We start from the raw sequence: 288,358 nt of genomic DNA, 5'->3' as shown, positions 1-288,358 counted from the left end.
GAAGCATGAAGGTCATGCTGAGGTCGAGCTGAGTTCTGCGCTCACCTACTGGCTTTTTCATGGAATACCATCTTTCTTTGGAAGAATTACTGACGCACAAACTATGATTGTTCAGATCTGTGTATTTGACAGGCATTTCCTTGAAAACGTCATTGGAAGTAAACAAACTACAGTGTTTGTTGCCAAGGATAATATTTGAAACTTCAGGTGAAAAATTCAATTCTTTGAAAACTTGTATCCACTCTCACCAGTTAGTGAAGTTCCCAATTCTTAAAGATTTTTCTGATGAGCTCAAGGGTGATATTAACAAATGTGCTCTTTTGATGCTGTATAGTGAAACGTGGGAACCTTTGGAGTATCAGCTTAACTCAGTAAAGCAATATTTTCTGAAGTATCAGTGAAGGATGTCACAAATCACGAGTGGTGAAAGAACCATTCAGTGCGCAAGATAAACCAATGGATTTTAGTGTCATAGAGTAAAAATGTTTTCTTAGATGACTTAAAATTCCACACTATAACTAGACTTTAAAAAAACTACTCAGTGTTTTGGTGTAAATTCAAAAAATCATATCCACAATTATCTGAAAAGAGCTATTAAAATACTCCTTCTCTCCCCAAAATATGTCTGTGTGATGTCAGATATTTTTCATATAATTCATCAAGAGCAACACATCTCACCAGACTGAATACAGACCCATATAGAGGAGAATCCAGGTGTTTCTACTAAGTCATATACTAAAGAGATCTGGCTACTCATCTCGTAAAATATTTTTCTTTAAGAAATGTAATTATTTTTCATAAAAAATATGGGATTTAAAAAATGTGTTTATCATTGCTTATTTTAAATAAATAACTGAATATGTTTAAGTTTTTAGATTTCATTTCTAATATAGTAAAATATTCTACATTTCTAATGTAGACAAATACAACCCATATAAACAAAACTGGAGCTTTAAGTTAAAGCATGTACAGGTGTCCTGAAATTTAAATTTTGACAACACAGTTTTTAAAAAAAAGAGGTGATAGCAGCACTTTGGCACAGGACTCTGAAGAATGGAGAGCGGTCAGGCTTCTTACAAACTCATCGTGTTTCACAGATTGAGCGTCAATATGTTCTGAAAAGAAAGAGAATGATTGAATTGTACAGAAGGGATTTTGAAGATTAATTTTTTTTTTACTTATTGTCTTTACTTTTAAATATAGCAGTATACTGTTTGGAAGGAATTTCAGTGTTTACTTGTGAAATAACTTCTTCTAAAGTATATGCAGAATTGAATACCATATAGAGTCATCTTTAACTGGTATGGGTATTTCAGTATTTTTCTACTCTCAAACAAAGACACAGAATGCTTTATGTCCCCAATGACTATTTCTCTAAATGTATTTTTTTGTACCAAGGATTTTGTTTTACTTTTTATTTTTTAATGCACAATATTAGTTATATTTTTAACTCAAACATTGAAGTTATTGACATATTTGATAAATTTCTGTGCTCACCATCCTTCATTGTTTCTTAGGCTCCAGATTTCTCCTTGATGAGTGTATGCTTTAATAATTCTTTCAGACAGGTTTGACAGTAGACGATAAATACCCTTAGTGTTCATATGCTTCACAAGTGAATGATAATTTAGTAAATATTTTATTTTCACAGTTACTTACTTTGTTCCCTTCTATCTCTGTTTTTGCTGATGAGAAACTTAGTATTTCCTGGTAGATACTCTGTTTCTTTTGGATCTAAAGATAGGCAATTCAGGCACGGTAGCAGGACAGAAAAAAAAAAGACATATCTGGGGCAGGTAATACTTTCAAATCCCAATGTAGAGACAAATGTCAACTCTGCTTCTGAAGAAGAGTTGACCCTGGGCTCATCCTGTGCCCAACCAACAAGAGACAGTCAATGGAAGTTGTTGTTCTTTTGTTTTGTATATTTTAGTAAAGAATGAATGAATGAGTTTTGCCACCTGTGTTGCAATTATCATAAAATTCAAGCTTTTGACAGTGGAGGTACTGAGGTAACTTAGCAGTCTAGATTGTAAAGTTGTTTTGATCACAGATACAAACTGAGACGTGAGTGGGTGGTTAGTGTGGTAGAACTCTCATGCCCCATTCCCTTTGCTAGGGCTCCAACAGTCTTGCTAAATTTTGCAGGGTGGGCTGGACTGGACTTGTGACCCAGAGTGGTTAGACTTGGTGTGATTGTAGGGGCCACTATGCATCATACCTGGGAGTGAAATTCTCGGGAATATTTCAGGGCTTTGAGTCAAGGCTTCAGTGAAAGCCAAAAAGTCAGAAACAAAAGAGATCAGAACCCTATCAGTCAATGAAGCACAAGTTGGTGTGAGAGCAAAAGTCTGGGGCTTTTGGAGAGAAAGGTCTTGACCAAAATATTTCTGCTGTGCATGATGTGGGTACAGGTTGCCTGGTTCAGCTACAATGGTAGATCAGTTATGTTGGTGCATTTTCTGTGATACCATGGTATTCACTCTGCAAAGTACATTTACATTTAGGAAAAAAATGTTCTTAATGTCATTTTTCTAAAAATTAGTTTGTGTGTAGGTGGTCAACATCGGATGTTTATAAAACCCTATAATCTGATTCTGCCTGTTAGCATCACACCCTCACTCTGGTATCCTGCTCCGGGCACTGTGTAGGAAAGAGTGTATGCATTAGATGTGAGTTTAAAACATCTTTTAACCACTGGGGATATGTGGGCTAAAATCCACTGCTTATATCACACACACAAGCACTTAAGGGACAGTCTAGGGAGATGAAGTATCATGTGTAGAAACTCAAAGCAGAATCTTTGAAGTCAATGAATGAAAATTCTGCCTGGCCACAAAGGAAAAAGAAAGGCTTACAAAATGTAGAGTCCCCCTTTCCTTGCAATACAGAGAATTGCTTAAGAGCTGCATCACCTTTCAGGCTGTCTTCTCGGTTGCTCTGTGTCATTGAATCCTACCTACTACACTCCTTGCCTTTTGTTTATTTCTGAGCTTTTCCCCTACTGTCAAGCTCCTCTTCCCTACAGCTGGGACATTCACAGGGGGTGTCGTTCGTTGGCAGCGTTTGTGTTTGTGATTTCTTTGACCCCGCTCTCCTGAGTAGTAGGGTCAATAATGGTTTCCAGTCCTTGTTCCAATCTGGAGGTGGCAATGTACTTTTGACTTTAAATCCCTCACTGGGAACACCTTGGTTTCTCTTAGAAACTGGCCAGCCCAGCTCCGTCTCACACCTACTTCCAGCTGCCGTGTTTCATGAGCCTGCTGACAGTTTTACATAGTCCCAAAGCCTGGGAAGGTGGATCACAGATTTACCCTGTGAAAATCAAGCTGGAGAAAAGGTGAAAGAAATTGCTCTTTGTTAGCCATTTTGAGTTCTCTGTCTTGAGGACATGGGAAAGCTTATCTCCCTGTCTGAAGCCGAGTATTAGGTGCTGTGTTCTATATGGTTGGACATAGGATTGAAATTCATGGGCAAAACTCAAATGTGCACAAAGGTAGCTATTATTCACCAAAACTGGACCCTCTTGTGCTCAGTCAATTTGAAATCTCCATCAGGGAATCTTTGCCAACCATTCCCTGCTCCTGTTTCTCCAGGACCGGTTGTGGATGGGGAGTGAGAAGTTCCGTGGCAACCAGGAACAAACACCGGCCTTGCAGACTGTCCTGCCCCTCGTGTCCTCCTCAGCCTGGGCCAGATGCCTCCCCTCCCTGGGCCCATGGCCAGCAGGCCTGTCTCCTCTGCATCCCCTGGCACCGTTGCTCCTGCCCAGCGCACCAGGACAGCTCCCGCCGCTGTGCCACCTGCTGACCAGGTAGGGGACCCGTCTCCATTCTCACGCGCTCTCTGACTCCATGATGCTCTCACCCTGGCTCTTGGCTTTGAACTGAGCATCCCACATCCTCTGCTTTGAGGTCCTCCTGCCCCTGGCTGGTAAGCGCAGGAAATTATACTCTAACTTCTTAGGTAATTTGCCACCCATCTTGTGCACGTACGTGGAGTGGGCAATAGGAACTTTCTCGAATCTTCTCCATGTTTTTCCAGTATTATGGGAGACATGGGAAGGTATATGGCCAGCTTTCTTCAGGCCCAACCAACATGCAGGGCTGCTTGCTCAAGGCTGGGCCGGGCTCATGCCGAGCTCAGTAGTTTGATGGACATGAGGCTGCTGTGCTGTGCTCACCAGAGAACTCTGTAGGCTGCTTCGTTTGGCTCCACAGGAACTGGGAGAGGGATATTTTGAGTGAGCATAAGATTTTTAATGACTCTAATCAGAGGAGTAAAATACCTGAAACTTTCTCAAACACAAAGTTCAATAGTTATGCATATATTACAACCTTCATATTTTCTGAACTCTAGACTATCGAACCTTAAGTTTAAGAATTCTAAGTTCCTAATAACCCTTGGTATTTCACTGTAATTTCAAATACTTAATTTTCCATTGTAATGTGTTTTTGTTCTCTAGGATTTGGTAATTTCCTTACTTTTTTAAATATTGGAAATGACATTTAAGGGCCCTGTACAAATGTCTAGAAGAAAAATTGATTTCTGATAAACTTGGTCAGTTTATTAAGTCATTTTTCACACCATCAATTATGTAAAATAATTCAGCTCAGTGGTGATGTAACAAAAGACCATGTTGTTCAAATAACTAAAGCAGAGGTTGACAAGGAGACTTAGAAGTTTTAGAAGTTGAAAGTCTACTTGGTGTCCTCAAACCCTGCAAAGTACATGGTTTTATACCTGGACACTGTCATCTCGTCTTGACAAAGTAAGTCATGGAAACACCTATCTCTTTTTTAAAAAATTATCGTATCATTAATATACAATCATGTGAGCAAATTGTGATTATTAGAGTCCACCAATGATCAAGTCCCCTTCACATACCCCATCACAGTCACTGTCCATCAGCATAGTAAGATGTTATAGAATCACTACTTGTCTTCTCTGTGCTATACTGCCTTCCCCGTGTCCCCCCCTATATTATGTGTGTTAATCATAAGGCCCCTTATTCCCCTCCTCCCTCCCTTCCCACCCATCCTCCCCAGTCCCTTTCCCTTTGGTAACTGTTACTCCATTCTTGGGTTCTGTGATTCTGCTGCTGTTTTGTTCCTTCAGTATTTGCTTTATTGGTATACTCCACATATGAGTGAAATCATTTGGTATTTGTCTTTCTCTGCCTGGCTTATTTCACTGAGCATAATGCCCTCTAGCTCCATCCATGTTGTTGCAAATGGTAGGATTTGTTTTCTTCTTATGGCTGAGTAATATTCCATTGTGTATATGTACCACATCTTCTTTATCCATTCATCTACTGATGGACATTTAGATTGCTTCCATTTCTTGGCTATTGTAAATAGTGGTGCAATAAACATAGGGGTGTGTATGTCTTTTTGAATCTGTGATACTGTATTCTTAGGGTAAATTCCTAGGAGTGGAATTCCTGGGTCAAATGGTATTCTATTTTTAGTTTTTTGAGGAAACTCCATACTGCTTTCCACAATGGTTGAACTAATTGACATTCCCACCAGCAGTGTAGGAGGGTTCCCCTTTCTCCACAACCTCACCAGCATTTGTTGTTGTTTGTTTTTTGGATGGTGGCCATCCTAACTGGTGTGAGGTGATATCTCATTGTGGTTTTAATTTGCATTTCTCTGATGACTAGTGATATGGAGCATCTTTTCATGTGCCCATTGGCCATCTGAATTTCTTCTTTAGAGAGGTGTCTGTCAGATCCTCTGCCCATTTTTTATTTGGATTATTTGCTTTTTGGTTGTTGTAACATGTGAGCTCTTTATATATTTTGGATGTCAACCCCTTATCAGATATGTCATTTATGAATATATTCTCCCACACTGTAGGATGCCTTTTTGTTCTACTGATGGTGTCCTTTGCTGTATGGAAGCTTTTTAGTTTGATATAGTCCCACTTGTTCATTTTTGCTTTTGTTTCCCTTGTCTGGGGATATGTTTATGAAAAAGTTGGTCATGTTTATGCTCAAGAGAGTTTTGCCTATGTTTTCTTCTAAGAGTTTTATGGTTTCATGACTTACATTCAGGACTTTGATCCATTTCAGGTTTACTTTTGCACATGGAGTTAGACAATAACTGAAGTTTCATTCTCTTACATGTAGCTGTCCAGTTTTGCCAACCCCAGCTGTTGAAGAGACTGTCATTTCCCCATTGTATATCTATGGCTCCTTTATTGTATGTTAAATGACCATATATGCTTGGGTTAATATTTGGGCTCTCTAGTCTTTTCCATTGTTCTATAGGTGTGTTCTTGTGCCATTACCAAATTGTCTTGATTACTGTGGCTTTGTGATAGAGCTTGAAGTCGGGGAGCATAATCCTCCCCAGCTTTATTCTTCCTTCTCAGGATTGCTTTGGCTATTTAGGGTCTTTTGTGGCTCCATATGAATTTTAGAATGATTTGCTCTAGTTCATTGAAGAATGCTGTTGGTATTTTGATAAGGATTGCATTGAATCTGTAGATTGTTTTAGGCAGGATGGTCATTTTGATAATATTAATTATTCTTACCCAAGAGCATGGGATGAATTTCCATTTATTAGTGTCCTCTTTAATTTCTCTCGTGAGTGTCTTGTAGTTTTCAGGGTATAGGTCTTTCACTTCCTTGGTTAGGTTTATTCCTATATATTTTATTCTTTTTGATGCAATTGTGAATGGAATTGTTTTCCTAACACCTATCTCTTTGATTTGGTAATGTTGGACTCTGATCAGAACACTGTTCAGGAAGGATGTAAGGTGAATTGGGGAGAAATTAAAATGTATACTGTGAGAACTATCCTCAATAACCATAAATTACTTTTTATGTTTGTGCATATGTTAGCTTTATTGGAAGTAAGATACCATTATTTATTTTCTTGCCAGATGACAGAAAAAATGGGAAATGTGTTTGAAGTCATAAATGTTTACAATCATGAATCTAGGGGTACATTTCTACTTCTAAGTGAAGTAGGAACATGATCATTACAATTAGAATATTAACTTGAAGTTAAGTGGCAATCAAAAATAGAATTACGTTTGCAGATAGCAACATATAGTTTATAAAACATTACCTAATTTTATCCTCACAAAAACGTTTTGAGGGAAGAGTTATGTTCCTCTTAATTTACTAGTGAACCCAGCTGTCAAGTTACTTTCACAAGTTAAATCAACTACAAATAAAGCTGGGACTCACATTTCATGATGATTATTTAGCAAATAAATTCCCTAATAGTTCTTCAGGTACATTTGTGAACATTCTTTTATCCAATATTTTAAAGACACTCAAATAATGTCACCTCTATAAAACATCTTAATTGTTCATACAGATCCATTTGCCTTAACTTTTTATTAGGAAACACTCAAACTTGTAGAAAAGTAAAGAGAATAGTGTAATACACCCATGTAGTCATCAGCTAAATTTAATGTGCACATTTCACCATTTTTGCTTGAGACATTTTTTGCTGAAGTATCTAACATAAATTATAGACCTTATGATATTCCATCCCTAAATACTTTAGCAGGTATACTGCAAAAATAGACATTTTCCTATTTAGCCACCTACTTAACTATTATGTTATCACCCCTAGGTCCTTAATATTAACTAATACCCCATCCATAAGCAACTTGCGCACATTCGCCTTTAATGTCTTTTCATGAAGGTGTGTTCAAAATAGGATCCAGTTCAGGTACAAACTCTGCATTTTGTTGTTGTCTTGTAACAGCTTTTCATCAGGAACCTATGCACCCTCCCTTCTCCTTTTCCCCTGCCCCCTATGCCAGGTACTTGCTGAGTAGACCCACCTGGCTGTCCTGTAAAAAGTTCCACTGTCTAGATTTCTCAGATTGCATCCTTGTTTAATTTGTTCTTCTTATGTTTGCTGTTCTTATTAACTGGAAATTGATCTACAGTTTCAGTTAGGGTCATGTCAGACATTTTTAGAAAGACTGTGTCAGAGGTGAGGCGCAGGGGCCACGGGTCTCCTTGTCCCCCCCTTACTGATGCTGGTATTGACGATTATGTCAGATGATCCTCGTTAACATCTGAAGTACTGTGTGTGTGTGCACGTGCATGTGTATATGTGCATATGTGTGTGCGTGTATGTGTGCACATGTATCTGCGTGCATACGTGTGAGGTGTGTGTGTGTAGGTATGAATTTCCAAAGGCTAATTTGAATCTACAGTGACCCTTGCAGTTGATTGCATTTTAGAATCAAGGGAATGTGTGAATAAACCTGCATTAGGTCAATTAAGATGGATATAGAAAAGATATTTGCTTCTATTGTGCATACTCACATTCTCTTCTATGTAGTGGTCTCGATATGTTAATAATTTTTAAAGTAGTTTTGTTTTCACTGAGAGTAGCACTTTTAAAGCTCTTCGGTGGAGGGACATGTGGCCTGGCTTCACTAACCTGCAAACAGCGCCCCCTCTGGGTACTGTTATCATCCAGACGGTTTTCTTACTGAGCAGTTATAAAGATTTATGACCAAGTTATAAACAGGAGAAGGGAGCTTATGTTAATGAGGTCAACACCGTTTCTGTTATGTCTTTGACTTATTAAACAGTCCCCAAAGGGAATACCTTTTCCAAATGGGCTAAACAGAGAGATAAACTTTTACCAGCTGAAGACTTAAACTGCAGCTGTACTTCATGATGTGGCGCTGTGTCTACATCTGTGTGGACCCATTCAAGGAGACCCATATCACTGCTCCTAGTATATTAATGTTTATGTGTGATTTGTGTATATGGTCATTTCTGTAACTATTTCTCTGTTTCCATCAGTTTGGGCTGCCATGACAATACCATAGAATGGGTGCTTAAACAACAGACATTTATATTCTCACAGTTCTGGGAGCCAGAAAGTCGAGGCCAAGGTGCCAGCCAATTCGATCTCTGGGGATAACGTTCTTCACTGAAGCTGGCTGCCTGCTCGCTCACCCTCACGTGGCTGGGTGCGAGAGAGCAAGCAAGCTCTCTGGTGTGCCTTCTTATGTAAGGGTGCTAATCCCGTCATGGGGCCCCATCCGCATCTAGCCCTAATTCCTCCCCAAAGACTGCACCTCCAAATAACTTCACATTAAAGGTTAGGGCTTTCGATATATGATTTTGGGGGGACAGAAACATTCAGGTCCATCTTTATATGGGGAGTAGGCGCAGGGCAGGAAAGAACTCTATCTGTTTTGTTAGATTACCTGGCTTACAAATCAGCCGCTAGAGATTTAGGTTGTATGTGCCAAACATCTGTGTTTCGCATCTGAGAAGTTGTTTCTGCTATGATCTGGTGACATTTGATTGAATGAGAGCATGCCTATCACCATTATATTACAGTAAAGGGACACAGCAGAGAAAAGTTCAAATACTGAGTGTAAGGTTGATAGATGGTATGGATTACCTCATTCTAGCACAGTGCGTAAGCACAGGGTTACAGTTTTGTAGTTAATATTTCAATGTTTTTTCAATTTGTACAGCCTTTGATAGGGAAGCCACCGGCTTGCAGTTGGCTGGGGAGGGAAACCAGACAGCTGCTCATGCATACTGATGAGGGTTTTGTCAGTGCAAATTTGGAGAGCCCTTTAAAAAATTTAGTCCCAAGTGTCTACTTTGAGCTTCCGTATGATATGCGATACAAGACCACTTAGCCAGCAAGTTTACCTCTAACTTTAGCTTCACCTGAATTAAAGCTGGTGCGATACTGCTATAGACATTAGCAGCTTTAAAGTGCAGAAAGGGAGAAGCTGAAATTAGATGCAGTCCAAGGGAAGAATCACAAGACAGTCACTGGTGGTTTTGTGTTGTTTTCAACATTTCAGGAACTCTCTGATGAATATTAGGGTAAATGAAACAATTTACTTCTTCATAGGAGCACATTTTTAATGCTATTTATTTCCTACTTTGGCAGCTTCAATCTACCTACATACAAAGGAAACAAAACAAAAGAAAACAAGCTGTTTGGAGAATTGATTCTCCAACAAATCCCTCTCAAAGGAGCGAGCGTCCCCAGCAGAAAAAGATCCATCACATCTGCTTACTCCTCAGACATCTGACCATTGGGCTGCTGAAATGTTCCATTAAGCAAGATAGCTGGACAATCATTGTACCATTTTGTTCTGGAAATGGAGCTGGCCTGGGGGTATGAGCTTTGTTCTTTGTGTGACGGGAGAGAGAAGAATATAAGCTTCCCATATCCTCTCTCACATTACTGAAGTGACCAGTCCGTATATTAGCTTAGCATTAATGCTTTCTGTAGGTAAGACTAACATCTCTGCAGCCTTCTGCAGTCCCAACAGTGTTGACACCTGTACCAGTGAAATGAATAGAGAGTACCTGTTGTCATGGACTGCAGCCGATGCAGAACAATGACAGGTTGGCAAAGGGATGGTCACAACTAGGACAGTAGTCAAAGCCAGGAAATGGAAAATAGCCTATACTTAGCAATAGGTACCTACACAGGAACTTGATTAATTAATTAATCCAGCAGATATTTATTTTGTGCTGGAAAGTATTATAATATTTAAAGACCCCCAAGGGGGAATTAAAGATGATGGTGTGAGAAGTGAGACAGAGGCCTCCTCCTAAAGCCACATATAATACGAAAATATAATTAATATAACTAATCCTGAAAGAGCAACAGGAAATAAGGCCGTGCCAGACTGTGTACACCTGGAGAAAAGAGCAGACCTCATGGAACAAGGTAACGTACCAAAGCCATGATCCAGCGGGACCCAAGTCCTTCCCCCACCCCAGCCCACTAGTGGGAGGAAGAGAAATGCAGTGGAGAGGGAGTAGAGGCCTGGGACTGCTGAACACCTAGCCCTGGAGATCTGTTTTGGGAGCAGGAATGCACATTGCCTGGTACTCTGGTGATTAGTGGGGTTGGAAAGCTAAGACAGGCAGAATACCTGGAGAGACAGAGATTCCAGCTGCTCATGGAAAACAGGGATCCACATTTGGCTGCTCTGAGACAAAAGAAAGGCGGGCAGTCTGAGAGACTTCCTAACAGTGAGAGGGCTGCTAAAGGGGCAAGGATTACATAGAGCTTATTGCTCAGGAGAAAGGATAGGTAGGCAAAATTATCTGGGTGCACTCTGCCAAGCAGGTTGGCAACTTTCAGGAGCTACAGGCACTCCATCCTCCTGGCTGGATACACAGCTCCAAGACCTCCCACCATGATATGCAGCCTGCTGCACCTTCCTCCTGGCCAGCCCACACCTGACTCACAAACCAGCAGCCCCTGCACTGGTGTCAGGTCAGCCAGAGGGAAACCCTGCCTACAGCAACTATAAATGCAAAGCATAGAGGCTTACACCTGTGTGTTCTTCCCATTGGTTCTGGCAGTGGAGACAGGCATAGCAGCTGGGAAGCAGGAAACAGCTCTTTCCTCCCCCCCAGGCACCAGCACTGCTCCCCTGAGACCCCCGACATTGCTCCAGGGGCTGAGCAGTTCCAGAGAGTAGAGCACTAGAGGGCACCATATACAGATATGAAACATCAAAGGAAACTGGTTCAAACAAAAATCCCTGGAACACCTGAAAAAGGATCAAGTGAAACTGACCTTGTCAATCTTCCTGAAAGAGATTTCCAATAAAAATTATAAACATGCTGATGGAGATACAGAAAAATATTCAAGAACTCAGGAATGAATTCCAGTTGGAAATCCAATCATTATGGAATACAATGGAAGGTTTTAAAAGGAGATTAAATATGGTGGAGGAGACCATAAATGAAATAGAAACTAGATAAGGGGAATAAAAGAAGCTGAGGCACAGAGAGAAAAAAGTATCTCTAGGAATGAAAGAATATTGAGAGAATTGTGTGACCAATCCAGATGGAACAATATTCATATTATAGGGGTACCAGAAGAAGAAGAGAGAGAAAGGGATGTAAAGTATCATTGAGGAGGTAATTGCTGAAAACTCCCCCAATCTGGGGAAGGAGATAGTCAAGCCATGCCATGGAGGTGCACAGATGTCCCAAGACAAGGGACCCAAGGAAGACAACATCAAGACATATAATAATTAAAATCACAAAGATCAAGGATAACGACAGACTTTTAAAAGTAGCTAGAGAGAGAAAAAAGATCACATACAAAGGAAAACCCATCAGGCTATCATCAGACTTCTCAACAGAAGCCTTAGAGGCCAGAAGGGAGTAGCATGAGATGTTTAATGCAATGAAGCAGAAGGGCCTTGAACCAAGAATACTATTTGAAGGAGGGATTAAACAATTTTCAGATAAGAGAAAGTTGAGAGAATTTACCTCCCACAAACCACCTCTACAGTGCATTTTGGAGGGACTGCTATAGATGGAAGTGTTCCTAAGGCTAAATAGATGTCACCCAAGGGATAGACAAAGAGTACAGAATATGATTTGTAACATACAAAGAATGGAGGAGGAAGAAAAAGGAAGAAAAGAAAAAAAGAACCTTTAGGTTGTATTTGTAATGTTTGTAATAGCATACAAAATGAGTTAAATTAGACTGTTAGATAGTAAGGGAATAACCCTTGAACTTTTGGTAACCGTGAATCTAAAGCCTGCAGTGGCACTAAGTACATACCTATCAATAATCACCCTAAATGTAAATGGTCTGAATGCATCAATCAAAAGACAGAGAGTCATTGGATGGATAAAAAAATAAGACCTGTCTATATGCTGCCTACAAGAAACTCACTTCAAACTCAAAGACATACACAGACTGAAAATAAAGTGTTGGAAAAGATATTTCATACAACTAACAGAGAGAAAAAAGCAGGAGTTGCAGTACCTGTATCAGACAAAATAGACTTCAAAACAAAGAAAGTAACATGAGACAAAGAAGGACATTATATAATGATAAAGGGGTCAATCCCACAAGAGGATATAGCTATTATAAATATCTATGCACCTAACACAGGATCACCTACATATGTGAAACAAATACTAACAGAATTAAAGGGGGAAATAGAATGTAATGCATTCATTTTAGGAGACTTCAACATACCAGTCACTCCAAAGGACTGATCAACCGGACAGAAAATAAATAAAGAGACAGAAGCACTGAACAATTTATTAGAACAGATGGACATAATGGACATTTACAGAATGCTCCATCCAAAAGCAACAGGATACACATTCTTCTCAAGTGCACATGGAACATTTTCAAGAATAGATCATATGCTAGGCCACAAAAAGAACCTCAGTAAATTCAAAAAGATTGAAATTGTACCAACCAGCTTCTCAGACCACAAAGGTATGAAACTAGGAATAAATTATGCAAAGAAAATGAAAAATCCCACATCACATGGAGGCTTAACAATACGCTCCTAAATAACCAATGAATCAATGACCAAATAAAACAGAGGTCAAGAAATATATGGAGACAAATGACAACAATAATTCAACACCACAAAGTCTGTGGGACACAGTGAAGGCTGTGCTAAGAGGGAAATATATTGCAATACAGGCCTACCTCAGGGAAGAAGAACAATCCCAAATGAACAGTCTGAACTCATAATTAACGAAATTAGAAAAAGAGGAACAAATGAGGTCCAAAGTCAGTAGAAGGAGGGACATAATAAAGATTAGAGCAGAAATAAATAAAATTGAGAAGAATAAAACAATAGAAAGAATCAATGAAAGCAAGAGCTGGTTCTCTGAGAAAATAAACAAAACAGTTAACCCCCTAGCCAGACTTATCAAGAAAAAAAGAGAGTCTACACACATAAACAGAATCAGAAACGAGAAAGGAAAAATCACTACAGACACCAGAGAAATACAAAGAATTATTAGAGAACTCTATGAAAAATTATATGCTAACAAACTGGATAAACTAGAAGAAATGGACAACTTTCTGGAAAAATACAACCTTCCAAGGCTGATCAAGGAAGAAAGAGAAAATCTGAACAGACCAATTACCAGCAATGAAATTGAACTGGTAATCAAAAAACTACCTAAGAAAAAAATCTTTGGACCAGATGGCTTCACTGCTGTATTTTATCAAACATTTAGTGAAGACCTAATACCCATATCCTTCTTAGTGAAGACCTAATATCTTCCTTAAAGTTTTTCAAAGAGTAGAAGAAGAGGGAATATTTCCGAACTCATTCTATGAGGCCAGCATCACTCTAATACCAAAACCAGGCAAAGACACCACAAAAAAAGATAATTACAGACCAATATCACTGGTGAATATAGATGCAAAAATACTCAACAAAATATTAGCAAACCAAATTAAAAAATACATCGAAACGATCATTCATCATACAAACTGAATTCAAAAATACATCAAAAAGATCATTCATCATGATCAAGTAGGATTTATTCCAGGGATGCAGGGATGGTACAATACTAGAAAATCCATCAACATCATCCACCACATTAACAAAAAGAAGGACAGAAACCACATGATCATCTCCATAGATGCCAAAAAAGCATTTGACAAAAGTCAACATCCATTTATGATAAAGACTCTCAGAAAATGGTTATAGAGGGCAAGTACCTCAACATAATAAAGGCCATATATGATAAACCCACAGCCAACATCATACTTAACAGTGAGAAGTTGAAAGCCTTTCCTTTAAGTTCAGGAACAAGACAAGAATGCCCACTCTCTCCACTTTTATTCAACATAGTTCTGGAGTTCCTAGCCATGGCAGTCAGACAACACAAGGGAATAAAAGGCATCCAGATTTGTAAAGAAGAAGTTAAACTGTCTCTGTTTGCAGATGACATGATATTGTACATAAAAACCCTAAAGAATCCACTCTAAAACTACTAGATCCAATATCTGAATTCAGCAAAGTTGCAGGATACAAAATTAATACACAGAAATCTGTTGCATTCCTATGCACTAATGATGAGCTAGCAGAAAGAGAAATCAGGAAAACAGTTCCATTCACAATTGCATCAAAAAGAATGAAATATCTAGGAATAAATCTAACCAAGGAAGTGAAAGACCTATACTCTGAAAACTACTAGACAAACATAAGAGAAATTAAAGAAGATACCAATAAATGGAAACACATCATGTGCTCTGGATAGGAAGAATTAATATTGTCAAAATGGCCATCCTGCCTAAAGCAATCTACAGATTCAATGCAATCCCTTTCAAAATACTGACAGCATTCTTCAATGAATTAGAACAAATAGTTCTAAAATACATATGGAAACACAAAAGACCCCGAAAAGCCAAAGCAATCCTGAGAAGGAAGAGTAAAGCTGGGCAGGTTATGCTCCCTGACTTCAAGCTCTTCTACAAAGCCACAGTAATTAAGACAGTTTGGTACTGGCACAAGAACAGACCCATAGACCACCATCTGCAGAACAACAAGGCATCCTGCAGTATGGGAGAATATATTTGTAAATGACATATCTGACAAGGGGTTAACATCCAAAAAATATAAAAAACTCACACTCCTCAACACCCAAAAAACAACCCAATTAAAAAGTGGGCGGAGAATATAAGCAGACAATTATCCAAAGATGAAATTCAGATATCCAACAGGCACATGAAAAGATGCTCCTCATCACTAATCATCAGGGAAATGCAAATTAAAACCACAATGAGATATCACCTCACACCGGTTAGGATCGCCAGTATCGAAAAGACTAAGAACAACAAATGCTGGTGAGGATGTAAAGAAAGGGGAACCCTCCTCCACTGCTGGTGGGAATGTAAGCTAGCTCAACCATTGTGGAAAGCAATACAGTGTTTTCTCAAAAAACTAAAAATAGAAATACCATTTGACCCAGGAATTACACTCTTAGGAATTTACCCAAAGAATGTAATTTCTCAGATTCAGAAAGACACATGCACCCCTTTACTCTGTTTGGAGTAGAGAGAAGAGATGACATAAAGGAGGGAGGCATGAAAGTGAGCCTTGAGTAATTATTTTTGTTAGCAGTGTGAAGGTGGGAGCATCGTTAAACCTCAACTGTGCCAACTGCCTTCATTTCTTCTGCGCGTTCAGTCTTTGGGGGTTATGCCTCGTGACTCTGGGATACTTGGGGTAACAAAGCCATAACCTCCTTCATGTGTCTGGATATGGGAAAAGAGGGCTAAGTCAGCTTAGTTTGACATGAGATGGGGAAGAGGTTTGCCAGCTTTCTTGAAAGATGCCCGTTTCCAATTGAGGACATTCTGCATGCTTAGGCCACCCACATGTGCAAGCCCCAGATAGTAATGTCTGAATGTGAGTGTGTGTCTCTTCTGGATGTGTGTACATTTCTGTGGCAAGAAAGAACAAAAAACAAAATCTTATAAGTGGTTCAACGGGTTAAATAGAGGGTTAAATTGGTACACAGCTTTAGTTACATTTGTATCAACTTTCCCTTCTCAATCTTGGAATGATTGTTTATACACACACAGAGCAAGCTTTGTAGGAAAGTTTTGTTGTGGGGCAGACCCCAGAGTTATGAAAGCATTTGGATGGAGCCCTGGTTCCTGACTGCGTTTTGAGGTACCCTTGAGACCTTGGATGAGTCACTTCATTGGAGGGAACTTTGTTCTATCTTTAAATGGAAGGAGTTAAACTAGTGATCCGTGTACACCCTTCATATTTAATATTCTATGATACGAGGGATTCTGTGAATAAAACTGGAGTGATCTTAGTTTTGGAAATAAGGCCTTCAGAAATCTAGTGTTGGGAACATTGGCACTGTTTGATTCCTACAGTGGGTAATTCTGCTGACTACGAGACATGCTGTCCCTCACTCGGCCGTGGGATGGACACAGAGTTTGTCAGTGTTGCTGCATTTGAAGCGGGGTCCTGCGGAGCACAGATGGGAGGGGATGAGTTGCAAGCTTGTAGGTGTCGGGTGGGTAACAAAACCAGTTCGGAGATGAAGCCGTCTTTTTCCTGCACTTCTTGGCTGCCTTGAGAATATTGTCTCCCCTAGTATTGCTCTTACCTGAATTTCCTTCAGGATGGCAGGAACATCAATAGGTGATGATGGCCATTTGGTAACTCAGGGGAGCTGTGTTGTGTGGTCCCAGGAGGTAGGGTCATCAGGGTGAGTCAGGACCTTCTATTTAGTGGGGACCAGGTTATAGAACTCACCCCTTCTGTACTTTGCTTAAGTTCATACATATTTGACCAGCAATAGCACTAGTTGTTTTCACTCGGCAGCACTGGTTACTGTGCGAGGCTCTGTGTTAGGCTCTATGGGAAACGCAAAGACGGTGCTTTTCTTCTAAAGATAAAGAGAGAAAAGTCTAGTGAGGGAGACTCAGTTCATGGTAAGCAGTTATCAATTATTACAGAGTACCGTGACTGTTACTTTGTTTCCGTGAAATAAATGCTCATTATGTTATTTATATGTATGGAACCAAACTATGACCCTGCTTAGACTTTTACTCAGAGGTGATGTTACATTATGTGATGGGCAATGACTAGTCATGCTTAGAAACCCAATCTAGTTCATGCCCAGTGGAACCCCAAGTGACCCTTGAAAAATACTTGGATGTTCAAACTACTTTTTCATTTGATAGGAAATGGCTAACTTAGTTTTTCCAAGTTGAAATATGTAGGGCAAGTTATAATAGACCATTTTACTTCTTAAGAAATTTTGATGGTTTGGCTTGCATGATACCCTATCATGTAAAATGTTTTTGCCCTACAGCCTTTTCGTTGTTCTAGTCCAATTTAAAGCCAGAGCACGAGGGTACTGGTACTTTTGATATTTATATTTCAATTAAGGCTCAGGACGTGGACAATATGAGAAACCAGAGGGGTAATTTCTTTACCTGTAAATGTAGATTAATATATGAACGTGATTCCACAGTTCAAAGACTATTACTGGAGAGTAAAACTCCTTGTCCTAAAAGCATGAAGGACATTTTATTTCCTTGGTGGCTTCGATGAGATAGTAACTATGGTTACAAGCCTTCCAATCCTTTGATTCTTACTTCCCAAATTTAGTTAAACACTATGGAAGTAATTTCTAGTGTCCCATCCTTACTGTTAGAGATATGAGACACATCTGAAAATACAAAAATTGAGATGGATGCGGTCACCTGAAATGTTGGAGGTGACAGAGAAATCCCTATTTACATACAATGACTTCTAATTTGAAGTTACAGTATCTAAAAATCTAGTAACCTTCAGCAGGTTCAAAGAAGCACCTGTTTATAGGCCATGAGGTGCCGGGGCCGCACTGTGTTCTACGGCTCGGCTCGCGGCTGTTTTTCTGCAGGAGAAGAGGAACAGCAGATTTACCCACAATTCCGTCACTGTCTTTTTTTTAGCAAAATACTTCCGTATGAAAAAATACGCACTAATTTAAATCTTTCCTTTCTGTTAGAACAAGTATAGAATGATAATACTCAGGTGAAACTGATTCACACCACTTGAAGATACACGTCCTCTCATTTGTAAAAATGTGCTGGGCCTTTATTCCTCCCGTCGGACTATAAGCATTAATGGCTATTGAAAAAAATCTCCACGTCGAGGCCTGGCTCGCCAAGGGGCAGCTGTACAGTCGGTGCCAGGAGACTCGAGGCAGGGGAATGAAGGTATGTTCTGCCACCTTTCCATTACTGAACAGACCCTGTTCTGGCGAAACATAAAAAATGTAGAATGTGTGGACAGAAAACAGTATTTGCAGAACACTGAATTCAGTGAAGTTGGGAAGTCTGGCAATGTTGGGTCTGCTCTTTGTCCCTAATACGCTGATTCTCATTTTGAATATCCGGGTGCGGGGACACTGTGGGCGTAGTCTTCACAAGGTATTGGACCAGGAGCCCCCCTTTCTGTTAAATCTGTTAACATCTATTAAATGTTGTAAAAAAGTACGATTTTGAGGAGAAGAGTGTGAACAGTGCTGCCTTAGCCACCACCCCGTTTCCTACCTTGGGTGGGGAGGGAGCCGTGGGGAGAAGGATCTGGGGCTCCAACGGCTGGTCAGGGGGCAGACCTGCCCCTGTGGGGCCTCTGCAGGGCTGGGCTTCCGCTGCGGCCCCTGCCTCGTCCACACCCTGCGCCTCGTCCCCCCAGGGTCTGTGGACGGCACGAAAGGTGAAGCTGCTTTTCTGCTCTCCGGGGCTTAACTTCCTTAAGTGCTCGCTCTCTGGCCCAAGGCTCACACCAACACTGTCCCGAAATACCGGCGCCGAGCCCTTTGGCACCTCTGTCACCTCCCTGGGACGGTCCCATGTCATCTCTCATGTTCCACCAGGTCGCTGGGAATCAGAGGCGTTTTCAATGATGTAAGGGGAACAGAGAAGGCATGTGAAACCCTCATCCGAATGCAGACAAAGAGTTCCAATATCACTGGTGGGTTTGTTATTTTTTTAGATACTAGGTTTATTATTATTTTTTAAGTGCTGCTTTTTTTTTTTTTTTTTTGCAAGAAGCAGTAGTTTTGAAGGGTCCCCGCCTTTTCTTTTGATGCCAGTTCATGAAATCAACAGCTCCACAAGAATGAGCCCATGCGAATCACGGGGGGTGATGATGAATGGGCAGCCAGCTAAGAGCAAGGACCGTTTCCTCTGGTTCGTTGTTTTTGTTTTTTTCCTAAAATGTGGGTGTGAGAAGGCAGTTGTCTGGTTAGACGGCAGGACGCTGCTCCTATGCGGGCCTGTAGCCTAGTGCCAAGGAACCTCTTGGGCTTGGCTTCTCCCCCTCAGAAGTGAGGGTAATTGAACTTAGTTGGTAGGTTCCCTGGGAAGGCAGAGGTCGGCAGGGGGGACCGGGCCCGACGCCCAGGTGACTTTCTGCCTCTCACCCGCAGTTTGCTTCCACTGTTGACCTTGCAAATGCCCGGGGCCATTAGCTGGAAGGAATGCCACAGGCTTCTCGGAAAGGAGATCGGTGCAGGCGATCCTAGGAATGGAGGTGATTTCTAGACACATGCGCCAAGGTTCCCTGGTGGCCGAGGGCTGCTTAGGAGTATCACATGGCAGACCAGCGTGGTTCTCTGAAGCCCAGAATCAAGAATCCTTCCTGATACCTGGGGTTGGAGTGGGGGTCGCCCTTGGCCTGTTCTCAGGGGGAGTCGCTGGTGTGCTGAGGGCAGACACACAACTCAGACATCTGGCCGTGCACTCCACTGCCTGCTGCCTGGCCTCTGCACATTAAAACGGTCTTTCAGTACAAAAGCTGAAAGCAGCCCTCGATCAGACAAGCCCAAGACCAGCCAGGGGGCCCAGACTTCTTCTTCCCAATGTGCACAAAGGAATATTATTTGTCTCTTCTTATGTAGGATATCTTACAATTCCTGAGATTCAGTGGAAGGTGAAACCTAGTATCAAACACAGGCAAGAGGACATAGACCAGTTTTTCCTCCAAGAGCTGCAGCTTGCTCACACTGTCTCTCTGCCTCTGGGTCTGTCTACCTGTCTTTTCCTCTCTGTTTCTATCTTTATCTCTTCTCTCTTGTCTTTTCTTTCCTCTCCCTTAGCACAGAGACAGTGTTTAAAAATCTTCTCTCTGATAATATTTGAAAAGCAGTAGTCCTTGGCCTGTACTTGTTACTTTTTCAGAGTCCAACAATAGTTTTCCTGTGCTCGAGAGAAAATAGCCAATCTTTTGGAAACAACTTTTTGTAAACAAAAATTTTCATTTCTGTGGTGCTCCTGTACAATTTGCAAAGAATTTTCACATGCCCAATCTCATTTAATCCTCACAAATATTGTTATCTGCTCCATATTATAGATGAGAAAAACAGGGATGTGGGGCGGGTTGAATGTCACTTAGGCCAGACATGTCCACTCAGGCAACATTCTTCTAACTCCAGAGAACAAAGTCTACCCACGTTAAACCAGAGCCCCTAGGACAGAGCAGTCGGTCGAGCTGCACATTTCTGGAATGACTGGGAGAGGAGGGTGCCTGGGTCTTGCTGCCAGAGAGCACGTCTTTGTAGATAGAGTGGGCAAGAGGCCCTAGGAGGCAGCAATTTGGTAGGACAGAAAGAATGAACTTCTCTGCTTTTGATTGGTTTGTCCTTGATGCCAGTACACGTATCTGGGGACAGGGTTTCGTTCTATCTGCTTTCCCCCTGCTCCTCATTCATCTCAGGTGCATCACCTTGCAGAAGACACAGTGAGTGCCCTGCCCGCCGGGCCCTGAACCCGAGGGCCTGCCTGGGGATGTGGGAGCCACACGCGCAAATGCAAAGCCCGCGCTAGCGCAGAGTGAGCACCACGTGGTCATTTTGTTGGAGTGCTTCACAGAGCAGATGGGCTTTTATGAGTTTTATGAAGTTTGTTGTTATAAAGCCAAACTGTTGTCCTGAGGATTCTTTCTCCTTCATGTACATTCTAATATCTCTGTTCGTATTGGTGCTTATGAAATGCAGGGACAGTCCCCCGTAGAACTGGGTGTCTCAGGGCAACATAAACATCCCTCGTGAGGCCCTCTGGGAACCCGTGCTCTACCTAGTCAAGCCGTTTGGATGGGGGAGCAGCTTTGGCCATAAAGGCTGTGACCACACTTGAGGTACTGTGGAGGGAAGACCATGCTACAGAAATAAATTAGCTGCCAGATCTCAAAAGAAACCCAAGGTGTATTTCTGGCTCACATTCTAATACGGTCTGCAGGGTACAGGGTGTGGGGGGGCTGTTGGGGCTGTGCCCCACATGGTGACTCAGGATCCAGGCTGACAGAGGGTCCAACATCCCCACCTGGAGCTTCTTGGAACAAGAAAAGAAAGAACCTGGAGAACTGCAAAGGGGTTTCCATGACCACAGCGTAGAAATGAGACGTAGCTTTCCTTCCCACATCCCACTGGCCAGAACTGGTCCCATAGCTCTGCCTACCTGCAGAGAGAGAGGGATATATAGCTTTCCATAAGACAGGAAGGAGAAAGAGAAAATGGAACTTGGTAAGCACAGAGATTTCTCTCAGCCTTATTTGATGTCTACAGAGAGAGTGAGTTCACCATCACGGGTGTTTGACCACGGGTACCTGCTATGCAGCCTTCTCCTTTGTTCAAGGAGAAGACCAGAAATGCATGTAATAAGAACCATTGGAAAATTTAAAAATATTTATTTTTACCTTTAAACTGTTGATTTATATATATATAATATGTACTGAAATGTCATTGAATCTGTAATATGAAATTTCTAGGTGACAGTCACTTTTTAATGGTCATTTTCTTAAGCCAAACAACTTTATATATTCTCTAAGCACACATTCATATTGGGCTAGAGAAGACCCTACAATTTCCTGGGAGGCCAGCACCGGCCAAGGGAGCTTGACTTGGTCACGTCTTTTGTATTAGGTCTCTAGACAGTTAACAATTTCATGTGATGGAACTTGAAGTAGGCATTTGGGGAGTTCCTTTGCTTCCTCAGGCTGAGAAAGGCATTTCTTCACATTTTTTTAAATGTGTGTTTCCATCTACTTTCAATAAAAAAAAAAATTAAAGGCAAAATCCAAACATTTGAAGGTGAAAGGCAATCATGTGTGTCATGCCTTTCTGATAGCGTTATAAATTAGCAGAACCCTGTGGGGGAACATCCAGCAAAATGTATGAAAAGCTTTGCAATTGCAGTATTGCTTCCAATATGTCAAGAGTCATAAAAATGCTTATAACCTCACTAATCCCACCTCTGGGAACCTGACTCAAAGAAACACAGTAATCCCTTATCAACCATCTCAGGGAACACTCTGGAAAGGCAGTGTGGCTGGCTACCACCCCAAAAAGTGACTTTGATAAGGTCACGATTTGATTAAAGTTGCTGGTGTAAGGATAGAGAAGATATTGCAGTATATAGATTATTTTTCAAAATTAAATAAATAAGAATCTACTACCCTAAATAAACTAGGTTATTTGGCATAAAATCCTGGTTCCATTTCTGCAAAATCCCTGCTGACTTTGGGAACCTGTCTGGCAGATTCACCCAGAAGTTTGCTGTTCTACAGATTGTGTTTCTCTCTAGTTTCCAAATACACACTTATTACCAGGAAGTCTAATATGTTTTCCACTTATATTCTGGTGTGTCTTTTATCTTCAGTGTTGGCAAAATGCTTATGTAGCCAGGTGGCCTTCAAAACTATTCATCCTCCATATTGGTTCAGTTTTTGAGGTCTGGTCTCCCATCCATATATGAAAATATAGACGATATATGGGCTTTTTGCCTTTATGTTATATTCATAATTATGTAAAAAGCAGAAGTTATCCTGTTATTTTTGTCTGTTTGGATTTTGTTTTGTTTTAGGGGATTGGCTTGAATGGACTATTTGTAGAAAGAATGTCAGGTTTATACTTGGGTTTATCCCTGACTGTAGTTTGTAGGAAGTGCTGTTTCATAATTTGGATGGATGAGGCAATTTGTCTAAAAGTATCTAGATTTATTTCAGCATTGTTTATCTCAAAGAAAATTAAAGGTACTACCCGAAGATTTAACAAAATTACAAACAAAATCATAAATGACCCACTGTATGAAATACTATGCAACTTAAGATAATTTTTATGAGGACTATGAAGCATCCCATTATAATATAGTTTTTAAAGAATGAAAAATAATAGCCACTTTCCAATGCCACCCACTCTGTGTCAACCATGCCTACTCCACCCCTACTCCAACCTTTATGTCACTACTTATTCTAGCAGACATGCACCATTGGGCAGCAGAGGAGCCCACAGTGAATGAGCCAGTCTTTGGGCACCAGCCCTCCTGCCATTGAGCTTTCACTGGGCCACTTGGCATTTAAGTCTTCCTGGATTTTGAAAAGCTCAGGTACATAGTGGACGAGGTATAGGAGATACAGATTCTTCCCGGTCCCTTTTCCCGGCCCTCACCCCCAGGGAGGCCACACCCCTAAGAGACCTTGATGAATTACCTTGCTGACAGCTGAGCGCTTGGTTCCGCTGGTTCCTACAGGACGTATGGACTCAACTTGTATGTTTATATTTGAAAGAACTAAGATTAGACAGCAGCTGCACATGGTCGCAACAGGGGAGTTAGGAGGCTAGCCCAAGCTTTTTGTTCCGTTTTAGTTTTTTGTTTCTATTAAGATACTAATTTTTTCCAGCTTTATTGACAAGTGACAAATAAACATTGTATATATTTAGGTTGAACAGCATGATATTTTTTAAGGTGTGCAATGTGATGATTTATTATATGAATACATTATAAAATTAATATAATCAGGTTAATTGACATCCACCACCTTACAAAATTACCATTTGTGTGTATGTGTGTGTTGAGGGTACTTAAAACCTCCCTCATATTCTCTTAGCCAATTTCAATGATCAACATGGTATTATTAACTGTAATAACCATGCTCTACCTTAGATTCTCAACATACTTGTCTTACAACTGAAAGTTTGTACCCTCTGACTAATGTCTCCCCATTTCCCACACCCCCCGTTTCCTGGCAACCACTGTTCCCCGCTCTGGTTTTGTGAGTTTGACTTCTTGAGGTACACAGAGGTGAGATAGTACACTATTTGTCGTCTTTGTCTTAACCAAGGCTTCTTGAGTAGTCTATGATGTCAACACATACCAGAACTGAATTTTTTGGTGCAAAGTCAGACTGTAAGCTAACTGATTGTAACCACACATGAACAGAAAGTCTGAATAGCTCTCCTGCCGTGAATATCCATGGGCCTCTTTAGTTTCTTGGCATGTGGTTTCTTAAGAGAGTCTATGAAACTCCTGTACAAACTTCTGTATATATGCCCTTCTTTCAGCAGACTTCCACGAGCATCTATGATTAAATCTCACCAATGTTTAAGAACTATGCTTTCTAGTGTCCTAATTCTTAAGTGCATTCATTGCTCTTAGTCAAAAGCAATGTAAATACCGAATTTCCAGTTGTGGCCCTATTTTAACCACTTGAGTCACACAGCTCCCTTCAAGACAGCTATGAATTTTTAACTTGGGAGCTCAATGGAAGTTCAGACTTGATGTTCTTTAGAGGCCAGTCATTCATTCTGATGGCTTCTTTTCCCAATGAGGAGGCTATATTGAGCCTTAACACATGTCATAAATTTACATAGCTCTTCCTAAATTTATATAACTAAAAATTCAAATACAGTTATCACAAGATATGTAAAAATACTGATGACATTTCTTTTGATAGTTTCCCCAGAAAGAAAATATCTTTGTCTCCCTCACATCCTCCTCTGACCCTAAACTTCTGCAAACTGCATCAAGAATGTTTCATTTAAATTGTGTACCTGGGATTTTATACCTTTTGACGAAGCAAGCCCTTTGTTATCCCATGTCCCTACTATTTACATTTCCGTGAAACCTCTGCTCTGCGAACATGCATCATGTTACAGAGCCTTGGTGCTCCTAGTGAGCTGAAGGGAGAAGATCTGCTTAATTAATTATATTTCTATGAGAAGACAGAGAGGGACAAACATTACTGTCAACTGAGAAGTCACAAAACCAATAATATAGTTTGAAAGTAGGAAACAAGGGGTGGTGTGTATGGATCACAAGATCCGGATTCTTAAGGGAGATACCATATCTTATTTTTGAAATGCCTAGATAAGTGCCAGACACCTAGAAAGCATTCTCTACCCGTCGGTTAAACAAATAAGTGTGTGCCTCAGAGGCACATATGCACGCACTCATTGATGGCTGGTGTGTGATGGGTGCCAGACACAGCACGGGAGTCGTAATCACTACCGATATGTTTGCATTTTTTAGATTCTTACCGTTTTATTGTTCTACCTAAAACATAAAATACTGCCATTCATATTGTTCATGTGAGTTTAAATACTGGAGAAATTGATGATTTGCAGAGACACGTCTAAGCAAATATGAAGGGTAATTCTTAATGGAGCAAAAAGCAACATATGTAATACAGGGCAAAGCCCTCATTTCAAGGGGCCAAGTGAAAAGAAGAAGCAAAAACTAACTGTGTGTGTGCTTTTGGGGCATTTGTGCTGTGTGTCTGCTCCCGTCACACTCTCTGTTGAGTGTTTTACAAGAATTAATGGTTTTCATCCTCTCTGCAACACTATGAAGCAGTTACTATCCTTATTTTCATTTTACAGTTTTTTTACAGAAAGCAGACTGGGGTCATTTAAGCAAGTTACACAAAATCATATAACCAGTTAGGGGTAGAGCTGAGTTCTTAAACCAAACAGTCTGGTATTAGGACCCATGCTTTTAGCTACTCTACTGTCTCTGTGTCAGAAAAATAACACTTTCATGGGCTTTGAGCTAGAAGATTACAATTTTCATACTGTACAGCAAGGTTGGGAAAGAAAAATATAAAAGAGAAAACAAAAGAAAACTATAAAAATGAATTTCACTGTGGCCTATTGAACCCAGAAATAGTTCCTGTATGATTGCTAGAATTTATCTTCTAGAAATAAATTATAATGTTTTTTTGTCACTTTGAATCCTTGAAAACCCTATTTCAGTGTGTTTTTTGAATGTTCTATTATCTCTATGCTTTAATTAGCGGCTGTTTCCAAGTTGATTCATGCTAGTCTTAATATTGTATATAATTGGATCTCTAAGGCAAATTTATCTGTCAGTGTAAAATTGATCTACAAGTAGTTCCCTCTAGCTTGTACCTCAGTCGGTTTCTCCTGGATTCTTCCCTCTGATTCCTTTGGAAACAGACTCAGGCAGGAAAGTTTACAGCTGGTGTGGAAGCAGCGCTTTTATCCAAAAGATTCTAAGGTGAGTCCAAGGTGATTATGAAAGAAACAAGAAATATGCTTATAGGCCAATTTTGGAGAAATCAAGCTTACAACCCATCATATTTTAAAATATTTAGAACCCACTATTCAGAATGGATATTTCAAAGTAATACTGGTCAAGGTTCTTAAATCAGTGAGAAATAGGAACCTATGATGAGTAGGGGTTGGGGATTCCATTGTAAATGTCTTATTGTGTAAAAATAGCCTGTATATATGTCTGTTTTTCTCAATTTTCCCTCTTCATTTTAAATAACTCTAATAATGGCCAACTCTACTTACCTGCCCTGGGCCGAATATGCAATGGTCCCTCATTCAATGGATAAGGAGTCGTCCTTACTCGGAGGTAGAGTGAGCAATGGCTTACTTGGCCTGTTTGAGGAAGTCTTCCTGCTCCCTAACTAGGTTCTCGGGCACCTCCCACGTCAGGAGGGCTGCGCCTTGCAGTGCCGTGCAACATTTGTCCCCTGGGCTCCGTGTCTCAGCCCCCCACCACACCTGGGACCTCTCCCTAACAGTCATCCTTCCTTCTGCATCGTGACGTTTATTACCCTGCCTTTATTACTTATGTCTTGTCCTCTTAGGTCATGAATTCTCTTAAATTTTTTTTTTTATATCTAATCCCAAGAACAAATGGTCTCCCAAAGAGCTGAGAATTCTACCGTTGCCTTTTAATGGAATGACTGCTTGTAAGACCCAGTCCTGATGTCAGCAAGGCACTGGGCCTCCCTGGTCATCAGTTTGTTCATCTGCCAAATGTACGAAGTTGGTTTCACCAGTTTTCTCCATAGTGTGTTCTGCAAAACACTGGTTCTGTGGGCTGCTCTACTGATAGAATGATTCTGCTCTCAGACAATTGGGAAATACTCATATGTGCCTCTTAGACATCAGTGTTATAGAGGAAAGCCTCTCAGAAATCCTGAAGTCAAAAATAGTACAAAAATGGATTCGCTTTTTCTATATATTATTACCCTACATTTTTAGACCATGGAAGTCCCCACCCATCCAGAAAGTGTGTTAGTGTCTTGTAACACTAGGATTCCAAGGGAGAAAGTTAGGGGCAAACCATCTGCGAAATCCCTTCCAACAGAAAACCTTCCAGGATTATTATGCTGTGTCATATCCATCAATGGATCACTGTTAAAATCAAAATATACCTGAAAAGGTAACATAATAACCTGATGCCAAGGGTTAGCTTGCACTTATTTTCACCTAAAAAAAAACACCGGTTATTCAGTATATACTGTACTAGAACATATACATGCCGAGGCAAAATTGGTAGTACTTTACCTAAAGGAGTTTATGGCATAGAAGGAGGAGACCAAAGTACAAAATATAAGAACAATAAAGTATTCTGATGGAATTAATATATGGAATACAGTGGCCATAAAAGGGATGTTTAGTCAAGGCGGGGAGGAGGTTGGGGGCATGTGCTGTGACTGGTGTCATGAGAAGGTGCCCCTTGCAAACAGTATTGAAGAGAGCCAGAGTTTATCAATGGGGGGTATCTTAGGTAGAAAAAGTAGAATAAGCCAAGGCTCAGAAGCCTGGGGCAGCCTGGCTCATCCAGGGGTCCCTGGCAGCATTTTCAAGAGCAGTTCCAGTGGTGCTGAGGAGAGGGACCCCTGATTAAGTTGAAATGACACAGGAGTGGGGAGCTGAGAAGGAGAGATGCCCTTAGAGAAGACTGTCCGTGAACAGTGCCAGGGGTGGATTGGCAACCAGAAGGGGAGACCTTCCTGCAACTGGGCTTACCAGAATCTGAGCGTTCCCAACAGTGAGACGGAGCGGGAACAGTATGAGGTCTCAGAAAACTGGCGGAGGGAAGAAGCTCAGGATATCATCACCAAGGGGTATATGGGGTGTGCTGTTCGCACCCCTTTAAGCTGCAGCTTCAAGGAGAGTTGAGAAAGTGGGAAGACATAGATACATCTCTCCCTAACCCTTGGCTATGATAAAATATGAAACCTGTATAACAAATTCTGATTTCCAACTTTAAATATCCAGAAGGCTTGCTTTATATGATTTAGTAGAAAAGGATGACATTTCATTGAGCTACTTCATAAAAACACAAAATTGCCTTCCTGTTTGTCTACGCTTACACATACCTAGAGGGTATCCAGGGTGCTCCACTGCAGGCTGTATAATATGCTGCTCTGAGCTGCATAAATCCAAAGAAAGCAAAATATAACCAAGCACAGAGGTCTGCTTGATTTTAAGAACTATTTTCTAGGGAAAGAAAATGTAATTCATAATATGTGTTTCCGAAGAGGTAGCACCCCCAGGAAAGAGACCCATATTTTTGTAAATATCAAGGAATCCCAGTCCTCTGCATTCTCTTTACAATTTATTTGCCTCAAGTTGATAATAATTATAATATGTTCACTTCCACAGCATCTGAAATCCAAGGATTTCCAAGTGCTTTGTAAATGTGAATCAAATCTTAAGACACCCCTGTGAGGCAGGTGAAAATCGTTACTAATATTTTATGAAGAAAGTAATGGGTGAGGGATTTACTAAATTCACAGTCACATGTTTGTAGGTGTCTGTAATTCTAGGATGAAAACATGCGTGTGTGTGAACACACACACACACATATGCACACACACACACACAGTGGTCCCTGACGTCTATGAGGCCCCCAAATAGAAAGAGGCATGTGTATAATGTATGTGTATAATGGAGGCATTGTGAGAAAATAGAGGGTATGCACAGGATGCTGCCCTGATTCAAGGGAGGCAATGGTGGCTCTGCTTGGGGAAACCAGGGAAAACTTCAACGTGTACAAGACATTTGGCTGCAGTTAAGAAGGGTGATGAGTATGTCGAAGGCATAGAATGAGGCAGAAGGTACATCATGTGTAAAGCCATGAGGACAGATCATGATGTGCACAAAGAACTCGCAGGAAGCCTGTGTGGCTAGAACAGGGACCCAGTGCATCTCCCGCCAGGCCAGGCAGGAAGTGGATGGTGTAGGCAGTCGGGGTGGTAGGGCCGTGGGTGTTCTTCCGACTTCCTTAGGCTCGTGTCCTGCCTCCCACTTCTTTGTTACCAGCAAAGTCCCTGCCGACCCCCTTCTCTGCAGGCTAGTCCAGTTGCATCTCCAACACCAGTACTTGTTTTCAGCCATTTTTCAAATTCTTTATGGAAACACACAAGCCACGAATCCTGTCCAGTAGAGCTTTCTGTGATGATGTAGTCACCCACTGTGGTGTCCACTGGCTGCCTGGGGCTACTGAGCTCTTCAATACTTAAATGTGAGGAGTGTGATCCAAGAAGTGACATTCACATTCTACTTTTCAACTTTATTCTATTTTAATTAATCTAAGTTAAAAAATGAAATAATTTAAATTGAACATAGAGATGGTGGTTACAGCTTTAGACAAGGCAGCTGTACAGCTCTAGAATCGTCTCCCAATCCCACACCACAGAAAGCTCCACTGGACGGGACTCATGGCTTGTGTGTCTCTCGGATGGGAGAAAGTTGGCAGTGAAAATGGAGCCTTCCAGGTTCACTTAGATTCATAAAAACTCCAGGGTCCCAGACAAATAGACCCGAAGAAGAAATGGTGGAAGAAAGCAAGATACTGTCCAGTTGAATATTGAATTAGTGATAGTTTTCACGAGGCCTTCAGTAATGTTTACAATGGCTAAGTACTTCTAACTGAGCTTGAGAACATTCATTAATAACAGAGAAACAATGCTACAGTCAGATTGTATAAGTCAAAGTATGTGCAGCATGGGCATTTAATAACCTCCTTAAGTTCATTGGGAGGAGGACAAGGCTCCGCGATCCTATTAGAAGGGACTGAAACTGATTTTTAAGACGCACTGTCTCACGTCACTCATGGATGTGGGACTCAGGACAGAGAGCTCACTTGCCATGGAAGGGCTGGTCACCTGCCTGAACCAGAGCACTAAAGGTCCCTCAGTAGCTGCCTCGGCAGTTGCCCCGACCTGGGGCCCAGGGAGGTTTGAATGGGGCTCTCTGGGCGTTGGTGGTTAAGGAGAGAATTAGGAAGTGTCCGGAGCCGTGGTTCATGGGTGCAGATTCAGTCTGAGGCAGAGAAGTGCCCTGAGCTTCTCAGCAAATGGCCTCTTCTGTGGCTGGAAGAAAGCAAATTCTCAGACTTCCTGGTAAAGAGGTTCCACTCCATGGGGACCATGGATAAGGGGTTCTGCCAAGAAGAGGAAGCTAGAGTCGTGACTCTTGTCCCCCTAAAGCAGGAGCTCCAGCACTGATACCTTGCCCTTTTCTGAATCAGAAAAGTCACTGGAAGGTTCTATGTATGGATATTTCTCTCCCCCATTAATCTTAGCCATGGACTGAGGTGGAAAGAAAGTTCAACTGTAACTCAAAGTCTGCTGATCAGGAAGTCTCAAGACACTTCCCACCCCCTCTTGCTGGTCCCGCATTTCCCCTGTTACTAATAAAAACAAAAAGCATAAGCAGACCTAGCTAATCTCAAGTGTAAAGTCAGGGTTGGAGGAAATGGATCTGTTTCAAATGGATTTTCATACAAATCTCTCTCACCTCTTAGAGGTTGTGATTTTTATGTGAGAAATACTTTTCTAGATTAGTGGTCTTACTGATTTATTCTTAATTAGTCAAAAATGTAGATACATCAAAGTCTCTTCAATATGCAGAAGCCTGGATTTCAAACGAAACCCAAGAATTCAGTGTGATGCCTTCCATGTATGGAAACATAATGAGAAATTTCTTCAAGTTCTTTGAGGCGTTTGCTCTATTGCACTCTATTATTTAGAATGAAGGCTGAATGTTATAAAGAAAAGATCAGATATTTATAAAGAAAAGATCAGGATAGAAAGTGTGTGTTTCAGAAATACTCATCTACAACTACTAGACTTAACTTTTTAATTGTAGGAATTTTTGAACATACACTAAAGTAGGAGAAATAAGATAATTTTATGTACCCATCACCCAGCGTCAACAATTAGCAGTGTGTCGATCTTATTACATTGACAGCCCTTTCTTCCATACTCCTACCCCTACTGTGTTAGTTTGATGCAAATCCCAGAAATTGTACCATTTCATCAGCATGCATCTATAAAGAATAAGGGCATTATTTTATTTTTTTACATTGTAAGTTCCTTGTCCTAACTGCAGAAAATACAGGACAGCATATTAAAGGATAGAATCAGCAAAACTTAGAGTGTTGAAGACTTTGCAGGATAAAAACTCAATTTCTTTAACAAGTAAATTGCAAAGGATAAAACAAGATTAGGGACAACCTATACATTAAAAGAGACAAAGACACACATTGATTGTAACTAACAATTATGAGACCGTTGGGAAAATTGAAACACTAACTAGATATCTGGTGATATTAAGGAATCACAATTTTCTTTTTTGTTCTTTCCTCTCTCTGTTTTTTTTTAGGTAGCTAAATTAATGGTTTTATGATTACGGGGAGGGATTTTTTTTCTTTTTTAATACTTGGCCATAAAAAATAAGAGTGAATCTTCTCTCTCTGGAAATCTTGATAACCCAGAATGACTCACCACTCGAGTTCTGGGTAATTCCCTTTTTTCTGCGGTAATTTTTTAGTTTTATAATAACAACAACAATGAAAAGAAAATGTACAAAAATGAGATAAAATGAGCAAACCCTGACTTCTCACATCAACCAGCTCTGGATTCCTTTTGTGTTGAGGCGTCACGAGCTGTTGTCTTTTTAAAAGTTAAATAACAGAGCAGGGAAGCCATTTTTCCCTAAGTGCATTCTTTTTAACAAATGTATCTAGAACGCAGCCCTGAGACTGGCAGTACTTGTCAGCTTTTGTGCTTTTTGCCTAGTTAAGTGTAGTGGGACCCTTATTTTCCAAAGCCAGTCATACGCTGTCTTCTGTCCTGCAGGAGCGACACCGGCCACTGGGGGCGGCAGAGCAAAGGTTCCTTAGACAGTTTCCCAGGCTTTTCACAGCACAGAGTATGTTTAAGTAATGGGAGTGATGGGGAGCCACGAGTGTCCCCAGGAACTACGTACGGCTCCCTCGTTAGGAGGCTCACTGATGATCAAGTGCAGAAAGGGGGCTCCGAGGGACACTCGTGCTGGTATTTATTAGGACAGAGCCCTGTGCTCAGTGGGGCACCTGACTAGAGCTCCACCACCATTATTATCGGCTGTAGCGCTTCTACTAACTTCCTGGGATCAGCTCTGCCTTGCTAAGCGGTTGGCAGCCGTCCTCCTGCGTCCCACGTCCAGTGGGGAGTTTGTTCCACTCTTCCCATCTTTGCTCGGCAGTCCTATGCCTCCAGACTTAGGGGACCTGAAAACCCGGCCTCCCTGGGCAGGGTAAACGGAGGACGCAGCCACACTTCACTGCTTCTTTCCTGAACCCTGTCCCCTGCCCCCTTTCATGCACGGTTCTCTCGCTCCTTTCCTCTCTCTCCCCCGGGGCAAGGGTTGGCAAGCCTTTTCTTTAGAGTGTCATAAACATTTTAGCAAATAGAAAACATTTAGGATTTGTGGTCCACAGGGTATCCCTGACCTGTGATGCTGTAGTTTTGCAAAAGCAGCCATATACTATGCAGGAATGAATGGGTGTGCCTGGTTCCAATAAAGCTTTATTTACAGAAACAGGTGCTGGACCAGATCTGGTCCATGGGCTTGCTTTGCTGATCCCGGTTTGGAAAGGGAACTTCCCATCCCACCTACGAAAGTAGGCGCACAATATTCCCGGGTAGTTTCAGCTCCACCCATTCAATGACTCATCAAATTTCAGTTCCTACTAAGCTTTAATACCAGCTGCGTGCCAGGCTCTATGCTAGGTAATGGGAACTGAGAGCATCGAAGCCCAAGGCTCTCAGTCTTGCGAGTAGTTGGACAGACAGGCAAACAACTGTGCTATAATGTATTTAGTGTTAGCATGGACATATGGACATAGGAGACCGTAGGTTAAGGGGATGTAAGATTGTGTGACTTAAAGCACTAAGAAAATTTTACCGGGCAGAGGGCATTTTGAGAGGAAAATGTAGGGAGGCCCATCCATACTGTTCTTCACCTCTGTGGGTCTGAGGGTTACTATGGCTCCAGCACTGCCAGCGGGTGGCATCGGGGGGGAAGGAAGATCGCTCCAAGGAGAGGGAGGCTGGCAAGTGCCCCATGCTACACGTAGGGTTTTGTTTTGTAGCACACGGGAGCCACTGACTGGCTCAGAGCACAGGAATGCCTTGGTCAGGCTGACCCAGTGACTCATGGGAGCATGTGGGCGATGCTTTGACTTTTCTCTTGAGAAGTTGTCCAAAATAAGCAAATATTCACAGATGTAGGAAAGCAGAATGGTGATTTTTAAAGTAGCCTGAGTATTCTTCCTGCTCGCTTCCTATCTGAGCTCCCTGGGCCCGCTCTGTTGGCCATTGATGGTAAGAGTGTATTTGCTGAGCAAAGAAATAAAGCTCTCTTAGTTCAGTGACTAGAAGAGGAGAATCAGGGGGGCTGATAATTCCAAGATCTGTAGAGAACAGAACTTTGGAGTGCGATTTAAGAGGCTCTAGGAACACCCTTGCCCTGAAACACCAGGCTTTTCCACCTTCTGCAGGACCTAACGTAAAGCAACTGGGGATTTTATTCTTCTAGGTTGAATGCTGCCCTCACCAGGCAAGGTATTCTAAAATGCAAATACTCCCTGGAAGAGTGGTGCACTGTGCCAGTCAGAACCTGGTTTGAATGAGGTTATGAATTGGGTAGGATTCAGGACAGAGATCCCTGCGAATGAGGCTTTTAAAATGAGGGAAGGACTGCAGAACCGGGGCTGCAAAGGGCAGCGGATGAAGGCTGGCTGTCTCCCTGTCAGTATTGCCTAGGGCAGCATGGAGCACAGCCAGGCGGGCCAGGACAAGGCATGACGTCGCAACTGATTAATAAACATGGAGAGGAGTGTGTCTTGTTCAGACTCAGTGGAATTTTTACTGCCTAACAGTTCCAGAGCCAATTTGTAAAGCTGTCTGGGAGTGTTCGGTGCGTGAGCGGCAGCCACAGCAAGGGGAGGGAGACAATGAGGGGACTAAAGATGCTTCAGACGAGGGAGGGGCTGCAAGTGACATCGGAAAGTCCTGTCCCCTCACTTCTGGCAGCTCTTATTCTTCTCCTAACAAGCTCCTGCCTGCTGGTCTGTCTTCCGGATGCAAAACTAATGTTCCCTGGGTGAGTAAACAAGAGCTTTCTTTATCACGGAGAGACAGCACCCAGCTTCCTTGGGCTGGTTCCCAGGAGATGCCCACTGATTTGAAGCCGGTGAAAGACGTGAGGGCAGAGTGCCCAGCTGGTGACAAAGCAGGGACTCGGGACCACAGACTGAAGCTCCTCAGAACCTGTCGGCTGCACCTGCCATGTCCTCCGAACCAAGGAAAGACACATCTGAAGTGGATGCCTGCTTGGATAAGGCCAGAAACCCACCCTCAGGCTGTCCTGATCTGTTCTCTCACGCATTAAATAGTGCACATTCGTTGCAGACCTACTGTGTGTGAAGATCCTGTTCAGTGCCAAGGAGATTCAAGGCATATGTGTGAAGGATTACAGCCCCGGTAGGTGCATGGGAGTGGCAGAGACGTTACCATCTGAATACAAATGAGGGAACTATTATGGCCTACATTCCTCAGCTGCAGAAGAACCCAAGAGACTGTAGAAGTTGAAGTGTTTATGCGATAGCCAACATGTCCATCAAGGTGACCTGGGGATGTTGACACCAGGGCCAGCTACATAATTTGCCTGGTCCAGTACAAAATCAAACTGCAGGCCCCCTTGTCCAGAAATCAGGAAAAAATGTGCCCCAAAGGCACAAAAATCTGGAATATGTTTCTTTCTTCCATGGTCTCTTTGTTGGTGTGTCCTTTCTTTTTAATATCATAATTTGGGCCCAGGAATGGCCACTGGATGAGTACAGACCCTCACAGACACCCAGGTCCTGCCACATGGGTTAGCACGGGAGAGCACATGGCCCACTGGGTGCCCAGGTCCTGGTCCCACCAGTCATCCGTCTGATGTGCCCTACTCCAGCCAGTAATGGGGAATCAGTCCCCCCTTCCCGTGGGCCAGCTGTCCAGCCACAGGGGACAGGAGACCCTCAAGAGGATCATTACCTCCATGCTGAGACACACCTATACCTGGATGGGGGTGAGTGAGAGGCTAACCGCCATCAAGCCATGAAGCTATCGCTGCCCTGACCTGAAACCGCCGCTGTGCAGAGGCACCTGCTGGAGCCAGAGCAACAGCCGCTGCTGGGAGGGGTGCCAGTGCCAGGACGTGGGGGGCGGTGGTGGCCACTAGGCAGAGGCAGGATGGGAAGCCAGGTGGAAGCTGGGTGCCTGGGAGTCTGCTCCCTGAAGGCAGCATGAGGAGGACTGCCTGGGGGCAGTGTCTCCGAGCCCTGGGCATGGTCCCCTGTCCCACTGGGCTTCACTTACAGAACGCGGATCCAAAGATGACACCATTCAGCCTTGTAGGGTGATGGCTGCAGAGCATCTCTCTTCAAGTGCAGACCCTCCTATGTGCTTGGCTCTGTGTGGCTGCCCCAGCCGCCCCGCACCAAGCTGACCCTGGCTGACACCTGTTCAGTCAATCCCGTGTGGGAAAAAGGCTAATTGAAGAGGATGGGAACTAGAAAGAAGGAAGCTAGGAAGGAAACACGGGCAGCGCCTGCCCAGCACTGCCCAGGGCACAGTCAGGCTGATGTTTAGGGCACTAAGGGTTGGGATCAGGAAGAGCTGGGTGAAGCAGTTCCCGCTCCTTCCCACTGCTTCGCTACCATTATGCAGCCATTTTAGAAGAAACTGCTAATTGTCCCTAAACATCCACTATCTTCTTCCTCTATAGTAAGGGTATTTTTTTGCTGGGTACACAGTCATCTGGAATAAAGGTGACGTCTTTCACTTTTCCTTGCAGCCCCATGGGGCCGCGGGGTGAAGCTGTGGTCCTCAGGCCACAAGTGGGCATTTGCATGGGGCGGCTTTGTAGCACACTGCTTAGAACAAGCTGTCCGTGATGTCTGCATCCTCACTTCTCCTCCCCGCCCTCCCTCACACTGACTGGCAGGTGGGTGCGCTGGCATCCTCTTAGACCAGGAGGATGCAGGCCACGGGGAGGGGCAGTAAGGTGATGTGTGCCTCACTACTGGGGTCCCCGAGGACTTCACGGCCCAGAGCTTCTGACCCTGCCCTGAACACACGTCCTATGATGGTGTACCTTTTACATGGGAGAGGAAAGAAGTTGTCTGTGTAGCCTTTTATGTTAGGTTTCTCGTAGCCAATCCTAGTCCTAACCCATGTGCCACGCATACTGCCCTGGCTTCACACGTGCCTGGGTGAGGGATGTGGGTACCTCAATTGAGAGAGTTCATACCTACTGTGTGCCAACCACCTGGCCCTGGGGTTCACACAGTGATATGTTTTATGACTTTTGTAATTTGGATTAGTGCCCCTGAGCCAATCACTTTGAATGCCCTGACAGAGTTTCACCTCTCGGCCTAAAAAGCAGAGACCTAAGCCTTGAGTCTGGGGGAAACTTACCAGGGTACCTTCACCCTGTGAGACGGAGCTGTGGGGCCAGCACCTTGGTCTCTGACAGACATGGGTGCATGTGGGCACAACAGACATAACGAAGCCCAAGTACTTTGTAAATGCAGGACAAGGAGACTGTGCTGAGGCTGGTCCTTTTAAAATAAGCAGAATTAAGAGGAACAGAATGTGGTGAGATACCCCACACTGCTACACAGCAAGATCCCAAGGAGCAAAGGTTAAGTTTAATCAGACAAATATTTATTTAGCACCTACTATGTGCCATGCTCTGTTCTAGAGGCTTTTGATATATCTGCGAGGAAAGCAAAGGTCTTGCTGCCTGGAAGTTACATACTAGAGGCAAGAGACAAGTTAGAGATGATTGACAGACAGTCTGCAGAGTGACAAGTACTACGTGGAAAGAAAGAAACAGGAGAGTAGGATGACGGGGAGTGGGTGTGATGCCCACACCCCCTGACTAGGCCAGGACATCCATGCCCCGGCTGCTCTGAGTGTCGGCTGCATCCTTCTCGAGAGCTTGTTGGCAGCCAAGAGCACTGCCTTGCCCAGATACACCGAGGAGGTTATGCCTCCCCGTACTTCAGGGTGGGGGGCCATCCGGCAGGTGATCACTGGCTGATGGGCCACAGCAATGTGCCCACCATGTGACAGCTGTGGTGCCATTCATACTCTAGGCCTCCTGGGGAATCGGGCTACGGTCCTTCACCTAAACCACACCTTTACCTGCCCTGTCCTGCTTCTGTCTGCCTCCTGCAAGTTTCACCTGAAGACACTCCCTCATTAACTCACTTGCACAGGAACCTCTGCCTTAGATCCCTCTTTGAAGGAAGCTGAGCCAGGACACAGTGAAAGGGGAATCGAATGAACTGATGGTGGGCTTAGGGTCATGTCCAGGGGTGAAACAGGATAGTCAAAACAGGCCTCATGGAGAAAATGAAATTTGATCAAAAACTGGAAGAAGATTAGAGAATTATCCAGGAGGAGACACACTCCCTCCAGGCAGAGGGCTGTGAGAGCAAAGGCCCTGTGGCGCAGAGCGCCTGCTCCTCACCCACCACTCCAGGCTCACGTCACGATCTACAGAACGTGTGAACATGTCAGGTCACACAGCAAGGGGCGGTTAAGGTCGCTAACCACACGACCATAAATTGGGAAATGATTCCGGATTATCCATGTGGCCTCAATGCAACCGTAAGGGTCCTTAAAAGTAGAAGAGGGAGGCAGTGGAGGAAAGGAGAGGCCGAAGGGGATAGTGGGAGGAGCTGCGACCCGGAAGAAAGGCCCAGAGAGACAGAGCGCTGCTGGCTGTGAAGGTGGAGGGAGGGCCGTGAGCCTGGGGGTGCGGGGAAGCCTCTAGACCCTGGAAAGGGCAGGGGGACGGAGCCTCCACTCAGCCCTCAGAAGGGAGCACAGTCGGGCAGACGCCCTGAATGTAGCCCAGTGAGACCCATTTCAGATGTGTGATCTCTAGACCTGTAATGTGACAAATTTGTGTTGTTTTTGAACACTGTGTTTATGGGAATTTGTTATGGCAGCACTAGGAAACAAGCCCAGGCCTGAAGCAGTGGGGTCTGCTCCATGGGCTCAGCCCCAGGCGGCCGCTGTGGCCAGAGGAGGCCGGAGACGGAGACCGGCAGGAGAGGAGGCGGGGAGGTTCGGGGGGCCAGGTTGTGTGGGGCCTTGCAGGCCACCGAGTGCAGGCAGGCAGTGATCGGTGGGCTTGGGGGAGTGTGATCTGACACATGCGTTTAAAGGCTCTCGGGCTGCTATGAGACTAGTCAGCACAGGGCGAGGGGGACCTGTCCGGAGGCCATGGCAAGAATTCAGGTGAGACATGATGGTGGAGGGACCGGGGGGTAGAAAGGGGGGTGGTAGAAAGTGAATGTGTTTTGAAGATGGAGCTAGCCTGACCTCCTGCAGGATGGAACATGGGAGCGGAAAAGACAGAGCTGGAAGGCTTGCTCTGGGGGTCTCTCCTGAGCAACCGGAAGAATAAAGCTGCAGCAAGTGAGATGGGACCGGCTGCAAGGAGAGCAGGCTTTGAAGGTGGGGCCTGAGACCGGAGGGTATTTGGGGGCCCTTGTTTGATTTGAGACACCTGTTAAATCCAGGGAAAGGTGCTGGTCAGGTAGTCGGGTCTGCAGCTTGGAGTTCGGAGAAGGCTTCCCTGCGCAGAGGCATTCGGGAGTCACCAGCAAGTAGATGCCCTTTAATGCACGGGGCTGGGATGCCATCATGGGGGGAGGGGGGAAGAGGAGGGGGAGCTGGGTCCCACGGGAGACCAACATCAGGAGGTTAAGGCGACAGACGGGGCCACCAAAGGAGACCCAACTGGGGTGGCCACACAGTGAGGCAGGACAAGAAACCATGTGGTCCTTGAAACCAAGGGAAGGAGAAGTAACAAGAAAAGTGATGGTTGAGCCTAAAATATATTAGGGAAGATAAGGATGGATCAATAACTTCAGCGGTGAGGAGGTTATGGGGAACCTTAATGAGGAAAAATTAGTGGAATTGTGGCCATTAAATCGGGGTAGGCCAAAGACAGAATGGGAAGGAAAGCTTGGGGCCAGCAGGAAGACACAACCGTTTCTGGAAGTCTTGCTGCAAATGGGAAGCACATACATGCTGGTAGAGTGTCAGTGGGAGGGAGACAGTGTATCAGACAAGGGTCTCCGGAGAGACACGCTGGCAGCTGGAGACCCAGGGAGGCGCTGATGGGGCAGCTCTCGTCTGGAGACAGAATTCTCTCTCTCTTTTTCAGGGGACATTTATCTTTTCTTTTAAGGTTTTCAGACTGACTAGAGGAGGCCCGCCCACGTGATGGAACACACACAGCTTTAGTTAGTCTCCTGATATAACGTTAATCATACCTAAAAAATACTTTTACAGGAACACCTAGACGTGTTTGACCAAAAACTGGGTACATTAGCCACAGCAAACTGACACACAGAATGAACCATCCCAGGTGGCGGAGAGGGGTTTTGTTTCCTTTTGAGATAAGAACAGATTTGTACATCCATGAAAACGATCTAAGAGAGCAAAAAAAAAAAAAAAATGGGTGATGTGGGAGAGAGAGGGAGAAACAGCCGGAAGGATGAGGAGAGAAGGGGAGAAGGGCGGGATCTTGTGCGCAGTGGACGGTGTGTAGGTCGGACAGTGGCCGGTTCATCTCTGGTAACCAGCAGGGATGTACAGCATGAAGACACATGTCTGGGTAGCAGAAGTGCCTTGATGGCTTCAGTGATTTCTGATGAAGCAGGAAGCAACCTCGTCAGCTGAGAGACGGAATAGAGGATGACTTATCGGGACTGAGGAAAGAGGGAATAGTCTGGAATAACCCCATTAGAGAGAGACAAAGCGAACTGACCAGGCCCTACAGTGGGCCTGCTTGGCCACACAGATGTTCACTCGAAGTTCGTGGTCAGGTATTTACTTTGGGACTGGTCAGTGTGGTCAGCCGCAAGGAGGTCACCTGGACGAGGCAGAGAAGGTAATTCTGTCAAGCGAGTGTGATGCAGTCAGCCAGGGCAGGGAGGGTCAAGGATCTCAGGGAAGGGATGGTGATATTTGGCTAGGAAATTTAAGTGGAATAAGGAGGAAAATGAAGCTAGCAAGTGGGGAGCAGACCAAGGGGATGGGAAAAATCAAATGATAAAAAGGCAGCATTGGCAAAATATGGAGACAGGGATCAATGGTTGCCAAGGGTTGGGGTGAGGGTGAGGGAAGATGGGATAAACAGAAGGGGAACAGGGCATTTGGGGCAGAGAAACTATTCTGTATGATATAGTAATGACATTGCATAGATCATAGTGTACATCTGTCAGAATCCAAAGAATACACAATAAAAGTGAACCTTTATGTAAATTATAGATTTTAATTAATAACAATGCATCAACATTAGGTCAATAATTGTAACAAATGAACCACAATAAATGATGTTAATAACTAGGAAAACTGGTGGGGGTATGGGGAGGACTGTGTTTGAGGGGGTATATAGGAACTCTTTTTTTTAAGGTTTCATTAATATATAATCTTATGTTAGTTTCAAATATATGTCACAGTGGTTCAACAGTCCCTGTGATCAACTTATATTGTGGTTGTGAATTGTTGTGCCCTTTTATCCCCCTCCCCACCCAGCCCCACTCCTTCCCCTCCCCCTTGGTAAACACTAGTCACTTATCAGTGTCTATGAGTCTAATGCTGTTTTGTTCCTTTGCTTTGGTTTTATATTCCACAAATAAGTGAAATCATATGGTATTTGTCTTTCTCCACCTAGCTTATTTCACTGTACATAATACCCTCTAGATCCATCCATGTTGTTGCAAATGGCAGCATTTCTTTTCTTCTTATGGCTGAATAATATTCCATTGTGTATATGTACCACATCTTCTTTATCCACTCATCTATTGATGGACACTTCGGTTGCTCCCATATCCTGGCTATTGCAAACAGTGTGGTGACTAACATAAGGATACGTGTATCTTTTCAAATCAGGGATTTTGTTTTCTTTGGGTAAATTCCTAGGAGTGGAATTACTGGGTCAAATAGAATTTCTATTTTCAGTTTTTTAAGGAACCTTCATACTGCTTTCCACAGTGGTTGCACCAATTTGCATTCCCACCAACAGTGTAGGAAGGTTCCGGCACTGCATCCTAGCCAGCATTTGTTGTTTCTTGTCTTTTGGATAGTGACCATTCTAACTGGTGTGAGGTGATGTCTCACTGTGGTTTTAATTTGTATTCCCCTGATGATTGGTGATGTGGGGCATCTTTTCATGTGCCTGTTGGCCACGTGTATTTCTTCTCTGGAGAAGTATCTGTCAGGTCCCCCACCCATTTTCTAATCTGGTTATTTGTTGTTTTGGGTGTTGAGGCATATGAGTTCTTCATATATTTTGGATGTTAAACCATTATCAGATTAATCATTTATGAAGATGTTCTCCCATACTGTAGGTTTTTTTGTTCTGTTGATGCCTTTCTTTTGTTCTTATCAGATGCCTTTTCTGTACAGAAGCTTTTTAGTGTGATGTAGTCCTACTTGTTAATTTTTTATTTTGTTTCCCTTGCCCTAGGAAAGATGTCCAGGAAATAGTTGCTCATACTTACATTTCAGAGATTTTTGCCTATGTTCTATGAGTTTTATGGTTTCATGACTTACATTCAGGTCTTCGATCCATTTTGAGTTTACTTTTGTGTGTGGGGTTAGACAGTAATCCAGTTTCATTCTCTTGTATGTAGCTGTCCAGTTTTGCCAACACCAGTTGTTGAAGAGGCTGTCTTTTCCCCGTTGTATATTCATGGTTCTTTTATTGTATGTTAATTGATCATATATGCTTGGGTTTATATCTGGGCTCTCTATTCTGTTCCATTGATCTATGGGTCTGTTCTTGTGCCAGGACCAAATTGTTTTGATTACTGTGGTTTTGTAGTAGAGCTTGAAGTCAAGGGGTATAATCCCCCTGCTTTGTTCTTCTTTCTCAGGATTGCTTTGGGTATTCGGGGTCTTTTGTAGTTCCATGTGAATTTTAAAACTATTTGTTCTAGTTCATTGAAGAATGCTGTTGATATTTTGAAAGGGATTCCATTGAATCTGTAGATTGTTTAGGGCAGGATGGCCATTTTGACAATATTAATATAGAAATTCTCTTTGCTCAACTTTTATATAAGTCTAAAACTGCTAAAAGAGGCAATTAAAGAATGTAACACAATTCTCCATGAAACTAGCTTTTTAAAAATCTGTATGCTTCATCTACCACAGAAATAAGACAGTGCTAGGCTTATATTAGATGATCAATGGTTAGTTAAATGGAGTTATATTACATCCAGATTGCTTCCTCTCTATCAAAAAAAGAATAGAGTCATAGTGTAGAAAATGGAAATATAAATAAACAGTTGTAAAAATTTATTTTTGGGTTTTGTGGGGGCCACATACTTTGTTAGTGCAAAATTGGAAAAACAGTATAATTTTAATATTCTGAGTCAGGAGTAGCAAAGGAGGCAGTGAGTCTGAAAGAAGAGAAAATATCCAAGACATGGCCATGCTGGCCAAGGGGAAAGCACTCGGACATGGTCCCAGAGCCTCACCCTTGGGATCTGTAAGATGCAGGCATCCACCATGACAATTTTCCTTAAGTCAAAGGAGAAAAAGACCAACAGGTTCATGGGATGATCAATGTTATAGCCCGTTAGGGAAGAGCATACACTGTGACGTGTGCCCTCTTCCTTTTCTGATGATTTAAAAAGGTGAGATAGTTTTACTAGCATGGTGAGGCTGGTTTAAACATCTTCCATAATAAGAGACCTAAATGGTAAATTCTGTGAAGTTCTCACCTGGCTTAGAATGAAAAATAAAAAAGGCATGCTTATAAGGACAAATGGACTAATACTTGATGTGAATAGACCATGTAAATATAGTCCTTAGTGGCCAATATATTAAAAAGCTTAGAGTATATTGAGTAAACTTACTCTAACTGGTTAAATAGTTTTAGGTACAACTAACTTGTTCTTTCACAAAATAGTTAGAAAATATTTTCTTAAGTGTTTAACCATTGATTAAGAAATCATTGTATTTTGAAAATTAAATGGAGGAGATGATAAATAAATTAATAGTGACATTAGATGCATATTAAGTTATCTTTGCTGTCCACACACACAGGCGCATTAACACAGACTCATCATTCAATTAATTGCTTTTTGCTGCAGTGAACCTCTTATCTCAGAAATACAATGATCATACACACAGAAAAACAGATAAGCTATTTGGGCCAAATTTTAGGAATAAGAAATCAGGTTTCACTGCTGATGTATATGGGATCTCTCTTTGAGTGACCAGCAGATTGTTTTTGTATTAAATTCTTTCAACTGTTGGCATATATTCTGAAGGAACAGCACATGAGGCCAAAAAAGGGAAAATCTCCATTTACTGGAAAGAATTTTATTCCTTGTTTATTTCTTAGATTAAAAACCCACTGGGATGAAGGAGTCAAAACATCAATAATTCAGTCTTGCTAAGAATCTGTCTGGTTTCTAAAGTGCTTCAGAAAAGGAACTTGCTCAGTTTCCTTCATGATAGGCTATGTCAGGAGATACCTCAGAGTCTGACAAACCTTATTTCATATCTCATCTAATTTCCTCCTGCTTCTGTTCAGTCCACCCATTATTTTCTGATGATTAGAGGTGGAGCATAGGTTCCATCAGTCCCTAAGTGAGCATCTTGCCATACTCGAAGATTCATTATTAGAACCCTGTTTCTTTTTCTTTTTTTTTTCTGGTCTAATAACCTCTATTCTTTATAGTTTGGGTTTTAAAAAAATGATCTTTATGGCTTGTCTCTGTTGGCTCTCAAAGTTTTCTGTGTCTTTCTATATTGTGGCATTCAAAATTAGACTAAAGTTGAGTGGAGTGATGAAAACCTAGTGCCAATGAACTGTGTCTCTTTTTAGACAATAAAGGGACATTGTTTCAAATAGACATAATTCCAGTGGCCTCCAAAGCTCCTCTGCAGTAGTGATATTTTTTGACTATAGATCTTTCCCCATCTCTTATTTCTTGTCTTCTGCATTCATGTATACTTGTTCCAAAAATAACTGAAAGACAGCACCATTGCTTTTGGACAATCATGTAGAAGGAAGATAAATCCCATCTGTAATTGTGACATTGAGTAGATTAGCTCCTTATTTCAATAGTAGATTTTTGCAGAAAATATGATGATGAGTCCAGAACTTCGTCATGACATCCTTACTTGCTGGTTGGAAGCAGTCATAGAAGTGCAGGTGCGCTTGCTGCCCTTTTGTGTTATTCATTTGTTCAACAGTAACTATGGAGCGATCCTATGCATCAGGCAGAGATCAAGGCCGACATCATTTTTGCCTTTACGGATGGCTTCCTAAGAAGTTTACTGGAATGTGTTTTTGTAATTTGGGTCATATTCCAGATATCAAAGATCACAATATAAAGAGAAGCTTGGTGAGTCTTTCTGATTAAGGGAAGACTCCTTTTTAAAGTGCTACATATGAACTAGTTTTTGTGAATTAGTCTTATGTTTCCAACTAGAGGATAAACACGAGGTGTCGGGATGCAGTATCTCAGGTTTTTGTATGCAGATTTCTAGCTGACTCCCAGGTACAGAATTGGTGATGGTCACACACACTCTAACTTGTAGGGCAGCAGATTTTCACGTGTGTGTGACAAGTAGTGGAAGCTATGGGTTCTCCCTGAAGAAAAAGCAATGCACTTACAATTTTAGAGGTACCTGCATTTCCTGAAACCCATTATGAGCTCTAGGGTAAGAATTCCTGACACTTCAAGCTTTACACCTAACCCATGTCCCCACCATGCCAGCGGAAGGCAGAGGACCTCTGATATGGTCACATTCCAAAGTACGGCTTCAAGAACCAATCTGGGATCTCTGTGACAAGGGGAGAGGCATCCTCTTGTGGAAATAAATAGAATCCATGACATCTTCCCTCACCTGTCAAATGGTCAGATGAAAGAAGCAGTGGGGGGCAGAATGGAGCCCAGGGGGGTGCACAGCACCGCTGGGTGCTTGGACCTGTTTCTAACCTGAGGTCTGAGGGAGAAGGAAATAGGCGGCCTGTGAGGCTCAGACATCATTCTAAATGCTAAGGTGATACAGAGGAGAATTTGGAGCCTTCACTCAGTGATCACGTGTTCACTGAGTGCCTAAAATGTGCCAGGCGTTAGGGGAGACCCAGTAGCTGCTCTCAGAGAGCTCATCTGTCCGCTCTCACAGACCAGCTCGCCGGGGCAGAGGTGGAGAACGCTGCCTGGAGACGCCGGCGCCTGATTTGGGACAGCCCTGGCGTGACAAACACAAACGCCCAGTAAATATTGGCCGGATGATTAGTTTATTACTTTCCCTGATGAGCTGGTTTTGTGGCAGAGTCAGAGAACAGCTGGGGTTAATAAAAGTTTAGTTTTGAGAAGAGCACAAAGCTATATATACCAATTATAATAAAATATTAAAAATCTGCTTAGGGTAACATAGTTATGAACGTGAAGTGTGTACTAATGTGAGATTCATTCTGATGTGAAGCATTTTCAAAATCAGCTATCTATCCTCAGAGTGGCCAAAATAGCAGTCCAGAGACGGACAAGGAGCATTTCAAATTCAGCAGTATGCTCTCTTATTGGCCCAGGGATGGTAATAACGCAAACAGCAGCTGGTAAGAATCTGGGTCTATTCTGACTGCATCATGCTGCCTGAGAGTCTAATTTTGCTTCAAAAATAGTCTAATTTTGCTCACAGTGGAAAAAGTGGTATATTCCTTTAGTGTCAACAGACCAGATTGCATCTCCAGTTTGTTTGATGGGAGGACTTGGTTGTGTTCCCAGATACGGCTCTCCTTCATGGGTCATTGAATTACGCTAAGTGTTTTGAACAAAGTCTATTTCAAAACATACTGCTTTCCTCCCAAGCCTTGGAATTTCTCTTCATAGTGAAGTTCTAAGAGCTCCTGTTGGTCAGAAGAGAATACCGCCCCCCCCCACAAGTAACTTGAGTTCTAGTTGTCAGCCTCTTCAGCCCTGAAGAGGTGAAATCCGAAGGGCCCTTCAGCACATAGCATTGTAGCATGTTCATGGCGCTTAGATGCCCTAATATCCTGAGGTGTATGCAAAGACATGTGTGTGACAGATCTACAGACTGGTGGACAGAAAGTACTGGGCTCTTGTTGTCAAAAGCTCTCCCAGATTTGGGTATTTCATGCTTTGGCTTTCAGAGAGGGAACTTCTGGTATTTTCTTGTTTGTGTCTTCTCGCGTTTTTTCAAGAAGTAGCAATATGTACAAGGGTCTCTTACTTTGTCAGGTTTTTAATTTTTTTTCCTTAAGAGCATTTGAACAACCCAGCAAGGACTTATAGCCTCGCAGGGACCTGGGTCCTTCTCTGAATGAGACCTGGGTCCCTTTATTCCCAGCACGGGCTCCTCTGTACAGCTGCCTGTGGCTGGGACAAACCTGGGAGCCTTGCTCCAGGGATACCATGTCACCCTGAAAATCTGACTTCCTTAAAAATGAATCTGTAAAGGAACCTTGCAGAGGATGTGGCTTTTCCTCTAGTGCATCGCCAGGAACGTGAGGCTGCAGAGGAGGTGGGGGATTGCTGAGCAGCTCTGCTTGTGCTCGGCGATGGGCTGGTCTCCCACACACACCTGGAGGTGATCCGAGCCCCTGCCCGCAAACAGGGACCCTGGCACTGGGTCCAGTGCTAACCAGTCCAGACTGAACTCGGCCTTCAGCCTGGCTGGAATGTGCCGGCGTGTGACCTGGATTCTCCAGGAGAACTGGCTGGGGTCTCCCTAGCTGGCAATCGGTCCTGATGTGGGGGGTGTGAGGACCGTTGAATAAGGGCTGACGAGTCTGAAAGGGAGCCCCGTGGGAGAAGCCTAAGGAGAAGGGCATCCCTCTTTCCCTGCCTGCATTTTTTCTTACATCCCATCTGGTCCCCATGTTTCCGGTCCATTTGCTTTTCTCTTTAAGTTTTAAGAGTCCAAGAAAATGTGGCATTTAGCTTTATTATGTAATAAATAAAGTTTTTAAAAAATGAGCTGCTTATTCATTTGGTGTCCTCCAAAATGGATGGTTCCTCGTGTGGAATACCTACAGGTAAGCGCTTACTCCATCCTGCTTCTGAATCCCATGGATACTTCTAGTCCCCTTTGGAATGTCTGGTCCCAGGGCACACACATCGGGGGTGGGGAGGGGGTCTGCAAGCCAGCCTTGGTGCTGCTGGAACGGCTTTGGGATGGGGTAGAAAGCCCACCTCGTCGCGTACGCTTTGCTGGGCTGGCTGTTCGCAATGACTTCTTTGGATTGAATGAAAAAAGCCGGCTACGGAAGTGGGTGAAGCCATCCCTCACACTGACATTTAATTTACCTAGGAGTACAATAATCTGAGAAAGAATCAAATCCTTGAAATTTTTGCTTCAGTGAGCAAAAGCTAAGTGTTTGTGCTGTATTGAAAAGTGATACTTTCTTCAGAATTTAAAGTAAAAAAGGGTGACAGGTTTGCTGACTAAAAACAGAAGGGGAGAACAAAGCCTTTCAGCATATTCACAATTACAAAATTGGAGAAAACTCTCAAGTTTTTGCACATTGCGATAACATTTTTATCAGCTGTGGTTTGATAGGACAAGGTCAGTGGGGGCCTAGAAAAAGGATGTGGTGGTAAAGCCTAAAAAAGGAAGGGTATTTTTAAGTGCTACAGAGAAGGAAGCAGTTGGACTTAATGACTAGCAATATGTGGGAGGTGGAAGTGTATTGAATCTTGTACAGAAGTTTGATGATCAGAGAAAGGGCGGGGAATGTCACTGTCCCAATCAAAATGACCTTTATAAGTAACTACACCTGTGCTAAAAACTATGCTCACCTACTGTTCCAATTCATTGAAATGTAGGACCATGCAAGATGTTGTGTGAGGAATCATCGCTACTGACCCCAGATCAATATGCAGTTCTCTACTGATAAAACGTGGGTTTGCATTTTATTCTTCTTTGTGTTTGCCATACCCAACATCATGCCTGCCATCTAGCTGGTGTTCACGTGCTGAACGGATGCAGTGGCAAACCTGGGGTCTACTGAAGCAATCTGATTTTACTTTAAAACACATCTGGCTATGTTCATTACTTGTTTGCTTTAATGAGTTGAGGGATTATTTTGGTTTATTGAAACCTGGCACTGTATATTTTTTTTGTAATGCATTAATAATCAAGTATTTAGAAATTACTATCTGCTTCTGATCAAGCTCACAAGGCATTCGTCAGAATGAAAAATGGAATGTTTTGATGAAATGACCACAGATTCAATATGTCAAAGCAAGGACCACAGCCAGTACTGTCTCTCATCATCTAGTTTTGCGTTTCGTGACCACATGACGACTAAGGATCCTGTTCCCAGATGGTGTGAGCAGGCGTCCCAGCCACCAGTCCGTCGTTTACCCCCTTCCCTCCTATTAAAGTCTCTCTGTATGGCCTGGGTCTCTGGAGGTGGGTTGTGGTGGCATGTCAGAGTATCTCACGATGCCAGGAACTCCCTCCCCCAACTGTCACAAAGGAAAGTGATTAGATTTCTTACAACATCCTGGGCTATTTCTGATATAGCCAAAATCTATGTAAGATACAAACAGACCAGTTGAACAACCATCGTCCAAATTGGGGGTGTCGGCTGCTTTGTGTGGGAGATGGCAGTTCAGTAGCTCTGCTTTCTTGTCTCTTGGCTAACCCGTATTCTGACTGAAAAGTTAATTCCCTACAATGAGAGGCCTCTAATGCAAAAAGACCTGAAACTGGACTGGACACAAGGCTTCCAGAGATTCTTAGTCCTCATCTACTAAGTCACAGTGGCCGAGATGGTAAGAGCCAGGACTTTGGAGTCGGACGAACCAGGCTTGGTTCTCAGCCCTTCAGTGCATAGCTGTGTGATCTCGGACAAGTTACTTAACCTCTTGACATTTCAGTTTTCTCATGTAAAGTGATAATGATACCCATTTAATAACATTGTCATAGGGTTGAATGAGATAATGCTTACAAAGCACCTCACAGGCCTCCTGACAGATAGTGATCAATAAAAACTGTACCTCACCGACGTCCCCACCGGTATTATGCCACCACCACTGTGACATAAACCTCTGGGAATTCCAGACAGCACCCTGGTAGCTGGGGTCTGAGTTTGCAAAGTCAGAGTTTCCCGGAGATGGAAAATGTGAAGCTGCCTCTTACAGGAAGGCCACATTGGGCCTCCTGCGTTACCATCCCGCACACCAGAAGAAGACCCTTGCTCGGAGGACTTTCCCTGGGGAGGGGAGCTCTCAGCACTCACTCTGCAACAGTATTTTCCTGGGGTTTTGCTATGGACAGTTTGCAGAATGACGCACATGTGCCACGACAACAGCAAAAACACCCATTTGGGCATCACCCATAAACGGAGCCAAAGAAGTAACCATGTGATCAGTCGGTGAAATGGCCAACCCATATTAAGAACTAAATAAAATTTATTTTTAAGCATAACTTAAGCCTATCAACTGTTTCCTGGGTTCAGATCAGTTTTTAGTCACAGAATCTGTGGATAATGGTGATAATTCCTTGAAGAGTAAAAAAAAAAAACCTCAGGAAAGTCTTATAAATAAGAAAACCTTAAAAATGAGAATGTTTTGAAAGTGTTTCACTCAGTGTCTTTATGCAAACTGCACTAATTAATCTCATACAAACATGGATATTTTTGTAGAGCTGAAGCCCAAGTGGCATTTTATGACCATGTAATTTACACGTCCTCAAATTACATTAAAATCACCACACACAGTGTTTACAGTTTAATTACATGGTTATTTACTATTCCCAATCAAGTGTTATTCATTCAGTACCTCTTTGCCTGATCTTACCTAAAAAAGAAAACACTTTTACGCTGTATTTGAGTGGTAAACATTCAAACATGCCAATGCTGGGAGGCTACGAAGATGGGATTTGGAGTAAACAAACTCCATTGACAGATTTCAGAGAACTTCCGGTGTTGGGGTGGGTGGGTGGAAAGCTAACAACGTTTTACTAAAATAGTATTCCTTTGGTTGTTTCAGTTCTACTGAAAAAAGAAATGTAAAAGAAATAGTGATACACTTCTATTCACTGCCCATTCTTCATGTGAAGCCACCTGGTGTGTTACTCATCTTTTGTTCCATAATGAGACAGTTCTTGAGTCAAGACAAGTTACTGAGCATCGCATGTCCCAGACCCTGTAAGAAGTGTAAAAACCAAGGCACGGCCCCTCGTTGAACCCAGACTAGGCATCCTAAGTATGTCCCAGACTTCCAACATGTAGAATATATTCACTTCTGGTTTTCTCTTTGTCACTTAGCAATACCATCCTGAAATTCAAAAATCTCAGTACCACCATGGCCCATCTGTCTTCAGGTAGTTACATAAACTCTCTGAGTCTTGGTCTTTTTGTCTGTACAAGATGGAGGTAAGGACTCTCATAATAATGCCAGTTTTCCCTCCATGACAGTGTGATAATAAAGATGAAGTCAGACTGAAAATGCTTGTGGATCATGGCTTCAGGACCTGCCTCTGCAGCCAACTCCCCGAGCCCAGTGAGCGGGGTCCTTTGCTGACCTATGTTGCCCAGCAACCGAGGCAGGATGCCTCCCACCCCTGTGCCTCTAGTGAGGGGCTAGGCAGTTATATCAGGAAACAGTTATCTGATGAATTAACTAGGATGACCCTTACCTCCTAAGACATAGTTTTGAGTTCTATCCTTTGGGAACTCAAATTTTAACAAAAATGGTTCTCATTGTGAAGTCCTTGCACCCCCTGCTCTGAAATCTCCCTACTCTTTGGGCCCACTCCAGACTTTAGTCAGAATCTTTAGCAGTGGAATCTAACCAGGTACCTGCCTTTTAATAAGTTTCTCTGGTAATTTTAATCACACTAAAATCCAAGAATCACTGTGTTGTATTTAATAGGATTGCTTATGAATATTTCAGCTCTCTTCTGTTGGGCATGTGGTAGAATTGCACTTGTCTGCTGACTTGGAATTAGATGTGTATGTATATCTCTTGGTTTGACCAATGAAATATGAATGAAAGTGACACACAAGTCATGTAACTTTGAATTGAAGTAATTTATTTGGGATGACTTCGTATTTCTCATAATTTAAAAATTTTATTTCCCTTCTCCCTTGATTAGAAAACAATGTCTGACTAGCTTTCCCAAACATGATTTCATAGTGTGGGTGTGAATTACCCCACACTGGTCATTATGACATCATTTTTTATGAAGAAAACATTCAAACGTCAGGGTTGTTAACAAATCCCCCCAACTCATTTTTTTCTCTTCATGTCTGATATACAGAAGACACAATAACATTAACATAGGGAGACGTTATATGCTGTTTCTAATTGGATATGTTAATTTATAAATTAGGCTGAGTCTATACTGGCAAATAGTAAGTGGAAATAATTGGGAATAAAACAACTCATTTAATATATTGAGTACATACCACTCCCTCTGCTGAATATATTTACGTTGCATCACATTTAGCTGTAGTCCTAGAATCACTGTTTTTTTACATTTTGCATGTGAGCAAATAGTTCAACTGGCTAAATAATTATCCCAAATTTACCAAATTAGAAATTGAGATTCAAACTGACGTCTGCCTGTTTGCCCAGCTCCCTACCTATCTACTGCATCATGTCACCTTTGGAAGAGTCAGACAGTCTTTCAGCATGTTGATGACTGATCTTACTTCCCAATAAATTGCTCAGTTTTCATGAGGCCTCAGCATCTTATGGATGCTAACAAAATTTAGCCCTTTTCAATACTGAATCACAAACCTCTATAAGCCATGCACAGCATGCATGTAATACATGTCCACATGCATTTTCAATTGGAAAAATAGGAATGGCTCTCATGTAAAATTTAGTTGATAGTCCTTTAATGATATATAATATAAAGTATGCATGCATCAAACACAAACCTGGCAGCTTAAGAAAAAATAATGTTTTAATATTACCAACCAAAAATCAGTTATAACAAAAGATTCCTAATAGTGTAATTTGAGTAATTTTTTTTTCCAAAGTATGTGTTATCAATTTGAACTTGTGGATAAGCTGTTGTACAGCTTGATTTGAATACCTTACCATTAGAAGCAATTAGTATTTTATTCCAGTAAAGCAAAATTAGAATTAGGATTTTTGGAGCTGGAACACATAGAGATGATCTTTTCCAGCTCTTGAATGACAGGGCTCAAATGGTCTTTCTTGAAGAGGACTCCTTCAAGTACACATTTGTCATAAAAGGAGTAAATGAACGTAACAAGACGTTTGTCAAAACTAGATTTTAAAAAGTCACAACACTTATAAAAAGATCTCTTTTGAAGTCTGTTAAATACATACTGTATGCTGTATAAATATTTATGTATCCCCAAAGAACTTACTGACTGTAAAGTGGTCATATTTGCATCTGTCATGTTAATAATCCTCAAGTATATGTTGAGTATTATACTACAGTCATTGCACCATTGTGATGGAAAAACAAATTAATACAAGTTATGTCTTTCCCAAGATTATACAGAAGTGAAAGATTTAGTTTGTACTTACGTTCTCCTGATACTGGAACACTTGTCCTTTCTATGAGGCCCCACTACCTCTCACCAAGATGGTTTAAGAGGACAAGAAACCTCATAAAATGTTAACAAAGAAATAATACAATAAATACATTTAAAACAAAAATCACAGGAAACTAAAGAAATGTAGAAAATGAGGAAAGAGTTGGAGTAAACCTGGGACTGGGAAGAGGTTGGGGTGCAGCTTGGGGGACAGCAGTCCAAATACAATACAATAGGCTTTGTCTTTATTCTCAAGACTTTCATCAACATGTAAGCATAATTCATTTCAAGAATCTCAGTACTGTGCCAAATGTAGAATATTACAATCAACTTAGGAGTTATCATAATAAAACCCCTAGGAAAAATTACAATTAACTTGAGTCAATTAGATTTCTCCAGGATCCCTGACTTTAAAACTGGCTAATAGGAATCTTAATGAGACAATTAATATTAGCTAATATCAGCTTGATTGATTTAAAGGTTATAATTATACAGATGTGTGTATATAGAATTAAGTGTTCCTGTGTGTGTGTGTGTGTGTGTGTGTGTGTGTGTGTGTGTGTGTGTGTGTGTGTGTGTGTTCTATATCTATGCACGGCATTCAAAATTGGGTCTCAAAGTATGTTGAAAGAAAAAAATTCTCACTCCATTGATAAAAAACTGAATTTTGAAAATTCCTTATTTTGGAGATGAGAGACAAGGTAAGGAACAGTGGAAAAATCAAGCTCAGGTATGAGTTAGCCTATGGAAATTTTGATGCAGTTAAATGAAAGAGAAAGTCTGATGAATATTTGTTGAGTGCCAAACATGTGTCAGACACCCCTCACTATCTTTTAGGGAACTACTACTACCTCTGTTTTACAGATTAGGAATCTGATGTTCAGCAAATAAATAATGACCAAAGAGAGCGGCGAGGGAAGCCCCGAGGGGCTGTTCAGTTTGTATACTGCACAGCATCCCGCAGCAGGGACGGGAAAATTGGGACTGAGATACATTTTGTGTTCTGCTTGCGCAGGGATGTACTCCAATGAAAGATTATATCATCCCAAAGAAAGGGGATCCATTTCTCTAATTTTCCCAAAGGCCATCAGCCTCCCTGAATTATGGGATTAGAAACCAAGTTCGTATATGTCTGGGGCAAAAACCAGGCTCTGTCCACTATGTCTGGAAGCCTTTCCCCCTAGAAATATGCCATCAGAGTAAGATACAAGTAGCTGGTGCCCATCTCATTGTAAAAGGGCTGAATGATGTGAGTCTCAAGATTTAGGGCAATAAAGGAAAGAAAATAATGGGAGTCTCTGTAACTTCTCTCTTTTAGATAAAACCCAATATATATATAAGGAACTCATATAACTTAACACCAAAAAGTGAGTAATCAGATTAAAAAATGGGCAGAGGATCTGAATAGATGTTTTTCCAAAGATGATGCACAGATGGCCAGCAGCACAAAGAAAAAATGGTCAATATCACTAATCACCAGAAAAATTCAAGTCAAGACCACAGTGAAATATCACTTCACACCAGTCAGAAAGGCTTGTATCAAAAATAAAAATCAACAAAACAAGAAACAAGTGTTGGTGAGGATGTGGAACAAAGGGAATCCTTGTGAACTGTTGGGGGGAATGTCAATTGGTGCAGCCACTATAGAAAGCAGTATGGGAGTTTCTCAAAAAACGAAAAATGGAAATACCATACAACCCAGTGATTCCATTCCTGGGAATTTACCTGAAGAAAAAAAAAACCCACTAATTCAAAATGACACATACACGGCTATGTTCATCACAGCATTATTTTCAACAGCCAAGATATGGAAACAACCTAGGTGTCCCCTGATAGATGAATGGATAAAGAAGATGTGGTACATACGTACTGTGAAAACTGAGAAAGGCAGCCTCACTGACACGGCCTCTGGAAGCTGCAGGGGAAGCTCTCACACCTGCCACTCCTCGTCATTTATAGCCCTACAGGAGGGAAGAGAGAGAGCCTGATAACTCATACTATTTTGGTTACTCTACCACCCAGTAGGAGGAGGGCAGACTTTCTGCCTCCCCTGCAACAGCCTGGCAACAGCCTAGCCAATGAGAGACTGTTACAGCTCAGCCAATGACATGTGGGACTCCCAGTTTCCTCCAATGGGCTTTTTGCTTAAGAATAGCACCCACCAAATCTCTTCCTTTCTTCTATAAAAGACTTTCCTCTCCTTTGTTCTCAGGACTTGCCTGTGGGTTTGCCATAGCTTGCTTGTCCTGAATTGTAATTTCTGCTGTTTCCTAATAAGCCCATTTTGCTGATAAAATAACAACAGCTGTATTTTTAAGGTTAACAAATGGAATATTACTCAGCCATAAAAAAGAATGAAATCCTACCATTTACAACATAGACATGGAAGGTATTATGCTGAGATGTGTCAAATACCATATGATTTCACTTATATGTGGAATCTAAAAACAGAACAAATGAACAAATAAAACAAGTAGACACAGAAAAGAGACTGGTGGTTGCCATAGAGAAGGGGATTGAGAAGACAGGTGAAATGGATGAAGAGGATAAAGAGGTACGAACTCCCATTTATAAAATAAATTAGTCATGGGGATGAAAGTACAGCATAGGGAATATCGATAATACTGTGGTATCTTTGTATGACAACAGAGAGTAACTACACTTACTAGCAGTGAGCATTTAGTATTGTATTCCATTGTGGAATCACTGTGTTGTACACCTCAAACCAATACGACATTGCATATTAACTACATTTCAGTTTAAAAAAAAGGAAAAACATTCCTGACTTTGAGACTTGGGTATGAATAGTAAGGAAAGAAAAATCTTTTATTGGGCTGTTTCATTTGTATGATTTTCTAAAATATTAGAGTCACTATATAGGAAATCACTTTTGCTTTAACAAATAAATCTGTAACAAGAAAATCCGCACCATGGCTGGCACATAATAGGCACTTAGTGCACACAATTACCAGATTGTACCAAATGAGTTCAGAGGTTTTCATTACCAAGAAAAGTCTTTGTGGTAGCAATGTAAATGGACTTGCATTACCACTGATGTTAGGAATTTTAGGGACTAAAATCAAATGCAATATGAACTCTAATAAGATAACCCAGTGTTGTTATGCAGTTGTTATCCTATTTGGCATCTGCCATCCAACCTATCTTCAAAGGTTTTCAAAGTGGACTGTGGCATATACCTCACTCTCCTTAATGCACGTCATACGTGAGATCCCTGAGTACTTTAGGGCTGCTCACCTGTCTAGTCTTTCCTCAGCCATTTGACACATTTAAGGAATCACCGTCACTGGGGTTTGTGCATGGAGCACTGGTAATACTTAATCATCTTTTTACAACACCTTCCAGTGTGTCTAGCTCCACTGGCAACAGCGTAAACAGCCACTGAGGAAGGATGGGTGACTGTGTTCTTTGTCTAGCTGGCGTGGTTATTACTGTTCTTTTTGAACCTATTTTTTATCAACTACTTCTCTGCAGTGAGCTGGTCTATAGGTTTTACTCCCAACAGAATTTAGTGTCCTTCCCGTCTTTTGATAGCATGTTGCCTACCCCTAAAGAAGCACTTGATCTTATTAATGATGACTTAGATCTCACAATTGCTTAAGATAAAAGGAAAATTGAGACAATATTGCCTGGAAGTACAACCCCAGACCACGGAGCTTTTAAGGTTGGTTTTTCTATTTGTCTTCTCTGCTTTCATGGAGCGTATATGAAATTTAACTAGACAAGAATGATTTCAAAAGAGTGCCCACACAGAAAGTCCAGTGTGAAGCCGAGCCTACAAATGATTGAACAGATGTAGCAGGTGTAAACATGTTTCCTTATCTTGGTTCCCGAATTTTACATCCTCCTAGAAGACTCTCTGTACTGCAGAGAAGGGTTATCAGTCCAGATGGTAAACTGCTAAAATGCCCAGAAGGTTCAAGCTCATCTGTGCTTTTAAAAAAGGGGAGGCGGGTGGGTTATCTGACTCACAGGTGTTTGGAAGGCTCCAAATTGCCTTCAGGATTTTCAGTTCTACTTTGCTTGAACAGATGTCTTGGGGTATATGTTGGAAGTATCCACTCCTTATGGTGTCCAAGCGTTTAAAATTGGAAAGAGCGTCCCAAGAGGCTGGAGGCGGAGTCGGGCTGCTGGCTCACCAGCCCCTGCCATTCTTGCAGATGGAGGCTCTGGACCTCTCGTGTCTCTGGGCCTGTTGCCACTGGTTATTTTTTCTGGTCACTGGCTCCTCAGTTCCCTGCTTTACAGAGTTCTTATTGTACGACGTTTTTGGCGCAGACACTTCATTACTCCTGAACCTTAATGTCCCCCGTTCCTGTTTCTGTCTCTCTCAGCCTGAGGCAGCCACAGGTGCAAACAGGTGGTGACCACAGGCCTCAGGTGCTCTGCTGGGCATGTCTGTGAAGCGAGCACCAGACTGTCCTTTGCTACAGCCAAAGACGTGCACAGAGATTGGTCAGCCTCCTTCCCAGACCAGTCAACTTCAATCCTCTGCGAAAGAAACGAAGCAGAAGGAAATCACGCTGATGCGAATGCCTGTGACATCGTTTGACCTGTTCGCCCTCCTGTAGTTCATCTCTTCCTACATGGAATAAAAGAGTGACATTTCCTCAGCAGTGCCTTTCCTAAAATGTATTCCATGGGAGTTTTAATAGGTAATATTTGGGGAAATCCCATGTTAACAACAAATTTGGGATGTCCTATGTTATATAAAAGTAAACATTATTTCTAAACTCTGGGATTTCCCAGGGTCATTAAGTTTGCTAATTTGTAATCCAAGATCTTTATATACACATTATGCAGGATTTCCCATAGTTGATTTTACCAAGAGAGCTTGTTTGTGTGTGCGCAGTATGTCACGAGCCAAACTTTGCTCCTTGGGGTATGCTTTTGGGAATGTTTGCTTAGACAAAGCAAGAAAGCCCAAGAGACCCGCATCTAGTGGTAGCCCGCCCTGGGGAAACTCAACACGCAATTAATGGTGGTTTTTTTTCCTTCCTGTTTTTAAATCATGGGCAGAGGAGCAGACCTCAGAGCATTTTGCAGATTGTAAGGGACATTGTAGCTCTCTCTCCAACATTTCTTTTTGCCCCACACTGTTGCAGTCATGTTCTTGGAGAGGATTGTCCCCATTCTTAGCCCCTGTTATGGACTGAATTGTGTCCCCTGACCAGGCCCATACGGTGAAGTGCTAACCCCCACTAGAGCTGGATTTGGAGACAGGGCCTTTAATGAGGCAATTAAGGGTAAATGACATCATATGAATGACCCTAATACAACTGACTGGTGTCCCTTTAAGAAAAGGCGATTCGGACACTCAAAGGCAAACCAAGAATTCACATGTGCACAGAGGAAGGCCACATGGGGACACAGGAGGGGGCGGCATCTGCAAGCCAAGGACAAAGACCTCAAGGAGAAATCAACCCTGCCAGCACCTTGGCCTTGGATTCCAGCTTCCAGAGCTGTGAGGAGCTCAACTCCAGTTGTTTAGGCTGCCCCATCTCCGGTATTTTGTTATGGCAACCCTGGCCGACTAGTAAAACCCCACTGGGCCCTGCAGTAGGGTACCCGGGCCATCCACCCATCCCAGTAGCCCTCCACGATTTTTCAGGTAGCCTTGACTGTTGCCTGCTCGCAGGGATTCAGGTGAATTTCCTAGCGTAATGCTTAACACTTTAACGGTGTTGAAAAATGCCCTTCTGTTCCTGATGCACGTGGTTGAGGACACGCGCAGCTTTAGCTGCCCTGTCGTGAAGGCAGTCAGATGACAGAGGTGGTGGAAGAAACAGAGAAGAAATACATTCGGAGCTCCGATCTACCCACGCCTTAGGTTTCAGGGCCGTGAGCTAAGTCTTACACCACAGGGCACTGCGTGTTTTCATGTGCAGTGTAAGGCATCTGAACTGGTACAGGGGCTGTGAAGGGGCTGCAGTGAGTCAGGCTTCAGTCCCAACCAAACGGCTGCCGGGTAGATTTTAGTGTCCAGATGACTGTGTGTTTGACTTGTCACCTCTGAGTTCCTGAGTAATACTTTCAGTTTTCATTTCACTGTTCTGCCCCATTGCCCCCAATATCAGGATATGTGACCCAATTTGTGGCTCTTTTTAAGTATTTTAATTAGCTAGGTTTCTTAATACTCTAAGTGGTTTAATGATATGCTTCAAACTATGACCCCTTTCATGGATAAGGAGACTCTTGAAAGATATATTTGCAGGATCGAGGGAATTCCTAATTCCCAAAAAAAAAGGCCACCAGATTATCTAACTTTGGATGTATTTTGGGGTAGGACTCATGTCCATTAAGGGTCAGCCAGCTGTAAGTAAAATCTGGCTCTGGAAGCATGTAAGATGAGGAAATGAGTCTCACTTAGGCTGCAGGTTTGAGGTCTTTTCACAATGTTGGCAAAATGAATTCCCCAGACCTTGGCACCTGATGCTGAAAACATGCGTCTCTGCAGCCGGCTTCCGTTTCCTGTGGGTAAAGCTGACAAACTAGGTCTGTCCATGTTAGCCCTTCTTTCTCTCATTCTCTGAACCACTGGTGAGCTTTCCTGAGCTTAAAGACATAAATAAGGCCAAGGCTGACAGACTGAGTCAAATGCTAATAGGAGAATGACTTGAGAGCTGGCGGACTCTCGGGGGTGCTGATGACTCAGGGACTGGCCTAGTTTCTTGGAATTGACCACTTACTCACTTCCATATTCCCGGGTTCATAGGCTGTAAATTAATGATCCTGGCTCAGGCTTTGCCCCCAGGTATAATTTGAAGGCTAGTGAACAAAAATTCAATCAGCAATTATTCACTAAATATTTACTATCTGCCAAGCATTGTTCTAGACACAGAGGTGTAAAAAAAGCTGATAAAAATCCTTATAGTCATAGACTTTGGAATCTCGTGTGTGTGTACGTACATACAGATAAAAAAAGGAATAACTAAGCATAGAGCATGTAGCAGGGTTAAAGGCTGTGGTGCTGTGTCCAGTCAGCTGAACTGGAGCCATGGAAAGGAATTCCTTTCCTTGTATTGTTCTGGTTAATACTGGCCAGAAACTGAATTCACGCAAGGTTGGGAAGGGGGAAGGCACGCAGCAGCCACACTATCTGATCGTGGTGGTTCGGGGTAGTGAGAACCCACAGCCCAGAGCCGGGGGTCTGCCTTGCGCGTCTCGCCTCCTGCTCTGTGTCCGTCGGGCTCTTCCTGCTGACTGTCCGCGCTGCCGCAGCCGGGCACGCCTCGCGCCTGCTGCTCTCTCGCAAACTCTGCTTGTCCAACAGCCATAGGGCTTTCAAAGGGGCCGGTTAGGCCTTTTCTCTGATGGCGGCTCCCTCTGCAGACCTTACATCCCCAGCTGGTCTCGCACTGCGTGAGGTCCTACTTCTGTAGCGCACCCCTGTACCATGGTGCTCAGGGCTTCCCTGACTGAACCTGACTGACAGGAGCAAAAGCGGGCGGGGTAGGGGCAGGGAGCATGCTGGTCGGGGAGCTGCAATTTTAAACCACAGAAGCAGGGAAATCCTCACCGGAAAGGACGCGCTGGACTAATAGACCTGAGGTGCTAAAGAAAATAATTGTAAAATCCTTTCTAAAGCACAAGATGACTATTCAAAGGAGAATCAGAATAATAAGAGATCTGGCCCAGAAACACCTGCAACTAAGTATCTTATAATGCTGCATACACATAGTAATTGCAGAAATACTGTATGATTTCCTTTAGCACCTTCTTTTGAAGTTGTGTTTTCTTGAACCTTATGGCATCTTGCTGAGGCGCGATCAAGGCCAGAATTGTTCTTTGGGCTTTTAGATGGAAAAGAGCTCTGTAGGTATGGAGCGCTAAGAGTGAAATACCCTCCTGAGGTCGCATTGCTCCACCGACTACTGGAGCTCAGCCACGTATTTTTCCAAACACACTCCTCCGGCTTCATCTTGAGTTTGCAAGGGCAACCATGAAAAATAAACACAAGAGTGTAAGGGAACCCGAGAGCCAGGCCCTGGGAAGGGGCAAGTGATAGAGGGCAGTTTCTCCGTTGGGATTCACAGGGCCGAACGGCTTCCTCTGCGTGCAGAGCCCGTGTGCGCAGGACCTGCAGTCCGCTGGGGCTCGGGGGAGATGAAACTGCCTGGCCGAGCGCTGCAGAGAGGCGCCCCTCTGCTCCCGCGTTTTCATGTTGGCAGCACCAAGGGTTTGGTTTCCTGGCAACCTGCCCCGGGCTCTCCCCTCCCTCCGCGCAGGCCGCCTGCCCCTAGGGGGAGCCCGCCGCCTGTGAGCCGCCTCTGGGGGTGGCAGGCTGGCTCTGCAGAGCACAATTAGAGCATCTGCTAGGACAAGAGTGTTTTGAAGCAGGTAAGCATTTAATAAATTGGTGTTCAGGGCCTCCTGTGCCCAGGCGGCATTGATCGCTCATGGATAATCATGGACTTCAGATGCCGAAGTCTAAAGCTACATAGAAGGGCATGTCTGTAAACATCTGTGTCTCTTTAGATCACAGCAAATTGAATCTTACCTATCTGATAATCATAATAGATCTGCAAAAGCTCTATTTTTCAATGAAAAAATGCTCATTTCATTCTTAGTTGGTTATTTTTAAACACTAGGTATTTGTTGTTTGAAATGGATATGTAACAATAATTGTATACATTTTAACACAATACGATATGGCTTTTTGCACACGTATTTCCCTACTTTCCAGCTGTTTACAATGATCCCCTTTGACTAAAATGTTTTGAAAGGAAGGAAGATACGACAAAATGCCTGGTACCAAGCCGCGTTCATGGCAAAGTTCAGTGATAGGAAGAATCTTGTTGCTTTGGTATCCTCCTACCTTTTCATTTTTTTTTTTCAAAAATTCATTTATTCTTCTTAATTTCCAGAGAAGCATCTGCTATAGGCCCAGACAATGTCAGCGGTTTCAGAGATATCACTTACTGAATTGAGTGAAGGTAAACAAGCTTGGAAACAAAAGCCACAATTCTGGCATTTGTCTTTTTAAACATTCAGTTTGACAAAAGCCAATAGGAAGGACTGTGTAGCATGAACATCACGCAAATGTTTCTTATCTGACAACGTGGCTCACACATGTTGATTTTCCCCAATAGCTAGGGTCTGTCTGTTCTAGGAGAATAACCAGCATTATCCTTTGGTTTCAGACGCCTCACTCTGCATATGGATTTTCTAGTTTGCATCTTAAGGGAGTGGAGGTCTCACCTGTTCACCTATGATAAATCCCTATAACCTGAACTGTAATTAGATACCTTTCAGATAACAGGGAGTGGGCAGTCACCCTTGTAAAAAATTTCTCCGAAGTGCTAGCTTCTTCCATTCCTTCCTAATTACTTGCATGTGGGAAATGAAACAGTTCACTTGCCTCCATGGTGGCATCACCAGGGTCCCATAGGACCACCTCTTTACCAAACAACCAGGACCATGTAGGTAAAGTGAGGGCGAATTTAGTAGGACAGCAGGAAAGAAGGACGTGAAGAGGACATTCTCCCATCCTTTATTAAAAAAATAAATAAAGCCCTTATCTGACTGCAATTTGGAGTTTGAAGGACTTCCCTTATAACTGAATGGCTTCACCTCCATTTGATATCTTAGGAAGTCTTTCCTTTTTTATTCATCTCATCAAGGATTAGCTTTAAGGAAGAAAAAAGATCACATCTTCCTGATATTTAGTTAGTAAAATACCATTCTTGCTAGTCATATTTTATTTTTGAGTTAGTTAACGTCAAAAGCATACTTAGAGAAAAAAATGCCTTGCCAGCATTTGCTCTTAGAAATAAAATTGTTCTTATCTTTTAGGAATGTAGTGGCATTAAAAAATAAATTCCGAAGGGAGAGCAAATTAGCCTTATATTCCCTCTACATTTTCCTAGTTCTTATTTTAATGCCTTCAATGTTTACAAGGCTTAAGTACTAGAAGCACTTTTTTCCTTCTCATAATTATTCATGAAATTCAATTAACCTGTCATCAGAGGAACAATTATGTTATCCTGGTCTTTTTGTCCCCAACAGCTAGACTTCCTCTGAGTTATCCAAGGGAAAGTTTTACCTGATTTTCTTCAAAATTATGTTTTTCATGAAAAAATATGAGGATATCTAAGCATTATTTTAAACAAACTGTTTATAAAATCAGCAACACTATTTAGAGCAATACTTAAATAGTATCAACATGCAGATATTCCTAGTTCCCCATTTTATGTATATTTATAATCCTTATTTCTCACAAAGATTTTGCAAAAACCATCCTTAGCATTTCTGTCTCTGATAAAACTTCCTGGGCTTAATGCACAGCACCCATAATGCTTTCAAGCATTTTTCAGTTAATGTCAAAAACCCTTGATACACTGGGTCTCTACAGTCTTTTAGCCCCTTAGCAGGGAAGCCAGACCTAAAAGGACCTGCTTGCCCTTCGGTGTTACCCACATCTCCCCGTTGCTCTCCTATGCAAAACATCTTTGAAGGAAGCAATAAAGATTGAGGGGAAAAGAGAGCCTCCAAACAAAAAGAAATTGCGCAGTAGTATAATGCTACTGGTATGCATGAAAAAACCCTATGATGGCCTTTTTCCAGTCACCAGGGAGTAATTTTCCCTTCTCAAGTGAGAGACCTTCTTTGCCCTTTGAAACCAGAGTTGATGTTTACTAATTAATTTATATAGAGTGGTCCCTTAGCAACCATTTCTAACAGGATCTCTTACCTCAGCTCCCTGGGTTTAAAGGTACAACATCTCCTTTTCCAAGACCATAGTGTTTGTAGAAGCAAGGAGAATACACAGTATTCTAAAGACAGGTGTCACTGGTCCCACACATCACCTGATGGCCTGATTGAAAGGAGGTCTTGGAAATTGTGATGCTGCTATTTGATGTTGAAATAAGCTTTTCTGTATCATTTAATTTGTAGCTATTGTTACGCCAGATGGGAAGACCTTTAAATCACCAAAGAATTCCCATCTGCCACACTGTATAAATTGATTTATTTATTTGTTTATTGTTGTCTTTCCCTCACCCTAATTATAGCGTACGTAAGTGCGATAAAGAAATACCGTTCTGTCTGTCGGTTCACTGCGTCCCCACAATCTGGTCCCTGGCGTAGAGCAAGCACTCAGTAAACGCTGGTGGACTCAATAAATGAATACATGAATGGGGATTTTTTTCAAATTTTGATAAGGCGACAAAGGACAGAGATGAATAATATTTACAAATTTCTGAAGCTAATGTTTAAGGGAACTTTTATGAATCAGTACAGGGGCCCCTTAGGTTTGTAGACATTGTAACGGAGTCTGGGTCTTATTTTCATTGCTGTGTATTCGGGATTCTCCTGTCGCCTTACCCGTATCTCCTTACCCTTACCCATTATGCCGTTTTTTAAGTGCTGTCTTAACCCAGTTCTGAGGCCCTGGTTGACCAGTCAGACCCCCTTCTTGACCAGCCAGCTGAGCCCCAACTCTCACAGTTCTTACTGGGCCCCCCCCCCGACTCTGGGCCACTGTCTGTGATCACCTCAGGGCCAGACACCTAGATAGAGCCCCCATGTCCAAGTCCTCGGATTACTCAGATCGGCCAGTCCTGACCTCAGCCACCTGCCTCACCTGTTCCTGCCCTCGGAAGCCACAGTCATGGGGCACTTCCACAGTCTTGCTTCATCTCCCACTGCCCCGGGCACCCCTGGGCGCTGCCCCAGAGTGGCCCTGCCCTGGCTGGCTGTGTTTCCTCCAGGGAAGTGGAGATAACACAGTTGTCAAGATTCTTTCTGGCTTTTCTGTCTGGAACAGTACGGTGAGGAGACATCACCCCAGGTAGTGTCGTTAGGACGTACTGCAGCGGCTGGACCTCAGCTGATAGCTCCCACGCTTTTTTGGGGTGTCGCTCTCCTCTGCGGGAGCGGGAAGGGCTGGGGAGCTAAACCCGCTCCGAGTAGCTCTCGGCCGAGGGCTGCCTGGAGAGGGTGTGTGAACGCCCAGCTCCTCCGCAGATGCACAGACTCAGGCCGCGAGCCTCCAGCCGGCGCCCGGCTTCCCGCGGAGGCCGTCAGCTGGGTGCGCACTGGGCTCTGGCCGCTTCTCTCGTCTCGGCTTCCATTCCCCTACCGTTATTTCCTTTTGTTTTTCCCAAGTAAACTACTTGGATTTTCCTTTGGTTTTCTGCAGCTGCCATAACAAATTACCACCACAGAAATTTATTCTTCCATAATTCTGAAGGTCAGAAATCTGGAAAAAAATAGTTTCTGCAGACCCACACTGTCTCTGAAGGCTTTGGGGGAGCCTTCAGTTCAGAAGGTCCTGGCTTCCATCCTCAGTTTCTGGTGCCTGCAGGCATTGTTTGGTTTGTGGCTGGATGACTCCAGTCCCTGCCTGTCACCACACTGCCTTCTCCGCAGCCACAGCAAATGTCCTGCTGCCATCTCCCCAGGACCCTTGTCACTGGATGTGGGGCCTACCCTCATCCGGGATGACCTCATTTCAAGATCCTTAACTGAATCACATTGCATAGACCCTTTTTCACTCTCACAGGTTCTGGGTGGACCGATCTCTTAAGGTTCTATCATGCAGCCCTCCGCAGACCTCAGTCCTTGTCACTGCCAGGGAACTCAAATCAGGGCTCCTCTGTCACACGCAACATGAATGGCGGTGGCTTCCACGTCGTCAGGGGTCCAGACTTTGGAAGCAGCAGTCCGGCCACCCTTTCCTTTGCCCGTGCTGTCAGGCTGCTCTGCGCACATGGAAATGCTTTATATTTCTCAGTCCAAACTTGGCTTCTGTCCGACTGGAATGAGTAATGACAAAAAATTTTATTCTTATCTGTGAAGTGTTACAGCCCTTGGAACATTTCTGCAGTGACGGGAGAAGTGAACCTAGTGATTCTCCACAGAGCCTCTTTGAGTCGTTCCTCGTAGCCTCTTTTTCCGTGTGCTTATGGTGTAAACAAAGGCCTTCCGCAAATATCTCTGATTAGGATTAGTGTGGGTGCCCACCGCTATCTTTATTAGAACAGTTCATACTTCCGCACTGAGCTCACTGCTCTGATTTTCACACAGCATTGGATTAAAGCTCCCTTATATTTGTAGGGTTTTTCTGGGGGGAGGCAGGAGGGGATCCAGAGATTTCTAGGTTTTTGAGCTCCAGATACCCTTAAATATCATTTCTAAGATTACAAAAAATAAGACCTACATGCAAAGAAGACCAAGGGTGTGTCAGTCGACAATCCCACATAGCGCCGGGATGATCTACGCAATTTCAAGCTTTGATTTGCTACAACCATTTATCTGAAAATGAATTTAGAAAATACGTGTGATTTCCCCAGTAAGGACTACTTGTGAGTTTGAAAATAAGCCTTTTTTCTTCACCAAAAACTGAAATCTTTGATCCCAAAGGACTTACCCTACCTACATGGCAGAATTAAATTTCATCTCTCTTTTATGCATGGGGTCTTCTGTGTGGCTTCCTCAATAGTGGAACCCAGCGTCACCCCACCTGATAATATGCCTGAAGCAGCCAATGAGTTTTGGTTCACTTCTCTCCAGAAGCGCTAAAGGTTGAAGGTCTGGCTAAGTAGACGTTCCCTGGACCTGAGAAAGCAAAGCTCTTACTGGTTAAAACCTTTACATACAGGACACATTTCTTCATAGATACTTTGTTCACTCCTAAGCTTTCTCTTTCACCTCTGATATTCCCATCTCCACAGTTCCATCAAGCTTCTCATTATGACGATCTTAACTTTCTCCCTAAGAAGCCCTGCCTTGCCTGTTCCAAAAGCAAACATCCAGGTTTCTTGCGGCTCTTGAAGAGTCAGGCTCAGGCTGACTGTGTATCAACGTGTCCTTGTATTCGGTCATCTCTAGACCCCCAAAGACGACTAAGTGCAGACCTAGGTGGGCCCATTAATTTCAGTCCAGTCTTTAGTCTCTTTCTGAGTGGGAGACTGTTTTTATAACCTAGTCACTTGTAAAATAAAAACAGCTTACAAAGATAACCAGTTTTCTCAGGGACAGACATTTATTGATGGATGATGTTTCTACAATGTGTAGCCTCTCTTCCCCCACCCCTAATTATGGTCCTGAAAATCCTTTGGCTATTTCTTGTCCCTCTTGAGATATGGATGCCATCTCTGATGTACCATATTATTTTTGACGAAATTATCTTGATTTGAGATTTCACTTTAGTAATTTAGATCTTCATATGAGGCAGGCGGCCTCTAGCCTTGCAGACACACCTGATCCACTACATGCAAAAATAATTACTGGATGAATCTTCCTCATACTTTTATGATGCACTATCACTACATACACACCTTTTACCCTAAAATATGCCAGTAGTCTGAGACCTCTAAAAGGTGTTCTATAGGCTCGAACACCATTGTCTTGGAAATAAAGGTGAAGGAAAATGGCGAGTGATGTGCAGGTACTCTGGTCCAGCCCAAACAGGTGCCTACTTCATGCCCAGCTCCCCTCTCCCAAAGCCTTTGGTAGGGGCTCCTGGATTCTGTTTGCCCTGCTCTTCTCGGCCTTGCCTTTGCTTCTTCCCGCTGGGCCCAAATATGTGCCGAAGTCTCCCACCCCTGCTCCATTGCACAGAGCAATTCTTTCTACCCAGCACCCCAGGGGCCTGGGCCTGATCTTGCGTTCATGACATATACATTTCAACACCGGCTCTGGCATCTTTCAACCTATTGCCACTTTGGGCTGCCTAGGAACTTCCCAGTTCTGCTACCAAATGGGAACACCTGCGGAAAAAACGAGTGAAAACATCACTCTCATGCAACAGATGGTTCAGTCTAGCTGTGGCGCAGGGGTCCACAGAGGGAGGGTGTGCGGACAGGCAAGAGGTGAGGCCGGATCAAGTGCAGTGGGCCAAGAAAGGAGTTTGTGCTTAATCTTCAGAGCATCATGAGGCCAGTACAGTGTGCTAAGTAGGGTACAGCATGGCATTCTTGCCCAGTGTACTGAAGCACATCTGAATCCAGAATCCACGATCTGCTTATTTTAGGCAGGTCATCACTTCCCCTTGTGAACAATGTAAAAGAAGACCTCACACAAATATTTCTAATCAGTATCAGACAAATACCAATCAGGGTCTTTGTGTTCTGGTTCGGTAGGTGCCATTAAGAAGATTGAAACCAGACCTGCGCACCATGCCAGCTCTGGTCCCGACCCATCCTCACTGCTTTAGTGCATCACAAAAAGTATCTATGTATATGCACAGTATATACATTATGAATATTCATATATGATGCATACCTATTACGTATTATATGTGTTATATATGTATTATATACATGTTTACAAAAGTGTACATGCATAGGAGGCGGGAGCCAAGATGGCGGCGTGAGTAGAGCAGTGGAAATCTCCTCCCAAAAACACATAGAGCTATGAAAATATAACAAAGAAAAATCTTCCTAAAATAGAGACCACAGGACACAGGACAACATCCAGACCACATCCACACCTGCAAGAACCCAGCGCCTTGTGAAGGGGGTAAGATACAAGCCCCAGCCCGGCGGGACCCGAGCGCCCCTCCCCCCGGCTCCCGGCGGGTGGAGAGAAACCGGAGCAGTTTTTTTTTTTTTTGGCGAGCGCTTTTTGGAAGCCTTAGAGGGACGGGCCCCCGTTGCTGGGGAGGCAGGGTGGCGGGACCGGTGAGGAGGTGCCTGGGAACGGCGCCGGAGGACAAAGAATATCCCGCGTTTCTCCCTGCGAGACCTGGGGGCGGGTGCCTGAGACCGGTGCCTGAGGACGGAGGAGGTCGCGCGTTTTTCCCCTTTTTTTTTTTTTTCTCTTTATGGCAAGTGCTTTTTGGAAGCCTTGAAGGGACGGGGACCCCAGTGCTAGGGAGGCACGGTGGCGGGACTGGTGAGCGGGTGGCTGGGACCGGCGCCTGAGGGCAAAGAATATCCCCCGTTTTTCCCTGCGGGACCGGTGGGCGGGTGCCTGAGACCGGCACTTGAGGACAGAGGAAATCGCGCGTTTTTCCCCTTTTATTTTTCTCTTTTCTGCGAGTGCTTTTTGGAAGCCTAAAAGGGACAGGGACCCCGGTGCTAGGGAGGCAGGGCGGCGGGACTGGTGAGCGGGTGCCTGGGACCGGCAACTGAGGACAAAGAATATCCCGCATTTTTCCCTGTGGGACCGGTGGGTGGGTGCCTGAGACCAGCACCTGAGGACGGAAGAAATCGCGCGTTTTTCCCCTTTTTTTTCTCTCTTTTTGCCAAGTGCTTTTTGGAAGCCTTGAAGGGACAGGGACCCCGGTGCTAGGGAGGCAGGGCGGCAGGACTGGTGAGCGGGTGCGTGGGACCAGTGCCTGAGGACAAAGAATATTGAGCGTTCCTTCCCTGCGGGACCGGTGGGTGGGTGCTTTTTGGAAGCCTTGAAAGGACAGGGACCCTGGTGCTAGGGAGACAGGGCAGCAGGACCAGTGCGCGGGTGCCTGGGACCGGCACCTGAGGAAAAAAAAAAAAAAAATCGCGTGTTTTTTCTTTTTTTTTTCCTTTCTGTTCCCTCTCTCATTGTTGCTGTTGTTGTTTTGGTTTGGAGAGTGCTTTTTGGAAATCTTAAAGGGGCAGGACAGGTCACTTAGACCAGAAGCAGGGAATCTGGGGATCTCTGGGCACTCTAACCCCCTGGGCAGCAGGGAGCACAGAGGCCCCTTACGGAGATAAATAGTCTCCTGGCTGCTCCCCCTCTAACGGGGCTCCACCATTTTGGAGGAACAGCCCCAGCCAGGCCAAGCCCACAGCAACAGTGGAGATAAACCCCAAAGCAACTGGGCAGGAAGCAGAAGCCCTGTCTGCGAACAGCTGCCCAGCACAAGCCACTAGAGGTCGCTATTCTCCCAGGAAAAGGCTACAAACCAACAAGAAGGGAAGCTCTTCCAGCGGTCACTTGTACCAGCTCTGCAGACTATCTCTATCACCATGAAAAGGCAAAACTACAGGCAGACAAAGATCACAGAGACAACACCTGAGAAGGAGACAGACCTAACTAGTCCTCCTGAAAAAGAATTCAAAATAAAAATCATGAACATGCTGACAGAGATGCAGAAAAAAATGCAAGAGCAATGGGATGAGATGCAGAGAAAAATGCAAGAGCAGTGGGATGAGATGCAGAGAAAAATGCAAGAGCAGTGGGATGAAGTCCGGAAGGAGATCACAGATGTCAGGAAAGAGATCACAGAAGTGAAACAATCCCTGGAAGGATTTATAAGCAGAATGGATAAGATGCAAGAGGCCATTGAAGGAATAGAAGCCAGAGAACAGGAACGTATAGAAGCTGACATAGAGAGAGATAAAAGGATCTCCAGGAATGAAACAACACTAAGAGAAATATGTGACCAATACAAAAGGAAAAACATTCGTATTATAGGGATACCAGAAGAGGAAGAAAGAGGAAAAGGGATAGAAAGGGTCTTTGAAGAAATAATTGCTGAAAACTTCCCCAAACTGGGGGAGGAAATAATCGAACAGACCATGGAATTATACAGAACCCCCAACAGAAAGGATCCAAGGAGGACAACACCAAGACACATAATAATTAAAATGGCAAGGATCAAGGACAAGGAAAGAGTTTTAAAGGCAGCTAGAGAGAAAAAGGTCACCTATAAAGGAAAACCAATCAGGCTAACATCAGACTTCTCAACAGAAACCCTACAGGCCAGAAGAGAATGGCATGATATACTTAATGCAATGAAACAGAAGGGCCTTGAACCAAGGATACTGTATCCAGCACGACTATCATTTAAATATGATGGTGGGATCAAACAATTCCCAGACAAGCAAAAGCTGAGGGAATTTGCTTCCCACAAACCACCTCTACAGGGCATCCTACAGGGACTGCTCTAGATGGGAGCACCCCTAAAAAGAGCACAGAACAAAACACACAACATATGAAGAAGGGAGGAGGAGGAATAAGAAGGGAGAGAAGAAAAGACTCTCCAGACAGTGTATATAACAGCTCAATAAGCGAGCTAAGTTAGGCAGTAAGATACTAAAGAAGCTAACCTTGAACCTTTGGTAACCATGAATCTAAAGCCTGCAATGGCAATAAGTACATATCTTTCAATAGTCACCCTAAATGTAAATGGACTTAATGCACCAATCAAAAGACATAGAGTAATAGAATGGATAAAAAAGCAAGACCCATCTATATGCTGCTTACAAGAAACTCACCTTAAACCCAAAGATAAGCATAGACTAAAAGTCAAGGGATGGAAAAACATATTTCAGGCAAACAACAGTGAGAAGAAAGCAGGGGTTGCAGTACTAATATCAGACAAAATAGACTTCAAAACAAAGAAAGTAACAAGAGATAAAGAAGGCCACTACATAATGATAAAGGGCTTAGTCCAACAAGAGGATATAACCATTCTAAATATATATGCACCCAATACAGGAGCACCAGCATATGTGAAGCAAATACTAACAGAACTAAAGAGGGAAATAGACTGCAATGCATTCATTGTAGGAGACTTCAACACACCACTCACCCCAAAGGATAGATCCACCGGGCAGAAAATAAGTAAAGACACACAGGCACTGAACAACACACTAGAACAGATGGACCTAATAGACATCTATAGAACTTTACATCCAAAAGCAACAGGATATACATTCTTCTCAAGTGCACATGGAACATTCTCTAGAATAGACCACATACTAGCTCACAAAAAGAGCCTCAGTAAATTCCACAATATTGAAATTCTACCAACCAATTTTTCAGACCACAAAGGTATGAAAGTAGAAATAAATTCTACAAAGAAAACAAAAAGGCTCACAAACACATGGAGGCTTAACAACATGCTACTAAATAATCAATGGATCAATGAACAAATCAAAATAGAGATCAAGGAATATATAGAAACAAATGACAACAACAACACTAAGCCCCAACTTCTGTGGGATGCAGCGAAAGCAGTCTTAAGAGGAAAGTATATAGCAATCCAGGCACACTTGAAGAAGGAAGAACAATCCCAAATGAATAGTCTAACATCACAATTATTAAAACTGGAAAAAGAAGAACAAATGAGGCCTAAAGTCAGCAGAAGGAGGGACATAATAAAGATCAGAGAAGAAATAAACAAAATTGAGAAGAATAAAACAATAGCAAAAATCAACGAAACCAAGAGCTGGTTCTTTGAGAAAATAAACAAAATAGATAAGCCTCTAGCCCAACTTATTAAGAGAAAAAGAGAGTCAACACAAATCAACATAATCAGAAATGAGAATGGAAAAATCACGACAGACTCCACAGAAATACAAAGAATTATTAAAGACTACTATGAAAACCTATATGCCAACAAGCTGGAAAACCTAGAAGAAATGGACAACTTCCTAGAAAAATACAACCTCCCAAGACTGACCAAGGAAGAAACACAAAAGTTAAACAAACCAATTACAAGCAAAGAAATTGAAACAGTAATCAAAAAACTACCCAAGAACAAAACCCCGGGGCCGGACGGATTTACCTCGGAATTTTATCAGACACACAGAGAAGACATAATACCCATTCTCCTTAAAGTGTTCCACAAAATAGAAGAAGAGGGAATACTCCCAAACTCATTCTATGAAGCCAACATCACCCTAATACCAAAACCAGGCAAAGACCCCACCAAAAAAGAAAATTACAGACCAATATCCCTGATGAACGTAGATGCAAAAATACTCAATAAAATATTAGCAAACAGAATTCAACAGTATATCAAAAGGATCATACACCATGACCAAGTGGGGTTCATCCCAGGGATGCAAGGATGGTACAACATTCGAAAATCCATCAACATCATCCACCACATCAACAAAAAGAAAGACAAAAACCACATGATCATCTCCATAGATGCTGAAAAAGCATTTGACAAAATTCAACATCCATTCATGATAAAAACTCTCAGCAAAATGGGAATAGAGGGCAAGTACCTCAACATAATAAAGGCCATATATGATAAACCCACAGCCAGCATTATACTGAACAGCGAGAAGCTGAAAGCATTTCCACTGAGATCGGGAACCAGACAGGGATGCCCACTCTCCCCACTGTTATTTAACATAGTACTGGAGGTCCTAGCCACGGCAATCAGACAAAACAAAGAAATACAAGGAATCCAGATTGGTAAAGAAGAAGTTAAACTGTCACTATTTGCAGATGATATGATACTGTACATAAAAAACCCTAAAGACTCCACTCCAAAACTACTAGAACTGATATCGGAATACAGCAAAGTTGCAGGATACAAAATCAACACACAGAAATCTGTAGCTTTCCTATACACTAACAACGAATCAATAGAAAGAGAAATCAGGAAAACAATTCCATTCACCATTGCATCAAAAAGAATAAAATACCTAGGAATAAACCTAACCAAGGAAGTGAAAGACTTATACTCTGAAAACTACAAGTCACTCTTAAGAGAAATTAAAGGGGACACTAATAAATGGAAACTCATCCCATGCTCATGGCTAGGAAGAATTAATATCGTCAAAATGGCCATCCTGCCAAAAGCAATATACAAATTTGATGCAATCCCTCTCAAATTACCAGCAACATTCTTCAATGAATTGGAACAAATAATTCAAAAATTCATATGGAAACACCAAAGACCCCGAATAGCCAAAGCAATCCTGAAAAAGAAGAATAAAGTAGGGGGGATCTCACTCCCCAACTTCAAGCTCTACTACAAAGCCATAGTAATCAAGACAATTTGGTACTGGCACAAGAACAGAGCCACAGACCAGTGGAACAGATTAGAGACCCCAGAAATTAACCCAAACATATATGGTCAATTAATATTTGATAAAGGAGCCATGGACATACAATGGCAAAATGACAGTCTCTTCAACAGATGGTGCTGGCAAAACTGGACAGCTACATGTAGGAGAATGAAACTGGACCATTGTCTAACCCCATATACAAAGGTAAACTCAAAATGGATCAAAGACCTGAATGTAAGTCACGAAACCATTAAACTCTTGGAAAAAAACATAGGCAAAAACCTCTTAGACATAAACATGAGTGATCTCTTCTTGAACATATCTCCCCGGGCAAGGAAAACAACAGCAAAAATGAGCAAGTGGGACTACATTAAGCTGAAAAGCTTCTGTACAGCGAAAGACACCATCAATAGAACAAAAAGGAACCCTACAGTATGGGAGAATATATTTGAAAATGACAGATCTGATAAAGGCTTGACGTCCAGAATATATAAAGAGCTCACACGCCTCAACAAACAAAAAACAAATAACCCAATTAAAAAATGGGCAGAGGAACTGAACAGACAGTTCTCCAAAAAAGAAATACAGATGGCCAAGAGACACATGAAAAGATGCTCCACATCGCTAATTATCAGAGAAATGCAAATTAAAACTACAATGAGGTATCACCTCACACCAGTAAGGATAGCTGCCATCCAAAAGACAAACAACAACAAATGTTGGCGAGGCTGTGGAGAAAGGGGAACCCTCCTACACTGCTGGTGGGAATGTAAATTAGTTCAACCATTGTGGAAAGCAGTATGGAGGTGCATCAAAATGCTCAAAACAGACCTACCATTTGACCCAGGAATTCCACTCCTAGGAATTTACCCTAAGAACGCAGCAATCAAGTTTGAGAAAGACAGATGCACTCCTATGTTTATCGCAGCACTATTTACAATAGCCAAGAATTGGAAGCAACCTAAATGTCCATCTGTAGATGAATGGATAAAGAAGATGTGGTACATATACACAATGGAATACTACTCAGCCATAAGAAGTGGAAAAATCCAACCATTTGCAGCAACATGGATGGAGCTGGAGAGTATTATGCTCAGTGAAATAAGCCAAGCGGAGAAAGAGAAATACCAAATGATTTCACTCATCTGAGGAGTATAGGAACAAAGGAAAAACTGAAGGAACAAAACAGCAGCAGAATTACAGAACCCAAAAATGGACTAACAGGTACCAAAGGGAAAGGAACTGGGGAGGATGGGTGGGCAGGGAGGGATAAGGGGGGGGAAGAAGAAGGGGGGTATTAAGATTAGCATGCATGGGGGGGAGGGAGAAAGGGGAGGGTGGGCTGCACAACACAGAGAGGACAAGTAGTGACTCTACAACATTTTGCTAAGCTGATGGACAGTAACCGTAATGTGGTTGTTAGGGGGGACCTGATATAGGGGAGAGCATAGTAAACATAGTATTCTTCAGGTAAGTGTAGATTAAAAATTTAAAAAAAAAAAAAAAAAGAAAGAAAGAAAGAAAAGGGGGATTACTCCTTAACAGGATAAAACTATTGGTAAATCAAAGATCAACGCATGCTTTAAATATCCTTAATGTTGATCACTTAAAGGGTGTCAGATGATCAGCTATGGAGGTACTCTTTTCTGATAATATTCCTTTCTCTTAATTAAAAAAAAAAAAAAAAAAGCAGTTACTGTGTGCTGACCTCCAATGAGTTCTGCACAGTGGTATAGAGGGCATGTCAAAGTGTGGGCAAAGGGTCTGTTTGTTTCTACGCAGAAGATCAAGGCCTAGCTTGGATACCCAGAAAATGAACTAAGATACGATATGAGGAGGAGCTTCCGGCATCAGCACTCTCTGGAGGACTCGTGCCGGGGGATGATCATCAAAAAGCCTCCACAGGGATCCGGACGATGCTGCGGTTGTGGCTGCATCCAGCCCACCATCTCCTGGACTTGCCATGAGAAGGAGGAGGGAGATGTCTAGGCTGGCATGTGCATACAGTGAGACAACGAATTTGACTGGATCTGTACTGTTGGAACTCAACCAGGAGTTGGGAGGGGTGCAAGTTGTAGCACCCCAAAATCTCATGACTATAGACTATCTATGGTTAAAAGAACATATGGGATGTGAACAGATCCCAGAAATGGGCTGCTTTAATTTGTCTGATGGTTCAAGTACAGTTGGAAAATATCCATCATATCATAGATAAATTTTCACAAATGCCTAGGGTGCCTAAATGGTTTTCTTGGCTTCACTGGAGATGGTTGGTAATTATAGATTTGCTTTGTTTATGTCACCATATTCCTATTATGTCAATATGTGTGTGCAAATTAGTTAGTAGTTTAAAACCTATACATACTTAAGGTACTATACAAGAAGATATGTCAAAGAAATAATCAATCCTCCCAAGTTTCCTTCATATGCTACATCTATAGCTTTTCTTCTTCCTTCCTAATTACAAACTTTAAATAGAATTCGTGCCTCATATCGAATTTACCGAGTATCATAATTCCTCCAGGTGGTAAAGATACCTCGAGACAAGTGCTGGGCATAGAAGCCACAGGGCATAAATCTGCAAAGAAGTAAAAAGCTAACCTTTGCAAACAATATGGCTTCTCTCTCACTTACCAACTTTACATTTCCCTGTATGGCCCCGGAAGATGACTGGTTAGCCAGAGACGGGTAAGATTCCTCAAGGGAGGAACAACCTAAGACAGGCACAGTCGCAGGGGGGCCATCAGGTGAGAATTTGGGGATCAACAGAGGTGAGGCTCAGAACCTCACCCCCCCTGCTTTGAGAGAAATCTTCTGCATCCGTGGATGTTTTGCTGCCCTTGTCTAGCCTGGATTAATACTTAGTCCATAGGCACACACCTGATCATCTGATCATCTACATTTGCCTTCTTACAGCACTAAACTATGTTTTCTACCTTTATCTTGCATCTACCTACCACTTCAGCATTTTATTAAAAATAAAAATAATAATAATAATAGGAGAAATGTGGGATCAACATATAAATCAAGTACAAAAATCAAATGAATATTCATATTTGACCTGATGGTTTATAGGTCATATTGCATGATCAAAACCGAAAGTTTCTGTGATGACTGCCCTTGTACTGTTCACCATGTAAGAATTTATTCACTCTGTAAGAATTCGTTCACCATGTAAGAACTTGTTCGTTATGCTTCAGAAGATTGGAGACTGACGAGAATTAGGCTTGAGATGGATTAATGATTGTACATTGAGCATTGACCCCCCTATACTGAATTTTATTGTTGTTAACAACCATTTGATCAATAAATATGAGAGATGCCCTCTCAAAAAAAAAAAAAAAAAAAAAAAAAAAAAGTGTACATGCATAAATTCTTAGAACCTCAATCTCATCTATAAAATGAGGATTAAAATGCTCAACTCAAAGATTGGTTTTGAAGATTAAATTATTTGTATAAGTATTGTGCTTAACATAAGGCTTACCATATAGAAGGAATATAATTACAGTAAGTCTTTCCAGAATACTTGAGCACAAAAGCCAAATCATAGAGATTGACACATATAAAAATTATGAATATATATTTTTCAGTGATTAGCAGAGAATAAAGTCAATAATTGTATTTATTTTTTAATTGGAAGAGTCCAAATTTATCACTAAATCAAGGCATCAGAAATTATTGATTTAATTTCTAGTCTTTCTCTGCTCTTACCATATCACTTACTTTATGCCATCTATAAGTATCCAGACCCACTTATTTCATGTTTATTCTCAAATTTTAATTTCAGATATTGCTAGGTCTGGATCTACATACAATCATCTCTCTTTTTAAAAAGAGATTAATATGCTTCATGAAATCTGACTATTTTCAGATTTGCTCTCCTTTTATTTTGGGAACATAAGTTCCCAGTACACACAAACAGTCACTATCCAGGTGATAAATGAGTTGTTATTTTTATATGAATTATTATTACAGAGATTAAAGAAAACCTCGGATTTTTTTGACACTAAGAATTGGAGCTCTCTGTTCCCTTTCCTTGGGTCTGAGTAGTTCTGGGATTGTTGACAAAATGATGACAGCAGAAGTAATCTGGGCTCATTTTGAGGCCTAGGTCTTAAGAAACTGGCTGTGTCCACTCCCTTGCAGAACACGGTGCCCAGGAGCCCTGAGCCACTGCATTGCTCTGACTATACTCAGACCGCCACGTCAGAGATATCACCTGCTGGAGCTCCAGGTGGCAGTCACAGCTGAGCCCAGCCTTCCAGCTCTCCCCTGAACCCCACACCCCACCCCATCCCCACCCCACCTGCCACCGCCCACCAAGACACCAACCACGGGAGCCAAGTGACCTTCAGTCCTCTACCTGGTCCACCCACCAGCTGGGTGTGAGCAGCGGACCTCCGTCAGTGCCACACGGAGAGGAAGGGTTTCCCCGCTGAGCCCTGCTAACATTCCTGACCCCCCAAACCTGTGGCTAATAAAATGGAGATTGTTTTAAGTCAGTGGGTTTGGGGTAATTTGTCACATTAACAGTCCATCGCCAGAACAATGGATTTACAGACAGGCAAGAAGAATGTGTTTCTCTCCTTAGCGAGTATTGTCAGTATGGTTTCAGAGGTATGTCATGAGCTCCGGTACACTGATGGGTGAGTAGGTTTCAGAATAAAACTATAATATTTTTAGCAGCTAGGATGATTTTATAAGTATCTGTTGATCATTTTATACAAATCTGGCAATATTTCATGTCCCACTTTGACTTCAAGTGTGATTCTTCTCAAAAGTAATCATTTTCCGGGAAAGAACTATGAATATAGGATTCAGACCTCTGAAATTCACTCGAGAGGCTGTAGACATGATAAGTTAACATCAGTTTTATTTAAATTGTGACATATTTCTGAAATACTAACATTATAACAAATTCAATCTAATACTCTTTTCTGGCAATATTGTGGTTCAGACATAGGTGGTAAATTAAGCTTTGTGGAACACCAGGTTCTCTTGTGATGCTTCTAAAATCATTCTTATATTTAGAAAATAGTTACTAGAGGATGGCAAGAGACTATGGAAATTACTGAGGTCCACTGTGTTTAGATAAGTAAAGATAAATGCCAAATGGGCTCCTTGCTTGAAATCCCCCCCTTCACTCATGCTCCCAGCTTCTGCCAGTTGTCTGCCCCTCTCTTCACACTACATACTTCTTTGGTGTGGGATGTGGGGGAATTGCATCTCTGCTCAGGGCTTCAGTTGTAAGACATAAATTTGAAACATGAAACATACATTTGAAGAGGCCAAAATTTACATTTCTAGTCTTGACCTTTCTACTAAGTTTGCATTTTCAGTTGCATAAAGGTATGTCCACCTAGATAACCCTCTAAGACCTCCAACCAAACGTGCCCCAAAATAAAAAAGACTCATTATGTTCAACTGCATAATCATTCATATCAACCAAGCTAGGAACTTTAGAGTGACCTTTATATTCCTTTTCCCTCATCCTGTATATAACTGAACTTTTAAGTCTTATGATTTCTATCCCTTAAACGTTTCTATTCTGTCTCATGCCCTTATTTCCACACAATTTATACTTTCATCCTCTATTTCCTGAATTTACACAATAATCTCTGTCTTTTTTCAGGTAAATCACTTCAATTTTGTTGAAAGCATTGTCTAAAAGGAAACAAAATCCAGCAAGAAAAAAGTTTTCTTTTAACATAATGCTGGCAAACCTATGTGTCATCCGAGAAAAGAACATGCATGCTTCATCCATTCTTATTAAATTCCTGTGAAAATATTTAGAGCAAAATTTGTATTATCTTATAGCATAAATACCAAAGTGTTCACAAGATAAGTATGAAGTTCAGTAAATTTTCAAAAAGTGAGCACACTTGAATAACCACCACACAGGGCAGAAGAACATTCTAGAACTCCATGCTCCCTCCCCAAAGGTAGCTACTTATGGAACTCCTATCAATTAGGTTTGTCTGTTTTGAACTTTATATGAATGGAATTATGGTATTGTTCTTCTGTATGTCTTCTTTGTCTTAACTATAAAGTTGATATTTTATTCATATTGTTATTCATTCAACTGTGAAACAGTAGTTTGCTATTTTTATTATAGCATGATATTCCATTGTATGGATGTACCACTACTTATTTATTCACTCTGCTGTTGATTGACATTTGAATTTTTCAGTGTAAGGCTATTTTAAAGAGTGCTAATTATGAGCATTTTTAATATATCTTTTGGTACAAATATGGATGGAATAGCATTGAGTATATTCCTTAGGAGTGTAATTGTTGGGTTGTAGGAACATTTGTCTTTATGAATATTATGACCCTTCCTGAATTTTTGTACCAATCTTTATTTCCAGCAGCCATGTGTGAGAATGTCCCTTAATTCAAATCCTGGTAGATTTGGTATTAATATTTGAAGTCTTAGCCATTTACTGAACATGTCGTTGTATTCACTGCAGTTTTCATTTTCACTCCTTGATGACCAATGAGATTGATCACATTTTCATGTGCTTATTGACAATTCAGGTATCATTTTGTGTGTGAAGTGCCTGTTCAAACATTTGAACGTGGTAAAAACCTGGCTGGTTGCTCTGGGGTTGGGTTTTTTTGTAGATGTTCTTTATGTATTTGGTACCTGATTCTTCTGCCAGATGTATGTGTGGCAAGGGTTTTCTGCTCTGGGGCTGCCTTATCACTCTCATAACGGGTCTTTTTAAAAAAGTAAGCTTGCAGTTTTAATGTGGTCCTGCTTATTAAGGTTTTTCCTTTTGGTTAATTTTTATAAACAAATCTCTGCATAGAAGATACCATTTTCTAGGATGTTTACTATTTTATCTTTAACTTTTTGATCTATGGGCCATCTGGAATTAATTTTTCTTCAAGGAGTAAGTTATGGGTAAAAATTTGCTTTCCCATATAGATGTCCAATGGGCCTAGTACCATTTATTGAAAGGACCATCTTTTCCTTGCCACAGTACAATGGTATCTCTTTATAAATCATGTGATTCTGTTTGTTTTGGTCAGTTTCTAGAAGCTCTTTGCCATTTTATTGGTCTATTTAGCTATCCTTATGATAATACCAAATGCCTGAATTATTACAGCTTTATGAGTCTTGAGAGTAAGACTTCTAACTTTGTTCACCTTCTTCAAAATAATCTTGGTTATTCTTGGACCTTAACATTTGTACACAAATTTTAGAATAGGCTTGTCAAGTTTCACAAAACTTCATGGATCTTGATTTTGATTGCTTTAAATTTATAGTTCAATTTAGGAAGAGTTAGTTTTTTAAAAAATAGTGAGTCTTCCAATCTATGAATATGCTTCACTTTTTCATTTATTTAAGTGTTTTCTCTCAATGTTTTGTATCACACATGATGGAGCTCAAAGTTCTTATTTCAATATATCATAACATGGTCTCAAGGGTCTCTTTTGCCCATCTTATTTGGAAATAATAATTCCCACCATCCATGCATTTTTCCAAAGTCTTTTAATTTCCTAGTATGTCTACAATGGAAAGGCTATTTCTTAATTCCTTGCTTTTGCATGGGCTATTTTTTCTATTTGTCAAAAATATGGCATGTCTTGCAATTTTCTAGCAATACCTTAAAACAAAGCTCAGCTCCCATCATCTCTGTTAAATCTCCCCATGCAAAGTAAATTGTATCACTTTAAATGCACTAAAAACACTTTTTTCCATATCCCTATATTTAGTTAACTAATACTGCAGTTTCTTCTGCTAAGCAGAGCTCCTCACGGGCCTGGACTGCATGTCCTTGTCCTGCTGCCCCTGCACCTGGAGCCCGAGCTCACCTCCCACTTGCTAACTGCGTGGTTGTGTCCTGGCTGATCCGGTCAGTCCGTGTACCATACACACTGAGACAGAGCTCTCCATGTGCCCTGTGGCTCAGTGTCTCAGTGCTACCTGGTCCCCAAAATAAGCTGAGAGAATTGATAACAAATATACTGTAAACACCCCGCTTCAGGAAAAACCTTAACAACTATTGCTGTGTTGCTAAGCCTCTCGTGTTTAGGTTGGCAGTACTCGTGTATGTTCTTCAAATCCACTATGATTTGAATCGTGTGTGGCGATATAACAGGCCCTCTCATTGCGGGCCTGAACCCAGGCCTTCTGAACTGGAAAAAAGAGAGCTGAGGGTCAACATTTCTGACAAGTGTCAGAGTGATACATAAGGACATTCACTGTTGAGATTCATGGACCTAGAAATGGTCTTTTGGTTATTCTTTCAAATGGCAGCCCTGGATCTTTGAGCAGAGTGATCCTTTGGGCGTTATGGCCTTAGGATTTCTCCCTGACTTCCATTCCCTGAGAGGATGCAGGATGAATCTGGAACTGTGCCTCCAGAATCAGTGCGTCTGCAAGCTTTCAACAGCAGGCAGTTGCGGCTGAAACCAGGTCATCTGTAAGAATCTATCAGAGATCAGGTTAAGGAAACGATGTCTCTACTAGACTGTGGAAATCTTCCACACTGGATGTCGACCCAGGTCGGAGGGAGGTTGACTCTTTGGTTTTTGTTCATTCTACTTCAGTCACTATGTTCCCACCTCAGGTGGCATGGACACCGTCCAGACAATTGACAATTTTATTTCCATTGCAAGAGACGCTGACGAGTGACCTCAGCAGGCCAGGACCGCCCATTTGTTGGGGCCCATTTAAAGGCAGAGGAAGGAAGCAGTGCGTGAATTTCTCCGCCACCCAGGGCATGGCGGCCGTCTGGGCCATGTGACATACTGAAGTATAGATACTTTTGTCCTGTGTTTTTTTTTTTCAAACCTAGAGTGAGGAAATCCTTTTCTGGCCATTTTTCCACTTCAACAGTGTGAGTCACTCTACGCTGCCCCAGCCTTTGTAATTAGGAAGGCCCTTTGCTGTTTGGCACATCGAATGAGCTAATGGCAGAGAAGGCTGGTTTGTGACACGGAAATGCCGATCTGTAGGGAAATGGCGAGAACTCAGCTGACTCGTACATAAAGTCAGAACAAAGTAAAACCCCTCCATCGCCACGAGTAGAATATAAACCAGAAGAATATTTCAGCCTCACTTAATTTTGATGAGGATGCTGTTTTATTTCTTCATTATAAATATCTCTCCACACTCTTTTTAGCTTCCTGAAGTTCGGATGCTCAGAGATAGATGTGTAACAGCAAGGAGGGAGAAAACTGCTGAATTTGGAACCACAGTGTTGTTCAAATTACTGGGAGAGTGTCGTGCCTGGGACGTATGCTGAGACAGTATGGGCTGATCCATTTCCAGATGGAGCTCTCGCTCCAAAACCACAGAAGGGCTGGGAATCTGATTTCACAACTAACAAAGCCTCATTTCAAAGGCAGCTGCCTAAGGATCCTGTTCCAAAACAGATTTACAAGAGGGTCAACCAAGCCCAATAAAATGTTTCTAGGCAAAAACTATGTAAGAAAAGGCATAAAAATTCCTACTACTGAAGACTCCTCTGATTACCATCAAGTCAAAGTACTCAGTGACACTAGAGTGTTAGCTGAGGAAATGTACTGAGAAAAACAATGACAGCTTTACTTTAGGGACAATGCTAGAAAGAAAAGATATAGATGCTCCGAAAGTTCTCTAATGTTCTGGGAATGGTTGAGCTTTTAGAAAAATGGTGGTATCTTGAGTGTCATGGACCTCATACATCCCTGGGACTGGCAGACACAAGCGTGGTAAGTGTGGAGAGGAGAGTTTACCTAAAGCCAGTTGCACGGTTCAAAAATCCCCAAAAAGTAATGTGTCCGTAAGGGTGACAGACCCCAGCTCTCATGAAATCATAGACTGCTCAAAGCCAGTTCTAGGACAGAATCTGCTCACATGGAGTGATACTAATATTTGCTCACAGTAGACTCTTGCTTCTCAAACTATTGCGAAGGCAAGTATGTCAGAGGCACTAGCGGCAATTCTCTGATCACTGACACCATCTTCATCTCAGTAAAGTATGGTAGAACTTGAAATTAATTAGTTAGTTCCATATGCGAAACAGAGATGAGGAGGCCAATGTGAGTCCCAGCTGCAGTGAGCTGGAATATAAAGCAGCATAATGGGTCATTGGATGCGCAAAGTACATGGCGAGCATTACTCACTGGTGTAGTGTGGGCAGTGGTTCTCCACCCGGGTGGCCCGTGCTAGGGAGCTTCAAAAACACCGCGCCCTCCCCCATCCACCTTTTCACTTACTAGGGCTGGAGTGTGCCTCAGACACTGGAATTTTTTAAAGATCCCCCGATGATATTGAACGTACTACTGAGATTGCAAACCACTAGACTATTGGTGGGGGTCATTATTTCTTAATTTTAGCTCCTCATTAAAATTACCTGAGATATTTAAAAAACATTGCAATGTACCCTGGGCCCCATATCAGACCAATTAAATCAGAAGGGGAGTACTTCTGGATTTAGGTGCTTTTTAAAGGTTGCCTAGGTCATTCTGTTTTGCAAACAAGATTGAGAATTACCAGTAGAGGGTTCACTTTTTTACAAAGCAGGTTAAATGTGCCTTAGTAGTTTTCTAATTACAAAACCATATAGTAAATTCTGACCTGAAAAAAACAGACTTTCTTGCTTTTCATGAATCTAATATGTGTATATATGTGTTTGTGTGTGTGTAAATATAATCTTTACTATGGATTGGAACATGCGGGATATTTTTTTAAAAAGGTGCAGTCTCGCCTTCAAGAAGTGATGAAGAGATTGCGTTGAGTTTGAGGTGTTTCTCCCAGAATTCCAACATTGGAAAAATATTGGTAGAAAAGACACAGGAGATTTTTTTTCTCATTTGTAAAATTAGAGGTGATTCTCATCTCAGGTTCTGCGAGTAGAGAAATCTCTCCTCCCAGAGACACTGCCATTCAGCTGTTGAAATACTGCTGTGCTTGAAAAATGCCGGTGTGCCCAGTATTTTTTCCTTTCTGAAGGAGTTGGTTATGAAACATCTAAAAATGAAGCATGAAACAAAAGAGAGAGTGCACTAATAATTGCTCTGTTGAAGCATTTCATGCAAATCTTGGCACATTGGCGACTCCATTTGCAAACCTCAAAATTTGAAAGTCAGCAATTCTTAGGTGTGTGGAATCATTATTTAAAGGATCATGTCACTGTAAATGTCAAGTAGGTTTTGAACAAATGAAAGAATGAACGAAAGACCTTTTGTTTATAGTATATTTACCAAACCCATCACTAGATATTTTATAATCTGTTTGCCATATAATGTTGTACTGATAACATTTCTGTGATGCAGAAATGTAGGATACATGTTTTTAAAATGAGAAAACAGAAGCTCATAGGTGTTAAGGAACTACCTCAAAGTCACCCAATGACAAGGGGTCACAGACTGGTTCGATCTCAGGTTATTTGTTTGCAGAAGGGAGTTTTCATCAGTATCTCTAAAAAGTGTTCTTTGTCAGAAGTAAAGTCCTTACTGCCTCTCTACATAAGAAATAATTGGGATGGCCTTTACCTTTTTTCAGTTGGTGGTTAATGCCCAATATGGTGTTCATTAGCCAGAAGTCAAGGGACTGCGGTTTTCTGCCAGCGCCAACCTCTGTATCATTTCAGTTTCTGTTAGATCTTCCTAAAATCTTTGCCTTAGTAGGTACAGAATGGCAAAACAGACAGAATTCTAGTTTAGTGATTCTGCGTTCCAGGATGAATCATCTCTGGGAAAATCAGGTATTGTTGTGAAATGCTACAGAATGGAAAGAGGTTACCTTTTTTTGGTCATTTATTAGTTCCTACTAAAAGCAGTGCTCAGAAATAAATTGTTAATCAAAGCATCAAATAAGTAGATGGTATTGCATTCAGGACAGAAGCCAAGTGTTTAGTTGTCTCTATCCTCAGTACATAGCAACACGTCCTCCTTATACCAGGAAACTGGCAAATGTTTGCAGCCAAGAGAGTGATGGAGATTTGAAGGTTTATATTACCTGTCTATACCACCTTTGTTTCTCTTATTCTGTTGGGTATTTTTAAATTTTAAACTCAGGTATATGTATATGCACAGGGATGCAACATTATAGAGGGGAAGAAAAGTTCTTTTTGAAGACTGTTACCTTGGAGAGAAAACTTCATTGTTTTGAGGAGGCTTATAGTCAATGACTTTTAAAAGACTCTTTCTAGTCTGAGTAAAAGAAGAGGGGGATCACCTGAGAATAGCCGTGCATTTCTGCAAAATGCCTCTTCTGTGGATCCCTCTCCTGCCCCCTTATTAGTTTACCAACTGCTATAACAAATTACACAGACAGTGGTGTCAACAGTACAAATTATTCTTCTACTGTCTGTGGCTCAGAAGTCCAACACGGGTCATACTGGGCTAAAATTAAAGTATTAGCAGGGCTGCATTCTTTCCTGGAGGCTCCAGGGCAAAGTCGGTTTCCTTACACTTCCGAGCTTCTAGAGAAGGTCTGTGTTCTTTCGCTAGTGGCCCCTCCTCCATCCTGACTGACAGCAACATCGTACCTCCATGACCCCTCTTCCACTGTCACATCGCTCTCTGACAAATGGGGGTGCAGATTAGGTGGGGCCCACCTAGACAGTTCAGGATAATCTCTCCATCTCAGGGTCTTTAATCATAGCTGCAAAGGCCTCTATGTCATTTTACCATTTAGGGAAACATATCCACAGTTACCACAAATTAGGATGTGGCCGTGTGTGTGTGGTGGGGGTGAGGGAGCAATATTATTCTGCCTGCTACTCCCACGCCCTACTCCATGCCCTCTCTCCTTTTCTCTCTTTTCAAGTCTTTTAAATTTGCGGTCATGGTATGAGGTAGACCAGACATTTACTGCACACAAATGTGACATTACTCATAAAATGAATTCTGAGACTCTTAAGCATCTTTTTGTGATCTACAGTTTGGGTGCTGCGGGCAGTTTGAAAGTCCTAAAGATAGACTAGTTGTAAGTACCAAGCGAAGAGGAGAAAAGATTGTAAGGGAAAGAAGGACATGATCGAAATGTTGGAGCATTGGACCTGGGTCCAGAAGAAGCAAGAGTCAAGCCTTCCCTAGTCCACCTTCCAAAGGACTCTGCCCCTGATTCCGTGGCTGTCTGGGGAGAGCAGCCATTCCCCTCTGCAGTGCTGGTGGGATGTTATCCCAGGGTGGCCCTCAACCCTTCAGATACTTGGCAAGATGTCTCTCCAAAAAAACTAGAGGGAAGTGGAAAGAGATTTGGAGTAAATAGAAACCAAATCCCTCTTTTCTCCCTCAAATTAATCTTCTTTCCAAACCACATCTGTAAAATTATAAGCGCATACTTGTGCTTTGCAGCATTTGCCAGTGGAACTGACCTGCATTCTGAGAGGAGAGGAGGGATAGAATTAAACGAACACACAGTAAATCCAAACTGTGTGTAAGACTCTATATTTTCTTTCCTTTCTGTCTCTTTGTTATGAGTTAAATACTGGTAAACATCTGTTTTGCAGAGAATGAAACTCAGGTTGAGTAACATTTGAGAAGCAGCAGTGAGAGATTTGAATCTTTCTTTGTCTCCAAAGCCCTGTTTTCTCCTCTGTTTGACAAAGCAGCAAAGCAGTTAATTGCAGAAAATTTGTAATATAGGTTGAATTTAAGAGGTAGACAACAATAAACAGTTACTAGCTTTTCTTAATTTCTGTTGCTGTTAAATTTTTAAAACAGCATTGGATATAAAATATACTAGATAAATGGTAGCTGTTATTTTTTATTGATTAAAATTAGAAGTCCATTCTTCCTACTCATTAGAAAAGCAGCTGCACTTCATATACATTAATCTATTTTTCACTCAGCTTATTCAATGGTGCAACTATTATGTAAAGAGTTATGTATTAGTCTTGAAGGAAACAAAGCAGAAAGGACATGATTTTGGACCTCAAGGACCCAAACAATTTTAAAAACTAGCTAAAATGAGAGGTAAAATATGGTAGCTATACCGATAGTAGCACAAAATGCTATGAAATATTCTTCCAAGGCACTCAGGATAGGTTTGCATTTAATAGTGTTTGCTTGATCATAGGTTATGACATATTTGCAAGATTTGGCAAAAATCACAATAAAGGAGATGGAAATAGTCATAGGCAGAGGCTGGACTAGACAGATATAGATGGCTGATTAATGAGATTTCTTAGTGTTCTTATTGGCCATATGCTAAAGTGAGTCATCATGATTAGTAAAGCTCAGGGGAGAAAACTTCAGATCACTGTAATCTTTCTGCATCTAGTTAGTTTCCTAAAATAAGATCATTTGCATAGGTAAAGTTTATATAGTAGATGGATTGTAAAAATGGCTCCAAGTTTCTGCTGTTCTTTGTATCTGCACCCTTTGCTATATGACCTCCATATCTTCCCATCAAGAGGTGGAGTCTATTCCTACAACTCTTGAACAGGGCTGAGCCTATGACTTGTCTTGGCCAAAGGAATGCCGCAGAAGTCTGTATCAATCCAAGAAGCCTTAAACAATAACACTTGCTTTCTTGAAAAGTTGCCATCTCCGTGAGACCGAGCCCAGACCACGTGGAACAAAGCTGAGCAGTCCAGTTGTTCCAATGGAGGCCCAAGATATGTAAGAGAATCCAACTACGAGCAGCAAGGAGACTGTCAGACCTGCAGCGAGTGAGCCACAGCAAGCCCACTCAGATCAGCAGCGCCAAGTAATGGACCCAAAGACTCATGGGGGAAAAAATGGTCAGTAAAGTTTTGGGGTGGCTTGTTACAAGGTAGTAACTAACTGATGCAACAGATAATGTGCAACCTTTCTCCCCCCTGAACAAACAGTATAGCTGATGGAAGATAATCTGTGCTTCTCTCACAAAAATAACGGTGTGAGCCTGAAAAACCATACAGTCCATTGAATGTCTTGCATTTGATAAAAGATGGAAAAATAATTTGGGGGGTAATTCATGTTTTCTGCTATGTAAAGGTAACCTTTTCTCTTTTATAAGAAAACACATATTGGAGAGGGCACTGCCCACCATAGCCCTTTGAAAAGAGACATCAGACAGCTTCATTCAGCCTTGACGGATCAGCAGATTTATCCTTACAGCATAAAAATCTGGAAAAGGAGAACTAGAAAAATGGACACAATATACAATGCAGCTGTTCCAGATGTCACACAAAAGATGCAGCAGGCGGTGAGCCAGAGCAACGGAAACCGGCCAGGCAAGCACCGCCGTCACCCCAGGTTTCTGCCCGAAGCGGCTGCTCAGGCCATGATAACCGCAGAGCGTCCTGACCTAGACCGAGAGTCAAGGTGACCCTAGACCTGCCACGGCAGCATTGAAAAGCAGATTCTCAAAGGAGCAAGTTGAAGTACAGGTTACTTAACTTCCTGCTGTAAAAAATCCAGAACTCTTTAAGGGCAAACACTAAAATCCAGGGTTTAACCATGTGATATTATCTAATATCACCATGTCTGTTATCCAATAAAAACTCTTACACATGTGAGCAAGCAGGAAAATGAATCTTGTAGCAAAGAGAAAAACCAATAAATAGAAATAGATACACATGTCACAGAGATTATGGAACTAGTAGACATTTGTCTGTTTAAATTAGAATTTAAAACAGCCTTTATGAATATGCCCAAGTATTTAAAGAAAAAAATTAGCAAAATAGGAAGCAATAGAAAACCAAACTTTACAGATGAATAATGCATATAAATATCTGTAAAATATCACTGAATTGTGTTAAAAGTAAATTAGACATGGCAGAAGAAAACACCAGTGAACCTTAAAATCTAGCATTAGAAACTATCCAAACTGACATGAAGAAAAAAAAAAGACTAAAATAGCAATAGAAGAGAGTCTCAAGTAATCTATAATTGGGCAAAACTGGAAACCAGGAGGAGAGAGGAGGGAAATATAAGTAAATGCTTTTAAGATTCTTACATTAAGGGCTCTCTTGTCTCCTCCTGGCATGAGCTGGGAGCTCTGTCCTTTCACTTTATCTCTAAATAAAAGCCTGTACTTTGCTCTCCTAAAAAAAAAAAAAAAAGATTCTGACATTATTCCTGAAGTACTACATCATTAGAAGGCAGGCTTTCATAGATTAAAACTGCAATTGACTACAAAAATAAAATATGTAATATGCAAACAAAAAAATATAAAATGCAAAAAAAATTTTTTGTAATATGCAAAAAAAATAAAATAAAATATGTAATACGTAATTAATCCAAAAGAAAACAGGAAACAAAGTAAAAAAAGAACAAAGAACAAAAGTCATAGGTGCTGCTAAGGATATAGATGTGGAAAGAGAGATTGGAGGAAGGGCGGAGGGGATGAGGGGAGGGGAGGGGAGGAGGGGAGAGAAACGGGTGAGAACCGTTGTGGACTTATCTTTCTAGAAGTTGAATCACTGCAGGTAAGAGAAAGACAGACTTGAGGAGAGCTAGGGACAAAATATACCTGAACATATTTCTCTGATTCGCTACATCAGCTGGGTGACCAACAGTTCAATCGTATCCTGACACTGCCTGGAGTTTGCATTAGATTCTGTAAGTTTAAAGGCTCAGTGCCACAAGACTGCCCCCAGTTACCTGCCCTTCTGTCCAACTTGGCTACAAATCCAAGGGTTGCCATGACCACCCCTGCCCTTCAGGCTCCATCATTCACTGGAATGCCTTATACAGTTTACTTATGTTTACTGAATTATTACACAGGCTTCAAATCAGAAACGAGCAAATGGAAGAGATGTGTGAGGCAAGGCATGGAGCGGGTCGGGGAAGGGCTTCGGTGTCCTTTCTGGGTTTGCCCCCCTCCCAGCGTCTTATGCTCACCAGTCCAGAAAGTCTTTGACTCTCATTGTTTGAGAGACTTTATAACCCGGTGTCTAGCTCTGCCTCCTCTCCTCCCGGGAGGCTGCGCTGGGGTAAGGCTGACAGTTCCCACCCCCTCATCACCTTTGGTCTTCCTAGGGATCAGCCCCATCCTGAGGCTCTCCAGGACCCCCACCCTGAGCCACTTCATTAGGGAGATTCGGGTGTGTTCCAGAGAGGCTTGTTGTGAAGAACCGAAGGCTCTCCTGTCACTCAGGAAATTCCACGGGTTTGGGAACACGGGTCAAAGACAAATAGGCATTTTTATTATGCCACAATATCTATGAACTGAGACATAGAAACCAGCAGAGAATGAAGGGTATGATAGGACAGGAAAAATTAGATTTGTATGGTCTCCATGGAGATAGAAATGTGATAAAGAGCACAACCCAAGGGGCAATGTTGATTTTGAAAAGAAAGAAGAGATATCAGATTTGGGGAACAATGAAGAGAAAGAGATCTGGCTGGATTCAGGTTAAACATCCATTCATCTATCTTTAGTTATCTCTCTAGCTAGCCAATCTATCATCTATCTATCTGTCTATCATCTATCATCTATCTATCTATCTATCTATCTATCTATCTATCTATCTATCTATCTATCTATCTATCATCTATCTATCTATCTGTCTATCATCTATCTATCTATCTATATCTATCATCTATCTATCATCTATCTGTCTATCATCTATCTATCATCTATCTATCTATCTATCTATCTATCTATCTATCTATCTATCTATCTATATCTATATGTCATCTATCTATCATCTATCTATATCTATCTATCTACCTACCTGCCTAACATATCTATCCACACACACACACACTCACTTAAAGTGTGGAAGTGTGATGACAAGAAAACTACAAGAGGTGTTTGAGAGGATGTGAAACTGACTCAAGTCAAGTCAGAGGCTTCTGGGGCCACTTTAGGTGTCCTATGAAGCTGAAGGCCATTAATTTGTAGGGTCCCCACTCCGTGATATGACACAAATTCCAACAATATCAGTGACCTGGAAGCAAGAGCAAAGAAGTCAAATGTTTGACTGCTGGTTTGTTGGGAGTTTTATTTCACTGTAGTGCCAATGTAAGAGGAGATTTTCATATGACACTTTGTGTTTGAAACTTGTCAAGTATTTATTGATCAGGCTTCTGAAAACTGCAAAGCAGGGCTGAAAATTCAGAAGATTTGCAGGAACTTCTAGATCAGGATGAAGGAGTATTAACGGATGGGGACCTGGTGGGTGCTCGGAGGGACATAAGGCTGCTGAACATGGAACATCGGTTTTCAAGACAGATGTCCCATTCAGAGAGGGAAATTTAGCCAGAGGATGTCTTTAAATGTGTTTCAGGATCACAGGGCTTTAAGGAGCAAGCTCAGAACTCAGCTTATGTGCAAGGAGAGACTTGTGGTTGATAATGGACTTCAGAAGCTTGTGGACATTTCCTTCATCTCTTGTGTTTGCCATCCGTGTCCCACACGTGGGGACCACCGCCTTCTCCCCTCCTCGCCCAACACACTGGGACGGCCAAAGAGGCAGGGGAGGGACAGGAATTGTCATAGTTTCTTTTTGACCTTAGAGTTCAAAATCAACAACTGGGGCAGCTTGGGGGAGAGAAGAGGGGAGTGAAAGGATGGGAAAGCGAGAAGCTGGCAATGCCGTCTTCACCCTAAAAGTGATGAGATCCTGATGGCGGTGGGAGCAGTTTGCGGTTCAGGCGTTCTCACGTTAGAAACCGCCTCCTGTTGGGTGTGTGCACACACCCCAAACTGACTGCCTGTTCTTTTTCTTTACTCCCATCACAAATATTTTATGTAGAACATTACAATTTTAGTGGCACTGTTTTCAAGACTCAGATTGGTTAAGTGGGGCCGGTCGCCACTGAGCCAAAACATTTTTCACTGGTGCTCTTTATGATCGCTTCCAATTTTCTGTATTTTTGACCTGTCAGTTAATATTCACTTGAAGAGGAAAAATACTGTTGTGTGTGTGTGTGTGTGTGTGTGTGTGTGTGTGTGTGTGTGTATACATGTGTGTAACAGCTGAATGAAGCCAATTTTGCAAGGCTTTCAGTTGTCACTTAAATAGTGTTCTGTATGAGGTGTACCCCTGAAGAGGACAGGGTCCCGGGGGGCATGTTTTCTTAGAGCGTGCCATCGCGTGCTTTTGTGTCTGAAAAGAACATACAAGTTATGCGTATGAGAATGAAGAATAGCTGCAGTGAAATGTGTCTTATTCCTGAAGGACTTTTCACAGTTATAAACTACTTAATTTTGTAAAGTCACATTGATTGTTCTTTACCTCTATGAAATAGTAATTGAGTTTCATGCTTTTCTATAACCATCATAATAATGGCCTGAAATAAAAGAAAAATTCCAATAAAATGTTCAGTGATTCAAACCATCTCAGGAATTGAGATCCTTATTACACCTTTTAAAAAGTAAATGTGATTGTGTAAATAAACTGGAGGCAGGCCCTGTGGCATGAGTAGCCTCACCTATCCTCTTCTCCTGTTACCAGGTTATAATCCCCAGCAGCTGATTAACATGGAGGCAGACATATGAACATGGAAACAACGGGCTCGTAACATGTTACACTACTGCCTGTCCACCTAGTAATTGAAGTCATTTAGTGTGATGTATCACAGTAAGTAGGTTTATCTTCGAACCTAATGCTCTTTTCCATCTTAACTGAGCATAAAATTATATCTTTAAAGATCTGTGAGTGAGAAAGGCTTGATGTGTCTTGAGCAGTTCGGTGTGACATATGGTTTTTCAGTGCAACAATTTTATCTGCCGCACACAACATCTGCGATTTGGAGCTCATGTTCCTGCGAGAACAAGAAGGGATTTATGCCCAACAAACTGAAGAAGAAGAGAAGAAAAAACCTTTTTAGCTACCATATGTACAACACTGAAAACTGTACATAAATAGAAAACAATATTGACATTTATACATCTATAATTTCTTAGCAACATGTTTTGAAGTCTAGCTCCTGTATTCAAGCATCAGATAGTACCCGGGATCCTAGATGCCCGTTCCTGCAGGGGCCGGCAGGTCACACGTGCAAGTGAAGTGGGCCCAGAGGGGTTAGGCTGCCCTGTCTGAAGTAGGCGAGCGCCTCACAAAGTCTAGTGGGCTGTTGCCATGGACGCTTGCTGGCCTAGGGTGGCCAGAACTGCCAAATTTTCAAGATACCCCGTAACTGGATTAGGGGTGAAATCTCACAGTCATGTTAACAAGGTTTTGTAAAAACATGACTGCTTTAAAGTAGTTCTGTAGGTCAGAGTTGGTATGTGGGGTGCTAATTGGTTACTGCTGATATCTGGTGCCTGTGGTTACACTCATGCAGGGGTGGTGGGGAGAAGGCAGAAAGTAAAGAGGAGAAGAGAGGACGGAGAGGAACAGAGGGGAAAAGGGAGGCAGGAAAATAAATTTCCAAACGATGAGTAAAGATTTCACTTAGTCTCAGGATGGATTATCTCAAGTACCAATCTCAATACAAATTAAAATAAAGTTAATCAAAAAACACATAAGACTGACCAGACGGTAGAACCTCGCTTCTTTCCAATGAACCACACACCTGGCAAAGGCCGACAGCCCCCGGTAGACTGCAGAATTGATTTTGTGTGTTGTGTGAGACAGAGACCGCAGTTTATTTCTCTCAGTATGGCTGTAATACTGACCTAGCCCCGTGGGCTGAAGAGGCCATGCTTTCCACAGCCGTGTCGCCTTTACTGTAAATCAGTGGATACAGTGGACACAGAAACAGACGCAGACGGATCATCTGCCTGTGTCCGCGTTCCACAATACATCCCATTGCTCACTGACTATGGCAACAGCACTGGACTGTCATGATCACTGTAGCTTTATAATAATCAAACTTGGTTTTCTGTGTCTCTCTATTTTGGTGGAGATTTGTTTTCCTAGAATGTTTTGGCTCTACTTGGCCCTGTGTGTTACCATATACATTTGAGATCATCTTGTTAATTCCCAGCCTCTTTGGAAAACATTTTGGCACCCAGCCAGACATGTATACCAGGGACTCCCCTTTAGGTACGTTCCCTCAAGAAATGTCATTAAATTAATGACACGGTAGGTGGGGAGAAGGCGGGAAGTAAAGGAGAAGGAAGGAGAAGAGCAGAGGGGAAAGGGAGGCAGGAAAATAAACTTCCAAAAGGTGAGTGAAGATTTCACTTAGTCTCCGGAAAGATGATCTCAAGTGCCAACACAGGCCACCAAAGGGCAGGTCGGAGAATGTTCTCAGCAGCACTCCCTGTAACAGGCAAAGGCTAGAAACAATCCGAATGTTCCACAGTAGAACGAGTAAATTAATTGTCTTTTATTTATTTAAGTGAATGCTACATACAGCAGTGAAAATGAACAACTGCTCTAAGTAGTGACACGGATGAATCTGACAATTTTGAATGAATGAACCCAGACACATTTAGGTACAAATTGTGATTCAATTTATATAAACTTCAGAAGCCAGGGCAGTGAAGTAATGGTATTTGCAGTCAGTATATTGGTTGTCTTTCGGGTGGCGGGAGGGACTGGGGTGGCATAAAGGGGACCACTGGCGTGCTTGCAGCCTTCTATCCCTTGCCCCCTATGCTGGCTACGTGGGAGAACTTCTGTTACGAAAATTCCTCAAACTGCTTATTTATGAATTCTTTACTTTTTTCATGTACATTATACTTCAATAAAAAAATATGTGGAATAAGGATGCAGTGCCTGCAGCTATTTCAAATAGCTTTGTTTTGGTTCTGTTTTGTTAGTTTTTTCCCTAGAAGCAAAATTTGGGAGCCAGTGGAGAAGTCTGTGGGCCCAGAAACACAGGGTTACAGTTCATTGTGTAACAAACAAAGCTGTTATTTTTTGTTGCACTTTCATATGTCAGAAGAATCCACGGAATCTTAGGAGATGCCTAATGCAGTGAGGAAAGTGTGCAGATTAGCAGAGACCCAGAAAAAGAACTACAGAGAGGAAGACAGAGTAAGAGTGAATTAAATGGGCACTGGCCTCATAGGGAGGTCTCCTAATCATATTTCTTTTTTACTGATAAATTATTTTTCTTTCCTTTTACTTGTGATCATGAACTAAAGATCCACAGTGATGCAGCGTCAGATAACAAAGTCCAGTCTTGCAAGAAAATCCCAAGATTTCTAACTGTCAACTTGAGGGTTTTTGTGAAGTGTGTCTTACTGTTCACTAGTATGCGGGTCGGCTGAGAGCGTAATGACACCTGTAGGGATGGGGGGAGGGTCTGCCCCAGGGCTCTCTGCTACCTATACTGTGTTACATTAACAGCTACTATTAGCCCTGTAGTTTTCTCTCAGTGACTCTCTGATGTAGACAAGAAAACCAAGGTTTGGGATATTATATACTTCATTTCAGGTTGTAACTGGTAGTGAAATTCATGTCTTTGGCTCCAAGATTTGAGTGTTTCCTACTAGACTGGTTATTATTTTCAAAAGCTTTTAGCTCCAGAACTTTATTTCTAAGGGAAATAAAACCAGGAAGTATAATATACACATGGATCAAAGTAATGCCACTCTGAATGAAGTGGCAATGAGAAAATCCACCCACAGCCGTGCTGCGTGCCCTCACTTCATCCCTGCCTTCTTGGCCTCCTAGCCCCAATCCCTCAGGCTATCCTTCTGGAACCTTCCTCAGCTTGGGTTTTCCCAGAAAGTCTGCAACAAGGACTCACATAAAAGTAGTTGACTTTTGGAGAAGACCTCAGAGATAGGCTGGGGGAGTGGGCAGAAAGAAAGAGAAGAAAAGGACAGCTCATGCATGGGTATGCTGTGGATCTGCTCATCCCTGTGTGCAACTGGAGATCGCTCCTTCTGGGACCCTCTGGGGAGTCGGACAGAACAAGCCTCAGGAACCTGTCCAGCTGAGGAATGGGAAAATAGGAGCCTTTACCTACTGCTCCTGCCTCCAGTGGCCAAGGAGTCCCGTTGAAGTATCAACCAGCCTCACATCTTCAGTTTTGTGCCTGTGCTAGTAGAAAGTGGGTTCCCACAAGTGCCCCATGCTGCAGAGGAGACCTGGGACGGAAAGCCAGAGCTGTGTGGGGTCCCTGAGGAGTGGGCGTCTCAGGGTTTACCGGAGCAAAGCTGGTTTCTGCAGCAATGGTGGAGTAAAAGGTGGTTTGAGAGGATGGAAGGCCAAGCCCAGCAAACATGAGATAAAAGCCCTCGGTCCTCTTCCCGAAAAGCCTGTTTCGCTGTGGCCCAGGGCAGGCCCCAAGATGCACCAGGAGTGTCTAAAGCACAGCTTCCTGGGCCTCGATGCAGAACTGGGGTCAGAATCCCCTCGGCTGGCGCCTTGGAGTCTTGCTTTAATGTAAACGCCACTGGATGATCGACAGCAAAGTTTAAGAACCACAACTGCACATTTGAATTTGACTCATCTGTGACCTGTTGGTTTAAATGTCCTGACTTTTACAAAGGGCTGATGGCATTTCTTATCAGGCCAAGCTCTTACTAATGTCAAGTACTGGACAGTGGTGGGACAATTATTTTGTAAATGAAGATGGAGATCCCACACGTTTGTACCCCTGCCACTCTCCGCCTGTCCCGGAATCTTCTCTGTTGCCTTTTTTCTTTCTTACACATGCCTCAGCTTCAAGCCTTTTGGGTTTTGTTGAAATACTCTTGACATTTATGCTGGGGCATTTGAGAGGTTTCCTCTCTTTATACTATTAAGCATTTTATTGGTTAATTTTGGCCCTTGTACTTTTCTAAATTTATTTTTTCCTTAACTGTCTCCCTCTTTAGGGTATTTCAGGTCTAAATGTTGAACAAATAATTCTCTACACTATAATTTATCCAATATTTCCTCTTGGGTCAGGAAAGTAAGAAGTTTTATTGCAGCTCAGTTCGGAAAGGAACAGACAGAGCCTGGATGTTTAACCGGGGCCTGAAGCAAGGTTTTGCCCGCCTTTCAGAGGCTGCATAACAAATATTCTCTATTTGCTTCCTCAGGTGCTGGAGTTCGCTAGAGCTTCTTGAAGGTCATCTGCTAGCCTGCTTTCCCTGTCACCCACGCCAACCTTTATGGGTCCCCTACGAAAATAAAACCAGCCTAGATGGGACCAGGCTATGCTATCATCAGTTAAAACCTTACTTTTCAATTAACATCCTAGCAAGGATTATTTGTAAGTCCACTGAGAATAGGAAGGAGGGGCCCATTCAGCACTTTGAAAACCTGGTTAGAAAAACATGAACTACCAGTGAAAGGAAGGAAATCCTTATAATTTTGCTTAAAACAGGGAGGTGTTCAATGCACTGCAGATCGCTTGGGCTATGTCCATTTGCCAACCTTGGGTTGAAAGCCTCCCTATTTTGAAAAATTGATTTTTTAAAAGGAGTCCAGGTTTTCCCTGAAGGACAAGAATAACCACAGATCACCCATTTCTCACTGTTGTTACACAAGGAATCACACCCCTCCCAGTGTAGGACTACAGTATGCGGAAAGGAAAAAACGGTTCCATGTTATCTTTCAATTTCCCTGTGTTTCTTGCCAACAGAGCCCCCAAATAAGGGGTGCTTAGACCAACAATATTTGTGTGTGGGCTGCTGTTCTAGTGGACTGTCCAGAGGAACACACTGGCCAAACATTTTGAGCCTGACTCTGACACAGAAATAGCAGCCTCTCCCCAGAAGGACAAAAGTGAATTTGTTGCCCTTTCAAGAAGTCACTTGTGTGGTCATAGTGTACAACCCACCTCATACTTTCTGCTTTGAATGATTTTTTAAAAATTTATGTTTATTTTAATATAGTATTTGGTACAGAAGAGTATGTGTGACATGTATCTACTTATATGTAAGTTATAAAGTGTGGTAATGCCATAAGCAACTGTGAATCCACTATCCAGCCCATGGGTTCAGACATGGTCACCAAACTCCCCTCTGTTTATCTGCTCCACCCCCACAACCTTCCCTTTGTCTTGCATAAGATGGACCAGTACTTTGAATTTTGTGTCAGCATTGCCTCACCTGTTTTAATAGTTGAATCACGTTTGTCGGTATGCCGAAAGAACAGATTCTTCAGATTTTCTTGGTTTTGAGTATTATGTTAATTGTACCCTTTGGATGCATTCTTTGGAGACTGAGCGCCACTCTTTTTCACCTTGCATCAGTCACTAAAATTCATTGATGTTGCTGTCTGTAGTTACAGTTCAATCATGTGCATTTCACTGAGGAACTATGTCACAACTGATTTGTGTCAATACTCTTGTCAAAGGGGAAGTATTACTTCCAGTCTGTTGCTGTTATGAATATGGTCTTCTCTACTCACAGTGCCCATGGGGAGCAAGGCTCTCTTGCACATACACCTCAGACACGGTTACCTGACTGCAGACTAGCCACCTTTGGGGCCAGTAAGTCTTTGTGGGTCTGTCCTGTGCATGTAGGGTGTTTAACAGCATCTCTGGCCTCCACCCACTCGAGGCCAGTAGCATCCTCAGCTGTGACAACCACAGATGTTTCCTGAAATTGCCAAGAAATCTCTAGGAGTCAAAAATACTGATCTAGAAATACAACTATTGGGTGGTGATCAGGTGTCTGAATACTCACCTTCTCCAGAGAATGCCAAATTGATTTCCAAAATACTAATAACAATTCAGGGTCCCTTCACTTTTTTGTTGATTCACTTCCTGTCCAACACTTGGTATGGTTCGATCTTTTACTATGAGAAAACTAAATAGGTGTAAGATTGTGTGTCACTGTGGTTATAATTTGCATATCCATGATTATTAATTAGATTGAGAATGTTTAGACATGTGAATGGGCCATACTTGTTTCTTCTTCTATTAAGTACCTGTGTTTTTGTCTCTGCCTAGTTTTATGTTGGGCTGCCTGTCTCACTGATTCGTAGAAATTATTTATGTGTTCTGGAGAGTAATCCTTTGTTTAACAAGTGTGTTGTAAACCTCTCTTCCAGTTTGCCATTTGTTTTTCCATTCTCCTCATGATGTCCTTCGATGAACAATTTCTTTTTTGCTTGTATAAATTTTTTCGTTGTTGAGATACATTTAACATAACATTAGTTTCAGATGTACAATGTAATGATTTGATTTGTATATATTGGAACATGATCAACATAAGTCCAAGTAACATGTATCACAATGCAGTTACACAATTTTTTATCTTATTGAGAATTTTCAAGATTCACATTACCAGCTACTTTCCAATAAGCAATACAGTCTTATTAACTATAGCCACCATAATTGAAAATTTTTACCTTTTGACCCCTTTACCTATTTCATCCACCCACCACTTCCCACCTTAGGCAAACATGAATCTGTTCTCTGTATGCATGCTCTCAGTTCTTTTGTTTTGTTTCTTGTTTTAGATTCCACATTCAGTTTTAATCGTTTCCTGTCTGAATTATTTCACTGAGCATAATGCCCTCAAAGACCATTTATGTTGTCACAAATGGTGATATTTCATTCTTTTTCATGGCTGAATAATATTCATATATTTATATATGTGAATATTATAATATTCATATATATGAATATTCATATATATATATATATACACACATACAAACACACATCCCACATCTTTTTTATCCATGCATCCATTGATGGAAATTTAAGTCATTTCCATGTTCTGCTACTTATTGTAAATAATGATGCAATGAACATGGGGGTACATATCTCCTCTCAAATCAGTATTATCATTTTCTTTGGCTAAATACCCAGACATACAATTGCTGGATCATATGGTAGTTCTCTTTTTAATATTTTGAAGAACCTCCGCACTGTTTTCCATAGTGGCTGCACCAATTTATATTCCCACTAACAGTCCACGAGGGTTCCCTTTTCTCCACATCCTCACTAACACATTATCTCTTATCTTTTGATAACTGTCATTCTAACAGGTATGAGGTGATATTTCATTGTGCTTTTGATTCACATTTCCCTTATACCTAGTGATGTTGAGCATCTTTTCATGCCACCTATATACCTTCTTTAAAAAAAATGTCAATTCAGACCCTTTGTCCATTTTTTCATTGGATTTTTTGTTGTTCTTGAGTTGTATGACTTCTTCATATATTTTTAATATTACCCTTTATCAGATATATGATTTGCAAATGTTTTTTTTCCAATTCAGTGGATTGCCTCTCATTTTGTTTAAGTTTTGTTCTGGTACTTTCCTTCTCTGTGCAGAAGCCTTTTTGGTTTGATGTTATCCCATTTGCTTATTTTTGCTTTTGCTTCCTTTTTCTTTGTAGTCAGATCCAAAAAAGACAATTCTAAGACCAATGTCCAGGACTTTGCCATCTATAATTTCTTCTAGGTGTTTATGGTATCAAGTCTTACATTCAAGTCTTTAACCCATTTTTGAGTTGATTATTGTATATGGTCTAAGATAGTGATCCAGTTTCATTCTCCTGCATGTAGTTGTCCAGTTTTCCTAACACCATTTATTGAAGAGATTGTCTTTTCCCCACTGTATATTCTTGCCTTATTTGTCATAAATTAATTGACCTTATATGTTTGGGTTTATTTCTGGGCCCTCTATTCTGTTCCATTGATCTATGGCTCTATTTGCATGGCAAGTTATACTGTTTTGATTATTGTAACTTTGTACTAGAGTTTGAAATCAGGGAACATGCCTCCAGCTTTGTTCTTTTTTCTAAAGATTGCTTTGGATATTCAGGGTCTTTTGTGGTTTCATATGAATTTTAGAATTATTCGTTCTCATTCTGTGAAATGTGCCATTGGTATTCTGATACAGATTGCATTGAATCTGTATATTGCCTTGGGTAGCATGGATGCTTTTAATAATATTAATTCTTCCAATCCATGAGCATAGAATATTTTCCCATTTATTTGTGCCCCCTTCAATTTTTTTTCATTGTCTTACAGTTTTCAGAGTACAGGTCCTTTACTATCTTGGTTAAATTTATTCCTAGGCATTTTATTCTTGTGTTGTGATCATAAATGTGATTGTTTTCTTGATTTCTCTTTGTGATAGTTTGTTATTATTGTATAGAAACACAATAGATGTCTGTATGTTAACTTTTGTATTCTGCAACTTTACTGAATTTGTTTATCAGTTCTATCAGTTTTTGGGTGGAGTCTTAAAGAGTTTTCCATATATAATATCAAATCATATGCAAATAGTGACAGTTCTACTACTTCCTTTCCTTCCAATATAGATGCCTTTCATTTCTTTTTCTTGCTTAATTCTTGTGGCTACAACTTCTAGTAGTGTGTTGAATAAAAGTGTGGATTGTGGGCATCCCTGTCTTGTTCCTAATTGAATACACTTTCTTGAGAGTTTGTCTAATAAATGGATGTTAAATTTTGTCACATACTTGTTCTGTGTCTGTTGAGATGATCATATGATTTGTACCTTTTGGTTTGTTTATGTGGTGTATCACATTGATTGATTTGCGGATGTTGAACCATTCTTGCCTCCCTGGAATAAATCCCACTTGCTCATCATGTATGATCCTCTTAATATATTATTGAACTCAGTTTGTTAATATTTTGTTGAGGATTTTTGCATCTATGTTAATCAAGGATTATTGGCCTGTGGTTTTCTTTTCTTGAGGTGTCCTTGTCTGGATTTGTTATCAAGCTGTGCTAAGGCTGACTTCATAAAATGAGTTTGGAAGTGTTCCCTCTTCAAGTTTTTGGAGGAGTTTGACAAGGATTAGAATTAATTATTTTTTGAACGTTTGGTAGAATTTACCAGGGAAGCCATCAGGTCATGGAAATTTATTTGTTAGGAAGTTTTTATTAATGATTCGATATTCTTACTAGTAATCAGTCTGTTCAGAATTTCTATTTTTTTATAACTTTAATATAATTGAATTTATCATATTTTTTATTTCATATTTAGTCTTCTTTTGCCCCAAGATTACAAAGGAACTTGCCCATATTTTCTTCTGGGGTTAGTACCTAAACAGACTAGCTCTTATGTGACTTGCCCTCTCCTGGATAGTCCGCTCTGGGGGAGACCAGCTGCCGTGTCATGAGAACACTCAGCCAGCCTGTGCAGAGACCCACGTGGAAAGGGCCTGAGGCCTCCAACCCACAACCAGCACCAACATGCCAGCCAAGTGAGTGGGTGCCTCTGGAAGTGGATCTTCCAGCCACAGTCAGGCCTTCATATGACTGCAACCTTATGACAGATCCTGAACCAGGACCCACATGCCAGATTTTGTTGCTGACTCTCAGGAACCAGAAGAGATAACAAATGTTTATTGGCGTTTTAAGCTGCTAAGTTTGGAGCTAATTTGATGCACAGCAATGGATGACTAATACTGCCTGCCTTCTTGTTTGCCAGTGATGTTTGTGAAAACATTCCTTGATCTATTTGGTGAGAATCCTACAGGTCAAAAATTGAAAAGGGCTTCTTTCAGGGTGAGTGTGCTTTCTGCCTGGGCTTTGGGTGCTGTAGATAGAAACTTCTGCTCACCTTAAGAGCCCTGAGTCAATTCAAGGATCCTAGACTCAGCTTCCCTATGCTGATATTTGTCCAAGATTCAGTGATTCAGTACCCAATAGCAGTGCTATCATCCTGTTATATCCTAAGTTTACCTCTGTTCCTCCTGACCCCTGATAACTGTCCCCACTTTGCTACCTTACATGGCAGGGAGTGGGGGAGAGAATTAAAAAATCTCCACCAACTCAAATGCAAACTGCATTGTTTTGAAGACTTTGTTCTGTGTAAGCTATAGTAGCAGGAGGACCGCAGGGCACCTAGTCAGCCACAATGCTACAAGCAAATAGCCAAGAGGATTTTTCCAGGACCTTCTTGCCTGTGGGGTTAGAGCAGATAGCCTCCTTCTTCCACATGGGTGTTCAGTATCATTCCACCCAGTGCTTTGTGGCTCCATGAGATTGAGTTGAGAGACTTCTTTTAAGCAACCATTGATCTGTTGATATAGAATTAAATTGGTTCAGTTTAGATATGCTATCAAACATGGGGTATATAAGCTGAGCATATTCCTTTAGCTTTCCCAAAGGACATACGGTCAGTTAACTTGCTAAGTGCCAAAAATTCACAGCCTCTATGAAGTGTTAGTGATCCAGAGGCAGTATTTCTGGAACTACTATCCTGGGAGTCTGGCAGTAAGTCTCCTGCCTCTCTGGGCCTCAGTTTCCAAATCTATACAATGTGGAGATGGTTTGAGATGACTGTTAAGATCTTTTCCAGCTCTTATATATATATTTTAAATGATCTATGGATAATGTCTTTGGCAGCAGAAAATGATATACAAAATAGACCCCTCTAGCCACCAAGCTGCCTATAAGGCCAAGAAATAACAAGGGTATTCTCATATTTCCAGTAGCCAAGTCCACATTTCACATGGAATCACTGTCTTCCTTTGATGACCCTCTCACTGCTACTATAAAGGCCTCAGACGAGGCAGTAATTTTTCTAATACTTAGTTATTAGCTACACATTAACAAGAAGGAGTTCCAAACTATCAGAGACAACAGAAATGAGACCCTTCGGGGTGAGACGGGGAGAAGAAAGGTGGCTTTAACAGAGGTGAAACAATAGCAAATCAAACTTTGTTAAATCACAGTCTCAAAGGTGTTTTCTGCAAAATGAAGATAATGAAGTAACCGAATCTGGGTCTGCCCAGAGAGGCTTTGCCTTTGCTCGCTTTGGTGAGTCATTCTTTAGCCGGCAGTCCCTGACGTCCTCCCAGCCGCTGCCTGCACCGGGACACTCACTCTGAGGCCCTGAGCCTATTCCTCTGGGCACCTCACAGGCCACCATGGGAGTCGGTGGTGCACGGACAGGTAACCACACACCCTCACGTCCGTGGTTCCCGTTGGCGTGTCCGTCAAATACTGAACGCCTTCATCATGACTTATTCAATTACATGGGCTTTCATTTATCTGGTGGCATTTTCTAATGCAACCCACAAGCTCTCTTAATTTTGCCATATTCCACATCAAAAGCAGAAAGTTGAAGAAGAAAGATTTTAAGGAAGGTTTCACCTTAAGGATTCTGCTGACAGCAACCTGGTGATTTTTCAGTCAATCAAGACTTTCTTTTTTCCTTGGGAGGAAAGTAGGTGGATAATTATTTAGTTGAGCTTAAAATGTTTCTTCTGCATGAGTTCCAGAGAAAATGAAGATGCTTTTGTTATTAGCAAGATAATGAAAGGAGGGCCTGAGGTTCCAGGTAGGTAGAGGAACGTAAGAGGAGGTGGGGGGTGGAGGGGGAATTTTTCAACTGCAATGTTAAGGGAAGGGGAAAATGAAGGAAAGAGAAAGGGAATAAGTGGCTTTTGAAAACAAAACTCACAGTTCTACATGGCAAGGAGGCTAAAATGTAGTGAAGACAGCCAAGTTTAAAGTTGCCAAGAGAAACAGTGGATTAAAAATTGACTTTAATTATGGCAAATTTGATCTGTTTTTCATGTGAAAAATTGCATATCCTAATACCATAAACAGTTTTTGGTTAAATGAAAGTTTTTCAAGTAGCAGAGGGGAAAAAAATCCAATATATTGTTGATACACATACATACTTCTCACTAGGTATTTCCTTGGCTGCCAAAAACTGGACTTAGGTCTCTCTTTCAAAGCAAAACCTGGATTCTCTGGGGATAGATGCTAGGATTTAGATATTTGAGTATCACAAATATAAGGTAGCCCTGGTTGGGGTAAATTAGCCACCTCTAACCTAAGAAAGGGACATTTTTCATTTCATGATGACATATATTTCCCCTGGGTCTCTTTTTTAATATTAACATTAGTGCATTAATTTATGAAAAGTTAACACCAGAATGAACGAGCCCACCCGGTCTCTCAGGTTAACTGACTTGTTGGGTTTCTGTGTACAATCGGGATTCTCAGTTCATCTGTACACTGATGAAGAGTAGAGTGGATGATGTCTCAGGTCCTTCCTCGGTATATAACTCTAAGTCTTACCTAACATTTCATTGAATTTAAGACATACATCTTATCACAATTTAATATCTCTAATATAGAAGTGTGTCTTAAATGTTCCTTAATCATTGTGTCATATCCTAATCAGCATGTTTTACCTTTCTTTTTTGACGGTACATAAAATAATGATGCATATTACAATTAATGTCATCTTAGAATTGATGAAATATGTGTATAATTGAGGCAGGAAACTCAGACATACCAAACTCAGCTAATGTCATCATCCATCAGTTAATCATTCCCAAACCAACCTTGTTCATATATCGGGCATCTTTGAGAGGCACATGGGATTTTGATTCTAGAAAAGAATTTAGTTAATGGGTGTTTCACATAGAAACTCTTCCTTTCTTTTTCTTTGGACATATATTTTGGAATAATCCATTCCTCTTTATAGGAAACTATCTTGCTCCTTAGTTTTTGTCTAAGAGGCAACCCACTTAATTCCTCGATATGCTGGTGATGAGACAGGGAGTTCTTCCCTATAGCTAAATATAATTTATTTAAAAGTTAACTCAAAAGGACTTGTTGAAATTACAATGTATTGTTATTTAGCAGTGATAAAATAGCAAACAGGAAACAATATCCACCCTCCTGGAACAGGCTGTTAAACAATACGGTGCAGCAAAAACTGCACTGAGAAAACAGAAGGAAATTCCACAGAGATCCTGAGACATTAGAGAGCTTTCTGTAGATGGTGACATCTGAGCTGAGGGCTGAAGGACAGAGAGGCGTAACCAAGCGAAGGACAGAGGAAGAAAAGGGCATTCCGAGGAAGGAAAGCAGAATTTTGAAGACCCATGATTCGAAAGAAAAAACAACAACCACAGTGCAATCAGGGAACTAGGTATTGTTTGGAATGGCTGGACACTCACAGCAGGGTCAAGGTGTCCAAATCAGGGCTTCAGTCTAAAATAGACCCCTTTATCTACAGGGGTTGTGTTCTGAGACCCCCAGTGGATGCCTGAAACCACAAACAGCACCAAACCCCATATATACTATGTTACTATGTTTTTTCTTAAATATTCATACCTATGATAAAGTTTAATTTGTTAATTAGGCACAGGAAGAGATTAATGACAATCATAAAATAAACCAATTATGACAATATACTATAATAAAGTGATGTGAATGTGGTTTCTCTCTCTAAAAATATCTGGCTGTACTATAGTCACCCTTCTTGTGATGATGTGACATGATAAGATGCCCATGTGCTGAGGTGATGTGAGGCGAATGATGTAGGCGTGGTGACCTAGCACTGGGCTACTGCTGACCTTCTGATGATAAGTCAGAAAGGGGGCATCTGCTTCTGGGCTGTGCTTGACCTTGGGTAACTGAGAAGGAAGGCAGTGAAGCCTTGGATAAGGGGGCAATACTGTATAAGCATTTTATCTAACCTGAGCTGAACTCTATGCTGGGCTTGATAGAATTGCAAATCAATAGATTTCAAAATGGAGTCGTGTTCCCAATGATTAGATTATAATTCAACAGTGACTTCCTGGCTCTCTTCTCATAGATCTTTAAACTCGTAATATCCCAAATGAAATCCATGCCTTTTAAAGCCCACATCTGCTCTTCCTTCCCTTTGCCCATTCTTGGTGAATAACCTCACACTGTCCACCAACCTCCAAATCTTGAGATTAAACCAGTTTGTTTGATAGCATTTCCCAAATCTAAGGCATCTGCGAGACGTGTCGTTGTGACTTCCAGATATTCTTCCAGGGTAGACTCTAAAATGAAAACTGTTACTAGAGATGTAGAGGGATACTGTATAATGAGACAAAGCAGGAGTTCTTAATAATAAAAGGGTTATATAAGCACCTACCAAGGGAGCTTTGAACTGCATGTAAGAACCTGATGCGACTAAAGGGAAGGAGGGTGACCCTCTGGATGAGGCTGTGAATGAGGTGTCCTAGTGGACATGTGTTAACACTGTTGGCTGCAATATTACCCCCTTCTTAATAAAGTCCCTTTTTAACAGTTACTCATTTCACATGTGAGATTAACATACCCTCCCCAACCACAGGGATGGGCATGTGACACACGTATCACCAATTATGCCATGAGCACTGGATGATAGCATTAACCTCAAGGTGGGTCAGTTAGGGGAACTGGGGGAAATTAGTGCTGTGTTGACCCACATTTGTGTGTGTGCATGTGTGTGCGAGTTTGGCAAGATTTATTAAGCTAGAATAGTGCGCCATGATGCCTACAATGGGAAAGGATATGCATTTTGCAGAATTAAGTCAAGCAGAGCGAAATAGAAATAAAGAGAAAGCTGGCACCTTCATAACATTATTTTAAGGTTCTGGATTATTCCTGAAACCCAAATACCTCCAGACCTTTTCATTATGTAACCCAATTTTATTCTTCTTTTTCTTAAGCCCATTTGAGTCAAGATTCTGTCACTCACAACTGTAAGAGCCTTGAACAAAACAGCAGTTAATAATCACAATACTGATCACCAATTCCAGTGGGGTGGTTCCCCACACCAAGCAAGTCTTGGGACACCAGCTAAATGTCATACGATTTAATCAGTTCTTCCACTACCTGGAGATAGCATTAGATCTCGCAGGTTAAGGGCTCAGCGCTCTAAGACTGCCCATTGCCCACTTCACTGGCACTAGGCGTCCAGGGTGTCACCTGTGCTTTGGATGGGCCAGCTGTAGATGAGAGGCCCCAACAACCCGCTTCTTGGGTTGGATTAATTTGCTGGAGCAGCTCAACGAACTCAGAGAAACATTTTACTTACCAGATTACTGGTCTATTTTAAAATAGTATAACTCAGGAATAGCCAGATGGGACACATAAGGCAAGTTTGCGGGAAGGGGGCAGGAGCTCCACGTCCTCAAGAGCACTGTTCTCTCCAGATGTCCGCGCACCACCAACCCAGAAGCTCTCTGCACCCATCCTTTGGCTTTTCACAGAAGCTTCATTACACAGGCCAGACTGAGGAAATCATTGGTCATTGGTGATAGATTCCACCTCCAGCCTCTTTGCCCCCACCCACCCCAGGTCAGTGGGTGGGGCTGAGCAGTCCTCCAGTCCCTCTGCCCCACAGCCCCCCAGGTCAGTGGGTGGGGCTGAGCAGTCCAACCCTCTACTTACCTGCCCGGCTCTCCTGGCGACCAGCCCCCACCCTGAGGTAGGGTCTAAATGTCACCATTAACATGACAAAAGACCCCTTTATGGCTCCCTTCACTTAGGAAATTCTGAAGGTTTTAGGAGCTATATGTGCCAGGAATAGTGGAGAAAGACCAAATCTATATTTCTTATTATAAATATGATATCACAATAATGAAAGTGTGCCAGTGACCTAAATGGTTGAGAACACGAATAATTTGAGGAGCAGCACACAGAGCAAGTATCTTTACTTTTCTCTAATCTCTGTTTTCTAACATGGCTGGTCATGTCTCCATTTGCCTCCTATGATTTTTTTAGATGATTCCCCACTTCCCTACTAATTTTAGATTATAAGACTATTTACATACTACTCACTCTCAGCAAGCAAGAGCTCCCAGGCAGGTTTAAATCAAAGCCGTTCTCACATCTAGTGTGGTTTGCGTGCCTTCCTTCCCAGCTGAGGCCAGAGCCCTGGCTCTGATGCGGGGAGCAGGCCACGACCTCGCCTTCCAGGCCGCCGCCTTGACCTTGCAAGCGTTTGTTTAGGGGCTGTGCTTTGTAGTTCTCTCCTGGTGGGTAGTCCTCGGCTGGCCAGCACGTTCTCTATCACTGCCAGCTTCCAAAGGCTGCTCTCTCCTATGTAACTTTTTTTTTTTCAGTTCTTCAGCCAGTACCTCCAAACACTGCTCACTGAGATTGTTTGGATCATTGCCTTATGACATGGGTGATGACAGAAAATACTTCCTAGTTGACCTGGAATGACATCCTTCCAGCCTCTGTCCTCAGGGACCACCCTCTTAGGATCCCCCTCAACCCGGCAGGACAGCTCAAGCTCACTTAGTTAAAGGAAGCTTGCACCTTGTTTTCATGCCAGACTGGGGCTATCTGCCCCCCCAAGTCAGTTCCTTTTCTTGCCATGGAAGCAGCCACAGCCAGCCATTTATCTTCTGATTTTGTCCAGTTTGGTGGCAGGCTCCCGGATCTATTTTTAAGTATACTGTCAAACTTCAGGAGACAACAGATTCCTCCCAAATGTCAAGGGCTCCCAAGGCCTCTTTCATTACACTTTGATGTACTGAGTAAGGCTAAAAACGTCTGCAGCTTGAAAGGGTCCAGCTGGAGAGGACGATCTGGCTGTGCTTGCTCCGCAGACATGCAGTCTCTCCGCAGGGCTTTCTTGGGGCCCCTGGCCCCTGGTCAAGTGGGGAGAGCCTGCCTTCGTGAGCATCCCTGCTGCTCATGACACCTGCTGCCCAGCAGGCAGTGCCACCTCCAGCTTCTCTTTCCAGGAACGCCTGTCTTTTGGTTAAAGAGGATGGGTGGGGAAGGGGAGTGAGAGAGAAGTTCCAGTCCGATCCCTTCTTAGCGAAACCCTGAGGGTATTTTCTCGGCTGTTCTTAGAACGTAGCGGCACTACTGACCCAGGCGACGCTGGCATGGGTAACAGCCATCATGCGGACCCGTGGAATGCATTCAGCCCAGAATCCTGAAACACTGTTCTGGAAAGGCCGTGATCCGGGATTTAATTCTTTATTTGCTGGATCATTAGAAAATCAAGGGGGCGCCAGAGGGAGAGGGCAGGTCGGTGCAGGGGGAGAGAGGGAAGTGCCCGCTACCAGCTGTCCGGAACTGCTTCTGTGTCTTAGCAATGGGGGGAGGGGGGCATTGGCCCTTCCTGCGGCCTCTCACCCTCAGGATGGAAGCTCGGAGGGACCCCAGACCAAAGGGAGTCTCAGTCCACGTCTTGCTATATGCCATCTGCGGACCAGCAAAGACACAGAAGGTGGAAAAGGAGAAGGAAACCAAGATAAGGTGATGATAAAAAAACAGAAAATAAGAGTTCTATCTTAAAAGTAGTCCATTTATAGTTGAGAAGGAGACTGAGGTGAAGGGACCAGCCTGGTGTTTATTGATGACCTTGATAAGACAACTCGTAGGAGGGCGAAGAAGCTGGAAGCAAGAGGATGGGAGTGAAGGTGGTGGGATGTGAGGGCGCAGGGGGCGAGGGCACAGGGTGAGGGCACGGGGTGAGGGCATGGGGCGAGGGCGTGGGGTGAAGGCGTGGGGGCGAGGGCATGGGGGTGAGGGTGTGGGGTGAGGGTGTAGGGTGAGGGCGTGGGGGCGAGGGCACGGGGTGAGGGCGTGGGGTGAGGGCACGGGGTGAGGGCGTGGGGGTGAGGGTGTGGGGTGAGGGCGTGGGGTGAGGGCGCGGGGTGAGGGCATGGGGTGAGGGCGTGGGGGCGAGGGCGCGGGGGTGAGGGCGCGGGGTGAGGGCACGGGGTGAGGGCACGGGGGTGAGGGCGCGGGGTGAGAGCAAAGGACGAGGGCACGGGGCGAAGGCGCGGGGCGAGGGCGCGGGGTGAGGGCGTGGGGTGAGGGCACGGGGGTGAGGGCGCGGAGCGGCGTTCCCAGGCCGGAAGGAGCCCTGCTGTCGGATGGGCTCACAGGACGAGGGGCTTGCTCGGAGGAGCTGGCAGCAGGGACGGGCCGTGAGGAGAACGGGGCGCACAGCCCCTGCACCCGGGCGGGCTCTCTCTGCGGCCCCGCACAGGAAGGGCTCTGGGCCCTGGGACCGAGGAGGCGCCCCTGCCCTGCAGGACGGGACGCGGCATCGGCCCCCGGGGTGCGGGCACAGGGGGCGTCGGGCAGCCGCGCGGGCCCGTCGCCACCCCCCAGCCAAGCGGAAAGCAAGGGGGGTCCCTGCAGGCGGCCGGGGGTAAAGAGCGGGGGAGGAGGTCCAGGGCGCCCGGCGGAGGGAGGGGCATCTGGGCCCCGAGTGCCCGGCCGCGGTCAGGCCCAGGCGCCGGCGGGCTGGCGGTTCCGGCCGACCTGCAGGTCCCGAAGCCGAGGAAGAGGCCCGTGGGAGGCCCTGGGGCCCTGAGGCCGCCCGCGACGGTCAGGCGGCCGGGGTGAGCCGGGAGGGCGGCGGGACCCCGGGGGACAGGCGGGGTACAGCGGGGGCCCTGGGCGGCTAGGCGGCTGCGTTAAGTAGGACGCAGAGTGTCTCCCGAAAATGGGGGGACGGGTTGGCATCCCCGTCAATCTTTTGAAAGGGAAGCAGGTTCCGCGGCTGCCGAGGCCTTGGAAGGCTCCGGGGTTAGAACCGGCGCGGGAAGCAGGGAGGGGACCCTGGACCCTTCACCGGCTCGGCTTTGGACTCGAAATAAGTGTCCACCGCGCGATCTGCCGGGCATCGGAGGGCAGGCCTTCCGCGGACGAGCCCGAGGCCGCGCGGACAGATGCAAATGTGTGTGTGTCCCTCGCTGCGGAAAGCAAACATTGTGTTTTCAGCAAACAGCTTGCATCTTGCGCTTCCTTAATTTTTTTTTTTTTTTTTTAAAGCAAAGTGCACACCCAGAACAGCTTGTCCCCGCGGGCGTCCCTGAGCAGGAGGACAGGCCGCCGAGTGTTTCCAGTAACCCGCTCCCTGGGCTGGTTCCCACACGAGAAAGGAACCCAGCACAACAAAAGGCGCCCGTGAAAGGTTCTTTGAGACTAAAATTTGGTGGAGATTAAAAGAGGGCAAAAGTTCAAATGAGAAGGAGCTGCGGCCAAGCAAGCAGGAGTCTTAGCCAAGGGGAAGGAAAAGGGGGACCCTGCTTTCAAATGCAAGTAACCATGGCGAGCCGGCCGCTCGGCGCTAGAATCTGGTTAAGGAGGAATGTCACACAGAGCCGCGATTGTTCGTTCAAAGTGGGCCCTGGGAGAACAGTTGTCGCCAATGGGCACTCACGCAGCTTGGATTCAAAATTATAAGTGCATTTTTAAAAGCGTTCAGCGCTTCTCCCTGACCCATTTGGTATAAAGCAAAGAGAAAAGAAAGCCCAAAGTTTATTCTCAGTGTCTCTTGTGGGTTTAAGACAGCTTTACATATGGAAAAACATTTTGGTGTCAGCTGTTGAACTGGTTTCCTGCTATTCTGCTCTCAGTTGCCATTGGAAACCTTGGCTGCCTGTGTGGTAACAGCGCTCATTTCCCAAGGCTCAGAAGCCAATGCCCCGCGGAAGGGACGCAGGGCATTTCTTTCTTTACAAATACATGTTGTGCTTTGCCTCTGTTTCTTGGTGAGAAGGGCTTGCAAACAGCCGAAGCACTAGAATAAAGATGAGGGATTGAATTGTGTGATAAAACTGATAGAAAATAACAAGAGGTTCTCTAAGACCGGAAATGCACCTCCACCTTCCCTCTAGTCCTTCCCCTCTAGACGGTCGCCTTGCTGCGGCCACCATCGCACAGCGTGCGCCCAGCAGCTCTTTCCTCCGTGTGCTTTCTGAAGAGAGAGGGCCCCTGCGCCTCTGAAATGTATGCAGAGGCAGCCGGTTCATTCTGTGTGTGCATCTTTCTGAGGGAATTGCATCCATGACCCTCCTCACTTATCAGAATGGTCCATGACTCCAAACGCATTAAGTACCAATGAATTAAAGTGTCACCAAATAAAATATATTGGCAACACTCCCACATGTGGAAAGAATGTAACCTAATGGTTTTGAGTATGATGATGTAGTAATATTGACAGTGCACTGGGAAATCTTTCTCTCTGGTTAATGGATACAAGATAGCCCAGGACTGGAGAATTTCCAGAAGAGACTGACTGTACTGGAAACTGAGAGGACTGGGGTTCTGGTCCCATCGTGGCAGATCGCATCTCCAGCCCTAGAGGGACGTGTCGTGTTTGCGTTCTTCTTTTTTTCGAGTCTTGTCATCAGGGAGTCTGAGAGATGCAACAGATGCTGTCTTGTTGGGAAAGGAAGAGGCCTGCTTCAGAGCTCCACCTGACCGTTTCACGGAAGAGCAGAGACAGGAGGGGCAGTCTAACCATGTGTTCCCATCGCGGAGGTGGGCTTGTACCACGTTCCAGCACTGGAAGCATAACCTGGAGTCAGGCTGCCGGGCTTGGAGCCCGGTCCGTGAGTAGTAGGTAGGACAGCCAGGTGCTCCTGACACAGCATCGCTGTGCCCACCTCTCTAATCCTCAAAGTGGGGTTATGACATGTTACAGTGGATTCCCACTGTCCTCATCCACTCTGGCCATCACAACAAAATGCCACAGACATAGTGGCTTAAACAACCTAAATTTACTTAATTTTCTCAGCTCAGGCCAGAAGTCCAAGATCAAGGATGTAGCTGGTGCAGCGTCTGGTGAGAGCTCTCCCCCTGGCCTGGGGATGCTGCCTTCTCCCTGCATCCTCGCACGGCTTCTCCTCGGTGGGTGTGAGTTGGGGTGGGGAGCTCTCTGGTGTCTCTTCTTACACGGGCACCAATCCTATCAGATCAGAGCCCCACTCTCATGACCTCATTTAACCCCCATTTAATCTTAGAGGCCCCATCTCCAAATGTAGCCACACTGGTGGGGGCGGGGGGTGGGGGGGTGGGAGGGGCCAGGGCTTCACCACAGGAATTTGGGGGAAACAGGAATTCAGTCTGTACATTATTCAGAGATTCCATATGACAAGCATCAGAATGGGTCTGGCACACAATATGCTCTATTTTTATATTTAATAAATGACTGAATCATCATCTTGGAATGTCCCCCACCAGATACATATTAGTGGATAAATAAGATGACATGCAATTGATTATTGAATGAATTAAGGTCTGTGAAAAGTAAATGGCTTTGGAAAGTGCCAGCAGGAGAGAAAATTGGAGGAAATGACTTAAGAAGAACTAATTTGATAGTTGAAATATTTTCAATCACTGCTTCCCTGTATAATAGATTTTCATGTCCCTATCCATTAATATAAAGTCCACATCTCTGGTAATGGTATGTTGATAAAAAAAGGATAGGGTTTGTGTCGGTAATATGTATGCCTCCAAATCTCAGTGGCTTAGAAAAACAAAGGTGTTCTTTCTCTAGCAAAGTCTGATGACAGAGGTAATTGACCACTGAGGTTTCAGGCTATGCTTATCTTGTGATGCTAACATCTCATGTCACCATGGTGGGAAGGAGAGTAGAGAAGGGAAACTGAGCCTTAATTGCTGTGGCCCCCATGTGACATCTGCACTTAGTCCATCTCTCAAAACTAGTCATATGTCCCAAATGCAGCTGACAGGGGGAGGCCAGGAAATGCAGTCTGGCACGTGGATATCCACTGTGCAGCTGTGTCCACCATACAGGGTGTGCATGACCCTCAATAACCTGATTGCAACTATTCCCACCTCGACTTTCAAATGGAAGGAAGACTTGAGGCCTCATGACAGTGTGGAATAATTGCTGGATATACACAACAGACTTTCATCCCAAGGAAGTCTGGCAGGGACACTGAAGGGACTCCTATTTGGCTCTGTGGGAAGACAAAGAAATAGAGGAGAGGAATCTTGCTCTTCAGGAGGCTGAGATGTAATTAAGGAACCGTGGCAAGGGAGGGAAGATCGGGCAGTGTGGTACTGATCGCAACTGAGCTAGAGCTAGACACTGATTTCATGAAAGAGCTTGAGGTTTGGCATCAGACAGACCTGGGACCTGAAGTTTACTACTTGTCTTATCTTAAGGAAGTCACTTAATTTCTAATAGTATATATACACATACATACTGTTAGTGTTTATACACACACATACACTAAACAAGTAGTCACTAATCTTTTTTTTTCTGTTTGTATAACAAAACATCTTTGACATAAAATAGATTTTTTTCAGACATGATAAAATAGGATGTTATCCCAGCTTTTCTCTTCTAAACCCTTGTTGAAGAGCAGACCCAAAGCAAAGAAAAACCTACTCCTCATCTAGTCTGAAAGAATTTCTTCTAGATCTGGTTAGGTTCTAAGCCTAAGCACAGAAGATGTTTCTTGCTACGGTTCAGGTTAAACATGACCCCCAAGCCCACGCCTCCCGAGATTACACCTGCAGTTGGCTGGAGCACCTCAGACCCCAGTTGATGCCTCACCCCGGCTGTCCACTGGTACCCCCCAGTGCCCGCAGGACCCAGTGGAAGCTGTGCAACTGGGATGAAAGGTGCTGGTAGGGCACCTAACGTATGAAAGTTGCCAATGCACTTTCCCACTTTCCAGCCTCCTCATCCTGGATTAAGGGGGACTTGCTTTTCCTAAACCCACTGCTGAAGCTCTCCAAATCAGTTTCCTGAAGTAGGGAAGGCAGGACTGTTATCTGCCTAACCCTCTGACTCTAATTTCCATAGTCACTTTAGAACAGCACATGGTGCCTCTTTCCCTGAGCTCTGCTCACTGCAGATCAGAGGCCCCAGGAACTTGCAGAGGGTGTTGACGACGTTCACCGTCTATCCTGGGCCATAATCAGGTCCCTGAATGCAGCTCCCACTCCTGGGCATCACTCTATTGATCACCACAAGCCAGTGGATCCCTTTTGATTCTGAAAACATTCTCTACTATTATGAGTAAGAGTATCACCTTACCATCTTTTTCAGCAGAGAGGCAAACAAAGAGGAAAAATCCCATCATTTTAACTGCGTAAGGCTATCCTGGGCTCTGCTCACCAGAGAATTCAATTCTGCGGAATAATTCTCCCCGGCACGAATGATAAATGCCGGGGTTACTACTCACCTGTTTGCCCTCTCGGCTTTTGTCCAGCCCGTATTGTCTCCTCAAGGTGGATCCTCTGATTGCTTTGGTGAGGCGGTAAGGCATCCCTGAACAGGGACGCGTTCCCAGGCCCTGGGACCCTCTCACCACAGTGAGGCAGTGAAACAAGGTATTTCGCCTTGGAGCATTTCAGCAAACAGGCTGGAATAAGAAATTTAAGGTCAAGGCCATGAGATCTGGGGCTGGGAAAGGGCCAACGGAGATCATTTTTGTCTTCTACTGCACACATGCAATCTATTCATCACCAGGCATCAAGATCTTGACTGAGCAGCCAGGAAAAGCAGAGAGAGAGGAGCTCTTGTCTCTGCTGTCAGGGCTGCTGTTTATATATTTTGCCTTGTTTTTCTGTACAAGCTAATATAAAGCCTTTTCAGGCATGGGCAAGACTGCCAGGGCCTTTGTTTCAAGAAGATGAATTTGAATGGGAGTTGAGCAAGCAGGAAGAAAGACTTGGAAGCACTACTGTTCCTGACCTGCATGCTGTAGAAGTCATAGGCAGGGGTTTCAGGGAAATGCACATGGTTGCCAAATTTTATAAACCTAATCAGAAGATACAACAAGTGTTTTACATCAAACCACTTCCACTTAAACCACATGCAAAGAACCCATCCATAATGCTCTCTAACCTTCTATTAACTTATGCACAATTATAGATTATGAAATAGGGACAGTTTAAACTAGAATGAAAACATTTTCATTGGTGAAAATTGGCCTTTATTTATTGTGTGACTTTCTAAGGAATGAAAAGCATGGAAATTGTAGCTGGACTTAAATGCTTTCTGCTTACACTCTTGGTTCCGATAGCAAATACGATGGTAAGAAAACCACTAGAGTGTCAGAGGACCTGGGTCCAATTCTATACTTTGAAACTAGCTACTGTGCCACCCGTACATCTCTGGGCTTCGTTTTCTACCCATATAATGACAAAATCGGACAAGATTGTTTCTAAGGTCCCTTCTTGCCCTGAAAGTCTCTTTTCCTTGAGGGTATTTGTTTCAAGCAGCATTTGCACTGTTTATTAACAATTTCTCTGTATTGATTTTTTGGCGACTCTACTAAATAGAACCATGCTTATCTTTGTCTTCATGAGTGTAATGGAGGCAAAAATGGAGAAGGTGACATGACCTTCACCCTTTAAAGGCACATTATCCTGAGCAACTTGTGGGCCGAGCTTCTAATCTTCTTTTGATTATGTCTCTTCTTTTGCCAGAGACGCGGCAATGGGAAATTCAGAAAGAAGATGACTGTTAGGTTTCCACACTCCCCCACTTTCATTTAAAAATGCATGGCTATCATGCACTTATTTTATAATTTACCGTTAATCTCTGTGAACTGCTGCGACCGGGACTCAGAACACTTCTCAGAGGCGCATCGTCTCATCCCGCTTTACCCAGTGACCTGCCTTCTGCTGCTATCCGCTCTCAAGGCTGCTGAAGCGCGCTCATGACGGGCTATCACGATCCCGGATAAAAAACCCAGCAACGCCAGATTGCACAACCAGGTTCTCCTTACAGGGACCTTATTTTACTTTTAGGATCCAAAGAACTGGCTTCACCCTGTACTTTTTCAAGGTCTGAGAGAAAAATACAATGGACTACTTACGTCCAGCCTCAGAATTCATCTCCTCTGAAGTCCTGAGTAGTGATAATACTTCTTCATTTACATTTCTAAGGACAGAGGGGAGGGGATGGTAACTGACATTTATTAAGTCCCTTCCATCATATACTCCAGAGCCCATGGGAGGCACATTATAAACCCCTTCTCATCTAACCCCTCCCAGCAATCTGTGAAGTACGTACTGTTACGGTCATGCCACAGAAGAGACCCTAAGGCTTGGAGCTGTTTTGGAAATTACTGAAGACTGCGTAACAAGGAGATACAGAAGTGAGAATCGAACCCTAGGTCTACTTGTTTACAAACCCATGTGGTAGGTTTGTGATTCTTTCATCCTTCTAAAAACATTTGTTTAAGTGGTCACTCTGTATACATAATAACTTTCTTACATTGAGTTTTTCACTCATAGCTTGTTTTCATTGTCTGCCACGCGATCCTCAGCAAGTGTTCGTCCACCCTTTGGTGCTGATGTCCCCCTGACCGCCATTTCACAAGGAGCACAAGCCTCTGCAAACAGTTAAAGATCTGGCACGTGGTCTTTGCTAATTCATGAGGCTGGAAGTCCTGCCCTGCTGTGGAAGCATCCACGTGCCCCTCTCTCTCCATCCAGGAAGTGGACATCATTCTTAGGGACGAAGAGCCCAGGTGAGTATATTCGAGAGTTGTCACTGGAGAACAGCTGTTCTTGTGGCCCTGGTGAGCCAGTTGAAGAACTTAATTTTTAAATCATCTGTAAGGGTGGTGAGATTTCAAGATTTTTTCTATCATGGATACAGGTTACATATAATTAAAATTGAAAATAGTGATTATGAAAAACCTCACCGCATGACCTAGGAACTATGGAAATTTCTTGCAAATGACAGACAGCAGAGAGTCAGCATCAAAGACAGTCTACAGGATGCACACAGGCTGCAAACATGCAGGCTCACACGCAGGCCACTTTCCCAGAAGCACAGGCCGGTGCGAGCGGATGTCGTCAGCAATCCCAGGGCAGGGCACCTGGAGGAGAGAGAAACCCGGACTGCATCTAAGGAAACATCCTTGGCTCTGGCCATCAGATACTGAGAGTGCATGTTCCTTTTACTCTTATTCAATTAACACATACCTAACTTCCAAGACAGAAAGTCCTGAGAAACACCGCCCCTCCCAAAATTAATAATTTTTCATTCTTAACAAGAGCTCATATATATATTTCCAGGAGCGAGGACCTCTTGGCAGGCTTTTTTGTCATGTTATGTTCTAGTGCCAGAACTCTTTTTAGGATCCCATAGCTTCTTGTCATTGCTATGTCACGCCTCAGGTTAACAATGACCTTCGCTAATCTGAAGTTATTTTAAGGGTTCAGTATGTGGAGTCATTCGGGTGAATTTAATATATTTTATTTTGCTTCTTAGCAGACCTTTAGTTGTGCATCTGGTTTGTATAGAATAGAATTATTGGCATTCACATTTAATTGATTACCCAGAGGAAATGCTAACTTCTTCTGTTTCTCTTGAAGAAAATAAATGGACTGAAAGAAAAAATAAAAAGGAAAAATGCCAGGTCTGTCCAGGTGGGTCTAGTATGCGACCAAGTCTGAGCACCTCTGCAGGTTCAGACAGCTCTCGTCATGGTGTAGAGGGTCCAGAAATGTGTGGCCAGCGAGGTGGAGGGGGGAACGAGGCAAAGGAAAGGGGGGTTAGTTGGATTCGAGTCCACCAGCAACGACTGGAAATAATTATGATTTAATCTTCCTGCTCCACTGCAGCGACATGGATAGAGGACAGATCCTGACCTTGGCATTGAGCGAGCGACCAGGTGTCTGATGTCAGGGCCACCCTGATAGTTCAGATTCAACAGATTAGATCCACTTTGGGATCACAACAACTCTGAATCAGATAGATCCAGCACTCAGCTGGGATGCTGCACCCAAGAGCTGGCTATTCTGAACAATACAAATGCACGATTTCAACACTTTCAATATATTGAACTGTCTCTGCTACGGAGGGTTCCCAGTGAAGAAATTCATTTGTTCCATTTCTCATGTGTCATGATTTTAAAAGTTGTTACACCCCAACCTATACCCTATATCAAAGCTATGCATACTTAAACCCCCTTCAAATACAAGTGATCTGAGCACATCTGCTGAATGGACAGGGCAGGTCTAACAGAGAGGCATTTAGAGAGGGAGATGAGATAAGAGATCTTCTTTTGGGAAAGGAGGATCCTAGGTCAATGAACATATTTTATTAAGGTATCATTGATATACACTCTTCTGAAGGTTTTACATGAAGAACATAGTGGTTACTACATTCTCCCATATTATCAAGTCCCCATCCATACCCCACTGCAGGCAATGTCCATCAGTGTAGTAAGATGCTACGGGGTCACTACTTGTCTTCTCTGCGCTACACTGCCTTCCCCATGACTCCTCCCACACCATGTGTACTAATCGTAACACCCCTCAGTCCCCTTCTCCCTCCCTCCCCAACCGCCCTCCCACACCCCTCCCCTCTGATAACTGGTCTTCCCTTCTCAGAGTCTGTGAGTCTGCTGCTGTTTTGTTCCTTCAGTTTTGCTTCATTGCTATACTCCACAAATGAGGGAAATCATTTGGTATTTGTCTTTCTACTCCTGGCTTATTTCACTGAGCATAATGTCCTCCAGCTCCATCCATGTTGCAAATGATAGGATTTGTTTTCTTCTCATGGCTGAATAATATTTCATTGTGTATATGTACCACTTCATCTTTATCCATTCATCTACTGATGGACACTTAGGTTACTTCCATATCTTGGCTATTGTAAATAGTGCTGCAGTAAACATAACGGTGCATATGTCTTTTTGAACCTGAGATCTTGCTTTCTTTGGGTAAATTCCTAAGAGTGGAATTCCTGGGTCAAACAGTATTTCTATTTTTAGTTTTTTGAGGAATCTCCATATTGCATTCCACAATGGTTGAACTAGCTTACATTCCCACCAGCAGTGTAGAAGGGTTCCCCTTTCTCCACATCCTCGCCAGCATTTGTTGCTCTTAGTCTTTTCGATGCTGGCCATCCTTACTGGTGTGAGGTGATATCTCATTTTGGTTTTAATATTCATTTCCATGATAATTACTGATGTGGAACATCTTTTCATGTGCCTATTGGCTATCTGAATTTCTTCTTTGGAGAATTGTTCATATCCTCCACCGATTTTTTAATCAGGTTATTTGCTTTTTGGGTGTTGAGGCCTGTGTGTTCTTTATATATATTGGGTGTTAACCCCTTGTCAGATATGTCATTTACAAATATATTCTCCTATATTATAGGATACTTTTTTGTTCTACTGATGGTGTCCTTTTCAACTTGATGTAGTCCCATTTATTCATTTTGCTTTTGTTTCCCTTGCCTGGGGAGATGCATACAGGAGAAAGTTGCTCATGTTTATATTCAAAAGATTTTTGCCTATGTTTTCATCTAAGAGTTTTGTGGTTTCATGACTTACATTCAGGTCTTTGATTCATTTCAACTGTATGGAGTTAAAAAATAATTCAGTTTCATTCTCTTACATGTAAATGTCCAGTTTTGCCAATACCAGTTGTTGAAGAGGCTGTCATTTCCTCATGGTATATCCATGGCTCCTTTATGGTATATTAATTGACCATATATACTTGAGTTTATATCTGGGCTCTCTATTTCTGTTCCATCCATCGATGGGTCTGTTCTTGTGCCAGTACCAAATTGCCTTGGTAATCCCCCCAATTTTATTCTTCCTTCTCAGGATTGCTTTGGCTACTCAGGGTCTTTTGTGATTCCATATGAATTTTAGAACTATTTGCTCTAATTCATTGAAGAATGCCATTGGTATTTTGATAAGGATTGCATTGAACCTATATATTGCTTTAGGCAGGGTGGCCATTTTGACAATATTAATTTTTCCTATCCATGAGCACAGGATATGTTTCCATTTATTGGTATCTTCTTTAATTTCTCTTATGAGTGTCTTTCTTGGTTAGGTTTATTCCTAGGTACTTTATTCTTTCTGATGCAATTGTGATCTGATACAAGTATTGCAACTCCTGCTTTTTTCTCCCTATTCGTCACATGAAATATCTTCTTCTGGAAGCATATAGACGTCTTGCTTGTTAGCCATTCAGTGACTCTATGTATTTTGATTGGTGCTTTCAGACCATTTACATTTAGGGTGTTTATCAATAGGTATGTACTTATTGCCATTGCAGGCTTTAGATTCATGGTCCCCAAAGTTTCAACAGTAACTTCCTTACTATCTAACAGTCTAATTTAACTCACTTAGTATGCTCTTAGGCCCCAGAATCTCCGTGAGCATATTATAATAAAGACTTAGTTCTAAGAGAGAGGTGACTCTGACCACAGCATGCTCACTCTCCCCCAGGGGTGCCTTGCAATCTATCCCCCCAGACGCATACCCAGGGCAGTGGAGAGCAGAGGCTGTACATTAGAGCTGAACAACTGATTTCTTTTCTAAGAAATTTACAGAACAATGGAACATATTCTTACTTCCAGAACGTAGAGTGTAATCAGAGGGGAAAACAGCATTCTCTCCTTCCTAGCCACAAAAACCTCTGCAGATTTGACAGATCAAACCAGCAGTGGGCGGTGGAGCCCCAGCATGCAGGATCTGGGGTGGGGGGGCAGTGTTACCACCTGTGGGCTCTGCAGGAGGACCAGGATGGATGGACTAGTTAGCAGGTGGAGCCCGGTGGAGCCCGGCAGAGCTGGCTTGTTCAGGGGCACGTGTGTATCAGCAGTTGGGAATTACCAGCTATTAACAGTGAGACTTGGATGGAGGGCACCGCTGCAGGCACGGGGCGCAGCAGGAGGAAGGACCTTGGGCCCCTGGATGACCTCACGAAGCCACCCACCGTGCCAGCCCCAGCTGTCTCTCTCCATGCCATTCACCAAGATGATAGACATCAAGCCACCTCTATCTGGCCTGTGTTCTTTGGGTCTCTGCTAATTGCATTTTGTGCTCCGTTTATACCCCCTCCTTCTCAGGCCATCCCCCCAGAGCCCACTCCTGCCGCCTGCCTGGTCTCCTCTATGGATCCTCCTCTGCAAAGCCAGCCCCCCCTCCGTTATTTCCTAAATTCCCCTTTCCTGTGAAAACACACATGTGGTTTGACAAATTCACTCAGGTGGCTGTTTGTTAGGGTTTTCCTTAAGAAACTGAAATTCCATAAGTGGTTAATGTGACCTGCATTTTGACAAAGGTTTTCATTATGTTAGAAAGAAAAGTGACCAATGGTAGGGATGTCAGGCATGGTGCCTGACCTGTGGAGGTGCTGTTTCTGTGCATTAACACCTGGAGGCGTCCCTCAGAAACACGTGTGTCACGTCCCCTTCGCCCCACCCTGCCATCCTGCTCTCCCTCATGTACGTGGCTGACCTTGGGGGAAGACAGGGAAGCACTACCCCAGAAGGACCCTTCATGGCAACCTCAGTGTGTTCCCCACACTATGACTAATCTGAGTTGCCTCCACTGTGAAAACTAAGTATTTTCCAAGATAGATAGAAGGCTAAAAAAAAAAGTAAAAGGCATTCACATGGTTAATACTAATTCAAGTAAGAGGAGTTACAAATACAAAGCCATTTAATCCAAGTCCAAACCAGGCTCGATCCATACGTGATGACCGCAGCTTCTCTCTTCCAGCATGTACTTCGTGAGCCATTGCTCTGGATCACAGAAGGTGCTTTGAACAGTGCCTACCACATAGTAGATGACTGACTGACAATGATTTAATGAATGATGAATGACACTGCTATGTGAGCAATACCACTAAATAAGGAAATCTCCACCTGTTAAACTTATGTGTGTCTAATTCCTAAGAAAGCCTGTGTGTAACACTGGTATGGGACATGTGCCAGCCAGAAAAATATTAAAAGGGAAAGTTAAGGGGAGAAGGTGGGGGAAGGATCCAGAAAATTATTAGAAAGACAAAACTGGTAACTTCTTTCTTACTCGGCATATATTTCTACAGTAAAATTTTCTAGATTCAGCAGCAGAGTTTATCTGAGGCGTCTAAGACCGAGAGGAAGCGTCAGAAGGTGGGGGGAAGCACCCTTTGGGCGTTGAGCATATGCATGTCCTCCCTGCTGCCTCCTCTTGGCCGCTGTTGGAGTGACATTTCTGAAAGCCGACTCATCTCATACAGGGAGTCGTCTCCCTGTGCCCTTGCTGCTCTCACCTGCTGACTCCCTGAGAGTGGGGCACCAGGTCCGCACATGTTTTTACTGACCTCTTTCCCTGTCATTATGCTAGTGAGCTTCACCAAGCACTGACTTGAAGCACACTCTGGCTGTCCAGCCCCACATAGTATTTCTTATAGTCAAAAGTCATCATTTGTTTACTCATATGCACACTTGATTCTCTCCCAGCTCAGTAGCTATTCTGGTTGTGCTTCATTCATGCCTGCCTTGCTCTGCTTTCCACGTGACTGGGCTCCCGGGAGCTGCCCTCTGGACTGTCATCTGGTTCCCTTGCTCCCCTGCTTCTCATTGGGCAAAGCCGTTGGGACTCCCACAAGAGAATGAAGGCTGGGTGGAAACAGGTGAGGAGCTCTTCCTCCTGTCCCCTTCCCACTTCAACATCCTGGCTGTTGCACAGGCTGCGTCCCTCCAGGACTACAGCCTGTCACACGGTCCTGTCTCCATGGCTCCAGGCACCCCTACAGCCCTCTTTCTTGGGTGTGACCACCCACTGCTATGTGTCCATGAGCCCCTCAACACTGCTTCTCCATCCTCTGCCCTGCTACCACTGCTTTAAATGGTCCCCACACACAGTCACTAACGTCTTCCTAGCGCTCCATCAGAAGGCGCCTTATGCTTGCTGCGAGGATCCCCTCCTACAGGGCCACCACTATGACCAATTATCCCCCCTGGAATTGCTTCTACAGCATTCTCCCCATTGGTCCAGACCGAATGCTACCTACTACATAAAATGATATTCCCATGTATCTCCCAATAGAAAATAATATATCATTTCACAGAATTCTCAAGGCATTTATCCATAACTCTCTTAATACAGGTACATAAGCAACCAAAATAAAAACCAACACATGTCACAGCTCTGTCAGAACTGAGGGTGGAATTGAAGTTTGCCTCCTCAGGTACCATTTCAGTGTCTTTCAATAAGTGCCCCTCAAATATTTGCTGCATGAATGAGCAAGTTATTTCTCTACCCATTACATTTTGGCTAGCTCATATTGATGACTAATAAGGTCTCCTTTAAGAGCTGACTTTACACTGTCGTTTCTGTTTCTCCACCCCCCACCCCATAAACTACATTCCACTTCTATAATTCCACAATTGCTTTTATAACATGGAGTCCTAGCTTTCTTTTATTTTTCTTTTGTAGTGTCAGACTTGCATTTCACATCTACATTTCTACTATATGTGGGCATCACAATCTTAAGCTCCCAGTATCCCATGCTGATACAATGATCCTGTTCTTAGAAATAGATCCTTAGCCCTGATTTCCACACTTTTTAAACTAATCTATACCCTTCTATAATGCAAAATCCACCACTTAGAATCATTTTGAAATGCAATTTCTCCTACTTCTTGTTCTTGCCTCTGCAAATTCCTTTGAATTGCAAAACTATTTTCTATAAGTACTCCAGTCACCATAATTCATCCCCCCATTTATTTTCAAAAATTATTACTACATCCTAAAGAGGCTTCATATTTCTCATGTTTTCCCTATTACAATATAGACAGCTATGCTATTTGAAAGCTAGAATAAATATTAGAAGGCAAAAGTTCACCACCTTTATTTTACAGACAGAGCAATGGGGTCCAAAGGGGTGAAATGACTCACTTAATCTCACACATCTGGGAAGGGTGGAAAACTGGAATGAAAGCTTGTCCCCTTACACCTATTGTGGTATTTTTCCCACTATCTCAGGATTCACCCTCTGCTCTCCTGCCAGATTAATGTTCATCTTTGCTGACCTAGTCATCTGATAGAAAAACACTTAATGCTCCCTTGTAGAATGCTCATAAACATATTTTCTTCTTTTTCCATTTTCCTGTCCCTATTTACCTTTCTGTCTCTTACAACATTAGGTCCCATACTTTATGCAAAGTGAACACTTGGTCAATGTTTATAAATTTTAATATTTGTGATAGTCCATGCTACTGAACTTAAGTGTTTCACATACCTGCTTTTTTACTTCAATACATTAGTACTTTGCTCTAATTTCTTAAGATGTATATCTCACAAATACAGTAAAATATATCTTTGAGTCTGAGGGATAGTGGTACCTCAAAGTGGTACAGAATCTCCTTCTTCCAGTAAACAAAAGCAAAACTAAAACAACCCTGCCAAAGGTTCTCCAGCACTAGAAAGACATATGGAATAGTTATAAACTCCAAAAGTGATGACCAGTTAAAGCACAGAAGATTCTGGTATAATGGTCAGGTTGATAGGATTCCCTATCCTAGCTCCTATTTCAGAAAGCAGCATTAAGAATATAGGAAGCTACAGAAATCCTGAGAATACTTCTAAATATTCTCCAACAGGAATGGGTTAAAAGGAGTGGGTTAAAAGGATGAGTAGATATGCCTGGGAAAAATGAGAAAAATAGGTGTAAATGCTATACAAACCACATCTGGTTCTTAGCAGAAGCAGGAAGAGCCCCAGATTCCCTTCAGTATATAGTGCTAAGTTGGTGGAGTGAGCCAAAGTCCAAAAGAATTGAATGCATGCCAAGCTGGGTGGAATGGAGTCATCTAATAAAGGACATCTGGTGGGAGCTCAGTAATAAGAGCAAACTTGGGGCCTCAGCAAAGACTGAAGTCTACCTCAGCTATGCTTTCTCCTTCTCTATACCCTGCTTCCTATGGCCTCTAGTTTAAGAGGGAAGAAGAAATGATCGGATAAGGTGGGAATGATACTGAAGCAAAATCACAAAACCATTTGAGAGGAAAATAAAAAGAAAGATCTGAACAAAGGAGGAGGAGGAAAATAGTTTTGGAGCTACAAAAATATACTGCACCAAAAATAAAACAAAAACCAAATATGTAAATGGATAATGGCATTGATTTTAAAGATGACACAGATAATCCAATTGAAAAAATATATTGTCCAAGGAACCAAGGCAGAGTCTCTGCTGATGCTTTGCATCCACTGAATAATCCAGTAAGGACACAGATTCAGTAACACGGTAAAACACAATTATGTAACAAAAGATTGGAATGAGAAGAAAGGGGTTACTGTAAAGAAAAAAGAAAAAAAAACCCTAAAAAACATAAAACCAGTGCAATAAACTAAACAAACTAGGAGCAAGAAAAAGGAAATTATCATAGAAATAAGGCTTTATTTATTTATAGTGAATAAAAGTAAAAGGGCAACAAGTTTTAAATAACTAGACATGCAATAGATGTGGACACTATCATCCATCGACCAGAAGGGTGATTGATATTGCTGAAGTAAAGACTCCAACAGTAAGAGAAAATAATCAAAGATATAGTACAGGAAAATTTATCTAAAGTAATTGAATGACTGAATCTTCCAGTTGTAAGAGCCCATCATAGACCAAGAAAAGATGATACAAAACTAGTGATATAAAAACACATTTAGTTAAGATATTGAATAAAGTGTGCTTTAAGTTTCTATGAAGAAAAAGCAAGTAACACACATTGGAGAATCTGACTGGTCTCAGAATAGACACTCAGCTCCCAAAATAGTATAACAAAATCTCAATTTTTTCAAGTCAATTTGCCTTTCAAATATGAAAACAACATAAAAGCATTTCCATACATGAAATAACAGGGTCAGCAACAATTAAACTTTTTTGAAAAACCTACTTGAAGATTAAATGCAACCAATGATGAAGTGAACCAAAACAACAAAGAAATTAAGAAACCACAATAATAGGACAGGACTTCAAATACTTAATTTATTTAAATAAGAATCTAAGATGAAACAACTAGATAATTATTATTAGACCATATATAAACCAATAAAAATTAAATATTATGAAAAGAATAAACTAAGATAAAAGTAGGCATAGAGATTACTACTTACCTCATGTTTCATAGAAGCGGTTAATGATGGTGTCTAAAAAAACATGTAAGTTAAATAAATTAACCCTGACTATAATTTATTTATGATTCTAATAATTTTTTTCTTAAACTTAGAGGAATCTTATAGTACTTATTACCTCCTATGATGCAAAAACATCTGAAGTTCTAAGATTCTTTCATTTACACCAGTTGGTTTTTCTGTCACTAAATTCATCAAATTAAAATTACCAGTCACTAATTTTCAAGAACATTTACCCAAGGAATCTATTTTGAAATAATTTAGGTCTTTTCCTCCTTCATCTACATATTTTTGTCTCCATTTATCTGTATTTTCCTTTCAATACATGGAGAGAGACTGTTTAAATAACCTACATAGAATATTAAGAGTCATAATTTCTATTTTAAATAATGTATTGCTTTAGTTTTTCCTATTTCAATGTGGCTTCATTTAGTTTTAAGTCGAATATACATCATCTCTTAAAATTATCATGGAACCACTTTGAATTTATTTTGATAAACCTATCATTTCAAATTATTTTTTAAAATCCATAGGAAATCTTTGTGAACACCAAGCTACAAAAGACTAGTTTCCTACTGTATAGTACAGAACAAAGGGGATCAGCTTTAGTTAGATTCCTGAGGCAGTCCAAAGACACTGGGATTCGCACCTACCTCATTTATTATTTCCAGAGGGAACATCATTTCTTTTTTCACTCATATTTTTCTTTTACTTCTGTTAGCCATTGTTTACTTGTTTAGCTCCCTATCTAATTGCTCGCTGTAGGATTAGGAGATTGTCTAGGAAAATATTGGAGAAGAAAGCAAAATAAATGAAGGCTCATAAATTTTGGGGGAGTAAATGGATACTCATCTGTGTCAGGATAAACTAGGTGCTGCTATGGTAACAGATTGACCCAGAGTCTCAGTAATAACACAACAAAGTCTGATGAAGTCATGAAGCTCCACTTCCAGCAGCTATTCTCCAGTGTTGACTCAAAGAGCCAGGTGTCACCTTCTAACTCTATAATCATCTTATAGGTGATCCCAGCAATCACTGAAACAAAGGAAGAACGAACACAGAGGACTCATTCTTGCATTTTTTTTCCATTGGCCTAAAAGTGAAAAACTTGAGTCTTCTTTATAGTCTATTGGCCAGAACTAGTCACATGGCCCTGATCTAAATGCAAGAGAGGCTGGGGAGTGTGGTATTCCTGTGTCAGGAAGAGAACAATAAAACAGCGTTTGGGAACTGCTTTTAATATTACCTGTTCCACATGACCTGAAAGTGAGACAAGTATAGGGTTAAACATAATTTTCTGAGAAAGGAACAGAGAACCTAAAATAATTATTACTGCATATACATGATCATAGAAAAACAAAATAGAAATCTGAGAATAAATAGCTAGCAAGAAAATTTGCTCAAAAAGTAAAACCAATCTGTTTCTTGTACCTTTTAACACTGGTCAAAATAGTGAAAATCAGGAGAAAAATCTCAATAGCTAAACAAAATAAGGCATTTTCAGACAACAGAATATCACTTAGAAATTTAGAAGAATCAGTTATATTTATCTATGAAATTCACTATATGCTAACAAATGAAACAGTCCAGATGAAATGGACAAATTTCTAGAAAGACACAAACTACCAAAACTTACCCAAGAAATTTAAAAAATGAATATACCTATAAGAAGCAAAGAATTGAATTACTAATCAAAAACATCCCACAAAGAAAATCCCAGAATCAGTTGATATCACTGGCAAATTCTACCAAATAGCTGAAGAATTAACACCAATTCTGAACTGAGAAGGAGAAAACACTTCCTAATGATGTTAGTATCACCCTACTACCAAAACCAAGGATATCACAAGGGAAAAAGGAAACTACATACTAGTATACTTTGTGAATATAGATCAACAAAATATTAACAAACCAAGTCCAGAAATACACAAAAAATTATATACCATGGTCAAGAGGAATTTATCCCAGGAATGCAAGGTTGGTTCAACATGAGAAAAATCAAACAGTGTATCATATTAATAGAATAATGAAAAAAAACACTTTTTATCTCAATGGATACAGAAAAAACAATTGAGAAAATTCAATAATTTTCATGATAAAAACACTCAGCAAATGAGGAACAGATGGGGACTTACTCAACCATATAAAGGGTATCTAAGAAAAAACCTAGATCTAACATTGTACATAATGATGAAACACTGAAAGCTTTTTCCTTAAGCTCAGGAATAAGACAAGGCTATCTGTTCTTGATACTTTTATTTAACATTGTATGGGAGGGCAACTGCACAAGAGCATGAACTAAAAGGCATCCAGATTAAAAGTAAAAAGTAAGACTATTTCTGTGGTATGCTTTTGTCTATAGAAAATACTAAAATGTCCACAAAAAAAACTATGAGAGCAAAAAATGTGTTCAGCAAGGGTGGAAGATACAAGATCATGTACAAAAGCCAATTATATTTTTATACAATATCAATGAACAATCCCAAAGTGAAATTAGGAAAATAATTCCACTTACAATAACATCAATGTACAACACTTAAGAATAAAGTGTAAGACTTGTACACAGAAAACTATAAAAATTATTAAAAGAAATGAAGAAAGACCTAAATGGATGGAAAGACATCCTATATTCATGGAATAGAAGATTTAATATTATTAAGATGGCAAATTCATGTCTCAAACTGATCCACACTTGCAGCACAGTCCCTTTCAAAATCTCAACTGACTTATTTGAAGAGATTGACAAACTGATTCTAAAATCACCTCATACCATATACAACTATTATATTAAAATGAACTAAAAACCTAAATATAATTAGTAAAATTACAAACTATTAGAAGAAAACATAGGCATAAAAACCTTGTAACCTTGGTTTAGGCAATGGCTTCTTAGCTATAATATCAAAAGATTAAGTAAAATAAAAGTATAAGTAAAAACAAGAAAGTGTAGATATCAGATTTCATGGAGATTTAAAATAATTTGTACATCAAAGGACATTACTGAGAAAATAAAAAGCCAATAACATGAAAAATATTTGCAAATCAGCTATCTGATGAGTCTAGTATTCAGAAATATAAAAGAAATTTTAAACTCTACAAAAGATGAATAATCCAATTTTTAACATTTGCAAATGATGTGAGTAGACATTTTTCCAAAGAAGGTATACCAATGGATGGCTATAAGCACATGAAAAGATGCTCAACATCATTAGTCATTAGGGAAATGCAAACTAAAACCACAATGAGATAGCACTCCCCCTACTGTAGGATGGCTACAATCAGAAACACAAACAATAATAAGGATGTGAAGCTATCGGATTCTCGTGCACTGCTGATAGAGTTATAAAAATTTCCAGCCACATTACAAAACAGATTGGCAGTTTCTCAAGCTGAAGTTACCATACTTCAAACCGGATGTTATGCAATTCCAAGATTCATGTACACCAGAGAAACGAAAACATGTTTGTACATGCCCACACAAAAACTGTGTACATGAATGGTCATAGCAGCATTGTTCTGAAAGCTAAAAGGTGGAACCCAAATGCTGATGGATGAATGGATTAACAAATTTGGTGTACCCATACAATAGAATATGCAGCCACAAAGAGAAATGAAGTGCTCATCATGACACCACACAGCTGGACCTTGAGAACATTATGCTATGTGGTAACAGGCAAACACAAATGGCTTTGGATTCTATTCATATAAAATGTCAAGAATAGGCAAATCCATAGAGACACAAACTACATTAACTAGATTAATGTTTTCCAGGGGTTGAGAGAAGGGAAGAGTAGACAGCAACTGCTAATGCGGAAGGGGTTTCTTTTTGGGTGCTGAACTGTTCTGGGATTGATATTGTTGACAGTTACACAACTTTGTGAACATACTAAAAACTAGTGAATCATACATTTTAAGAGTGAATTTTATGGTACATGAACTAGATCTCACAAAAAATACTGTATGAGAAAAAAAAACAAGGCAAATTGTCAATATAGAAAAGAAAGTCAGAGACTGGAGTAGAGCATAACCCCCTCCATTGAAAAATGTATGCTTCTCCTTGTGCGCACTTACACGGAGAATGCACAGAGAAAGGACTGGAGAGATACTCAGAGAACCACTGGGAAGCTTTCAAAGGCAGGACTGTTATATGAGAATACACTCCCATGTCCTATAAAACTAAACAAAAAGAAAATGCATGAAGCTGTAAGGTAGAAAGATCAACATTCTTGTACTCCATCTTCTAGGCCCAGGTCAATTCGCCTGTTTTATGAAATCTTCCTCAAGCATTACATCTTTTACTAATTCATCTTGTCTGTACACTTACAATCTGCACATTACATGCTACATAATGCAGTGCCTAATCCTATGTTTAAATGAACCAATCACACATATGAAAACACTCACTTAACTGTAAAATGCAATACAAATATGGCACCGTGGTGGGCAGAGTGTTTTGGCACTGTTGGTATGAGATCAAGGAGAGCAACTCTAAAATGGGAGGTACAAGTCAGGAGCTGGAGAAGCGGGGCTGGACGCTAAGTCTGAGTCCTTAAAATAACAGTGATGTCAGGCATCCAACTGAGTTTGCGGGTTAATATAAAGACAGACCTCAAATCCAGCAATTTCTGGGCAAATCAATTTCGAGCAAGCAGTGTTTGGTAAGCAAGCAATTGTAGTAAATCCAGAATTCACAAAATTCTGCTACTCTTTAAAGAAAAAAATGCAACAAAATAAAAACCTCATAATTGTCTTAAAGACAAAGTTCTTATACACAGTACTTACCTCTGTATTCATATTCACGTACCTGTTATCCTCGATTCCCAATTAGATTTCAAGATTGCCACCTACCAAGATTGTTGGATTTAGGAAAAAATGCTCCTATTTATTGTACAGCCTCTAACACTTACTGATTTGTGCACCTGATTAATTTTGTTGATTTAACTGACAGACTGACCAGTTAGTTTACACTGGGCTTGAAAAATGACAGCTGATTTTTCAAAAATATTGAGTCTGATTTGATTAAACGCATGATGACCAAATAAAACATGTGGCATGGGTTTCACACGGGTCATCAGAAATCCGCCTGGGCAATGAAGGAGGAGAGGGAATTTACCTAAATGCCCCCAACAGCCAAAGTAGGACCAGACTCTTAAAAAGAACCCCTCTTCCTAACCTATACTAATGTGATTATGATTATGGTTATGATTAATGATCTACTAATGGCAGGTAACACGTTTGAAGGGTATACGCATTAAGCAAGCACCTAAACATTTTTACGTATATCATCTCATTTGATAATCACAATGAGCCTATGCAGTGGGTACTGTGACAGCACTTACTACGTGAAGGAGAAAGCTAAGTTGGGTGAATATAAACAACTTGTCCCTGATCCAGAGCTTGTCCACCACCCAGGAGTGAAAATGTGATTCCATTTCAAGCCTGCCTAACCCTCAAACTCACGTTCTGTAACAGTATGACATTCTAGCTACATAATATTTAGTATTTGGATATTAAAAAGATCTGGATTCCTATGTGATCCCACCATGGTAGTCTGCTTCAGGTCCTAAAACAAAACCTATGTTCAGGGGACAAAGCCAGTTAAGGTCGTCTCCCACCCCAGAAAACTATCCGCTGAACTAGTGATTCTGCAGACAACTTTTCCTGTCGAGGCTCATGTTGGCCCAAGGGGCCCCCCTCTTCCGTCCTTACCGGGTCCATCGGCTTCCTGCACCGATACAAACAAGTGTGAGTCTAGAGGAAATGACCTGTCACGATCAAAACCGTCAGAAACTCGCTTTCTCTCCTCGTCCTCCCTCGTCTTCCCACTTTTCGTCTGCTTATTCACTGACTGTATTTCATATGTCTCATTATTAGAGAGATTTTCTAACACATCAAAAAAGAGCAAGACAGTTTGACCTAAAGATGGAAGTTTTCAACTTTCTGTTTGGGCAGAATAACCAGGAAGCGTGTTCAGCACAAAAATGCCAACATCAGCCGCCTCCCGAAGGGTAATTCTGCGAATTGTTTCAGGGATCACAGAATCCATTTGAACAGACGGAAGCACTTTGATCCAACAGGTGAGGTTTCATTGACTGTCGCTTGGCATTTCAGGCACCTCAGTAGTCCTAGAAGGAAGGAATAGACTTTTCAAATTTGTCTGGAATTAATAACACCATGAATATATTGAATATGTAATTAATAACACTTTAAAATGGGAAAACAATAGGTTCCTATTCCATAGAGCTTGAGAGGGAGATGCAGCATGACATTCATGTGCACAGAAAATTCGTGGGAGAGGTAAAACCTGACTACTTTACCTTTATGATTTATAAGGAAAAGATTTTCAAAAACAGTGTGAGAGGAAGAAAAAAAAGGCTAAAGAGGAAAATTAGGCCATTCCTAAGAAATCAAAGTTTATTGGACTAAAAATCAGAAAAGATGCTAAATAAAAAAGAAATGAATTCACATAAATCAGAAAGGACCTATCAGTGTTAATGGAGAGAAGCACACAGACAAAAGCCCCTAGTGCACAAAGCAGGGGGCCCCGCTCCGTCCCAGGCTTCAGGCAAACCACAAGTGCGCGAAGGGAATATGGGGACGACCCTGGCAGCGGAAATCACCCTTCAAAGGCGAAATCCTTTTTCTCTCTGTTACCTTTTACTCAAGACATTCCTCTTGGAATTCAGCAGATCTTTTGAAAAGAAGATACAAACACTGACCTCTCGTCTGCCTGCGTTGTGTCTGTCTCTACACCTCGGGGATGTTATTGGGCACACCCATTGATTTCCTTCTTTACCTTTTAATCCATGACCCAAGTTCACCACCTCAGAGCTTCAAGAAGCCCACACCTTCCATCCATCAGCACAGATCTGCAAAAACATTTTTCACCGAGCGAGGGGCTGACTTATGGCAGATGATGTAATGTGTTCATGCTTTACACCACCTCCCTGACGAGTCTCAAAGATGTATCTACATATGATTGGCAGCCTGATTAGTACCTGCAAACATCCTGCGTACCGCCGTCCCCACCTCGTGCCAGTGACACGTTCTACCATTTGAGTTATGACCCCAGTGGTATGTTGGCCCAGAACAGGAGATGATGGGTGTCTTTTTCTTTTTCTTTTTCCCTTTTCTTTCCAGTGGGGCTAAAACCAGCAGGGAATCTTCATTAAAATTCACCATAAGGCCCATTTGTTTGCCATTTCCCTTCCCCCAAAGCCCATATCTGTCCTACCCTGCTGGGAACTTCACCCAGCGGAGGACTGACCCGCAGAAATCTCACTGCCACGTCGAGGTTCACAGTCCGGGGAAACATTCCCAGCCGCTCCTGTCTGTCAAATAAAGATGACAAATATTTACCGTCTCTGGACACCCTTCCGGTTAGTTTTATATTCACAATTTGATTTTATTCTGTATTTTAGGAAACAAGATTTCTTTCCTCATGAACAGGTGCAAATAAAGCTGACATTTTAGAACACTCCTCAAAGACAAGAACTAAGAGGATGTGGGCTTGCACAGTGTCAGCTCTCACAGGACACCAGCATCAGAGGGCACGTTTTTGAGGGGGTCATTGTTGACGGGCACATTCTGCCCCCCTATCCCAATGAGACACAACTACACCAGAGTCACACTTCATATTCATCTATAGGAACATCTGGCCCATGTCTAACATTTAATTTCCACACCATTAGAGTCAAACAATACATGTACATCAGTAGATAATGTAATGCATTATCACGCAAGGCAGAGAGTAGCAATTTATTAGCCTAATTTAAAATAGCCTTCAGCAAAAAATGGTGCATCTTAATTCAGAGTTCTGAATGGAATGACATGTTTTCCAGTAAAATTCAAAAGTATATCCTCAGACATGCTTTGGAAAAACTTTCCTGCATATACCATCTTTTACATTATTCAAGGATGAAATATCAATTCTGTCTTTTATGTTCTAAACCAATTTCATCCATAATAACACAGAAAGAGATAACAGCCATAGGAGAGAGGAAAAAAGGAGCTCCTTAGAACATTAGTAGCCCCCACATCTTTATTTCTTCGAAATCACAACTGGCATGTGTACGTTACTCAGAATTTCTTTGCATACAATTAAAAATCAGAGAAAATTGCTTGCTTTGAATGTAGCATGAAATTTGCTTCTCTTTCCTTTACAACATATTACTATTTTAGGCTTATAGACAATGCATAGGTAAAGTTTTATTTATCTTTGTAGAAGAATGTTGTAACTTTAATAAGGATTTATATGATGTACTCTTAGAAAGTAGCTTAAATTATGCAGCTGCACAAACCATTATTATTATTAAAAACAGACATACTCAAATATCTTCCCAGTTCTCATTAATGAAAATCAACATCTACTTTTTACACATGAATGTCTGGTCTAGAAAGATGTGCAGTACTCGTCACCACTGATAGAAAACATTTCCAGCCCCTTAAATGTTACACATGGAAATAATAGCATATACTTATAGCATGGATATGGCAATATAAATTCTGAATTCTGCGACTAACCAAAGCATGAGGCACAAAAAGCATATAACCTTTCAATCTCAAAAGAGGTCAGCACAATTTGTTATCTTGGGGGGCTCAAGAGGGTGAATCCGATATGGACCTTCCTTTGCCAATGATGTGCAAGGTCCATGGCTGGCCAGTTTCTATGACAAATGCATGCACTCAGATTTTCATGAGCCCAGAGACTAATGAGGGGAGTCAGAGATGCACATACATAACCAGAGGACATAATATAAAGCGCTAAGAGCCGTAAGAAAAGTGGAAAAAGTGCTTTGGCACATGAAGGAGAGAGGGATTATTTCAAGGCAACAAAAAAGCTTCAAAAAAGAATTAACTCCATGCTGGGATTTAGTGGACCGGTTGGCATATACTGGATATGCCACTGGACATGTTCAATGGTACAGCCCAGAGGGCAAGACCCTGGCCCTTTAAGAGAGTCACTGAGGCAGTTCATTAGGCCTGGTATACCAGAGTTAATAGGGACCACCCTGCCCCCATCCCCATATCTCCTACCAAATTTTCTCCTGATAACCCAAATCTTTTAGCTCAGATTCATCAGTTAGGTTAAAAACATTTGCTCCCGTCCAGCTGTTGAGATAGCCTGCTTGAAACCTATAATTGACTAACATTCTGTTCCCCCTCTTCCACTCTGGCATCGTGACATGTGGACAGTTTGTTCTGGCACCGCCACCACCTGCCCTGTGACTAGCGGAGGAGAAGATGTAGGGACCGGCCGGGTTGGTGATGTTCAGCTCTGCCCCTTGATGGACTGAACTTCCAAACTGTAGTTACCCTTGACGGTCTTCATATCAGTCTGTGGCTTCATTACTTCACTTTAACCCCAGAAGGCTTCAATTTATCACAGTTCTATGAAATTTGCCAACAACCTCAAATACATATTTACACGTGCCTTTTCCTACACCAGCCCCTGACACAGACGTTTATGCAAATTACGTTCTCCAGTCCTCCAAAGTTTCCTGACACTGGGCATGTATAGTCATCTTGGGTTTCATCTTTCTGTTATATATTATAATCAATGTGTTATAGTAAAATAAAAATAAGGGTAAAAAGCTTAAAGTAAAAATCTACTTCCCCAATCTTCATTCCCAAGCCCAGGCTCACTTCCAGAGATAATTACATGCACATGTTTCTAATTTTAGTTCTATTAATCATCATATACATATAACTACTAGGCTTTTGATAGCTTACATGGGCTCCATTCTAGAAAGAAGAGGAATTTAGTTCAGGTACTAGAGTCTTCCCTCATCTCCATTCTGGTTTATATTATATTATCATTTTCTATTCTTCAGGTAATTATTTTCATAATTTTAAGTGATACTGGTTCTTCAGTTTTGAAACCATCTCCACCATGTAAGATTCTTTCTTCTGTATTAATAGAGTGCCCACAATGATGAAATGCTGGGCTCAATTCTGGCAAAAAATGTAAAAAGAAAGACATAAGGAGCATTTATAATAAATAGTTTGATATTATAATACTTTAGTACATTTTGCCAGAGGGATGAGTAAAACTAGACATAGACCCTGTCACCAGGGAAACAATCAGCTGATGAAAAAGGCAAAGGTCAACCAACAATAACACAGATAAACCGCAATGACTCATGCTGCCCAAAAGTTCAGAGTTCTGAGAATGCCTATTAAGGAGGTCAGGGATGACTTCTCAGAAGAGGGTACCCTTGATAAGAAATCTGAAGGTCATGTAGGATTTAACTATGGGGAAAATGGCAATAAGAGCATTCCAGGCAGAGGAACACTGCATGCAAAGGCCCTGTGGCACAGAAGTCGTGGTGAATCTGATATAAACGAAGCCAATGGGAGTCCAGTGGAGAAAGCTAGACAGAGCAAAGAGCTAAAACAAATAGGTTGGCTGTGTAGAGCTCTGCAGAGTTTTTGAAAGAGTTTTGCCTTTATCCTAAGAGCCAGGGGAAGGCACTTAAGCAGAGGCAAATATGATCAGAATACAATTTCAAACAGTTCGCCCCAACTATAGCTGCCAGATATGAATAAGCTGAGGTGTTTTTGTTTTCCACTTGGCTCTTACTTCTGTTAGTCATAACCTTACTTTTAAATTACCAAGATTTTTGTTATTTTCATTTACTTTATTATTGTACATGAACCTTCAGTGTTTTCCCTAAGTTGATTAGAAATGTTAAAAAGCAATAGTATAATAAAAATACCTATTACTCTATGACCCAGCAATCCCACCCCTAGGTGTTTACTCACACACAAGAGTGCACACAGCGTTAGAATACCAAGGAAGGTCCAAAAGGAGAATGGCTAACTTGTGGTGTATAAATGAAGTGACATATTAAATACTACACAGCAATGAAAAAAGGATGAACTACTGGCAAACACAGTGATAAGAATGACTTACAGCAGAAGCCAGACGCAAAATAGCACACACCATAGGCCTGCATTTAGAGGAGGTTCAAGAACAGACCAAACTCAGGAATGGACAAGTGGGAACGGTGGTTACCACTTGACTGGAGAAGGGCATAAAGGCACCTCTGGGGAGCTGGAAATGTTTGATATTTTGATCTTGGTAGTCATTACTTAGGTTTGTATCTCCTTAAAATTCATTAAACCTTATCAAGATTGGTGAATCTGATGCTCATTAGCCTCTATGTAGTCTACCTGAAAAAAAAATATAAAAAGAAAGACATAAGGAGCATTTATAATAAATAGTTTGATATTATAATACTTTAGTACATTTGGCATATATTCATGTGTATCTCTCTAAGGAGACTATTACAAGAGGAAGGGGAAATTGATTTTTTAATTGTTTTATTCTATAATTTTCTCAGTCATGCCATATGGACAGTGTATTTTCAAAGTCCTTGCATGATAGAAAATGTCTTTATTTCACTCTCTCATTTTATTAATCGTTTGGGTCCAGATCATTTTCCCTCAGAACACTGAAGGGATTGTTCCATTATTTGCTAGAATATCATGTTGTTAATTAAAAGGCTAAAGTTATTCTTATTTTTATAACTTTTAAAATTTTCTTTGAAAGCCTTAAGGAGCCTTCCTTTACACTCAGAGTTATGAAATTTCACTGTAATGCATGTAGATTATGTATGAGATTTCTATTGCTGCTTAACAACCCCAGATTAAGCAGTTTAAAAAACATACCTCTTGTAGTTTCTATGGGTCAAAAGTCTAGGAATGGCTTAGCTGAATCCTCTGCTCAGGGTCTTACATGGCTAAAATTCAGGTGTTTGCTGGGCTGTATTCTCATACGGATGCTCAGCTATGGAAAGATTTACTTCCATGGTCATTCAGGTTGTTGGCACACCCTTGAGTCTGTGGAATTCGTGGTGGTTTTTGCTTTTTCACAGGCAGCAGAAGAATGATTCTAGTCTCTAAGTTCAGGGAATTGTAAACCCACCTTTAAAGGGCTCATTTGATTAGGTCAGGCACACCCAGGAGATTATCCTAGGTATGGATGACTCAACTCAAAGTCAAACTGTTTAGGCACCTTAATTATATCTGTAAAATCTTTTCACATTTAATGTGATGTAGCGTGGATGAAACACCCACCCCTGCTCAAGGGGGGATTTCCCAAGGCATGCACCCGAAGGGGTGGGGATCTTGGAGGTCATCTTAAAATACTACTTACCATAGAGTTTTTAAATTACTTTTCATTCTTTTTGATACTCATTTCCATATCCACAAAATTCTGAATAAACTGAGCTCAATAAATACGTTTTAAAATTAATACACCATTACTTAGTAGCCACTTTCAAATCTGAAGATGTCAGCTTTTGCTCAGAGAAACTTTGCTCAGTTACATCGTCAACAATTTGTCTTTGTTTCTGAACACTTTATTTAAGATACGGTGGTAAACATTACCCTCATCTTAATTTTTTCTCTCATGTTTTTCATCTCTCCGTCATTTTGCTTTATGTTCTTAGATGCAAGCACATGGAGGGATAAACATCTTCGAGTCTTATAGATCGTGCCCTTTAATAACTTGTATCCAAGTTATTATCCAGTTATCCTTTCCAATGTTTAATTTTGGCAACCAGACTTATCATTTCCAAGAACTATTTTTAGTTCTTTGATCCCATTTAACTCTGGATAAGACAGTGTCTCAAATCTCTCTGAGAATACTCAAATCGTAATTGTTAAGTTCTCTTTCTCCTTGAATTACCTGCTTCTTCCCAGAATCAATTATTCTTTCTCATAAGCCCTCTTTTGTTAATGTTATAGGCCCTCTTGTGGGTTTTACTCAAACATCTGGTGACTCCTGGTCAGCCATTCAGATTTGTTAGTGAACCACTAGGTAGTTTTGATGGAGTGGACGGCCTGTAATCTTGATTCCGTCTCTAAGTCTCTAACGTGCCTGCTGTCTTCCATCGTCCTGCCGCTCATGCTGTTACTCCATCTGCATTTGTAAGGCCTTCTTGGTCCCAGCATTCACAAACAGCTGCCGTCTCTTAAGCCAAAGGCATGCAGTTTAGAACTGAATAACAAAGGTATGGCTTTCCTCTGCACCTGTGTGGCTTGTTTCCTCACTAGTTTCGCCGGAGAAGGTGGGCCGACTGTGGCCTTTGAGGGCGTAGGTGAGGCACACCTTGTGCCATGATTGACTTCAGTTGTGCACCAACCGAGTACAGGAAGCTAGTTGGGAAAACAGCCAATACAAGATACTCTGGGGACACATTATCATTTTTCCTCTTGATGAGACCTTTCTTTAAAAATAGCTGATCCATTGGAAGGCTTAAGTCAGATTCTGCTCTATGTTGTTTTCATGTACCAGCAAGTCCCTGGCAGGCTGTCCCATTTCCTTAAATGGGGGCCCTCTGGGTGCATCATTAGATGGACGTGACCCTGAGTCATGCTGTATAAGCACAATATGCTGTGCTATATTGGTTGTTTAATCAGGCTATATTAATTAATGCTGGTCAATTCATTGATAACCACCGCACAGCTCACTTCTGCTATTACTCTGACGATTCTGCAAATAGAACTTTTCCTTTCCCACCAGAAAGAAGGGCTTCCCCTTCCCCTACCACCTTCTGTGCACCAGCGAGCTCAGTCCTGGTAGTTCTTCCAGCAGTACGATTCCTTCTCCTTTCCATCTGTCAGGTGGAGCCTAGAACAGAAAATGACATATTGATTGGTATATGACTTGAAGCATAAGCATGATTTATTATGTTATTGTTCCTTTGATCGATATTTGAGTTGGCAGAAACTGTTCGGTACTAAAGAAGAGCAGAAGCAGCAAATGGAGTCTCTTCGTCCCAGGACCTTAGAAGGATAGTAGGACACAATGACAACAACGGGAAGTGAGGACATTCCAAGGCAGGGAGAAATAAATGGGCACATCATGAACGGTGGAGGGTCAAAGTTAAACCGACTATTTCAGGAAAGCCTGGCACTTTGAGGCATGAATTAGAAGCCATGCCAAAGAGGGACTGACTCCCAGAATCTCATTCCCAAGCTATGGCTGGGGGTGAAGCTGCTAAACCTGAGGGGATGGTGGCTCAAGGGACAATGTCTAACAGTGACAGGTCCAATGCTGAGAGAGCTGGGATGGAGCTTCTGGCTCTTGCCAGGTGCTTCCTTACGATTAAATACCACCCGGGGTGTGTTAGTTTTCTATTGTCGTGCAACAAATTACTACAGTCCCAGCATCTTAATACAACACAAATTCATTACATTACAGGTTCCATAGGTCAGAAGTCTAGGCATAGAATGGCTGGTTTCTCTGCTTAGAGTCTCATAAATCTGAAATGAAGATGTCAGACAGTCTCAGAACTAATTCATAGGCTCTAGGGGAAAATTCACTTCCAAGCTCCTAAAACCATCACATAGGTTAGGATTTCACCTCCAAAGGCTTTGCCTTATAGTCATGGACAAAATATTCAGAGGATAGTAGCCACATACTAGGTATGTTTTTATTTATTCATCCTCTTACATGAACAAAAAAGATTTAAAGTGGTTTACATAGGTAACAAATAATTAAAGTAATGAGCACTTACTGAATTTTCATTACACACTAGGCACCATGGACTTTCCTTGAAATAATCCTATTAGGTACCAATATTGATCTCATTTCATAAATGAGAGCAAGGAATGTTAAGGAGGTGAAAGAACTCACCTGAAGTTAAACAGTTCATGACTGAGGAAGCAGGACTCAAAACCAGGTCTGTATGACTCCAATATCTATGCTAATAAGAAAGGAAAACAGGAGGATGGGTGTAATTTTACAGGAGTAACATATAAACTATGATTATATGCCCTTGGCATGAGCAGAACTCACCCTTGACTTTCAACTTTTTGTCAGATGGCAAATAGAAGGCAATCTGATCAATCACTTTTCTCCAATACTATTCATAGGACATGATTGCTCCACTCTTCTCGATAGTATGAGCAGTGAGAATATTCTACATAGAGTGCTTGTGGAGAAAAGTTTTAGTCGTTTTTGGAATATCTAACAAGGCAATAACTGTATAGAATAATTAAGTTACAATCCTCTTTTTCTGGAAAAAATCAGGTTACAGCTTTGGTGGTCTATCTATTAATGCCACCCCCAAAAGGATGCAGGAGTGAATTAATGTGACTTCCTCCTACCTGGTCTGGGATTTTACCCCACTTAGAAGCTAATAAATAAGCTTACTACTGCTGCACGGATGCTGCTGAAAGACACAGGACTCCTGAGTCAGAGAGGGGGACTTTATTACTTACAATACCAGCATGTTCACACCCTTTCGTCCTTGGCCCCCATGTCCCACAGTGGTGATGCAAGAGCCCCAATTAATGCTACACTTGCAGTGGCTTTGCCTAAGAGCCAGGGAACACTGCGATTGGGCCCCTGCTGTTTTACAGCAAGCAGTAAGCAAGCATGCTCTTTGTCCCAGAAGGAGACATTATCTCATCCCTCAAGGTTGTTCACTGCAAACACAACACTGAAAAATGACCAGGTAAGGAGTGATGAGGGCCCTGCATGCTCAGCAAGGCAGGAGAAGCAAGCAACCAATGGCAGAATGTCCCCAGTGTTTCTCACCTGAAGGTCTCCATCCCCTCAGCTCAATGGAAAGTGTTTCTTGCAAAGATAGTGTAGGTACAGTTCATTTTTATACTTAACTCCTTGTTCCAATTTCTTTATTTCTGCCAGCCTTTCTCTGAGGTAGGCAGAGTAACACATGCAAAGAGTAAGCTGCTGTAATTATCCCCTTTGCTATGGTATTTATTCATTTCCTTAATATAAACCAAACTATTCACCTTGTAAAAAGATGCTAATGAATCTGAGAAAGAAATCATCAACTATATTTAGTTGCATCAAAATTTAAGAGCACTGAGAGATTAGATAGGAACATGTTTTCAGATTAACTTTAGGTAATATTGTAAAGAAAATCTCAAATTGCATGGGAAGTTGGACATGATAAATTCTGAACTCTCAACTCTGTGTTTGTGAAGGGTCAATACCCAATATGAACTTAGAGCTATCTCCACTTGTCACTACCCTCTCAGATTTTTAAAAAATCACAATGTTTTCAGTAGGAAGAGAGGATTTGTTGACACTAGATTAATATTATTGGAATGACATTTTTACCATATCATAATACCCTCTCTTCCACAAATAGAACAAGTAAGAACAGCCTTAACTTACTACAGAGCAATAGCAATTATTATACCATCAATTTTATTTTTTAAAGAGATTTACTAATAGCTTAAACATAGTTAAGTAGAAAAATAGCAGAAAGAATTATCATCCTTAGGAAGCAAAGGGTGTGGGGAGGGAGTTACATTAGATTTTATTCGACACCATGTAACATCTCTGCTTTAAGGTGTAGATATTTTATGAGGTGTGTGTTTTAAGTCAGAAAGGAAAGCAGGACCCTTGAATCCTAGGAATCTACAATATGTGAGTCTGTTTCCCAAGACTTGATTTAACACAACACTCTGTGGTTCTCACATTTCTAGAATGACTTGTTTACACTGTGCCAGATGTAGGTAAGGTTTGGTGAAATCACGTGGTCAAATACTGGGTGGAGTCTTGTTCAGTTTGAGTTTTATAGGCATGGCCTTAGGTAGAAATTTGCTTTTGTGCTTGCAACTGAAATTTTGTATTTGATTTTATAACTACATTGGGCTCTTGTTTAGAAATCCTCTGTGCTCAACAACCCAAGGATTTAAGTTCCAAGGCACATCAGACTCATAAGACAGGTATGGCCAAATAATTGAATCTCTTAGAATGAAAAAAATAAAGACAAAGAGAAGGTGGTGAAGTTAAAGCTGCCTTGAGGCACCAGGAAGTTATGGGTTGGTGGATTTTATAAGACTACTTACTATGCTCTTCAATTAAAAAGAAGAGAGCAGTTACCATAGCAACACCACATCTAATGGGGCTTATGCTACCTCTGAGATACAAGCACCTTCTTCCAGGGACACATTGACCAATGCAGCCTGTTATGGGGAGTTGTATGCCTAACATTAGGCTTGCAAGGGGAGAAATGTATTTCCATAATATGAATAACATCCACACACTCAACTTAATGTGCAATATTCACTTACTATAACACAGGTTTAGCTCATTTTCTTTCTTTGCCAACGCTTTTAAAGATCAAATTGTTTTGCTGAACTTCAGAGAAAATAAAATCCATTTAAGAATTACCAGTATAAATAGAGTTCTGTTGACATATTGACATAGAGCTGTTTTTAATTCTTCCCTGAGAGCCACTAAACTTACATAATTTTGTTTTTACTGGAACAACACTTTGACTTTGTGACTATTAATAGAGAAATTTGGATATTATCTGTGAGTAAATTATATTTTAATTCCTGGCCAGGAGAGCATGTTAAAGTCCTGTTCAATTTTTTAAAAGTAAAACTCTTACTTATATAAAATAAAACCATTCCTTAAGGAAGTAAAAATGGTTGGACGAAATAGTAGAGATTATCTATGAATCTCATGAAGTAGTTACATAAATATCATTGAAAAATATGAATACAAAACACAAATATAATTTTTGTGTAGAAGAGAATACCTTCTCTGTGTCTTTTCTCAGATGAATAAGAAACGGAATGGGACTCAACCCTCCAATTTTTTAAACAACCACGAAACAGGTACTGATAAATATCTTCTTTTTCAATGCTGTTTTGACAGTCTGTAACAAAGATACTCATTTAAAGACTATCTTTCTGATTGTCCAGACGCTTGGAATATTGCACTGAAGTCCAATGTCAATAGCAGAATGTACTTCACATGAGGCTGAAATTATAGGCATGACACCCTCCTCTCATATAAAGGACTATATTTACCTTTTTGCCATTTAGATCTTCCCTACTTCTGAAAACAGAGCTTAAAGTGGCTGCTGCATTGTTAAGATATTCTTAATGAAACTTGGTTTCTGACCCAAAAATTTAATGATTGCTCAGAACTCCTATAGACTTTCATCAGTGTAAAAATTACTTTGGAACTCAGTTTGTTGGAAAGTAAATCTTTTGTTATTTGGACCATGGACCCTGTTTTCAAACAGAAACAATGTAATAAATACACTTTAGGCTCCCTGGAAGGCTCATAAAGCCTATTTGATCTGAGATATAACAGAACTGCTTTAGACTTGCAATAAAATATAACTGGCTATACTATATATAAATTCAAAACATAAAGCTGAAGAATAAATCATTTTTATTATGAATGCTAATACTTGGGAAATTAGATTTTATTTCAACAAAATAATAGATTCATTAGAATTTTTTGGAACTTTGGAGGAAACTTGAGAGCCCTTTCCAATATTTATTCAGTAATTATTCAGGGAGCACCTACACTGAGCCAGGTATTATGCTAAGTGCTGTAGGAGTAAAAAGGACAGATAAAATTCCTAAAACTTCGATACAACATCAGAAGCGAACAATGAAAACATAAAAAAAACCAATTCTGCATTGTTGTATAAGTTGCAAAGTCAATAAGCTATATGGCATAATAGGGAATGACTTGGAGTCACACTTGGATCAAGCAGAGATGAGAGATGACTGTTGAAATGAGGCTTAATGTGAGAAGAGCAACATGAATTATAAAAAGAAGGAATAATAGTGTAAAAGACTTGAAGTAAAAGGAGGCCAGCGTGGCTGGTGCTGTAAGGACTGGCTTGGGGTAACGGGCAGATCAAGCAGGGCTTTACAGCCCATGGTTTGAACTTTATGCTGAAAGCAATGAAAAGCTACTGAAGCTAAGACGTAAAGCCCTTACTCCCTTAAGGCTATTAGATTATGAGACTTCTTCTAAATGACTGCAGACCATTCATTGGTCAGGCCTCTTATGCATGAACAATGGTAAGGCTTGGATTACTTTATTTACTTATCTTTCTCATGTACATTCCCTATTTTCAGCTCCCAGTCACAGTGTTTACATTTTTTAAATGTTAACATTGGAGTTGTGTAAAGAATGGACTGAGTCATGTTAGGAACCTCTCACCATAATCCAGGAATCATATGGTATATTGGGGCATAGGGGTGACAGTGGGGATGAAGTCCAAGGATTCGACACATATTTCTAAGGCTAAATAGCTGTCACCAGAGAAAATAAACTAGAGTAAAGGAAGTAGACCAACTAAATACTAAACAGATGCAAAATTAAATCAGCTACCCACAAAGTCAGCCAAGAAAGAGTAAGAATATGACACCTAATATATAAAGAGTGGAGGAGGAAGAAAAAGAAGGGGGAAAAGAATCATCAGATTGTGTTTATAATAGCATAATAAGTGAGTTAAGTTAGACTGTTAGATAGTAAAGAAGCTTCCCTTGAACCTTTGGTAACTAGAAATCCAAAGCCTGCATTGGCAATAAGTACATATCTATCGATAATAACCCTAAATGTCAATGGACTGCATATACCAATCAAAAGATATAGAGTTACAGAATGGAAAAAAAAGCAAGACTTTTCTACATGCAGCCTGCAAGAGACTCACTTCAAACCCAAAAAGTGAAGTAATGGAAAAAGATACTCCATGCAAAGAATAGGGAGAAAAAAGCAGGAGTTGCAATACTTGTATCAGACCACAATTGCATCAAGAAGAATAAAATACCTAGGAATAAACCTAACCAAGGAAGTGAAAGACATGCATAAGAGAAATTAAAGAAGATACCAATAAATGAAAATACATCCCATGCTCATGGATAGGAAGAATTAATATTGTCAAAACGGCCATCCTGCCTAAAGTAATATACAGATTCAGTGCAATCGCTATCAAAATACCAGTGGCATTCTTCAATGAACTAAAGCAAATAATTCTAAAATCATATGGAATCACAAAAGACCCCAATTAGTCAAAGCAATCCTGAGAAGGAAGAATAAAGCTGGGGGATTATACTCCCAACTTCAAGCTCTACTACAAAGCCACAGTAATCAAGACAATTTGGTACTGGCCAAGAACAGACCCATAGACCAGTGGAACAGACTAGAGAGCCCAGATATAAACTCAAGTATATATGGTTAATTAATATATGATAAAGTAGTCATGATATACAGTTGGGAAAAGACAGCCTCTTCAAAAACGGGTGTTGGCAAAACTGGACAGCTACATGCAAGAGAATGAAACTGGATCACTGTCCAACCCCATACACAAAAGTAAACTCCAAATGAATCAAAGACCTGAATGTAAGTCATGAAACATAAAACTCTTAGAAGAAAACATAGGCAAAAATCTCTGGAATATAAACATGAGCAACTTATTCCTGAACACATCTCCTTGGGCAAAGGAAACAAAAGTAAAAATGAATGACTGGAACTACATCAAACTAAAAAGCTTCTGTACAGCAAAGGACACCATCAGTAGAACAGAAAGGCATCCTACAGTATGGGAGAATATATTGGTAAATGACATATCCGATAAGGGATTGGTATCCCAAATATATAAAGAAATCACATGCCTCAACACCCAAAAAGCAAATAACCCAATTAAAAAATGGGCAGAGGAGCTGAACAGACACCTCTCCAGAGAAGAAATTCAGATGGCCGACAGGCACATGAAAAGATGCTCCACATTGCTAATCATCAGAGAAATGCAAATTAAAACCAAAATGAGATATGACCTCACACAAGTTAGGATGGCCAACATCAAAAAAACTAGAAACACATGCTGGTGAGGATGCGGAGAAAGGGGAACCCTCCTACACTGCTGGTAGGAATGTAACTTAATTCAACCATTGTGGAAAGCAATATGAAGGTTCCTCAAAAAACTAAAAATAGAAATACCATTTCACTCAAGAATTCCACTCCTAGTAATTTACCCTAAGAGAACAGGATCACAGATTTAAAAAGACATATGCACTTCTATGTATATCACAGCACTATTTACAACAGCCAAGAAATGGAAGCAACCTAAATGTCCATCAGTAGATGAATGGATAAAGAAGATGTGGTACATATACACAATGGAATATTATTCAGCCATAAGAAGAAAACAAATCCTACCATTTGCAACAACATGGATGGAGCTAGAGGGTATTATGCTCAGTGAAATAAGCCAGTCAGGGAAAGACAAGTACCAAATGATTTCACTCATCTGTGAACTTTAAGAACAAAGCAAAAACTGAAGGAAAAAAAACAGCAGCAGACTCACAGAACCCACGAATGGACTAAGAGTTACCAAAGGGAAAGGGACTGGGGAGGATGGGTGGGAAGGGAGGGATAAGGGCAGGAAAAAAGAAAGCGGGCCTTACGATTAGCATGTATAATGTAGGGGGAGGCACGGAGAGGGCTGCGCAACACAGAGAAGACAAGCAGTGATTCTACAGCACTTACTATGCTGATGGACAGTGACTGTAATGGGGTTTGGTGGGGGGACTTGATGAGGGGGGGAGCCTAGTGAACATGGTGTTTTTCATGTAATTGTAGATTAAAGATAAAAAAAAATACTGTTCATGAGTCTTATCTATCTAAATCATGTTCACTCAATAAATGCTAGGCAATTCAGATAAAATCATTACAAAAATAAACTATCTTATGATTAATATATACTCTCCTTTCATTTGATTTTAGCATACATTGATGCATAGATGTATAAGAATATATATTTTTCAGTGAGTAATATTGATCTGGAATGTGCTTCTCTATCCTATAAACATATTTAGAGCATAGTTCCATCACCAAAGACATAGACCCATCCTGTGTGTTTGTCGCTGCTCTAGTGTACTTTACATGATACATGTGCTGTCATTAATTCAGGCAGTGTTACTCTCTGGACATCATTTCTTCTACTTCACCATAATTTTTGGTTAAACATTGCTTACTATATTATTATATGTATTATTTTTGCTAAGCAGTGGACTATTGTTAAATATTTATTTCCAGGTGATTAACAGTATGAATAAAAATGTCATGAACTTGGGAAATTAGAAAAAAAAATAGGTATTAAAGATAAACCAGGATACACGTTCCAGTCTGCTAACATAAAATCTTATGTTTTTTTTAAGGCAGCAGTTGCTCTGTAGCTTCAATATAAGGGATACATTGTGAGCATAGAGTGCTGGTTACATATCATATCTATGATGAATAACCACTAATTTAATACTCTTCAAAGGGTCTTGTAGTCCTCACCCTTACCCCCAGTTGACAAAAAAATTTTTTTGTTCAAAGCTGAATTTTCTCCTGCCATTGCTTACCCAGGCACAAGGACAGGGAACTCAGGGGCTAAACCAAAGTAAATTGTGTGCCTGCTGTCCCACAGTGATGAATCAGTGCACACCCTTCCATGCCCAAGCTGCCCCCATGTGAATGATAGACCACGAGGTCATGTTATCCTTGTGCAAAATGTAGGGGAGAGTATAAAATATGTTTGATTCAACTGAGGGAGAAGAGCAGAGCTATGGAGCAGTTTGAGATCAGACCCTTTCCAGGATGCATTCCAGAGTAAGTTGTTTCGAGCAAACTTGATAGGACCAAGAACTGAGCCCAAACAACCCAAACAAACAATAACACACCAACAACGACAAGCTATTGTGTTAGTTTTCTTCATTTATAAGGAAAAAATTATATAGGCGATGATCATGACTCAGAAAGTCTCAGGAGGTGAACTTTTCCAAATAATACTAATCTCCTATTGAAAAACTAAATCTAGTATTTAAAAATAGCCCCAAATGGTTTTGTGTATGTTTGATTACTGGTCTTTGAGAATCTTTCTGTCTGGTTGTCGTTGTTGTTTGTAATTAGATACTTTAAAAAGTCTTTCTCTATATGAATATTTCATTTATAAAAACAGGAAATACATTATTTACAAGATCATTTGTGGTCTTCTCCAGGTATTCTACAAAATAAAGTACAAACCTATCTTACTATTCCTCTTTCAATAGCTTTTCATATCCAGAAATGCACCATTCATTTTAAATAAAATATGAAAAACTTTCTTAATTCTATGTTACTATAACAAAACAATTTGGATGTTCTTTCATAAAATTATCATTGGCATTAATGTAGTAAAATATGAATTATTAAGTGAATCACACTGATATAACAAAAGGTAATCTTAAGTACCTATTTTGGCCTTAAGCATTCAGAACCTTTTTTCTTAAGCCTATTTTGAGTACTACTTATTAAATATGTGAAGAAAATGTTCTAATTAGAACAATATATACATTATACTTACACTTTTTAAAAACTACATTGTTCTCTCCTTCCTGTGGTGTCAACAATAGAAAAATATAATTCATAAAGTCCAGGATCTTCAGCATGTATGGAATCTTTTCTTTGCAGTGTCTCTTTATTTTTCAACCCTATATTCAAAGAGCTCTTTCACCACTCAGTGTTTAACACTAATTGTCCCATTACTGGCAGTCACAGGAGAGGGTCTGGCCCAAGAAAGAACTGAGTCACACTGCTCAGTGGTGGTTTGTTGGCCAGGAATCTTTCAGAAAAAGAGCACCTAGAATTGTTGCAGAAGTATCTAGGAGTCCCCTCTCCCATCCCCAGTCAGCTAACAAAATAGAAAGACCCACTTTTTCTCTCAGGAGGCAGAGAATTAATAAGAAATGACTGTGATAACAAAAACTTCCTTAGGGTAAGAATAAAAAAAAAACCAGAATGCCATCTTGTCAACTATTCCCCAGGTGTGCACTGTGAGAGAAGTGGAGAGCTGGGAGAGAATAGGAAACTAAGATTGAATGGCTTTGCATTATATTCAGAAGGAATTAGTCCGACAACCAGCCTAGAGTGAAGGAGAAGAAAAAAGCTGGAGGACTGACACTACCCAACCTCAAGACTTACCGTTATAGTCTTGGTATTGGGGAAAGAAAAGACAAATCAGTCAACAGAACAGAACAGAGTCCAGAAATAGGTTCACAGAAATACAGTCACTTGATCTTTGGCCAAGGGGTAAAGCAAAACAATGGAGAAAAGATATTCCTCTCAACAAATGTGCTGGAACAATTGGACATCCACATACAAAATAAAGAATCTAGACACAGACCTTACAACCAGTCACAAAAATTAACTCAAAAGGAATTAGAGACCTAGAAGTAAAATGCAAAATCATAAAACTCCTAGAAGGTAATCAAGGAGAAAACCTATATAACCTTGAGTTTGGTAATGACATTTTAGATACAATCCCAAAGGCATGACCTATGAAAGAAATAAATGATAAACTGGACTTAAAAAACTTATTTTCTGGGAAAGACATGAGAAGACAAGCTTCAGACTGGGAGAAAAATTTGCAACAGACATATCTGATAAGGGACCATTATCCCAAATACACACAGAACTCTTAAAACTCTATCAAGAAAAAATTTTTTTTAAAGGCGAAAGGTCTGAACAGACAAAACAAAAATGACATACAGATGGCAAAAAAGCATGTAAAAGATGCTCCCGATCACATGTCATTAGTGAATTGCAGATCAAAACAAATTTATTCTTCAATACCTATTAAAAGAGTGAAAATCCAAAACACTGATAACACCAAATGCTGGCAAGGATGCAGAGCAATAGAAATTCTCATTCGTTGCTGGTGGGAACGCAAGATGGTACAGCCACTTAAAAGGCAGTTTCTTACAAAACTAGACATACTCTTAACATACAATCCGGCAATTACACTCTTTGGTTTTCACACAAATGAGATGAAAAAGTATGTCCACTCAAAAACCTGCACATGTATGTTGATACCAGGTTTATTTGTAATTGTCAAAACAGGGAAGCAACCAAGAGGTCCTTTAGCAGGTGAAAGGATAAATAAACTGTGGTGCATCCAGACAATGCAATATTATTTCAGCATTACAATAAGTGAGCTACGAAGCATAAAAAGACATGTGGGAAACTTAGCTGTTTATTTCTAAGTGAAAGAAGTCAATCTGAAAAGCCTACAGATACAACATTCTGGAAAAGGTCAAATATGGAGACAGTGAACAGATCAGTGGTGCCAGACAGTAGTGGGGAGGGAGGGATGAAGATTTTTAGGGCAGTGAAACTACTCTGTATGGCACTGCAGTGGTAGATATACGTCATTATGGAACCAGAGAATGTACGACAGGATCGGTGGACACTAATGTGAACTACAGACTTTGAGTGATGACAGTGTGTGAGTGTGTTCATCCATTTTAACAAATGTCCCACAGCGGATGGTTGGGGTAGTTGGGGAGTGGAGCGTATGGGATGTCTCTGTACTCTGTACGCATTTTGCTATGAAACTAAACCTGTTCTGAATAATGGTGTATTTGAAAAATAAATAATAAACAGCCTCTAGTTTTGTCTTCTTCCCCTAGCAATCAAAGGGCTCGTGCCTAGAGGTATTTCTGAAACCCAGGTACTGAAGAGAGGCCGCACCAGGCCATTGCTGCCTGTCATGGGCTTTCAGATGACCCGTGGGGCCCATCAGTGACACTGCTGTCCCTACCGGGCTTGAGAAGCTCGTGTCTGCACGACCTTAGCTCTGCCGCTGCAACCCTCTGTTGGTTTCTTTTCACTCTTTCCTAAGTGCTTCTGTGGATAAATTTTGGTTTATTCTGGTCTGTAGCTTTTATTCCCTTTATAAAGTAGAATGAAGTCAGAACTCAACAGGAAGATATAAACAAAAACATGGAGGAGCCCCTTGGATTTGTGTTTTATTAATGAATTTCAATCACATGGCACTGTGCCATGCTCTAGATGGTGATGTCGCTTCCCGCGGGGCTGCGCGTTAGCGATGCCAGTGCCGTCGTGCAGGTTCACGGGAACAGGGCAGAAGTGGATGGATGTGAACGGCGGAGGCCGGGCCCCTCGCTGTGGGGCTGGGGGCGCACAGAGAAGCAAGGGGAGGGGCGAGGGTGGCCCGACAGGGAGGGTCGGAGCCGGAGGCATTGGTGCGAACCCATGGTCAGCCTTACTGAGGGTGTCCACACCCATGTCCCCCTGCCCGGCCAGCTGCGGGGGGCCTGGACGCGGCCAGCAGCGACGGGACAGCAGCCTGCAGGGACCGTCCCGCAGGCGGGGCCAGGGCCCTGGAAGAGGCCGTCGCGTCTGCAGCCGCGGACAGAAGCACCCAAGGTGCGCAGATGAGCCCAGAACGCCTTGCAGGGCCGGATGGGAAAGTGGTGCTAAGCGTAAACCAAACAAACAAAACACCTCGCGATGGGGAGGAGGCATCACAGGGAGCCGGGGCCGCCTGGACGGGCGCTCGGCGACCGGAGCTGGGACACTGGGAGCACCTGGATGAGCAGATCCACTGCAACACAGCCGAAGAGGGGCATGCCCGTGAACCCACCCGGCAGAAATAAACAAGTCAACAGATAAATAAATAAATAAATAAATAAATAAATAAATAAATAAATAAGGAGGCAGACAAACGTCCCGTGCAGAAGAATTCCATCCAGATCATTTCAATATTTCACCCCAAACGGGGGGCCGCGTAACCGCCCGGCCCTCACGTGTAGGGGGGAAGTGTAGTGACATTCTTCCAAAGAACAGAGGATGGGACCAGGGGAAAAGGGGAACTCGGAAGCCAAGATGCGGGTGGCCTCCGCAGCGGGTCGTGCTGCCAGCGTGCGCTTCCAGGGTGGCCTGCGGGGGTGGCCTTCCTCCCTCAGACCCACAACCAGGCTCAGCATGAGAGAAACAGCAGGCACGTCCCAGGTGAAGGACACGTGACAACACACACGACGACTACTCACAACTGTCAAAGTCATCAAAACAAGGTAAGTCTGAGAAACCACTGCAGCCTAGAGGAACCCAGGAGCGGCACCGCTAAATGCGACAGGATGTCCTGGATAGGGTCCTGGAACAGGGACAGCATATTATGCAGGAATGAAGGAATCTGAATAAAGTATGGACTTTGTTAATAGGAATAGATCTATGCTGGTTCATTAAGGTAACAAACACACTGTACTAGTGTTTACATGTTAATAAGAGAAGAAAGTGGGTGTGCAGTGTATGGGGACTCTCTGTACTATCTCTGTAATCTTTCTACCCATAAAGCTGTTCTAAAGTTTAAGATTTCATTTGGCATTTTGTCGTGCCAGGGAAATTGGCGTGTACAGGAGTTGTGTATTACTGTGTCCCTGAACTATATGTGACTAAAGCATATTTTGTGGTGTGTAAGTGGCTCTTAAATAAAACCACAGAGCATGTCTGCAAGGAAATGGCCATGAGTAGCTACTTAGAAACTTTTGTACTTGAGATTATGTATGACATATCACAACAGAAATGTTAGCAATGGAGACAGATTCTCAGGAAACCTGAACACAAAAGATAAGCATCCCAAGGGCAAATTTTGGGCTTTCCCATGGTGAATAAGCCTCCCTGGAAAAAGAATTCTGCTTAAAATCCATCTGTGCAGGCTGAATGGAAATCCATTGGTTCATATTACTGAGCAGATTTTCACCAAATACTACCAATGAGAATGGTATCTCAGGGGATCCGGCAGGCTGGAGAATAGTTGGGATCCCTCAGAAATACAAAGAGATGGCATAATGGCCCCACAATGAGGTGATCAGGTGGATGAGGAGCATAGCTTTGCACGGAGGAGCATGACTGAAATAGAAGATGTGAGCTGGAGAATGCTGGTCTCCGGGGGTCCCCGGGAGGCGGGCAAGGTGTTGGCGTGTGAAAAGTAATCTGAACGTAAGAACTCAGGGTCATGAGTTACAGACCTGGACCCAATCTGTTTCTCGTCCTCACCAGCTATGCGACTTTAGACAAGTTATAGCAACTCTCCTAAGCTTTCATTTCATTGTCTGAAAAATGGGAATAATAAGGGTGCTTACCTCATAAAATTATTTGAGTATTAAATAACATACGGTTTTAAATGGGGAGAAGAGTGCTTGGCTCATATGTAATAAAGGACAGCTATAGTTATATAATTAGGTTTTTACTCATATCATTTAAGGCCAACAGAGCATGATGGAAATACCTGAGATGGTGTCTGGCTCAAAGTACAGCAAGGTAAGTCTTTGATTTTAGATTCCTAAAATGGTGACAGCTTGGCTATGTGACCCTGGGCTTTGGGACAGTTCACTTTCATTGATGTTTGCTCCTGATTATCTAGGTGGTATTTGAGTGTCCATTAAAGAATTCTTCATATTCTCAGTTCATTTTTCCTTTTTTCTCTGCATTAATATTATAAGTTCTGAACTTACCACAATTAACCATTGCCTGAATTTTTAACTTTTAAATCTACACTCAGAATAGTCCAGGTCCACATTTACTGCTATGACCTGTTCTTTTTCTGTAGAGTCAGCACTGCTGAGAAGCATTTGGAGAGCAATATACACATGGATAATCATGAGTGCTTGTACATCCTCTCGACAATGGTTAATTAATTTTCATTAGGCAAAGAGGTCACAGTAACCAGTAAAAGTTATTTTTGTACTTTTAATTCTACTTCTGGGTGTGATGGGTCTTGAAGAGGGAGTAAAATGAGAACATGATGCTCCTCGGCTATGCCCTCACCCCCGGGGGCAGAGGATTGGAGAGTGATGCAGCACACAGAGCTCATGTCCCTATAGTTAACAGCTAGATGTCTTGGTCTGGGATCTGAGATCACGTCTTGTGTGAGGTAATTCTATTGGAGAACGTCATAGTGAAGAACAAGTGTACAGGGTAGAGGGAATGAAATAAGAGAGACAGAAATAGGAAAATAGGCCAATTCAGGGAAGCTCTACCCAGTTGGCTAGATTGGGTGAAGAGAATTTCATCCACTTGACCCTCACAGGAGCATATGAAATGGGTCTGCAACTGTCCATCCGAGGAGAGAAAAGTGGCACCCGACACCCATAGGTGAGCTCTCCTGCCCTTCTGGCTTGTACGTGTGTGAGTGCTAAGTGGGTTCCCAGGAGGTATTTCATACCTTGGCATCGGAGAAGTCCCAGGTCAGGACGGATGAGACATGTGGTCTGGACCTAAGGTAGGACTTGGCTTGTTCTTACATAAACCTGGACGAAGCCGGCATGGAAGTGGTCGTGAATGCAGCGGGTGAACTGAAGTGGGGGAGCAGAGATGTCAAGTACACTGTGTAAAGTCCCTAGGTCATTACCTTTTACAGGACTCAGTTTTCTCAACAACAAAATGCAACTTAATTTAACCCAGCACCTGCACATGAAAACTCATTGTTCAACAAGCACTGTTTCAGATGGTTAAACAAGCACAGGTCCCATTTTTGTCAAACGAAATCTTATGCAATCCTCTTTAAAAAAAAAAGAAAAAGATGAAAGTAAAATGGCATAGATCGAAGAGAGGCATGAAGTTCCATAGCTCAGTCTTCTCAGCCCTAAACTTCGCATATAAGGGACCCTGGAGCTCAGAGGAAACCAATTTAGATAAACTGAACCAAGCGCCCACTCAGTTCACTTCATGCTCTGCGTGTGACGTGGTTCTGTGTGACCCAGCACAACTGGCTCCCGACGGCATGGAGGGCAAGCTGTTCTAGGACACTTGCTGGCTGCTTGGAGGCTGACACATCTTCCTTATCATCTAACGCAAGCAGAGGCAGCTACAACTCAAGAAGTGATCTGACCAATGTAGGAATGTTTCCTAAATCACACAGATACGGTCTGGTCCTTGAACCTGGACATCAGTGAATCAAAAAACAAGTCCACCTCTTTAAGAAAGCACTAAGCAAGCAAGCCACAGAATGGGAGAAGATATTCACAATGCATGTATTTGATTAAAGACTTAACATCAAAATATGTAAAGAATTCTCAGAAATCAATAAGAAAAAGATAAAAAGTCTCATGGGCAAAAATCTTGAATGCCACAAAAGCAGCTCTGTAAATGGCAAATAATGAAAGATGTTCAACATCACTGCTCATCAGAGAAAGCATATTAAATTCACACGACTCCACTTCAAATGACCAGAATATTACAAATGAACAAGTCTGCCCATGCCAAGTGTTGATGAGGCTGAAAAATGACTTGGATTTTCATACACTGCAGTTAAAAGTATAAACTACCATGTTGGAAAACTGCTTTCAAGTATCTTCTAAAACTTAGTGTACACATACCTTATGACCCAAACTATTCTATTCTTATATGTACCCTTTTGAGACACATGAATCTGTTCACCAAAGAAAAAGAAAGAACATTCATAGCAACGCTATTCATTATAGTATCCGAATGGGGACAACCGAAGTATCCACCTGCTTCAAAATGAATAAACTAACTCTGGAACATTAACACAGTGGAATTCTATACATCCGTGAGAGTGAATGAACCATACACACAACAGTGTAGATGAACTTCAGGAATGAAATGCCAGCCAGACTTAAAAGAGTGTAGGTTCTGTTATTCTGCCTATATAAGGTTTTAAAGCAGGAAAAAGCAGTCTGTAGTATTAGAAGTCAAGATAATGGCCACCCTGTGTGTGGGGGTGGGGGGGGGGGTGCCTAGAAGGGAGCAGCAGGGGGCGTGTGGAGTATTGGTCATTTTCTGCTTCTTCAGTTGGATGTTGGTTACTTATAAGCACTCACTTTCATAAACTGTAATCTTTGATTTTTAAACTTTCGTATGTGGTTTATAACTTAGTACAGTTTGTATATACATGCAAATACACACATATATACAGAAAGCAACTCTCCAAGTAGAAGATCTTTATGAGGAATTAAGTACAGTCTTAAAATCACTGCTTGGATAAAAATTTATAAGAGGGGTATGAGAAATACAGGGTTTTTTTGTTATCATTAATCTACAATCACATAAAGAATATTATGTTTACTAGGCTCCCTCCTTCACCAAGTCTCCCCCACCACAAACCCCATTACAGTCACTGTCCAGAGAAATACAGTTTTGATGGTTTGAGACAGAAGGGTGTGACTATTTGATGGTCTAGCTAATGCATTCAGTCACTGTGAACAATAAATACCGATCTATTAAGCTTTTCCTTTCGATGTATTCAGTGAAAAATGAAACAAGCAAAGATCTTGTCTTCCCAGAGCTTGCAGAGCTATGGGGGGAGCTAAGAAATGTGTGCTGCAGAGTAGATCTGAGATGTTCTTATCACACTCACACACTCACACACACACACACACACACACACACTCACACACAGGTAACTCTGCGAGGAGATGTTAAGGAGCTTGACAGTAGTGATCATTTCACAATGTATATGAATATCAGATCATCATGTTGTATACCTTAAACAAAATTTTTATTTTTAAAATAAAATGAAGGGCATATTTAGTATCACAGAAGAGGTACAAAAAAAATATTGCACGAGGTCATCCACATGTAAGAGACTCAAGGAAGGATTCGTGGTGGAGGGAGCATTAGGGTTTTGCTTTTGCCAAAGGAGGCTGAATTTAGCCACGTGGAGATGGGTGGGCAGGGCAGCTATAGACCCAGTCAAGGCAGGTAAATGGCTGAGCCCGGGACCAGAAGTCCCACCATCCAGAGAGTTAGAGGGAGTGGATCCAGTTACCTGATTAATGTGAGTAGATTCATTTATCTGTTAGTTAATTCAACAAATGTTTATTAAATTCCTCCCATACACCAGGACAGGCAGTATGAAAGTAAGTAAGTTTTCTATTCTCTTTGCCTTTGTGGACTTCATAAAGCCTAAGGGAAGATAAGAAAGTAAATCAGCCTTTAAGGTGTGTGTGATACAGGGTCTGAGTGAAAGCTCAGAGCAGGGCCTTACCACCCACCTGTGGGCTCAGAGAAGCACCCCCAGAAGAAAGGCCATGCCAAGTAAGACATGAATGAGGATGCAGGGTCACATCGGCAGTGGGTCTCAGGTGCCATGCGGAGAAATTTGAGAAATATAGAATAAGTTACATTGTGTGCATTGAAATTTGAATAAACTGGTCTCTAAGAAGTTTATCCTTGCTTCCAAGGATGAATTATGGGATGAATCATGGGATGGGCAGGGAGTAAGAGGACAGGAGACAGCGAATGTCAGGCGAGAGGTGGTGGGAGTCTGAACAAGTCTGGCCAGGTTATTTTAGAGAAATGGGTAGATCCAAGAAGTATTGAAGCGATAGACCTGAGAGAATTTGCCAGCCAATTTAATTTCAGATGGGAAAAAGAAAAGGGACGCAAAGACTGTTAGCCTAGGTAAGTCCTGCCATCTGTGAAGAGGAAATTCAAGGGGAAGGCCTGCTAGGAACAGAGGGGGAGGGGGGCGGGGGTGGTGTGTGTGTGTGTGTGTGTGTGTGTTCAATTTGAGCTGCCGGAAGATATCTTTAGAGGGATTTTCAGAGTTTTGGAGAGAATGGAAGAGCTGGAAATAAAGATCTAGAAGTCTTGTACCTCCTGGATAAACTTATGTCAGCCATTGAGTGCCAGCAAGTCACTAGAGCAAAGTTTCTGGGCAAAAGGGGAGTGGGTCAAATGTGACGGGTGGCTCTGAGCTCAGAGACCTGCTAAAGGACCTGCTGCTGTTCTGCACACACTGCCCGGGGCATGCAGTGTGTCAACAGAGAGTAGCTTCCTGTGCACTGGGGTGATCAACACTTCAAGCCGAGAGCCATGAGCACATTGTCATTCAAGCCAAGACTTTAAAAACCAACCCAAACCATTTGAAAACGGTCATTTGGGTACAAAGATTTTGTAATCTTGCCTTAGTGTCTCTATAAAACAACTCATGTTAGTGACAAACTAAGCCAGAAAGGCAATAAATACTTTAAAAGCAAAATGTTCTTGATTAAAAAAAAAAAATGCTTCTAACAGCACAAACTGAAACTAAGAGAAAGGTGTTAAAACCAGGCAAAGACAAACAGATGCTAACTTTTTAGCAGGTATTCATCTCCAGCAGAAGAGAGGAGGCTGCCTAGCTGGGGGTAGTGGTACCTCTTTTGGAAAATTTCCTACTGAGGTCTGGGATGAGCTGACATATACCAACACCCAAGTGTATCCAGCCAGATTCGTCCCTTCCTCTCTCAGGCGGAGACACATCTACGATCAGCTTCCTTCTGAAGCAGTGTGGTCACACATCCCAGACTGTCCTGTTGTCCAGGTGTAATTATCAACAGCACCTCCTTTTACCTTCAAATATGTCCCAGAGTGGATGTTAAATTACATGTTCATTCTACACCGAGGTCCCTCCTACACTCAGCAGAAAACAATGCTGAAATCTCTAGGCTCTGACATGCGGATGGACTGAAATTTGAATCCTGACTCCAGCATTTTCAAGCACAGCTTTGGCAAGATTTGCTCTTGAGCAAGTTTTACCATCTCTGAGCCTCCCGTTTCCTCAAATGATAAATGAGAATACTTTTGGACCTACTGAATAAGGTTACTGTAATGAGGTGATGTCCATAAAGGGCTGAAGTGCTGCCTGGAACATATGGAAACACTTAATGAATGAACGTTACCAGTCACTACCACCAGCATCATTATCACCACCCCCCACCCAGCACGCTCCCACGGGCTGGGCTTTATTCAAAGTTGTGACTTCCGGTTAATGACTACCTCAGTTTCCAAGGTGAGTGCCCTTCTCCCAGGGCCAAGGCTCCACTGCAGATGACACTTCCCCTGGTTAGGGGCAGTAAGAAGGACCCTTAGTAATTTTTCATCCTTGTAGGTTTATCCCAAGTCAAGCTCACTATAGGCACCATGATAATCAGCAATAGCCCCTGGTCCCAATATGAAATGAGGACAGAAACAGAAGTGACAATTATAAACGTGCTTAACAAAGACATAACCAGCATCCTGAGTTCACACCATAAAAATTTATAAGGCATTTCCTTATCTTCGTGTCTCGTTATATGTATCGTGATACAAATCCTGGGGGAATAAAGTCTTTTTCTTACACTTCTAAAATTATGTTCTATGACCTGAAATATGTGTTCTAATTCTCTGCCTGCTGCCACTCCTGTGGACTGACATAGCTGCAAACATCTAAAAACTGAACCAAATTACTCTTTGAATTTTTACAGCACCTTGGAAGTCAGAAAACAAGGAAAATATTCCTTTGCATTATATAGTCTCTACTACCAGTTTAGGCCTCACATCTGTGTCTCTCAAAGAGTGTAGCACATACAGAGTGCAAAAATGCTAACACACTTTTGCCCTTTAAAGCCTCTTTCTGCAGAAGGCCTTATTACCAGATCCTCTTTCATTAATGAAAGAATTAGGTCATGAGAGTCACGCTTAATGAAAATGTGTGTTGCTTCAGCATCACCAGTGGCAGTGGTTTCTGATTTTAAGAACCGTAGAATTGCCTGGCATGCTTATGCATCACTGAGTCCAGCACATTTCTGAGCCCTCTGCATGTATGCCTTGAGTTCCCTTTATATCTCCTCTGCACGGGTGATGCTGATGTCTATGGACATTTGTGAGTGACCGTGAGAAAGTGAGGCACCGGCGAACCAAAGGCCATTCCCTTCCTGTTAGTATTGGCCCTGCTCCTGTTTGATTGCATTCAGGGTGAGTGGGGGCAATGCCTGGGTTCCTGGGGTGCTGGTCATGCCATCGGAAGACTGCAGATCCTCCAGCAGAGGCAGTGGTCTGCTGTGCTTCCACGAAGTCTCAGCTGCGACACTGTGTCCTCCCCTTCCAATGTTTGCAGGATCTTTCAGACAAGCAGCAGATCACGCAAGAAGCAAAAACCCCTCTTCAATGTCAGAATCTAGGTGTATTTTCCAAACAAATTATTAGAGCGGCTCACTGCTCTGAATGACACATCTTGTCTTCTGATGGCCTGGGACTTGCCCTCCTCAAAGCAAAAGTGCTTCCTCCTTCCAAAATGTCCGTGAGTAGTACAGGGAGGGGATGAAGAACCGTCTCCGCCGAGAAGGACTTAAGAATGCATTTGATGTTTGCCACTGATGACCTGGCTAACCTCAGATATGCGCCGGAACTTGCTCTTTATTACTGTGATCATGGTGGCAGGGCCCCAGGAACGACCACAGGAAGACGACACGATGTCTTCGCCCAGTTTCCGGTGCACGAGGGCTCACGCTGGCCTTTACCATGTGCCCATCAGCCTGTCACTCCAGGGGAGCGTTCTGATTCTCATGACAACAGCTGCAGCCCCGCCGGAGGCTCCACCCCGTGGCTCACCGCTGACCGGGTCAGCCTTGGTCCAGAACGCGGGACGGGCCCTCTGCAGGCCCCCGTCTTCAGAGCTCTCATTGCTCTGGAGACGGTGAGCAGAGAAGCACAGATGACAAGTTACTGAGCTGGAAATAAAGGGGTAAAAAGAGTGCATTTATGAACACATGAGTTTTCAAAAAGCCCTGAGCGCATCTATGGGACTTTATTTGGAGCCAGTGCCATCTGTTAGCCGGATGTCTCTGACAGAAATGTGCCCATGAATTTGGACCCTTCTTTTTTCTCCCCCTCAGCTGCACAGTGTGGCCAGATGTTCTTGTGTTCCAGAAGCAGCCACATCCATCAGGCTCTTTGTGGACTGGATCATTCATGCTTGTGTGACTTCATTTCTCCAGCAGTGAGACTAGGGTGCTTGTTTGATCCATGTTTCCTCCTGACTTCTTTCTCATGTTGCTTCAAATTAAATTAAAAGCCAGCACCGGCACTAATTAACCGAGGGTGGCACATTTGTAAGCTTGGATCTGCCGCATTGCCAGTTGAGAAAAACCCCTCTGCACTCTTTGCCAAAGCCGTGTTTACCAGGCACCACTGGTGTCTCAGCAATACAGTGTGGGGGTGTCAGAGCATAATGTCGCTGTGTAAACGGCGTCCTTCGGAGATGCTAGCTGACGTGCGTTGTTCCTGGACTTAAATATGCTGGGAACTAATTACCAACAGCGTGAGTGTAAACACTCACATATTGTTACCTTGCAAGTAACGGCGCACACATTTCTGTGCCTGGGTTTCTGTCTCCTAAAAAGTGAATGATGATGGTTATCACAGGAAGAGAAAATATTGGGAAAGTAAAGCTTTGGCACCTACTAACAGACAGGATCTCATCCCAGTTTCTAACAAGCTTGCAAACGTCAGGGGAGAATCGTATTACCAGCAACCTGCTTTGATAATATTGCAGACTTGGGCCGTAGAAGAGGTAACTGTATTTGGGGGCAAGTGTGCCATGCAGAAGGTCCAATTGAGGGGGCAACTTGAATTCATACTGGCAAGAAATGTGGTGTTATATTTTTTCCTCCTATCTGCGAAAGAGCTCAGCTGCCAGCAGGGCCACCTGAGTCCAGGGGCTGCTGACAGAAAGGACTGTTACTTATGGACACCATGAGGTGGACACCCTCTGGGCTGTGGAGCAAAGAAAAAGGCACCTGTTCCCTCCTATCCCTGATCTGGGGTGGCTCTGGCAGCAGGAGTCTCAAACCCCAAGTGCCCCAAGGAAACAAAGTTGAAAAGAAGAGACCAGCTTTATGGAAATAATGCTCATTTTTATATATGCCAGGGGAAATGTGATTCAGTTCTTTTTTTCCTTAAAACCTCGCTTTTAGTACAGGAACACAGAAACCAGTTTATGTCCAGACTCTGTAACAGTGCTGCCCAACAGAACTTTCTGTGGTGATGGAGAGACTTTCTGTGCCGCCCAGTGGGGTGGCCTCTCAGCACACTGTGGCCACTGAGCACTTACAGTGAGCCTCATGCGACGAAGAAACTGAGTATTTTAATTTAAACTAATTTAAACGCAGTCACATGTGACTCTAACTTCTGAGTTGGGCAGCACGGCGGCTCTGCAGCATATGATGTGTGGCATTATTTTGCATTTCCACCCATTTCATAATGTCAGGTGTAATAGAAAATGGCCGATCTACATTTCTGTTTCCTAACTATTGTAATCGTTTTGGTTGGAATTTGTAAGAAAATCCAGCCATTCCCAGATACATACTCAGAAAGGGAAAAAAATGCTCAAGAAACAAGATTTATAAAATGGACAATGTTTACTGCCTCCTCAAAGCCATTCTTGAGTGAAATTGGCTTAATAAAATGCTTGGTGCCATGACCTGAATTCGTGCGAAGGCACCCCAGGTTTCACCCACCACTGCTTTGTACCAATAGTAGCAAGGCCGATGCAATGAGCAAAAATGAGTTAACATCTCAGCATTAGTATGTATGTAGTTTCGACTTTTTCATACCCCCGGAAAGAGTATTAGGGACCCCTAGGAATCTACAGACTGCACTTTAGAAGTGCTCTAGAATCTCAGTCTCCCCCATCCAGCACGCCTCCCCTCCACCAACTCACGCACATCCACACACTACCTTGGATCTAACACAGTAACTTAGCTCTGTTCTCAGAGACAGTGCAGCCAGTTGCTATTAAGAATCCCAACTTCTCCCCCAGTCACTTAAGTTATATTTTCCAGCAAACGTAATTCCCATCTTAACCTGTATTCCATTTGTAAGACTTGTTACAGTCCTTGTTTCCGCCCTCCTGTCCAAACAGATCTGTAGCTCTTACTTGACTTCGAAGCTCAAAATGTTCCACCTGTCTGGGCCATCAGGATACGCGCCTGCCAACAGTCATCTGTTTTTGTGTGTGTGTGTGTCTATGTCTGCTATCAGGCTGTGAGTTCCTTGCAAGAAAAAGTACTTACTTAATAAAGATGAGCTGGGTGTTTGGGCGCATGAACGACGTTTGCCCTGGCATACGCACAGCTCTCCTGCAAGGACTCGCTTCTCTCCCTCACAGTTCTCCCTTCCCCACAGCCACGAAGGCTACTCTCTTGAGCCAGGCTTCATCTTGCAGCATTCCCTCTTCTTCAGTCCAGTTTATGTAAAAACCATGAGATGCAGCCAGTTCTGAGAGTGAATAAATTCAAGGCTACAAAATACGAATGTTGATAGTATTTATAGGCTAAAAGGCATCATTTGATACATATTACATCTTTGGATTGTGTAAGAGTTAAACTCAAAGACGCTATTGTCTAGGTTTTTGCACATTGGTTCTTTAAATCAGATAAAGATTTTAAGTCACACACACACACAAAAAAAATTCAAGGCCACGTGCCTTCTGGGCAGATGACTACCTGAAAGCAGTGAGTAAAATATCTTAAATTGGTATTTTTAATTGAAAAACAAAAGAAAAGAGTTAGGGCCTCTGTTAGCTTTCTAGTTGTTAATGTGAGACTTAACTGGTAGGAGCTCCGTCCATAGCACATGGCAATGTGAATAATATATTTTAAGAAATTATCAGAAACTTTAAAAGGATTCTCTATAGCTGGAATCTACTTAAAATTGAGGAGCGTTTCAGATGGTCTCCCTGCCTTGGGTTTCATCAGGCTAAAACTTATGAAGCCAAACAGCATGGACCCCCCCCCACCTTCTGGCAAAGGACCCCCACCTCCCACTACGCCGGGATGTGGTGCACCATCTTTTAGTCACCAAGTTTATTTTTGGACTCATCACTATCTGCCTAAATTCTTTAAGGCCCCAGGGGGAAATGGTCTCTAGGGAATTGTAACACATTTTGGATTTGAGTTGCAGAAGAGGCTGGAGACTTACTTTTGGCTGGAGCCCAGAACAACTGCAGTGAAATAGTGTTATTCTCTCACATAAACGTATCTTCCTAACAATCACTAAGAAAAAATTCCATAATATACCATCAAGATGTGTTAAGCTATTGGAATGAAAATCTAATATGCTGAAAGAGGCACGGAGTAGAGATGCTAGGAACGGATGGGGAATTGAGACCTCTCTTTTTTCTTTTTATTCTTGGTTTTGCCCCTGACTACAGCAGTCCCCTCTTATCCGGGGGGATATGTTCCGAGACCCCCAGCAGATATCTGAAGCCATGGATAATACTCTTTACGCAGTTGACCCTTGAACAGCATGGGATTGAACTGCCTGGATCTACCAAAACACACATTTTTTTTCAATATATATATATATTGGAACATTTTTTGATGATTTGCAACAATTCGAAAAACATTTTTTTCCCTAGCTTACTTTAAGAATACAGTATATAATCATATAACTTACAAAATAAGTATTAATTGACAATGTTAACAGTAAGGTTTCTGATCAACAGTAGGTATTAATAGTTAAGTTTTTGGGGAGTCAAAAAATTATACTGGATTTAAGAGTCAACTGGACCCTTAACTTTTTTTTTCCTGGATATACATACCTATGGCAAAGTTTAATTTATAAACCGGGTACAGTAAGAGATTACTAATGACTAATAATAAAATGGTAACAGTATACTGTAATAAACGTTAGTATATATCTTAGCAACCTCAGCATGAGATTTTTTTTTTCTTCCCTTAAACTGAGATCTTTCACCTTTTTACTTAAAGGAAGCACTTTATGGCTTCTTTTTGGCATCACCAAATTGCTGGCATCACTACTCTTGCTGTTTGGGGCTGTGAGTAAAACAAGAGCTACCAGAGCAGAGGCCCTGGGACTCCAAGGCAGTCGATCTGAGAACGACGATGGCTATGAAGTGACCCACAGGCCCTGCGCGCCATATAAATACTGGACAAAGGGGCCATTCACATCCCATGCCGGAGCAAGCAGGACAGTGTGAGATTTCATCATGCTACTCAGGATAGCATGCAATTTAAAATTTATGAATTGTTTATTTCTGGAAATTTCCAGTTAGTATTTTCAGACCATGGTTGACTGCAGGTAACTGAAACTGCAGAAAGGGAAAACATGCATAAAGGAGGGCCCACTGGAGTTGCATGAACTTGGACAAGTAAGTGAACTTTGGGTTTCAGTCTCTTAAAATCTGTAATATGTGACATGAACCGCCACTTTCTTATTCATCTTTGAATTCTTTAAATCCATAATCCTTTGCTTTTCTACTCTGATAAACTAGCTCATATGCTTGTAGCTCTGCCTTATGCAAATGTAGATTATTAAATATTAAACTGAATTTCATTTTGCTTGGAAACTACTCATGTAGAGATTATGAGGTGCACAATGAGATTTACAGTATAGATGATTTAGCTTCCATGTGTACTAACCCAAGGGTAGTATTAGAAACCTGGGGCCAGAGGCTCTTCACTTTCCACACAATTTGTCTAATCCCTCAGTAATATCTAGAGTCAGTGACTCCTGATTTACAGAAATATAAAGATAAAAGTTACTTCTAAGCTTTCTGGTTCGTCCATTGCACTGATTATTTGCAAATACAGGTTCTTAAATATAAAGTCATAGACTTGATCAAAATTTTACATAGCAGATACAAGATGTAACAGTGTATTGTTTTATTTCACTGAATGGAACACAGTGGACACCGTTCATCTTGGTTAGAGTACTCAGGCAGAGGTGCTCATGCATATGTGGATAGTACAAAGTGCTCACTGGGAAAAGCTGACTTCCAATAACTTTATAATATTGCCAAGTTAGTTACAGGGAGGCATCAATCATAGCTGTAGCATATCAGCTTTTTTGTTTCCCTGAGAAAGATGCACTGCACATGTCCATCTAAACAGGATACGGTTTAATCCTTATGTAACCCTTCCACTTGCAGTGAGAGTGTGTTTCATTTATCAATAGCTGAGCTTACCTGGCCTGCCTTTATGCCATTATCGTCACTGTGCCATGTGATCAAATATCGTCTTGGTGAGGTGAGGGGATGGACGCTGATTCCTCTTGGACCAGATGCTGACACGCACGGGAGCAAGTCATCATGCTGAATTTGCTTGATAAGACTGTGGATAGAAAAAAAGGGCTAGAATTCCAAATATCAGACTAATTCAGAGGAACTTCTGTCCAAGTGAACTTCTGTCCAAGAAGCAAATAGATCAAAAGTATCAGCTGTTGTCTTTTAAAAGGTGGTGGAAATGGCTTTGTCATAAGCAAGGTTAAGTTGGGGAGGTGTTTTCTATTGAGGCTGTTTCTTGCATTAAAAAAAATGCAATTTCAGTCATGATAATCCTTAGCAATTAGGTTTAGGTTTTCTTATAAACAGACCTGTGAAATGTCCTTTTAACTAAATAGATAACACATTTTTATCCTTTTCAGACAACTCCAGTTTATTACTTGCTAGATTAGAGATTCACCTTCAGTGAGCCAGCTGACTGGTCACAATATGGTGAACATGACTCATTAATATCCACCCCCATCTCTAGGAAACTTAGGTTTCCTAAAGGCACACATTCAACCATAGTCGAGCAAAAGTCCTTATGTTAAATGACCAGAGACAGCCTATTTATTCCCCCCTTAGCACCTTTTCAAAGAATGTTAGTCACAAGATGGCATCACCCTACTCCCTAGGGGCCATTCTTCATCTCATCTCTTGCTCTCATCAGCTTTGTATTTCCTTACCTAAAAATTTCAAGGAAACACTAAAAAAAAGGCCCCTGGAATGATTTTACTTCTATTTTACTTATAGGGATATTGCTTCAAAGTGGCCTTGTCTTTATATTGTGATGACCAACTACCAACCAAGAGCAACGAGACAAAAGAAACCAGAGAATAAAAACAGGAGCCTCCGGTGGCTGACGCAGGGGATGCAGGTGAATGCACCAAACCGTGCGCAGAGTTCAAACTGACGGAAGAGCGTACATATCATGTGGAAATTAAGAAGAACTTTCAATCTAGCAATGACCACAAGTTAAAATTTTTATGTAAAAACATACAGCTTTGCCTGCCTGCAGGATGACACCTGGCTTCTCCCTCCCATCAGCACTCCTGTGAGTCTCTGCCCGTTGGATTTATGTGGCTGGCTTGCAAGTCTGAGCTGAGAAAGGGCTGTTTCTAAGGACGGTAAATCAAAATACCATCAGGGTCACTTCAAACAACGTTTTTGAAATTCAAGTTCAGAACAAGTAGTTCAGACTACAGACACTCTGGCTTCACACCTGCCTTCAGTGACATGGTGCAAAGCAACCTAAAGGGCAAGGCCGTCTCCATAGGTTACACTGGCTTTGCAGAAGTGAAGAATCGACAAATAAAAAAAAAAAGAAAGAAACAAAGAAAAAGGAATGAAAGGAAATAAGGAAAGAAAAAACTGAGCCTTCCTGGTTTGGGCCTAGGAACTAAAAAAGCACAAGATAACGATCACAGTGGAAGTGAGTGTCATTGAAATAAAGTGACTTGTTTTTATCTCCAGGCTATTTTCAGTTAAGTCCACTCTAATTCTTATCTTTATTCATCCCACGGGTTATAGATAATGCATGACCATATTAAAATTCTCTTCTTAACCTGAATCTCCCTATCTCTGGTAGACAAGCTGGGTCCTTGACAGCCTGATTATATGTGTGTTGTTTTTTAAAAGACAACAACTGAAACCTTTAAAGTTGGAATTTCCTGATCATCTCGGGCAAAGTTCTGTACACTGCACAGATCTTGCACAGCAATTTTAAAGAGCCAACAGCCATCTAATTAAATGGTCTATAGTAAATAATAGAAGTGAAGGAATGGGAAATCTGGTTTAAGGAAAACTTCTATTCAAGTATAATAGACATTTTGTACAGAAAAGTACAAAAACATTAACTGCCCATTTTGATGAATTTGCACAAAGTGAACACACTCGCCTAACCACCAGCCCTACTAAGAAACAGAACATGAGCAAGCACCCAGGGAGCCCCCCGTGCTCTGCCCATACGTGCAATCTCTCCAAGAAGTAACCATTCCCATGATTTCTGTTGCTCTATCTTTGTTTAGCCAGTGTTTGGAACTGACGGAGACAAAGTCAGACAGCACGTGCCCTGCTGCTGGGCAGGGTGTATTCTATAAACTGGCTGTAGAGACGCAGTCACGTGACGCATGGACGGTAGCTTGTTCCTTCTCCTCGCTGTCGGTACCCATCATAGACCCTGGACACCTACAATGTATCAGATGCCCAGGAATACTCAGACTCTCACAAACAGTGCTCTGATCAACACTGTTTTTGCACGAATACACAGGCATTTCTGCTGAGCATATACCGCAGGGCTATAAAGTAGGCAGACTGGACACACGTGCAGATAACTGCCAAACCGCTTCTCAAAGCAGCCCTATCAGTTAACAAGCCCGTCAGAAGTGTATGAGGCTTCCGATTGGCCTGTACCTCACAATTTCTTGGTATTGTCAGTTTTTGTTATTTTAGCCGATTTGATAGGTGTGTATACAGAGGGTTCACATTTTAGTTTTAATTAGAATTGCCTTGACAATTAATGACGGTGGACACTTTTCCTATGTCTGCAGGCCACTTGGAAGTGTTTTTTGGAGGTGCCCGTTAAACCCCTGAGCTCCTTTTCCTACCGACCTGCCTTTTCATTACTGATATGTAGGAGTTCTTTACTTATTTCTGGTATAAGTCTTTTGTTAAATGCACTGTCAATGTCTCCCCCTCTTTTTTGTCTGTCACCCTATTAAGGGTGTCTTTTAATGAACATACATTTTAACTGTGTTCGTTCTACCAAAATTTTCCTTATAATTAGGGCTTTCAGGTCTTGTTTAAAAATATCATTTCCTACTCAGATTTCATGAAAATATTCTATTATACCTTGTAGGGGCCCCAGGGTGTTTACATTTTTCATTTAGGTCTATAAGCCACCTTGAATTAGGAATTATATTGATTTTTTATCTATAAATATACATCTCATCCAGCTTCATACATTGAAAATGCAGTCCATTCCCTCACCACATTGCAGTGACACCTGTCTGTGTATGTCGAGAGACTGTATTTGGGGATCTCTGTCTGTATTCTCTCTTCTGTTCTGTTAGTCTATTTGTCTGTCATGAAGCCAACATCTCACTGTCCTAAGTACAAAGCTTTAGAATAAGTTGTGGTATCTGGGAGTGTAAGTCTTCCAACTTCATTTTTCCTCAAAATAGCCTCTCATTTACATGTATGTTTTTTAATAAGCTTGACAACTCCCATCCCTGTCCAACCCCTCAATACAACACAACTTTCTGTGAACACAGAATAGGCTTTATTTACTTAGATGTTCTCTGATTTCCTTTAATACTGTGTCCTATTTTCAGCGCAGAGGTCTCACACATCTTTCCTAGATAATTGATCATTTCTGAGCTATTGTAATGGCTTTATGATTATTTATTTCATTTGATTCATTTTTCCATTATCTTATCACTGAAAAGTTTAGTCAACTGTAAAATACTCTAACTGAAAGTGGAAATGGAGACCTACTTTATTTATAAGTAACTCTTTTATTATCAGAATTATCTTTGTAACCATGAAAATAGAAAGTTGCTCTGCAGAAACACGAATCATATGTACCCTACATTTTTGCTCAGTTCTAAGGATCTCTCTTGCCATAAGACTATGTGTGGATATTCTCAGCAAAACTCAAGGCAAAGGGTTCGGTGGACTACATCACTGGTTACAATGAAGGCGAGATACACGGGCAGGGAACTGACTCCCCAGGCAAAACTCCTTCAGCGTAAATGAGCCAGACCACCAGTTACCCATCTGCGGCTCCGTCATGACCCGCCTCCAACAGGGGCTGTCGGGCTCGTACATGGTGTGTGTGTTAGGAGGTGCTGCATCTCCCCTAAGGAGTTGCTGTCAGCTGTGGACTAGTTAGGAGATTAGAACAAGGGAAACAACAGTATCCTGATTGACAGCGATCAGAGAGGGGGGATGGAGTGTGGACAGTGGAGAGCAAAGGACGGAAGCTGAGACAGAAGCAAAAAGAATAAAAAGTTGCACACTGTAGGGCTGATTCCTTCTGTCTTGTTGCTTGATTGGTAAGTCCTGCATTTAAGTAATAGAAATATTATTATTATTTCCTGGCTAATGCACATGGAAAATCAGTATAACACAACTACAAAGAAACTTTGGGCCAGGATACAATCTCAAGTCCACAGGAAGAAAATTCAGTATGTCAGTAAATCTTCCACACACTTCCACATATATGTCTAACAATGGCAGCAAACAGACGAGTTGTGCAGAACGGGCGTTGGCTTCATCTGATGAGAAAGCGACACGAAAGGGAATTCAGGACCACTGCCTTGGTGAAGAGCTGGATTCCAGGCCTTTTGGATATTGCTTTAGAATTCTTGTATCAAAACCGTACTGATACTTTAATTTTACTCCTTCCAGAAATGCCTCTTGGCATTTCATCCCACAGCACAGAATTAGTGACCTTAGGGTACATCTGAGGTTCATCAAGCCTGTATTCCTCCAGTGCTGCAAGCGATTGTCTACTGTTGAATACTTCACGCTTCATAAGCATCCTTTTGGGCAGCGTCTCTCCCAGGCCCAGCATTTTGACTTTGACACCATTTCAGACAGAGGGCAGAACAGTAAAATAGCAGCCCAGCTACATGGAGGACAGACGTGGCCCTCTTTTGACAATGGAGCATAATTAGTGATACAAGCAAAGTGGCAAATTGTATCCAAAATGTCAAAAAGAAAAGATCAAAATGGGATTAAAGTGCAAGCAAACACAGGCATATTTGACAAGTGTACACCAGACTCCTGAAGCACTGAAATAACTGAAAAGCTGAGGTTCAGGCAAACCTTCAAGATTATTTTCCCCTCCTTACAGCTTTAGCTATTTTTTCTAAAATCAAAATTAACAATCTTCCTTGGCCCAGCAGCCATGGGAAGGCTATGATGAGAAGCAATGTAACAAATGGGGGAGCAGTGACTGAGCTGTGAGTCAAATGCGATTTCTCTGGCCCTGCTCTGAACACTAATGGCTGTGTGACCTCGATCGAGTTGCATAACCTCTCAGGGAAGCCACATACTCATCTCCAAAATGAGTTTGGCTTGATGTCACCTAGCGTCCTGAGCAGCTCAGAGATTCCATGATCTCCTGACCTAGTGGAAGGCGGAGCAGCATTAGATGGCGACTGTCAAAGAGCTCCCCTGTGGCTGGCCTCACTTGGACTTGCTTTCCCGTCCCAAAGATTGGCAGCGAGGGTCACAGGCCACATGCTGAAAGGACGTGGGGGGAAACTTGGTGAATATTTACATGAACTGTTTGAGAGATTATGTGGAATATAAAAATGTCTATGACACATTCCGTGTCACACAAGAGCCCCCACTCCCCGTGGGGAAGACACAGTAATGTGAAGATTCACGTGAGTCCAAGTGCCGTGATATCACGACAGAAGCACGAACACTAGCTGTGGTAGGAATGCAGGGCTGCAGGATTCGCTGAGAATGATCTTGCAGGAGGGACCGGGGAACAGGCGTCTGGATAGGCAGAGGTCTGGACGGCCGATGGTGCACACTTTTGATGGGAGGAGGATCATCAAGGTACTGAATACACAGAAATCGAGGCAGCACCTTCCAGGACCAGTGAGAAGAAAGTCATCTTGGATCAGAGGGACCTTCTGTAGCACTAGTGGGAGGCGGGGTTGGAGGACTCGGGGGGCCTCCATGCTTTACAGATGTTCCAGCTGGAGAAGACAGACTTTTCCTGATAGTTAAAGGGGAGCTAGCAGTGGAAAAGGATTATAGGAGACAATTGAATCTTTGAGAAAGACCGAACAAGGGCCAATCGGAAGAACGGATTCAGTGAGAGACGAGGCGAAGAAAGAGCAAGAGCTGACTTAGACATCGGTTGGAATTGTCAGGGGTGGGTGAAGACCTCAGGCATAGAAATGAAAAACATCCAGTGCTGGAGGATCGTCCTCACTCAGTCTCCCTTTCTCCTCCTTCCTTCCCCTTCCTGAACTGAATGAGCCTCTGGGTGGTGAGGAAACAGATAAAATTGTGCTGTCGCTCATCAGGCCTAAGAAATCATCCCGGCCCCGGCGGTGGTCTCGGGCTGGATGACACAGAATCGGTGAGCAGCCTCCCTCACGTGGGCCTCTGGGAGAATTGTTCAGTGGGGTGACCTCTCTCGTTTTCACAAGATTTGGGGCATATGAGCAAACCCTCTTCATTACTCTGTGGCTCTCTCCGCACTTTCTGATCGCAGCCAACTCTTTCCCAGGGTCCCCCTCTATCTGCTCTCCTCCCACGATAATGTTCTAGGATGTTTTGTTTCCTTGGAGCCAAAGACATACTCTTTATGTGGCGAAAAAGAGTCGGTCTCACCAAAGGCACGCGGGACTGGCTGTCCACAGCCCAGTGATAACAGTTCCACTATCTCAAAGAAAAATGTGAGTTTCACCGCCAACACTGCCGGGATGATTCAACCGGAACGCCTGCCAGGGGGAGGGCTCCCCACTTCTGCTCCTCTCCCCAGTATGCAGGCTGCTGTGAGGAAGCATCTGCTGCCTCATTCTTTTCTATATTAGGACAAAAAGCCTTTCGGCTTGCTGACTTCAGGCCCTTAGGAAAAAAGGGGAAAAAGATTTTCTCACAAAGTGTTCATTGCACAACCGGTCGGTCTGTGTCCCGGGAATCCCGGCGTGTAATCGGGGACCGGGGGCCGGGCCCCAGGAGCGACAGCGCGGAGCCGGTGGGGCGGGAAGCCGGACGAGACGGCTCCAGGGCTGCAGAGGGGGCCTGCCTGGCGAGGGTTCCACCTCCCCCCCCCCCCCGGCTGCAACACACGGGTCCTCTCCACCAGCTGCCCATCACTGTTAGGTGGGCCAGCACGCATCTCCCAGAGATTGACCAGACGCACCTTTTAATTTCCACAGTCCAAATAAGGGTCTGGAGAGCCGGCTGAAAAAAGAATGGGGTCCAGGAATAAAAACATCCATTCAAACACGGGCATGTCCGTGAGCACGTGGCTGAAAAGCACCTGAAACAGACATCAGGGTGGCACTCGACCCTCTGCTCCTTCTGCGGCCCAGTCGTGATATTCACGGCGAGACTCCCGACCCACCTTGGGGGCTGGAGGCCAAGGGAGGGGCGGGCCTGCAGGAGGCAGCTTCGACGTGGTGACGGCTGCTGCTCCGGCTCTTCCATGGACAGACTGTTCGGGAAGCTTGGGGGGCACGGATGGCCGTCCTGGTCAGCTTTCTGCATGCCGGTGGCCTGGCTTACGCTGTGAGTGCGGGCAAGCGGCCCCACATCCCTGGACGCTATTCAGGAGTGCAGGGAGACCCGAGCTGGCTCCTGGCTGGCAGTGCATCTGCAGGGCTATCGTGCCTGTGCTTCTGTGATACAGTGGTCGTAATATTAGCAGCAGTAGTAGTTGCTATGATTTTGTCAAACTGGCCCATTTGAGGCATTCCCCAGCCCACTCACTGCCCTCATGGACGGGGGGTCATAGCAACTGAGCATGCTTTGAACTAGCAAATCTCACAGGTCTTACTAGCAATTATTACTTAAGGACCAGAGAGAATGCAACCTCCTTTTTTGTTCCCTAAGATGGATTTCAAAGCCAAAGTGCGGTGTATCACAACCAAAAGGGTGAATTCTTTTTAAAAACCAATTCAAGGTGATGGAGCAGGAACAGCATTTATTATTAAGTGATAAACATGCTTCTTTGCAAAGCCCAGGCTTTATGCCTGTAGTTATAAAATATTGGTCTCAGAATTTCAACGATGCAGCTCTCGAAAGACTTCCCTTTTGGTTGTGGGCGATTCATGGCGTTGTGTTTCCTGCTCCCCAGTTGGGGCTGATGGGCCGGGAACACTTTTCATTAGGTTTCAGTGCATCTGCAGCACTTAAATAAGAAGAGTGAAACAGGCACTTGTTCCGGGCTGTAGGATGATAAGTTGCATTAATTTTTATTTTAGGCTGTCTCCAAACATGGCTTTTATAGACTAATAAAAAAGCAATTTTTATAAGTTCACAAAAAACAATGAACACAGTCGAGCATAAATATCTTACAACGAGGGCCAGAGGAAAATTATGAAGTAAAAAAACTGCTGAAAGTGGCACAGAGCATAATACCTAGATGCTGCATTCTCAAGGTGAATTAAACTTTCACAGAAATGGAAGATTCTGCACATGCAGATTGCTGGTGGCGATTTCCCCCTGTCCCCATCCCACTGCAGTCAGAACTCTGTCTTCCCACCCCTCACCAATTTATATTCTTTCAGATCATCATTCTAAGATCAACCTCAGAAACTCCGTTTTTGGGGCTTATATGACCATTTATACTAATACTCTCATTCCCATATGCTTGCTCAGAATATACCAGGAAACATTTTAAAACTTTAATAGGAATTCTCTCAGCAAAAATACTCCACTGTCATATCTCTGCAGAGATATTTTATAAATATATGGGCAGAATCTCTCAGACAATAAAAAACGCAAAGGATATTTTAAATAACCCTTTTATCAAAGCTATCTCTGAAGGTTTGTATATAGTGGTAGCTACTAACAGCTATACATTTATAATGTGTATGTGAAATACATTATCTCAACTCCTGTTTAACATTACGTACCAAAAACATTCTCCCAAAAACTAAAAAAGAAAAAATAAAGGCTCACACAAATCTTTAGTTTACGTGGCGCAAAACCTTTGAAACTTCCAGACGACTGACAGTGGTTTGGTCTCTTGATCCTGCCAGTCGGGGCTCCCAGGTAACACTTTAAGTCTGGAGCATAAATCACTGATTTTACTATTTCTGTGAATTTTGTGTTTCAGCCACACTATTAGCCTGCCAGCTGATTTCTCCTTGGGTCATGCAGAAAGGAAAAGAAGTAAACAAAAAAAATTAAATAATGTCCAGCAATTTTCATCTACAACCTGCCACCTTCAGCAAAGCATTGTGCTTTTCTTAGGCCTTCAAGTGGTTAAATTTTCCTACGGCTGTACTCATCGTTGCCGTGTTCAGTTGGTTTTTTAGAAAAATAAAACCAGTACCTGGAATTGGAGGCGCTACTCGCAAGGTGACCCATGTGTCTGGTACCTTTGTATTCAGCATTTTCTTCACTGTGTGGCCCTCAGTGGAAGCACACAGAAGATGGGGGAATTGGAGACTATTCCATGATTTCCATATAGAAGGGATTTGGGGGAAAGAGTGCCTGTCTGGAACTGGCTTCCCTGAGCAAGAACTTCATTTCACCTAAGTTACATGCTGATTTTGAGCAGCTTTGGAGGGATTTCTGGAGATCTTTAAGGTGATGTCAGCAGCTGGAACTAACAAATTCAAAATTTCAGTGGCTCAACACAGTAGAAGTTTACTTCTTTTTCATATAAAAACCTAGTGTCCATTCCTGGCCGACTGGTTCTTCTCCTTGTACTAATTCCTAGCCAAGTCTCCTTCCATTTGGGACTCTGACCTCAACATATCCCTTCTAAGGACACTGCTTTCAGCATCAAGCTGCAGAAGGAGAAGAGAAAGGAGGGATTTCCTTGTAATACACCAGGCCCAGAGCCGCCGCATGCCCTCGGCTAGAACGCGTTCACAGGGCCACACTGGACGACATGGAAGCTTGGGAATCGTAGTCTAGTTGCATATCTAAGAAAAATTAAAAACGGGCTTGGCAATCAACTAGCAATATCAGCTCCCGACCTCAGCTCCAGCCTTTATGTCTTCCCCGGGTCATTGCCCTGGAAGTAATGTGAGGCACAAACGTTAGAGACAAGCTTCCGTTTTCGGTCAGCCCCTCAGAAGCACGCGTAGTGACGGGAGTCGGTGAGCAGAGCGGCCACACAGAGGTGCCTTGGAGAGGCGCCTGTCAGCTGTGCCCCCCCCCCCCCAGACCCACGGGTCCCTGCCTTTGCACAGAGCCCCGGCTACCAGGGATGCCATTTAAAATACGGGCTCTTGTGCGCAGGCAGGAGTTATATTTCGAACCTTCAAAACTGAGTCTTCTCATCTCCTCTTTATTTCACTTGGCACATTGATTTTCTTTATGCTTGAATAAGCGATTTAATTCTGCCAAGGTGGAAGTTCATATTTGCAACATTTTTTCATTTCAGAAACGAAAGCTAAGAAAGTCTGATTAATTTTCAAGAGCTAGAAAAGGTTATTTTTTTTCCCACCCCCACATAACACAAAAATGGATGTGCTAATTTAGCTGAAATGTTATGAAATATGTACTTTTGGGTTGAAACCAAGTATGGAAATTCCATGAACATTTTCCACTGTGATATCTCTTCAGAGACACCTGTTCGCATCCTACCAAACACATTTCTATTCCAATAATTAAAATGTAAATACACCCAACATCAAAAAAGAAATTCACCTACCATTTTGGGGATGTCTTAGTTCTCTGAGCAAGTTTAGGCCTTTACACCAGCAGCACAGATGACTCCAGCAATGGAGCAATGTACTATGTATTTATGCATGAAAATCAGCAATGACTGTTAGGATTCTATTACTGGTATCTTCAACTGAAAATTGTTACCACTGCACTAGAGTTTAAATTTTCTCCCATAAACACACTTCAATAGCCAACTGGCCTCATGATCACTTTGGCTCTCAGTGAACTGCTTAGTGAAGGGCAATTGCCGTCAGATGTTGTCTAACTCCTTAGAAGTCAGTTTCCCACAGCATTTAAAGTTCTTGGGATTCCACTGACGATGTTCTCACACTATGCATGCTCAAGTCACTGGCAGCATACATCTGTGTTTATTCTTTTAATCATGACGATGTCCACACTACTGTTCATATTCCTAAAGGATTGAGTAATACCTTCAGAATCTTAGAAGGCAAACATGACTTACGGTGGGCCTGGAGTGACCCCGCCATCTGTAATAGGGAGGGGCAAACGCTGAAAAACCACTTACACACCGGAAACAGGAGATTGTCAGAGCTGCACATTTCTGGCTCAAGGGCGCATTAGTATGATGGGAGGATCTGAAACATAATGAAAGAAAAGACACAGCCCTGGATATACGGGTCTTGGGGGTCCCTTTTTCACTCTCCATCTGCATTCCATATCAATTCTGTTCAAATTAGGGATGTTTTTCAGTATCTAGAATGCACTATCATACATCTTGCCACTTTTTTTTTGACAACAGAAACACACGGAGCCATCATAGGCTGGGAGAAGATCATCGGGCTTTCCATGTTGTATAGAGGGCAAAACGTGCTTGACGCCTGATTATCCTTTCTAAAAGGGTCTTAGGAAAAAGAATATACATACCAAAGAGTTCATTTCCCACAGCCCGGGGGTATGACCAGACTCAAAGGGCCAGCAAGCATTTGAGGCCACGCATGTTCAATAAGCTTGCCACCATTCTCTGTCCTGCTCTCCTGGCCAACATCATTAATTGATCACGTTAGCCTTTCTCATTGGGCCCAGCTAGGGTGAAGAATTGTTCTCAACATAAAGTTTTCTGTCTACCACCAATTGACAATTGATTGAAGTTGTAAGTCAATATAAAAATCTCTTTGTCATTTCCAACACAGAAGTTCCCCAGGTGAGAACCAGAGGGAAAGAAGAGGTGTAGACAGTCACAACTTTGGAGATCTCTTTGCAGATTCAAGTGGTCATTTCTGCGATAGAAGAGCTGCCATTTGCATCATTTCAGAGGTTATATTCTTGTGCTTTGGCTTTGCCAGAAAAGCTTTTGATGCCTTTCTGGCAGGCACGCCTCTGACGACCACATGAAGAATAAAGGGCATGGCCGAGGAGGACGTTCAACTTGCATTATCCACAGAACACCCTTTTCCCTCTCGCCAGTCACCAAGCTGTGGGTCACACACAGGGTGTCAAGGACAATAACCCCAACAGAACAGACTGGGCCACCAACCACTATGGTGAAGCCCCAGACGGGGTTTCCAGGGCTGATTTCTCTTTTCTGAGTCTTAGAAAAGTGAAATCTGTTGGCCCATAGCCTCTCAGCCAACCAGTTACCCACTGTATATCAATTCTGAATCACAGAGGAAAGCAACCCACATACATAGCCACATGGCCAGCGGCTCTTAGAGCAGCCTTGAATCTACCTGACCTTTCTCACTCTAATTTGTTTATACCTTTTAATTTTTTAATTTTTAAAAAGCATATTATGTTATTTTCAGACAACACAAATCATTTTTGGAACAAGACAGAAATACATAAAATGAATTAATATATACATAGATCAAAATTTCCATCACTAGTCTTCTCACAATTCAGAGTCCACAAATCTCCACAGAATGTTAATATCTTCTGAAAATAGTTTAATTGTTTTTGTATTGTGGCTATTAGCCAAAGGGGTCTGTCTTTCCAATTATCCAAGAAATACATGTTAAAGATATGCTAATATACCTAAGAGTAACACCACTGATATTATTAAATGTATGGTTAAATTTATCCACTGGTTCAATGTCCTTCATATGCATTTTTAAGATATGGCCTATTTTCCCACATGGAGAAGTTAAAGCTATTGAAGTTATTCCATGATTTAACCAACATCTCAGAAAACACTAGAGGTGCAAGAAGTTATAAGAAGTGTCCAGGGGCTAATATTCCCTTGAGAGAAGACATTATTCCTTCTCTTTATTTATATCTGTAAAATCTTGCTCTTGACTTGACCAGGCTGAAGAAAATAATGTTGCTCAGGTAACTGACAGACTGTGAAATTAAGGTCAAGGAATCAGACCTTATCCTTGAGAACATCACAGAGTCAAAGAAATCTGGCTTTGAACAAATTCAACAGTTTTGTCTCTTCTATTCGTTTTTGCCATTGGTGGAAGACACTGGTGGAAAAAGTTCAAAAGAAAAACAGAGCTTTTCTATAGGCTCTTTTGCTGGCAATAGTGCCCTTTTCTCCTCTGATCCCTCAATGGCTTTCTTAGTTTTAAAAATGTTTTCCTTTTGAAGCCTTCTTCCCAAAGCTGTCAGCAGGATTTATGACAAATGTAGCTTGTAGCAGACAAGAGCTGTTTCTTTATTCTACACCTGCCAAATATATTGCTTTTGACTTGGGCATCTGTAACCACTGGTAGGCCCAAGTACAATGCTGGAATGAACTGGGTTCCAGCTAAGCAAGCAACTTACTGTCTTGTTGACAAGAAGTGGTTTCTTTATTACTCTACAAAATAAAATCAAATGTGCTGGTTACCATGCATACTATTTATATGCCAGGTACTTGGTGTATATTATTTCTCATACAAAAACAATATGGAGTTGTTATTATTACCCTTATAAACAACTTCAAAAACAATGTCAGAATAATTAAATAGCAAATAAATAGGTGACTGAAAACCATACATAAAATTGGAATTTTAACCCAGAAAATCTGAATTGAAACCCTGGGCTCTATTCCACTGTCCTTTCAACATAAACACTCTCTGAATACATTTTACCCAGGTTTCAGCTTTTCAAAATACAAAGTTTAAACTAATCACATTTTGTAGTTCTCTCGGTAAGAGTCATCTTATGGTGTTTACATTTCTTCCTCTTTCAAGAACTGAAAATGCCTAAATTCATGGAGTTACACACCGTGTTACATTTGCTTTGATCAATTTTGCAATAAGCTGCATTTGAGGTCTTTGATTATTTGAAGTGTTCAAATTCAGCACAATAATTCAGACACCAGAGAAAATAAATTGCAAGTGTTATAGCAGGACTTGCATGCATTATTTTTCAAAACACAAATACAAATAAAAATCACTGTCTCATGTGACTGGCTGGCATATTAATGAGGTCAGGCACCTTATTTGGACTTAAGTAATTCTTCGTAATATTTATTAAGTAGTTTCTTTGTGGAATTTTTGGAATTTTGTGGAATTTTTAAGGACATGAGAGGGAATTTTGTCTTCTATACTTTATTTCAATTTCAGTAACTTTTGGGTGTGTCTACCCCCGGTTTTTCTTATGCTTCCTGAATTCTTGGTACAACTCTATGAGACCAATATTACACCTGTTTTTACAGTGAGGACGCTGAAGCTTGGGGAAGGTAAGTTACTCATTCTGTATGAACTAGAGCCAGAATTTGAAACCAGGAATTTCTGTCTCAAAAGCCCATGTTTAATGCCTCTACAAAGTAGCAAAGGTACAGAGGTGGCTTATCAAGAGCCTGTTTGGGAAGGGAGATAGCGCAGGTCGGTTAAAGGTAAGGAAGGCACGCAGCAGAGGAGGCGGGAAGCCGGGTCATAAGAGAAGTGTACAAACCGATGGACGTAATGGGATTGGTTGGTCATTTACTTAAAACCCAGCTCCTTTCCAAATAGCTACCAGCCGGTCATCGCCACCTGATGCTGGGGATCTGACCATCCCCACCAAGGAGGCTTCACGTTTCTAAGTTCAAGTCCCTTGTCTAATTGGTTCGAGAACAGACCACGGTCAATCAGCATCCATCATTCATCGGCCTATTGGGAGATTTTTAGGAATGACATATGACCTGCCCCAATGGGCATATGACTCAAGTGGGCTGATGTGATGGCAGGAGGGCGTTCAAGAAGTCATCCAAGAAAAAGATTTATGGACTTAAAAAAACAAAAACAAAACCTGGAAGATGTGGGAGGTCCAGACCTGCCACAGTCCTTCTACCACCAGCTTGGAGAAGAACCCCCCTGAAGTGAAGAGTCATAACTTTAAGAGGAAAGAATAAAGTCAGTGTCACAAGGTGGGTTAAAAATCTCCATTCCTGGAATCCCCTGGTACCATCCCATCCTGGCCTGCCCTATACCAGCCAGGTAGCCAGGGACAAGTCATGTAACTTCTCTAAGCCACTGTTGTCCGATCTGTTAAATGGGGATATGGATAAAACCACCTCACAGGAGGTACTTCGGGAGAAATAAATGAAGAGGATAGATGACAGACAGCAGATGGATAAATGATAGAGATGTTTAGGTAAATATCTCAGCATGTGATCCTCAATAAATGGTAGTTTTATTATTCTAACCTAAGCCACAGTGAAACCTTTATGCCTCTGATGAAGGAGGAAGAATTAGTATCTATATTTGAGTTCAAGGATTTTAACAAACATTAACAAATACTTCATACAATAAGTCATTGTTCAGTGTAGTTTTCTAAAGTTGTTTCTTATTTACGAAGAAGTAGAGTCACTAAACTTGTCTAGATTTGGGGCAAGGAAGAGAAACAGCTGTGAAACTGATCGTGATATATAAAATTACTGACCTGTGTGAACTGCAGCCGATACACAGCTCAGGTTTTATACTTCACAGCACCTCTGAACCAGAAATCAAAGAGAGCTTCCCATGAAATCAGATTAAATAAGAACTTAGGCCTCAGAACCATTCGGATTCTGAAGGTCTGCTCTCTGTTCCATAAATCACCCAGGTCTGAAGCAATCAGAGGAAGTAAGGCTAATATGGACAGTGTGTGTCTCTTGACTGTCAGGTGGACCCAAGAACAAGGTAACTCAATTCCATGTGCAGAAACTGAAGGAACAGGAGGAATACATTTTCTGGCCTTCTACCAATAAATGAAGCTTGCCTACTTGGTGCTATGGTTTGGCAACTGAATTTTTTCAGTCACAGAAAGGCAGTTTTAAGAGGAGAAGGGTCAAACTGTAAACGTGCACTATTTTCTCATCTACTATGAATTTACTGACAGTTCATCATCTTGGCCTTGAAAAATGGTGTACAACAATGAACTTTTTTTTATACATTTTTGAAATTTTTAATGGGGATAACATGAGATAACAATTAGAATAGTAATCCCATACACTTAAAAATTGTTTTAAATTTTCCCAGCACACTCTTTCATTTATTTTTATATCTCTAGTAGAGGCAGGAATATAAATAAAGGAAGAAATCATGATTTTTATTATTGTTATGATTGTAATAATAGTAATTATAAAACCTGGGGCTAAGCCTGTTTTTCCTTCAGGTGGGGATGAGTCAGAGAAGTCAGTGCCCACTGCAGTCACAGGCCAAATCAAGTCGCTGAGAGAGGGGAAGGAAGGGTGGCAGGTGCAGGGAGTATAAAACGTAGGCAAGAGAAGTCAAAACACAAAGGTCAAGGAGAACAGAAAGACAGGTCAAGGTCAACAGGACAGAAGCACAAGTGACTATTCTGTGGTGTGAGTCAGGGCTATGACCCCTGCCCACCCTCTATCTCTGCCCAGAATGAGGGTTGCCCATTCTCTGGTTATCTGGGCTACCTGCACCGATAAATCCAGTATACTTGGGAAGAGTGATTATCTTTCTTGACAAAATACAATTCTGCATGTGTAATAAGAGACACCCCGCCCTCCCCCAGGGCCTGGCATTTAAGGAATATTCTGAACTCATGGCCACAGCATTAAGCCGCATGAACCTTTGGGTTACTCTCAGCCTGTTCTTGTTTCTCTAGCAATGAAATAGGGCATAACCAGGAAGCAAAGCATGCAACCAGCAGTACTATATCAAGGGGCTGTAGTTTAGGAGGGATGACCACCAGCCCCCCTCAATCCCACCTGCCTGACAACTCCTCATACAGGCCTTAGAGTAATGATCTTAAAGTGAGATCCTGCACCATGTGAACGAAATTCAACTGGCTTGCTTATTAAATAGCAGTATCCTGGAGTCCGACTTGCTGCACATGGCACATACGTGCCCGCGTCTTTGACAAGTGCTTCAATTACTATGAAATAAACTGTTCTTTACCCAACTACCCTGCCCAAATTTGCTTTCATGGTTTGCAGAGGTGTTAAAGATAGCCACAGTGTGCGGGTAATATTTAAAGGAACATCTCCCCCAAAGAGTGCTCACATTTTTGAAGCGACCTTCAAGAATAGATACAGTATCTTTTTTTATGAGAAGAAAGACATTGTAATATTAAAAGACACTGGCTTGTCAATGACTGATATGCAAATGTTCAAATAATAAAATTTTAACCAAGGATTGTGGAACACTGAATTATTGTGTGCCACATCCATTGTAAGCAATATTGCTAATTATTACAAACTGTAGGAGAAGTAATATCCCCTTTTTTAATGAAGGAAAGCTGCATGTTGAAGTAGTAAAATGCTTTGTTCCAAGACCGTACATTTAGCAGATGTCTAACTCAGAATTTTGATTTTATGTTGTTTTGGCCATATAGCTGTGTCTTTTTCCACTACGCCACACTACTTTCTGGAAAAACAGCCTTTCACAGGCAAAATATACCAACCTTAAAGAATTCCTATGACACCCATTTGGCTGAAGTTGCTGAGGTCCGAATTATTTTTATGAACGATTAAAGCCTTTTAAGTCTGTAGATATTCTTTATTAAGGGCTGCACTGCTGGGTTGGAAATGTGTCATTTTCATTACTGCCCGGAGACTCTGTCTGTACCCAACTCTTCTTCTATTTGCTATTGTGATTTCATTTCTATCACTTTTCAAAGAGGTACCTGTCTGAAATTTATTTTTTCAAGTTGTTTGCATTATTATGAATTAACCCCAAAGGAAGGTTAGAGATTTTCAGAGATGTGTAGAAAGGGTGGGAATTTGTGAAATTCTTGTTTATTGACTGGAGCCTGAATTCCAAGGGTTTATCAACTTGTTCTGTCAGTTTAACACTGCGTTGGTTCCACGTATTTGCCGCTCTGATTCTTTCCTATGTCCAGCTCTCAGAAGACCGTTCTTGGAGAAGACTTACATGCCTTTGTCCAGCTACTTTGGTTTTGGTTTGTTTTATTTTGGTTTTCTCTAGCCAGGACATGAATCTTGAAATCAAACTGATCAGATGTGTTTTGGAACCTTGGGTAGCAATTTGTTTAAACTGAACATTACCTTTACTCAGAGACATGACTGGAAGGATCTGGGACCCTCTGGAACCGGCAAGTGTTCTTTAAGCAGCTCCGTGGGGAGCAGCCATCGATTTGCATAGAGTAAGGTAATCAACGGAGAACATAAATCCTAAATGCTGACCTCCCACCGTACATCATGACGTTTGCTGATCCCAGGCCTGTCTGCTGGCAGATGCACTTATCTTCCTTCCCCTGAATCTGTATCAAAAGGGGGAAAATGGGTGGGGAGCATTTTCCCATCTGTCTGGCAGCCTCGTTTGGCTGTTTGGCCAATGATAATTACAGGGGGGAGGTGAGGATAGAAAAGAGCCCAGATATTTCTGTCCCTTCTTCGCCTCAGGCAGCTTTTGGGGCACGCACTTCCTACACTCCGTGGCATCACTTCCCTGCCCACATCCACCACCTTGAGTCCGGCCTCCATCAAGGGTCCCTGGCCCCGGAGCTCAGGAGCACCACCCCACCCTTTGTCTCTCCAGCCTGGGCGTGGGAGCGGCTTCCTGCTGCTGGAATCTCCCGGGTTACTGCCTGTGTGGGTTTTCATTCCTTTGTCACCTACATAACGATTTCCCTGAGTGCAGATATCTGAACTGGCGTTTGTTTTTGTAGCTAAACCCTGTAGCTCTGTGCACGTAACATTCATCGTGACATTAATCATGTGTTGAGGGTTCTTTTAGTGCCTCGTAACAATGATAACCTAGAGAAGTATTGGGAAATTGCGACAAACCTATTCCAAGACATTGAGCTATAATTAATTATTGAGTTCTGCTATTATGTATTTTTAAGTGAGGAGATCAAAATGTATTTTGCTGAAAGGATGTATTAAAAGGCCATTCTAACCACACAGCAACCCTTTCTATTTCTACTTAAAGGAACTCTTTGGGAAGAAAATAACACACCAGTTTTCTTGGGATTTTTGCTAGTGTGTTTTTTGATGGTGTTCAAGGTTATTAAATCATCTAGTTAAAAAAATTCTACTCCACATGTGTTCCAAATAGTAATTTCCTATGAAAATCTCTTAAATTTCTAAGCACAAATACAGACTCCTATCAAATGTTTTTGTGTTATCAGCTTCATGAGATTTGTGCTATATAAAAACCTCTTCATCTACATTCAGAAAATTCATTAATACTGTATTTTGTGTATTTGTACAAAGTACAAAAGAGGCTCAAAATTACTTCTATCACATTGCAGTTTGAATATAAGGAAGCCAACCAGAGACTTCCATAGGCTGGATGGCCTCTCACTCAGCCAGGGGTACCCCTGGGGGTGGGGGTGGAGTGCAGAGGGGAGGGAACCCTTCCTGCTTCTGGCCCCAAACTCTTACACACACAAAACTTGGTTTTCTTTAAACCCCATTTCCTTTTTTTCCTTTTTTAAAATTTTTTAATTTTTTTACATTATTTTGGTATAATTAATCTACAATTACATGAAGAACATTATGTTTACAAGGCTCCCCCCTTCACCAAGTCCCCCCACATACCCCTTCACAGTCACTGTCCATCTGCGTAGTAAGATGCTGTAAAATCACTACTTGTCTTCTCTGTGTTGTGCAGCCCTCCCCGTGCCCCCCACACACTATACATGCTAATCGTAATGCCCCCTTTCTTTTTCCCGCCCTTATCCCTCCCTTCCCACCCATCGTTCCCACTTCCTTTCCCTTTAGTAACTATTAGTCCATTCTTGGGTTCTGTGATTCTGCTGCTGTTTTGTTCCTTCAGTTTTCTTTTGTTCTTATGCTCCACAGATGAGTGAAATCATTTGGTACTTGTCTTTCTCTGCCTGGCTTATTTCACTGAGCATAATCCCCTCTAGCTCCATCCATGTTGTTGCGAATGGTAGGATCTGTTTTTTTCTTATGGCTGAATAATATTCCATTGTGTATATGTACCACATCTTCTTTATCCATTCATCTACTGATGGACATTTAGGTTGCTTCCATTTCTTGGCTATTGTAAATAGTGCTGCGATAAACATAGGGGTGCATATATCTTTTTCAAACTGGGCTGCTGCATTCTTAGGGTAAATTCCTAGAAGTGGAATTCCTGGGTCAAATGGTATGTCTATTTTGAGCTTTTTGAGGAACCTCCATACTGCTTTCTACAATGGTTGAACTAATTTACATTCCCACCAGCAGTGTAGGAAGGTTCCCCTTTCTCCACAACCTCGCCAACATTTGCTGTTGTTTGTCTTTTCGATGTTTGTCTTGTCTCTTAAGAGTGTCTTGTAGTTTTCAGGGTATAGGTCTTTCACTTCCTTGGTTAGGTTTATTCCTAGGTATTTTATTCTTTTTGATGCAATTGTGAATGGAATTGTTTTCCTGATTTCTCTTTCTATTAGTTCATTGTTACTGTATAGGAAAGCTACAGATTTCTGTGTGTTAATTTTGTATCTGCAACTTTGCTGAATTCTGATATTAGTTCTAGTAGTTTTGCAGTGGAGTCTTTAGGGTTTTTTATGTACAATATCATGTCATCTGCTAATAGTGACAATTTGACTTCTTCTTTACCAATCTGGATTCCTTATATTTCTTTGTTTTGTCTGATTGCCATGGCTAGGACCTCCAGTACCACGTTGAATAACAGTGGGTTGAGTGGGCATCCCTGTCTTGTTCCCGATCTCAGAGGAGAAGGTTTCAGCCTCTTGCTGTTCAGTATGATGTTAGCTGTGGGCTTATGATATATGGCTTTTATTATGTTGAAGTACTTGCCCTCTATGCCCATTTTGTTGAGAGTTTTTATCATGAATGGATGTTGAATTTTGTCAAATGCTTTTTCAGCATCTATGGAGATGATCATGTGGTTTTTGTCTTTCTTTTTGTTGATGTGGTGGATGATGTTGATGGATTTTCAAATGTTGTACGATCCTTGCATCCCTGGGATGAATCCCACTTGGTCATGGTGTATGATCCTCTTGATGTATTTTTGAATTCTGTTTGCTAATATTTTGTTGAGTATTTTTGCATCTACATTCATCAGGGATATTGGTCTGTAGTTTTCTTTTTTGGTGGGGTCTTTGACTGGTTTTGGTATTAGGGTGATGTTGGCTTCATAGAATGAGTTTGGGAGTATTCCCTCCTCTTCTATTTTTGAGGAAACTTTAAGGAGAATGGGTGTTATGTCTTCTCTGTATGTCTGATAAAATTCCGAGGTAAATCCATCTGGGCCGGGGGTTTTGTTCTTGGGTAGTTTTTTGATTACCGATTCAATTTTGTTGCTGATAATTGGTCTGTTTAGATTTTCTGCTTCTTTCTGGGTCAGTCTTGGAAGGTTTTATTTTTCTAGGTTTATAAATATGTCCCTTTTCATAGTACTCTCTAATAATTCTTTGTATTTCTGTGTGGTCCATCGTGATGTTTCCTTTCTCGTTTCTGATTCTGTTGATGTGTGTTGACTCTCTTTTTCTCTTCATAAGTCTGGCTAGAGGCTTATCTATTTTGTTTATTTTCTCAAAGAACCAGCTCTTGGTTTCATTGATTTTTTTCTATTGTTTTATTCTTCTCAATTTTATTTATTTCTTCTCTGATCTTTATTATGTCCCTCTGTCTGCGGACCTTAGGCCTCATTTGTTCTTCTTTTTCCAATTTTGATAATTGTGACATTAAACTATTCATTTGGGATTGTTCTTCCTTCTTTAAATATGCCTGGATTGCTATATACTTTCCTCTTAAGACTGCTTTCGCTGCGTCCCACAGAACTTGGGGCTTTGTGGTGTTGTTGTCATTTGTTTCCATGTATTGCTGGATCTCCATTTTAATTTGGTCATTGATCCATTGATTATTTAGGAGCATGTTGTTAAGCCTTCATGTGTTTGTGAGCCTTTTTGCTTTCTTAGTACAATTTATTTCCAGTTTTATACCTTTGTGGTCTGAAAGGTTGGTTAGTAGGATTTCCATCTTTTGGAATTTACTGCGGTTCTTTTTGTGGCCTAGTATGTGGTCTATTCTGGAGAATGTTCCATGTGCACTTGGGAAGAATGTGTATCCTGTTGCTTTTGGATGTAGAGTTCTGTAGATGTCTATGAGGTCCATCTGTTCTAGTGTGTTGTTCAGTGCCTCTGTGTCCTTATTTTCTGTCTGGTAGATCTGTCTATGAGGTCCATCTGTTCTAGTGTGTTGTTCAGTGCCTCTGTGTCCTTATTTTCTGTCTGGTAGATCTGTCTTTTGGAGTGAGTGGTGTGTTGATGTCTCTTAAAATGAATGCACTGCATTCTGTTTCCTCCTTTAATTCTGTCAGTATTTGTTTCACATATGCTGGTGCTCCTGTATTGGGTGCATATATGTTTATAATGGTTATATACTCTTGTTGGACTGAGCCCTTTATCATTATGTAATGTCCTTCTTTATCTTTTGTTACTTTCTTTATTTTGAAGTCTATTTTGTCTGATACTAGTACTGCAACACCTGCTTTTTTCTCTCTTTTGTTTGCATGAAATATCTTTCTCCATCCCTTGACTTTTAATCTGTGCATGTCTTTGGGTTTGAGGTGAGTCTCTTGTAAGCAGCATATAGATGGGTCTTGCTTTTTTATCCATTCTATTACTCTGTGTCTTTTGATTGGTGCATTCAGTACATTTACATTTAGGGTCATTATTGAAAGATATGTACTTATTGCCATTGCAGGCTGTAGGTTTGTGGTTACCAAAGGTTCAAAGTTATCTTTCTTACTGTCTAACTTAACTCACTTATTGAACTATTATGAACACATTCTGATCATTATTTCTCTCCCTTCTTATGCCTCCTCCTCCATTCTTCATATATTTGGTGTTTTGTTCTCTGCTCTTTGTAGGAGTGCTCTCATCTAGAGCAGTCCCTCTAAGATACCCTGTAGAGGTCGTTTGTGGGAGGCAAATTCCCTGAACTTTTGCTTGTTTGGGAATTGTTTAATCCCTCCTTCATATTTAAATGATAATCGTGCTGGATACAGTATTCTTGGTTCAAGGCCCTTCTGTTTCATTGCATTAAGTATATCATGCGATTCTCTTCTGGCCTGTAAGGTTTCTGTTGAGAAGTCTGATGATAGCCTGATGGGTTTTCCTTTGTAGGTGACCTTTTCTCTCTCTCTGGCTGCCTTTAATACTCTGTCCCTGTCCTTGACCTTTGCCATTTTAATTATTATGTGTCTTGGTGTTGTCCTCTTTGGGTCCCATCTCTCGGGAGTTCTGTTTGCCTCTGTAGTCTGAGCAACTATTTCCTCCCCCAGTTTGGGGAAGTTCTCAGCAATTATTTCTTCAAAGACACTTTCTATCCCTTTTTCTCTCTCTTCTTCCTCTGGTACCCCCATAATGTGGATATTGTTCCTTTTGGATTAGTCACACAGTTCTCTTAATATTGTTTCATTCCTGGAAATCCTTTTACCTCTCTCTGCATCAGCTTCTATGCGTTCCTGTTCTCTGGTTACTATTCCATCAATGGCCTCTTGCATCCTGTCTATTCTGCTTATAAATCCTTCCAGAGTTTGTTTCACGTCTGTAATCTCCCTCCGGGATGCCTGTAATGTCCCTCTGGACTTCATCCCTTAGCTCTTGCATATTTCTCTGCAGCTCTGTCAGCATGTTTATGATTTTTATTTTGAATTCTTTTTCAGGGAGACTGGTTAGGTCTGCCTCTGCAGATTGTTTCTCACGTGTTGTTTGAAGTATCTTGGACTGGACTGAATTTTTCTGCCTTTTCATGGTGATTGCAGTGGCTGTAGGCAGGTTGTGGGTGTGTCAGCTGGGAGAAGGAAGTCCTTTCCTGCTTGCTGGATGCCTTGCCCTTCTCCGCGGCCTGTGATGGTTACCCGCGCTCCTGGAGCAGCCACCGGGTTAGTCCCCTAAGCTGCTGTGGGCAGGGTGTCCATCAGAGCAGCACGGAGCCCTGCAGGGAGTGGCAGTCACGCCAGGTGCGCTCCTCTGTGCTACCGGCGACCCTGCCAGGCAGCTGTGTGCCAGCAGTGGCCTTTGGGTGTGGCCCGGACGGCTGTGCGTGGTGCTGGGATTCCGGTCGGCTGCTGGGAGTGTGCCTGCTCCCTCTGGCTCCACTGCCAGTGTGTACGGGCCTCTCCTGGGCTCCTCTGGCTCCCCCGATGCTGGTGCGCGTTAGCCGCACTGGGCTGTTCAGTCACGCTGCTGCAGGCTCGCACAAGACTCTCCTGGTCTTCTCTGGTGCCATTGGCGTACGGATCTGCTCTCAGTCCCTTCCGGCACCTCCGCCCCCGGCACATGCTGCCACTCTCCCACTACTGGGCCAGTGTGTCAGGGTCCGCGCCAGTTGGAGGAATGACTGGCAGGCTGCTTAGTGCCATGAGGGGCTTCAGAGCTGCACTGCCTCCCCGGTGTTTAGGGTGCCTAAGTTTCCCCGAGATTTCCAGCTGCAGGCTATGTGACAACTTCGTCCAGCTATGGGGTCCCTGTCTCTTTAGTACTTGCAGAAAGCACTCACTTTTCTTTTGTCTCAGGGGCACCAGTTGCGGGGAACTGCCAACTGGTTTTGCTTTTCCATTTCTCTAATATCCAGCACCCCGTGCGCTGTGTGTCTGCCCTCTGGGTGCGGATTTCTAGAGCTGGGTGTTCAGCAGTTGTGGGCTTTCACTCCCTCCCTGTTCCGACTCCTTTCTTCCCGCTGGGTTTTGGGGTGGGGGTGTGTTGGGGTTCCGCCTGGCCATGGCTTGTATCTTACCCCCTTTGTGTGATGCTGAGTTCTCACAGATGCAGATGTATCCTGGCTGTTGTACTGCATCCACTGGTGTCTCTTTTAGGTATAGTTGTATTTATTGTATTTTCATAAATATATATGTTTTGGGGAGGAGATTTCCTCTGAACTACTCATGCTGCCATCTTCCCATCTCCTTGTTTTCTTGTTTGCACAAGTAAATTATATTTTAGCTTCCACTGCAGAAAGATGAGGCCATATGTCTAAGTTATAGCCAGTGGTACGTGGGAGAAAATAATATATCCTCCTTTCAGTCCTGCTGCTTAGAAACTCCCTGATGAATTCTCCCCTCTTGATTTTTTCACTATGTCAAAAGCAGATAATGTAACTGAAGAACATGAACTTCTGAAAGGTGGCAAGCTATCAGCTCACGCTGGGTTCCTGAATGACTGTGTGGAGCAGAATGCCCCAAGATTCCCAAAGGCAGGTAGGTACTGGACTATGATGTGTGGGAAGATTGGTTTTTAGTGTGTAAGTCACTGAAATTTCAAGGTTAGGGTAGCAAGTGTTTACCTTGATAATACACAGGTAACTTAAGCACAGACAGAACAAATCTTCAGAGATATACCATTAATCTGAAAGCTAAATCTCTCCTTTTGGATTCTTTTTACTACTTCATCCATCTTTCCCTCCCCTTTCCTCCTTCTGATTTCCCTACATTCATTTTAATAGGGAAAAATAGGCTCTGTTGAAATATAAATTAAGCAAGGCATGCTGCCAAAGGCTTGTCTTATGGTGTGCCTTGAGGCTTTAACATGTGTTTTATTTTCCATAGCTATAGCAAGAAGCCTTTTTGTTAGTCTTTTGAGGGGGAGAAGCATCAGGAGCAAATAACAGGGACCTGCCCCACCTGCCTTCCAAGCTGGACGAAAGACTTGCTCTGTGCTTACAGCAATGAAACCTTTCTAAACGGGCCATCGATCTCTTCCAGAAGGGATAACCTGCTCTTCTGCAAGAGGAAAGGCAGGAAGAATCTCTTTTTATGAGGACCTTTAAAAAATGAAGGGTTGGCAGGAACTGAGGGCAGAATAGGAGAAAAGGATATTTTGATAGAATACAGAACAGAAAATGGGCTAATTGATGATATTCTAGGGCCAGGGGCTGCTGATGCCAATGGACCAAGAGCAGCGTGCAGGAGGAACTCCAGTAGAAGAGACAGTGGACCCTATTTCCTTATTTCCATGCCTCCTAGAAGCTGAGCATTCACTGTGTGAGGGTGCAGTCTGCGGCCCCGAGACCACTACGTATCAAACGCAGCAGCAGAGGAGCAAAAGGCCCTGTCCTCTGAGAGCTGGCGTGATCTATGCCAGCGATCCTTGAAGCTAGATCAGTGGGCACTCCTGGGGGGACAATTCTGTGAGACTGTGTCTTAGGCATGGCTATGTTATATCTTTATTGATTTCCATTCATAACTATTCTTACTCACATGTCTTTGCATAGCTGATCCTGAATAAAACAGGGAGTGCAGGGATCTAATAATGCAGTTCCCACTTGTATTAAGCACTGTCCAATGTGCCTAAGATCACCTTCACTTGTGGGTGGCTCCTTGTACTGGGTCACGCTGATGGCAGAATGGCCTCCTGGGACAGTAGAAAGAACATCACTTTGAAGCAAAACAAAAATCGCTGGCTGTTGGGAAATCTAGTTACCTTCTTCTGATTCCTTTCCTACCTGGGTTACCTGCATTACGGAAGGGTAACAAGGGTAAATGCGATAACGTATGTGAATGCACCTGGCACGTTGCCTGGCACATGGCAGGCACTCAGTGAATCTGCAGGTACACAATGATACCCTCTAAAGGAAAATGAGCCGTGGTGTTTCTATGTCCAGGGAGACCCAGGGAGAACACCTGTTGCTCCCAGTACAGGTGTGGCCATGCTGTTTGCTCATACCTACACATGCATTTTACTTTCTTCATAGCTCCTGTGGGCCTGAGAGCCCTAACAGCAGGAGAAGGATGCAGAATATGGGACTAAATGCTGCCATTTTCTCCAGCACCATGAACGCCCCACGCCTTGTACCTAGTCCTAAAACAAGTCTCACAGTGACATGGACTTTCCAAACTCTGATCCTCAAACAGCCACTATCTTCTTCACTGTTACAGTGACCTCAGTGAAAAGGTGTATGTTCTTATTTGGTGTCAGTCTCCACCTACCAGTGGCACCGTCTGCTCATCATGCCTGAGGGTGCTCACCTGGGCTGTGATGCTAGCGGCGAGCCCCCCAGACATCTCCGCCTAGAGCCTGTATTGTAGCCGGATGGGCCCTTATGGTTCTTATTATGATTGAAAAGGCACCTCAGCAACAAGCACCAGGGAGCTCTGAAAATCAGGGCTTATCACTCACAATTCCTGGAGGCTGCACAGCTTCAGCACACCTGTAGCCACACGGGGAGACAGGGCAGTGAGAGTAGGGACCTGGGGTTCTGTCCTTATTGGCAGCAAGGGTGGGGTGCCTAGGGTTTCATGCGTTCACTCTTGGTGAAGTTAAAGCATAAAAGTGGCCATTAGGCAAGGGGTGGGGGAGAGCAGAGTCACCCAAGTGTCAGCTGCTGAGGTTTTCCAAGGCTTTCTAACAGGGGACTGTGTGGGTGGGGCAGCCCGTCTCTAGTGGTGCAGCTGGCAAGGTGTTTATTGAGACCGACGTCTTCGAAATGGATGCCCTGGCAATCAAAACTGCCTGTCAGGCTTACGTTACAGCCAGAAAAGCTTGTTACCATGCACCGTCCCTGCAGATCTTTTAACAACCCCACACAGCAAGTCAGGGCTTTATCTGGAATTTACAATCAGGATTTTTTTTACCATAAGACTTATATATTTGATGTACTTTTCTCATTTTCTGAAATATTGTTCCTCTGTCCCACCAAAGGCAAGCAGAAAGACAAATTTTCCTTTTTATCTTCCTTTCCTCCTCCTTTTCCCTTTTCTTTCCTCTCTTCCCCTCTCCTTTCTTCTTTCCTTTTTAATCTCTGATCGCTACATCTTTGGCAAACACCCCAGAGCACTGCCTTTGTGCCTTTGGACTACTGGCAGCCCTCGGACAAGCCCTGAAGACGGCGCCCGCTCCCCTCCTCCGGCCCCCCGAGTCACCCCCAAGCTGCTCCCTCTCCCTGGGCACCAGGGCTCCCAGCGTCAGGCAGGTGTGAGCATCCCCCCCGCCCGGACAAGGTCCTCCCTGCCTCTACCCGCCCCCTTGTTCCCAGACAGCAGAAAACACCCCCAGCCCCTCCTGTTCAGGTTTGAGTGTCCTGCGTTATGAGAGCTGAACAAGATGTCAAAGCCCCAAGGGGGTTCCAGACCCCCACACAGGTTGGCCCCAGGCACACTGAGACCCAGAAGGTGACCGAGGCTACTTCAGGGCTCATTCTACCATAATTGTGATAAATTTACTTTGAGGTTTTGGTCCCTTCCTTATAAGGATTGCTTAGGTGCTTATGGGTAAGTGCCTGCACACTAGGAAGAAGGTTATATAACCTGAACCTGTCAATCAACATGTCAATTAAATGATGTAAGATGTGGGGAGGGACTTGCCACCCTTAAAACCAACCCTAACCCTAATATTGCAGCTGCTTCTGGTTTCCGGACAGCCCGCTCCCCACTCTCCTTGAGCACCTACTTTCACTCTGCTTAATGAGCGCCTGCTCAAGACTGTCCTAAGTCGGCCTCTTGACCGAATTCTTTCCTTGGAGGAGACGAGGACCTAGAAAATACAACACACCCAACCACCACCCCGTCTCCACAGAGAGCGACCTCTCATCTAGCCCCCGTCATCCAAAAGAATTAGCATAATTGCCACTTACTACAGTGAATTGTGACCAAGAAATAATGGTGAAGATTAGCATTTTTATCCATTTTTGAAAACTTTCGGATTGTTACTCAAATGCCAATACAGTTTTGGACACAAGACTGTTACGTGTAGGCTATTGGGTGCAAAGGTAACCAAGATGTAGAAGTCAAATTTTTCGTTCATGAAGATGTAATCAAACAAGACAGTGTGTAAGCAGCTGTCAGAGGAGAGGAACCGGTGAGGAGGAGAGCCAGGCGGGTGAGGTGGAGGGAAGCCTGCCTGTAGGAAGGGGGCTTCGGGAGCTGATTAGGGTTTGAAAGTGGGAAGAGTTAAGGCAGAGTGATCTAGAACTGGAGGAAGAGCATATAGAAAAGCACAGAGGAAAAATATGTGCAAGGAGTGGTATAGAAATTAAGAAAATAAATCTTCCGAGTGAGAATCACTTTGGGCAGAAAGGAGAAGTCCTTAAGTGAGGCCTCAGACTTGTACAAGATGGAATGTTAAGGAGTGGGGGTCGGGCCACGGGGCTTCACCCAGCTGTGAGTGGGGGAAGTCTGAGGGTTTGAAAAAGGAGACCGTGATGAAAGGGATGTTTAAGGAATATTAAAAGGTCAGGGGGAGTGGTTATTCAAGGTGGAAAAAGGTGTTAGAAATTAGTTCAGTTTTCCAGCAGAAGGTGTTGAGTGTCTGGAAAAGCAAAAGGAATGGAGGAGTTGGAAAAACCACCACAGTTGGATCTAAGAGAGAAGGAAGAACCATCACTCAGAGTTCATGGCTGAGGGATTCTGATCATGGTTCTCAAACTGCGCACACATCAAAATCATATATAGGGCTCATTAGAACAGATTTCTAGGTCCCAATGCAAAGATCTTGCTCCTTATGATAGAGGATCACAGGGGCCAAGAATTCAAGGTCAAGATTCCAGCAAAGATAGGATTATGTCTTGAACACTTAATGTCAGGCACCATATTGTATGGATTTCATTTCCCAGGATTAGAGTAAATGTGTAACAAGTCAGGGGATACTGTATTCATACTTGTTTAATCTCATGTGTCATTTGAACATATAATACCATAAACATTTCTTTTCTCAAACACAAATAGCTGCACCCCATACTCCCTTACTGAGGTCAGAACAGCAATTTAACAATGATACTGCCCAGCGGTGATATCCTATGTAATTTCCAAAGGTAACCAGAATGAGAACTCATAGAGTACACAACTCAGCTCCCCTCTCCCAACATGTATGGGGGGGTTCCCTCATCTTCTATTAGGCTCTTTGGAACCATGGTTATGCAAATGACATGAACAAACAGCTGCATTCAGCAGACCAGATGGTCCTTGTGACAGAAGAGATGGGGTGGAGGCCACAGAAGTAACAGCCTATAAAGTAGGGTTGGCACTACTGAAATCCTACTTTTTTCTATTAATATCAAGTGAAAGGTTAATTATTTCCATCCTTGTTTGCTTAATGGAGAGAATTAACCTCAAAGTCACAGTAAGAAATTTTCAGCAAAAATTCTATGACTACTTACTCTAAAATAGGAGAGTGATGAATGTGCTTAGAGAAGAAAATGGAAACAATGAAGAGACTAATGTGAAATGCTGTTTGCTCGAGATGTATGGTTAAGTTTGTAGGTGGCTGGGAAGAAAGTGAAGAAGGAATATCTGCATCTTCTTTCTCAGTATTAAACCCTGATAAAAGACAATTTGTTCCCAGATATTGTTCCTTGAAATCCAAGATATTTGAAATTAATATATAAACTACTTTCCTCTGTGCACAACATGAATCAGGTTTAACATGGGTTACATTTAAAGTTGTCATGTACACTCACACTTTATAAACAAGCATATTTATGATTTTTCTAAATTTTGCATTTCATGTTTTTACTTTCCTCCCTAAGAAGTCCTTCCTCACAGTACATTATACATGTATACCATCTTCATGTATAAGACCACATTTAATCTTTTTCAATATCTAAGAAGAAACAGAAATGTGTTTTCTCATTGTGGTAGGCATTACTGTTTTGCAATTTACAGATTTACTTGCTGAAGAACCATAAAGTTCATAAATGGCACTTAAAATTCAGAATAATGATAGTTCATCCACCCCCTTCATTCATATAAAAACCAAGGTTGTTGGTTGCCTGGCTCTATATTTTTTAAAGAAACATTATGACCCAGGTCTTTTGTAAACAGTCATATGAAATAAAAAGAATACCATACTCCACTAATAGTAGTGCTTTAAAAAACAATAAGACACAAGAAATAGAAGAAGCCATATAATATGTCCATAGAAAAATAAACATTTGGCTCCATTGTTAGAAACCAGAAGAAAATGTTTTCAGTAAAATTCACTGAATAATAAAAGAAAACCATGAAAATAAAAAAGACCAAAAAAAAATTAAGAACAAAATGCTTAGCCTTGATTCTACTACATAAAAATTTTTTTAGTTGTATATATTTTGTATTGTAAACCATGCTTATTTGTAGATAATCTGGAAAAGAGCTGAGAATATAAAGACTAAGATAAAAATCATCCATTATTCTAAATATAATCAATATTCACATTTTGTTGGATTTCCCTTAATCACTTCTTTACACATTAAACATATGTACATTTATGTATCCTTAAAATATTCTGTATTTAAAATAGTCTATGATCCTTCTTAAAAATGTGACATATGTAATTCTCTTTCCTGTAATATTCAAAGTTCTTTAAAGCACTGTTATTAGTCATTGAATATACTGCATAGTTATACCATGACTATATATTTAATTATTTCACCATTGAAAGTCATATATATTAATACCAAATTCTGGTGCTACTAATAATGTGGTAAACCTTTTTCCTATTACTGGATTCTTACTAAGTTCTAGCACTCTAACAAGGACAGAAATTTAGTAAGCGACTAATCAGAGCTGGAGCTAACTAAGATTTTTATTGATTTCCTAGATGGAGGCGTTAAGAATTCATTCAAGTTTTTTTAATAACTAATCTTCCTTAGTCACATTCTACTGTGAATAGGTCAGTAGAGAAACTTTTAAATGTCCCTGGCTTCATGAAGCTTGGGTCCCAGTGTTCTTTTAAGATAAAGAAAAGAATAGGGAGAAAATGCTGACCGAGAATTACTGAGAGGGTAGGACTGACACCTAAGGAACACCAATAGTTTAAAAAGAAGTATCTTTCATGGCTGTGGAAAGAAAAATGAGGAACAGAAACTCCTGAGATTGTGGAACCAGGGCCCCAAGTCCTGCCAGGAGAGGGAAAGAGGTGATGGTAACACTTCCAAGGAATCAGTCAATCAAAGACTGAAGAGGGCACAGTGCATTCGGGAACGCGAAGCTCATTGCTAACACAGATCAGGAAAACACACATTCTTCCCGCCCTCATCTCACTGTCCCCACTTCATTTCAGCTTCTCCCCTCAGTGGTTACAGCTTGTGATTTGTTACGGCTTATTGCTCTGCCACTCATGATATCACAAAGTCAGGCATTCCTCTCTGTGACCACGAACATCATGGATCTCATGGTCTCAAATTACATGCACAAAATATTTGGCATTGAACCGCTTGATAAATTGGCTCCTTTTCCTTCTATCCACTAGTTCTTTCCATTCCACAGTCCAACACTCTCCCAAGAACCTTGAACAACACTGACCCCAAAAAACAGGGACACTTTGGTCACGTGGCAATGCTCCTCCACTCGTGAACCAACGGAAGTGCTAGACTCAACATCAAAGCGTGGTGCACTCCCTTCTTGTAAGACTTTTGTTTAACAAGTGAGAAGCGAATTGTCACAATCTCCTTAATCGCAAAGACACACCAGGAGGCCCAGCTCTGCTTCCACCGTAGAAGCTGTAACTGAATTTCCATTAACAAGCCTCAACCCTATTGTGAGACCCATTTCAAAAAGCCCATCCACTTGCCTGAAATTTCCACTTAGCCAATAAATCCATTTAGAAATCTCCTAGAGAGAGAGAAGATCTGAACCTATGAAATCCGGAGGGGGTGGGCCAGACAGCTTTTGTCTTAGTTTGAGTTGCCCAAATCATGAGATAAGGATTCAAATGCAAGTGGTTCATTTAGGTGAGATAGATACGAGGGATAACAGAGGTAAGACAAGAAAAAAAGGCAGCCAAACAAGGGTGTGTTATGCCGGGTAAGCCGCAGAGTAACTGAAGTTAATCCTCCTGCAGAACTCAGGGTCTCAGTACAGGACATGGGACTCAGTTTCCCCACTTCTCTCTTGCCCCCAGGAAGGAGTTGGAATATTTATTATGTGCTAATAAAATAATCCGTAGCCAGCAGTGGGGTATTTGGGATTGAGGGAAAGGGAGGGAGAGACAGGGGAGGCCTCAAGAAGGACATCGGACATCACGCACCACAGCGGGAAGGCAGCCTCTGCTCGGCCTGTCCGAAGGTGCCCTGATAGTGCTAACATTTTACCTCCACAGCACAGGATTCTGTCAAATTGTATGGGTTTCTATTTGGGGAAAGCTTTTGTTTAAAAATTGTTATTTGGACTTGAAGAGTCCTAGATTAATGATATTCAATTTTTTCCCATTTTTTCTTAATCAGCAGATCCCTTTTCTGCTGGAATTCATTCTAATGAACCAGCATGGGAACTGTCAGTCTTCTCTAATGGTATAACTCAGTAGAAAGAGAGAGTTGTACACATGCAGATGCTCAGAAAAGACCTGACATGAAAGAAACTTTGGCCTTGTTCTCCTAATTTTGTTCTCCTTACCTGTTACTTTAATCAACATATGCTACCTTTATTATTGCCTGAAAGCTAATCCCCAAATTCCAATGATTTAACCCACTGAAGGGTTACTTCTCAATCACACTGTGTCCATAATGGAACCACAAGAATCTCTGCTCCACACAGTCACTCAAGGACCGCTGCTGACAAGGTGTCCACAGTCTTACAGCTGCAACCTGTGCAAGAGGCAGCATCTTTCATCACAGGAGCAAGGGATGAGGGCATAAAGAATCATACATGAGTTTCCTTTGCCTTAACTGAGAGGTTACAAACATTTCCGCCCACATCAACCAGAGCCCTTTGCCATCAGCCACACTATATTGCCTGATGGCAAAGGCCTAAGGAATGCAAAGGAACAAATATGTGATAATCCTTATTGTTTCTGCCACACCTATGGCACCTTAAAGATAATCCAGACCAGGGACTTTCCAACTGTGTGCTCCAGGAACCCTGCTGTTCCCAGCACCCTTCAGGTACTCCTGAAGGTGAAACAGTTACCTGCACCCTCCTCCTATGTTAACCAGAAAAGCTTTTCTTCATTATTTTCTCCATAATGATAGTCCTCAAAGGATTTTGTTTGAAGAAAGGATTCTGGAGCTTAGAAAAAAAGGTGGAATATGGCAAATGTGGTCCAACTTTTTCATTTTAAAGATAAAAATACTAAGACCCAGTGACACGGTGTGTTCAAGGTCATGAAGCCGGTGAGAAGACCTCGCACCAGAAGCTCGTTAGGGCGCTGCCCTCTTTGACATCAGGCTCCAGTAGACCCCTCATCAGCTGGAAGGGATTTTGTTTGGAGAATCTGGGAAAATGTAAGCAAGAAGTGACTTGAAAAAAAGTGAAAAGAAGAAAAGAAATCAGGAGAGAGAGACAGAAACAAAAAGCCTTGGCAAAGTGGACAAGGGGTAAAGTGCGAGAGCCAGAGAGGGAGGGGTGGGAGGTGTGGAGCGTCTGCGGCCCCAGTGAGGGGGCCACTCAGTAGGGACTCCAGAGCAAGGACACACCTTCGGTGAGTTCAGTACTGGGCTCCACAAATACTTTTGCCAGATGGTGGGGCTGAGCTACAGACCCCTGGATGGCTGACAGAACTGGCTGCTGGTCTTCTCGTGCTCTGCTTCCGAGGGAGTGCCTGGCCACTCTGCTGGCTGCCCTAAGATTACCCCACCAGAGAACGGGAAGGCTTCCTTTGAATCCTGAAGTCAGCGGTTTGGCTGGCCTCAGAGAAGTGGAGCACAGCACAGAAGCTCTCTTGAGTGAGAGGAACTCAGAGCAGGAGGTGTGGCTACCTTCCCAACTGGAGAGCTGTCTGTCCCCAAGAGCTGCGGAACTCCAGAGAGCCGCAGAGTAAGTGACCTAGATAGAGGCTATGGGTTGCCAGCAGCAAGATCTTGGTGAATGGCCTTCTCTTTCTGGGGCGCCCTCTCCTCTGGGGGATTTCGCTAAATGGTCTCTAAGTTCCCTTGGAACACTGACACTCCATAATCCTCTGAATCAGCACCACAAAGGAAGGATAAACAAGACAGTCCTGTCCCATTGGAGCTTATATGACAGAATATCAAAAAAGCAAAGCATTGTGCTTTGTTAAACAAACGAGGTAAATCCTCGCAGTTGCTCTCTGCATGTGAGCAACTTGAAAATGTGGCAAGGACTTAACACGTGAGAAGGAAGCTAGAACAGCTTTAATGACAAGGAATAGTTCTAGAAAAAGGAAGATGCCAAAGGGTCGGCCCCAGGCAATAATTCAGAAGTCAACAGAATTTGTGTTTCTTATTCTGCCAACACTCTGCCATTCTTTAAACCAGTACTTCAAATCTGCTACATGCTGTGGCCTCGGGATTTGCTGGCAAGACAAATAGTCCAGTCCTTACCCTCATAAATCTTGCAGTACAATGGGGGATGTAGACAATTAAGCAAAGCTATAATGCAGTGCAATGAGGACGATTATAGGGAGCGGCGATGGGGCCTGGGGATGGGAGAGGCATCCACACCACACTTGGAAGTACTTCAGGCTGAGTTCTATCAGAAAGGTAAGTTAGTCGAAGAGATGGAGAAGAAAAGTTCTAGGCAACTGCTAAGGCATGTTCAGGTAACTGGAAGTGATGTGGTGTGATTCTGGTGCTATTACCTGTGTGACCATGAGCATGTGACTCACCCTCTCTGACCCTCGGTTTTCTCATCTGGAAAATGGAACAGTCACAGATTACACAGAGGGTCATTCTGCATCCAGTGAGATAGTGTGTGTGTGTGAATGTATATGTATACATATATGTAGTACCTACTACAGAGCTTATGATATGGGACGTGTCCAATAAATGATCAAGTTATAACATTACAGTGCAGGACTTAGAAAGAATAACACCAGTCAAAATTTTGCCCAGGTTTCTTAACTGGGCATTGGTTAAATGGCGTTGCCATTCACTCATTTAAGGAATATAGGAAGAAAAGGCAGATGTTGAAATAGAGGTAAAATAGATTCAATTCTAAACATTCTGAGTTGGCAGCATATGTACAACCAGCAGATGGAGTGTTTAATATGTACCTGTTAGGAGTAAAGGAGAGAGATCTGGGCTAAAGGTGAATTCTCAATGTAACACGTGTATGATACAAAAACAGTGCCTCCGACCTCTCTTTTCATTGCCCCATTTTCATGTTATCTTTCTGAAAAAACCTTTTTATTTGATCCATGTTTCTCTCATCTCTAGCTGTCAACACTAAACTACTAGCTGATACGGAATTGTATTTTAATAGTGGGAGATTAGAAATGGTAGGAAACTGAAATTCTTTCAGGATCTAAGAAACAGAACCGGTGGACAGCTCAGAAAACCAGCAATCATCAGCTGAGGTCGCTCTCTGGGGCCAAGCTGAACAGGCCACACAGCCGTCAGCTCCTCTGCAGAAATTTTTCTACGTGTACATATTTTCTGAAAGGAAAATGGAGGTAGCAGGTTAACAGGGGGCATCAGACATTTTGCTGAAGTGAAGGCTTAAGATTTTCCTGACATTTCCTCCTGCCCAGTAAATCATGTTAGCTACTAAACACCGTCAGTGTATCAAATCTGCCTGCCCTTTCTTTTCTGTTTTCAGTTCCAAATTAGTATCAGATGAAATAATTAATGCCTTTTGGAGCCTTTTCCAGATCAGAAACACACACACACACACACACACACAATCACATGACAGAACTGTCATTTAAAGAGGAAAAAACTGACTTTCTTTAACATAAAACTTACTGAAAAATTCAAAGGCTGCCCACTGGGCAGGAAATTTACGTGAGGGCTCTGAGCATCTCCCTCTGCTCATCAATACGAGGGAGGCCGGGCGGCCACTCCCTAGACGCTTTCAATGTGAATTCCTTGTTCAGTGAAGCTGTAAACTGTCCCAGATATAGTCTCCTTCCCTCCCGCTGAGCACAAAACTCCATCAAGCCTCTACTCTAGAATTAAATTCTCACCCTACTAGGTCTTCTTTCCTGCTGTTTTCTATGACCTCAGAATTTCTGCAACACCAATTCCTGCTTTGCAATTTACTTTGGTTTAGCCCCTGAGTTCCCTGTCCTTGTGCCTGGGTAAGCAATGGCAGGAGAAAATTCAGCTTTGAGCAAAAAAAAGTTTTTGTCAACTGGGGGTAAGGGTGAGGACTACAAGACCCTTTGAAGAGTATTAAATTAGTGGTTATTCATCATAGATCTGATGTGTAACCAGCACTCTATGCTCACAATGTATCCGTTACATTGAAGCTACAGAGCAACTGCTGCCTTAAAAAAAGTAAGATTTTATGTTAGCAGACTGGAACGTGTATCCTGGTTTATCTTTAATACCTATTTTTTTTCTAATTTCCCAAGTTCATGACATTTTTATTCATACTGTTAATCACCTGTAAATAAATATTTAACAATAGTCCACTGCTTAGCAAAAATAATACATATAATAATATAGTAGGCAATGTTTAACCAAAAATTATGGTGAAGTAGAAGAAATGATTTCCAGAGAGTAACACTGCCTGAATTAATGACAGCACATGTATCATGTAAAGTACAGTAGAGCAGCGACAAACACACAGGATGGGTCTATGTCTTTGGTGATAGAACTATGCTCTAAATATGTTTATAGGATAGAGAAGCACATTCCAGATCAATATTACTCACTAAAAATATATAGATTTTTACACATCTATGCATCAATGTATGCTAAAATCAAATGAGAGTATATATTAATCATAAGATAGTTTATTTTTGTAATGATTTTATCTGAATTGCCTAGCATTTATTGAGTGAACATGATTTAGATAGATAAGACTCGTGAACAGTATTTTTTTGTTATCTTTAATCTACAATTACATGAAAAACACCATGTTCACTAGGCTCCCCCCCTCACCAAGTCCCCCCACCAAACCCCATTACAGTCACTGTCCATCAGCGTAGTAAGATGCTGTAGAAGCACTGCTTGTCTTCTCTGTGTTGCGCAGCCCTCCCCGTGCCTCCCCCTACATTATACATGCTAATCGTAAGGCCCCCTTTCTTTTTTCCTGCCCTTATCCCTCCCTTCCCACCCATCCTCCCCAGTCCCTTTCCCTTTGGTAACTCTTAGTCCATTCGTGGGTTCTGTGATTCTCCTGCTGTTTTGTTCCTTCAGTTTTTCTTTGTTCTTATACTCCACAGATGAGTGAAATCATTTGGTACTTGTCTTTCTCTGCCTGGCTTATTTCACTGAGCATAATACCCTCTAGCTCCATCCATGCTGTTGCAAATGGTAGGATTTGTTTTCTTCTTGTGGCTAAATAATATTCCATTGTGTATATGTACCACATCTTCTTTATTCATTCATCTACTGATGGGCATTTAGGTTGCTTCCATTTCTTGGCTATTGTAAATAGTGCTGCAATAAACATAGGGGTGCATCTGTCTTTTTCAAAGTGGGCTGCTGCATTCTTAGGGTAAATTCCTAGAAGTGGAATTCCTGGGTCAAATGGTATGTCTATTTTGAGCTTTTTGAGGAACCTCCATACTGCTTTCTACAATGGTTGAACTAATTTACATTCCCACCAGCAGTGTAGGAGGGTTCCCCTTTCTCCACAACCTCGCCAACATTTGCTGTTGTTTGTCTTTTCAATGATGGCCATCCTTACTGGTGTGAGGTGGTATCTCATTGTGGTTTTAATTTGCATTTCTCTGATAACTAGCGATGTGGAGCATTCTTTTCATGTGCCTGTCGGCCATCTGAATTTCTTCTTTGGAGAGCTGTCTGTTCAGCTCCTCTGCCCATTTTTAATTGGATTATTTGCTTTTTGTTTGCTGAGGTGCATGAGCTCTTTATATAATTTGGATGTCAAGCCTTTATCGGATCTGTCATTTATGAATATATTCTCCCATACTGTAGGATACCTTTTTGTTCTATTGATAGTGTCCTTTGCTGTACAGAAGCTTTTCAGCTTGATATAGTCCCACTTGTTCATTTTTACTTTTGTTTCCCTTGCCCAGGGAGATGTGTTCATGAAGAAGTTGCTCATGTTTACTTCCAAGAGATTTTTGCCTATGTTTCTTTCTAAGAATTTTATGATTTCATGACTTACATTCAGGTCTTTGATCCATTTTGAATTTACTTTTGTGTATGGGGTTAGACAGTGATCCAGTTTCATTCTCTTACATGCAGCTGTCCAGTTTTGCCAGCACCATCTGTTGAAGAGACTGTCATTGCCCCATTGTACGTCCATGGCTCCTTTATCGTATATTAATTGACCATATATGTTTGGGTTAATGTCTGGAGTCTCTATTCTGTTCCACTGGTCTGTGGCTCTGTTCTTATGCCAGTACCAAATTGACCTGATTATGGTGGCTTTGTAGTAGAGCTTAAAGTTGGGGAGCAAGATCTCCCACACTTTATTCTTCCTTCTCAGGATTGCTTTGGCTATTCAGGGTCTTTGGTGTTTCCATATGAATTTTTGAACTATTTGTTCCAGTTCGTTGAAGAATGTTATTGGTAATTTGATAGGGATTGCATCAAATTTGTATATTGCCTAGGGCAGGATGGCTATTTTGATGATATTAATTCTTCCTAGCCAGGAGCACGGGATGAGTTTCCATTTGTTAGTGTCCTCTTTAATTTCTCTTAAGAGTGTCTTGTAGTTTTCAGGGTATAGGTCTTTCACTTCCTTGGTTAGGTTTATTCCTAGGTATTTTATTCTTTATGATGCAATTGTGAATGGAATCGTTTTCCTGATTTCTCTTTCTATGGGTTCATCATTAGTGTATAGGAAAGCTACAGATTTCTGTGTGTTAATTTTGTATCCTGCAACTTTGCTGTATTCTGATATCAGTTCTAGTAGTTTTGCAGTGAAGTCTTTAGAGTTTTTTATGTACAATATCATGTCATCTGTAAATAGTGACAGTTTAACTTCTTCTTTACCAATCTGGATTCCTTGTATTTCTTTGTTTTGTCTGATTACCGTGGCTAGGACCTCCAGTACTACGTTGAATAACAGTGGGGAGAGTGGGCATCCCTGTCTGGTTCCCGATCTCACAGGAAAAGCTTCCAGCTTCTTGCTGTTAAGTATGATGTTGGCTGTGGGTTTGTCACATATGGCCTTTATTATGTTTAGGTACTTGCCCTCTATACGCATTTTGTTGAGAGTTTTTATCATGAATGGATGTTGAATTTTGTCGAATGCTTTTTCAGCATCTATGGAGATGATCATGTGGTTTTTGTCCTTCTTTTTGTTTATTTGGTGGATGATGTTGATGGATTTTCAAATGTTGTACCATCCTTGCATCCCTGAGATGAATCCCACTTGGTCATGGTTAAATTCTAGATATATTTTTGAATTTGGTTTGCTAGTATTTTGTTGAGTATTTTTGCATCTACATTCATCACGGATATTGGTCTGTAGTTTTCTTTTCTGGTGGGGTCTTTCCCTGGGTTTGGTATTAGGGTGATGTTGGCTCCATAGAATGAGTTTGGGAGTGTTCCTTCCTCTTCTGTATTTTGGAAAACTTTAAGGAGAATGGGTATTATGTCTTCTCTGGATGTCTGATAAAATTCTGAGGTAAATCCATCTGGCCCACGGGTTTTGTTCTTGGGTAGTTTTTTGATTACTGCTTCAATTTCTTTGCTAGTAATTGGTGTGTTTAAATTTTGTGTTTCTTCCTTGGTCAGTCTTGGAAGGTTGTATTTTTCTAGAAAGTTGTCCATTTCTTCTAGGTTTTCCAGCTTGTTAGCATATAGGTTTTCATAGTATTCTCGAATAATTCTTTGTATTTCTGTGGGGTCTGTCATGATTTTTCCTTTCTCATTTCTGATTCTGTTGATGTGTGTTGATTCTCTTTTTCTCTTAATAAGTTTGGCTAGAGCTTTATCTATTTTGTTTATTTTCTAAAAGAATCAGCTCTTGGTTTCATTGATTTTTTCTATTGTTTTATTCTTCCCAATTTTATTTATTTCTTCTCTGATCTTTATTATGTTCCTCCTTCTGCTGACTTTAGGCCTCATTTGTTCTTCTTTTTCCTATTTCGATAATTGTGATGTTAGACTATTCATTTGGGATTGTTCTTCCTTCTTCAAGTGTGCCTGGATTGCTATATACTTTCCTCTTAAGACTGCTTTCGCTGTGTCCCACAGAAGTTGGGGCTTTGTGTTCTTGTTGTCATTTGTTTCCATATATTTTTGGATCTCTATTTTAATTTGTTCATTGATCCATTGATCATTTAGGAGCATGTTGTCAAGCCTCCATGTGTTTGTGGGCTGTTTTGCTTTCTTTGTTCAATTTAGTTCTAGTTTTATTCCTTTGTGGTCTGAAAAGTTGGTTGGTAGGATTTCAATGTTTTTGAATTTACTGAGGCTCTTTTTGTGGCCTAGTATGTGGTCTATTCTGGAGAATGTTCCATGTGCACTTGAGAAGAATGTGTATCCTGTTGCTTTTGGGTGTAGAGTTCTCTAGATGTCTATTAGGTCCATCTGTTATAGCGTGTTGTTCAGTGCCTCTGTGTCCTTACTTATTTTCTGCCCGGTGGATCTATCCTTTGGGGTGAGTGGTGTGCTGAAGTCTCCTAAAATGAATGCATTGCAGTCTATTTCCTCCTTTAGTTCTGTTAGTATTTGTTTCACATATGCTGGTGCTCCTGTATTGGGTGCATATATATTTATAATGGTTATATCCTCTTGTTGGACTGAGCCCTTTATCATTATGTAATGTCCTTCTTTATCTCTTGTTACTTTCTTTGTTTTGAAGTCTATTTTGTCTGATACTTGTATTGCAACACCTGCTTTTTACTCTCTGTTGTTTGCATGAAATATCTTTTTCCATCCCTTGACTTTTAGTCTGTGAATGTCTTTGGGTTTGAGGTGAGTCTCTTGTAAGCAGCATATAGATGGGTCTTGCTTGTTTATCCATTCTGTTACTCTGGGTCTTTTGATTGGTGCATACAGTCCATTTACATTTAGGGTGATTATTGAAAGATATGTACTTATTGCCATTGCAGGCTTTAGATTTGTGGTTACCAAAGGTTCAAGGTTAGCTTCTTTAGTATATTACTGTCTAACTTAACTCACTTATTGAGCTATTATAAACACTGTCTGGTGATTCTTTATTTCTCTCCCTTCTTATTCCTCCTCCTCCATTCTTTATATGTTGGTTGTTTTATTCTGTGTTCTTTTGTGTTTCTTTTAACCGCTTTTGTGGGTAGTTGATTTTATTTTTTGCCTTTAGTTAGTATTTGATTGGTGTGTTTTATTTGCTGTGATTTTATTTTCTCTGGTGACATCTGTTTAGTCTTAGGAGTGTTCCCATCTAGAGCAGTCTGTCTAAATTACCCTGTAGATGTAATTTGTGGGAGGCAAATTCCCTCAACTTTTGCTTGTCTGGGAATTGTTTAATCCCTCCTTCATATTTAAATGAGAATCGTGTTGGATACAGTATTCTTGGTTCAAGGCCCTTCTGCTTCATTGCATTAAATAAATCATGCCATTCTCTTCTGGCCTATAATGTTTGTGTTGAGAAGTCTGATGATAGCCTGATGGGTTTTCCTTTGTAGATGACCTTTTTCCTCTCTCTAGCTGCCTTTAAAACTCTGTCCTTGTCCTTAATCTTTGCCATTTTAACTATTATGTGTCTTGCTGTTGTCCTCCTTGGGTCCCTTCTGTTGAGAGTTCTATGTACTTCTGTAGTCTGATCGATTATTTCCTCCCCCAGTTTGGGGAAGTTTTCAGCAATTATTTCTTCAAAGACACTTTCTATCCCTTTTTCTCTCTCTCTTCTTCTGGTACCCCTATAATGCGGATATTGTTCCTTTTGGATTGGTCACACAGTTCTCTTAAAATTGTTTCATTCCTGGAGATCCTTTTATCTCTCTCTGCGTCAGCTTCTATGTGTTCCTGTTCTCTGGTTTCTATTCCATCAATGGCCTCTTGCATCTTATCCATTCTGCTTATAAATCCTTCCAGAGATTGTTTCATTTCTGTAATGTCCTTCTGGACATCATCCCTTAGCTCTTGCATATTTCTCTGCAGCTCCATCAGCATGGTTATGACTGTATTTTGAATTCTTCTTCAGGGAGATTGGTTAGGTCTATCTCCCCATATTCCTTCTCAGGGGAGAATGTCTCAGTTAGTCTGGTTTATATCAAATTCTTCTGCCTTTTCATGGTGATAGAGGTCGTTGTGGGGAGCTGGTGCATGTGTTGGCTGGGAGAACATCCCTTCCTGCTGGTTTGTGGCCATCTTCTCCTGGGAGAAGAGCGACCCCTAGCGGCTTGTGCTGCATAGCCACGCACAGATGGGGTTTCCAAATCTTGCCCAGCCGCTATGGAAGAAGCTCTGCCTGCTGCTGTGGGCATGGCCGCCGTCTGGCTGCTGCTCCAACATGGCAGAGCGGCATCAGAGGGGAAACAGGTTGGAGGCTGTTTATCACCATGAGGGGCCTCCGAGCTGTGCTGCTGCCCAGGGGGTTAGGGTGCCCAGAGTTCTCCTGGATTCTCAGCTGCTGGGCTCAGTGTCCCGGGATGCTTCCATCCAGCTGCAGGGTCCCTGTCCCTTTAAGACTTTCAAAAAGCACTTGCTTTTCTTTGTCCCAGATGCGCCAGCTGCGGGGACCCACTCGCAGGTTTTACTGTCCTGTTTTCCTAGTATCCAGCACCTCACGCACTGTGTGTCTGCGCTCTCAGTGTGGATGGCTAGGGCTGCGTATGTCTGCATTCTGGTGCCTACGGCTGGGGCTGGGTGATTAGCAGTCCTTGGCTCCCTCCCCCTCCCCACTCCGACTCCTCTCCTTCTGCCAGGAGCTGGGGTGAGGGGCACTCGGGTCTCACCAGGCCAGGGCTTGTATCTTACCCCCTTCGTGAGGCGCTGGGTTCTCGCAGGTGTGGATGTGGTCTGGCTGTTGTCCTGTGTCTTCTGGTCTCTCTTTTAGAAATAGTTGTATTTGTTATATTTTCAAAAATATGTAAAGTTTTGGGAGGAGATGTCTGCTACTCTACTCATGCTGCCATCTTGGCTCCACCTACCTAATACCTTTTTAAACTGGGCAAATCATCAGTACTTTGAAATTCCATTCTCCCCTCTAAAAATAAGAGAGACAAATTTTCTGCCTGTGCTCTAGTACCATTTCATTCATACCTCTATTTCAGGAATTCTCACATTTGATTGTAATGATTACTTGCACGTCACTTAGATTGTGCACTGCGTCTGAGTCACTTTTGTATTCCCAGGATTTGGAACATTTCATGCTATATTTGTTCCATGAGGTTTTATAAAAGGAATTAAAAATACCTCAGGCTCACAGAATTGTCAAATATATTAAGATCAAGCATTATGGTTACTGAGCACTCAGAAATAGGGGGCATAACAAAATGATGCTTTTAGTATAAAAAAGCTCAAAATAAAAGGAAGAAATTTCTCATACTATTAACATAAATAAAGAAGTCAAAGACAGAGTTTCAAGCTTGGCTAGTGCTTAGGAGGCCTAAGAGATAGTAGATAAGCCTATACACAAAACAGCTGGCTAACAGGGTGCTCATGCCACACTGACGGAGCTAGATACAGCCTTCAGCCCGTGAGAGGTGACGGCCTGTGAGACCCTTGTAAAGACGTGTCCTAGGGAGAGTTGTCCCACTATGTAAACTAGACTAGAGAGAGAGTCCCCCATGAGACTCTGATGGGAAAAAGGGTCTGAATTTCTACTACCAATTCAGGGATCACAAATAATAAATTAATGCATTAAATTTGAATTGATTCAAAGATATCCTAGATCCCATAGGAGATTAAATTAAAATCTGCATGGACGTGACTCAGGGTGAATGGTGCTAGCACAGAATAACCAGCTCTGTGGACAATGAGCTTGCTAAAAAAAAAAAAAGGAAAAACAGAAAATCAGAACTTGTGGTAACAGAATATCTAAAAGACATGATGCAAAGAGTACACTGAACATAATAAAGAGACAAAAGAGAATATCAACCATAATAAAAGAATATGATTCCATGGGGGAAGCAAATTTGTAAATTACCCCAATAAAATATGAGGCACTGAAATAAAACTCAATGGGCAAATTAAACAGCAGAAAGACACAACCGCAGAGAGAATTAGTGATGAGGGAACTGCAGAGAACAGTATAGGAAATACTAAGTAAAGTAAACAGCAAAGGGAGGTCAAATTATAGATGACAGAATGAGAATGACCGAACTACAAACATTAGGTTTTACATAAAAAAGAAAGGTTGGAAACATAATTATTCAAAACAGTATTGGCTGAGATTTTTCTGGCACTAAAGAAAGTCACGAGTTCTCAGATTGAGGAAGCACACTGAGAAAGGTCAAAAAACAATTTTGCATCTAAACATATACAATGAAATAAAAATCTTACAAATCTTAAAAGCAACCAGAGAAATGAGGCAGATTACTTACAGTAAATGCACATTAGCAATGAAGAAGCCAAAAGACAAAGAAATGAGATTTTCCAAAGGACTGAGGGAAAATAACTATAAACATAGAATATCAACATCTACTAAACTATTCCAAAATGTAAAAGTGAAATAATAATAATTTTAGGAAAAAAAATTGTGAGAGTTTACCATCCATAAACCATTGCTGTAAAAACTAGGGAGGAATGACTATCAGTAGGGGAGGAATTCAGCCCAGAGGAAGAAACCGAAATACAAGAATCAGAAGTGATCACAAAGCAAAAGTGGGAAGCTGCAGGGTGGGACCGAGGACTCATCGCTTGTGAATAATCAAAACTATCAAATCATTTTGGTGGGGTTTATAAACAAGGTGGAAATAAAACACAAAATAATAGTAAGATAGAAAGTTGGAAGCATTTTGGTATAGCAAAGAAATACTTTAACTTCAGGCATTGTTGAATTAAGAATGCCGTAAGAAATAGAAATAAAATCAATTAATGTATAAATTCCAACCCAGTGTAAGAACAGAAAAGAGGAAGGAAGGAAGGAAGGAGGGAGGGAGGGACGAGAGAATTAAGTTCGGTTAACCCAATATAAGGCAGGAAAGGAGAAGAATAAGGCAAAGGAAAACATAGTTGCAGAAAAAAAAAGACTCCAAATATATTAGAATCTCAATAAAAGTAAATAGATGTAAATTACTCCTTATTTTTTTGTCAGTGCCCAAAAGATAGAATAAAACCAGCTACATGCTGTTTATGAAGTACCTAAAATTGTAAGTACAAAAAAAGTTTGAAAATTAAGGGATGAAAAATAGATCTAAAAATAGTGTGATGAGTAAAGCTTGTTAAGTCATGTTCATAGCAGATAAAATAGAATTCCATGACAAACTTATTAAGGATCAAAGAGAACCATTCAGTTCAAAGACTTATTATAATGATAGAAGGAAATATTTACAAGATTTACAGAGCAATGCTAAATTCTTTTGGCACATAGCCTAATTTCAGTTACACAATTCTGTATTGTATAAATATGTATGTAGATGGGTAAAATTACAATAAGAAACGGGAAAATGCAAAATTAAAAATGTTAATCAAACTCACAAAAACCAAATCACCAAGAAAACAGAACTTTAAAATTCTTAGAAAAACATGTAAAAGAAAGAAATCGAATATGTAAGAGTTGAACAACAAAATCAACAAGCTAGATCTACTGGAAACCTAGGCAACTGTGTAATCAGTAATTAGAAACTATACAGTTTTACCTACCACACATTGAACGTTTTTAAACTGGTCATCTACTAGGTCACGAAAGACTCAAGAAATAACAAAAGCAAATCATATGAGAGAGACCATTTTTCCCAATTTTAAAGCAGGAACACTGATATTCAAGTAGGAAAGACAGCCATAAAGTCGCAAATTTGGATATTAAGAAAATCATTTGCAAATAATCCTTGGGTCAAAGAAATGGTTATGGAATTTGGCAAGTATTTAGAACTGAACAAGGAAATACCACACACAAAAAAACTGTAATGCTGCTAGCGTACTATTGGCATGCAAATGTATGGCTGACCTGTATGGATCTAAGGATGTGGGTTCCAGTGCCCCCTGGCTTCATCATGGAGCCGCAGCAGAGATCAGACTGGGTCAGGAAACTGACGTTGGGGGGATGTATTCTCCCCGCATCCCGCCCAGGAAGCAGGCCGGCATGTCCCACAGGCGCTGACTGCTCCTCGCCAAGCAGCGGGATCCGCGGAGCCGACTCATCTGGGTGCCCGCGAGGACCCTGCCCCCTTCTCTCAGGGCCTGGACGGCGACCGTCCCCAGCTGCGCTGAGCCCTGGATTATTTTGCTGTGTCCTGTGGGTCCCCTATTCCACATCTTTACAAACAGCCCTGCTGTAAATAAACCCTCCTTCAGTCACACTGTCTAGAGTGCCATCTGTTCCCTGTTGGGACCACGCCTGAATCAGCGATGTAGATTTAATTCAGAAGACCTGTGCCCTCTCGGAGAAACGGGGAGCAAGGGCGGAGGGGGGCGCGCTGCACGGGGCACATGCCCGATTGCCGCCCTTTACCCCGGGGCGCATTCACAGCCCCCAGGCACGCGGCGCTCCGGATCTCTTCGCCCTGTGGGTACCTGGCTGGGTTATGCGTCTCTCCTGCTGCCCCGCTTGGGCCACCTTGGCCTCCCCGCCCAGCCGCTGGGCTTCCGACAGGTGGGCCGCACCCTGTTCTCCAGGGCACAGTGAGAAGGGAGAGGCGCAGGGCAGCTGGGCGGGTGGAGAAGCAGGACTTCAACTGAGTGTGCGTGGTTTTATTTCTGTGCTTTAAAAAGCTCCTTATCAGTGTCTCAAGACATTAGTATTAAAAATAGCAATCTTGAATTTGGATGGTGAGTATAGTGATGCCATATTATTTTATGTTTGAAAATATTTAAATCTTAGGAAAACAGTAAGTTTTAAAAAGAGTAATGTAACGAGGTATGGCCGAGCCTCTCGCGTGAGGTCTGGCACCTGGGGATCTAGTGCATTTCGTTGACATCCTAGTCCGCACCCCACACTCCGCGCCTCCACCACACTGCCTGCAGATCGCAGTGCATTCTGCCCACTGCACCCCAAAGCTCCCGCACTCACTTGCCAAACGAGGGGATCTTTCCCAGTTCTTTGGGATGGGGCCAGGGCGGGGAGGGAGGAGAGGAAGGCAGAGAAGCGTTGCAGGATCTCTTAAAGAGTTTGAGCCACAGGGTTGCGCTCGCTCCAAGCCCGCACACAGGCCTCCAGCTGTGGCTGCTTCTCTGATTTCTCCTCCCTCATCGGATCATCCTCACCGCAGCAGCCACTGATTCTCATTGAGGAATGTGAGCTCCCCTTTATTTCCTTGTTTATAAAAACACACCCCACTTCTCTGAAATCTAGGAACCCCGGGTGCAGTGGGGTCTGCACGGTCTGCCTTCCGGCCTCTGTGACGGAACACAGTGTACTAGGAAGGGCTGAAGCTTGACCACAAGGCCGCCATCAGGATTGAAACAGCAGAGCCTGCTAAGTTTATGCCGTGAACTTCAAGATTCTCTGCATTGAAGAGACTGTCGTGAAGTCCAATCACACCTTTAAACTTAGCACCCATTCCTGGCCTGGACCAAAGGAAATTTCAAGGTTTTCCCTGAACTATCAACCAGGACCTGTTTGTTTGCATGTATTTGCCTAAGATTACACGGTGCATAAGAGAACAGAGTATCTGAGTGGAGTGTGTCCGTGTAAGGTCAATAAACTGAAGTCTCACCATTTGGGGGGGCGAGTGTCTGAGGTTTCTCTCTCACTGCTGGTCAGTGCTACCTCCAGAAATGCGGGTATCTGTAAACACACACAAGGATTTTATTAATTTCTTAATACATTTAATAACCTTTTAAATTAAATCTGGGAAATGAGAAACCACTGACCCAAATTATATGAACATTTTCATTTATTAGCTTATTTATGTATCAACAGTTGTTGAGGACCTGTTATACACCAGGTATTGGTGTCCATATGGGTCCTAGAGCTTTTTAATAGAGCTGTAGTACATTTGCCCAAGATATATGGGCTTAAATAATGCAAGCGGTTATTTTAGGGATTGCCTGTAAATTTCACTGAAGACATCTGTTTTTATGAGCACATCACAATGTATTCCCGTCTCCTTGGAGGACAAATGTGGCTCAACATCTCGGTGCTCTGATGATATCGAGGGCACTTACCAGTTGATAATGTGATAGTGAATTCCTGAAGAGCTGTCCGTGGCTTCTCAAGTCATTCCTTTAAAGTGGTTAAATACTTTTCTGCAGCTAAGTTTGGGACTCTGAAACCCAGTCTGTGTGTTACCCTTTCTAGTCATCCCTTGGTTATCGAGAGCTCCAGAAGAGAAGGAGGTGAGGGATGGAGTCCGGCAGAGGGGCCTGGCCGTGCCGGACAGGTGATGCATTAGGCCACCATTCCTTCCCACCGAGGCACTGCAGCAGGCAGGAAATGCCTGGGTGGCTTCCCTAGCAGGGACTTGTAAAGACGAGCAGAAAGGAAAGTCAGAAACTTAAAAAGGAAGATGCTGAATAAGAAACACGAGTCTTTCTTCTGGGAGGAAATCCACCTACACCGCCCTCACACTCTCCCATCAGGTGGCTTCCATTCACACGGCACTTTCACGTTTGAAGGCATTTGAAGGCACAGAATTGCCACCTGGTTTGGTACGACTCACAGGGTTGGCCAGTGAACCGCGGCTTGCAAAGGCAGGTCAGTCTCAGTGACAGAGCCCGGAGCCCAGCCCCAGAGCTTTTGGAAGAAGGCAGGCAGGAGGTCAGGAGGCTCAGGAGGCAGCCAGGGTTGTCCTGCTCTTGGTATAAAGCCCTCAGTGTGGGCCCGGGATCCCCAGTTTTGGTCCAGCTCATGAGGCAGGTCCGAGGGAATAGATGCAGCTGATTCCAGAGAGTAATTCAGAAGCTGTGATGAAAATTATTGAGAAGCTGGTGGTTACCTAAGATAGACGTGAGAAGTAATAAAATCTGGTCCTGATAATGACTCAAAAAAATTATTCAAGTGCCTTTCCCCCATGGAGCAACCGACCCACCGACTGAGGGCTGCTTTTCAGAGCGACTGCAACAAGATGTGCTTTCCAGGCATCGGAGCCACCCAACAGACTGGCCAAGACACAACTTAAAACCTTTTTTCTTTACTAAGCATTCAATCTCTGTATCCTAAAAAAGTACTCCCACCCTCTCTTGTACAGAACCCACCCACCTTGCTCAGATTTCTGGCCATGAGACATGAAGACTGATTCTCTGTCCAGAGTCTCTGGGACCTTTCTGGACTTTAAATCCCCGAAGTCAAGCCATATCCTAGGACATGCTCATTACTCTCTATCACTATTTTCCTACCTCCCAAATCTCCCCCGGCCTCCACATTCACATCCAGCTGTGGACCAGGGTAGACGCCCGGCCAGCCATTCCCTGTCTGGACTGGGGCCTCTCAACTACTGCTCCTGGGGGCTTCTAGTGATGGCGCCCGGAGAGGACAGGAGGGGGACTAAAACACGCCACTGTCCAACCAGGCTCTGGGTCAGGCCCTTCCCGCATCCATTCCTGGCAGCAGCTGTTTGAGGTGCCTGCTAACATGCTCTTGTGCACACACAGAAATCAGGGCTCAAGCTGGTTGGCGACCTGTCCTCAGTCACACGGCTCAGGGTCCCAGGTGGGCTAGCCTCACAGAAGTCAAACCATGGCAGTTGGCCGATGTGAACATAATTTAATTAAAAAACAACTCTTTCATACCCCCAAGTGTTTTAAGTTTTGGCAGAAGTAAAATAGCAGGAAGGTAGGATTCTCCCCATCTTCAAGTGTGAAGGGACACGTGGTGACATTTACAGGAGCAAACTGACCCCCGAAGCCCCGACAGCCCCCATTTTTTATTTCAAGGCCAACTTCAACCTCCTTTTCCAGAGAGGTCCTGGATTCGGTGCCCTCTGGCCCGCCATGCCTTGTACTCAGGTTAGTATTACCAGGGCACTGAGGTTTTATGGTGACAATAGAATTCCCCTGCATCAATTCTATTTCCCCTGAATAGAATTTTACTGAGGATTCTGAGATAATGCGACCTGTACATTTTTGGACCCTCTAAGCTTTAAATCTTTTTAAATGTCAAGAATGTTGGTTCACACTCCTACCCACACTGAACAGGAAACCCAGCATCTCGTCTACTGCTACTGAGGATCTTCTGGGGGACGACATTTCTCCTTATTACTTGGCTTTATATCCTGCTTCTGTTCTCGGTCTCCACACTTGACTTCTTGAATATGCTCTGCCTTTCAACATCCTGTCTTCCCACCGGACAAAGCCATCATTGCCTTCAACTCCCAGAGTACCATGGCCTTAAGCTAAGTGTACTGCAGATATTACTGAAGACCCAGGGCTACATAATACTGTCACACTGCAGAGCAATCCAGAAGGCTACTCGTCTGTATGACCCTTTGTCTATCCCACATTTCCACCTCGAAGGAAAGATCCCTCTTGTCCTCATCATCTTGGACTCAGTGCCCCATCTTGATGCTGGGCACCCCCTTCCCTCCTTTGTGGTTCTGCTCTCTCCTCTTTCTGTTTCTGATGGGGGTTTTCCCCAACCAAGATGTCCCCCACTCTGTGCTGTGTCCTCATGGAACCCAGAAACACTTATCAAGTGTCAGGGCACTGGTTGTCTGATGACATAAATAATTAACACAAGCCTATTAAAATGAGTAGATATCACATAGTGTAAAATAAATGCTGTTACCAAGAAGACTTCAAAAATTATACATTATGAATAATTAAATATCTGATAACGAGAATTTCCAAATGTTGCATATCTAGAGTAACAGCTTATTAAATATGAGAGTATGACTACTGTTCCCACTAAAATTACACTGAATAGATTCTCTTTATTCTTGCAGAGTATACATCATATAGGACTTCCGATTTATATATGCTGGGCTTTGCATTAGAAGGGCTCAAAAAAGAATTAAGTAAGAAATATAGTTAGATGTTAAGCTCTGATAACAAAGTATACAAACCAACTGATAAATGGGTGGGTTAAAGCATGTATGCAAATGTGCCCCAGTGACAATTAGCATACAAATGAATAGCTGCATCTCTGACAGTTGGCTAGACAGACGAAAATGCAGAGGGGCCCTGATATTGTCTTCACGCTGATAGCTGAGTCCATGGGTCATTTGTCTTGGGTTTTAGTAGAGGGACCAGCCTTAGAATTGCCAGGGGATGCGGGCCCCGCCTGGGGAAGAGGACCAGACTCTGAATAATGGATTTTCAGGCTGAGGAGTACGTGGCAAAGGCTTTCCCCACACTGTACAAGGCCACCCGTGGGCTTCAGCAGACTTGACTCTATGTGAAGTTTTGTTTGAGAAATAAAGCCCTGATACCTCACTTGAAATTTAACTGGCTCAAGCTTTCCATGGGTGTTTTTCCTCTTCCAAATGAAGCCCCTGCTCATGGTTATTGTTTCTCCTTCCACAGTTTTTTTTAATTACATTGCATGACTTTGAATCACTTCAAAATGTTTTTAATGCAATATATCTTAGAAAGAGAGAATTCTGAATTCAGAAGGCATCACATGGCATGTCCTTTGCATGGCCTATAAAATTCCATAATAACTAACTTATTTGATTGGTTGATCTTTCAATGTTTTAAAGGGTACCAACCCAACAGCATATAATTTTGCTCTCACCAAATGGAATATCAATGAATAAAAGATAATTGAATTTTTTTGGTATGCAGCCTGTTGTCTCTGTGATTGTTTCTTTTCTTTCCTGCAGTTCTGAAGTGAAAGACAAAGCATCTTTTTCTTTTTATAGCAATAACATCTCACCCTGCTATTCTTCAACAAGGTCTGTGTATGCAGGCCCAACACAGAACTCTGCTGTGTGTTACCTTAATCAGGTTGCTGCAGACAGTCCATGATGCCAGTGAACACAGCACAGACTAGGGAGAGAGAGGGCCTTACACGGGCCTTCCCTGTTGGGTGGGGAGAAGAGCCTTCCTTTAGTTCCTTTTCTGGTGGGAAGATGCGTCTCCATTCTCTTAAAGCACAACACAAAGAGATTAGGTTTTATTTTCCCAAGGAAGCAGGTGGACACAGCCCATAATCTAGATAACAGCCTGGACAGCATGGCCTGGAAGAGACCACTCTGTTTTTATCCCCTCTTCTACTTCCTTCAGTGTTCAGCTTGGTGGACAGTACGGAGTTGGCCAAAAGAATCGCAGCCCCTCATCGTGTTGACCACAGCAGCTGCTCTTGGTAACCCCAGTCGGAGAGTATCAGTAATGAAGGAGCTGGAGGCTGAAGGGCAAGGGAGGGTCCCAAACACCCTTCACTGACACTGGTCTCTCCACAGTCTGCTCCTGACCGTACACAAAGCTGCCCTTCCTATAGCTCTGGAAATCAATTCCCCAAGAAGAAAGTCGGACAAAGTTAGACTGACTTTTAAGGACCCATTCTAGAGATGGTAGTAAGCTCTTCCATCTTGGAAGCCTAGAAAGAACTTCAACATATTATTTGCAGTTTCCATTGTGTTAGTCTCTTCTGGAGGGCAGCGGTGATGGTGGGGGCAGAATCATTCTCTCGCTAGGCCCGTTTTAGGTTTCATATCTGGTTGTGAGCCCCTGTGTAAGTTTGCCTTGTCACATACGCAAAATCAAACCAAAATGTGGACTTGTCACTCCAAGAATAAAAAATGGGCTTGTTTTCATTTTTCTAAACCTCATAGAAGAGTACACAAGGGTGAAGTTAAGGGAAATGATCCTGTTACTTGTTTCTGCCTAGGTCTTTGTAAGTTTCCAGAAGAAAAAATCAATCAATTATGAAATAGAGACTGAGCACCTCCACTGTGGAGCCTGAGGCCAACAGTCTCCCATGTCACCTTCAGGGCTTCCAACGTCCTACAGGACTGACCTTTGTGCAAATTGACCAGCGCCTTCTAGATTTGTGACAAGCCTGTATGTGTGTGGCCCTCTCAAAGTATTGGACCACAACTCCAGGAAAGTACAGCTTCTAGAAAGGGTTTGCCTGGGTTAGCTTGGACCCAACAGTGGAAGCCAGGAGCCCTTCGTCAGTAGTCATGTCAAAACAACAAAAGTAGGGTGTTATCTGAGAAGGCCTCCGGCGAAGGTGTTTATATAGTGAACTGGGCATAAGGTAAGAACAGCCCCGGGGTAAAGGGCTACTCGCAGTGTGCTATTTATCTCCAAATGCTTCGAAGTATCAGACAATGCGGCGTATTTCCCAGAGTGCCATTCAAAGCTTCATCAGCAATCATTTTTTAATGATTTTCCCCCAACCACACACACTTTATGTATTAGAGTGAGCGCATGGATTTGTTAGGGGAATTTCTAGCATTGGGTTCAAAGATGTGTTGAGGAAAGATACTTTTAAATTAGCACAGATTTGCACCTAACTGCACAGCTCATCCTATTTTGTCTTTGTATTTCAAAGAGTCGGGCAACCGCAGACTGAGTAGCAGGATCCAGGGGGACAATGGGGTCCTTAAAGTAGTGACACAGGAATCCCTTTCATTGGGCCAATGGTATAAATGTCAAGGAGTAAAAAACCAAGAAAAGGGATTCAGGAACTTGGCTCTGACCTTTACACCATCACCCACAAGTGTGGTACCGGCAAGTCAACCCACACCTCAGCACTTCCACAGCACCCCAAGTCAGAGATTCATCCTGGGAGAAATCCTTGTCCCTCCCTCAATTCTCCTGGGAAGTAGTGACAACAGCTGCAGTGAAATGAATGAAGTGGGAAGGGTCCGATGGGACCAACTTGGAAGGGAGTCAAGGCTCCAGGGCCTTACATGAGTCTGAGGGAGATGCCAGACCCTGAGACTATCCCTCTGAGGATATGGAGCACGCCTCCCGATTAGATGGGGTGGACCCTGCATTGGAATTGAAGCGGACAGATAGGATTTAGAGGTTGTGTGAAGGTCATCTTCTTAAATATAGAATGACCACTGAATAACTTACAGTTTGTTGTTATGAGACTGAAAACAGAAGAAATTTAGATAATATAAAACAAGTCATTAAAATCACAAGGAGGCGGCAGAGCCAAGACGGCAGTGTGAGTAGAGCAGCGGAAATCTCCTCCCAAAACCACATATATTTTTGAAAATATAGCAAATACAACTATCCCTAAAAGAGAGACCAGAAGACACAGGACAACAGCCAGACCACATCCACACCTGTGAGAACCCAGCACCTCATGAAGGGGGTAAGATACAAGGCTCAGTCCAGTGGGACCCGAGTGCCCCTCACCCCAGCTCCCCGGCAGGAGGAGAGGAGTTGGAGCGGGGAGGGAGAGGGACCCCAGGACTGCTAATCACCCAGCCCTCCAGCCCTAGCCATCTGCACCGGAGCACAAACACACAGTGCATGGGGTGCTGGATGCTAGGGAAACAGGACAGTTAGACCTCTGAGTGGGTTCCCGCAGCCGGCACCCCAGGGACAAAGAAAAGCAAGTTCTTATTGAAAGACTTAAAGGGACAGGGACCCCAGAGCCAGACGGAAGCATCCCGGGACCACTTAGCCCAGCAGCTGGGAATCCCAGGGAACTCCAGGTGCCCTAACCCCCTGGGCGGTAGCACAGCTGAGAGACCCCTCATGGAGGTAAACATCCTCCTGCCCATTTCCCCTCTGACACCGCTCTGCCATAGTGGAGCAGCAGCCTGAGGCAGCAGGGCAGAGCTTCTTTCACAGCGGCTGGGCAAGAATTAGAAACCCTGTCTGTGCACAGCTGCCCACCACAAGCTGCTAGGGGTCGCCCTTCTCCCAGGAGAGGAAGGCCACAAACCAGCAAGAAGGGACATTCTCCCAGCTGATACATGAGCCACCTCCCCACAACAACCTCTATCACCATAAAAAGGCAGAAGAATTTGATACAGACCAGATTATCCCAGACAGTCTCCCCTGAGAAGGAATCTGGGGAGATAGACCTAACCAATCCCCCTGAAGAAGAATTCAAAATACAGTCATAACCATGCTGATGGAGCTGCAGAGAAATATGCAAGAGCTAAGGGATGAAGTCTGGAAGGAGATCACAGAAATGAAACAATCTCTGGAAGGATTTATAAGCAGAATGGAAAAGATGCAAGAGGCCATTGATGGAATAGAAACCAGAGAACAGGAATGCATAGAAGCTGACACAGAGAGAGATAAAAGGATCCCCAGGAATGAAACAATATTAAGAGAACTGTGTGACCAATCCAAAAGGAACAATATCTGCATTATATGGTACCAGAAGAAGAAGAGACAGAAAAAGGGATAGAAAGTGTTTTTGAAGAAATAATTGCTAAAAACTTCCCCAAACTGGGGAGGAAATAATCATTCAGACCACGGAAGTACACAGAACTCCCAACAGAAGGGACCAAAGGAGGACAACACCAAGACACATAATAATTAAAATGGCAAAGATCAAGGACAAGGACAGAGTTTTAAAGGCAGCCAGAGAGAGAAAAAAGGTCACTTACAAAGGAAAACCCATCAGGCTATCATCAGACTTCTCAACAGAAACCTTACAGGCCAGAAGAGAATGGCATGATATATTTAATGCAATGAAACAGAAGGGCCTTGAATGAAGAATACTGTGTCCAACACGATTATCATTTAAATATGAAGGAGCGATTAAACAATTCCCAGACAAGCAAAAGTTGAAGGAATTTGCCTCTCACAGACCACCTCTACAGGCGATTTTAGAGGGACTGCTGTACATGGGGGCAATCCTAAGACTAAACAGATGTCACCAGAGAAAATAAAATCACAGCAAAGAAAGCAGACCAAGCAAATACTAACTAACGGCAAAATATAAAATCAACTACCCACAAAAGCAGTTAAAGCAAACACAAAAGAGCACAGAATAACACATCCAATATATAAAGAATGGAGGAGGAGGAATAAGAAGGGAGAGAGATAAAGAATCACCAGACAGTGTCTATAATAGCTCAATAAGTAAGTTAAGTTAGGCTGTCAGATACTAAAGAAGCTAACCTTGAACCTTTGGTAACCACGATTCTAATGCCTGCAATGGCAATAAGTACATATTTTTCAATAATCACCCTAAATGTAAATGGACTGAATGCATCAGTCAAAAGATACAGAGTAACAGAATGGATAAAAAAGCAAGACCCATCTATATGCTGCTTACGAGAGACTCACCTCAAACCCAAAGACATGCACAGACTAAAAGTCAAGGGATGGAAAAAGATATTCCATACAAACGACAGAGAGAAAAAAGCAGGGGTTGCAGTACTAGTATCAGACAGAACAGACTTCAAAACAAAGAAAGTAACAAGAGATAAAGAAGGACATTACATAATGATAAAGGGCTCAGTCAAACAAGAGTATATAACCATTATAAATATACATGCACCCAACACAGGAGCACCAGCATATGTGAAAGAGATATGAACAGAACTAAAGGAAGAAATAGAATGCAATGCATTCATTTTAGGAGACTTCAACATACCACTCACTCGAAAGGGTAGATCCACCAGACAGAAAATAAGTAAGGACACACAGGCACTGAACAACACACTAGAACAGACGGACCTAACAGACATCTATAGAACTCTACACCCAAAAGCAACAGGATACACATTCTTCTCAAGTGCACATGGAACATTCTCCAGAATAGACCACATACTAGGCCACAAAAAGAGCCTCAGTAAATTCAAAAACATTGAAATCCTACCAACCAACTTTTCAGACCACAAAGGAATAAAACTAGAACTAAATTGAACAAAGAAAGCAAAACAGCCCACAAACACATGGAGGCTTAACAACATGCTCCTAAATGATCAATGGATCAATGAACAAATTAAAATAGAGATCCAAAAATATATGGAAACAAATGACAACAACAACACAAAGCCCCAACTTCTGTGGGACACAGCGAAAGCAGTCTTAAGAGGAAAGTATATAGCAATCCAGGCACACTTGAAGAAGGAAGAACAATCCCAAATGAATAGTCTAACATCACAATTATCGAAATAGGAAAAAGAAGAACAAATGAGGCCTAAGGTCAGCAGACAGAGGGACATAATAAAGATCAGAGAAGAAATAAATAAAATTGAGAAGAATAAAACAATAGAAAAAAATCAATGAAACCAAGAGCTGGTTCTTTGAGAAAATAAACAAAATAGATAAGCCTCCTGCCAGACTTATTAAGAGAAAAAGACAATCAACACACATCAACAGAATCAGAAATGAGAAAGGAAAAATCACTACAGACCCCACAGAAATACAAAGAATTAATCAAGAATACTATGAAAACCTATGTGGTAACAAGTTGGAAAACCTAGAAGAAATGGACAACATCTTAGAAAAATACAACCTTCTAAGACTGACCAAGGAAGAAACACAAAATCTAAACAAACCAATTACGAGCAAAGAAATTGAAGTGGTAATCAAAAAACTACCAAAGAACATAACCCCCGGGCCAGATGGATTTACCTCGAGATTTTATCGGACATACAGAGAAGATATAATACCCATTCTCCTTCAAGTTTTCCAAAAAATAGAAGAGGAGGGAATACTCCCAAACTCATTCTATGAAGCCAACATCACGCTAATACCAAAACCAGACAAAGACCCCACCAAAAAAGAAAATTATAGACCAATATCCCTGATGAACATAGATGCAAAAATACTCAACAAAATATTAGCAAACTGAATTCAAAAATACATCAAGAGGATCATACACCATGACTAAGTGGGATTCATCCCAGGGGTGCAAGGATGGTACAACATTCAAAAAGTCATTAACACCATCCACCACATAAATAAAATGAAAGACAAAAACCATGTGATCATCTCCATAGATGCTGAAAAAGCATTCAACAAAATTCAACATCCATTCATGATAAAAACTCTCAGCAAAATGGGTATACAGGAAAAGTACCTCAACATAATAAAGGCCATATATGATAAGCCCACAGCCAACATCATACTGAACTGCAAGAAGCTGAAAACTTTTCCTCTGAGATCAGGAACAAGACAGGGATGCCCACTCTCCCCACTGTTATTGAACATAGTCCTATGCACGGCAGTTAGACAGAACAAAGAAATACAAGGAATCCAGCTTGGTAAAGAAGAAGTTAAACTGTCACTATTTGCAGATGAAATGATATTGTACATAAAAAACTCTAAAGACTCCACTCTGAAACTACTAGAATGATATCAGAATAGAGCAAAGTTGCAGGATACAAAATTAACACACAGAAATCTGTGGCTTTCCTATACATTATCAATGAACCAACAGAAAGAGAAATCAGGAAAACAATTCCATTCACAATTGCATCAAAAAGAATAAAATACCTAGGAATAAACCTAACCAAGGAAGTGAAAGACCTATACCCTGAAAACTATAAGACACTCTTAAGAGAAACTAAAGAGGACACTAACAAATGGAAACTCATCCCATGCTCTTGGCTAGGAAGAATTAATATTGTCAAAATGGCCATCCTGCCCAAAGCAATATACAGATTCAATGCAATCCCTATCAAGTTACAACAACATTCTTCAATGAACTGGAACAAATAGTTCAAAAATTCATATGGAAACACCAAAGACCACAAATAGCCAAAGCAATCCTGAGAAGGAAGAATAAAGTGGAGGGGGGGGATCTCACTCCCCAACTTTAAGCTCTACTACAAAGTCACAGTAATCAAGACAGTTTGGTACTGGCACAAGAACAGAGCCACAAGACCAGTGGAACAGATTAGAGACTCCAGACATTAACCCAAACATATATGGTTAATTAATATATGATAAAGGAGCCATGGACATACAATGGCGAAATGACAGTCTCTTCAACAGATGGTGCTGGCAAAACTGGACAGCTACATGTAAGACAATGAAACTGGATCACTGTCTAATCCCATACACAAAAGTAAACTCCAAATGGATCAAAGACCTGAATGTAAGTCATGAAACCATAAAACTCCTAGAAAAAACACCGGCAAAAATATCTTGGACATAAACATGAGCGACTTCTTCATGAACATATCTCCCCGGGCAAGGGAAACAAAGGCAAAAATGAACAAGTGGGACTATATCAAGCTGAAAAGCTTCTGTACAGCAAAGGACACCATCAATAGAACAAAAAGGTATCCTACAGTATGGGAGAATATATTCATAAATGACAGATCCAATAAAGGCTTGACATCCAAAATATATAAAGAGCTCATGCACCTCAACAAACAAAAAGCAAATAATCCAATTAAAATATGGGCAGAGGTGCTGAACAGACAGTTCTCCAAAGAAGAAATTCAGATGGCCAACAGACACATGAAAAGATGCTCCACATCACTAGTCATCAGAGAAATGCAAATTAAAACCACAATGAGATATCACCTCACACCAGTAAGGATCGCCACCATCCAAAAGACAAACAACAACAAATGTTGGCGAGGTTGTGGAGAAAGGGGAACCCTCCTACACTGCTGGTGGGAATGTAAATTAGTTCAACCATTGTGGAAAGCAGTATGGAGGCTCCTCAGAAAGCTCAAAATAGAAATACCATTTGACCCAGGAATTCCACTTCTAGGAATTTACCCTAAGAATGCAGCAGTCCTGTTTGAAAAAGACAGATGCACCCCTATGTTTACTGCTGCACTATTTACAATAGCCAAGAAATGGAAGCAACCTAAATGCCCATCAGTAGATGAATGAATAAAGAAGATGTGGTACATATACACAATGGAATATTATTCAGCCACAAGAAGAAAACTAATCCTACCATTTGCAACAACATGGATGGAACTAGGGGGTATTATGCTCAGTGAAATAAGCCAGGCAGACAAAGACACGTATCAAATGATTTCACTCATATGTGGAGTATAAGAACAAAGAAAAACTGAAGGAACAAATCAGCAGCAGAATCACAGAACCCACGAATGGACTAAGAGTTACCAAAGGGAAAGGGACTGGGGAGGATGCATGGGAAGGGAGGGATTTCCTATACACTAATCCCATTTCCTATACATGCTAATCATATAGGATTTCTTTTTGCAGGGAAAAAGAAAGGGGGCATTATGATTAGCATGTATAATGTGTAAGGGGGGAATGGGGAGGGCTGTGCAACACAGAGAAGACAAGTAGTGATTCTACAGCATCTCATGCTGATGGTCAGTGACTGTAATGGGGTGTGTGGGGGGGACTTGGTGAAAGGGGGAGCCTAGTAAACATAATGTTCTTCATGTAATTGTAGATGAATGATAACAAAAAAAATCAGAAGGAGGAAGAGCGGAAGATGGAGAGGGTGGCACAATGGTGGATGTTCTCATCTTCAGCACAGGGATTCCGTCTGTGCTGTACCTGGTGAAAACATGACTAAAAACCATATTGGCGCTAGTTTCTGACAATTGTCCATAGATTTTTCTTAATCTTAAACTGATCGTTTAGAAAATGAAGAATCTATGTGTCACAGAAAAATAAAAGAGAATTTCATCTTTCCTTAGTTTTTCCTCAATTTATTTTTCTTCTATAATTAAATTCAACTAAAACTAAATTTAATGCTTACTAGGTAATATTTTAAATCACATAATAGTACACTGATCTCTTGTTCTCTTTGATTCTTTGGGCATGATTTACATAAAGGATAATTTACCCTTTTTAGGTAAATATTCTGTGGGTTTTGACAAAACGTCATGTAACCACTATCATCATCAAGAAATACATAAAACAGTTCTGCCACTTGCTTTCCTTTCACGCTCTGTCCCTGAGCAAGTGGCCCTGGCCAGTCGCTAATATGTTTCCAGTTCTATTGTTTAGCTGCTTCCTGGGTGTTGTAAGAATGGAATCAGAGAACACAGCTGGGCCTGACTTCTTTTGTTTAGCATAGTTCTTCTGAGGTTTATCCAAGTTATTGTTGTATGTGCTTGGTGTATGTGTATGTCATTCTACTGTATGGAAATACTACCATTTAAGGGTTGTTTCCATTTTTTATGACCATGAACATTCACACACAGTCTTAGCGTAACTTGTGTATATATTTCTCTTGGATAAATACCTAAAAATGGCTTTTCTGGGTTATGTAATAAATGTACTTTGATTAACTTTATGAGAAACTGACAGACCCTTTCCTAAAGTGGTTGTACCATTTTGAAACACAACCAGCAATAGGAGAATTTAAGCTGCTCTGTATCTTTGTCAACACTTAATATCGTCAGTTTTTAAGTGCCATACTGATGGATGTTTGTTTATCCCTTTTTGTGTCACCTACATACTTATACATATAGAAAGATGCCTAAAATGCTGTTTTGCTTTGGTAAATGATGATTATTTGTATTATTTAATCCAAGGGGGATTGTAAGTATATAGCTTTGTCTTTTTTTTAATCATTTAAACTCTTCATAATGAATATACAATGTTTATTAAAAACAAAGTGAGTGTGAGAAATCTTGAAAACTATTTTAATAGCTGTAAAACACTACACTTCATGAATATGCCAAAAACACTTAACCATCTCCCTATTTGGTGATATTCAGATTGTTTCCAGGTTTCTACTCAGTAAAGTAGTGTTCATTTCTGTGCATTAAGTCCTTGCTTCAAAATTACATTTCATAGCATACTCTTGGCTACATAATTACTGGATTAGAGAAAATGAGTAATTTTATACTTTTGATACATATTCCCAAATTGCTTAGTGAAACATTATACCAGTTTATATTGGGAATGCCTATCTTCTCACACTCTTATATTGGGTATTCTCATTTTAAAACTCTTTTAATTTGCTAAATTATAGATATTAACACTGAGGATTTTAGTCAGATGACCTCTTGTATAAATATTTTCCCCAGATTGAAGTCTACCACTTCAATTTGTTCATTCTATTTTAAAATTTTGTAAATGTATATGAAGTCAAATCTGATTTTTATAATGCATTTCAGTTTATAAATATATTATACATTTGGAGATTTAATATTCACTATATTCTTACATTGTTTAGTAGTTTGTTATTTTATCACTTGTTAAATCTCAAAGGAATTTATATAATGAGGTAAAACTCTCAAAAGAAAGTTTTCCCCAAAATAGCTAACCTATAATTCTGTTCTAGTCTAGGATATTATGATGTCATCACTACATATACTAAAGCCTTTGAGGGTGGCCACAGTTATCTCAGGATAATAATGATAATGTAAGTATAGTTAAGGTATGGTGAAAACTAATTATTTGTCTGGCAATGTGATAAGCACTTTGAGTGTGTTATTCAATTTAATGTTTAAAGTGCCAAGAAACAAACATTAATATTATCTTTAATTTGCACTCCCTTGTGTGTTAAAATGGGGATAAGAACAACACCTATCTCCTAGGATCATTGTTAAGAGCAAACAAGTCCAGGCATTTAAAATGTCCATCAGGTGTCCAGTCCAGAACAGCTGTTGGGACACTGTTAGCTATTATTTGTGTCACAAACAGCTCTCCATGGACCCCTTATCTAAAATCCTACCATCAGTCATTCCTGCTCCCATTCCGTGTATTATTTCTTCAAAGTACTTATTACCATGTGACATTCCCTTACTTGTTAGTTTACTGATTTATTCATATTTCTTCCCATAAGAAAGTTCAGGCAGGCAGGGACTCTGTTTTCTGAGTAGCTGCTTGCTTTTGCCAAGGGTCTGGCAAAACAGTTTTTAAGCAATGCTGAATCAAAATATCTATTTCTCTAGTATCTTTATTTTCTCAATTCATGCTAATCATAGAAAATGTGGAAACTAAAGACCTGTGTAAAGCCATCTCATCTTTGAACATTTGAGAAAAAAATTCTCTGACTATTTTGGTGAATTTTCTTCCTGGGTTTTCCCATGCATACCCCACTTAGGTCATATTGTACTTGCAGAGCTGTAGCCTGCCTTTTCTCACTTAACTTTACAACAAATGCCTTTTGCTTGTATTTCAAAAGCTTTTTCTTTCATGGTGTCATAAAATTATATTATATGCTCACTCACCAAAACCCTAATTTTTCATATGAAGCATTCCACAATTTTTCCAGTATAAAAACAACATAAATATACCTCCAATCTCTCAATAATAACAATAAGTTTTACAAAGGAGATGTATAAGATCTTAAGAGTTCCTATCAAATCTAAGTGGGGAAAATACCAGGAAAAAACATAAGGAAATGAAGTGAGATCCGTATGTTGGTTAGAAATTGGCCAAGTGAAGAGAGGGGAGGGCAGAAGATGATATTTGAACCTGAAGGAAAAATGTGAGTGAGGGCCAGGATGTGGAAATGAGCACCAGGACAAAAAAGATAGGACACAGAAAGCAAAGAATGAAGGTGTTACCTTGTACCTGTGTCAGTTTTATGTACTCTGCATGCCTACGTAAAGCCCGAACAGGACCAGGGAGAGGTACTGAGAAGTAATCAAGTATAGACCATAGATGCACCCAATGTGCGGCCCACGTTCTATATCGTTTTCTGGTAGTGATGACAAGCACCGACTCGTACCCTGCCCTTGGGTGACCAGCTGTAGACTCGCAGGTACAAGCCTGGTGCCTCCGCTAAGTGGAGCTGCTCACAGTCACGGCACCAGCCCATGCTGTGTTCATCCCCGTGCTTATCCTAATCAACCCAACAAACCTATCTCTGTGAAATAGATGATTGACAGACAATAGATGACAGAACTGCTCTTTCCTGAGAGCAATTCTTTCTCAAAATGGTATCATCTTTTTGACTATTTCTTCTTGGTGGATTTCAAAGAAAAGTCCTCAATAGTCTCAAAGTTTCTTCTTAGGGCTCTGAGAAGGACAAAGTGTGAATTGTGTCCTCCATAGAACTTCAGTGATGTTAGAAAATGAAAATTGAGTTTTATTGTGCAACATTCTAATGACCACTTATCACTTAGAAGTAGAGAGCAACAGGAAAACTACTGGGAGAGGAGAGTCGTGTAGCATTTTTTTTGTATTTGATGCTTAACCAATGACAGACAACATCCTCTAGAAAAATTGACCTAAAAAGAAATATTAATTAAATTCATCTTTCCATTCATTCCTTGTGGGAGTTATCCACATCAAAGCCAAAAGAAAAAAAATAGCAAACTCCAATTATACCACGAATCTCACGTTTCATCAAGCAATACAAGTCAGCAAGGGAGTTATGACACCAAGCAGAATATTCCTTCGATTATATGAGTCATCTAGAAGGATTTGCTGAAGAAACCATTAATACATCTATTTATTAGGGATTTTATATATGGAAAACACTGCATAGGCACGCTTAGAAACAAAGATGAAGGAGTCATAGTCTTTGCTTTCAAGGAATGTAGCACATCTACTATAGAATGGGTGGTTTTAAACAAATGGTAGCAGCTTTGGGTTTAATAGTATTCAAGTTGAGCATAAGGCAAAATAAAAATACTCCACTTGGACTGTTTATGTGTGGTACTAGAACCAGTTCTAGCCAGTGTTATCATGTGATTTAAGTAAGAGGCAAGCCTCCAATACCCTGGAATACATGGCTTTCCCTGTGATCATGATGACCCTCGCCACCTGACAGGAAATCCTCCCAACAGAGACCCTGAAAGGTGAAATATAAGGACGGGGGTTGAGTCAAGAAACCCAATTTATCACTTATTTATATAAAAAGCATTTGGTTGAAAAGATGATATTTAAGTTGCCTTTCACTCCAAAGTTCTGATGTCACTACAGGACACCATTTAATTTATCCCATCGCTTAACTCATCCCGTCAGTTAGCTCTGCAATCCTGTCTGCACCATTATTTTTGCCTTGGGCCAATAACTGGAACTTTAAAGGTGTTACGATGGATGCCTGCAAACGGAGGCACCACGCCTCTGAAAACATAACTTTTTTTTGTTTTTTTTACATTCTGATGAGAAATATGAAAAGAATCTTTTAACTGGCTTGTTTACTTCATCTTATACCTGTAAAGATGGTATATAATCTCTACACTATGAGACATCATTATCCCTATTAGAGAACCGGTGAAATGGGGACCCAGCTATACATATAGATATATTTCTAGTGATAGATGGGCATATGCATATTTCTAATGATATATATCTACATGACATGCATCTCTATCACTGGGATACAATTCTTCTACCACATTATGAAATTTGTTATAAATGCCCAGACATATATATTTTTGATCAAAACAATTAATATCATGACAGATGGTCTATCCACTATGATGCATTTAAAAATCTGAGGCTGGCATTGTACAGATTATTTAATTTCATATTCGTTAGAGTTAGCATTTCATCACTGTGGCCTCCCCACAGACTTGGAACAGGTTGAGACTGAGATAAAGTTGCACCTTATACCCCAAAAGGTCCTAATCAGATAGCCAGAACTCTAGAGATGTGGCTGGGCAGCAGAATTCCACTTCACGGCGCTCAAAGAAGTTACCATCATGGACTCTCCATGTTTTCCAAGCTACTAAACTCAAATGGCAAGGAGGCAGTTTAAAAATATCTGTCTTTTGGCAAATTATATAAAAGCCTTTTACCAGAAGGTGTGGCGACAGCAAGAGTGTGGCAAGCAAGCCAGTTACATCTCTGAACTTAATTTGAATTATTATGATAGTAAAATAAAGTTTACCAAATGAACATCGAGTGGCATTGGGGCCAAGAAGAGAAGCAAAGCTTTCATTAGTAAAATCTGGGGCAGCTGCAGCCCCTCACATGCCCGTCTCCTGTGATGTGTCAGGCTTTGTAACGTGTGACCTTGTGCTATTTATGAAAAAGACAGCTTCCTCTAAGAGCCAAGATCTAAGGCATGAAACACAATTGATGTTTCATAGTTTGGAGAGAGTACAATGAACTTCTGAAGGTAGAAAATGATACCAATTCTGACCTTTACAGCCCTGGACTGGGATACGGCGATGGATGAGATAGAAGGCTTCCAAAATATTATCCTTAGCCTTTCCTTCAATGTAAACATCATGCATTAATTCTGGGAATTTGTCTTTTGACTGTAATTTTTTTCTCCTCCAATTTACTCTGTGCTAGGTATCTCTGAGGTGGATCATGACAACATAGTAAAAGAAAAAAAAATAGCACCTGTTTAATTGGCACCTTTTTTTTTGGCTGACAGTGTTCAAGCAGCGTCTCATTATTCTCACGACACCCTCAGGAGCCTGGCACTAAGTCGACTGGGGGTGAGGAAATGGAAACAGAGCATCATGAGTCCTTTGTGGGGCTGGGACATGATCTCTAGTCAGCTGCTTCCAAGGCTCGTGTGTTCATTCGCTGTGGTGCCCTAACTCGAAACTAGGAGACTGTCACCATAAGTTGTACTCTTTTAGTGGTTCTTTGAAGAAAGAACTAAACTATTGGAAAACTTGAGTTGGTGGCTGCTCTCCAAGTCAGCTTGTAAAGCAGAAGGTCATACACCGTGCATTTCTCTTAGCACAGTGGAGGGCAAAGAGGACATGTAGACCAGGGCTTCAAGGTGACCGCAGACTCACATAGAACATTACTGACAATCCCAAGGCTGCATGACAAAAAGAACAGCGACCGACACTTAAGGCACACTTTCTAAATGGCACACACTCTCCTAAATGCTCTGTAGTGTTCTTCCAAGAACTCAGGGCAGGTAATAACATGGTGTCTCTTTTCCTGCTGAGGAGATCTCCTCTTTCAGCCATGTAAGTTTGCAAAGGTGGAAGGTGCGCTCATGCCTGCAGGCCTCCCCCGAGTCTGAGATCTCTTCATCCTACTGCCTTAGAATAATGATTTGACCTGACTCTCTATCTGAAGGAATTGACACCAGTTTTCTTTAAATGATATTATCAATATGTGGCTGCTTTGAACTTGACTGAAGGGAGAGCAAGTAACTCAGAAAAGGGCCCACTTGCCCATCTCCATAAAACATGACAGAACGCAGGATGCCAGGGGTACAGGGGGAAAACGTGGAGGGGACAGTCTCCACCTCCTGACCAGGATATGCGCTGCGAGATTCCATATATACTCCTTTGCATCTGAAATTTGACATAACAGGTGTTTCCCCCAATTCTGTCACTCATTCTAATTGCTTGTTTGAAAACAGATACTGCTCATACTGAAACAGCATCCTCATTCTAATGGTTTTGGTTGGTAATACGTTCACATTGTGCAGAAGTCAAGAAGGAATTTAAAAATAAAGAAATATGTACCACGAAATGCGTTGTTCCTACCTCTGATCGTAACTTGCCAGTTCTCAGCCCACAGGACCTCAGCCCAGGAGAGCATTGCCTGTTATGTGACCTTCTAGAGTTTCTCGATGCATTTGTAAGCAAATATGAATATATATTATTTCTCTTTGTTTATAGACAACAGTTAGCACACCATATACATTGTTTAGCAACTCCTTTCTTGACTACTAATTTACTTGGAGATCTTTATCAGCATACAGCTTTTCCCTTTATTTATTGTCACTGCCTGGTGTCCCCAATGTTTGGATGACCATAATTTATCTAATTCCTTGTAAACTCTTTATGGACATTTGGATTGCTTCCAATGTTTTGCTATTACACATACTGATACACTGAATAACCTTGAACATGTTTCATTGAACACATCTGCAGGTGTACCTACAGGATTAATTCCCAGATAGGAAATGGGTCAAAAGTTATATAAATTGCACCATTTTAAGGTTTCCTATGCTTTTTCACATCATAGCACTCCACAAATAAAACCATTAACGCCTGAGATAAACGGGAAGGGATTTAGAGTCCTGTAAAGTGAATTGTGGCCGAAGGGAATAAGCTAGTTCTAACTGGCCGGAATCCATCCAGCCGCAGAGACCTGAGGAGAGCCGTCTCCCCTGGAAAACTCGGTCCCATTCATGGTTCCATCAGCCGGGTAGGAGGCGGCCTGCTTGCCCCCAGCCTCACTAATGAGAAGTTAGGACCTTCAGAATATGAGTGAACCCTCTGCATTAAAAAAGTGGTAAAAAGTGGTATATCCAGGCAGTATTTATTTATTATAAGTGAAGCTGATCATTTTTCATATGGTTAAGAGTCTTTGAAAGATTTTTGCCTAGAAACTGTTTATTCAATCTATTTTTTTTTCTATTGAACTTTTATTATTGACTTGAAGAAGCTATTAATATATTAAAAACTGTGCCTATGATATGAATTGCAATTCTTTTTTCCAAATTTATATTTCTCTTCACTTTACTCGTGGTGTTTTGTTTTTTGTTTTGTGTATTTGCTTGCATAAGTTTCTTTTCTATTTTCCTACGTTGGCTTTTACAATTTGGATTTTGGATTATTGCTTAAAAAAGACTTTTCCACTTCAGGTTTACAAACGAATTTTCCAATTTTTTTTTCCTACTACTTTTAGGACTTTACTTCTTTAATGTTGAAAAAACTACATTTGGAATTATTCTTGATGTTAGTACGAAATACGGATTCAACTTTTTCCTCCAAATGGGTTATATTAACACCATTCGAAGTCCATCTTTGCCTTTACATTTGAGAAGTGTTTTAATTTTTATTCACATGTACATTTTATTGTTTATTTCTAGAGATACTGTTTTGCTTGTTTCTGCTGCTCCAAATGTTTTCTCCATTACGTGTTCTGCTCCCTTTTTGCACATAATACATGCCTTACTTTCTATTTATCAATGTTTACACCCCATTACTTGCCTGAGTTCTCTCACTCTTTGTAATGTTTTAGTGGATTCTCTCGGATTTGCAAACGTACCATCATATCATCTCCACATAGCTCCATGTCTATTATAAAGTCTTCTTTGCCTGTATTTTGCCTGATTGTATTGACTAGTAATGCCAGTACTTTGCGGGATTACGGCGTGGTAGCATTCTGGTCTTAATCTTGATTTTAGTAGGAATGCCTCTGGTACAGCTCCACTGAGTATGATGCTGACTTCTGGACTGACATGAACGTATGTTTACTGCATTTAAAAGGTGTCCATCGATCCTTATTTAACTGAATGTGTTTGTGAAGAGTGCTATGTATTTTATCAAGTAAGTTTTCAGCATATACAAAAATGATCATAATTTTTCTCCAACATTACAAGCTATATATTAATGTACTTCCTAGTAATGACCATCTTGTACTTCTAGAATAAATTCCTCTGTAAAATAAATGTTATTTTTATGGGCTTTTGGATTGCATTTGCTACCATTTTCTTTAGAACTGTCATTATTTATAACTGAATCAATCTACAGTTTTGTGTATGTAACATCTTTATCAGTTTTCATTATCACTTATATGCGCTCTTCCCAAAAATAAATTTGAAGGTTTTCTTTTGTCTACTATTTACCAGAACAGTTTAAATAGCCTTAGTGTTATTTGCTTTTAAACTCCCCTATGAAAATGTCTAAACCTGCTGCTTTGCTGGGAATAACCTTTTGATAATTTGATCTATTGTTTCTATGGAAATAGCTCTATTTAGATTTTCTATATTTCTTGATGTCATTTTGAATAGATTATATTTTCCTAAAAAAATCTATTTCATGCAAACTTTTCAATTTAGTTTTCTCAGGAATCCTAAATGTCCTCAGTTCTTGTGTTATAATTTTCCCTTTACTATTAGTTATGTTTCACTTTTTAATTATAGGTTATCTCTTTTTTTCCTAATTCAGTTAGCTAATGATTTGCTATTTTTATTAAAAAAGCAGATTTTTGTCTTTACATAATAGATCTATATTTTGAACTCAATAGAATTAGAAAATACAGGCTATAAAGTCAATTTACCAATTTACCAATTCTGCCAACATAACATGAAAGCAGCCATAGACAATGTATAGATGAATATGTCTGTGTACCAATAAAACTTTATGGGTATCGAACTTCACATAATTTTCACATATCAGCAACTCTTATCATTCTTTTAGTTTTTTCAGCCATGACAAAAATGTCAAAACCCTTACTGTGTAGGTCAAACAAAAACAGGCACTGGACCAGATCTGGCTCAGAGGCCATGACTTGCTAGTCCCTGACTTATCTTTAGATATGCATTTCTTTACACAATATCTATTAGTAACCAAGTGGACAATAGTATAGTTTTTACTGTAACTTCCTTCCTTCACTTTTTATTTATCAACATTTTCTTCCTTACTGTTGTTTTTCTTTGTGCTGTTAAAGAAGCCTATGCTTCCCTTCCTTCCCTGAGGAGTGTTTGTTGACCGACCCTGGCCCTGAGCTATCGCAGAGTCAGCCAGGCGTGTACTGACCCACCTCCTTCCACTCTCCGAATATAATACCTACATTGCCAGAGGATGTGATAATAATTTTCTTTTCTTTTGGCCACATTCTACCCGCATTTGTCTTATCCTCAGTAAATCCAATGCTGACTGACATTTTTTTGTTGTCATATATTTCCCACTTGTCTCTTAATTGTCTGAAGATTATCTTCTGGCAATTTTTTTAAAGTCATCTTATATTTTATTCTTGAAAGTAAGTTTATCTTGGTATAAAATATGGTCTCATCCTTTTTTTAATTGAACACCTCTTACGTGTACTGACTTCTGACTTTGCAGGGTGCCTAGAGAAATATGCAGGCGACCTGACTGTTGCAGCTCATTCTCATACTTAGCTTAATCTTGCTCGATCATTCAAATGGGCCTTTTGTTTCGAAATTCTGATAACATTGTCAGTGTGGCGATGGTGTTGCTCCCGTACTAGTGTTCCCCGGCACACTGTCCTCCCGAGGGGAAAATTCAAGACATTAATTTTGGAGAAATTTTCTTGAATGATTTGTTTTTAAAAGTTATTTTCCGTTCTGTTGTTTTTGTTTGTTTCTTTAGGGATTCAAACGGTCTGCGTGTTGGATTTTTATTTTTGCATATTTTATATGTAGCTATCATTTTAGCTCTAGCTTTTTTAAAGTTGTTTTAGTGTTACTTCTCTCACATTTTGTTTCCTCTTCTCATTTCCATCGTCTGCTTCCTTTACTCTGTTTCCCACAGGGTGTATCCTGGATAGAGCTCCTTGCACTTTTGTCCTTCTTTATGTGCTAATTTTGGTTTTTCTACCATTTTTTTCCTGAGGCCTATAGTTCAACTTTCATCTCTTTCTATTGTAATTCCCACTGAGTTCCAGCATTGCTAACCAATAGTCAAATTTTTAAAAGACACTGCTTAATTTTTGTTTTTGGTTTTTTTTTATTTGTGAATTTTGAGGTCAAATATTCAGTCTCTATAGCATCATTTTTCTGCTAAGTGTTCCAAGGTAAGTTTCGATGCTGTTTTTCACATTTTTATGTAAGAACTTTTTCTATGGTTGCTTGGACGGTTCTTCTTATGTTATTCACTTTTGAGTAAATTGGGCATTCTTGGATCATTATTTCTAGAGATTTGGTGGGAGAGAGTGGGAGATACAGCCAGAGTAACTTCTGAGTTTTCACTACATGAAAATGATTTTTATTTGCTGCCCCAAAGACTGAGAGCCCTATGCAAATACTCTAGCCCTAAATTCTCTGATTCTCTGCATCAGACACAGTGAAGTGAAGCTTATTGATTTCAGTTCTAGCAAAATATGTTTTTGCAAAAGAGATTATATATTTTAAGTTCAAGGTGAGACTTTACTTTCAAGAACTATAATTTCGTACTATCTTCTGAACTCTGCAGCTGTTGCACTCATTCTTATTTTTGGAGTTTCATATTTTTACTGCTTCCCATGAGAATTCTGACAATTATTTACAATTCATAGTCCTTAGCCTTAAAAAAATTTTTTTTGGATTTTATCTGCTTTCTGGGTTTGATAAAATTAGAATTTCTAGAGGTTGTTCTTCTGTTACTCTTCTGTGATTCCAGACGGAAAAGAAGAGCTACGGTGGCTTCTCAGCCACGTCGTGTGGGGTCTAAGATGCTGCGCCCTGAGAGGGTTCAGGAGGAATGGGGAGCACCGGGGCTGGCTTTCCAAAGACGGAGCGTAAAGTCTAAGAAGCAAATATAACACTTTGATGAAACCATGACATTCTGAAATCTCTAAGAATAATCCTAGAGTAAAAATTTAAAGAATCAGCATAAATGGAGAGTGTAAGAACCATATGAATTCAGATAAACTGAAAATTAAATGTTGACAGGTGCAATAGTTGAAGAGGTTGTCTGGAAACAAAGATTAAAAGGATTCGTGCGAGGCTTGAGCAAAGTTAACGTGTGTTCATCCCTATGATTTCTGGTCTAAGAACTGTGGAAAATTCTTTCTCACTTACCATTCTGTGTTATTGGTCGAATTCCATGTACTTCAGGATATTTCAACCTGTGAAGAAAATGGAAAGAGAGAGAACCGGTTGAGGGGGCGGAAGAAGGTTTTGGAATAAAAAAAATATTTCTTCTCTCTGGAGGCCAGAGTCTGTGCCAGCACCCCAGGACCCAGCCAGGCTCCGGAGGCATTCCGGACCAAGGCTTCTTGGCATAGCCAAGGTTTCCAAAAGACAGAGGTGCCTTTGATCCACGTCCTGGAACCTGAACCCAGGCCAAAGAGCTTGGAGAGCGAGAGGGGTGAAGCCAAGGCAGCACATTCTGTGGCTCAGATTTGTGCTGCTGGCCCTTTTTGCTTTATAATCCTCTAAAAATAATTTTTCCCCCTGAATACTTTACTCTGTTTTTATGAGCCATTTCGGAGGGGAGCCTATAAAGACTCAGGGGAGGCCGGACTCTCCGGGGCCTCCGTGAAGTCTCTGCACTCACTCTCTCCCACCACTGTTTACTTACAAGCTTGGTTTTGGCAGCCAGTCTGTTTATTTTACATTTTACTGAAGTGTGAGGGGAAATACTGATAGAAAAACTAAACAAAAATCCCTCATGAAACGGTATCACCACGTGAGCAAAGTACCTGAAAGAGTCAAACATCCGGGTTTTTCAAGAGGAAAATGACAATGGCCATATGTAAAACTAAAGGTATATAAAAGAACTTTACATGACTTTTCACAGCAATTCTGTGAGAGTAGACATTAAGCAGATGCATGTGTGGGTGGGGTGGGGTACACGAATATATCTCCAAACAAACTCATGTTTTCGATTTAATATGGTTGCATTTATGTCAATGGTTGAATGACGTACATCCCCATGACCTTTTAGGAGTGATGGGGCAATTCAACACACAGGAAGAATATAACTTACAAGAGTTATTCCCAAAGGATGTAAGAAATGGATAGATATTACTTGTTAAGCAGAAAAGGAAGAGCAAGAATTTTGAAATACTTGTGGAAATAAACTACAGTCAAAACGAGGGACCTTACACATAAGGAAACCTAATAACCCTTGATAAGGTGTCTGCACAAAGTGCACACCAGCTCTGTTTTCAACATTCTACAATCCTGAGTGAAACTTCAAGTCTTCATATAAATTTAAATGTCTTTCCCACAATAACAATGTCACATGTAATCTGGCCTGGGCTTTCCATATTCAGGGGTGGCCCAGATGTCCACTGAGACATAGATGCCCTCCTGAAACCCTTTTCCTGAGAAATGCAGTAGTATTGGAATAGTTTGATAATGGGGAAGGCCGGAGACACACCTAAACTATGAATGGCTTATAACAACAAAAGAGCATTTCTTGTTTCCACTGCATGTTTATTGTGAATTGACTGTGAGGTCCTTGGCCATCTTCCCCCTCTAGGTGCCTGGCCCTGTCACCACCCGGAGCACAGCCAGCTCTTCTGGTAGCCGGAGGAGGGAGATACAGGATCGCCAATGGTCTCTGAGCACTTCTACTCAACTTCCATTAGCCAAAGCAAGTTAAAGAAACGTGCTCAACTTGGCGGGGGTGGGAGAAATGCACCCCATTGTGGGCATCATGAAGAGAACTAGTTCATCGGTGAATGGCGCCTAATGCCCACCAGAAATGCATTTGATAACACTTCCACTGTGTTTCTGTTCTGTGTTACTGATAGAAATAGGGGAATGGAAAGGATGTCTCCTTACAGTTTTACGATTTAATGTGATCTCCAAAGAAAAAGGGAAAACCTCATGGGATATATTTTACATGTATAGGGTAACAACATGAGATTATAGGAAACATATTCTGAAAGGATGTGGAGTGTTAAAGAACAAAATTCTTCCAACTAAATTTGAAAGTCTAATTGGCCCTCTGAAGTGGTTCATGAATCGGGCAGCATCCCTTCCAGCAGGCAGAGATGCCCCAAAGGGCAGCGGAAAGGGGGAGGCTTTCAAAGGCAGGACAACAGTCATAAACAGAAAAAGGGTTATTTCACATGTGGTCCACTTTCATCTGGGGATAAAGAAGGATGTTATTAGGTGGATTCCCTTGGGGAACAGAGAGGACACATGTCCTCTCTTAGCCATGCTGACTGGAAAATGCCTGACCGACTCAATTTCTGGGGGAAGGGGGTTGAAACTGCAGTTAGGTTGGGTACAAGCCCCGGTTTGTGACCTGGCCTGGCAGAAGTGACCCCATGTTGGGCCTGTCTTTCTCTTTAACATGAGTAGCGAGAGAACTCCGCCAGGGCCCTCTCCCCCCCGTTTCCCTATAACACAAAAGCCTCGGTCTGCAGGGGAGAAGAGCCACAAGCACTGCTGCCCACTGCAAACAGAGGCAGGGGGATGGACACAGGGCCTCTCCTGGGGGAGGAGGAGCCGGATGTGGCTCGGAACCACCTGGCGGGAGGGAGAGGAGCACAGAAGGAGCCGCAAGCACGAGAAGTCGGTCCATGTCTCGGCCTTAGACAAAAGCTAGGTCAGAACAGTAGGTGACACCCAGCGTCCCCGTGCCAGGGCAGCCCCAGGAGGCAGGAGGTGCCCCGAGGGGCTGCGTAAGGAGGGGCCAGAGGCAGAGCGTCGAGGAGAGAAAGAGTGTCCGGCAGAGCAGTCCCCACTCCCCAGACGTGCGGTCACCGCAGCAGCAGTAGGTCTCCAACCCAGCTCGACTGGATGAACTCTGACCCCCCCAAGGCAGTCCCAGCGGAGAGAAAGGTGTGCCCATCTCTAGGCTTGAGCTGTGTGCACCTCAGGCTTCACTGTACACAGACACCTGGTCTTCTGAAGAACTCAAAACATTGGCAAAGGAAGAAGGGAAAACATTACCAAGAACACACCAGTCCTTAAAAGCAAACACGGACACATATGTTGGAACTACCTGGCAGGGAACTGCAGATAATGATTAACATGTGAAGGCTGATGGAAATACAGTTGACACGCAGTATCAATTGCATAATTTCAGGAGGGAGAAGCAAACTATCAAGAAACATCAAACGGAAGTGACAGAAATGAAAACCACAGTAAAGGAGACAAGGAACCCCTTCGACAGGTCCGAGCACAGACGCGACAGAGCCAAGCTGTGGTAGTTCGCCAGGGCCGCCATTGCAAAGCGGCACAGATCGGGAGGCTTCAGCAGCATTTTCTTCTCTGATCTGGCGTCTAGCAGACCGAGATGGGGAGTGGACAGGGCCGGTTGCTCCTGAGGCCTCTCCTCGGCTTGAGGGTGGTCATCTCGCTGTGTCCTCGCAGCATCTTCCCTCTGTGTGTGTCCTAATCTCCTTTTTATGAAGACATCAGTCACGTTGGACTAGCACCCAGCCTAATGACTTCGTTTTAATAATTTCTTTAAGGGGCTTACCCAAAGGTTCCCTATCTGCAAACACAGTAATACCCTGAGATATGGGTGTAAGGACTTCAACATACGAAGCTGGGGTGGAGAGACACAACTCAGCAAAGAAAGAGGCCATGAACTTGAAGGTAAGTTTATAGATGTTACACTAATTGTGACTTGAAGAGAAAAGTGCTGACAGGGAAACCCAGCAGAAGAGACCATCCAGGAGTCATGAGGCAGCACCAGACGGTCCGACACACACCTAATGAGAACCCTGGAAGAAGGGACAGAGGAGAAGGAACAAAATGAAAGAATGGACATGAAGAATCTTACCGATTAATGAAAGGCACCGAACCTCAGATATGAGAAGCTCAGGGAACACCAAGAAGGAAAATTACCGAACATACACACACACTCACAGGCACCCCACCTCACACCTAAGTGTATCATAATCAAAACTGATAAAAACAAAAGGTAAAGAAAATCTTGGAGGAAGTCAAAGAAAAAGACATATAACCTACACAGGAATGAGGATAATAGTTAAGGCAGACTTCTTATCAAAGCCATGCAAACTAGAAAACAGTGGTGTGACTTCTATAAACTTCTGAAATTAAAAAAAATCCTGTCAATCCAAAAATTTCTACTTGGCAAAAATATATTTAAAAAGAAAAAAGTAAAAGAAGAATTTTTTTTTTCAGACAAAAAAAAACAAGCTGGGAATTTGACACACCTTGTCAATTAGAAGTATTGAGTGCAGGTCCTTAGGCAGAAGGAATATGACAACAGAAAGAAACTTAAATATACACAAATAAGAGTGCTAGATATGGAATTAACATGAATTGTTTTCTTATTTTTAATTACTCTAAAAAACTGATTATCTAAAGCAAAGATAGTTAAAATATATGTTGCATATATAGAAAAGCATAACATGATGAAAATAGCACAATGGGGGGAAATGAGGAATTGGGAATATAGTGTTATAAGTTTCTTATGCTAAACTGAAAAGATATAATCTTATTTAAATGTAGACATTGATTAACTAAACATGTATATAGTAAAGCTTATTTATTATCAACCCTAGAGCCATGAGGAAACATTATCAATGAAGGAAATGAAGTGAAATTATTTTAAAAAATACAAGGCAGAAAAAAACTACAAAGCAGAAAAAGAGGGAAAAAATAAACAAAATTAATTTAAAAAAATAGAAAATAGCTAAAAAGTTTTATATTTTAAGCCAACAATACTAATGAGCAATTACCTTCAATAAGAACGGTACAAACATAACAGTAAAGAAACAGAACTTGTCAGATCAGGTACAAGACCAAGACCCACCTGCACACATTTCTACAAGAAATCTGCGTTAAATATGGTTATACATATTTAAAAGTATCAGGATGGGAAAAGATACACCGTATAATCACTAATCCAAAGAAAGACTAAGTAACTGTATTTATAGTAGACAGAGTAGACTTCAGATTAAGGAGTATTATCAGGGATTAAAAGGGATATTTAAATGATAAAGGGGTTAATTTTCCAAGGAGACATAGAATGTTGTTATCTACCCAACAACAGAATTTCAAAATACATGAAGAAACAACTTACAGAACTGAAAGAAAGAATGAGCAAATCCATAATTATGGTTGGAAACAAATATTCCTCTTTCAGTAATGGAACCAAGTAAACACAGATCAGTAAGAACATAGAAGGCCTGAAAATATTACCAACCTTATTGCAATTTATTGGAATCTGACAAAAAACAGAATACATATGGAACATTCAGCAAGGAAGAATTAATGAATTTTTTTAAAACCTTAACAATGGAAAAAAAATAGAAATCATATACTCTCAGACCGTAAAAGAATTACACCAGAATTCAATAAAGGAAAACGCATGAGAAAATTACCAAATATTTGGATTTAAAAACACTTCAACATAACCTAGGGGTCAAAGGGGATGTGTCAGGAGAGATTTTTAAATATTTGGAACTAAGCAAAAACACCATGAAAATACAGCGTATCAAAAGCAGTGTAATGCCTCAAATGTAGTTTATATGGGAAAAATTATAGCATTAAATGTTTATATTAAAAAAAAGAAAGATCTCAGATCAGTAATCTAAATTTCTACTTCAAAAATCTAAAGAAAGTAGAGCAAATTGAACTAGAAGTAAGTAAAAAAAAAGAAACAACAAAAATAAGTGCAGATATCGATGAAACTGAAAAGAGAAGCAAAATAGGGAAAACAAATGAAACCTAAAGGTGTTTGAGAAAATTAGTGAAATTTATAAATACCTTTCCAGAATGACTAAGAAAAAAATGGCAAATTATCAATATTAGGAATGAAAAATTGGGCATCACTACAGATTTCACAGACACTAAAAGGATATAAAAAGACTTCCACAGACATTAAGAGAATATTATGAACAACTCAATGTTCATGCATTTGACAACTTAAATGAAACCGACCACTTAAAAGTCAAAAAAAAAACACACTACAACTTACTCGAGAACCAGGTAACTTGCATAGTTTTGTATCTATTAATGAAATTGATTTCCTACTTAAAAGACTTCCAGCAAGAAAACTCTAAGAGCAGATGGCTTCAGTGGAGTATTCCATCAAATATTAAGGAAGAAATAATACATCTTACATTTAATCTTTTCCAGATGGAAGAGCATGACGGAAGCTTGGGGATGGCAGCACAGAGTTCCACGGATCCTCTCTGTGATGGTAAACCATGGTTGGTGAAAATTATAACAAGCAACTATGTGTTGGAAGTTGCTCAAGGACAAATAGCACACAGAGAAGCATTTATTTAAGAATATCTACCCAATCTGATTTTGAAAAGAAAAGGGAAAGTATGGCCATCTGATCCATGACCCATCTCTACCCATGTCCAGCTTGTAGGATGGAAGCTCTACTCCAGCTAACACAGTCAAAAAGGAGCTCCTACTCCCCAGGCCCCTAGCTTAAGTCTAGTTTCCCCTGGAGGAGCAGCGCTAGGAGTTCTTATTCATCCCCCCACCCAGTTCCATGTCACAGGAGGTGTATTCTAGGCAAGTGCAGCTAAGATGTCCAGCGCTCCATTCGTCCACTCAGTCCCCACCTGTAGGGGAGGCGCTGTATCCCAGGTGCAGAAGGCTGATATTTCTGGGCCCCAGTCACCCTTACCCAGTATTGGTTGACAGGGTACCATTTCCATGCCAAGAGAGGAAAGCCACAAGACCTGTGTCCACCACTCCCACCCAACACCTGACGTGTAGAGGTCACTGTCTTCAACTCTGAGCTAGAACCTCTTTCCTTAGTGCTGTCTGATGAGAAGGCCTAGAAACATTGACGCTCCAACAGCTGTGAGCTCGCCTGGTGACCACATCTTGGTTCTGAATTCCTGGCCAGCACTCCTTTGATAAGCAGTTGATTCCAGGCATGGAACAGACAAAATAAAAGTTGATCCTGGGTATTATGTGGTACTAAAAATAGGAAAATGCTGAGGAAGGAAGGAAGGATGGAAGGGAAGGCGGAAAAGAGAGAGAAAGAAAGAAGGAAGGAAGGTAAGAAAGAAAAGAGGGATCATGGGAAGATGGCGGCATGAGTAGTTTAGAGGAAATCTCCTCCCCAAAACATATATATTTATGAAAATTCAACAAATACAACTATTCCTAAAAGAGATACCAGTGGATGTAGTACAACAGCCAGGATACATCTACATCTGTGAGAACTCAACATCACACGAAGGGGTAAGATACAAGCCGTGGGCAGGTGGGAACTGAATGCTCCCCCACCCCAAAACCCAGTGGGAAGAAAAGAGTCGGAACGGGGAGGGAGGTAAAGCCCAGGACTGCTAAACAACCAGCTCTAGAAATTCACACCTGGAGCACAGATACAAGGTGCACAGGGTGCTGGATATTAGAGAAATGGAAAAGCAAAACCTGTGGGCAGGTCCCCACAACTGGCACCCCTGAGACAAAAGAAAAGCTAGTGCTTTCTGCAAGTCTTAAAGAGACAGGGACCCTATAGCTGGACGAAGTTGTCCCAGCACACTTAGCCAGCAGCTGGGAATCCCAGGGAATCTTAGGCACCCTAAACTCTGGGGAGGCAGTGCAGCTCTGAAGCCCCTGATGACACTAAGCAGCGTGCCAGTGGTTCCTCCAACTGGCACGGACCCCAACAGACTGGCCAAGTAGCAGGAGAGTGGTAGCACATGCCAGGGGCGGTGGTGCTGGAAGGGACTGGGAGCAGATCGCGTGTGCAAATAGCACCAGAGGGGACCAGAAGAGGCTTGTGTGAGCCTGCAGCGGCAGCAACCAAACAGCCCAGGTACGGGTCGTGCACACTGGTGGCAGTGGAGCCAGAGGAGCCCAGTAGAGGCCCGTGTGGGAGCGCCCCACATGCACCTGCAGCGAAGCCAGAGGGAGCAGGTGCACTCCCAGGAGCCAAACAGAAACCCAGCCCAACGCACAGCCGCCCAGGCCAGACCCAAAGGCTGCTGCTGCCACACAGCTGCCCGGCAGGGGTGCTGCTAGCACGGAGGAGTGCACCTGGAGTGGCTGCCACTCCCTGCAGGGCTCCATGCTGCTCTGACAGAGACCCTGCCCACAGCAGCTTAGGGGACTAACCCGGTGGCTGCTCCAGGAGTGCAGGTAACCAACACAGGCAGCGGAGCAGGGCAAGGCATCCAGCAAGCAGGAAAGGACGTCCTTCTCCCAGCTGACACACCCGCAACCTGCCTACAGCCACTGCTATCACCATGAAAAGGCAAAAAAATTAAGTCAAGTCCAAGATAGTTCAGACAAAACCTGAGAGAGGAGCGGCAGAGACAGACATAACCAGTCTCCCTGAAAAAGAATTCAAAATAAAAATTATAAACATGCTGACAGAGCTGCAGAGAAATATGCAAGAGCTAAGGGATGAAGTCCGAGGGAGATTACAGATGTCCGGAGGGAGATCACAGAAGTGAAACAAACTCTGGGAGGATTTATAAGCAGAATGGATAAGATGCAAGAGGCCATTGATGGAATAGAAACCAGAGAACAGGAACGCATAGAAGCGGACGCAGAGAGAGATAAAAGGATCTCCAGGAATGAAACAATATTAAGAGAACTCTGTGACCAATTCAAAAGGAACAATAGCCGCATTATAGGGGTACCAGAAGAAGACAGAGAAAAAGGGATAGAAAGTGTCTTTGAAGAAATAATTGCTGAGAACTTCCCCAAACTGGGGGAGGAAATAGTTGCTCAGACTACAGAGGCAAACAGAACTCCCGAGAGACGGGACCCAAAGAGGACAACACCAAGACACATAATAATTAAAATGGCAAAGGTCAAGGACAGGGACAGAGTATTAAAGGCAGCCAGAGAGAGAGAAAAGGTCACCTACAAAGGAAAACCCATCAGGCTATCATCAGACTTCTCAACAGAAACCTTACAGGCCAGAAGAGAATGGCATGATATATTTAATGCAATGAAACAGAAGGGTCTTGAACCAAGAATACTGTATCCAGCACGATTATCATTTAAATATGAAGGAGGGATTAAACAATTCCCAAACAAGCAAAAGTTCAGGGAATTTGCCTCCCACAAACGACCTCTACAGGGTATCTTAGAGGGACTGCTCTAGATGGGAGCACTCCTACAAAGAGCAGAGAACAAAACACCCAACATATGAAGAATGGAGGAGGAGGAATAAGAAGGGAGAGAAATAATCATCAGAATGTGTTTATAATAGCTTAATAAGTGAGTTAAGTTAGACAGTAAGATACGAAAGAAAGATAACCTTGAATCTTTGGTAACCACAAACCTAAAGCCTGCAATGGCAATAAGTACATACCTTTCAATAATGACCCTAAATGTAAATGTACTGAATGCACCAATCAAAAGACACAGAGTAATAGAATGGATAAACAAGCAAGACCCATCTATATGCTGCTTACAAGAGACTCACCTCAAACCCAAAGACATGCACAGATTAAAAGTCAAGGGATGGAGAAAAATATTTCATGCAAACAAGAGAGAAAAAAAGCAGGTGTTGCAATACAAGTATCAGACAAAATAGACTTCAAAATAAAGTCACAAGAGATAAAGGACATTACATAATGATAAAGGGCTGAGTTCAACAAGAAGATATCACCATTATAAACATATATGCACCCAATACAGGAGCACCAATATATGTGAAACAAATACTAACAGAATTAAAGGAGGAAATAGAATACAATGCATTCATTTTGGGAGACTTTAACACACCACTCACTCCAAAGGACAGATCCACCAGACAGAAAATAAGTAAGGACACAGAGGCACTGAACAACACACTAGAACAGATGGACCTAATAGGCATCTACAGAACTCTACATCCAAAACAACAGGATACACATTCTTCTCAAGTGCACATGGAACATTCTCCAGAATAGACCACATACTAGGCCACAAAAAGAGCCTCAGTAAATTCAAAAACATTGAAATCCTACCAACCAACTTTTCAGACCACAAAGGTATAAAACTAGAAATAAATTATACAAAGAAAGCAATAAGGCTCACAAACACATGGAGGCTTGACAACATGCTCCTAAATAATCAATGGATCAAAGACCAAATTAAAATGGAAATCCAGCAATATATGGAAACAAATGACAACAACAACACAAAGCCCCAACTTCTGTGGGATGCAGTGAAAGCAGTCTTAAGAGGAAAGTATATAGCAATCCAGGCATATTTAAAGAAGGAAGATCAATCCCAAATGAATAGCCTAATGTCCCAATTATCAAAATTGGAAAAAGAAGAAAATGAGGCCTAAGGTCAGCAGAAGGAGGGACATAATAAAGATCAGAAAAGAAATAAATAAAATTGAGGAAAATAAAACAATAGAAAAAAATCAATGAAACCAAGAGCTGGTTCTCTGAGAAAATTAACAAAATAGATAAGCCTCTCGCCAGACTTATGAAGAGAAAAAGAGTCAACACACATCAACAGAATTAGAAACAAGAAAGGAAAAATCATGACGGGCCCTACAGAAATACAAAGAATTATTAGAGAATACTATGAAAACCTATATGCTAACAAGCAGGAAAACCTCAGAGAAATGGACAACTTCCTAGAAAAATACAACCTTCCAAGACTGACCCAGAAAGAAGCAGAAAATCTAAACACACCAATTACCAGCAACGAAATTGAATCAGTAATCAAAAAACTACCCAAGAATAAAACTCCCGGTCCAGATGGATTTACCTTGGAATTTTATCAGACATACAGAGATGACATAATACCCATTCTCCTTCAAGTTTTCCAAAAAATAGAAGAGGAGGGAATACTCCCAAACTCATTCTATGAAGCCAACATCACCCTATTACCAAAACCAAGCAAAGACCCCTCCAAAAAAGAAAACTACAGACCAATATCCCTGATGAACATAGATGCAAAAATACTCAACAAAATATTAGCAAACTGAATTCAAAAATACATCAAGAGGATCATACACCATGACCAAGTGGGATTCATCCCAGGGATGCAAGGATGGTACAACTTTCGAAAATCCATCAACATCATCCACCACATCAACAAAAAGAAGGACAAAAACCACACGATCATCTCCATAGATGCTGAAAAAGCATTCAACAAAATTCAACATCCATTCATGATAAAAACTCTCAACAAAATGGGCATAGAGGGCAAGTACCTCAACATAATAAAGGCCATATCTGATAAACCCACAGCTAACATCATACTGAACAGTGAGAGTCTGAAAGCTTTTCCTCTGAGATCAGGAACAAGACAGGGATGCCCACTCTCCCCACTGTTATTTAACATAGTACTGGAGGTCCTAGCCACGGCCATCAGACAAAACAAAGAAATACAAGGAATCCAGATTGGTAAAGAAGAAGTTAAACTGTCACTATTTGCAGATGACATGATATTGTACATAGAAAACCCTAAAGACTCCACTCCAAAACTACTAGAACTAATTCAGCAAAGTTGCAGATACAAAATTAACAAACAGAAATCTGTAGCTTTCCTATACAGTAACAATGAACTAATAGAAAGAGAAATCAGAGAAACAATTCCATTCACAATAGCATCAAAAAGAATAAATACCTAGGAATAAACCTAAGCAAGGAAGTGAAAGACCTATACCCTGAAAACTATAAGACACTCTAAAGAGAAATTAGAGGTCACTAACAAATGGAAACTCATCCCATGCTCATGGCTAGGAAGAATTAATATCGTCAAAATGGCCATCCTGCCCAAAGCAATATACAGATTCGATGCAATCGCTATCAAGTTACCAACAACATTCTTCAATGAACTGGAACAAATAGCTCAAAAATTCATATGGAACTGCCAAAGACCCTGAATAGCCAAAGCAATCCTGAGAAGGAAGAATAAAGTGGGGGGCATTTTGCTCCCCAACTTTAAGCTCTACTACAAAGCCGCAGTAATCACGACAATTTGGTACTGGCACAAGAACAGAGCCACAGACCAGTGGAACAGATTAGAGACTCCAGACATTAACCCAAACATATATGGCCAAGTAATATACGATAAAGGAGCCATGGACATACAACGGGGAAATGACAGTCTCTCGTCAATAGATGGTGCTGGCAAAACTGGACAGCTACATGTAAGAGAATGAAACTGGATCACTGTCTAACCCCATACACAAAAGTAAACACCAAATGGACCAAAGACCTGAATGTAAGTCATGAAACCATAAAACTCTTAGAAAAAAACATAAGCAAAAATCTCATTGACATAAACATGAGTGACTTCTTCATGAATATATCTCCCTGGGCAATGGAAACAAAGGCAAAAATGAACAAGTGGGACTATATCAAGCTGAAAAGCTTCTGTACAGCAAAGGACACCATCAATAGAACAAAAAGGTATCCTACAGTATGGGGAATATATTCATAATGACAGATCCAACAAAGGATTGACATCCAAAATATATAAAGAGCTCACACACCTCAACAAACAAAAAGCAAATAATCCAATTAAAAAATGGGCAGAGGAGCTGAATAGACAGTTCTCTAAATAAGAAATTCAGATGGCCAACAGGCACATGAAAAGATGCTCCACATCGCTAATTATAAGAGAAATGCAAATTAAAACCACAATGAGTTATCACTTCACACCAGTAAGGATGGCCATCATCGAAAAGACAAACAACAACAAATGTTGGTGAGGTTGTAGAGAAAGGGTAACCCTCCTACACTGCTGGTGGGAATGTAAATTAGTTCAACCATTGTGGAAAGCAGTATGGAGGTTCCTCAAAAAGCTCAAAAAAGAAATAACATTTGACCCAGGAACTCCACTTCTAGGTATTTACCCTAAGAATGCAGCACTCCAGTTTGAAAAAGACAAATGCACCCCTATGTTTATCACTGCACTGTTTACAATAGCCAAGATATGGAAGCAACCTAAATGTCCATCAGTAGATGAATGGATAAAGAAGATACGGTACATATACACAATGGCATATTACTCAGCCATAAGAAAAACACAGATCCTACCATTCGCAACAACATGGATGGAGCTAGAGGGTATTATGCTCAGTGAAATAAGCCAGGCAGAGAAAGACAAGTACCAAATGATTTCACTCATATGTGGAGCATAAGAACAAAGCAAAACTGAAGGAACAAAACAGCAGTGGAATCACAGAACCCAAGAATGGACTAACAGTTACCAAAGGGAAAGGGACTGGGGAGGATGGGAGGGGAGGGAGGGATTAGGGCAGGGAAGGAGAAAGGGGGCTTTACGATTAGCATGTATAGTGCGTGGGGGGCACGGGGAGGGCTGCGCAACACAGAGAAGACAAGTAGTGATTTTACAGCATCTTACTGTGCAGATGGACAATGACTGTGAAGGGGTATGTGGGGGGGACTTGGTGAAGGGGGAGCCTAGTAAACATAATGTTCTTCATGTAATTGTAGATTAATGATACCAAAAGAAAAAAAAGAAATAAGAAAAACAGCATAAAAGAAAAGAAACAGGAAAGAGGGAGGGCGGGAGGAAGGAAAAGAAAATAAGAGAAGGAAAGAGAAGGAGAAAGGGAAGATGGGGGCTTGTTGAAAGAAGACAGAAGTTAGTCCGAGAGAGTTCCCAAGGGCCCCACTTAGAACAATCTGAACAATGACGAAGTGTCAGGTCATAAACCAAAGCAGGAAATAAATAGCCATGGGTCCATACTATTATAAAATTTATACCGAAGAAATCAAATTAATATCACTTCTGTGGCATTCTTCCTCAAGATGCATAACCACAAGGTAAGCACGAGAACACATCATATAAACCCAAACTCACAGACATCCTACAACATACCTGAGCAGGGCTCTTCACACCTGTCAGTCATGTAGGATGAGGGATGACTAAGAAATTATCACAAACTGAAGGAGTGTAAGGACACCTGATGACTAAATGCAGTGCGGAATTCTGGATGGGATCTTGGAACAGAAAAAGAACATTAAAAAATTGGTAAAATGTGAATAGTTGCTAGTCAGCTCACAGTGTGGTACCAATGTTAATGTGGTTTTGATCATTGTACTATGGTTACATAAAATGTTAACGATAGGGAAAGCTAGGTGAAAGGTATATGGGAACTCTTCGTAATAAATCTAAAATAAAAAGTTAAAAAAAAAACAACTCCCTCTAACCCAAATGCTCATCAGCAGCAGAGACATAATAAATTATTTTGATCCTCTGAGATGCTGGCAATGGTCTGTTGTTGTGTATTGGGGGTACAATTTTTCACTTCGTGAAAGTTACTAGGCTGTAATTTAATCGCATGCTTACCTTCCAAATGTAAATTCAAATGGTTCTGTTAAAATGGAACCATCGGTCAGGTTTACATCTGACACTACAGGCTTGAGCTATGTTAGAGAATAGCCTGGTGCGTAAGCAAAATTCTCCTCATAAAGGCAGCCTTTGATGAGTAGATGCACCGGCCCGTGGAGGGGAAGCCTCGGGAACACTTACAACATCGATTCTAGTTACAGACAATAATCACATTTTCTTTTCTTTTCTAAAGTTAATATTTTTCAGTCAAAATGTCAGGGGTTTTTTTGTTTCTGTTTTACCAGTTCCATTCAATATTTTCGAATTCCAAACCACTGTTACATAATTCTGGTAAACACGAGTGTATCAGTGGCTTCAGCCTTACTTAAAATCCCGAATAAAGGCAGTGTAAACAATAAATATGGTTATTTCACTTCAAATAACCCTAAAACGGACTTGTTGATGTACCTCTGCAACATCGTTAACAAATCCAGTCTTTGCATCTTTTCTCTCTGCCATAGTCAGGACGTCGGGCACCCCTCCTAGTTGCAAGAAGGATTCCACAGCGTCAGGTGTCACATTCTCCCACCAAACCACGCCAAAACCACAAGAGAGGGACTTGTGTGCATTGCTTTGCCATTTCCCCAGAAGCCTCACGACAGACATTTCCTCATATTTCATTTCCACCATTTGTGTCATATACTCCTTTCTAAGTCAATTCTTGCCAAGATCAACAGGCCATTGCCAGGACTGGCTCAGACTTGTTCAAGGTCACGCTCTAGGACTGCAGAGGGACCCGCATACATGGCCACTTAGTGCCTCGGTCATACTGGGTCTCTATTAGCAGAAGGAAGAAGTAATTCCTGAGTAGGAATTCACCAGCTGCCAGGGAGGGCGTGAGTCTGTTGCTCGTTACTGTAATGTATTCGTTACAGGGGACCCGGTGATCCTCTGAGGAACGATGCCACCGTTGGCTGAGGTACTCATTACAATATTAAGAAAGGACCATTTTATTTTGGGTACAGTGAGAATTTTGATTGGGAACTAATGTACTACTGCATTAAATGGCTTATTTTGTTTCTGTTTCTTGTTTTTCAGGAGGGAAAGTATTTGTCATTGGTCTAGAAGGTATCTTTTATCTTATTAACATGCCCTATTTTATTAACGAATTTTCTAATATTAAATCCTCCTTATATTCTCAGTCTATATCTTACTTGGACACAGGAATACTTGGATTTGACCTAAAATGTTTTTTTCAAATGTTTGAAATATACATTTGCAGAACAGGTTTTTGTGTAATCGTAACCTATTAGGACAATAATCAAAAAATAATTTTAAGGCTTTCCATTTGTTTTATATTTCATTTGTTTTATGAAGTATCCAATCAAATTTTGAAATACATCTTCTAAAATATTGTCAGGTTCTGGAATCTTTAATAGATCTTGGATTTTGGTTTATTTTGGTTTTTCAGACTTTAGAGAAAGGAATGAGTTTTGTGAATTTTTTTCTAGAAAGCCATGAGTTTCATCAAAACATATATAAAGTAGCATAAAGGTATAAAAGTGTTACCTTGTAGTTTTCTCTCAGTAGTTTTATCTACTTTTTAATTCCTAATTTTGAGTATTTACATTTTCCCTAGACTTCCCAAAGAGTTTCCATTTTATTTAATTTTTCCAGAGAGTTAATATTTGGATGTATTTGCTAAATAATTGTCAATTTTTTAATCAATTTTGAAATATTTTTCTTACAGTTGCTTTGTTGTACATATTTAATTTCTATCACTGAATAATTTTGTTTAGACATTCTCATTCTTTCTCGTATAATGTTGGCATAAGGGTCTAAACTGGGTATGACCAGATATTTGGTTACATCTCATAATGATATTTTTAAATCACATTATGATTATTTCTAAATATTCCAATATTAAAAATTATACTTTTTATTAATTTTTATTACTTTTTATTAATTATAAAATTTATTAATTATAAAATTTAAGGTAGTGTGGAAATATGTAACTAAAAATAAGTAAGTCCTCTCTTCTGCCTTTCCTCAGGTTCAAGGTACCAGTTGCTACCAGTCTCCATTCTTTCAAAGTTTCTTTTATTCACATAAACATACATTACATAAAAAAGCTGTTAATGTCCATGCTCATATCGTTGCCTGTATGTATAAATATGTCTCCATGATAGACTGCAGGGAGGGGGTTTCCTAGGTCAAGGGGTATGTACATGTTTAATTTTGATAAGTACTCACACACTGTGTTCAACAAAAGGCTCTATCAGCTCACACAATAGTGGGTATTCATGCTCATTTTCCTACACTGTGGCCAACCCTGATATATAACCAACATTTTAATTTATAATTTGATCTCAGTGGTATTTAGCAGATAAGTTTTAATTTCTAAAAAGCTGGATTTCTTGGTTGTTGGTGGGGGTTATTATTATTCTAAATTTTTTTGCAACAATATGAGAATGTGAATAGCTAAAATTTTACCTCTCTAAATTTATTAGTTTCATCTGGAGCTATACAGGTAAAATATGCCAGGAGTGCCTAAAGAGATGAAGAATTTGTTCTCTATAGAATACAACTTTAAAATGGGTTCTATATTAATATATTATTATATTTAGGGGGTTCTATATATTTACCTTTCGTATCTAGTCCATTTCAAAACTAAAAAGTTATTTAAAATTTTTGCTACTATGTTAACTTCTTATACTGTTTCCAATAGTTTGCATTTAGTTAAAATCTCTGTGTCTGAAATTAAATTATAGATTCCAAGTCTTGCTAAAAAATAAGCCAATATAGTTTACATATAAATGACATAAGCCAAAGAGAAGTCCAAGCTTCTGGCTTTGTCCCTTCAACTCAAATTGGGAGATGCCACAGCAACGAACAAAAAATTTGAGCAAATACCCTGGGGAGAAAAAAAGGCAAATGAGTCCCAGTAAGTGGGAAACAGCTTCCAAGGCGAGAGCTTCAGGCCGCGCACTGATGGCCTGGCCTAGGGAGGGCGCTCCCGGGGTGCCCTTTCCGCCATAGCTGGTGACTTTGCTCTGCCGCACAGCCAATAGTGGCAAATGTCGGCACGCCGTTTTCTCCCCACTCTCTGAAAGAGGCACTGTTTCAGAGGGTAGCTACTCTTGGATTCTAACAGCTTGGGTCAGAGGCCCTGGGTGATTTCCTTAACCGCCAGCAAATAGCCATGGAGATAAAAAGGCGAGGAACGTAACGACAGAGGCTCTGTCCCCAGGCGCGCCTCCCTCCAGCCTCACTGCAGGGAGTACAAGCTAAGGCCTCGGTTTTTATCGATCCCCCTAACGCAGACGTTACTATTCAAGGCAGCTGATGATGAAAAGAGAACAAATTTAGGTTTCTGGGGATCAAGACTTTTGAGGACTTAAGGGAATATAAACATAAGATGATGTATTTAGGAAGTTTTACAATAAGAGAGAGACCTAATGTAAGAGAAGGAATAAGAGTGTGAAAGGCTCATAGATAAGAGAGCGTATTTGCAAACATACAGTAGGAAAAAGCAGCTCTGAGGAAAAATTAATTGGAGTTATTTCATGTAAGAGGTAATAGTTCTTGAAATAATCCCAGTGGATAGACTAAAGAACTATTCAGTGAGCAGAAAGTTACAGCAAAGAATATTCACAGAGGTCATCAGGGAAGGAGAAATGATAAGAGAAAGGGTAACAAATATGGAAGAAAATAGAAACCATTCCACATCCACCCAGTAAGAGTCCTGGAAAAAACATTAACAGAAATGAGCAGGCATTTGAGAAAATAAGGGGAATTTTTACAATTAGAAAATGATGTTGTAGTATTTCAGATTATTAGGGCTCATATTAATTAAAACAGATTACCTAAGAACTCAGGATGCATTTTAGTGGAATTCAAGACAAAAATTACAAATGTGTATAGAGAGAAAAATCAGACTTTTATCAAAGGAGTAAAAATTGGATTGACAGTAGATATCCTAACAGAAACACTGGCTTATGATAACTAGAATTTTATTTGGCAAATGCCGAAAAAAATGAAATTTTAACAAATAATTTCACATATAGATGTCTTTGCATTTAACACCAAAGGAGGTTAAAGACATTCTCAGGCACATAGGGTCTTGAGTAGTAAGTACAAAAAGAAGATCCTCTTTGAAAGAATTCTTCACAATTGTACTTGAGGAAGAAGGAAAGTAAATGTAGAAAGAGGCAATAAGACAGGGAGCAAAGCGAGCAGGACGAACTTAATAAGGTTTACATTTTCCCAAATAATCACAGATTTGTAAAATCTGGATCCATATGCTCTGGTATTAAAACTCTATGAAATGCTAATTCGACTGGAGATGGGAGGTGGTATTTGGGGCACCAACAGAAGACGGGAGCGTGCTAACTGGTGTTTTGTCCAGGGTAATAGGCAGACACAGCTCGGCTTCAGTATTGCTAGTGTGTGAAGAAGGGTGCATCTGAGCCTTCGTGAGGGAGGGGTGATGACCAGGAGTATAAAACAGAATGCATGACTCTAAGACAAGTTGAGAAACACTCCATGAAGCCAATGGAAAATAATAAGTGGTATAAGGAGAAAGCATAAGAGATAGAAAACAAAATAAAATGGCAGGAGTACGCCTCAGTGCAACAACGATAGCAACAGTAACAAAAGAGTTCATTTACACCTCATTGTAGTCTAGGAATGAATTAAGGTGACTTATTAAGAAATACTATATACAGTGAGATACACTAAACCTAAAGCGGGGAGAATTAAGACTATGAGAGTAAGACCCAGTTGCAGGTGAGGTGCATGTACTCAATGCTGTCCTCTAATAATACGAAGGACTGATGATGCACACCCACCGGGGTGAGTTTATGACCTCACATACGCTACGGTACCATTTCCTTTGGGGGCATTGCTCTCAGAGTCCCGCCTACTTGATCTGTGACTCCAGCTTCAATTGTCATTTCCTGTCAGCCACTGAGAGTTGTGTGAGCATTACCAGCGCACACTAACACCGAAATGTTACTCGGGGTAGTTACATAATTAAAAACATTTTTCCTCTGTTTCCTTTAAATAGATTGAAATCTTTCTCTTTGAAATATTAATGCTGTTTTATAGTCCATGTCATAATGATATTTTCCTTCAAAGACATAGTTATAAATTACTACTTAGTGCCAAAGAAGAGAATCCCAATTTCTAAAGAATCGTTTCATATTTTTCTTAGTCACATACGCATAAGACAGCATCCCAGCAAAGATTATCCAACATCGCCATTTTAACAAGTCAGACTGCAATAGAGATTTACAATCCGTATTCCCACTCTAATTGTGACTGAACAAGTCACTTCACCTTTCTCAGCTTCAATTATTTCCTCATTAAAGAGGACAGAGTGGATGATTTTTAAGGTTCCTCCAGTGTTCATATTTTACATTGACATCCCATGTCAACTTTGTCCTCATTCATGATAAGAACTTACTTTAAAACTAATAAATGTTACTTTAATTTCTTTAGCCATATTTATGAAAGAGGAAAGTAATGAACTGCAAAACCCACCCAAAGTCAGATCATCTCTATTAACCATGCTTTCTATTTCATTCCCTCTGTGATTATTGATTTATACAACTAAAATTACATTTACATAATTTTATATCATGTTTGTATTGCTTAATATTATAAAATTAGAATCTACATGTTAATTAAATCTTTGCCCACTTCATCTAATATTCCATTGCATGGCTATACCATTATTTGCTTATTCTTTCATCCTCTACATTGGTTATTTTAATTGCTTCCATATTTATACTGCTATGAGGGTTGCAGTGTATATCTCTCTGTATATTAAGAAGATTTGTCTTAATAGAATTTCTAGGTCAAATGATATGATGTTTTATATATAGGAAGCGTGTTGAGGGCTTACCGCGTGCCAGACCTTGTTTTTAGCGCTTCCCATGTATTAGCTTATCTAATCCTCACATCGATCTGAAGTAGGTACTATTATTACCCCTATTCCACAGAGGCAGAATCCGAGGCACACAGAGGAGAGTAAATAATTTTGTGACTGGAAGGTAAGTGGCACAGCTGGGGTCAGACCTGGGTTCCAGAGACAGGGCACAGCAGGAGCCCCTGTGTGGGCGCCCGCCCCCCAGGGTAATGCACACGGCATGCTAGTGCATCTTTAAAGTGGTAGCATGGCACCTTCACAGCATAGAAGGAATCGAACCTTCAGCACCTGCTGTAAGTGAAGGGGCATGACCCCACCTGGGAGGTATCTCCCCAGGAAGTCTGAAATGCATATGCTTACAGTCCCTTGTGCGATAGAGAATTTCTGAGGTGCAAAAAACCACCCTAGGTGTCAATGCAGACATTATTTATGGGCAAATTAGAGTGTTTTTTAAATTTATATTTTTAGCTTTCTTTGTTAGTTTGTTATTTTTAATTACCTGAAAGTAGAAGTCATTTAAACATAAATTACTCCGAAGGCACTGAACACTTCCTTGCGCAGGACCTAACCCCCCCTCCCTCAGTGCAGGCGCCGCTAGGACCCGGCAGGCACCTGAAGTGGGCGCGGGCCTGGGGGGCTGAGCGCCGTCTGTTTGGCGTAGGCAGCGCTCCCTGGGGTCCTTTTTATACTGAGGTTAAGTATTCAATCAGTCAGGTTTTCATCCACGTCGGTTATTTGTCTACTGAACCCAGCCAAAAACGCTCTTGGGCAGAAGGCAAAATAATGAAATCGTGGCGCTAGCGTCTCAGGTCTGGGAGATGATCAGACTGGATCCAGGGGACAGTCACGGTCACGAAGAACTGGACAGCATGGAGGACTTTTCCACCCACACCATTTTGAAAGGGGAAAAATATTCTCTTTGTGGACACTGATCAAATCATGCTGTGTTTCTGGGTCAAGGAGGGAGAAGCCCACGCCATGGGGCCGACCGCGCGGCTTCCTCGCAGAGGCCCGATGACCCGGGGGACGGAAGGGGGATCCCGGCAAAGGCCGTCCCGCGTGACCCCTTGGGAACGTCCCCTGCTCTGGTCAAACGGTGGCTTCCCCGCAGAAACGAGCCCCAAGAATTACCCTTGTAATCATTAAAGCAGCTGTAATGACATGAAATGTCTTCTGATTGTCATTTTTGCTTTTTTCTTGGCCTGAGTCTCATCCTGGGGCCGGGAAGGAACCCTCGGCAGCGGCATTTCCTGGTCGTGGAAGCTGCAGGTGGTGAGATTTTACCGTCTAGTGATTCCACACCCCGATTCCACATAAAATCCTGTGGCAGCCGCAGCCACACCTCTGCGAAGGGGAGCCCGGCTCACAGGCCGCGCCGACCCAAGCGGCCCTGCGGTCGGGAGCACAGAACACGGCTGCTGAGCCCCACTGGCCCCCTGCGCCGGGGTCGGCACTCAGGGTAGGTCGGGAGGCTGGGACCCGACCACGGGCTCACGGCTGCCCGCCTGGAGCCACAGTACTTCAAAAAAGGAACTTTCAATTGCATTTTCTCATCTTTTAGAGAAACAATGTTGATGCTCTGTGAAGTTGAATGACTTGCACAAGCTTTCCTTAGAAAAGCCTCAGCCTGGATCGCAGATGTCCCGACTCCCTGGACCACATTCTTCCCACCACATCACAGCTGAGCGTTTGTACGACGAAGGATCTGCCGGGCTGCCCCGGACCTGGCCACCGCACCATTTTCTCCAACTGCGCCTCATCCCCGGGGCAAAGGCGAGGTAACACCGCAGTGTGCATGCGTTCAAACGTTAGTCAAGAGTGGATCTTAGATTGAAAGCCTTGGGAAGGAAGGAAGGACAGAACTTTTTTTTTCTAGTTGAAATATAATGACTTTAAAAGAGAGAGTTTAAGAAGGGAATGGCTGACTCTATACATGTTATCAAAGATTTGGATCACTTCTGGCTTATGAAAACGGAATGATAAACTGACAAGGAATGAAATACAGCGATGTAGACCAGGAAAGATGTTTGGCACAGATTTGCCAACTAGATATCTCTAGGGAGACGGACAGTTAAACTCTAAAAACAGGTATCATGGCCGATAACGGATACAATTTTAAACAATTTTAATGGTAATAGGTAGCTTTAAAGCAAACATAGTCTAGAGGTGGTAGGACACCATTTATTAGAAGTAGAAATCATGATGGAAAATGATAATACTAGTAACTGAGATTTGTTGGGTGTTTCATGTGCACAGACACTGTTCTAAGTGCCTTACACACATGAATTCATTGATTTTCTACAACATGTCGGTAAAGTGGTGATGGATATTTCCCACACTTTATAGATAGATGTGAGACCAAGGGAGGTTAAGTTGCTTATCTAAGGTTACGGCTCTGCTAACAATATAACTTGAAACTGAACCCAGGAAATCTGATTCCAGAATCCACAGTCTTAACTTCTATGCTATGCAACCTTATCGTAGTACAAAGATAATAAAGTAAACAGAAATTTACCTTTAGGAAGTTGGTACAATCTTTCACAGAGCATGGAGGCCTTTACAAGAGAGTGGAGCCCAGAGGGAAGGGCTGTGTCGCTCCAGTCAGATATTAACAGTGCGTCCAGCACATCTGATGGGCAGATGGCAAATACAGGCTCTTCCTTGCTTACGAAACAGAATCAACGCTGAGAAACAGGACTGGCTTGGAACCAGGATCCTGGGGTCCTAGCCTAATAGAAGAGCAACCATGTACCTAACTCTGGTAGGAAGCAACGAATTCTTCTTTTAAATCTGGTGAAGGTGGAATGAGTGGGCAGCAGGTCTTAAAAAATCCACACAGGGTTTACATGACTTTAGAAATAGGTTATTATTTGAAGCATAATTTTTTTTATTTTTTAATATTTAATACTGCCATCATGCATTTCTCCCATCTCCCAGCCCCCACCTTGGGCAACCACCAATCTGTTTCCTGTATCTACAAGCTTGGTTTTTTTGTTTTGTTTTTATCTCCCACATATAAGAGAAATCATACGGTATTTCTTATTCTCTGACTGACTGACTTATTTCATTTAGCATAATGCCCTTGGGGGTTATCCATGTTGCTGCAAATGGAAAACATTCATTTTGTTAAGGCTGAGTAATTTTATTCCTATATATATGTATATATACACACACACCACCGCATCTCTGTCCACTCATTCATTAAGGGACACTTAGGTTGTTTACATATCTTGGTTATTGTAAATAATGCTGCAGTGAACGTGGAAGGGCATATATTCATTTTGAGTGAGTGTTTTCATTTTCTTCAAATACCCAAAAGTGGAATCGCAGGTTTATATGTAGTTCTATTTTTAATTTTTTGAGGAGCCTTCCTTCATACAGTTTTCCACAGTGACTGCGCTGATTTACATTCCCACAGACAGTGCACAAGATTCCCTTTTGTCTGTGATCTCACCAACCCTTATTTCTTGTCTTTTTGATAAGCTGTTCTACCAGGTGTGAGGTGATATCTCACTATGGTTTTGATTTGCATTTTGTCTGATGAGTAATGATATTGAGCATCTTTTCATGTACTTGTCAGCCATCTGTATATTTTCGTTGGGACAATGTCTATTCAGATCTTCTACCCATTTTTTAATTGGATTGTTTCTTTGTTTTGCTACTGAATTGTATGAGTTATTTACATATTTTGGACATTACATCCTTATCAGATATATGATTTACAAATATTTTCTTCTGTTCAGTAAGTTGCTTTTTCATGTTGTTGATGGTTTTTTGGCTCTGAAAAGTATTTTTGATGTAGTCCCACTTGCTTGTTTTTGCTTTTCTTTCCTTTGCTTTTAGTGTGAGATTCAAAATATCACGCCCAGCACAGATGTCCAGGGGCTCCCTGCCTATGTGTTCTTCTAGAAGTTTGGTTCCAGGCTTTACACTCAAGTCTTTAATCCATTTATGGTAAGGTAGTGGTCTCCCACATTCTTTTGCATGTGGCTGTCTAGTTTTCCCAGCACTATTTGTTGAAAAGACTGTCCTTTTTCCACTGTATATTCTTGGATCCTCTGCCATAAATCAATTGACCACACATAGGTGGGCTTATTTCTGGTCTCTTCTGTTCCATCGATCTGTGTATCTTTTTTTGTGCCAATACCATACTGTTTTGATCACTATGGTCTTATACTGTAGTTTGGAATCAGGAAGCATGGTGCCTCCAGCTTTATTCTTCTGTCTCGAATTGTTTTGGTTGTTCAGGTTTCCCTTTCCAGAAGTACGCACAGGAACAGATTTGTTATTATGACCCATCTGGACTGTGATGGACAATTTTTTCTTTCCAGAAAAAGCCTCTCAAGAGGATTGGTTGTCTTTAGTTTCAGCTACTTTGGCCCCTTTTCATGCATTTTTATGGCTACGTCAATGGGAAGTTGGAAAGTCTTGCATCCCAAAATTGAAAATAAAACTAAAAGGCTGCATGCAAAACTATGAGTTTGTCTGTCTGTGTTTGAAAGGCAGTGGGAGGTGGATAATTTGAGAGGACTTGAATTGAGGGCACTTCAGTCACTGTGGCCTTATGCCCCCAAAATTTGAAGATCATGGGTGGAGGTTGATAACCTGGTGTCCGAGGCCAAGAAATGAAGACAATAAAATAATAAAGGAGTAACCTAAGAGCAGCTAAACATGTCTGAAGCAGGACTTTTTCCAGCTTGTTCTTTCCCCTCTCCTAACTATTGAAAAGCAGCTGGCTGTTCCTTTAATTTAATCCTTTGTCTATCATGGAGCCGACAAAGCAAATCCTATTTAAAGGAGCTTTTTACATTTTCAAAAAGGGAAAAAAATGGGGTGAGGGTGGCATATGATATGAGGAAACTTTTTAAACAATCACCAAAAAATACGTATCTTGCAAAAGTGCTGGGAGGAGAAGCAAATGAGGAGAGATTTCCTTATTTTCTGCAGTCTCCCGACTGAGTTCCAGTCATAAAGCACCGACACATAACTGGGCAGATCATTTCATTTGTTCGGATTGAACGTACTCTTGATCTTCTGGAATTCCTTCTGAGGGACTTAAATGGGCCCATTTTCCACTCCAGTTCCCTGCTGTGACCTGGTCAAATTTCCAGACTGCACAGGAGAGGTCTTCACACTGCATTCAGGGTTGCAGGACCACCAGTGCGGGAGTGGATTCAGATTCACGGTCTTCCTATTTGATCTGACCAAGATGCTACATTTCATCTGCTTTCTTAGCTAAGTGAGGTAGAGACTGGAACTGAAACAAACAGCCTTCATCCAAACCTGGACAAGACAAATATTGCCCCTAAAGAGCAAATACTTAGAGGAAAAGACATGGTTTGATTGCCCCTTCTATTGCAAGCACATGGATTAGTATAGCTCAGTAGCCTTACAGCTCTACCAAATTCATGTTCATGGAAAACCTAGCAAGAACTCATCTCCTGTGTTCCCTTGACTCTTACTTACAGCAAAAATTCACTGTCCCTTATAAATAAGCACAAAATCTTTGACATAAATGACCCACATCAGTAAATAATCAAGGAATTAAATATATTGGGACTTGGAACACTATTTTATCCCCATCCATTTACACTTCTGCTTACATGAACAGGAAAATTGCATATTTCATTGGTCCAAAGATGCTTAATTTTTTACATATAAATGTCTTTCAAATTAGAATGCATTTAAGAATTGATGCTCTGTCATAATCTTTATTGGCATTGTCATTTGAGGAGATTTTATTAAAATAGTAAAATGATTACATCTTAAAATTGATGGTGTCTTAAATTAGATGAAATGCAGAAGTTGAAAGTTGTTGTAAACGTGTGTCTTGGTAGCTCTAAGAATGAGGAAGCAATAGGAAGTAAACTTAGGAAATGAACTCAAGAATATTATAGGTGAAAATTTCATAAGTTAACTTCAATGGCCTGTGTTTGGTTCTCTTTCCTCTTCTCAAACAAAAAATCGCTTCAGGATACAAAATCAACATCCAAAACTCAGTGGTAGTTCTATACTACAGCAAAGGACAACCCAAAAAGGAAACCAAGGAAACAACTCCATTTACAAGAAGATCAAAAAGAATAAAATACTCAGGAATGAACTTAACCAAGGTTGTGCACTGAGAAACACAAGATGTTTTTGAAAGAAATTAAGGATACAAATAAGGAAAAGACATCCCATGTCCATGGTTTGGAAGACTTAATAGTTTTAGAATGCCAGTACTACTCAAAACAACCTAAATTCAGTGCAATACCTATGAAATTCCAAACTTTGTTTTTCAAGGACATAGAGCAAGCCATTCCAAACTTCATATGGAATTTCAAGAGGTCCCAAATAGCCAAAACAATCTTGAAAAAGAAGAGTTATCTATCACACTTTCTAATTTCAAAACTTACAGTAAAGCTATAGTAATTAAAACAGTATGTTACTGGCATAAAGACAGACATATAAACCAAGAAAACAGAATAAAGTCCAGAAGTAAATGCTCAAATATATAGCCAAGTAATTTTCAATCAAAGTGCCAAGGCCATTTTAAAAGGAAAAGACAGTCTTTTCAAAAAATGTTGGGAAAAATGGTATCTGTATGCCAAAGAATGAAGCTGGACTTAACTTTATTCCATATGTAAAAACTAACTTAAAAGGGATCAAAGACCTAAATTTAAGTGTTAAAGCTATATAATTCTTCAAACAAAATATAGGAAAAGCTTCATGACATCGTATCTGTCAATGATTTCTTACATGTAACACCAAAACAACAGGCAACAAAAGAAAAAATAGATAAAATGGACTTCATCAAAATGTAAAACTATTGTGCATTAAAGGGCACTATCAGTGGAGTAAAAAGGCAACCCAAAGAATGGAAGAAATTATTTGTGAATTATATACCTAATGAAGGGTTAATATCCAGAATATATGAAGATCTATGAAAATATATAAAGAACTCCACAACAAAAAAGCAAAACAACCTGTTTTAAAATGGGCAAAGGACTTGAACTGACATTTCTCCAAAGGAGATACAAATGGCTAATGAGCAAAACCGCAATGAGATGCCACATCACACCCATTAGGATGGCCGTTATTAACAAAAAAACAAAAAACAGAAAATAACAAGTGTTGGTGGAGAACTTGAAGCCCTTGTGCATTGCTGGTGGGAGTGCAAAATGGCGCAGTTGCTACGGGAAACAGTACAACACTTCCTTAAAGAACTAAACATAGAAGAACCAAGTGACCCAGAAATTCCATTTCTGGGTATATACCCAAAAGAATTGAAAGCAGGGACTCAAAAAGGTATTTAAACAACCATGTTCAGACCATGATTCACAATAGCTAAAAGATGGAAACAACCCAAAAGTTCACCCATGGATGAATGGTTAAACAAAATGTGGTATTTTTGTACACTAGAATGTTATTAGCCTTAAAAAAAAAAAAAGGAAATTCTGACACACGCTACAACACAGATAAACCCAGGGGACATTATGCTAAGTAAATAAGGCAGTCACATAAGGACAGATACTCTGTGATTCCACTTATATAAGGCGGTTAGTCACATTTTTAGAGACAGAAAGTAGAAGTGTGACCACCAGGGCTTCAGGGAGGATGAAAGGGCACATGGACTGACTGGGCATAGTTTCAGTTTGGGACGATGAAAAAGTTCTGAAGATGCTCATGGTGATGGTCGCACAACAGTGTGAATATATGTAATGCCACTGAATTGTACATCAAAAACCGGTTAATTTGGTAAACTGTGTTATACATATTTGCCACAATAAAAAATGAAACAAAAAAAACTTCCCCAGCTTTTTCAGTACCGCCAAGTTTGAGAGCCATGAACTTAAACCAAATGATATTCTCAAGTAATTCTTGTCACACTTGACAGTTGAGTTACTCTAGAGGGAAACACAAATGTTTTTCCTCTGTGTGTCCCCAGCTCTTAGTACAGAGCTTGTCAAATAACAACAATAATCCTCGGCTTTTTATTGACCCCAATTATGTGCCAGAAATTGTGCTAAAGCCAGTGGCTCTTAGGTTATAGTGCATCAGAATCATCTGATACCTTGATTAAACAGATTGCTAGACTCCACCTGCAGGTAGGCAGTACTGTATTTCTAAGTTCCCTAACAAGGCTGGGCTGGGGCCCACAGGCTGAGCACTATTGTACCAACCACTTTACACATTATAAGAGCCTGTAAAACAACCTAGGGGGTAGTTACCCAGCTAGACTCAAAGACAGTAAACAACTTGCTCAGCATCACACACCTGGGGGTTTGGGAGATGGGATTAAATTCTAGGTCTTTCTGTCCCCACAACTATGCTATTTCACTAAGATTTGGACGGCAGCCCTTAAATGAATGAATTTTCTTAAGATCCTAAGTAGATTTAGAAGACCCCTTAGTTTTCTAATGGAAGTGTTTTCCATTTTTCCGATTTGTTTATTCTACTTATCACCCAAATAGACCATCTTCCTTGCCCACAGATAGTTCTTGCCTCGATTCTTTCCATAATCCCTTATTTCTATTTACAAATAGATATAAACAACTTTCCTTTTTGCCCAAAGAGTTCAAACTTGATGTCATAAAAATGCTCTTCAAAGGGTTTCCCCCTTAAATTCCACAGGAAAAAGGAAAAAAGGAGGAAAGAAAGAAAAAAGAAAAACAGTATATGAATAGAAAAATAAGAAATGGCAAATGACTTGGAATTCTCAGCTCTAGTTAATGTTCCTTGTGCAAAGGTTTTAAATTAGTAACAGTGACTGGGTTCATCGTAGGTGTAAAACGCTGCACTAAATAGCTGAGGAACAGAAACTGTTCTAGTCCTGATAAAAAAAAAAACATCTATGGTGGCTTTTTTTAATCACCATTTTGTAGATGTGGAAGTGGGTATAAAGTTAGGTAACTTGCCAAATGTATATTGCTGGTGTGTCTGGCCTCAAAAGTTCATGCTTTCACCCACTATGGTATTCTTTTCAAAAAAGAAAGAGAAACTAGTTCACTCAGGTGGTCCCGCCACCAGGGAGAACTCACTGGGACCATTTTCTACTTGTTGAAGCTTATTTCAAGGTAGAAACCCCGGTACTGATGGCTTGATCAACTCTGGCTGCTGAGGCCACCTTTATTTACACCTTTATTTACAAAAGTACATCTAAGGAGGTTGTGTCCTGGGTGGCTTGAGGGAAAGGTCTTTAGACTCACACTGCCTCAGTTTGAATCCTAATTCTACCATGTCTGCCTAACACTGAATAAAATAATCTGTCTGTGCTACCGTTTCCTTAGTGGGGCAATGGGGTAAGAATTGTACCTAATTCATGGAAATATTGTGAGGACCTGTAGCTATTGTGATTGTCATTGAGTTTTAAATATTGGCCCTGTTTTATGATTATCATCTACTTTCTATAGCAAGATTTGGAATGCTTTTTATTAATTTCTAGATTCAACTGTCATGTTGTAAATGACACCACTAATGCTATTAGGGGGCAGGACGTAAGACAAAGCTTTTTCCCATTCAGTTTTCTGTGAGCAATTACCTCCTAATTCTCCTGGAGGCTGTAGTTGTGAAAGAATAACTCAGACCATCCACAGCACCAAAACGTATCTTGCAATTCTATGCAAAGCAATTTCACATAAGAAAAAATGTTTCCCTAAAATATGTGCATAAGCTATTGTAATATTTGTGGTTGCAAAATGGAAGCTATTCCTTCCTTTTGCTACACCCTTCAATATTTGCTCAGGTGCAATTTGATTTCCACATGAACTGATTCAGAAAACTTACCAGTCACAGAACAGTTGTCATTGCGGCCTCCAGTTACTTCTCAAACAAAATGATATTTCTGAAAAATGGTTACATAAAGTACCTCTAATAAATCGCTCTGTGTGTTTGTTCTCTATTATAACCCCTCTCGGTGACAATCTGCCTTTAAGCATGAGCACATTTTTAATCAAGCGGTAAAGCATTCAGAATAGACAGGTCGTCAAAGCTGGAGCAGCAGTGAGCTGTTGGGTCCCCCTGGTGAAGGGCTTGGCCGCAGGGGCCTCGGCTGCCCCTGCGCCTGTTCCCTGTGCACCTGACTGCACTTCCCAGGTGACAGTGACGAACAGACTTAAAGGAGAGAATGGTGATTCACTTGTACTAGGGCCCTTAATTCCAGATGGAGAGGGTTTTTTTCTTAATGAAGAAAATGTTTGCAAAGTCTACCCACTGAAGATGCCTTTCTTCAAGGACCATATGATTAATAAAATGGTAAGTAATAAGATAAAGCTCAGTTAACGCCAGAAGTAGATTTTAGATTTACAAAACGCAAAAAGAGACAGTACAAGTAGGCAGATTCTGCAGTGGAGCTTGGAACTCATGTCATTTCAGCTTAAGGTCGCTGTCATCAGATGCCTATTGGGTACATGGTCATCCATAATTCCTCCACAAAGGCAATGGTTTCTGAATTTGAAGCAGTCTACTGGCCATTTTATGCCCATTTGCTGATTTTTTCCTAAACAAATCACATGTATTTTCTCACACTGTAGTTGGAAATGTTTTCACTAACTTTTTACAAACCTGCATGTAGTAACTCAACACCAAGGGGAGTAAAGAGTAACGCTTTTCCACTGGCTTAAAACTGGGATGTGACTAATAAGTGAAGGAAAAAATTTTTTTTAAGTAAACACATTTTAAAATATCTTATTATTTTATTTCTAAAATATGAGATGATTATTTTATTTCTAAAATATGAGCTAATCCTCATCTCTTCTATCTGTGGACATATGTGTGTGTGTTTACATACATTTCTATGATATTTATCTCAACACTATGACTTAAAAATAAATATTTAGACGGAATTGACAGCCAGCGGGTCAGGGAGGCATGTGAAGCTGTCTGCAGGTTCAAAAGAAAGAACAGGACTCTGCGACTCTGGACAATATTCCAGCATGATCCTGAGTCACTGCTGATCTAGAACTGATGGTGATGTTAGTTGGAGGGAATGTACAAATGATGAGCCTAGAGAGACAAATTAAGAAAGTTATAAAAAAGAGCTAGGTGAGGTACACACTATTTAATCATCATGTTTCTGTTGTGATTGAGTATCTTGGTCCAAGTGCTTGGCATTATGCTGACACTTATAGGAAAAACTTAAGTGACACAAGTTTCTAATTCTAAGTCACAACAATTTAGAGTAGTTCTCACAGCCACTATTTGTGTCCTGGCCATTAGGACACACTTGCCAGCAGAATCTGTTTTCTCCATTCCCATCTTACCCAAATGCTATTCCAGGGTCACTCAACTGTCTGTCGGGCATGATTCCAGGAGCTAGTGTTGTGCATCATTGCCTCACCCATTTTTCTCTTTCATAGAGCTTAATACATCTCATTTTCTTCTACTTTCTTTTTCTATTTCATTTCCACATATTATTCAGGCTGTCCAGACTTGGGTGTGGCTTTGTCATTTCCTATGCCTCTCTGTGGATTTATGCTTTTTTCATTACACAAACAAAAACTGTATCACAAATACCCACCCCATCTTCTCTCCCAACCTTACAAGAAGCACCCAGCTACATGTTGTACAATAATTTTTTAAATGTGGGACCAGAGATTATTAATGTTTTTTGCCAGGCTTAATAACAAGTGCTTTATATAAGTTGACAATGAAGAACTTTTCTCCATCAACCATTTTTAAATAAAGCCTCTGAATTGAGGTACCTTTGTTTTTACAGCTGGAAGGGCACTTAGAGGCCACTCAGTTCCACACCTTCACTGCACAGTTGTCCCACACAGTCATCCTCTGGGCCTCTGTCCTCGGCGCTGCCACCACTCCAGCCTCTGCTCTGCTCTCCTGCAGCCTTGCAACCCTGCCACCGTGTTATGTCCAGAGCACTGGGCAGAGCTCTTTATATATAGTCAACAGCCATGTATGGCCCACAGGTGTGCAGTGAGCTAGTCAGCCAGGGCCAGGTGAGAATCCTGCCACAGGAACTCTCATCTCATCTTATCCACACTTCACCCCTCCAGGATTCTCTCCTCTCGGTCTATGTGCCCTCAGTCCTCTGCACTGGCCCCTGTGCAGGGAAGCTCGGACATTGTTCTCCAGCCTCTCCAGCAGAAAGTCTTGCAGACACACAGGCTGGACTCGTGGCTTGGGACCTCCTCCAATGGCACCTTGCTGCCAGCATTCTCGTGCCACCTCCTCTCGCATCAGTGCCATTTCCTTCTTCAGGAAATCCACAGAAGTTTGCAGCTTGCATTCTTGTGCCACCATTTCTTGGGTCTCTTCTGTAGACCTTTTTAAAACTGTGAGAAGCAGCCAACCCACAGTCCCCACTGCCTCACAGGCACTGTGTTTCTCAAAGCATCTACTTATTATACCAAGGGCTGCCCCTACTGCCTCAGGTGTCACCTCCATTTGCCTCCAGTCCTGGGTGGAGCCCTGCCCTCTAGGAGGCAAGCCACCTCAGACCACATACCCATTGGGGGATGACCCACTGTCTCCCCATTCACAGGAGCAGCCTGCTGAAGAACCCCTAGGGCAGCCTGTCTTTTTCCTCGGTCAACAATGTATCTATGCCAATTATCTTGCCAATGGGTTTCAGCCCTGGGCAAGTTCGCTACGGATTCAGTGTGACCAAAGAAAATGACAGCAAAATGTTCTTGGGGTGAAAGGGTTATACCCATGTGGATAAAATGAGAGTTCCTGTGGCCAGGATTCTCACCTGGCCCTGGTTGACTAGCTCTCTGCATACCTGTGGGCAATACATTGCTGTTGACTCTATATAAAGAGCTCCACCCAATGCTCTGGGTGACAGGTGGCAGGGCTGAAAGGCTGCAGGAGAGCAGAGCAGAGGCTGGAGTGGTGGCAGCTCTGAGGACAGAAGCCCAGAGGATGGCTGTGCAGGACGGCTGTGCAGAGAGGCCCAGAGGATGGCTGTATGGGACAGCTGTGCAGACAGAGGGGCCCAGAGGCAGAGACCAGCTTGCTGTACACAGACTCGCTCTGAGTGAATGAGATTCTAGTGACTGACCTGCCACCTGGAAATAAAGTTGGGTATAACCCTTTCATCCCAAAGAACATTTTGCTGTTAATTTCTTTGGTCACACTGAATCCATAGTGAACTTGTCCAGGGCTGAAACCCATTGGCAAGACAACCGAACTTTATTTCCAGCAAGCTGGTTTCTACCTCTGGGCCCTTCTGTTCACACAGCCATCCTCTGGGCCTCTGTCTGCACAGCGGTCTCGCACAGTCATCCCGCACAGCCGTCCTCTGGGCCTCTGTCCTTAGCTCTGCCACCCCTCCAGCCTCTGCTCTGCTCTCCTGCAGCCTTGCAGCCCTGCCACCATTTCACACCCAGAGCACTGGGCAGAGTTCTTTATATAGAGTCAACAGCAATGTACTGTCCACAGGTGTGCAGTGAGCTAGTCAACCAGGGCCAGGTGAGAATCCTGGCCACAGGAACTCTCATTTTATCCATATAGTAAAACGTTCTTTGGGTGAAAAAGTTTATTATCCAGCTTGTTCTCTGGGCAGTAGCATCTCTACCTCCACCCGGAGCACAGGGCCGAGCTCTCTGTATAGCACAATAATAGCTTATTGCCTAAAGGTGTGGAAGTGGTAGCCTAGCAGCAGGCCAGTTACATCATCAGGTGATTTAAGTTCAGTGAGGATCCCGGCCGTGGGAACCCCAACTTCCCCATAGCAACCTTGACAAAATCACTCAAACTCTGTGTCTCATTGTTTGCATTTGAAAAAATGCATAATTCTTCCTTTCTTGTCAGTCTACTTGGAGAGAGAGGAAAAAACATATACGGACACACATAAATACACACAAATGAAGGGGACCTGAGTCTTGCTCGACCACATGATCAGCAGAGGCAATGAACCGCCTTCGGTCTTCGAGGGCACCAAGAGGACTCTTATCCACCAAGAGCGTCATTTAATTACCCCCGTGGTACCAGCTGAATGGACCACCTATCCCAATTAAGCGGCCGTGCCCGCTAATTATCATTTGACTTAATTGGTTTCCCAATACAGCAGCTTCCCTGATCAAGTCTGCCCCAGTTAAGTGGCGTTTATTGAACCACCTGAATCTTGCTTACAAGCAACAAAAGAAAATTTCCCACCTCAAGTTTAGCAAATATAACCTCGTCTCACCAAGTCACACTAGCCAGTTTCTAATTAATTTTGCAAAGCATACACTGAGGTTGAGTACAGTACACTCATCTTCTCCAATTAGAATGACTATTTTATTAAAATCAAGTAAGATTAAGCAAAATATTTCAAACAGCAATTGGTAAATGTGTGAAAATTAACAAATATTTACTAACATATTTTCCCTTTCCTTCTCGCATATACTTTTTGACCAAGATGTTATGATTACTTTGTCTTTTCAGCATTTCCAGCCTTGAAACGTGCTGTTTGGTAGTTATACATATTCTGAAGAATGGCAGGCATAAAGAAAAGAGAAATTATGCTTTGGGGTTCAACCTTCCCAGATGAATGTAGGCGCATTAGAGCTCCTTCGCTTAAATTATACAACTAAACTGGATGGATGTGAGATCTGGCCCATGCGGACAGCTCAGGACACGGCAGATTTTGGCTAAAAAGGCATCATGATCTGCCCAGGATTTAAAGGTCAGGGCTGACTACAGACTGGAAGAAGAAGCCCTTCTTTCTGGAAAGCTGGGCATTTGGGGTGGCATATAATGCAAGGACACATGTTCTGGTGTTGAAAATACAGCTCTGAACGACTTGTTCTGTGTCCCTCCAGGGACAGCTCCTACGGGCTCACAGACCTCAGGGAGACAGGAGAGTGTTTTTATGCTCTTTCTCGAGGAAGGCCAGCACTGTCGCCTTGGCTCTTCCAGTTAAAGTGAGACCACAGCATCAAAGGGAAAACCTGTGATTCTAAGAGTCCTACTTTCCTCAGTTACCCCCAAAACATATTGGGCCAGGAGGGATGGTGGGAAGAGCTGGCAGAATCAGGTTGTGTCCTGGGGCTACATTCTCCCCAGGGCAGTAAAACTGCTCGCTGCATCTTTTGGAAAGAACCCAGCGGCCACCGTGACGTTGGTGCAGGTGGTGGAGAAGGCAGGGGGGCCTCCCTGGAGCACGTGTGTGGCACCAGCAGAGTGAGATGGCATGCTGTCCACAGGCCTCACTGGGGCCTTGTTTGGGGTGAGCATTCTGGGTAGTCAAGGCTTTGAGATGAGCAGTGAACAGAGTAAAAGCCCAGAGGCACATGAAGTGGGAGAGAAGGTGACAGACGGAGGCGCGTGGAAAGGGTGAAAAGTGCTACGTGGGGTCGGGGGCGGCGGGGGGTGCATGGCCCTCCCTTGCCTGGGGCAGCCCCTCATTGGTTGGCCTAAGAAGGTCAAGGGATCCGAGGGACCCAACAAGAAAACACTAACCTGTCAAATCAGAGGTTCTCTGGAAGGCATTTTCTCAGAAGCAAGGAAAGGATGGACATTCCTCAGAAATCACCATTTTTTGGCATTCTTATGCTATTGAATCAGAGGTGCTTCTTATGCCACCAACAGAGAAAAGTAATAGTAAATAATAATAATGAATAAGAATACTGTTGTGTTTGGTCTCAAGTCTCTTTGGACTGGCTTAAAATACTTCATATTTGAGCTGTGATTTCCAAGAAGAAAGTACTAGTGCATAACATAAAGTGCTTTTACCTTTTCTCAAGAAACTAGCAGACACTTAGCTCATATATGCATTCATGTCGCCTATCCCTGTTGTAGAGCCCTTTACTGGCAACATAAAAACACAGGAAGTAACCAAAATTTCTAGGATGCTATTTAACTAATTAAAATCAATGTTCCTACTAGTATGTGGTATTACCTCCAATACAATTTCTCTATGTCTGCTCATAATTGAATTAAACTGTTCTGGCCGAAAGCAAAATTGTAAAGTAGAATCACTGAAGGGAGAGTTGGAAGAAATCTTAGGGATCACTTAATGCCAGGCACTCACTTCACATCTAAGAAGATGAACCTTGAGTTGTTAAAAGGATTTGGTCAAAGAAGAACTAGACCCCCCGTCACTGTCTAGGACTGCGTGGTCCTGCCCTGTGAAAACGTCCAATGAGCTTTCCCTTCGCTTTCTGTCTCTCCCTTTTTACCAAAAGTAGAAAAGGTCTTATACCAGTTGTTCATTGCTGTGCTTTCTGAAGGAGTCTGCCACTGGAAACTTCTCTGAGGAGATGGAGGGGGTTCATTTCTGGACATGGTGAGGTAGGTGGGGAAGAACAGATGAATCATGGGCTACTCCACATGTTGGGGAAACATCCCAGTGCTTGTCAGTGAATATATGATTGAAGTTCAGCTGTTTGTAAGATGAGTGAGAAAAAAGGCCTCCCAACACAGATGCTTGTTCTTAAAGTAGTTAATTAACAACAGAAGATTAAAAGCTATAAAGATCTGTCAAAAACAGTACTAATTACAGTTATTTATGTGGATTACTACAGAACTGGCCTGAAATGTCATAGAACAACACGTATCATTAAATGTGTCAGATTAACTTGGTTGTAAATTGAATTTCATTCATTTTCTGTCATTAGCAATTGTCAAACACCTGCGACGCACAAGATCACTATTTTTATTTTTTCCCCTGATCTCCAACTTTTCCCTGTTAGTGTTTTCCTGTCTTTCTCTTTGTCTCATGGCCATACCACTTTTATAGCCAACTTTATTATTGCCTACCACAGCTATTCCCCCCCTTTGCTAAAGAAATCACATTTTGTTCAGATATGCACATTTTTCCATGCAGCCATGTCCTTGGGAAAGGACAGCCCTAGTGCCAAAAAAATTTGATCCATCTAGATCAATTGTGTTAATTTCATGTCCTTTATCAATGATCTGTTTAGAAAGGGCCATTTGACCCAGCTCTGGCTAATGAAATGCGAGGTTTTGATATTGCTGGGAGAGTTTCAGAGAAATGTTTCTTAGCTATTTGAAAGCAACCAAAGGAAAACATGTGTATTTTTTTTATTACCAACCATATCTTGACCTTTGGCATTGAAATATAGGAATGTAATGCCTGGAGCCATAGCAACCTTCTCGAGACCAAGAGGAGTGTTGACAGAACCACTGAGGATAGCAGATAAGAGGCATGGCAAGAGCCTCCATCCTCCACGATATTTTTGAACTACTGGATTATCTGACACAAGAGCCACCCTACCTAAGATCACATGTTATACAACACAATGTTTTTATTTATTTAAGCCATTTTGGGTTAGATTTCCCGCTACATGTTTCTAAGTCCATTTAATGACACAGTAGTGAACTGGTTAAGTGAAAAGATTTTGGACCCATGCAAACCTGGGTCTGAGGGCTTGCTCTACCATGTACAGTCTGCATGGCTTGGTTTTTTAACCATAAAATATAAAATGCATACTATCATGCCTAATGCATAGTATTTGCTCAAAGAAAATTTGTTAATAAACAGTGATTTTAAAGAACTAACAATGAAAGAAAATGTATTCAGATAGAACATCAAGAATAATGTTAAGAGAAATAAAGCATGCAACTGTGACCAAGACTGGTTTTTTAAATTCCAAAATTCACCTTTTAAAACACTGAGTCAGAACCATTACATTTCCCAGAACTATGCCAGAGTTCTGATTATGTCTAAGTGTTATACGCAGAAAACAGCAACTGAAAGAAAATTCTATTAAGCATCTTTTAACACATTGCTATGTCCTCCAAGTGGGGCAGAAACAAATAAGACACCTAAACAAAACAGAAGGTTGGGGAAATAAAGCTAACATAGAGTTTTAATTAAAAATACATTAATCATGTTCATTAAATGGCAAAAGTTTATTTCAAAATTTAAAAGGCTCTTACTGTCAAATCACTAAATTCCTTGCCATTTAAGGTATTTGTTAGCATACAAAAGTGTTATATATACATACATGCGGTAGCATATAAAAGTATGTGTGTGCATAATGCAGCATTCTTTACCTTATCCCTTTGACATTAAACATAAAACAAGTCATATTTACATGGAACAAAGTTTATTTTGTCCAGTTTTTATTTTATTTTTCTTTTTTTTAATCCAGTTTTTAAACTGGAAGAAAAAAAAAGACACACATTTAAAAATTTCCCATAGCTAGTCTAAACCACAGGCTGTCCCAGTAGCCTTAATGTATTACATTCTCCAAGTGTCCTCGGTTCCTCAGAGGATTATATTTAAGTGATAAGTCTTTTTGAACTGGAATATTCAGACTGAAGAAAATAGTACTTTGAGATGATTTTACTTGAATATCATTTTTATGCAAACTCCTAACATCTTGATTTACAAAGAGAGCTGACAGAGCATTCCAGAACATTGCTCAAGACAAGCAGATGTGAAGGGCTGAGTTGTATCTCACTCAACAGACTGAATTTGGTGTGACCCACTGTTTGAAAGTTTCTTACCCGTAGGTAAGGTATGACTTCACACATTAACACCTGGGAAAGGCTTGTTTTCTCCAGGTTCAGGAACACACTGAACTGACATTGCTACCCTTTCTCCTTATTTTTACCTTTTCAATTCTGTCCCTTAAGAAAAATGCCTTCTGTAGAAGGCTTATTTTTAAAAATGCACATGATTGAAAGTGATTTGAAGCCAAATACTTCACCCAGGAATGGTGGAGGAAGAAGGTAACTTCCAAGGACAGATTAGGGTGGGCAAATTGTCTTAGAGGATTAACTGATAATTACTATAGTGCTTAGCCCAAAATCCAGGAGCAGAAAAGAAATGTGTAAGAAAAGGGATAACAATACTGAACGATCACTGGGTGCCAGGCAGGATGATAGGTTATGGGGACACGTAGATTCTCTCTCAAAACTTTGTATCGAGTTTACGGTTCAACATTCCACAGATATCTGTGATTAATGTTAATTTTGAAAGTAAAGCATTAAAAATGAAAATAACAATTGTATTTAAAAATTGTTTAAAATAAATTATTGGTTATATCCCCAGAAGAATTTTATATTTTGCCTTCTCTTTAATGAAAATGATATTATCAGAGGAAAATCACCACCAGCAGTTGCTGAGAAAGAACTTGGTTCTGAGGTTTTCCGAAGTTCTCTGACTGAAGGACATTTCTCTGCTGATTTACAAAGTGGCGACCTGATTTTTCCTTCCCACACCTGCAGGGGCTCAGTAACCAGCAGCTCCAGGTGCCACCCAAGTCTGGCGAAGGCTGGCGCCAGTGAGTCCAGCCAGGAGGTGGGCTGGCTACTGGCTGTCCCGAAGGGGTCTGCCTCCTATGGAGCTGGAGCGTGAGTGCGTGTACATGCAGGTGGGTGAGCGTGTATAACGCCCATGCCTAGAACTCTCCATCCATTTCAGCATCTAAATAGTAGCCAAGCATTTAAAATAACATTAAGACACGTTCCAACTTGCCCTGCCAATCAAAGGGAAAGGTGAAAAAAATTGAAACTCTACATTTCAAACCCCAAGGGCTTGCTGACTTGCTAGGTTTAGCTGTTCAGAGGATTTAAATGGCAGAAATATTAGGAAGAAGAAAGAAAGAACCAGCATATCCATTGAAACAAATCTAATGGGCTGCTGGGCCATGGAAGAAAAGGTTCCACTACCTGAGCAAATCTTTTATTTATTCTTCTTGCATCACAGTTAAAAATGTTTTAAAAACTAATAATAATTTTCCAGATTTTTTCTTTTTTTGCTATGCTAGTCACATTTCCCAAATCCTTTATCAACGCTACTCTGCATATGAATGGGCTGTAATTGAACTGTCACATTCATGAAGGTCAGTAACCTTTCATTAGGAAGAATGTGTCTTTCTTGATAAATTATAAAGTCCCTGAGGATTTGAAAGCATATTAAAAAAAGAAAAATTCTCTCTACTGTAGTTTGGAAAATGAAATACAGATTTTTCTCTGTTATCCCACATATGGGGTGGGAGAAAGCAATTGCTTGTGTTTCTCTGTTTAATTTTCTTTGTATGTGTCTGTATATTTTCTTTTTTAGGGAAAGAGTGGGGATCCCTCTCCACACCCCATCAACCTTGGCTGTTTTTTGTTTTTGTTTTATCCTGATAGCACTATGCAAAATTGTCTATTTTCAGCTTTTCCTGAACTCTCCTTAAAAGCAAAATGGAGAACTTGCACTCCTTCTCTAAAAAAGCTATAGGTAGTTATTTTGTCTGCTGTTTAAAAAACAAACAGCACTTACGGGTATCCATGTGTTCTCTACAGCACACTTCAGCACCTGCTTGGGGAAGCCCCATGCCACTGCGAGCAAGTGAGGACCCGCTGGGTCATGCACGCCCCACTACTCCCACCCAGGGCTTCAGGCGGTGATTAGCCAAACAAGCTCTGAGCCACCCCACCTGAAGACGGCTGACCCCAGGGTGTCCCCTGTCCTGCCAGGGAGTCTGTTTCTGCGTCCATATAATTCCATCTGAGGAACCCTCTGGGGATTTTCACCCAAAGCTGAGACTCACTCACCCAGCACTAACTCCCACCCTCCCCTTTAGTCACCTGATCTTTGGTCAAAAACTACATATTATGTGTACCTTTTAATATGCACCAGTATTTTAAATGGGAAACATGGGTGATACATGCCAATTTTGGACATAGCTTGTTTATTCAATGTTATTGACTTTAAATTGGATTAAAAAGAGTCTTCTGGCATTACTGACATTGAGAGGCCTTTACACCATTTAATATTCCCTTCAGAATGTGGGATCTGGGGCACACACTATTATTAGGCTCTACAAATACGATATGTAGGCAGGAGATTAACAGCATTAAATTATGGTATTAAAACAGGTAATTAGTTACTTAATTCAACCTCAGGGTCACCAAAACAGTTCCTGAGAGATTTCTCAAGAAATAAAAATGAGAATTTTCATAAAGGAGAGCTATTTTGCCAGCAAATGGCCAAAACTAACCATTTTCATTTCCCTCATCAGGCGCGCTCATCACACAGCCCAGTGCTGACGTGAGCTCTCTGTACAGCACCAGCCCAGGGCCCCGGGGCTGGGGACGGCCTTCAGGGCCCGCTGGCTGGGCTGAGCGGGAGCTCACCTCAGGGACCCCCCTGTGCCTCTGGAACGCGGGGAACAGGGCCTGCACTTACACAACATGATTGCAGAGAAGTAAGACTATTCTCTCAAAAACAAGTGGGTCAGAATTTATATCCTAATAGTTTTTATTCTTTAATTCCTTTGACAAATTTAGACATTGTTAAAACTCCATCTAAAAGTCTTCCCATTAGCACCCAGGAAGGACAGAATACTCGGAGACATACCTGACATTAGACCTTTGATTCTTACACAACATTTTTTGATGAATCCTGGGACTCAGCGTTCCTTTGCTTTGCCCTTTAGCCAGGACCTTCCTAGCCATTACTCCAGGCTGCCTCCCCTTGCTCAGGAAACAATGAGTTTGCACAGCAGGTTCGCCATGAAGGAGCACATGGTAAACAGCCTTTGAATAGACTCAGCATCCTAAGCCCTTGCAGGAGGCAGTTACTTAGTCCTCACACCCGCATGACTTCTTTCGTTGACACTGCGCTTTCTCTGACAGTGGTATTGAACTGGAGTCCCCAAGCTCCTAGAATGTGCCAAGTAGTATTTGAAGGACAAAGGGGAATGTAAGGCAGGCATCTGCTAGAGGGAGCAGCTGGCATTGCCCTCCACTCCTGTCCGGTCAGAGCAGCTTCCCTGGTTAGGGTGTGGCCCTGGTGGCTGGCACCCTAAACCTTCACCCCACTTCCCCTGAGTCCCTAGTTCCGCACTAGGAGGGGCTGATCCCAGTTCCTGCTGGTCCACAGGCCAGCCACAGAATCTCAGAGCCCCTGTTTCTGACTGGTTCAGGGGCTCAGGTGGAGGCCGATCAGTGAATGATGACACCCTATAAGCATGTGACCCTGGGGGCGGTGGGGGGACTCACTGGGACGAAAGGGAAGGAAAGTAATTCCATGTTAGGAGAGAAAGTCTTTCTCCCATCAGGAGAGAAACGAGGCAGGACTGTGGCCTGGGTGCTCTTGTATGTATCCCCTGACTCCAGGGGCGTCATCCCAGGGATGAAATTATACTCATTCTCAGGGTGGAGAGAGGGAAAGAACTGGGTCCTTTGTGAGATTATTAACTCGCCGACCCTAAAGCCCATGCATGCACTGGGAAGTCCTCCTACAATGTGATAATTTCCCTGTCATTTAAACCTGCTGGTTGAGTTGGATGTTCAGTGACCTGCGGAACGAACCATCAACACTGATGGTGTCCACTCTAAAAAGACGGAAAAACACTCCCCAAAGTTCTAAATCCCTCACAGTCCAGGTGGACATTTCGAACCAGAATTTTGCACTTTTCTTATTCTAAATAAGAATTCTAACTTCTACAGTGGATTTTTATACACTGATTTTTCATATCTAGAAATCCTTGTTGAGGGGACCTTCTTTCTCCACAAAGGCCTGGCTGCACATGGGCCCTAAAACAATCTCTGTAGCCAGAAGGAGTTTTGGTGGTGTTTCTCATTTTACACCCGCTATTTCCTCTTCCTCCCTGTGACACCCCTCCCCTCCCCTTCAGCCCGTCACTCCCCTCGCCCTGTCCCTGGGCTGCGGATCTTGGCTGAGGTCCAGCCTAGGTCTGAGTTCTTTGGTTACACATCTTGCTACAGGGTTTTCCCTGTACCTCAATCCTCACTCAACATTGAGTTACCCTGTATTGTACTTGTCAAGCCAGTTGCCTGACATCATTGATGAATTAGTTCATGCTAAGCTCTTCATGGTCAGTAGCTGCAATGGAAACTTTAATTTGGGGCCAAGGTCCCCTGTATACAGCATATCTATAAGTGTTTAATGGCTCAATAAAAAGGTGAGTGGAATAAATATGTGATTCCATCTGTAGAGAATTTATGGTTGATGAGAGACTTCTTAAAATATTGCATCATAACCCTTACAAATGAATCTATAATAGAAGCTCAGATGCAGTGGCCAGCCGCTAGACATTTTTGAGAAGAGGCACCTTTCTCTCCTTATTTAACCATGTACTTCACCTAGAACGGAGCCAGCCGGGATGGCCAAAGTGCTCAGAATACGGAAAGGGCCTGAGTGCTGGAGACAGGTGCTGGGGAAGCCGCCCTTAGCGTCGGTACGAGCACCATGCAACACTCACGGAGCTGCTCAGGCATCTCTGCAGGGCCTGGCAGCCCGCCCTTCCAGCCCCCTTCCCCTTCTGTGCTGCCTCATGTTTACACAGGAAAAAGGAAACTGTTGCCGTTATTAATACAGCATAATTCATTAGCTGAGAAGAGAGCTCAGCATGCATTCCCTTTTCAAGTGAAGCAGACTGTTATTTTCTGAACCAACTGAAGGGTGGAGACATTTCTTGGAAACCAAGGCAACCGTTGGGTCCCCAGATCTTTTCTTCCCCCCAGAACCCGCCTCTCACCAGCAGGGAGGACCACCTCCCGAAGCGCTCAGTCTGGATCACAGCAATCAGATGGATCTGATGAGGCCATTCCTTCCAGGCTCTAAAAGGTCCCTTAGATTTCCCATCCCGAAAGGGGACTCGGGGGACTTGAGATCAGAGACCTTGCTTATTAGAAAAGGCCGATAGCACAGCATCTCTTTCTCACCCATGACTTCAGGGATTCCACAAAGCCAGGCCCATATCAGAAACCAGGCATAGAACACAAAGTCCTAGTCCTCAGATCTGTGCCTGTGGATTCTGTAAGAGATGCCTGCATCCCTAGCATATCCATTCTCCTTTGCTTCTAATGTAGAAACTGAGATCACTTGACTGAAAACACACACACACATACACACACACACACACACACACACACACGCGCGCGCGCGCGCGCGCGCGCGCACCCATTCCAGGACGGATCTTAAGGAGAGCGGGAAGTAAGATCTCTTGGGGCAACTGCTAACCAGTGTCACATCTATCCTGCCGGTCGCATCCTACATTTGGTAGTTAGGCATCTCCAAAGTTGGGTTTCTATCTTTTCTCTAGGTTCCACAGCAATTTCCCCCTTATATCCAGCCACCTAATCCCTGTATTTATTGCACCTCTTTTGGCATCTGCCCCCCCAGATATTCCTCATGGGATTTCCAGGGCTCTTCATTTGCCTGATTACTGGCTTCTTTAGATCCTGGACTTGAACTAGCCTTGAAATACCTGCCTTTCCCCCATGCCTTGATATTTCAGGCTTCCTTTTAAGCCCACATTCCTACTTGCGAGCCCTCTGGGTCCCATGCGGCTGTGTTTAGTCCCTTGGCTCTTGCCTAGCCGCATGTCATCTACCTGAATGACAGCTAAACCCAGTCATAATAGAATATTGGGCCCTAGATTCCCCTTGGGACATGATGCCCTGGATCAGAATGGGTCAATTATGCTGATTATTCTGTTAATCCCCAGCACTAGAATAAAGAGCTATGGTATCCACTGTAGTGTACGGATAGGATGCTTGGGAATAAAGCTGGAAGGGCCCTAGTGCCTGGGATGAGTATGATAATGACCCACATTACGCTGCACTTGGATGGCTTCAACCTTCCCAGCTGGACAGATATCGTCCTATATGGTGAACTTGGCCTTGAGTTCTGAGATCTAACTTGGTGCTAGTAAAGCATGATAATGGGACCCCCAAGGCAGCTGCTCAGTGCTATTTGAGTTCCTCAGTGTCTAGGTGACTGCCTTACACAATGTTTTTTCCTACATTTCCACTGCTAAATGACATTTATGTCTTTAGAGCAAAACATTGTATCCTCTATAGTCCTATTAAAATTTAAAAATTCTGGAGATATGAGCTGCCAATCCGTTCATAGTCCATCAGCACCCTTTTGGAGACCATTCATTCAGCAATTACTTAGTCTCATTTTCCAGTATAATATCTGGATAAGAAAGAATGGACCTGTAACAGGTAAGATTTTATTTCAGAAGAGAAACAAGTAATGAAGAAATAAACCTCTCTTAGAGTTTTCTGTTGGTAGAGAGGATAAGAGAGAAGCTCACATGGAATGAAGAGCTAGGTGTGCGCGTCTGGGATTCACTCAGCTGTGGCCTTGCTGGGCGGCATTATCCCAAATGGACAGACACTCAACTCCCGACACTTGGGGCAGCTGGCCTTCTCATGTTCCCTCTGTCTGCCAGCTCATGCCAGCCTCCTTCTCACTGGGGCATCTGCTAACCAAACCACCATAAGCAGAAAGACACTGGCTATGTGAGTCTTGAAATTAACCCTAGAAGCCCGTTAGTGTGGTACAGACGGTCCCTGATTTACCGCGGTTTGACTTAAAATTTCATGACTTTGTGATTGTGGTGTGAAAGTGATGTGCATTCATTAGAAGCCATACTTCAGATTTTGAATTCAGACTTTTTTCTGAGACAAGTGACATGTGGTACAACACTCAGGAGATGCCGGGCACGGCAGTGGGCTGCAGCTCCCGGTCAGCCACACAACCACGAAGGTGAACAACCGGTACACTGACAACCATTCCGGACCCCAGGACGACTCTGCTTGTCGCTTTCAGTACATAGTCAATAGATTACTTGAGCTATTCAACACTGTCATAAACTAGGCTCTGTGTCAGATGGTTCTGCCCAGATGTAGGCCGATGTCAGTGTTCTGAGCAGGTATAAGGTGGGCCAGGCCAGACTCTGATATTTTGTAGATTAAGTAGATGAAGTACGTTTTCCACTTACAGGATTTTCAAGTTACAAGGGGTTTATTGGACCATAACCCCAAAGTAAGTCAAGGAAGATCTGTAGATAATTAAAACTGTATGGAAAACTATTTTGATTTCCCAGGACACACCACATGGAATTAAGGTAATCTCTCCTTCTATGGGCTTTCCAAGAAGCAGCACAGAAGCAGAAAAACTGACCTCGTAAATTCAAGGCACATGTAGAATAAAGCCACTGTAAGTAATCCATGGCTTAGTTACACAAACTTTGTAAAAGTGACTGAATTTAAATGACAAAAATAACAGAAGACACACAGGCACATGGTTGGAATGTCTCTGTTCTCTCCCTTGCTCTCACCCTCTCCCTTTTCCGGCTGGGGCCCTGAATCTGCCCACCGTAAGCAAGGGCATTCTGATGCCTCCGGGAAGACAGGTCTGCCTCGTGTGTACCCAGCCAGGTGGGTTTTCCCTGGCAGCACTGTTTGCACGTTACTTTATGACTTCCGTGTTCCTCAGATTCATTCTTTTATCTGTTTTAAAAGCCATATGGTGGCAAGAGTCTACAGGCCCTTGTCTAAGATGCTGGCTACCACGGATGGGGGTCCTTTAAGGCAATGCTTCAGGTAGGAGGTGGGAGAATTTAAAAATAAAGAGGGTTTTGGGTTTTTTCCTTTAAACATTCCAGCTGACAGCCTCAGCCAGACCTCTCTCACCAGCTAAATGAAACCGGTTTGAACAAAACATTTTTCCTTTAGTTCTCAAAAGTCAACCAACACAAACATAACAGAGAAAATTTAAAAATGAAATCAGACTTGATCTTAAAAGTATTATTAGCCAATATCCTTCTATTATTAAACTGTGGGGACAAAGATCAGAGTAACATTGTCCATCCCCTTACAATAGGCAAGTCTGGGTTCTGGCCGACAGGTATCTTGTTCCTTCCAAAGAGCCAATCTTAAATGTTTTATCCTCTTTTTAGGTGATTTCTGAAAATGTTTATTTGGCTTTATAAAGATCTAAGTGAGCATTTCTAATTGAATGATATTTCTTGCTCCTAAAAATTATAATACAAAAAATAAAAAATTTTAAGTAATAAAAAAAAAATCCTTAACTGATAATAGGACTATGCTGCATGTAGATGTCTTACTAGCCTTAACAATCCAAAACAAATAACTAGGAACCATCTCGAATCCTCACTGGTTTGAGGGTGTGCACACTAACAGAATGACAATACTAGGTAAGCGCCCTTCAGCGGAGTCTGTGATCCTGGGAAGTTTTCTACAAACCAGACAATCGTCTCTGTCTGGGTGTCTCACACTTACACATATGAATGAGAGATGCCCTGACTCACAAGTTTCACAGAGTTAAATCGGTGGATGTTCAAAAATATATTTAGACTCATTAGAATGAGCTGACTGTGTGTTCCTGTAAGAGACGAGAGGTGGCCCTGCCTTTCTTTCCAGAACAGTCCAAAAGGCAGAAGTCTAAAGTTTCTCTAATATGCAACTAATTTATTGAAGCTGGTTAATGTCTTATCATCCTTGCTTTTTGCAAGTATCTCAGGAAATCCTTGGATGTCAAACAGAAGATTCTGGATATTGTGGACTCCCCAGTTCTCTGTCTCTGCTAGCAACAATGTTAACATGTACGAGTCCGCGGTGACACCAGGTTCACAAACA

General features: G+C 41.8%; 2 long non-coding RNA genes across 2 annotated transcripts; one reads left to right on the top strand and one right to left on the bottom strand.

Annotated features, from left to right (window-relative positions):
* Nucleotides 1-94,203: 94,203 nt before the first annotated feature.
* On the bottom strand, nucleotides 94,204-217,929 carry LOC140846657 (uncharacterized). The gene is made up of 13 exons (XR_012125993.1): nucleotides 217,071-217,929; nucleotides 216,620-216,690; nucleotides 168,365-168,509; nucleotides 165,450-165,676; nucleotides 142,690-142,759; nucleotides 140,203-141,681; nucleotides 138,958-139,217; nucleotides 128,696-137,996; nucleotides 128,025-128,057; nucleotides 118,385-118,994; nucleotides 117,698-117,954; nucleotides 116,343-116,522; nucleotides 94,204-103,673 (listed from the first exon to the last, which is right to left on the bottom strand). It is a non-coding gene; the product is annotated as an uncharacterized lncRNA (long non-coding RNA).
* Nucleotides 111,149-137,370, top strand: LOC118967618 (uncharacterized). The gene is made up of 7 exons (XR_012125994.1): nucleotides 111,149-111,734; nucleotides 112,168-113,743; nucleotides 113,918-114,030; nucleotides 117,594-118,308; nucleotides 118,405-118,640; nucleotides 124,373-124,545; nucleotides 137,238-137,370. It is a non-coding gene; the product is annotated as an uncharacterized lncRNA (long non-coding RNA).
* Nucleotides 217,930-288,358: the final 70,429 nt, after the last annotated feature.

The sequence above is a fragment of the Manis javanica genome, chromosome 16 (genome assembly GCF_040802235.1).
Source record: "Manis javanica isolate MJ-LG chromosome 16, MJ_LKY, whole genome shotgun sequence".
NCBI classification, from domain to species: domain Eukaryota; kingdom Metazoa; phylum Chordata; class Mammalia; order Pholidota; family Manidae; genus Manis; species Manis javanica.
The sequence above is the reverse complement of the archived record's forward strand: the minus strand, read 5'-3'. Positions and strand labels throughout refer to the sequence as shown.